This window comes from Manacus candei, unplaced genomic scaffold (assembly GCF_025592945.1).
Source record: "Manacus candei isolate 608988 ecotype Guabito, Panama unplaced genomic scaffold, ASM2559294v1 h1tg000028l, whole genome shotgun sequence".
NCBI lineage: Eukaryota > Metazoa > Chordata > Aves > Passeriformes > Pipridae > Manacus > Manacus candei.
In genome coordinates, this window is record NW_026138076.1 from 31,873,170 (window position 1) to 32,133,352 (window position 260,183).

The 260,183-nt window shown below is 37.5% G+C and overlaps 4 protein-coding genes across 13 annotated transcripts; 2 read left to right on the top strand and 2 right to left on the bottom strand.

Annotated features, from left to right (window-relative positions):
- Positions 1-22,800: 22,800 nt before the first annotated feature.
- GIMD1 (GIMAP family P-loop NTPase domain containing 1) lies at positions 22,801-28,277 on the top strand. The gene is made up of 3 exons (XM_051789710.1): positions 22,801-22,918; positions 24,479-24,904; positions 27,948-28,277. Exons 2-3 carry the CDS (start codon positions 24,512-24,514, stop codon positions 28,218-28,220), a joined length of 666 nt encoding a protein of 221 aa, XP_051645670.1. The 5' UTR covers positions 22,801-22,918; positions 24,479-24,511; the 3' UTR covers positions 28,221-28,277.
- Positions 28,278-30,636: 2,359 nt separating this feature from the next.
- Positions 30,637-69,543, bottom strand: AIMP1 (aminoacyl tRNA synthetase complex interacting multifunctional protein 1). 2 transcript variants are annotated; one of them, XM_051789696.1, is made up of 7 exons: positions 69,450-69,543; positions 50,930-51,063; positions 50,153-50,266; positions 47,723-47,881; positions 44,111-44,322; positions 38,497-38,665; positions 30,637-30,878 (listed from the first exon to the last, which is right to left on the bottom strand). In XM_051789696.1, coding segments are annotated over exons 1-7 (957 nt in total). In that variant the 5' UTR covers positions 69,452-69,543; the 3' UTR covers positions 30,637-30,711. The 2 variants fall into 2 exon arrangements, with proteins under 2 accessions (XP_051645656.1, XP_051645657.1); XM_051789697.1 differs by lacking the exon at positions 69,450-69,543 and adding an exon at positions 69,100-69,221.
- A 214-nt stretch (positions 69,544-69,757) lies between these two features.
- On the top strand, positions 69,758-169,109 carry TBCK (TBC1 domain containing kinase). Of its 3 annotated transcripts, XM_051789632.1 has the most exons (27): positions 69,793-69,811; positions 70,010-70,068; positions 75,666-75,901; positions 78,367-78,439; positions 98,731-98,845; positions 100,347-100,420; positions 101,377-101,518; positions 102,032-102,092; positions 103,402-103,463; positions 104,075-104,136; positions 104,855-105,003; positions 105,949-106,087; positions 107,544-107,643; positions 109,521-109,570; positions 109,942-110,071; positions 110,888-110,986; positions 112,276-112,338; positions 113,227-113,353; positions 113,917-113,967; positions 114,680-114,763; positions 118,555-118,640; positions 124,785-124,821; positions 126,176-126,337; positions 137,465-137,640; positions 151,577-151,752; positions 156,612-156,771; positions 168,444-169,109. In XM_051789632.1, exons 3-27 carry the CDS (start codon positions 75,709-75,711, stop codon positions 168,552-168,554), a joined length of 2,682 nt encoding a protein of 893 aa, XP_051645592.1. In that variant the 5' UTR covers positions 69,793-69,811; positions 70,010-70,068; positions 75,666-75,708; the 3' UTR covers positions 168,555-169,109. The 3 variants fall into 3 exon arrangements, with proteins under 3 accessions (XP_051645593.1, XP_051645591.1, XP_051645592.1); XM_051789633.1 differs by lacking the exon at positions 70,010-70,068 and having other exon boundaries at positions 69,758-69,979; XM_051789631.1 differs by having other exon boundaries at positions 69,760-70,068.
- A 27,842-nt stretch (positions 169,110-196,951) lies between these two features.
- Positions 196,952-249,486, bottom strand: NPNT (nephronectin). 7 transcript variants are annotated; one of them, XM_051789660.1, is made up of 13 exons: positions 249,209-249,483; positions 247,783-247,883; positions 239,796-239,846; positions 231,631-231,723; positions 224,708-224,827; positions 223,758-223,877; positions 218,715-218,849; positions 217,561-217,683; positions 215,276-215,710; positions 206,542-206,637; positions 206,054-206,152; positions 202,234-202,490; positions 196,952-198,381 (listed from the first exon to the last, which is right to left on the bottom strand). In XM_051789660.1, the coding sequence occupies exons 1-13, from the start codon at positions 249,277-249,279 to the stop codon at positions 198,349-198,351; spliced, it is 1,734 nt and encodes a 577-aa protein (XP_051645620.1). In that variant the 5' UTR covers positions 249,280-249,483; the 3' UTR covers positions 196,952-198,348. The 7 variants fall into 7 exon arrangements, with proteins under 7 accessions (XP_051645620.1, XP_051645617.1, XP_051645622.1 ...); XM_051789657.1 differs by lacking the exon at positions 196,952-198,381 and adding an exon at positions 198,389-200,374 and having other exon boundaries at positions 249,209-249,481; XM_051789662.1 differs by lacking the exons at positions 196,952-198,381; positions 217,561-217,683 and adding an exon at positions 198,389-200,374 and having other exon boundaries at positions 249,209-249,486.
- Between the last annotated feature and the right edge of the window lie 10,697 nt (positions 249,487-260,183).

Below are 260,183 nucleotides of genomic sequence, written 5' to 3' on the forward strand. Positions count from 1 at the left end.
CACAAACAGAAATCTGTCAAGAAAGTTCACAGCCTATGCAAATGAACAGGGTTGATCAGCACTGAAGCTTTGACTATTCCAATTTTTATCTCACTATTGTCACAATCACGGCTTTATCCAACACACATGAAGAAGTAACATGAAGAGTTTGCTAGTGGCAATGACCAAGAATTTGGTGGTAGTTCAGGAATTACTCCGGTCATATAGTAACACAACTCTCTTCTGGTTTTTAGACAGATCAAGTGGTAACTCACTATTCCACTGCAGCTCATAATACTGCCGTAAAAGACAATGGTGCTGGGAGACCTCATCCATTTGTTCTTTTGAGGTTTTCAGATGAAAGAGACAATAAAATACTACGCCTTATTTGTACTTATGCTGTGTGCTGGCAAATTGATTCCTATTTCAACCTAGCTAAATGACCACGAGCTATATGGGATGCTGCTTTCTACTGCCTGTAACTTTCCTGTTCAGTTTTCATCCCTAATTGCTGATAGTGCTTTGCTGAGTCAACAAACATGAGTCAAGGCCATCTCGCTTACTTAATAGAACAAATAAAATTAAACTGAAGAGCATTTTTGATTCTGGTAAAAATCCAATTAATCTACTCATTTTGAAGTCACCATTGTACACCAGTTACCAGAAAAAGTTTTCAGGCAAGTCTTCCCCTGAAGACACTTAGCCCATCATATCCATGCTAAGAACACACTCTTACAACACTCTTCCATCGCTTTAAAAATATATGTGAATTTCCTTAAGACATTTCAGGTTATCAGCTGTACTGGTAAGACAATTTTATACTGTAGCTGGCATAGTTGAGAGACTATTTTTTATTTACTGACTTAAAAGAAAGAGCACAACAGCAGACAGACTTTAATTGACCAATTGGTCCTCAAATTTAAGAATGACTAGCCTTTTTTCTTGCAATTACATTAATTTTTTCAGAAACTCAGCTTTCAGGAACTGGATGCAGGTAAGTTACTGGGGGTGAGGTTTGGCTACTTCAATAATTCCACAAATAAAATACAGAAGGAAGAACACTGTATAGGCTTGGGGATGGTTTCTCCCCTCTAAATTATTATTAAACAAATGTAATTTGCAGTCTTTATAAAGAGATGGAGTGGATGGAACCATTACCCACACTCCCATTTGGACAGGCTAACACTACTGCTGATGCATTTTTGTCTGCCAGGACTTTCAGTCTACCACATATTAAAAACCAAAGCACTCTGGAGCTAGTCTAGTCAGCAGGCAAATCACAGTCACCCTTCTACGCCTCTTGTTCATGGTAGCATCAGCTCTATAATTCTCAGTCTCATGTTGGATTCAGGAGGCTGTCACAGTCCTATTCTACTTCCCAGCTATACAGACCCCTGCTCTTCAGTGAATCCAGAATTTACAAAATTCCTCACTCTCCCTTGTTCAGCAGCTGACTGCATTGGTGCTCTGTAGTAAGATCTTTTTGTTTGCTTTCCAAGAGTAACATTGTACTTCACCCATTCTTAGGGCATTTCTCAACATGTCCTAAAGCAATTTATCATGTTATTCATTGATTGCTTTCCTAATTGCATATAAAAAGCCAACATTCTGTTTTAATTATGCAATGAAAACAAAGGCATTGGCATTTCAGAAGAAGAGCATGGGTGTGGTGATGGTTTTGGTTTTTTTTACTTTGCTCTTCTCCTCCCCTCCCACCAACTTTTTTTTCTAATAAGATAACTAGACAAATCTCTTAAGAATTCTCCTGTGTATATTTAGAAATTTTAAAAAATCTAAGATGTAATATAATTGGTTACTCTAAAAGACAGAGGAACACAAGGAAAATGTTATTTTACAGTCTGCTGTAGTGCAAAATAGTCTTTGCAGAGGCAGGACAAATGTTTAAACTCCAGGTTTTCTGAATACTAAAGTCATGTTAACCTTTGTCGTTATTTTTCCCCTCTGTAGAAACCAACCTATCTATTTGGATTGCTATACAACGACTTGAAAACAACATAAAATAATGTCAAATGGAGAACAAAGACAATCCAGTGAACATCAGATTTTGACGCTTTTTTTCCCCCAGCATTCTTTAAGCCAATTTAGAAAGCCACTGAAGTTCTTTGAACTATTCATGGAGTAGGGAACTGCATGAACCAAGGAAGTATGAACTAGCACTTGCATGAACCAATCATCAACAGATAGCTCACGTGAAACTATTATTTAAGCTGTTCTACTATGGTATACCTAATGTAGTGACAGCAGCAATTTCCAACAACTAACCTGTCATACAAAGCACTTGGCCCCAAAAAGGTGCAAGAAGAAATACATTCTCTACCACTTTTAAAAAAGCTGTAAATCACTCTAAACACCAATTCATGAATAATGTCAATAAACAATAACTGTCACAGTTCAATGTGTTGTAACATGCAAATATTTACTTTGTAAGGAATAGACAGTCAAAGCTACACCTTCTTTGTGGAGATTCAGAAGGAATACGTTCTCTACTTATAAAGATATCCTTCTGCTTGTATCCTAACCATGAAGTATCTATATAGCTGTCTTGTTCATAAAGAATCAGGATACATTTTTGATTTTTACTATGAAGAAGCCTTCAATGCTAGCAAAATACAACCTTCTATTGGCATAATAACTGTTGAGCAAAACAGTCCCTTCTTCCTGTTTGATGTGTCTCACTAAATCAAAAGCATCTAGAGCAAAACCTGGGGTTAGGGAGGAAAAGAAAAGAGGAAGAAAAGGTTTTGGAAAATAGTTCTAAATTCATATGCAGACAAGACCAGAAGGCAATTACCTTTGATAAATACACTTGAATGAATACTTGAGAATGAGAAAATTGCAGGGCCTAGGATTTTATCATACATGTGCCATCTCTGAAGCCTGGAAAGAAGGTAATTTTGTGATTCTTTTTACTTTTTAATTGAAAAAGTCCTTGTGGGTGTCAGTTTTGCATATGCATCCTGTCCATTGCCAGAGATTTTTTCAGTGGCACAAATTGAGGACTAAAGCTCATAAGCTGTCCTCAACATTACAAGAAAGGGGAAATACCCACAGAAAAAAAATGCATTTTTGAAACTCTTATTCTTGTTTCAAAGAAATTGAATGTGATCAAGCATCAGTTCACAGGCAGAAGGTTCCTGTAAATGACTATGAACCCTTACCACCTCAATCTTTCTCTGCTGTCATGAACAAAAAGTCAGGAAGCCTCCCGGCTCATGAGGTTGAATTTCCTGCAACATGTACATGAATACTCAAAGAGAATTCATGGATCAATAAGGCTAGGCAAGGAATAGAAATATATATTAAAAAAGTTTGTTTTGATTCTGATCAATGGAATTAAAATATTTAATCACTTCATTGGTGAGGGCTGTAGTGTTTCATTTTTCACATTCTCCTAGATCAGTATTAACTTTTTTATTACCACCGCTCATTGGTTGCTTTGAAAAACAGATGAAAATGAAATTAGCTTCTGGAAATTTGTCAGAGAAAAGTATTAAACCCCCACATTTCATTAAATTAATAGCACTGGAGAATTAGGTTATACCTGTCCCTCAATATCAAGGGATAATCAAGAAAAACAAAGAATTTGCAGTAAAGAGATTCCTAAAAGAGACAGGAAAACAGTGTAATTTTTGTATTAATTAAAAATAAAGTGGAAGAAAGAAAAAACCAAAACAAATTACAACATCACTGGATGTATGTAGCAAACAAAGAAATGGATGTCTGAATTTTAATGGCACTTCCAATTCACTTGGTGAGGAACATGTGCTGTATCCTGTAACAACACAAAGTGTAATGTTCATAGTATATAGTATAGCAGTCTATATGCACAGAACAGGTCATAGGATATAGCATTATATATATAAACATATAGGATAATTAGTATTTCACTATTAAACTATGTTCACTATTAAACTATTAAATTTGTATTCGGATTAAGTTCTTATTTATTACTCAGTACAAACATATCTCCTTTCATGATCAATTTTGCTGAGTCATACTGTATTCAAATGAAAACTTTAACTGTATAAATTAAGATACGGAGGATCTCGTAATGATGAGTCTTAGGAAAATTAGGGTATAATAGAAATAAAAAAACAAATGGTAGGGGGAAAAAAAAAGCTTCTAAATAAGTTCAAACACCTCACTGTGTGACATCATTTTTGCAGGTTTACTCCTAATCAAAAGCTGTACATGGAAAACTTCCAAGAAAAAGAGTTACTACTGTTTACTAGTAACTGTTGGTAGTAACTTTCAGTTATTACTGAAAGTAGCACTGGAGACACCAATCAACTGGATCTTGCATCTATAGGCTTTACTCCAGTGTCCTTCATTTAGAAACCTTCAGAGCATGCCCCAAGATTGTCTGGATTTTCTTCATGTTTTCTCAGGTGTAGCCTATACAGAAATTGCTTCTGACCTAAAAAGCAAGACTTTTGGTGGTTGAACACAGCAACTTTTTAACCAGTATGCAGCAGCAACCCTTTACAGCCAATTATAATAGGAAGAACGTAGTAGATTAAGAATGCAAATCAGAGTTCAGCTAGGGGAATAAGAGCAGTTGGGGGAATAAGGAACTTTGTCTTTCAAGCAACCTGTTTCTCTTCTTACAAGGAAAGAGTTATACAGGCCCTGGAGTGGGAACTGACTGGGTAGCTAGCAGCTCCACTGCAAAGACTTTGGAGTCCTGGTGGACAGGAGTTTAAACATTAGTGACTCATGACCTGGCAACAGTGGAGACTAACATCATATGCAGCTGTACCAATGAGAGCATCACCAGTTTTCCAAGGAAATTATTAAGTTTTCTTAATTAAAGAACTTGAGACTGTCTCTGAATTCATTGCTGGGCAACCTCCTAAGGCCCCTTCCAAACTGAATGATTCTTATAAGTGTCATCAGATTGTCAGGATCACAACGGTAATTACAGAGATCATTTCTAGCAGTGCAGCATCTCCCAAACTAAAAAGCATCTGCTTCTGCAAACTATTGTGTCCCAGGTTTCATGTCCAAGATTTAGCCTCACTTGGCCCTACCTTGCTTTGAGATCAGACAAGATCTCTATTATCATTAGGTATGTTTCTAAAGAATAGCACCCATCACACTAGCCAAGTCAGTCAGTCTTAACAAAATCCATGCCAGCATATTTGAAAGATTACATGTATGATTCACTCCTTTAAAAGCAATTACTGTGATGTTTTTATTGGAAAACACTTGCATTCCTCAGATTCTCAGTGCTATTCCTTGCAATGAGACCTACAAGCACGGAACGTTGTTTCTTTTGTTTCGCATCACCAAAATGAGTACAATCAACTGAGTGAGTTTCAAGACAGTTATCAAGAGTCAAGCCAGAGCTATACAATTTTCTCATAAAAGGAAACAATCACTATGTTTATCATACTTTTGATGGAAGGCAAAAAAAAAAAAAAAGGAAGTTACCACCCCTGTAGTAATGCTTTTTCTAAAAACTAGCAGCTGAACTGGGAGGAAAGTTACTCACTGTAATAGACTACTGATTTATATGATCTAAACATACACATTCAGCTAAAACATTCTGTTCAACCACCATTATTCATCACCAACTCAATCATACATGATAGAGCTGTACCTATGCCAGGGTTGCTGCAGAAACAGTAACATCTCTGCCCTTGATGGGGAGGAAGCAGAATGAGGAGGAAAAATGACATTCAAATATTTAATAGCAGTTAAAAAATTTGTTGAGTGTGATTAGTACATTCCAGGTAATAGATTGAAATGACTTCATACTGCAGGCATCTCAGAATGTTTAAAGGATTACAATAGGTAAGTATTACTCTAAGGAAGCACCACATGGGATCACTTATTATGAAGTCAGACTTCAAATTATTCACATGGAAAAAGAAACGTTTTGGTAATTTACTCTACGCCTACCTCTAAAACCCCCTGTTTCATCTTCTGAGCTGCCTGCTCGGTTCTGTGTCAAATTGTCTCCCAGTGTACTCATAAGTCCTGTCTGTCTCTTGTTACTTCACAGGCGTGTGCCAGGCAGCAAGCCAGCCAGAGGCATATGTCTCTATGGCTAACTGATACCAGCTGATCCTCTGCCTCCTATAGTTAGTGTGATCCACTGAGGCAGCTGAACCACACTTCAGGTCCATACGTTAATCATGAGCACACCTACCTTACACCAGTTGCAGGCACTGGCCTTCAAGCTGGTGGAACTTCATCCAGAATAAAGATAATTTCAAAACTTGGACTAATTGACTCCAGCTTCAATTTTTCCATACAAACTTCTTTTTTTACTTACAACTTTGTGAAATTTTTTCTTCTTTGTGAGAAGGAGCAAAAGAATAAAACTACTTATGCGGTTGGCCTATTTACATAAATTCAAAATTAAGTGATGTAGGATTTAAAAAATACAGTACTTTAACCATTTCCCATTCATATGTTGCATTTTAAGATCAGCATGAATGGACAATGAGAAACTCTTTGAAAAGCACTAACTTCCATGCACAACTGTACAAGTTCCTTTTGGTTTTAAGTTCTATCACCTCCATCACTCAAGATGTCCATGATGGAGTGAGGCAGTGGCAGACAGTAAAGACTTTCCTTTAACAACTCAACCAAAGCACTGGCTTTCCCTTCGCTACACATCAGTAGATACAAAACACACTGCAGAGCTGCATATACCTGTAAACAAAAAGCCCTCTCAACTCAACAGCTCCAGGACTTCATTCATGTCTGAGTTACTAAGACTCGAGGGGAGGCATTTAACTTTATTGGAAAGGTTACCTGTCAGTCCACATACCAAAATGCATGTATGACTTAAAGCCATGAAGAACATACAACTTACCTCAGAGTGGTGTAGAGCTTGAAAAATAAATCACTATTCCGCATCCAAACTTAAACCTGTCTCTCTGCCAGGTTTTAGTTCAATATTACAGCACCCATGCCCTCAGATAGACTAGCCTTTCAAGAAAGCATCAGACTCACTGCTTCTTGTGCCTTTCCTTTCCTCCAGCTTTCCCCCCGAACGCTGGCCACATATACACTGGATACATATCCAAATGACATGCATCTATCTGTAACAATTGAAAACTGAAGCATCAACTTCTTCCCCAGGAAGCTCACAAGTTAGGATGAATCTCTAGAGACTGAGGCTGTTTGGTACCAATCAGAGAGTGGATGAACTTTTAGACATGCACAGAAACAGCTTCATTGAAATGTTCCCAAGCTAGACCAGAACAAGATTTGCTAATCACATTTAGAGCCTCAGACTCTCCTGAAAAAGGCAGCAAGCCCTCTAAATTTCAGCTCATCCAACAGAGAAGTGAAAGAATGCTGACATTAAGATACATAGGGACAAATATTTCCTCTACAGGCAACAAGTACTGTAAAATACCAAGATAGCTACGGGATGCAGATCCTTTTATGCATCTATAAGCAGGGAAGAGGATTTCATCCATGTATCCTTCACTTAAACTATCAATCACCACCACTTGTACACTATCCCAATCTTCTCTTTTTCCCCAGCCTACATCTAGAAAACTCCTTCATTCTGCACCTGAATAATTAATTCCCACATCTCAACACCAACTTTGTTTCAGCAGCCAGCCACTTACCTCCATTATTCAATGGAGAAAACCAGAGGCTGCTGCTCATCAGAAGTCAGCTTCTTCTTTAGTTTTGCAATGTAAAAGAATTAAAATCACTACCTGTAAATCAAACGCTACTGTAGTTCTTTAGAGAAAAACAAACCCATTCAGAGCAGACCTATGCTCACCCACACATATTTTTAAGAAGGGAGCAGAGCATGCCAGCAGCAAATCCCTATTTGGATTCCATCACCTGTGTAGCACAGGTGGTAGGGATCAAAGCCTACATCACTACTCAGTCAGTTTTTTGCTGGCTCAAAAAGATAACAGCATCATATCAACAATGCTTTACAGCTGCCATAAATGCCTCTGTGCATGTCTCAAAACAAGCCACATATTTTCTTTTTACTGTTTTATTTGCAAGAGTATCAACAAAACCGTTTATTTCAAAAGTGAAGAGAGGGGAACTTCCCTCACAGAACCCTAAAACTCTTCAACCTTTTCTTGAAACCTCTTGGTGCGTAATCTAGAGAGAAGCGTTGCAAGAAGGCTATAGATTTCCTTCTGAGCATCAGACTCCTTTCTCTGTCAAATCTCTGCTATTATTTCTCCACTGTTCAGGAGATTAGCGCAAGAGAGCAAAACTATTCAGCTCTCTTCTTCTTACACTCTAATTCCTATTCAAATTAACTCAGTCTGAAATACTTTTCTTATACTCTTCCATACTTTCTGATGTGGAAAACTATGGTCAAGTAATAATCTGGCATTTCCCTAAAGTGCATATTTTGTTGGCATTGATATTCTTAACAACAAGATGAAGATATCATGTTAGTTATAATATTCTTTGCTGCTCTGTGATGAGTATGAAAACACTGCCAAAGCAGCAGCTCTAGTGAAGGACATGAAGTGCTGTGGAGCAGCATGTGCCCATTTCTCTGCAGTTCCCATTAGAGAGGCTGGACACTTCCCCTTGCTTGTCTCCAGGTGTATACACTGTGCTAAGTTTGATGGATTTTTTGCTGCAAATTTTCTTCTGGAGTGACAGAAGGGGCATCTTTAAGACGGTTGGGAAGAGTCCGTGTTTTACAACTCCAAAAGAAATGAGTAGTCCATTAGGAGTCAGCAGAGGTATTTCCATTGCCAATCAGGAATGCCATTTAATAACATTTTTAGAAGTACAAGTAGAATCCCACCTTCATTACCTCAGTAATCCTGGAAGGAAGAGAAGCCAAGAAACTTGTATGTTACGTGATTTCCTTCATGTTTCACAAGAGACAAATCTGCTTGCCTTTTTCTGCATAGTATGAGAGCCAAAGTTTTCCCAAGTATTTCATTCCAACTTTGTTCTCTATTTTATACCTTCATTAGTACATATATAACCTTTGTGGTTTTATGTGGTTGCACTCTACAGTTTATCGCACTGAACTATGCTTTCTCACTTTTAAGAATATCATACAAAAAAAAGTCATGGATCAGTTTTAAAATAAATTTTACAGTAAGCTGTTCAGATAGACACATGATATGCAGCTTGAATAGCAGGCATCCTATGCTTGCTTTGTCAGCAAAACTTATCTTTGGTAGCAGTTCTGCTCCTTAAGACATAAAATCTGAGTTTCTGGAGTTACCTCTTAGCATCTGCTTCTCTTTTTTTGCTAACTATACATTTATCTCATTTATATATATATGTTATATATGTGGTTTTATATATATATATGGTTGTACAGTAAATCTGCTGTTTCTACTTTAAAAAAAAAAAGTTTTTGATATATAATATAGTAGGAAACATGGTGGAAAGTACCTGTGGTTAGACTGCAAAACAGCAGTGTTTGGGCTGGCTTCACTTTTATGCAGAGCACCATGGAAAGGCACTCAGGAAACTGCTTCAGGAGCTGAAGCCTCTCAAGGCCTCTGCTTTATAGACTGAGATCCTGTTACAGTGCAATGTGCAATTCCTACTAGTTAAAACTTGTTGCAATTAACCCTTCTCTATTATTGGTTTGTACATGTTGAAGTTCAGCAAAATAATAGATTTCATGCAAACAACTTTCAGTTGTACTTGATAAATTGTTACAGAGATCTTGACTAGTATTCACAGTTATTTTGTCCTTCATTTCTTTGATATTGACTCACACCTTTCTTCTTTACCTTATTTCGTTTACTCTTTCATATTATCACTGTGTCTTGCTTAACCAATGCCTAATTTGCCAGCAGAAGTCAGGGTTTATTTGCATCTCCCGTGCATCTATTTGTTTCACATGTCAAGGATCCCCGTAAACTACATCAGTGCCCTTTAAAAGTAACCTGTTGCTCACTATCTCACGGTTTGAAACGCTGAAATTTCACCTTTTATTTCAGCTGAATTGAAATGTGAGAAATTACTATTGTCACACCTGACCCCTTCTTTTTCACATTTGCTTCACTCTTGAGAAACCCCTTTATTCTGTGAGCAGAAACAGGAACTTGCTCATTTACAAGATATGTCTCTACAATCAAATGCGAGTTTTCTAGTACCACCGATATAAGTATTTACGTTCCTTTAAAAACCACTTCATAATGAGCTATGTCCATCCCATTAGTGGCTTCCAGTTGTCCCTGAATTACGGTTCAACCTAATGTATTGACTTTTTCTTTTGTTTAAAGCACTGCACAAAAACAGGATGTCTTACAAGAACTGGCAGTGAAACATGGGATCATTAAAAATCCAGTACTACATTTTGCAACATTTTTGATGAATCACTGGATAAATATTTGGCATGAGCATGAATTCTGCAAGCTTCAATTGATTTTTCTCACTCTATTTTCTTGTCCCTTGATGCTTTGATCTTGTGTAAAAAGAAGAATGGACAATAAAAACACTTACACAGATATTTTGGTTTCACAGAACATCCTTTTTTAATTTTGACAGTTTTTAATAAGGTTTCTGACTTCTTGAAGAACTGTAAAAAGAGGAACTGTGATTTTCCAGAAAAGAAAATAAAGAAGAAAAACAGAAGAAAGATATCCAAAAGAGTTATAAAAGAGATTTGAGGATATTACAGTTAAAGTTCACCAAAACAAGTATCTCAAGATGTATGCTATGAAATGGATATAGGCTCTATTAAGAATAGCTATAATCGTACACTAAAAACAAAGTTTTTTTATACTGTCATGAAACTACACTCAGATAAACATATCTACAGGAGAAAGATTTGCTGAGGTTGGGGAACAAAAATATGAAATATATTAAACAGATGTTAAATAAGATAAACCCAGAAATTGATTTTGAAATCAGGGAAATGAAAAGACAGCTGAAACTGAGAGGGAAAACACTGTACTTCTTACAAATTGTAGAACTGTTGTTTTGTTTTCTCCTAATACAATTTTTATTCTTATTTTTCTCTGTTGTCCATAGATTTTATTGCTATCAAAGACTATATAGCTGCACAAACAACTAAATTATCTGTTGCACACCAGGAAGAAAACAACCAAGATGAGAAAAATAAACATTCATGATACATATGAGAAATGTACACAAGATTTTTTTTTAAAAAACAAACTTCTCTATAGATTTTCAAAACTTTCTGATTTCCAAGGTAATAGCTTTGGTGAGGGCCAGCAAGGCAGTGAAGAAAATGTAATTTAAAATTTCTTCAGTTAATTCTTTTTTCACTGAGGTACGTTAAAAGGCACATTTCCACCAACATCTTATAAACTGCTCACATATTTGCACACTTTTCCACAATGTGATTTGACACAGTCAAGTGGTCATTATAGTCTCGGAAAAAGCTCATACCCAACACTTGCAGGCAGTTTTAGTTTTCAGTTTCATAGGTTACATTTGTCAAGAAGTTTTTAGTTGCTTGATGAAATAGTTTGGCCTCCAAATTGTGTCTGTGGGTCCTGTTTTTTAATACATGTCCTTGCAAAAGAATCTTTAGAGAGAAGAATCAGACATGAACATTGATTCACGGCAGCAACTTTTCCTGACACCTATATATAAATAAAACATCGTGTATCTTAAAAGCTGCATAGATACAATCACAAAATTAACATCATCAGGATAACTGTTCATGTTTAGCAATTGATGGTCCTGGCAGGTAACAATCCATGGATTTCATAATAAGTAAAAGGAAAAATGTTCTTTCTTTCTTTGGCTTGAAAAAGCCAAAATTTATCTATCTTGTCTGCTATTCTCAGTTACAGAATACCAATACTCCTTGCTCTTTTGTAGATAGAACATGTGACCTAACAGAAATGAGTACTGAGGGGGAAAAAAAGGCACTTAAAGATAGTGTCTTTTTATCAGGGGCAAAATATTTATCCTCCCTTTCTTGAGAAGTTTAGAAGAGTGCTGCTTTTTATCCCTTCAATAAATATTTTTCTCTTTCTCAATTCAGACTATTAAAAATAATAAGAGGAATATAATACAACTTTAAATGAGAGTTTATATATCACATGCTTTATGACAGCTGCTTTTATTTCACTTTAGATTAACAAAGCCTTTATGTTGAGACTTTGGAGTTGACCTTACAAAGAAGCAATACCATTAGCCCTGAAGCACATGTTTCCCATTTAATGTTTCTGAGGTAACATTCTTTGTGAAAGTGAGAGAAATGAGAATGCAAACTTGCAGGAAAAATAAAAGTCTGACTGTCCTCCTTTTGAACAGAAATAAAGTCAGTTTGGACACTTGAAAATATGAAGTGAGAGAGGCCATGGCCTTACAAAGAGTTTCTCAATGTGATCCCAAGAGTTACAATGCTCAGCTTTCCTTTAGTACACCATAGCTCATTGTCATTTCCTCTCAAGAGGATGAAAATATTTTGCCATCTCAATTTGAAGTGAAAGGTCTCGCTTACATCAATGTTATTTCAGTTTTAACCAGCACTACTCAAATGATTTATAAGCACACCCAACCAAGAGAGCACTATAGTAGTTAAAGCAAATGAACCCAACAAAGTTATTCTGAGGTACAGCAGAAAGGAATTTGATCTGTCATATCTGAAAGAGTCATAAGTTACTGTTATGCACGGAAATCAAACTAACCTAAATGACATTTTACCATTATCATGTTCTACTGGCTCAATACATGAGCAATGTACTCGCTTTTTTTTCCTCAATAAACTTAACAGTGCCAACCCACAAGCCCTTCATCCTTCTTTTGTTCAATACCTTTACGCATTAAAGCCCGTTCAGTGTTCTTCAGCTACTCCCACAGTCACAATTTTATGCTTGAAACTCTTCCTACGTTCTTTTCAGTTGGTGAATCTGAAAACCTGCAGGCTGGAGTCTTAAAGGTTCAAGGTGAGCTCGAGAGAATCTGGCAAACACAGGAAAGAGCAGGACAAAGGCACTGTTTGGAAGCCAGTGGACGCACAAGAAAAGGAGGAAAATTGTATGATTTGGAGGAGAAGCTGACAAATTCAGCGCTAAAATTCCCATCTATGCCAGTGGAAGTTGGATCAAAGTTCCTGTAAACATATGGCCTTTCACTCAAAGCAAGTCTTGCCTTTGAAATATACTTCTGCAAAGTCTTCCAACAGGAATGCTGCAGGATTTGCTGGAGCTGCATCCAGGTTCCAAGAGACTGCCCCTGCACAGTTATCTGGGACCAGTTTAGAAGCAAGACATGGGTGGGACTTTGTCTTTTTCCTTTCCTTTTCTTTTTTTCTTTTTTTTTTTTTTAAAGAAGGATTGTTACTTCAATGTTTAAGCACTTAAATTCACAATTCTAATTGAAAACCACAACTCTTCTCTCTTTCTACTGACTCAATACCTCAAATAAGTATTCTTGGAGGCTAAGCACTTCTGGAAATTAGACACTATTTAGGGGGCAAGACAATGAAGATGCAGACTACTTGGAGCATCCCTCTGTGACACTCTTTTCCCAAGCCTCAGGAGTTCCAGCTGCTTTTTGCCCCAGGACCAATATTAATTTTCAGAGAGACACACCAGCAGCTGCACAATAACTTTTCCTAATCTTGCAGACAGTCTGAATTTACATTCCTGATATCAGATGCAAACAGACACACAGGTTCTCTAAGGTTTCCAAAGAAAGTCTGGTTATTTTAACTTACACTAAGCAAAGCTGTACAATCTTACTATTTGTTTCACCCAGTCCACTTCCTCATTTAGACTCAGGTTAGACTCCTGCAACCAATAAAATAACCAATGTTCATAAGTTTCACGTCATAGCTTCCACCCTACTTTGTGGTGCCTTTTCCTCACCAGCGCAACACTTTGTCCTGCACTTTGCACACATGCCATATTCCTGAACTCTTCCCTTTCAGTTTGGGCACCCATCTTTTTTTTTTTTTTTCCTTTGTTTTATGCTGTGTAAACCCAGTATTGGAGAAGAAGGAGTAAGAGAGGCATGCTCACATGACATTTTTGCCATCAGGTATGTGGTATTCCTTGGCAATATTCCATGTAAGAAATTACCCGCTGCCGCTGCAATTCCCCAGTTTCCTCTGATATATTTAACTTCTCACTCTAAACCGTTGGTTTGCTGTGTTACACTGTTGACATAGCTGCAGCTAAGCGACTCCAATGTCTAGATTCGTATTTCAATAAGGTTAGATATGTTCAGATCCAAGAAATCTGAAAGGTGAAACACTATAAATAAAAGTCATTTATGTGCAAGGGCAGACTTAAGTACCCAATATGTCTTATCGAAATGACAGTCTGAATTACCACATCCTCCTTGTATTAAGGTCCAAATAGGCTATTTTCACCACATTACAGTCCAAATTACAATTTACTTTTTGTCTATGATTAAATTCAAACTGTGGGCCATCTCCCCTTTCTTTTTCCTCTCTTTGCCTTCCTTTAATAGCTGGTCTTGATATCATTAAATGGCATAAAACAGGCCAATATTCAGATTTTTGCTCAGTTTTTTGTCCTTGGTCATTTTGACTTAATTTTCTTTGATGTCTAGAAAATAATTTTTCTTCATGCTGTTTGTATTCAAAGGCAAAAAAATAATCTGCAACTGTTTTGGTGTGCTATGAATAGTCATGTACATGTTGGGACAGGAAATGCATACATGCCACTACAATTAAAAAAGACTAATTTGTTAGCAATTCCATAATATTCCCCAAATACAGAAATTTGTATTCTAAACAGTGTGAAGTCATCTGTGTAGCTCCTCTTTTCAGCTGCCAGAGTCCACAAGTCGAGCCTTCCATAACAGTGAATATCATGGGGATGGAGACAGCACACTAAATTTTGTGGACCAGTATTGAACACTGCAGCACTAGTCAGCATGATATAGTGCATATTTCATACAGTCTCATACAATCTCCCATCCACTAAAGTAGACTCCTTTTTTGCAAGCTCCTTCTATTTAATGATTTCTCATGCTTTAGCACATCTGCCTTTCCTGACACATCCATTTGCAAACCCTGACAGCTCCATGGGCTGCCTGTGGAACTCTGGTGCTAACGGTAGATAAAGAATTTCAGCTCTAAGAAGCTCTTCATAAAATTTTTGAGAAAGTGTCTACAATGAAGTTAAGTGTTCAATGAATAAATATGGCAAAAAAATCTGTCCTTGGGGGTCTTACAGAAAGACTGAAGACATTTTTCCAGGCTCCAGTGAACTCTCTCACATCTTGCCAGAAGACAACCTATTTTATACCCAAACAGCTTAAGTGATAGTATCAAAGATGTACCAAATCACTACACATGGACTTCTAATTAAAAGAAAGATTTCTCCTTTATTATTTGTTTAAGACTGTCCCTCTGTTGCAACTTAGTTTAAGATACATTTCATAGGTCTTCACTATAGGCCTTCAGAGCCCCCTCAGGAAGCACCAAAACTCAGCTAACTGTTGAATGTTGTCACTAGTTTATCTTTTCTAAGAAAACAGATAATTTAGCCACTGAATTCTAGCTGTATACATGTTAAAGAGAGACTACTTTCTTGACTCAGGCTGGATTTATCCTTTTGCTAGAATAAGAATTCTCTAAACCAGTTAGAAGTCACAAATTATCCAGAAAATAACAGCCAAAAGATGATCACGAAAAGCAATTTAAGATGCAGCTCTCTGACAGATGTTAAAACCAACACATCTTCTGCACAAATGCTGTAAATTTATATATAATCATCCAGTTATTCAAATCTGAAACAAGCAAAACAAAACCATGTTTTCTCTTTACACCAAGATTATAAATTAAGACATGAAAATTGGGTCATGTGAGGTTACGGAAATGCTGACAGCCAAAAGTTTTTGTTCCCGCATTACAGTTTCCATCTTTTTTTTTTTTTTTTCAAATGAATCCTTTCTCTCATCTGAGACAAATGCCATTTCTAAGGAAGGAAATGTGGGTGTAGACTGAAAAAAATACTACTCTTGTTTGCTCTTCATGGCCCATTGATGATTTTATGCTGACTCTAAAGAAAAATTTTGTAAAATCTTAGCTGTTGACAATAGGCAAGCACTGTTTGAGCTACAGGGAAGATAATGTAGAAACAGAAATTCACTACATAAGTTTCGGGTTTTTTCCAAATCAAAACTAAACTTCACTTGAATCCCTGAATTATTTTTATTGGTTTACTTAACTGGGAAACAGAACTTTCTGGGACTCACAGTTTGGTCTCTGCTATACAGAGATGTCCCCTGTACACCTCTGTTCTGAGAAAAGGCCTATTGAACATTGCATGAGAGTAATTTATAGTTGAATTTCCACCAGCAGTGCTGCATTTGCATTGTGCTACAGATGGAATATTCTCATCTCTGCCACAGTAGTTCTTCACAGCATGATGCCACATTTTGAACTCGTCTCATGGTTTAGTGTGCTGTATTGTAAAATACATCAGAGGCTTAACTGTTTGGATAAAAACCACAGCTGACTACAGGAAGGGGAGACAATACTTTCACTTACTTTATCAGAGTCTATGAATTTGATAGTTGGTTTGTGAGGCCACGTAATCATCAGTCTTCTCTTCTGACACGTTATCCCACTCTGTACAGGGAGCCCAGATTTGCATCAGGACTGGAAGCACCATCAGGAAAACGTTTTCCAGGATGCCAGATGTCTGATAGTGGGGAAAAAAAGAAACAAAAAAACCACCCCAAAAACTTTCTTCTGAAGTGCAGAGGCTGCTCTCAACTAAGGAATTGAATGGGACAGAAGTTGCACCCAACTCTTTCTGGTTGGAAAGACAGGCACATGAAGAAGGAAACAAGCAAAGTCTAGATGGGGAGGGAAGTAGGTGGAAGGAGAAGGTGTCTACATCAAGACTTTGAGGACCTGAAGAGTACTTTCATTGAATTTGTAGTGGCAAACTGGTTTGTAGACCTCAAGGGAAAAAAAAAAAGCAAAAAATCAAAATAAAATAAATAATGTAAATTGACTTCTGAAAACTTTCTTCTAGTCCCTATTTGTTTCCTTGTGTATCAATACCCCTCATACAGAAAAGATATGAATTTAAAAAGCTCCAGCTTCACAGTATTTTGTGACGGTTAATATTAGAATGCTACAAGCATTGGAGTTAATTACCGAATCTGGGTCTCCCAGTCCCAAACCACATACCAGCTCTGTAACCATATACATTTCCCCTTTACTCATCAGAATTTTAATAAACAATCTGAAGCAATTCCGCTTTTCTGAACAAGTGTGTTGCCAAAACAAGTCACACTGGCTTGTAAGACAACTTTTACAGAATAAATTCTTGGCATTACATGTTCAGGGGCTTGACATCATGAAATATATTGGAAGTTGACCTCAGATTCAGCTTGTTTGGAATGTTTTAAAATATAAAAAGCATCTGTGCAGGCTATCACAAGCAATCATGATTAATAAAACCAAGAACTGTAGTATTTCTAAGCAGTAGTCCAGCTCCTTAAACTTGTATTTCTCTTAAAAATGCTCTTCAAAATTGAGCATACTGTCTCTAAAGCGTAGGTATACAAAGAGAAGACGAGAGATTCCTAATAGGAATTAAATATAAAAAATATCAAGTTGGGTATTTTAAGAGAAGTCCTCAACATATGTTGTATCCATAGAAATACAAACAGCCTGGAAAAACTGGAAAATAAGAAAATGAAGGAACTGAGTAATAAATCTGTCCTGAATACACACAGATATTCATGTTATTGAGTAGAGATATATCATTTTTACACATCCTTGAGTTTAAACTTTATAAACTCTGTATTCCTGACTTTCTATGACATATCTCTTGAGGATTAGAATGCATAAGAGTAGCAGTATGACCAGTTCAACTTTGTGCATCAGTGCAACTTCTGTGCTTACTAGTGTTACAATGGTTATACCCTTTCCAGGCATCATGGGAATATTTTTGGAAAGTATGTCTTAAGTCATTTGGGTCCCTACAGAGCATTGTACAATATGATAAAAATACATTTTTTTCTTTTAAATGCAAGCAATGCTGTTATTGCTGTAGAGAAATCCATTCCCTTCAGCTAAATCACTCCCACTACACATCTTCAAAAGAGTTGAATACTCCCTGTATTATTTAGATGAGGAAACTGAGAAACTGTGCAGCTTCTCAGAATTAGGGAATGAGTGTTATAGAAATAGCAGCCAAGACTGGGTTTCCTGAGCTTCCAAATATGTTCACCATTCACAGGACTTTTGTCCCAGGGGCAAAATGTTTTTACACACATGGACAAATTTTGAGGCTAAGCACAAGAAAGTGAATGAATATGACTCAGGTTGTCTCAACAGAAGATGTATGAGGCCAGTCACAGAGTTCATCTAACTATGTGTAAGGGAAAAAGGATTCTTCCTTAAGTCTGTATTTTCATCCTTTCTGATTATTGTTTCTTTTTCAAATATATGCCTTTGAAATCAACAGTTTCTGATTTTTTGTTGTTGTTTTAAAAATATTATTTACATACCTGTAATCTTACTTGCAATATCATCTTTATTTCTTTGGATATTTTGCGCATTTCACATGAAGTAGTGAACAGACACAAACATGTCAGCCTCATGGCACAGCCCTATAGCCAGACCTGTACACTTCTGACTTAATCCAACTTTATACTAGAGAAAACATATCATGACAGCATGGGTGAAAACAAGGTAGTTTAAATATCTCTCAGTAATCTGCTCAAGACACAACATAGCACAATACGGTATGTTAAAAACATTCTTTGCATATTAAAAAAAAATTGATACAGTGCCATGGGGAAAATCATCAGTTAAACTGGAGAGGGGACTAGCAGGAGATTTAAGAAACTGGTAGCCTGCAACAGAAAGTGATATGCCCTACTTTACAATGCATCCCCCAGCATTTTGGAAAGCCATGTCACACCAAACCATACTAACAGGAAACAAGAAGAGACTGTGTTCCTGTGGCTTGCTACAATGCTGTTCTAAGTGCACAGAGAAGCAGAGTGCTTAGAAGAATATCACTCCTGCCAACTGAAGACACACACTACTTCCACAGCAGAGACCTACTAGATCAGAATGTCAGATACTGCTTTCTAACCTGAGGTTGCCTATTATTTGCAGAGGATGAAGGACAAGGATATCTTGTGGCTCTTGGTGATTCCTTTGGAGAATAGAGAGGAAAAAAAGTCTGACTGATATTCTCACTGTTCAGATAGTTCTCTTCGATTTCCTCTCAAATACAAAGTGGGTCCTTGATCTGCCTTTCTGCAGCAGTATTTGCCCTGAACCCATAATCTGCTGTAAGAAGTACAGTAGGAACCTGAGGGACTGATTCCACAGTTGTACAAACAGACATTGGCCAAAAGCTGGTGCAATTGCAACCTTAGTCTGCAGCTACACCCTACCTCCCTTCCCCTTAGCAATGCCAATGTAGTAGCATATAACCTACACAGCCACCTATACTGCAAAAAGAAACATAATCTTGCAGACTGCTGATAATTGATTACTTATGTTCAAAATTACTATGGATACTGAGGACTGCATTAAGCAAAGCTAAAAAAAATAATCTGTTTTAAGGAAAACTTTAGTATACTTTACATGTGTCATCCTTTAGAATCAGCACAGAAGGCTTTGGTGTGAATGCAGTCCAAAAGGAGTAGAACATCGCTAGATCTGTCTTATTTCTCTCTAAGCAGTGACGTGCCTGCTGTTTCTTAGAAATTACACATCTATCAGAACTGAAGCCACACTGACTACATGGACTGCATACCTTCCTGGATTTCTCATGTTGTTTGGGCAAGCTAACAGCCTGCCTCTGTGTGTGGCAATCCATAAAATGGCCTCACTGGGTTTTCTCTAAGTAAGAGAAATTCATCAAAGCACATCTTAAATTACTTATTATGGCATCATCTTGGGCTAAAATGAGAGCCCACATCAGGAAAGAAGCTGTAAGGGATGGGAAGGCGTGGGAACTAAAAGATGACACATGGTAAGAGATACCATGTGCCTAAAGAGAAACTCTGCTATTTCAGTTTTACAAGATCTAGCCTGCTTGGTGTACCCTAACAAGCATCATGGAGAGCTTGTTTAGGGTGTGTGCAAACCAACTGGGTGATCACAGGGACTACAACAGAACAGCAGCTGACACAATACTGTGACTAAAGAGCATTGCAACTCTAGTTAATTCTGTAGACAGATACAAAACTAATGGTTACTCACAAATAATTTTAGTCTTGTTTTTTTGAAGACAAATAAAGATGCTGGATACACAAATGATGTTCATTTTCAATTAGATTAGAGACCTTACTTCCTCAGATTCTTGACGATTCCTCTCTAGACTTGCTTGGTATTTCCATGGAAAGAGTAAAAGGCTTCCTTTATCAGTTACAAGAATCCTTCCTGTCTGCCAATCCATAATAGGCTCACTCTTGGTTTTCTCTTTGCCATTTCAAAAATAAAGTAATATAAAAACAAAGCAAACAAAAAAATAGCTTACCCACTGGCAGCAACCAGTGCTAAAAAGCATCCAAGGGAATTTTATTGTACTCTGTACTTGTTCTTTGCAAATTCATATTCTGACAATAAGTAGATTTTAAGATCTCATATCTAAAGCCCCATAATAATTGTCACTAGCTCAACTTAAAAGCTAGAGAAAACAAAAGGTCTTGATTTACAAGAATCATGTAAGGAACAGTAAATAACACTTTGTTTCTTAACTGCTACCTTTCCATTACTGCTGTTCAAATTCATTAATTAAGGTGTCTGCATTTTGTAGGTAAAATAAAAATATTTCTTTTGACAAAAGTGAGACAAATGTTTATAACATTTCTTATTTCAGGAGATGTTTGAAAAGTCCTGTAATTATCCTGTATTTTTTAACGTCGTAGTTCACTTCTGACCTGGTATTTTATTTCGGCATAGGACTGCAGAGCAAGGGGACCCCGGCTGAGTTTTATAGTACCTGTGGAGCAGGCTGATACTGCCACCTTGGGGAGGACTTTTTCCACATTTGAGGAGCTTAATGCAAGTGCCATATAAATCAGTGTGATTTTTTTTTCCCTGTCATATCCTCCCAGGAAGACAACTTTTTAAAATCCTCTGCCTGTGCTCTTGTAAGACCTTCCAGATGCGTTCCAACTCGGACTGTATTACACACATAATAACACTGGAAAGAAATGCCTTTTTTTTTGTGGTGAAGTTTGTTTAGCCAAGTTTTAGGTCTCATTTAAGTAGTGCCTCATTTACACTACTCCTAATTTTACAGCCATCTAACCGTCATAAAACCCCAGTTCTGCATCCAGCTGGGCAAGCTGTATTTTGTATACAACAATCCTCTGCTTCTGGGATTCTAGCTCTCTTGGTAGTCTAAATCCTTGTCTACACCAACTTAAATTATCTCCTTGGCAGTCTACTAGCTCAGTTGAATGTGACTGCTAGGACATATACCACTTCAGATGTCATGAGGGACATTATTGTTGTAAGGTATTCCTCCCAAGAATGCCAAGGCACTGGAAGGATTTTAAAAAGGTTTATTTCAGATGCAAGGACCACTTCTTAATGATGCTGCACACACCAGACCTCCAGCGGAAAAAGGCAATGCCCCGCCTTCTCCAAGGCTTTTTGTATCTTCTCTCTCTCCTCCCCCATTCTCTCCAGCCTGAGGAGGCCTTGTACACGTGTGCAAACATGTTATCTCTCTGCATACCAGGGAGATAGCTTGCTCACAGCTTCTCCCTGCAACTTTCTCTGAAAGAAGGAAAAAACGCCCATCTAACCCATTTGAGAAGGCATTTTACAGTCTTCCTAAGTGAAATTGAGTTCTAACTTTCTGTTACAAATTCTTCTGAAATTGTACCTATCCCTAAAATTGTGCATAGGAACAGTCCAATGAAAAGTACAGAGCTAGACCGACAATTTAACCAAAGTCAAGACTTACAGGTAAATTAAAGGAAGCATGTGGATTTTATCTCACAATATCCAGTTTTATGAGACTGATCTACCCTTTTGCTTCACTATTGAGTCTCCCCTCATCCAGTCTTGAGTTTGTATTCACTAGCCATACACTTCATATATAAATGTGCCTTAAGACAAAAAGGCTGTGCACAGCATAGAGCTGTAAGGTTTTTCACACTGGAAACTATCAGTAGTTGCCTCAAGTACACTTACAATACAAGAAAAGATTTAATGTCTGACCTATCACCAGAATAGGCAGGCGCAAGATCAGAGCGCTGTCTGAAAGCAACTTGTCTACATGCTCCTAAAAACATACAGCAAAAAAAAATTTACACAGCCATCTATTTATTTTCTTACCAGTTATTTACCCACTTGTAGGATATTGTCTAAAAAGCAAGTGATAAGTCCTTTCTGGACAATCTTTTTCTCTCTGGCAAACGCAGCATGGCAAATAACAATACTTGCAAGAGGAATGTATTAGGCCATCCAGCCAACAGCTAATGCACATGACTGGCAGTTGTGCAAGCCCTCAGTTTTCTTCCTGATTCACAAATAATTTCTGTGTCTTAATACATTTTTTATTATTTTAATCCATCTTTGTTAGGCAAACATCTTTATGTCTGCAAATTATTTACCTTGTGCTATGAAAATATTGCTGTTATTAATTCATTGCAATAATAAGAGAGAGTGCATACAACTCTTTACATTCAGAACATGCAATACAAAGTAATTCCACCACCTCCATTATCACTTGCACATTTAAATGCTGGTGGAATTCAAGCAACTTTCAAAAATATCATCATACAATCACTAAAGTAACTGCAAAAACGGTATCTGTAGCTAAGTTGCAAAAATTCAACAGTGCCAATTACTGACCAAATATATCCAATTGAATGAGGATCTATTAGTAATAGATTAACCAGATTCATGTGTACGTAACAGTCGCAGCATGGTACATTGCTGCTGTTAGTTTCAAAGTTCATATATGGACTTTTTTTACACTGCACATGTGGTTTATGAATGAAGTCTGATTGCAAGAAGAATTTAAGTGAAAATAAGGTAAGTGACACAATATGAAAATTTAAGTATTTAAGGGTAGGCTGCTTACAGGAAAAAAGAATAAATATTTGATTGTGATTTAAAAAAGGAATGCACAAATGCATGTCCACCAAGTCATATTATTACGCTACAGAAAAAGTATACAATGCACATCTAAACTGATTAATAACTGAAGATAACCATTTCATAAGGTGTCTTTTTTAAAAGGAAATAGATCATTGAAAAATCCACAAAAATCGCACTGTGAATTCAGTAAGGAAGATTATCATGTACAGTATTCAATGTCGCCTGTAACTAAATTAGCATATTACTAGCTCTTGCATGTTTGGCATTGTACTGAACTTATTTCAAAAGTTTGATTTAGGCATGGCTTTAATTTGAGGGAGAAAGCTTAAATTGCACAGCAAGAATCTAAATGAATTAATCACAGGAAATCCCAGTCTAAAATTATCCGTGATTTCTCTATGAACACCTAAAAATAGAATCTTAATTAAAAAATTCTTTCTGAAGTTCGGATGTCACTGAAAACTTAAAATGAACTACCAAGTGCCACTATGGTTTTACCTTTTGAAACATGTCTGAATTAACTTAAATAGTCAGTATTCCTGTTAGTCGATCAATATGCACCAAGCACCCTTCAGATGCCGGACTACAGAAAAGTACAAAGAGAATGAGAGGTCTTATTTATGAACAATTACAGTAACTGGAAATTATACCCAGCCAGCTCTTCATCCACCAGTCTGTGTCTTCATTTTCCATTGTGTTATTAAGTCTATGTAGGATACATTTTCAAAATCTCATTTTCATATGGGATTAGAAGCTGCAGCATTGGCTATTTCAACTCTTCTCTTTTTTTAGTGACATACTTATATTTATCCATGTCAGAAAGCCCTTTCAGATTAGTCTATTTCAACTTCAGTGGTAGCTGATGAAAGACATATTCTGATGAAAGCTGTTCTCCGCTTTGAAGAAGTGCTCCTTTAAACTCTACTTCTCCCTGATTATCCATTTTTTTCCCAAAACAAGTAAATATTGACATCCTGAAATGTAGTCACTTAATAACAGCAGCACCTATTTGTTACCATTCTCTTCTTCCTCCCCTAGTTTTCCTCCTTTTCCTAATCTATTACTCTCTCTGCATGGCAACACTCTTTTCCACAGCTGTTTCCCAATTCCTCCCTTCTCTGTTGCCTCTCCTTAGCTCTGTCTGCTTTGCTTGTTCCTAAATCTCTTCTCACATCAGATTCTTTCCTAGCTCTTCAGTTTCTGTCAGTGTAGGAGTGAAGCCTGTTAGGTTGCTTTTCTACCCCTGACACCTTTCACAGGATCTTCTTATTTCTCCGCAGCATACTGGGAAAGACAGCGAAGATCCATCCTTTGATCAGACAGAGGTGTATGTCCTGTACTAAATATTATTCTACACCACAATCCTGAAAAAATTTCAGGCAGAGAATAACACTCAAAAGACAATGAATTTTGAAATTTTTGTGGGAGTTTTTTGTTTGTTTGTTTGGGTTTTTTTTTAAGTTATCTTAAACACCTTATTTGTACTTCACTTAGTGACAGGTTTGTGGATAAAAGAAAGCATAGACAATGGCAGACACCAATGAGATGACAATCAACCTTGTTGTCCTTGGAAAAACTCAGGCTGGCAAGAGTGCTTCTGGGAACAGCCTGCTGGGCAGCTCAGACTTTGAGAGCCGTCGCTCCCCAAGCTCTGTGACTACATGCTGTAGCCTCGGACGCAGCTGTCGCATTTTGGGGATTATGCGAAGAAATGGCTGCGAGCTGGCCCTCCGCGTTCGAGTACTTGACACTCCAAGCTACCCTCACAGTGCTCTGAGCAAGGAGCAGGTGAGAGACATGGTGGGATCAGCCCTGGCTCACCACTTCGGGGAGGAAGGCCTGCACCTGGCTCTCTTGGTCCTGCGGGCTGACTTGCCTCTGTGTCCGGATGAGAGTAATGATGCAGTTCAGTTCATCCAGGTAACAAAAACAAATAGAAGTCTCTGCCCTAATGGCAACTCTTTTATCTTCAGGGGACAATAGCTATGGAAGAGTTGACTGCAAAGGTAAAATAAAGAAGTGCAGATGAAAACTGGAACACTTCACAGTGCAGCAGTTGAAACACACCATTCCCAGCTGCAACACTGCAATAAACCTGAGAAAAGAGAGGCAAGAACTGCTCTCTTTTGTAAGTGGGCTTGGCACAAAGGAATTTAGGAACCAAATTACCTATCAAAGTAAGCTGTTCTCTCAGAATTAGTTCGTGCTTTATCATGACAGATCTAGCTTGCTCAAGAGAAATGTTGTTTAAAGCAAGCAAAAGTCAGTTACTGCACTCTCCAAAGCACCAGAGCAGAGCACAATGGGTCCAAAATCATACAGAAAATCTGACCTGGGACAAGGATGATCAGCTCAATCCTGCACTGTTACCACTGTATAAATACTGCTGTATTTATTTAAGAGAAAATAACTAGGGAGCTACCATAAATTTACTCGGGCTAAAGGAAATTAATAGCATAACTGACTTGAAATAAATATTTTTTTTTGCAAGTAGTTAAGGTATGTAGGGAGACACATGCATACATATCTTTGAAGAGAAGAAAAATGGCCAGTAGATATTAATTTGCCTAACTGATCAAATGAACCAGGTTCATATGACTTACTAAGAAAAAAAGGGTTTCAGTTACTGCCAAAGTCTGCACATTACACCTTGCATCTATCTTATACTAATGAATTTTCTAAAAATCTATGACCAGGAGGGACTTCTCAGTCCATCAAGTCTTTTGCATCTGCTGTAACTGATATTATCTACATATACAATAGACATGTAGATAAAAACACGCTGGTAAGTAAATATATAAATGAAAATATAGCTTTCAAAATGTGTTTGATTTGCTTTCCTCTCTATGGTAGGCTACTCACTTTTTCAGTAGTTTGACAGTTGATTCAAATTTCAACATATTTTTATTCTTCTTTCTTCTAGGCCTTCTTTAGGCACTGGAAGTAAGTGCACATTGCTGGGTCATGTCAAACTTCTCATCCACCAAAACCCTCACATCCTCCTCAGGGCTGTTCTCAATCCATTCTCCACCCAGCCTGTATTTGTGCTTGGGTTTGCCCTGCCCCAGGTGCAGGACCCCTGTTGAACTTTATGAGTTTTCCTTGTTGGTGAAAACAATGTCCAGCATAACTATGTCCTCATCTCATTGGCTCCTCTATCACTTGGAGAAAGAAGTAACCATTAATGCATTCCAGGAACCTCCTGGATTGCTTATGCTCTGCTGTGTTGTCCCTCCAACAGATAGTGGAGAGGTTGAAGTCCTCTGTGAGGACCAGGGCTTGTGAACAGGGACTGCTCGTCTCTGTCTACAGAAGACCTCATCCACTCAGTGTTCCTGGTCAGGTAGCTTGTAGTAGACCCCCACTATAATGTCACCTAACACTGTACTCTCTTTAATCCTGACCCATGAGCTCTCAGTTGGCTCCTCAACCATCCTCAGGCAGAGCTCCATGCACTCCAGCTGGTCACTGACCCTGTCTTCATCTCCTCTATGCCTGTCCTTCCTAAAGAGCCTGTAGCCTTTCATTCCAAAGCTCCAGTCACAGGAGCCAAGTCACTGCATCTCTGTAACACCAAAAAGATGATGGTACTGCAGGTGTGCACAGATGCAACACTTCTGTTTCATGATCAAAACAGACTGAGCCTCTACAGTGGTTGGTTCCTGCAATAACTGCTGTGATTTCATCAACCACAAAAATAAAGGGCAGGAAAGGTGCCTGGGTGCTGGGAATATGAACATTAACAGTTTTGTTTCAGTGTGCCATTTGATGGAGACACAAGCATGAAGACCACCTTTAGAAATCAGGAGCTTTTACCATGATTCTCTGCAAATTAGGGGTGGCATACAAATGAAGGCAGCATATCAGTAAAAGACTACTAGAATTTAAACTTGCCTGGTATTTTTTTCCCAATAACAGCCTAATGAATTGAAAGTGGTAGATACTAATTTCAGAACAAACATTATAATTGATTTTGAGTCCTCAGCAAATCAAAGTACTATCCTCTCTTTCTGAAACCGATAATCCAAGACTTCCTTAAGCAGCCTATGGCACAATTTTGTAGATGTGTGTAATATTTTTCATCCTCAATGTCTAAAACAGATTAATTTATCAAAACACCAGGCTTTTTTAACTCCCCACCTATCTTGGAAGTAGAAAGATATCCTTTAGAGCAGTTTTATACACCTTGGTATTTAGGTTACAGGTAATTAAGATAATTGAAAAGTGGACTTTATTAACAAATTAGGTTTCTCATCACATAGGAGATAACATGATCGCACTGAAGTTGTAATTTCATTTACATCTGTAAATTAAAGCCCAATCTCTTACTCATATTAAAATTTTCTGTACTCATTGAAAGAAAAACAGTTTGTTCTCTCCATTCGCCTTCATCAGATAAACCACCAAAGTTGAAGACAAACTCTCTTGCCCATTATTTAAGTTGATGCATTTGATTTGTGTTTTTCCTGAATCGCTGGGTCACAGCTAGAACTGCAGTTGGTGTTACACAGAAATTCATCATTTATTTTTTCAACAAAAGGTGATTTGGTGATTTTATAAAAAATTTTTCGAAGGGCTGTAAAACTTACAGAAATATGGATATGTGGCAACTACCGATTTAAAACTAATGTGTGACATAGCTAAAAAACCATTTTTCCTTATTTACATGAACATTTTATAACTGGAGAAATTCTATTAACATCTGTACTTAGAGAAGAGAGAACTGCTAGTACTGCATGACCACATATTTCCACAGAAAGTGAATGCCAATGTCTTGGAATGGTGAAAAAAACCCAGATATTTCAGCAACTCAGATAGCACGAACTGGATTACTGCCAGGAAAAAAAGAAAAAACAAAAAACCAAAACCATGTAACAGTCTGCTAATGTACTAAGTATATGAAATGGGAGTGGGGAAAAGGAACAAGAAGAGATAACCATTTAAGATTTGGTTTTCATTACAGGAACTTCTGGGTCCCACATGGAAGGATTTCACTGCAGTTTTACTTACTCATGCAGACAAGGCAGAAGAAGCTGGATGCAGTGAAGAAACATACTTGCACAGTGCCTCAAGTACTCTGTTGTCACTTTTGAGCTCAGTACAGCATAAATACATTTTCCTAGACAACCAGAAGAGCATAATCAAAGAGGAAAGAACCATTGTCTTAAGAAAGCTCTTGAATTTTATAAGACAAAATAATTATCAAGTGCTTTTACTTAAAAACAGCAAGGAATAAAATAAGCTTTCAGGTGCTCATTTGTCTATTTTCTATGGTAGATAACATTTAATAGAAATAAAAAAGTAGAAGCCATCAGCTGGAAAACTCCACATCCAAATACCTTTGAACATACAATTAGAAATATCTCTTTAAATTACCAAACTACTTGCCTTTCATATAATACCTTACACTACTGCATCCAGAATCCTAGCTTCAACCACAAAATCAGAAAAAGTTAGTGCTCTAAAATCACGCCCTTGATATGTATGTAGTCACAAATGAGATTTTGTACTACATCAGACTGTATATTCCAGCTCAAATAGAATATACATCTGGAAGATGAAAAAAAAACAAAACAAAACAAAACTACAAAATGAACATGAGTTTAGACTGTAAGGGAGCCTCTTTTGCTATTATTCAAGCTTTCAAGAGTTCCTCTGAATTCCAGATCTTCCTCTGAACTTCTATCTCTATAAAGAGCTCTCTGGTATGAAAAGCTAAGATTTATCTCCTGTAAAAGTATTTCCTTACCACGATTCAAGATTAGTTATAACTGAGTTTTTGAACTTCAAGGATTTTGTTTAATAAGCCACTATTGAATATGTAGTTTACAAGGCAGATAAAATGGCTTCCATGTGCTTAATGCTATTCAGCACATTTAAAAGAACTAATTACTATTGCTTATTCCCAGATGCATAAAAAATGAACAGTTTACAGGCACATACAAAACTCATTTGAAAAGGAAATCTGTTCATCTTCTCTTTTACACATGTTCCTTTTAATTTTATATCATTGTCATTTTGTTTTCTCTCCATTTATTGGATGAAGTTCAAAGCCTGAAAAATTCAGAGAGGTTAATATTTTTTTATTTCAGTAGTTAAAATAGCACTTACTGCTTCAATGGTTAGACAGTAACCATTTCATTAAATATCATATGCCAAAATATCTGAAATATCTCTAAATAGCTACTTAAAAGGGTTACTGTAAATTGACCCAAAATGTTTATTTTCATATTTTTAAAAGTCAGGAATCAAAAGAAGTAATTTGAGGCTATTACCCTAGCAACATGACTATTTGTACAACATTACTACGGAATATCTAGAACAAGCAGCAATCACAGGTATTGAGGCCATGTTGCTGAGAACACAGCTGTGTTGGGCAGGGCACATCTCAAGGTTGAAGGACCACCACCTCCCTAAGATCTTGCTTTATGGTGAACTTGCCACCGGCTGCCACATGAGAGGAGCCCCAAAGAGGAGATACAAGGACTCCCTGAAACAACATCTCAGCCTTGGCCATATTGATCACCATAACTGGTCTACTCTGGCCTCCAATTGGGAGGTCTGGAGACTCACTATCTATAATGCTGCTGATGCCTTTGAGAAAGCACGCAGGATCACCCTTGAGGAGAAAAGACAACGCAGAAAGAATCGTGTCTTGCAGAGTATACCACCTAAGGAGTCTTTCTGCTGTGCCTTTTACAACCGGATGTGTCTATCTCATATTGGCCTCATTGGCCACCAACGTGCTTGCAACAAACGTGGGTAGTGCCCCTCCCAAATCTTCCTTCACAAAGCCCAGCCATGAGGATGACTATGGAAGAATTCTAATTGTAAAAACTGAAGAAGCTCTTTCTGTTAAAACCAAAGCATCTTTTCTATAAAGTAGCATTGCATAAAAAACGCGTTAAAACAAAACAAAACAAAACAAAAAAAAAATCAATTAATTTTATACCTGTTTGGGCACTGGAAATGGATTTTTTTTTTTTTTTGGTATTGGACTAGTTCCAGCAATCTATTCGTGATTCATTATTTCTTAGTTCTACCTATCATTTGGGATGAAACATCCAGGTGGACTAGATAAAGAACCATTTTAGCAAATCAGCAGCTTTGATCTTAATGAAATTGCAACAGTTTAGTTGAGGGACATGAAAGTATGTCCACTTGCAAATCTTAGGGCATGAAGCATCATGGTTTAATCTTCCTGTTACAAGTGTCTGCAGACTATGGTGATAACACAGGCAAGAATGAAGGTGTAAAGGTTTATAATGTATATGAAAACTGCTTGGAAGAAAAGGATAAAAACTATTACAAGGTGACTAGAAGAATAGGGACAATTGTGGTCTTCACTAACCTACTGCCAGTACTGCAATTAGCACACAAGGAATATGGCAGAAGTTTTTCCTTAATGAGATGCTCTTGCTCCATAGATCCTCTGCACCTTTAAGTTGTCTAGAAAATATACTTGTCTGCCTGTAGTCCTACCACAAACAAGCCTTGGCAATTAAGTTACAATCACTGAGTGGTTAATAACTATTGACAACACATAACCTCAAGGACAGTAAAAATGGTAAATAAGTCAATGGTCAAATTGTTAGAGGAATAACACATTCTAGATCTCTGGAAAAGGAGTCAAACGAAAAGGGTCTTAGCCATGCACTTCATGTTTTTTATTGTGCTTGCATCACTTTCCATTTCAGCAACTGAAAAAGTTTCTAAAAACCATTTATTTATTTAATTCCGCTGTTTGCCATGGTCTCTGCCCTGCAGACTCCTTTCCCTTTCACTTCAAACGGAACTCCTTTGTATGTAGCAACACACTGGTCATTGGTATGAAGATCGGGTTGGATTTGCTCCCAAATCTTCTTCTTGGGATTAAGCTCCTTCTCAGGATCTCCTGTTTAAAAATAAAGAATAATCTAATAGCACACAACTCAGTCTAAGAGCTCTACATATGCACACATCTCTGACAGCCCACATAACATCAATGCACACACTTTTAAGGGGGGGAATATTACTTTTGGTTCTCAAAATGAGAACTTTAATTGCAATCAGGAATTGTCTAGGAAATGTCACCAGAACTTTCTCAAAATGTTCATCTTTCAGGGAAAAAAAGGTTGTAACAGACCACAAACACTATCAAAAGGAAGAAATTAAGCCATTGTTAGTTATTAGTTTACCATACTTACTATAGACCAAAATAATTCCTAAGAATTAAGTAGATGAGGACCACAGAAATATACTACTCACCAAGACACAGGTTTGTCAGCATCTTAAGTTTAGGAAATAATGACTTTTTTATAAGCAATTAGGTGAATTTAGTAGATGCCCTTACAGTGGAGAAATACTGAACTTTAACAAGAATAGTCCTGGTGTAGAATAGTGACCTATAATTTTAGCCTCAAGTTTCAACACAGTTCTGCTATTTTTTGTACTATTTAATGACAAGTTCTGGTTCCTAAAATAACCAAAGCAGTAAAAGCTAGCTAAGGTTTCAGGAATTATACCCTCAGTCTCTATAAGCCTCAGCTTCCTGTTCTCATGCATACACCAGGATAAGCCACCTATGCCATAGAGGTATTGACAGTCTAAGTACATCAGCAAATCTGACTATTTAAGGATCTATAATGGTCACAAAATGCAGGTTTCTTTTATTAATGTTTGGAAATACTGTCAACAAACTAGATAGCATAGTGAAGTATTAAATATTTTTCCTATTTTTAAATATGCATGAAATGCAAAGTGTAGAAATGAAACAACTAAGCTAAATAAGCTTTCTTGCTGCAAAGATACTGCATAAATTGCCATCTGCTGACATAATTTAGATAAAGCAAGACAGTCAATTCGCTGTGTTGTTATTTTCTGTTCAAAGGTCAAGTAAATTTAATATCTTAATTCTAATACAACATAGATTCCATTAAAGTATTATTCATTAATCATAATGATTAATGATTCATTAATCATAATGCTGTTGGGTGCTTTTGACTTCTTGTGTGTCACACAGGCAAGACAAACAACAAATCCCACAAGAATTGTTTTAAACATAATTACAGCAAATTTAAATGTTGAGAGGGATCCCATGCTATTTCATTGTTGTTACACTATATATTTTTAATTGCTTGGAGTGGCATATTGGCACCATTCTACCTAAACTATAAAAATCTAAAGTTCTGGAACAAGCAAGAATCAAAACCCAAATCCTAGTCATCAGATCCTCTCTGACATCCTCTCGGAGGAAGAGCTCTCCAAGTGAGCAGAACATCTCACATTCCACTTCACAGTGTTCCCAAAGGTTCAGGAAGAAAAGCTACAAGGCTCCAGGGATTTCAACATACCTGTTCCTAGAAGTTGGTTGAAATTCATTGTTGCCTGGTGTATTCCTGACTGACTGGCCAACAAGTGGTTAAGTAAACTACTCTCACTCCAGCCTGCCTTATGCCTTATTGGCATTCTCCTTTAAATGTTTTTAATGGCTCAGTCTACTCGTGCACTTGCAAAATGCTTACAAAAACTGTGTCATTTCTTCCTGTAGATCGGTCTAACTTCTGTAGTTTCTCTATCTGTAATTTTGTAAGAGAAGCAGACCAGGCCAGATTTTTCTGTGAAGGAAGCTAGCATTACCAGAGCAGCATTCAATAATGCAGTCAAGTTATTTCACTACCAGAGGGCACTTAACATTAACAATTATCTCTACGTAACATTTATAATTAATATTAAAACTGAAGAAATTGAAATAAATTACTTAAATAATGACACTATTAAATAAAAATTATTAAATAAAAATTATTAAACACTTAGGGCTAATTGTGCATTTTCACAAAAATAAAAATCCTGCTCAATGCTCAAGTTCATGAACAAAGCAGACGTGGGTTTAGATCAAAGTGAATGCATACAAAATCATTAAACAGAATGCTAAGTGATCCATTGTGCATTTTCTTTCCCCTCTTCAAATATAAAAAAAGCACATGGGTTTTTTTTCATTAAGAAAACCCCCTGACTTTTATTATAAAAAACACGCTTTGGATGTTAATAAATTTCTTTGGAATCCTGCATCAAGCTCCCTTGGGATCTGTGGTGAACTCATATTAGATTAGCAAAGGCACCAATTTTAAATACTACCAGAGCTTTAGGCTGTGCATTTTCCTATGCCTTCTCCTCACTGCATTCCTTCTTCCCAGAAAACATTTCTTTAGAAGGGTTTCTATAAATAAAATAAATTGAAGCTTTTAATAGCTTTATTAGCTTCCCACGCTGTTTACATAAAAAGGCCAAATAAGAGGTCTCAAATTTTATTAAACATGTCATTCAGTCTAGCAGTTTCAATATTATGAATTAAATTCTCATAATAAGCAAGAAACCTCTCCACTTTGTAACAGCTCAAAAACTACTGAAGGAATATATCTCAGCACAAGAAGGGGCAAAAGGACACAGGGATGTGTGAATTTATGAAAAATTAATGCCACTTACCTCACTGTGGACTATAACTATGAAAGTCATGGAAAACATCCATGCACCAAAGCTTTGATTAAAGAAACCTGCTAACTACAGGCTAACCATCGCACTCCAGTTTTACCACTTTTTTTCTTTTTTAAAGAGACAGTAATTAACTAAATTGCCAGTGATTCTTAGACCAGAATGATAATTTAATTATATAACTTAAAGCATTTTTGGTTTCTCTGGCATCAAAGCATCAATTATACTGCTATCAGAAATAAGATTTCACAGGTAGCTTTGAAATATACAAGCATTATTGTTGTCTTATGGTAATTACTGAATAGGAGGTTATAGTATCTACAGACATACAATGGAATCATTTTTCTGTGGTTTAAAAAAATCAAACCTTTTCTGCTAAAGGTGAATAAAAGTTTGAGAAAGCTCTTAATGCAAAAAAACCAGACCTTGAAGATTCATGTACTAGAGCATGAAACAGTGTTAAAGTTCCACTGAGGGTAAAGACATCAAATAAACAACAAAAAAAGAACACTCCTCCAGGCAACAGCATCGCTTATCAAATCACTCCTCTATAACACTCACAATGGTTTTAGGAAAACTCTCCAGTTGCTGCAGGAAAGTTTAATCAGTTTGCAACAAGATACCATTTGTTTACTTTGACTAAAATGGCCAAAGCAAATTAGTCTGTATCTCATATGAATATTTTGTACGGTGGAGAGACAAGGGTTAAAAATAACTTGATTCCAAGCTGCTTGATAGACAGCTGTGTGTGTGTTTTAGAGTTGCTGTAATTGTTGCTGCTGGTGCTTCTGTTACTTCATAGGCTTTCATACTTTGAAATAAAATAAGACCCATCTGTTCTTTCAAGTTCGAGTACTCAAACTAAATCTTTATGCTTTAAAATTACTCTTCTAAAAATATTTGGTTGTTATGGTTAGAAAAATGGTTAGAATTAAGCAGTGAAGTTAACTGACATCTGACATAGCAAGGAGTCTACCCTCCTCGTAACACTATCGGTGAAGTGCCACATGATCTTTAAGATGAGAGCAGCTAAGAAGAGGGAGATTTTCGCACAGAAAAGGTGAGTGAGTAGAAGATACAGACATACAATCCCATTAAAAATTTAGAAACAGTTTTCCAGTCTCTCAATAAGTTTCTTCACCTCAGCAATAAAAAAACCCAACAAAACAAACCCCCAAACAAAACCAAACAATAAACCAAACAAAAAACCCCAAACCAAACAAACCCAACAAAAAACCCAAACAAAATATACAAAAACACACCAAAAAACTACCCACAAAACAACAACAAAAAACCCCATACAAAACAAAAACCCCAACTCAAACAAACAAACAAACAAAAAAACAAACCAGAAAAAACCTCAACCAACCAAAGTGTTGTTAATCACCTGGACAAGAAGGTAAATGGCAACAATCTTAGTTTCTAGACAAAAGAAATTAAAAACGCTAAAGCAAACAAAAACTTTATCAAAGAACTGTGTTAACAACAGTAACATGCAAAAGACAAGTAAACAATAAATAAAGTTAGAGGCAGATGTCAGTGTGATTTTCTAAGTCTCCATCCACCAGTGCTTTTTTTCCTTGCATTTTTCTACTCACTTCAAGATAATAAAATCACAAGTCTTAAAATTCTTTGAAGTAAATTTTATGTAAGTAGGAGATAGATCACTCTACTTTGTACTATTAAGCATTAGGTATATTTTCAAAGTCAATTATTAGCTTTAGTCTCACACCTATAACTGCTTCTGAGCAGCTCTTTACAAAATATTAGGAAACAGCTGCCATATTTCAGACTACAATCTATAGCCCTGGATATATACACTTCGCAAAGGGGTTGTAAAAGACTACATTTGGCCCTTATCAGAGCTCCATGTCTTTGGCTCCCTGTGAGAAGGGAACTGATACAAAACATACAAAACCTTGGTATCACTGGCTGCAGGTCATAACTTCAGAATTAGTACCACTTATATACAACCTTTAGCTTATTCTGTGCCTTTCAAGAATCAAAATGTCAACACAATGTCTGTATACCTTAACACATGGGAATAATTTAGGAGATATTTTCTATAACTGATTTGCTCTAGGAAAAGCTTTTTGCCACTGTAAAAAAACCCAAACAAACACCCAACCAAAAACAACTGGAGTTAAACAGGTCAATTACTTTAATAAAACTTACCTCATTACTCATGTGCAAGAACAGATATGCTGGTGAACTCGCATACTAGCACACAATGCAAAATAGCACTACTACCTGCTCTCACATTACTTTCAAATGCCAAGTATACAAAGCTACTTGAGATATAAGTTTGGAGTAAGGCTATATCTTAGACAAAAGCAAACAAAAGACCCTCCACTCCTCAAAAATGCCACATGTCTAGGTTAATTTGTATATCATTTTGCAGGCCTTATGCTCTACAAATGTTTACTCTACAATTTGATGCTCTCTCTTGCACATCCATTTCCCCAGCAGCAGAAAGCACCATGAGTGTATCCTTGCATGTGAAAAAGATCACACATTCAACATTTAATCTATCTTTACTAAAGATAACTACTAGAAGTTATGAGTATTCCTACAATTTAGTCAATGCAACTGCTGAAGGCTTTAAGATCTCACTATAGCTTAGCCATTCTGCATCTCAGCTAGCAAGCTTGGTATATTTTTAATACAGAAAACTAAAACTGAAAAAATAAAGCTGCCAGACTGATTTCCTTCTTAAATACAGTATTATTTAAAGTATTTTCAATTGGACCATAACATCACACCAAGCTGAGGTACACTTCTGTTTCATAGACACCTTAGATAGAGCATTGCTTCCTTTATCATATTCCAACCAAAATACATTTTTAGAGCATCACAGTTTCACTCACAAGAAGTTTAAAAATACCTATATACATTTATATTTATGAAAGGTATTTCATGCAAAACTTCACAGATTTCACAGAACATTCTGAGTTGGAAGGGACCCACAAGGATCATCAAGTCCAACTCCAGTGAATGGCCCGTATGGGGATCAAACCCATAACCTTGGCGTTATTAGCACCATTCTCTGAACAACTGAGCTATTCTCAGGGACATAGAGCATGCCAAGAGGTTCATAAATAAAAACACTGTTGTACAGCTAAAAATTGTCAGAGGTGCAATAGCTTTAAAAGGTTAATATGGTTCTATATAGAAAATAGAAAGCTACACCATTTCTCACATGTGAAAGCCAACTTTTGAGCAACAAATTCCTCCTGAAGATGAATACTTTGTTGATGAATGCACACAGAGACAACTCTACCCAGTATGGTAATACTGGGAATTAGACCACTTTCTTTTTTAAGCTAAAGTGATGCAGTTATCCTGACCAGAAGAGCCCTATTCATCATGACTTCTGTGATCGTAACAGTTGACCTGAGTAAGTCTGGGCTTGGACTATGCTGCACAAATTCCTAGGGTGCAGGATAAATCTAAGCAGTTGACTGTAACAGAGGAGCCTGCAGGCAGCTCCCACATGGTACCAGCAACTGAGCCACTTGTGTATCCTCACCTTTAGGGAACAGGGAAGCATCAGGTTCTCACATGAACTTCCTTTCTGTTTGACAGTTGCAATATGTAAGAAAATACAACAATAGCTCGAAATACCAAAAGAGGGGAAACTCTCCTCATGGACAGAGAGTACACAGCTTGCTGTATGTGCATTCATAGAATCACAGAATCAACTGGGTTGGAAAAGACCTCTGAGATCATGAAGTCCAACCCTTGATCCAACACTGCCATGGTTAGCAGACCATGGCACTGAGTGCCACATCCAGTCTCATCTTAAAAACCTGCAGGAATGGTGAATCCACCACTTCCCTGGGCAGCCCATTCCAATGTCTGATTACTCTCTCTGTAAAAATTTCTTCCTAATATCCAACATAAACTTCCCCTGGCACAGCTTAAGACCATGCCCTCTTTTCCTACTGCTGGTTGCCTGGGAGAAGAGACCGACACCCATCTGGCTACAACCTCCTTTCAAGCAGAAAGGAGGTTGTATCTGTGCAATATAAGATTATTTATACTAGTCCCTCTTTTCAGGATCAGTTCCAATAAACGCCACTTTAAATGACACTTTACAGAGTCTGGGTGCCCTTCTTACTGGAATCCTAATGGACCAGCCCCTCCTGATGAAAACACCTTTAACCATTATAAAAATAACAGTGCTAACAATACAGCAATGAGAGGCTGATCTGCCTGCATTCCTTTTAGACTGTGATAATAATGAACTGGTATTCATTGGCTAGGAGGAAGCATTCACCAGTATGCTACACCTATGAAGCCTGAGTTCCCAAAATGCAGTCAGAAACTAATCATTTCCTAGTCAAGAGGGAGGTGGAAAAAAGGACGAAAATCATCTTTTGAGAAAGTTTAAATTTGATTAAGTTGTTATTTATAGTCTGAAAATAAAATGGATTTATTGATTTAATTAAGTGGGAAGAAGCCCAATGTCTGTCTTTTGGGACCTAAAAAGACACTTCCTCCCAGACAAACTAACAAACCCTGGTGTTTTGAATCTTGTAGGCTCCTCTCATAAACAGATTTCCACTCGCCCACACCTATACTCTCTTATCCCTTCTTCCTCAAGAAAAAAAAAAGCTACCTGAAGTTCTGACACTTTCCTTAATAGAGAGAAGCTGGAATGAAGAACTTATGTCTTCAACACTTGCCCTGAGACACAGGGAAAGATGCTTTACATTTGCTTATTGTAACTTGCAAAGTGCAAATACATTTATCCGCACATTTCAAAAGCTGAAATACTTACTGCGACTTAAGGGAACTGGGTATTTTACATTTAAGTTCTATACAATTTTTCAAGTTACAATTTTTTGACAGATGATTAAGTATTTTAAATCCTTCATTTACACAATATTAGCATACTACGAATAAAAAGATATTAATATAACTAATTCAGAAAATTTCAACAACAAACGCAACCAGCTTTAAAAAGCTGTTTTATGTGCGTCCACGATGAAGTCACCTTGGTATACGTGGGTTTACCATTTTCCTGAATATCTACTTACCAGGAAAACCTTCAAAAGTGATTCTGTCCCCAGGTACTGCTCCAGGGGGCGGTGCTAGAATTTCCACCTTTTCTGGGGAGCTGGCACACATCACCATTGCTTGCGATACTACTCCTCTCATTTTTGCAGGCTTCAAGTTACAGAGTAGTATTGCCATCCGATTCTGCATCTTGGGGGAGGAAAACAGAAGGACATGTGTACCTAAGATGCCACATGTTTTTGGGGACTCCCATTATTTTATTATAACAAAAGAATTACAATGAAGAGATTTTAACATGACACGAGAAGCATGAGAGAAGCATGTGCAACAGTTTCACAATTTTAATGCCTGGACACCAGTAACAAATAACATTTAAACCACCTAAGAGCTGGCCAATGAATAATGGAGTAAATGCCAAAATGTGACATACTTATCACGTAAATATAAAATATGGAATTCAGAAATCCAAAAACCAGGTAAAGCATTTCACCTGCATTCCATCTTTACTCATTCTAGACCTCCATTTCAGTCCACTTTTAATATAGCAATATTAATCAGACAATTTCTATTTAATAAGAACAAAACCACTCTACGAATTAGGCTAGCTCACAGGCAAAAATTTCAATTTGTCTATTGGAAGTGTATAGCTGTTTTACATAATGAGTTCACTTCCATCTCAAATTTAATTTTAACTTTTATTCAACCCAAAAGCTTTGAATTTTTTTTAACCACTGAAAATGGCTGTATATGCTGTACATTGCAGTTTGCTAGAGCAAGCCTGTAAAAATAGGTTTCTCTCTTTGTTGTTTTAATTTATTAAAAATCATAATAGTAAATGAGACAACATACTTTGTTATAGAAAACTGCCACGCCTTAGACTACATAACAAACTACTCTTTCAAACTTATTAAAAATGAAACCCTGAACATTCTTAAGAGATAAAGCAAGGATGTATTAATTCCCATGCTACTAGTGCACATTATTTTTACTATTTCATATTTCTAGATTTTGGTCTTTGTGCATTACAATACAAACTTCGAACAAAACCTGCAGGATTAATAATTAATAAAACTCATACAATATTTAAAATATTTGATCATATATTCTCCAAGTAGAACACTTTAAAAAGCAAAAATATAGGTAACCAAAACAAAGTAGTTATAAGGAAAAGTTGATCTTGCATAAGTTCCAAGGCAGCCCATTGACTGAAAATATTTCAGAGTTATTGCTACGGATATAAATAGCCCAAAACACGAGAAAAAGCTGTAACATGTCAGTTACTTAAATGCAAATTGTAGCATTATTTAGCACTGAATAACAATTAGTGAATGGATATATATAATAAAAAAAGCAAGATTTCTGCATTTGGTATTCAACTTTAGTTTTGATTAACTGGAAAAAATTCTGGACTTTAGAACATTGCTTTTTTATTACAGATTATACAATTGCCAAACCAGACTGCGTTAATGCAGAAATGGACATCATCATCTTTATCAAATTAACAGAAGACAAAACTAGCATCCCATCATTCCTTTCTCTCCTATCACAACAGCCCAAATGTTTATATATACTCCATGAAATTTCTGTATGAAAAGACTCCTATTCTTAAATAAACAAGTATTTATGAACATTTCAAACACTGAGTATTCCATCACTTTTACCTGGAAGTATCTTCAAATGCTTTTGAAAAACTGCTCTAATACTAAGATATATGCACTGATTTCACAAATAAATGGTAAGAAAACCCACAAGGTAAAATAACTATTTTATAAAACAAAAAGAAAAATCCACCCCAAGATGTTCATCCAAAACTAGAACACTAATTTTGAGCTTGGTTTCTTTCACTTTTTACTAAAAATGGCTCAATTTTTAAAATATCTTCAGATACAGGACTATACCCTAAGTAAAAATGCAAAAAAGTAACTAGACCTAAATAAATGCTTCCTAACAATGCAAAAGTTTTTACTTTGGGATTTTGGTTTTTGGGGGTTTTTTTAACTGGTTGTACTAGTTTTATAGAAGGAACTTACTTGTAATGTTTCTAGAAAATAGGGCATCAGTTACAAAAGCAGACTTTTTGTATCTGTGCATAATAAGCTAAAAAAATTTCGTTTATGAACCACCAAGAAAAGTAATGTTCAGGTATCATTCTACCTGCATTGCTCTTATGAGATTTTTTTTTAAAGTATATGGTAAATAAAACCCTGAAATGTGTCAGCTACTAAGAGTCAGATCCAGTTATTCTACTGAATTCTACTGGTCACTCTCTGTAACTCTGTAGAGGAACAAAACAAAATCTAGCTTTTCAAAAGTAACTGCAAAAATAAATTGGGTAGTTTCCTGACAGATAAGACTGAGCAGAAAGAAAAGAAAGTAAAAAGAAAAAAAAGGAAAAAACCTGACTCTCAGTACATGAGAAGTTCTATCAGAAATACAGGGTGTTACTGAAAAGCAGCTGATAAACAGTAAGTGTATGTTTTGTTCTGCATATGTTGAGTGAAGCAAATTCTAGTTAAGAACACTAGGACAAATCTCTACACTCAAAAGGTCACAAACAGAGGCAAGTCTATGTCCACAAGGAACTGGTAAGGCCCTCTCATCTCCAGAGATCTTTGGTAAATAAATGAGCTGAGAATAGGCAAAAGAAATGCAAATGTAATATCCTTGAAACATTTACAACCTCTGCCGGCCTTTTGAAGAGTCAATCCCTTCGTTTCAGAATTCCAGGAACTTCAAAACTGACAACTCAACTAGTAAGAAACTGATTTAGTTTCAGCAAAAATGTGTAGTGGTGCAGTTGTTGGACACATAGCTACTTCATATTCAGAATGAAACTATGTATTTTCCCAACACATTGGTAGAATCAAGCGGGATGAAAGAGGAGAAATAAGGCAAAGAAACTAAAATGAGGAAAAGTAAACTCCAAAGTTTACCATACAGAAAAGCCAAGGCCTTATAGTTGAAGCACAAGTGTTAAATTGTTCTTTGTCTTAGATAATCCTTGAAGTTACCTGTAAAACTAACTATTAGCCAAATATATTTCAATATAAGATTCCATGACAGACTGCAATGGCTAGTGAATACAATTAAAACCAATATGCTGATTCTTTTAAAACCAGAGCAAGTTGAAACACCAACAGTAACAAAAAGCCATCCTCAATTTATTGCATGTTTCTCTGGATCTTAAATTCGCCAGCAAACACAAGTTACAAGTTTGGTAACAGATATTTCTATTTGCTTCATGTCTGAAAAGAAACAGTAGATTTTAATATAGCCTTGAAGCAGAATGCTACAAAAGGAAAAAAGTGGTTTTCTTTAAGAAAGGTGTCTCACATCACACAGAATGCGTCAGTAAGTTCACAGTCATGATTTAGGCATTGTTCTTTAGGATTCTTAGAAACAGGTTTTCTCTGCAGACTAGATCAAGAAAATTAGATCAGGAGTATGTATAAAGAATATTATCACCTTTCTATCTAAGAGAAAGAAACAAATTCCAGTACTTGTTAATTCCTGCATGGACAACACAAACGATGATCCAGAAAGAAAAAAATTCAAGCCATCTAAGTGGAAAAAAGGAGTTACCGCTATAAAAATCAGACAATATAGTTCATTACAGATATAATTGTAATGTACCCTCTTGCAACGAATGGCTGTAGAATAGTGTTTCTGGAGGCCAATAGTGGCCTTTCCTCTTCTTGCTAAGTTTAAGATACATGTCCTGCATTTTTGTCCTTCACTTCTAATCACTGAGATGAGGTTCTCTTAGATTAAAGGGCATTTTAGGAGGTTTCAAAAAGCGACACTTGAGAATTGTCTGCATTTCGAGAATGATTGCCTGACACAGGTATTGACACCAGGAACACACAGAGATCCACTTCAAAAAGCCAAAAGCAGTGGTAGAAGAGCTGTCAATTCCTACTGATATTTCAGAATGTTCTCCAACTGTCCCTAGCTGCTGCTCTTTCGAGCTCAGCATTGGCATGGTCCATCTCATGCCAATATCCTTCCATATCCCCGTTACTGATGACACATCTGTACACGATACTTAAGGGTGCAACTGCTGACGCGGCTTCAGCACCATGTGAACAAAACCACAGCATATCACATATAAAGTAGGCATGCAAGAAGTTTTAACACCCATAAATAACTTGCACTGCATACTGAAATGTTAGTGAAGATACATACTGTGCTTCCTAACCAAAAGTAACATCAGATGATACAAATACTACAGCCTCAAACACTGCTAAATTACCACATCAAACAATGAAATCATGAACAGATGAATTTTTTGTGAATTATAGCTACAGTGCTTGATCTGATGGATAAATTTTTATTTAAATATATGGCAGTAGACACACGCCATTTTTGAACGCTTCAAAAAAATACAAAAAGATGGAATCTTGCCCCTAAGAATTTACTGTCTTAATAGAGACTTGCCAAAACTAAAAACAGACACACAAATCAAGTGTTCTCAAAGAACATGTGAGGATGATCCCTAATTCTCTGTTAATGAGTACTTCAGATTATTTTTCCAAAGTGAAAGAAGGTTAAAGAGAAAAGACACTTAACTGCCATTTTGTTGTAGACACTTCATGTTTGTAAGTCTATTTAGAAAAGCTTTTAAGATTTTTTTTCTACACACTTTCTCGAAAGCAGACTGCTAAAAATGAGCAATTTCAAATTTTGCCCACTGCGTATCAGTAACTGGACGCTATCAGGTGATCAGTGCAGAGTAGTTACAGTATTATTTTACTGTTATATTTTTTTAGGTTCAATAACTTTCTGTAGCATAAAAACAACCATCACAATTTTAATTGCCTCCTACATTTGCAGTTTTACCACGGGGACAGAGAGTGAATAGGGATTGAAAAGACATTTGACAAAGTGTAGCTTTTCCACACTAAGATCAATTTCTTCATGATCCATTTTGCAGTTGCTCTACACAACACTGTTTTAAATGCCAAGTTTGCATTTGAATTTAGAAGCAGCCTTCAGTCAATTCCTCCCACCCTCTAAAAGAGGTGTGAAAGGAGGATTTAATCTTGAAGCCTTAGGTCGTTCACAAGGCATCTATAAACTATGCCTGTCAAACACAAAAGAGTATCAACTAAAAAGAGCATAGTGGCAGATTCTGTTCTGCACAAGGAAGTAAAAATATGCATTTTGTATTCCACTGTTGTTTAAGCTACTCATTGCCAGCTAAGCTAAATTTACATGCTCTTTGCTTTACTTCATGCCAAATATTTCAAGAGGCTATAAAAGAGAATTGGAAGGCAAAGGTTTCAAAAGTTTGGATCATAGCAAAAAAAGTTAAGATTTTTCTACTACATAGTAGGAAACCTAAAGGGAAAGTCACATCTGTTTGGTTTAGGAGCCCACTGTGTACCAATAGTGGAGGAATCAGAATAAGATCCCAGGATAGAAACACTGCAAGCAGAAAGGAACTAATTTGGGGTAAGGGTACTTCTCTGTTTTCTGGCAAATGTTGTTAAGCATTACTTCCATCTGCATTTTATTTTTGTTTTCATGACTGTATTAATCTTTTAGCAGAATGAAAACCTATCCTAAAAACAGATGAAAGTCTTAAGATACTTTAGGAAAGGAAAAGCTCTCAGTGAATAATTTTATCAATACCTTTTCCAGAGGAACATGCTTCACTAAACCACTGACAACAGTCCTCGGGCTTCCTTCACCAACATCCACTTGTTCAACATACAGAGTGTCTGCATCCGGATGCTTTTCAGCAGTGATAATGCAGCCAACACGAAGATCCAGACGAGAAACATCTACAGGTTTCGCATCACTACTTCCAGCAGCTGGTTGCTGTTTCTTCTCCTTCTTTTCACCTATTAAAGAAAGTTTTGTTCATGAAATGAACATTAAAAAAGTACAACTAATGTACATGACTACTGCAAGGGAAAAGTGAGCTACAGTCTCAGAAATAAGCATAAATTCAGTGTAAAACTGAAAAGAAGAGTAAAGAGATAGCACCTCTATTACCAGTTTCCAGTGGTGAATCATCATATACACTTCAATTTAGATTGATACCCCAAGTAATTACCACTTTAGGACAGAGGTATTTTCCTGTTTGTAAAGTGAAGCCATCCTGAACTTAAGTGTAGTTAACTTATATGTAAGTGACATATACACTCTGCCAAAGGCCATTATCAAAAGCCTGATAGTCTTGTTTTAATAATCAGCAATTACCAGTAAGCACTTCCATGGTGTTTCACCAGCAAAGGGAAACCAGACAACCACAATTCATCAGGTTACTAATGCTTAACAGCATTTGTTTGCAGTCAGGAGCTGTGAAGTCACTGCAACTGCACGTGACAGCCGCAATGCAACTCTTCAAGATAACCTCAGCTAACATTCTTCACTTCCTAAATATACTAGTATGTGAAAATTCTCATGGTTTATAAGGTTGTCCTGATGTGGAGTGTTTACCCATGATCATCACCCACACATGCTGTATAGTATAAAATTACAGTGAAGCAGCACTACTCATACTCAACTGCCTATTTAGATATTCCTTTCAAGGTGAGCAAGTGACATCCAGTTTATTTGCACGTATGTACATAACGAAGTATGTAAACTTCCTGTTTAGAAGACATTCAAGATTTGTTTAACAACTATAATCTCTGGGAGATTAAGAAATGCCTAAAATGTGCTTTAAAATGTATGTTCTGCTATTCTTTCATCCAAGATAGCTTACATATATTAATATATAAACTCCCTACTTTAGGGAGCAAAAAAGGAAAAGTGGAAACAGCACACAATTTGATCCATTCAGCATTGTTCTAGTACAGGCTTGAAATTAAATAATGCATTCAATAATAAAAAGACAGTATTTTTTTAATATAAGCAACAGCTCTTCAAAAATATTTTAGTCCATATATGATGAATGAAAAGCTCTAGTGTTTACAACTGGGTATTTTTAATGTAATTGATTTTACTGATATAGTTGTCAATCATATATACAATAATTAAAGAGAAACTGGGGGGAAAAAAATCAAAATAGTTAATATATACTATCTAAGATAATTTGAAAGACCTGCTAACTTTAACATTGGTATCATTCCTCACTGTTCTCTGTGATGTTTCTCTACAAGAGGAATGAAGCCTGTCATCAAATAAGGAAAAGAGAACACAGCAAATGTGTACATGGCTGTATGGGTTTCTGTGGCCAGGTTTTGGTAGCTGGGGGGCTACAGGGGTGGCTTCGGTTAGAAGCTGCTAGAAGCTGCCCCTGTCTGGTGAAACCAATGCCAGCCGGCTCCAGGACAGGATTCCTGCTGCAGGCGAAGGTCGATCCAATTAGGCATGATAGTAATGCCTCTGTGATAACATATTTGAGAATGGAAAGTTATTGTGCAGAAAGAATTCCAGCCAGGGAACAGCAGAGTGAGAACACGTGAACAACAATGCAGACACCAAGGTCAGTGCAGAAGGAGGGGCAGGAGGTGCTCCAGGCGCCAGAGCTCCAGCCCGTGGCACAGACCATGGTGAAGCAGCTGTGCCCCTGCAGCCCATGGAGAACCATCGGGGTGCAGAGACCCACCTGCAGCCCAGGGAAAAGCCCATGCCGGAGCAGGTGGATATCTGAAGAAGGCTGTGACCCCGTGGGAGGCCCAAGATGGAGCAGGGTCCTGCTGGGGACCTGCAGTCCATGGAGAAAGGAGCCCACACTGGAGCAAGTTTTCCCTGGGTAGGATTCACGGGGGATCCACGTCGATACAGCTCATTTGTGAAGGACTGCACCCCATGGAGAAGTGACCCACGGGACAGCAGTCTCGTGAAGAACCGAGGGATGGACTTGTTGGAGACGTCCATCAAGGACTGTCTCCTGTGGGAGGGATCCCATGGGAGCAGAGAAAGGACTCCTCTCCCTGAGCAGCAGCAGAAACAAGAACTGCACTGCTGGGGGGGGAGGAGGGAGAACATGGAAGGAAGCAGGGGTGGGGGGAAGGTGTTTTTAAGATTATTTTACTTCTCACTCTTTTGCTCTGACATAGTTAGTAATAAATTCAATTAATATCCCCACTTTGAGTTTGTTTTGCCCATGATGGTGATCAGTAAGTGACCTCTCTCAGCTCTTATCTCAACCCATGAGGGAGAGAGAGGCTTTAGTGGGTACCTGGCATCCAGCCACGGTCAACCCACTACAATAGCATATATATACAGATACACAGAAAACATCCATTTCAAAGCCACAGGCTAAGGAGAAAAATGCACTCCTCTGGCCAGTGTTGGAGTCAGTCCAGAATCAATACCCAGAGAAGTTGTACAGATGAGGTTTGCAAGAAATGGAACAAAGAATATGAGTATAACCAGAGAAGAAACAGATGAGGTAGGTGACAGAAAGCAAAAGGATTTGAGATATTACATCCCTTCATCAATTTCAAGACTAAAAAATTAATTTTACATATTGGTTACTGCAGTTGTTAAATACCTACAAGAGATGCTGAACTCCAAAGAAATAGCCTGTTCAGGGCTACTATTTAATGTTCATGCTGTATTTCACCTTTTTTGAAATACAGTCACTGGAAGGAAAATGTCAAATAGATTGCTTTCCATATTTAAGTCACTGTATTTCTCATCATATATAAGGAAGTTTTATTTTTCATTACCGATTGAATACTTGTAGCCACTGAATACTTGAGGAAAACAGTTAATTGTCTGATATGACATGGTCTCTGCTTTTATATTTACAGCTCTGTGGAATATTGTGTCTGTGGAATATTATGTGGCAAAGGCTGCAGTACATCAAAAAATATAAAATAGCTTAAAACAGCCTATGAACAGCTCACCAGAAAAACACGAGGTTCAACGCACTATCAGCATAATATCCAAATTCTGAAAAGCTGTACAAATCTATTCATAGCAAATCAATAAAAATTTGCATAGAGAATGATTGTAAAACATGAGTTTAAGATAAAAGATGCACTTGCACAAAAGTACTGTCCAACAGACATGCCTTGTTTTTTGTTGTTGCTGATTTTTTTTCAAATAAGGAACTTCAGTCATATTAAACAACATTTGGCATGTATCCCATTTAAGGAAGAATCTGTAGCTTACGTGGCAGCTCTCATTAGCTTCAAGTACTTTCAAGATTTAAGAGCCAGCACATGATTTTTCCTACTGTAGCTGTATGAAAGGTATTTTTTCTGTGCCCAAAATGATGCAAAAGCACTTGTATAAGTTAAATACCTTAACTGTCTATCACAGATAAGAAAAGTGAAGTACCTTTTTTTTCTACTTTTTCTTTCTTTTTCTTTTCTTCATCTTCACCTTTAATTTGATCTTTGGAACCAGGAGATGATACGACTGCTGGAGGTTGTGGAACATCATTTGAAAATGAAGCTGTAGAAATGGTTGTACCAGGAGGAACTGCAATCTGCTTTACTAAAATTAAAAAAGCACAGAAGTTAGGAGGAGTACCAGAACTTCGAACACCAACATTTTTCAGTTTCCAATATAAATAAAAAAGCAGAGAGAACTGAAAATTTTACGTAAAATACCTAAACCACAACTGCTGAGTAGTGAAGCACATTACAAAACATGTTTCAGAACTCAATCTATATATGATTATTATGATCAGTTAAGAACAAACATTTGACTACACATTTTTTAAATGGGAAAAAGTGCTAAACATAAGAGAACATGTAAGCAAAGATCACTTCTTTTTGTAGTTTATTTCAACATCTAGTTATCTTTGCTCCCAATTCTCTATTTCCCATTTGTGTTTGTCTAGTTTCAGTTTATAGCTACTAGCTCTTGTCATAGTGGAGACTATTCCATAAATGAGTTATGCATAAAATCACTTTTATGTTGTATTCAGATCATTCCTCAACTCTTTTTTCTGATTAACTTCAGAAACTGAGCCTGAATACTCACATTCTAAGAAACCACCTGCCCTAACATGATTTGTCAGTTTCTCACTTCCCTTTCCTAAATTCTCCATATGACCTTCATAGTTCTTTTTAAACTGCTGATATAGAATTGTGGACATCACCTCACTGCCAGTCTTACAGATGAAAGCGTAAGAATCACCTCTCTTCTACAGTCTGCTCTTCAAGAATCTCACTAAGGCTTTTTACGTAATGATTGCGCTGGGTAAGCATCATTTGTGCACTAGACAGTATCATCAAGGCTCCCTTTCCCAAGAAAGCATAGATTACATGATCTTTTGAAGTTCCTTTCAACTCAGGTTGTTCTAGGATTAATGACTGTTTGACAAATTCTTCTAGTGTCAATATTATACAGTTCTCCATTCTGCATATATGTTTCTTTTTGCATTTCAGACACTGGCTTTCCTGAAGAACTGCACTTTCTTTGTTGATGCTTGCTCTCTTCAACACTAAAGTGATTTGCATAAATTATATTCTTATAAACAACTTTCTAAAACCATTTGAATATGAGATTTGTTGTACCAACAACCACTTGCTTGCTAGTTGTGGAAAGTCTCTGTTTCTCAGATTTTCAGAAAAATATCTCATGATATTTTTGATGTACTGTGACTGTTTAATTTCTGTGCTCAACTACTTAGTACTTCCAAGGTAACATATATCTATTTACCTCAAAAGAAAATATTTGAATTTAGGCCTACTATCACTTAAATAAACTGGCTAAATAAAAGAAGATGAATATCAAGCTAAGTACTAATTTCCTTTCCCATCTTGGATCAACACACCTTAAGACCTCTCTGAAGCACAACAGATTCTGTGAAATATCCTATACCTGTCAAGAACTGCTGCAGACTAACAGACAACAGAGAAATACAAACTAATGGTTTGGTTTAGTACATGAAAGGGCTTTATTGGTCCCCAACAGAGGAAAAGAATTCTCTGTATTTACAACATGATAGTCTTTTTGAAGACTGAATGTGTTGTTTTTACCAGTAAAACATTCAGTACAGTTGAATGCTAGCATCCAGCTACATTGGATACTATCTCAAACAATTTACAATATTGTCAGCCTGGGTAAAAATAGCAATAGCTGTTGAGGGCAAAAGAGACTTTTTTGGAAATAATTTTAAAGACAACACAGTGGATCTGAAACATTTCAGTTTTGGGGTTTTTTCTCTTTTGTTTTTTAATATGAAGTATATACGATGGTGCAAGCTGAACAGAACTACACAGAGGAGTGTAAAGAAAGAGAAAGCCCAATGGAAGGCTGGTCTTACTAAAGCACGTTATCATAAATTCAAAACACATTGTTTCTAATTTTACATTACCACAGTTTTTTTAATAAGTCGCTGGTTATCTGTACTTTGCATTGTGGCTTGATTTTCCATGGTGATTTTGCAGTCATGCTAGATTAGATACTCAAAGTATCAAGAAGTGTTAGACATTCAGCAATTTCTAAGGTATCAAAAGGAGTCACTGTCATCAGTCAGATTCAGGGCTTATTATGAAAGGGACTGAACAAAAAAATACAAAGAACTAGTTCCATGTCTGATTACATTTGGTGTATGTACCTGTTAGACTTGCAGCTTATTAAAATGTTGGAATTAAGTAACTTGTCATAGGCATGGAACATAGGAAAATCCAGAATTTGTGACTAATGCCACAGAGTCACAGAGAAAGATAAAAATCAAGTAGAATTAAGATAGTTTTGATCACATTTTCTGCTAACTACATCTACGTTGTATGAGAATAGGACATTTTTCCCCACCTCCATTTCGGATTTCTGCCTGAATCAGCTCCTGTTTCAGCCCTTCAATTTCCTTCTTCAGTTTAGCATTTTCTACACGGAGCTTTTTCTCTTCGCGGAGAGATGCCTGCAAGACTAGAGTTGGCACATTAAAAATGACTGTTTAAAGAAGAGTGAAACATGATGAGTCAAATAGCAAAAAAGGGGTTTGTCATCAGAAACACTTTGGAATCCTCTTCTTTTTTGTTGAAATAACCACTTTTACAATACTTATTTAATCAAATTGCCTCTCAATAGACTATTTCCTCAGTACCCTAAACAGAATCACAAGAAAAAACTCCAAGAAACCTATTAGAAAAACCTTGAAGATGTTTGTAATACAGCACATCTTAATTCACTGATACAGTTAAATACAAAATATCATAGCTGAAGGTATGATACTCTTGAGAGAATCCTATAGTTGTGAAAAAGCAGTAACACATTCAGGATACTGCACAGTCTTATAGTCTTCCAACTCCCTTTCTCCCTTCAAGTGGAGTCATGTCCTATCAAATTTCCATCATCTGTTTGTGCCATTAATCCTTCCTTATCCATACCTTTTATATTTCAGAAAAAGCAGCTTCAAAAAACCCCCCACAAATCACAACAGTGAAGTCAAGTTTCTATCACAAGGTTTATCTTGGAGAACTTGAAACACACTTAAAAGGCTGACAGCACCAATGTTCTCATTTTCTCCTATGAGTATTTACTGTTAACCACCTGGTTAATAGGTTTATCATAAGAAAGATAATTCCTTACTAGCTTTTTCCTTGAGCAGAGCAACTTGTTGCTTGAGGTACTCAATGACTTGATCGGCCTCTGCACCCTTCTGCTCCAGTCTGTTCAGCACTGCATTGTTGGCTGCCATCTTTACCAAAAAACGGGCTAAAAACCTAGACAAACAAGAGACAGTCTAAAATTAATGACTTCTTAATGTAATAACACTACCATCTCTTACCATGTGAAGCAGTTCTCAAATCAGTGGCTGAATAAGAAAATTCACTAAGCGAACAAGCTGGGCTCCCACTCCTAATGCAAAGCCCAAAGAAAAGCAACCTTAATAGAATCAGATGTTTGACAGTTGCTTTCAAGTATTTTGGAAGAAAAACTATTTTTCTTCCCAGGTGCAGAAAACATGTTCTTCCTTCACAAAACAGAAAAAAAAAATAAATCTACCTTCTCAGAAAAAAGGGTCTGAATATATTTAGGGGGGGAAAAAGGAAATAAAAGGGAAAAGATTGGACAGGAGAACACTGTATCATGGTTTTAGCTGAAAAAAATATATTAATAATATATTTATTCCGCATATACTGAATATTTCATACATTGTGGTTGTGCATATATTAAGAATTTATTGTTGATTTACTTTTAAGCAGAATTCATGAGTGTTTTTTTACATATGTCAGATTAAGACAACTTTTATTGCAGGTTTACACCTTCAGAGTTATTTTAGCAGCAATTCTGATTGCCTGATTTTGTATCGACTGAAATGTAAGGGCCAGCACACAAGCAAAAAAAGAAGTAGGGAACACAAAAGACCAGCAAGGGTGAAAGCACAAATAAATGCTGCCTAACCTTCTTTTAGGATATTCACCTTTTACTGGGTTTCTCTAATGTTTCAGAAACTAGCTATGCCTTGTGTACTGCCTTTATTTCTTGAAGCTACCAAATATGGCCTATTTTCCTTCTGGGCAACATTTGTGTTTAAACAAAAACTCAAATAGTAGCAACAGAATGATGAAATACAGTTACAGTCACAGTGCTTTTACCCTCCCACTCAGTATCTACATGAAGGAAGAATTTGTACTAACAGCTGCCTCATCTGTAAATCAAGAAAACTGATTACAGGTGGGAAGAAAAGACCTGCACGAGCAATGGTGATTTAATTCTCGTGAGGTAATTTAATTCCTGTGAATTTGCCCACCAACTGCAACAAAGGGAAGAATTGGTAAGAAAATGGCAATCCAGATGCATGCATTGGCTCCTCAACTTTATCAAAATCCAAAAATGCCTTTTCTCATATCAAATTGGCAGAAAACTTCCCATTTTATTCCAAGATTATTCTAATGCTATGATCTAAATCTGGTTTTAACATAAAAATATTCTCTGTTGGGATTTGCAACAAACCTCATGCTGAAGACAAAATAGACTCAGAAATACCAGAGGTGAACAGATACAATCACACTCGTGCCAGTGTAAACATATTGCCTTTGGCGCATTCTAAGTATAAAATGTATGTTGATATCTGATCTTATATTATAAATAACTCTCCACAGCTACATATCTAAAAAAAAAAACCAAACAAAAAACCAAAAACCAATCCAACAGAAAACAAACTACAGTTTTTCAGGAAGAGTGTAATTAAAATTTCCCAAAGTAAAACTGACAAAGCCAGAGAGAGGCACAATAATCAGATGATGCACGGGGCATCTCACTCTTGTAAATGTGCCATCTTACTCTTGCAAATGTGATGCATGAACCAACATCCTGCCTTCTTTTCGATGTAATACAATCAAAGCCTGTTTTACACACAGTCTCACTTGAAAGTGTAAGAGTATTACTGCCATCACACCTTCCAGTCATCCACAGTAGATTTTTCTTTTAAAAGAAAGAAACTCTCATGAAGTAAAGAGCAGGAAAATCATCTCTCCAGGATTTTTATATTCAAATTAATCTCTGCTAACAAGAAAATAATTTTGTTTTCATGGGCAGACTGAAAATAGAGTTTTAAAAAGGAAAATAGTGATTCCAATAAGTTACTAATTTAGATGTCAAATGGAAACAGACACAAAACTATTATGGCACAACACAGCACAGTACAAAGCCTGGGATATTACTGTCTGCATACCAGAAAGATTTCTTGCAAGCTACAAATTCTCTCCCGGGAACACAATACTAACAGTGGAAACTTTGCCAACGACAACAAAAATGCTACTAAAACTTCAAAGTGAATAGAACTGGTACATTTTATAGATTTTAGCCAAGTTGGCTAATGAACTGAAGATCTGGAAATTAAGTTACATGATTACAATGAGTAGACATTTTCCCACTTGTCAAATAAATTTCTGTAAAGCCAGTATTGTAAAAATAACACAAAGAAATAGGTATTTCCGACGATAATATAAAAAGGTAACAGGCTGAAGTGAACTGCTGTACAAGCACAGGAACCCATACAGCAAAGTCATAAAACTGTACCTAAAAAGGACACATTAAAAAAAAAAAAAAAAAAGAAAAAGACCCATCCTTTATTATAGAATACAAAACACTTCAAAAATATTAGAACTACAATAACCAAAGGCTGCAGTCAATTTTTTAATTTTTTTTTAATATTTCCCCTATTTCCTTTGCCCTATATTACCTCCCACTTCACACACAAAAAAAATCCTCAAAAAAACCAAACCAACTCTTACTGGTTGATACACAAACTGAAAACTGGAAAGAAAATCAGAAATAATATAGCTCAAAAACCAGCCTCATATCTCATCACAGATCATTCTGACCTGTTTTGGAGAAAATGTCCCAAAGGCCAACTGAAAGTAAAGTTACTTCATGCAATTGTGCCTAACTAGCTGCTTTCCCTTCAAACAAAAAATAGCCTTGAAAAACAAGTACAGATTAGCTACATTCAGACCTTCTTCAAAGGAGAACCTCCTGAAGTTATCTAGTTGCTTAGCTAAGGGAATCTTTTATCTCAGACCTCTGAGGACCACTGTGTCACCTGCAAGACACTCAGAACTGCTACAAAAACCACCTGCTCCACTCAATGGAACTCAATCTTCAAATGAAAGACGCGAGTCCTGCAGTTATTCATTAGGTTACATATCAACACAAAAAGGCTGTTTATTTTCTCAGCATTCTACTTGCTGATTAAGAGAGTTGCCTATCTTTTTTAAACAGAAAGCACTGCCTCCTATGGTCTTCTAAGTAGCTGCAGTACCCTCACAAGAGGCATTATTCTACTTGGCTGCTCTAAAACAAGTAGTGTGGAAGTGCCCACAAAGTGGCAAACTCTCTATAACAAATTAAGACTTTTCATATAGTACAAATTACTCTAAAATTTTAACATGTTTTACAAATATTGGTTCATCAACATTGGCCTCAACCTTAGAATACATCCAGATCAAAAAGTGAACACACAAAGGATGCTAAAAACATAAACCTTGTTGTAGCTTACTCATCAATATTAGTATTCTGTTTTTAAAAGCAAGAAAAAGCCTAACCTCCCATAAAATTAATGGCAAAATTTAAAACTTAAAACTCTAAAAATTAGTTTTGGAATCTATTCACAGTCCGAACATGGAACTGATTACTTTTCACTATTGGAAAAGCAATCATTAAATGAAAAAGTAAAAAAAAAAAAAAAACCAAAAACTCCTCAAACCCAGAAATTGGAAGCCAATTGATTCCCAAAACCTAAAATAATTAGCTCTGAGCATTCCTTTTTCCAGCTGGAGGTTTTAAAAAGCTCAGTACTTCCAAGTTCTCAGCTTTTTCTTGCAATGCTTTGCTAATGTCAACACAAAAAGTAAGATCACTAACTGCACAAGACCTAACCTGCAGGCTGGTTAGTACAACCTACTTATAGAACTTACGGATCAACCTGTTCTCCATGTGTGCATCAAGTGTTTCTGTGACAGAGATGCAGCTACATTTCAGCACTGTCAGTCTGGTAAGGTTTTGTGCTGCTGTCTTAGGTGGCAGGAGTCTTACGTTTTCATTCTTTCTCACAGGCCTTAATGCAACAGAACCAAATACCACCTATGTTTCAGTTGGTCACCTGAGCATGTGTTGAGACAAAAAGTTGCCAAGTTTTGTCTCAAATGACGTAAAATGAAAGAAAATCACCGTGCCTCCTTCTCCTGTCTTCCTCTCCCACATACACATAAAATCCTCCTCAGGGAGAGGGTAAACTTTGACAGCTCATCACCCATAGGCAGCATTCTCCATTGCACAGTGCTTTGCTCTGACCCATCATTGCTCTTCCCTCTGTGCTAGCTATGGAGGAATCAACTATTCCTATGGCAAAGTCAATCCTACTCATCTTTACCAAAGAGCAGAAAATAGTAACAAAATGGCCCAGGTGGCATTCTCCTATGAGGTGAATGTCTCTGCCACGTTCATGAATGGTTGCCAACCAAGACCTAAGATTTATTTTCTCACTACAGGAGAAAATAAAAGTCTGCAAAAAGACATGTTTGCTTTTCAATTGAGATGATCTGTTCAAATTAAAAGTTTGTAATTATGAAGCAAAACCAGTGGCTTATTCTAAAAGTTATTGATAACACAGAGGTAATTTCTCCAATGCTAACTAAAGTCCAGTAATCTAAGGTAGAGAAAAAACATTTAATGGTAATTCCTCTTCCTAAGCTTTTGGTCTTAAGTCTTAAGTAGATCTGAAAGTAAACTCTTTTTCTTCCTCCATGTGGTCAACTTGTATAGTAAAGTATTGTACTTTCTGTAAAAGACACAAAGTACCAACGATCACTTTGTTTCTTCAAGAACTGTGTTTAAACACTTCTAGCTGAGCATCTTTTTCAAGTATGGTCATTTCTGGCAGACAATCTTACAAAAACCCATAAATATAACAGAATGTGTCAGCTGTTTGCCAGATTCTGCTTTCTCTGCTTTGCACTTCTGTGAACTGTCAGGATACAGTGAATCAGATTTGAGAATCTCACATCACACCTTTTTAATCTGCAAAGTAAGGAACAGTAGTTAGCAGATCAGAACAGAAGAAAACAGATTGGAACTATGTTTTCTTTGGCTAAGCCAAAGAATTAGTGCAACTAGGCTATTGTTTTAACTTGTCCCATCTTCTGCCTCAGAGCACTGAGATTCATGCTTTAAAAATCAATTCTCTCTTAAAGGTTTCTCCTAACTTCTGATAAAGTATTCTAGACCTGATGCTGTCAATATCTCTGGATAAGATTTAGAATATCCAATTTGATCATTTCACATTTTTGGTAGAAAAACATAAGGTCTAGTTTTCAAAACCATGAAACTTTAAACTATATTTTAAAAAAAACCAAAACAAAACAAAACATAGGAGAGCTACAACTGATTAGTTTTGAGATCAAGTCTTAGTTTTGACTTGATCATCTCCCTGCTTCACTCTAACTAAAGCAAAGAAGATCAGCAGCAGTTCTCAATTCATCATTCAGGAGGCAATGGCCTAAAGCAGTTCAAATTTGCAATAATATAGTTCTATTGTTAGGACACTCTGGAAATCAGGTATATTCAGTAAGTTTCATGCACTTACACCTATCACTACTACAAAAGATTGGGTATTTCACTGGTTTTATACCTGTTATACATTGTAAAATGCAATCATGGCTTTTACACCCAAATGTTCCTTTTCAGGAAATGTGATTCTAAAAGATTAAGTGTTTCTAGGCTTCAATAAACAGAGAAAATCAGATTTACTTATCAGAAATGCAGATTTACCAGAGTTTTATCTGTGGAAAAATATAATTCACAAAATAAATAAAGTAAAACATGAAGCTATTCACAAACAGGTTTAAAAAATGTGCCTTTTAAACTTGTATATATAAGGCTAAGGTATCAATAACAAGCAATATGATGCTGAGAAAGAAAACAGAGGTATCTTAGGCATTAGATACTTTTGCATTATTTGAGATTACTCAGTCATGATCAAAACCACAGTTTTCTTGTTATAATACAGCAAAAAAAAGATATACTGCACCCCATTACACTTAAATATCATTTCAAGCGCATTGAAGAGACATGCACATATCAGTTAAGATTTAACTACCAGTTCATCTGTCTTTCAGAATTAAGTATATTGTTAGCTCTGTAAGGGAAGAATGTAGGCTTCCTGAATCGCCCATTGTCAAAGTTTACACACTTGAAAATATAATTTAAGGTCTTAAGCAAATATGTGTAAGTGTTCAAAATGCAGATGCTCACCTAGGTCCTTTTCCAAGTACAGCAAAGGATTATATCAAAACATTAGCAAAATGGTTTTGGCAGAACAATGGCAAGCATTTGAAAAGCAACAGTATGAAAAAAAAGCCAAAACCATACAACAAAGAAACAAACAAAAAAATTCCCCCCTCCACCAAAACAAAAACAACCCCTCCAAAAATAAAAAACAAACAAAAAAGGTTAAAAAAAAAAACAACAAAAAACAAAAAACCAACAAATATAACAAAAAACACAACTGGTTTGTTGTTGGTTTTTTTTTCAAAATTTGAGCAATATTGATGGATTGCAGTATAAAAAGTCAAAATCTAGAAATCATTTTCAAATGAATCATCATGGAATCTGATTTTGAACTCTCGGTACTAGACCAGTGATCCCCTATCAGGTACTAGAAATTTGGGCACTATAAAAAAATCAAATAAAATTTTAACTACTATCCTTGTATTTTTCTAAAGAAAGAATGCCTTTTATAATATGAGCAAAATGTAAGAGAGTGTTGTAAAGTATGGCAATACAGCTTTAGAGACTCACAACTGCAGAGGGACATCAGGACTCTTATCTTCCTTTCTCTCCAAATGTGATTGCAATAACTGGGACTTTAAACAGTTGAACAGTTTGATTCTTTTTTTCTTTTAGTTCTTAAAAATAATTTATCAAGTATTCATAATCTATAAGCTTCTGTGTAGAAGGTATTGAAAGTAATTTGCCAAGCAACAAATTAGTAGACAAACTTGTACATTTCTGCCACATGTTGTTTCAACTCACATCTTTGGCAATGAGAGAGCCAGAATAATCGCTTCGCAGACTTTCAAACAACCAAAGTGTCTAACACAGTTCATCCAAGTAGCAATGTCAGCTCTATGGAATGATTTGCTAGCTCTGGAGACTACAGTCCAACCCTTCTGGCTGCCAGATAAATCAGGCTCAATCCCAGCTGCAGACAGGTCTTTTAGTAGTCCTAAGAGCCTACCCCTCTCTATTTTAAAGGGCTGTAAATAGTAAAAACACACAAAACTGAAGTTTTTCATATTGAAAAACACTTCAGCATGAAAGAGATTTTTTAAACATGTGATGGAACATCATACAACAAAAGGCCCCTCTACTGGTACCAATTTTGAGGCCACAGAAGTTATTAAGTAATGACTATTTTTAAACATGAAGACAAGTCTGCCTTGAAAGTGAACGATGTACCAAAGTTACAAGCAAGTCACAGCATTAACGAGACAGACAAAAATCAAATCTATGAGTAGCAATACATGAGGAAGTAAGCCAAGCACACATCCAAGTAAATAAGGTAGAAGAATGAAACTTTTACTTTAAAAGTGACTTGCATTAAAAGGAATGTCTTTGATTTGTATGGTAGAGATCGCCAAAAACACAAGTCAGAAGTAAAAAATTATTTTAGTACTTTGTTCTATTTGCATTTTAAGACGTTAGTAGATCCCACAGCATATTAATTAACTGCATCGTATCTTAACACACTACAACTGCAATATTCAAAAGGTTAAAAGTACTTGCAGCTTCATTCACATCCCTGATGTAAACTTGTGCTAAATGTCTATTCAGGGAGAAGTTTCTACTAATGCTTTCCTCAGTCCAATTCTGAATCAACTTTGTACTCTTTCCCACCTCTAGACACTCCAAGGACTAAACAAAGCAGAGACATGACTACCCTTAAGGAGTTCTGTCCAGGTTAAGGCAGCAGTCAAGCATTTGGATGTGGTCTGTAACAAAATTTACACCTTAATTTATGAATCTGAGAAGTCTGCCCAGTAATTCAATAGACATCGATGGTTCACAACACGGCTCAAGAAAAGCAACTTCTATGTGCTGCTCAAGCCTCAACAGGTTACACACCCGGTACATCTGCCAGGTCCCCTGCAAGTTCCGTAGAGATTCATCTGGTTGTGCTTTGTAGTACAGTCTGCAATTTAAGTAGCAGCTCATATGCCAAAAGAGTTGGACAGCCTGATATATTTTTTCAGTAGTGTGTATCTTTTGAATCCCACTCCGTTAATATTTTAATAATACTATCAAAATCTTATGGTAAATGATCACCATGTACACAAGAAATTCTCATATAAATCCCACGATGAAAAAGATGCAATGTGCTGCCTCATTTCTTTGACCTTAATTACTGATTTCCAAACCTAATATACATCACAGTTCTTTGGAACAGAAAGCTTATGTCAAAAACTGACAAGTTTTTTTGTAGTGTTTTTTGTTGTTGTTTTTCTTTTTTTTTGTTGGGGTTTTTTATAAATTTAAAAGCTTAAATTTCCAAACCACAGTGTATCCAGTTGTTACCACTGTACATATATACATGTGTGTATATACAAATATAAACATATAAATACATATTAAAAAGTATCTGCTACTCATGTCTCAAAGTATCCTCATAAAACTTCCTTGAAAGGTGATGGACTTTACAATTACAGACACACACATATGCCTATAAATTCAGAAATTTAAGAGGACTCAGCTGCATCTGGACAAGCCTGCAAGGTCAGCACATGCCACAGGAACTCGAAGAATCTGTGCTGTGGTTCATCCTCCAGGGTTTTACTGGGGAGTGGAAGCTTTAGATTACTGTTGTAACTACAGAGTAAACTACTCATAAATCAGACAGAAGAATCAGAACTGCACTGAAATCTACCTGCTGCTGCCAAGTAGAACAGTTTCTTAAGCACTTTATTGATTTTGGCAACTTTATCCTAAGTCAAGTGAAAATTAACACTACCTCATTAATTTAGAACAAGTACAGCAGTTATAAAAAGGTAAAGAAAGTAAGAAATGTTTACACCCTCCCCCTTAAGACAGTTCTCAGTTAGGAACAAAAATATATTTTAAAAGTATCTCTCAAAATCCGGTATTTTTCTTTTGGGTGGTCTGTCAGAGCAGTAAGGATAATAACCCTTGTCAAAAACCTAGCTGCTAAAAAGACACTTTAAAAATATCTTCCCCTCAGAAATTTGAAGAGTTTGGGAATAAGAATATCACTAAGCAATGTATTTTATGTCAGCCATAGTCTGTAAAATAATGGTGTTAATTAGGTAGGTCACAGGAACGTTGATCCCCCCGTTCAATTTCAATTCATAATACTCTTCATGTCTGAAACCTGCCTTCTGGTTATCTAACACAGTCCAACTGTGTTAAAAAAGAATCTTGAAATTTACTACTTTTCCATTAATATCAGCTTTTTTACATATAAAAGTTGTATCTTGTAGAAAAGCTAGAGGAAAACGGGATTGAGCCACTCAGCTAAAGCAAGTGCTAAGGTTAAAAATAACCATTATTTATTCACAAAAGCATTCAGTAGACATCATGCAGATGTACTGTGAAAAAATCAGTGTTCTCTAACTTCAGACACATTAACAACTGCTGGTATTTACTGAAGCAGAAACTTTAGGTATTCTTTATAGGGGCCAAATAAAATCTGAAGAAAAAACTGAAGACGTGCATGTTTGTGTGCCCATGTGCCTGTGAGTAATCAATGCAAGAACAATGGCAAACACCTCTTAATTGGGAGCAACAAAGTGGTCAAAGCCTTAAGGAGAAAAGCAGTCCTTGCCCAACTTTGAGCCTGCAGTTGCAATCTTCTATAAAGACACTAACCAACCCTGAGCAGAGAAAATTATTTATTCAGCTGCAGAGTGAAAAGTCTAAATGTAGTTTTATATATTCATATATATATAAAAATAGTGGGCTGACAACAACAAACCACATGCCAGCAGTATCTTCCACTGCATATTCCTGAGATCAGCCTCAAAACACAGGTCTTTCCTTTTATCACATACAGAGTGAAGAGATTTAAAATTCCTAGCAGGCATCTCATCGACTTAGAAAAAAATCTCCAGATATAGCTATTGTTAGCTATCTACCCTTTTGGACTAATATTTTAACTTCTGTGGTAGAAATATAATAGTATTTTTCCCTTTCGGAGACAAAACAAAGGAACTCTGAAGAAAAGTTTTGAGTAGATTTACATTTCTGCAGAAGAAGACTGTTATTCCCAGCAGGAAAACAAGCAACTTCTGAAGCAAAAAATCTACAGCAACTACCTGCCAATCATTTCTACATAAAGAGTACAAAGTAACAATTCGACAGATACTTGAAAACAAAATGCCCCCTTTCCTTCCCCTCAATCCAAATGGTTATACTAAGACAGAGTTATTTCAGATCTTCTACTGATTTGAAACAAAACAAATTTTGAAAGAAAGATATCTTTTGCATGAAAAAAAACCCACCCCTTTTTCCTGTACAGCAAATGGTGCTTATATTTAACACATATTTTTCTTTTAGAAACGAGAAACAATTAACAGAGAACGACTGATCAGATTTTATATGCTTATTTTACCCCATGAAAACAAAAGGCTTTTGACTGTTGTAGTTATTCCAGCTGACACATGGAAATGACCTTCCCAAACAAAAAAGAGTCATCTTGAAAAGTCTTTTTTCTCAAGTTGTTTTCTATATTCTAAACTAAAAGAGAATATCAAGAGGATTTTTTGACTACGTTATAGCATCTCTTGCAAAACTGTAGCTGCTACAGGACAGTGCCCTCGCTTTCTTCTTCCCTCTGTTAATTTAATATTACATAGTCATCAATAACTTCTCACAAAAATTTTCACACACTGGTACTGAAAAGAACACCACTGTAACTAAATATCTGCCTTTATGAGCACTTGATAACCCAGTTTCAAAGTAAGTATACTCAGTAACCCATTGGGCAGTCCAGCACAGCACTGTTCGAGTTAATAGTATGTTAGTCTGGGTAAACTTCTGGACCATGTCTTCTATAAATATTTAAGCACTGCTCGAGAGAAAGCACGGCAATATTGTATCTTTTAACAGTACCAAAAAAAAAAAGTAAGCAGTTATGTAATTGCATTTCAGAGCCTCCTTTGTAGTTGTATGTAGTGAGAAGTTTTTGAGGTTCACAGCTTTTAAACCTTCTAGGATGAAAATGATTTCCCCACTTTTAATAGATCTGTGTAAAGGGGAAAAAAAATTACAGAAACAAAACTCCCTGTGCACTCATCTTGAATGTTGAGAGGGCTGATGTCAGCTATTAAGACTGATAGTCTCTGACAGAAGAATCCTCCAAGTAGCTTTTGGGGAATAGTCATTTTTCATCTATGGATTCAAACTATGGAAACAAAAGAAGCTTTAAGACAAGTTGAGCTAAACTCTAATTTTGCTGTGTTACAAATTATTTTATTGAAAATCCAATCCTTTTCAAACAATTATTTTCAATTAGAATATCTTGGTTTAACATCTTCAAAAAGTGCTACCTTGAAGGTAAGTTTACAATAAAATGCAAAGGGAAAAAAAAAAAAAAGACCTGTGCCCAGTTCTAATCATGAGCATTATTTTATAGATGGTCACTTGGATGTGAAATTACTTACCCACTGTGATGCAGCAGGGTAATTGAACCCCTAAGAAAAGATGAATTTCCCTAGTGTCGCATCCTAGCTGGCAACAGTGACTTCCTTAGTGTGTCACTGTTACCAATTACTAGAGCCCTTCACACAGAAGGTTTCAAACCTCACAGTAGGACCAGGACAGATGCAAACTCAGGCCCTTCACTCCAGAGCAGCTGTGACTAAGCCAAACGCAGCATCTCCCCTATGCCATGTGTGAGCCCGTGCGCTCCGGGGGGAATAGCAGACCCCAACTGCCCCAGACAAATGAGCTGCTGAAATGATCTGTTCACTGATCTTCAGAGTCTGAAACAAGATGCCACTACAAAGCTGTATATTAAAGTGTAATTAAGAAACACACTGGGACAGAAACCAGATCCAATGGCCATGGATCGTTTCCGAGAGAGGGTCCTGAAGTCAGAGACTAATCTTTAAACTATTAGTTTGTATTCAGTAGAAGTTATGTTGGGAAAGCTCCTGATGAGAAGAAAATGGAAATAAAAGTGTTCCATAATAGGTAGTTTTATGCCAAAAGATTGAGCCAAATGACCTCAAGAAAAGATTTGCTAACTTGAGGCAATTTTTGATGATGTTTCAGGAATTAAATTTTCTTCTAATCCAGCACAGAATCTGTCAGTTTTTCAGAATTCTGAGGAAAGAATGAATTCTACATGAATTGTGTTTAACAGATGATTATATACAGTATATATTGCTTTCTAATATGAATGGTAGTTTAATCTTTCCTCTCTACAGTTTTAAAAGTCAAGGAACAGTTTCTAGGCTGTTAATATAAAGTGGAATAAGAATTTAAGGATGAAGGGTGGTGAGATACTGGAATAGGTTGCCCAGAGAAGCTGTGGATGTCCCATCCCTGGAAGTGTTCAAGGCCAAATCAGATGGGGCTTTGAACAACCTGGTCAAGCGGAAGGAGTCCTGCCTGCAGGGTGGTTGGAACCAGACGGTCTTTAAGGTCTCTTCCAACCCATTCTGCAATTCCATAATTGTACACAAAATTATGGAGCGTAACAAAAATTGCAAAAGTTAGGTAAGCAGAGGGTCTCTCTTTTCTGGAATTTCTCTCTGAAAACATATACGGCAAAGAAGAATTTATCCAATTCTCATTTCAGTAAGGTATTACAGTAATTTTCTTTAGAAGCAGCAAGTGTCAACAAGTGATTCCAATTGCTCTTATACATGCTCCCTGATGCATTTAATCATCAAAATGGATCAATTTCAGATTACCATAACTCCAAGTTACTGTAACCTTAGAGAAACCTTATCTCTCATCTTGGTTGGCAGAGATGATTTCCTCACTTATGCCTTTAAAAGTAATTCATACCTGTATTAATGTTCACACTCTGTATGGACAATAAAAAGGTTTTGGACAAATGTTCGCTCCTCAGATTCTGTAGACAGAACAGGTGACCTACCCTTACCAGAAGGCCACTAACCAACCAACAATACTCTGACAAAACACATTTAAACAAAACAAATCACAAACATGCAAGTGAACAACCGAAAGATGCTCTGCTCCAAGATTTCAAAAAATTACAATCTCAAAACATTTGGAGCAGTCGTGCCACCCAAGCAAACCAGCACATTTTTATTACGCTCAAAAACCACTTTCTCTTGTTCCATTTATCAGACCTATTCAACTGACTGGAACGACAGGGGCTATATTTTCAGGACGAAAATACCTGCTTGCAAAATATTTCATGCTTGTTATGGACTTCACCATTAGAAAATTTGCCCAAGGGCAACTAATGACTTAATCAATTAACACCACACCAAAAAAACTACAGAAAACAACTTCTGATGTGGGAACTTATTACCCTGCCATGCCTCCCCACTCCAGTTAAAAAAACAAAAGTCAGCTCAAACTTGCAATTTCTCTAGAAAACAAGTGTGAGGGAAACAGGAGTAAATAAAGGAGAAGCAAGTTGGGAAATCTTGACTAGACACATTTTATTATAGGCACACTGTCTCAGCTGCTCAAGCAATACTAACATTGCACTCATACATACTCAAGACTCCCTACAACTGCCACAGAGATCTGCCTTTGTTCAGATTCCCCTTTCCTGTCTCTCAGCTTCTTAAAGACACTTCAAAGAAGATCAAAAAGCTTGAAAGAAGTATAGCTGTTTAGTCTATAGAAGAGAAGATAAATGGGAGACTTGGTCTCATTCTTCAAACAGAAAGCAAGCTGGTACGAGAATGGGACTAAACTGTTCACCAGGTCTGATGCAGACATCAAAAAGAATGCAAGATTTAAGTTTTGGAAAACTTTCAAGTAACAGTAATAGACTGAACAGGCTGCCTTTGCAGGTTGTGGAATATCCATCACTGGAAGGTTTTAAAAACAGGTTAGGCAAACATCTGTCAGAAGTGATTAAGATATAATAGATGAGAACGAATGAGATCTTTTGCTCCTCTTCTGCCAAGGTCTTTTTGTTACACCTGGTGTTACAAACCAAATAATATTTCCCTTTTTTATATCCATGTGTTTTATTTAACTTTAAAAAACATTTAATAAAAGTTACCATCCTGTGATATTTCCACATATTCAAGTGTGTTTATTTGGGACAACAAAATACACATAAAAGATTTGCTAACTTTGAAAGCAGGAGAAAGAAACCACCTGTGAAGTAAAATAACGTCTTAAATTTACACTCACTCTAAATAAATTGACCTCTAACATCATAATGCAGACAGCACTCTATTTTCTCATTCTCCAAGAAAAAAAATTGTGAAAACTTTAGCTGATGATTTACTGATCTGCAGTCACTAAGATTTTCCTTAAAAGAATTTTTTTTAAAGGAAAGCACTTTTTCCCAAGCACCAAAAAAAATATAAAATTATATATTTAAAATAATTTAAAATAATAAAGCAGAAGATTGCTTTGAGAAATATTCAAACCTTTTTTAAATTATATTAAATTATGAGTAAGGATGGCTTCCATTACAATGGGGGGAGGGGGAAGCCAGAGACCTTTTTTCCACCCCCTTACTGTTTAATACTAAGGTAACCATGGAAATAAAAAATAAACATTGATTTCCCCCTCACACTCAGTATGACGGGAAATCTATCAGGGGAAATGTTTCTTGGTAAAGGTAAGAACCATACAGGTAACTGTTAAGAAGAATAAACAGATTTCTGGGGGTCTTGCTCAACTGACATCATGTAACTCATACAAGAAATAAGAGGTGCTGTTTGCTTTGCCCACATCTGATGTTCCTAGTAGCTGTTTTCTATGCTGACTCCTCAGTTTTACCTATGTTGCCTAGCACTTGCCCTTCTTTAGGTTTTAGGAAACTCTCCCTTAGAAGAGACAAATATGAACGAATACATTCACACAACAGCAGTGACACACAGCAATCAAACCATAATTGGAAAAGTTAAAAAATACTACGGTTGGTAACAGATTTGTCTTCCTGCACATTTGATCAATCCTTCTAATGACAACTGCTTATGTTATTTTTATTATATAGGTATTTCCTAAGTATGTTCACAGGGACTTGTAAAACAGGTGGGGTTTGTAGGCACTCAAGAACTCAATTTTTCTTTTCATTCTTGGTCTGGGCAGGTCCTGGATAACACTTATGTCCTATTTTGGATCTCGATATGTGGTTTTTCTTGCCAATTCAGGATCCACCCCTCAAGTCTGATGTCAAGCTCTCTCTGCTGCTTCTTAAGGTTTTTTAAGAAATGAACAGAGTAACATGACATCCATAAGATTATTTATTCTACTTCAAGGAGGAAGGCGCAGGGAAGCTGAGAAAGTGACAGTTTTCTAATTTGATTCTATTGACAATTAGTGAATTTATGTAAAGCAGCAATTTTAGAAGTGGTTTATTAATTCAGAAAGAAAACACAAATTACTACAGCTGATTATTACCTTATGTTATCTCTTACTATCTCATAATTCAAACTAGCATGGTTCTACAGTATAAAACATGCTGCGTAATAAAAGTATAGCACTATTTTGAGGCATTCATACAATATTTCCAGAAGCTGCTTTTAAAGTTTCGTGCTAACTGAAATGAGTGTACTGTATCTCAATATATTATGGACTAATATAAAATGAAAGTTTTTAACTTTCTACTTTAGTCCTAATTTAAGAAACACACACACACATACACACCAACCCCCAGTTACAAACAACCATGTCTCTGTGGAGTTCAAGGAACAAAAATAAAAGATTAACAAATAAAAGATTAAGATTTGGAAATACTAATCAAATTGTTGTGATGACATGTCACTTAAATAAAGAATTCAGTGTGTAAAGCATATAGCATGAAATTTCAGTGATAAACACTACAGTTAAGTATATATATTTCAACATTCTCTAAATTGGGACCCTGTCCTTCAAGAATGTAATTCTACCAAGGATATTAAGCACACAACTTTAGAAAGAACTAAGAAGAAGAAAAGGGAGGAATGCCACCAATACACCTTGCATGACAGAGCATTACTCACACAGTGTTTTATAGTTCTCTTTTCAGGAAAACAATACCGTGAAACTTCCAGGTCAATAGAAAGTCAAAGACTCAAGTAGACTAGAATCTTATAAATTTTTGGTTGTCAAAATTAATTTTAAGAAAATGGTATTATTTGATTTAAAAGACTTTGCAAAGCATAACAAGTCCTAGGGGGCTATTTGCTCCCCCTCCCCGCCCTCGTGGCACACAATTAACTTCATTCCTAGTCTTCTTGGATAACATACCTAACTGAAAAGACAGTAATGTATTAAACAGACTTCAGTCAAATATTTTAGAAGAAAAGCCATTACAGACAATATCTCCTAAATCAAAAGAATGAAGAAATATCCATGGACTGTTTAGCCCTCCTTCAAGAAAGAGGCCCTAGGTTAACTTACCACTGTTAAATTCATGCTTATTGAGAGTTATAATGATGTCAAAGCAGCATAACCACACCTTTCTGCATTAAATTTATTTTTCAGACTGTCTTCCCACTCAAATATGCTTCATTCAGAGGCATCAAGTCCTCAATGCCCTAGGCAACTCAAGAGCCCAATTATTTCCAATCTGATGGACTGTTTTAAGCAAATACCCTTTTTCATTTGATACCATTTTCTTCACACGGTCCACTGCTTTCAGTCTGGGGAATAAGAATTATTTCCTTCTCTATTTACATTTAAAGGTGTAAAAGAAATGAATACAGCTATACCAATATAGAGAAAATATGCACGAGCTTCATACTAACAACTGGAAAAAGACATTCCTGAGCAGAAGCTTGCTGAAAATGGTTTTAACAATCATTTTGACTTAAATCACTCTGCCCTCAACATCTTGCACATTCAGGATCCAGTAGAGCTAAAACATGAAAGCAACTCACAGATATATTGCTTAAAATACTTTTAAGTCAAAATTGCTGTAACAAGAATATATTGTTAACTTGTAACAGAGTGGAGAAAAAATATTATGACACTGATAAGCAATGACCCTTGAGGCTAGCTGAGAAAACAAAACACAAAACAAACAGCAACAACAACAAAAAAACCAACAAACAAACCCCAACAAACAAAAACTCCATCACTTTACCAACCCATTTCTAAGGCCTTAAAATTTTTAAGAATATCCAGTATTAAAAATTCAGGTTTGGGACTTTGGTTTTGCTTGATTTTATAGATTTCGGACTAATCTTCCAACAGGTTTGCCAAACAGAATAATAAAATTTAAACGTAACTGGAGAATAATACAGCGAGTGAATCATAAGGACATACAAAGCCAGGATGCTGTATTGAATCCCTGCTGCCTCACCTCACTACAGAGTTCATGGAAGTATCCTGAATCACAAACTTTGTGAAAAGCAATGATATCATTAAAAAAAATAAATTTCTGAGTTAAAGAAACAGACAGAGCAAGAAATGTAAATATTACTTAGTTTGCAGCAGTATTTTGTTCATTTTGCCAGCTGCTAAACCCAGCTCAGAGAACCTTACAGGTCAGCCTAAGGTTATACAGCACTTCAGCAGTGCTGCCATGTGCTGGTTGGCTGTGCACTCGTAATGTGACCTAACAAGCAATAACGCATAAGCTCGCCCCTGTTATCCACTGCATCCATTCCCAAATGCAGTATGTGCTGTATGTTAATACTTTACAGTATCTCTACTGAGGATGGACCAAATACTGAACTTTTCGCTCACTGAAGTTTATTGAAAGGCATAATGAATGTTCTACAATCCAAACTAAGGCAGCATTTACTTTCCCACTAGTAACAGCCGTTCCTGTGCAAAGCTCAGTAGATTCTCCGTGCCTGCACTTCCCAGGCTATTACAGCGTTTCCTCCAACAGCCCACCATCACGCCTCTTCCAAGCCCTCATTCCAGGGGAAGGGCTAATTTTGGATGGACCCCTTCGGGTGCAGGCGCGTCCTCCGCTCAAAGCGCGGTGTCTGCGTTTGCAAAGCCGCCCTACAGTCACAGAGCACGTCGAGCCCTGCGAGCAAATCCCACGCGCGAACTGAACCACGAGTTTAGCGCCGCTTTCCGCAGCTCGCGGCTCCCATCCTGCCCCTCCGCAAAGAATCCCAGCTATATCCCACCTGCGTTAGCTCTGGCGGCTCGGAGACGATTAGTAGCAGCAAATTAGCGGGGCCCTGCCAGGCTCCCCCCCCGCCCGCTCCAAGGAGCTCGGTCCGGCCCCCGGGGGAGCCCCAGGGCGTGAGGTCGCCACGGCTCAGTGGCCTGGCGGCTGGCGAGGGACTGCCGGGGTGAGGCACCCGCGGGGGCGCTGGGAGCGGGCGAGGGGAAGGGGCAGAGCCCGGGGCAAGGGCAGAGTCCGGGGCAGACCAGGGGCAGAGCCTGGGGCAGAGACAAGGGCAGGGGCAGAGACAAGGGCAGGGGCAGACCAGGGGTAGAGACAGAGCCGCTGCGGCCCCCGCGGGACACTCACATGAACCAGGAGCCGCCACTGCCGCCCGAGCGGAGAAGAAGGACCCGCTGGCCGGGGCTGCTCCAGCGAGCGCCTGAGGTTTATAAGCGGGCGCCCGCGAAAGCTGCGCTCAGCAAGCACCGGGCTAAAGAGCACCCAACACCTTGTTCCCAGAGCACTGGCGGAGCACGCGCGTACACGGCGGGGAGGGGGGTCAGAAAGGGTGTTAAACTCTTTCTTTGTAGTTGTTTGGTTTGTTGTTTTTTTTTTTAGAGACCCGAACGAAATAGAGCTCAGGCATCGTGCAGGCCGCCCCTGCGGTCCTACAGCGGGCGGCTGGCGCAGCGGAGTGACGCCGGGGCGGGGAGGTGGCCCTGGTGCAGGTACCGCCGGCTGCCTTCCCCATCCCGGTCCCCATCCAACACCCCTTCCCCTGAGGACCCCTGGCTGGCGAGCTCATAGCGGCACAGGGCTGATCAGCCGGGTGAAGCTGATTTCTCTCCTACAAGGTTCAGTCCCTGAACAGCCGCTTCTGTCGGAGACATCAAATGGTGACAAACCCCGTCTTTGTATCTTTGTAGGGAACACTGCTGTAGCAGAGCGGGCAGGCAGCCTGTAGGCAAAAGGCACTGATAAGCAGGTAAAAGAAATAACAGGTTTATAAAGGAGAGAAACGGGGATGAAAGTCTATTCTGATCTATCAAAATAAATACCAAAAACTGTCGTTTTTTTTTCTTCGTGCCGTCCAAGTGTTGTTATTTTCTCCCACTGGCTGGATGTTCAGCTGCAGGTGTGAAACTCGAGGTGTCCGTGTAAATTTCACCAGTTCTTATGCCTGGTTTTCAGGGCAGCAACCTTTTCATCTGTGTAGTGACCTTATAGATGCTCCAAACAGCACCAGTAACTCTTGTGCAAATATAATGCAGGTATAGAACATAGGATATTTGTGTATATATGACAGAATTCCAAATATTGCTGAGATACAAGCCATCAGCAAAGGTTAAGAAATGCTCTATTTCACTTGAGTAAAGTGATGCTTTAAAATGCCCCCACAGAGGAATTACTGTTTAGCATTTTCATGAAATAACTCTTTAAATATATGTTAGGTACCTATGCCAAAAGCACCATGTTACCTGTCTGGGTTCCCCCCCTTCCCCCCAAAATTCAGTGTTCATTGAAGGTAAAAAAATGGCACCAGAGCCTTGTCAAAATCTGGTTTCCATATTCTGTTTATCTTGAATAACAGTATTATAATTAAAATTTTGGTATACTTTTATATTCATCTATTGCTGAACTGGTGTAGCTGAAATCCAAAGCAAAGTGTTTCTTTTCTTTACTGAATTTACTAGTTTGGACAGAATAATGACAATGTTGATTATTTTCTCTTAACTGTGCCTTACTGCCTGTAATTATCTGCCCATGACTTCATAGTTATTCTTTATTTGTAGTCAGAATGCTTCTTACTTCAGTGAATGTTAGAGAAATTAGAAAATCTTGTAAAAGAATGTAAAAGATGTTTTAATGTTATGCCACGGGGGAAAATATTTGATTAAACACAATTCTGCTTACATTTAGATTTTTTTAGCAATCTTATGGCATTTGTGGCAGATGTTCAGTTTATACTGCAAATTAAAAAAAAAAAAAGTGAGGTGAACTAAATTTAATCCACAGTTTCCCCCATCCCCTGCAAAAAACTAAGTTGATAACTTAATAGGTTTTATTATTATTGTTATTGTGAAATGAATGTGCCCCATCTCATTATTGTGATTATCCTAGCAAACTCTTACTTTTTTTTCTGTGGTCCCTTCCATAGGAATCTGAATTCAGCTTTTCTTCAATACTCATTATGCATTTTAATAAACTTTGTGTATAGCTGATTGACAGTGGTTGACAGTGGGAGATAAATCACAGTTTGGGGGGGAGTTTTGGGAAGTAGCAGCACTAGGTAAAATTGGATCTTCTATTTCACTTACTTTATCAAATTAATAATTCCTATGATTGCAGCAGGAATATTGTAAGACTTAAGAACAAAGAAATTCTGTGAAAGAATTTCTTCTTATGAAATGGCCTACTTTGTTTAAAATACTGTGATTTAATGAAAAGCAGTGTAAGTACAGGATGGTCAGGCTACCTGCTCTCCTGGAATTGTTCTCAATTACTTTAAAAGTAATTTAGTAGCAGTTCTGATTATAATTATGTTTTAATGCCGAAAAGCTGCCTTCATTAGGTGGGGAGTGTTTGCACCTGGATACTGAAGAGATGTTTAAATAACTAGCCATTTCAAATTACTGACAGGTATTAGCACATGGCTACTTGTCATTTTTTCTGCACATGGACAGTTGAGGAGAGCCACAGCTGTGTTTCACTGGGTGGTTTTATTCAGATTGGTCTGCTTGTATGGGCAATATTTGCTTCTGAGAGATTTATACATTTTCTTAAGAGCAAAGTTCTAAGTGTCCGTTGACTCAATCACCTTAGCACTGCTACAGTGAAGAAGCTTTAAATGATGGATAGAAAAGACTGAATTCTGAAGAAAAAAATATTTGTTCTCTGAGAGCAGTAGGTATTCAGAGGAGCAAATAAGTTGCTCAGGAGATGAGGAGCTCCATGCTGTATTTTATTTCTGAATCTTAGTCATGGACAAGCTATCTAGTGCAAGATTTTCAAAATGGTGCTTAATCTGAATATTAAATAGGAATTTGTAAAGGTCTTTTTTTTCGTGGCTGATTTTGCTGAGAATTTTGGTTAGTGTGTTTGTGTACTTTAAAGGTTTCTAAGGGAGATTTGGACAGAGGCAAGGGAGCTCAGGAAGGCCATTCAGAGGTGGGATGCAACAAATCCACTTCTGGACTTCTAATCTTTATGCCAGACGTATTTCACAGATGTGATAGACTGTCTCTCATATATAGAATAAATGGTGCTTTGGAAACAGTGACTCGGTAGTTTTAGATGACACTAATAAGGCAAGTCTTCATTTCCTCTTCCATCTTTGCTGTTCTGGATTGTCAGAATTGAATTTCCAGAATTCAATCCCAAAACTGAATTTGCCTTAACTGTTTGCAGTGTCAGTTTAAAATAACAAACCCTTCTTTTTCTCTTCCTGTTTTTATTTCAAAGTAGTGGGGAGGTTCTGCAGGATATAATTCATTCCTTCAAGTCATAAAATTAATGCAATATGTGTCTCTTTTACATAGTACAAGTGAGTTCAAGGTGTAAAACTGCATTTGGTGACCCTAAGGACGATGTGTAGCACACTCATGGGTTTATAGTTCTGCCAGACTTCAATGTGGAGTTAAAGAAAAACAGACAAAAAAACCACAAAACAAACAGAACCCCATTTAAAATGCTTTCATGGTTTCCCGTAGAATTAATTCTATAATAAGAGAACCTGTTTTAATGCATACCTTTCAAAATTCCTTATTGATTCCTTGAGGTGGGTGTCAGGAAAGATTGCTTGTATCATGTCTTCCTTTCTCCTGTCTGCTTTCTAACCAAAGGAAGCCAGGGATAAGTTGAACACATTGCAGTTGGTGTAAATCATCCTTGTAAGCTAAGTGATGTAGAGTGCAAGGAAAGTTTAATCTCTTAAAATGGTTTATTGAATTAATGAAATTTAACAGTTGTTTTAATGAAAATTCCTTTCTAAATGTCAGCTGAATGCAGGTACAATGTATTAGGGAATTATTCTCTAACACTGTTTTTCTACAGTAAAAATGAAAACATCTTCTCTCAGTAAATATATTGTATTCTACATATGTACATTTTTAGAGGCATAATGCACCTTGCTGCTTAGATGTAATTTTACTCTCCTTTCCCTCAACTCTGATCCTAATAACTTGGTTTTCTTTTATTTTAGAGCAAATATTAAGAGGACCATTGTGCCAAGCAAGATTATAATTCAATCTCTAAGTCAAACTACATTTTCTAGATGTTTAATATATATTTTCTTTCTGAAGCTGAGTAGTTCATTTGGCAGACGTGATGTTTTTACAGGAATCTGGGTCTTGTTATAAGTACACAGCTAAAGGTTTCCAGTTGGAAATTGCTGCGTGCCAATAAATCTTTTTGCTGGCACCCTGTCCAACTGATGTCTTTCCAATGGAAAATTCTAACTGTAATTTCCACTGTTCGCATCCCAAAATAAATAATTTACTCCCCCCAAAAAATGAAATATTCATGAGATATGAAAGTGTTCTGTATTTACAAATAAGACTTTTAATACAAATACTATTATAAAAACTACAATGCTCAATGCTGTTCCAGATTTATTTTCTTCCTTTTTCAAGTTTGATTCCTTAATTCTATGCATTCACATTTAATATGGTGATGTTTATTAGAATGTAAAAGTACATATCTCATGTCCCTATTTCTTCAGAGGAGGAAAAAAATCACAAATATATGCAGTCATTTCAATGTGCTTTGTATCTTAGATTGGACTGTATTAGTTCAAACACAAGTACATTCCATAATTTCCATTTGTCTAGACTTAGTAAATATGTTTGGTTTATAAATATCTTTGTGCTGCCTATATGGAGTCACTCTCAGTTGGGGTTCATGAAATAAATTTAGTAGTTTTTAACTGGGAATGTTATGCTTGAGACAAGAGTGTTCCCATAGAGAAAGAATAATTTTGAGACACTAAATTATTAGGTGTTCTGTTTCTCCTGCGTGACTTCCTCAGGAGAGAATCCCTTTTCCTGAAAGCAGCAGGTTAATTTTGGCTTAAAGAAGAACAAAAAAGTAGTGAATAGCTTCATTAGTGTTCTGCATAATATTCTTTTTCTTGCGTTTCGTTTTGTGAAGCACCTAAAATGTTAAAAAATTATCACATCTGATTTGAAAGAATTATGTCGCATTTATACTTTAAGCTTGATGTATTATTTCTTTTATGGGATTCAAATCCTGCGTGTTCTTCTTCCTCATTTCCTGGAGAACTTGCATATTTACCTCTGCTCTTCAGAGCTTATAATGACTGTTCTGTGGCTCACAAGAGAGTTGCTTTCCATGTCAGTGGACTGGTTTTGTTGATGGTATACATAGATGCCTCCAGACCCTGTTCTGTGATGTTGAAGTGATCTGGATGGTGCTCTCCTGCACAGGTTTGTTAATGAAGTGGATGTTTTTTTATTCTATGGCCTCTTTTACGACAATACGTGAAAGTGCCATCTGCTTCACCATCACAGCTTCCACACCAGGGCTCACTTAAGAAGGTATAAGCTTGGTATAAGTTTTTATCTCTGTTTGTATATGTATCCTTGTACACAAGTACAAATGTGCTGTGGGAGTTAATGTGTTTGGATAATAGTCCCTAATGATAGATTGTACTGTCTCGAGTCACCTGCTGGGCAATCCAGAAATGAGCTGAGCAGAGGCTTGATGCGGTTTTTGGAACTTGTTGCCTGAGATTAAATTTGTAGTTTGTTAGTAAGAAGAGTTCAGGCAGTTTTACCTGAGGCCTCTCTGACTGTGGAAGTGTCTGTTAGTTGTGCATGGTTTAGATTTTCATGTTCTTGAATGGTGTAATGATTGGTTGTGGAAAAATGCAGAGAAAATGTTCAGCTCACACTGAGTAGAAATGCCTAGTTCAGAGGAGAGAGCTTGTTCCTGCTGGAGAGAAAAGTGGTCATGAAAGTGCTCCTGGACCTAATTTCAGGATAATTTATTTTGCTTGACTGTCTCACAGAAATATTTAACATAGATTACTTTCTTAATTTGTTATTGATCCAGTGTGTGAGCTAGCAGCTTTACCCATGGATAGGGAAAGGAATGGTGGTAGGAAAGAGGACTGTTACATCATAGCTTTAAATATTAGGATTGTTGTAGTATATAGATGCTGGATCATCACTAAAGCTATGGTAATCTGGACTTGTGGCCTGCTGATACAAGGTGATATTCTAGAAGGGTGTTGTCTGTTTAGTGCCTTTACTGTTTTTTGAATAAATAACCTACTATATTGAAGTAGTTATCTGAAGATTGCTTGTATTAAAGCATGTATCTGCTCCTAAAAATAGTTGTATTTGATTCTTAAATCTGTGTTTAAAACTATGGTTATATTTTCATCTTTAAATGTGGTGTTTATGACGCAGCAGCACTGTAGTATTATTATTATTGTGTTTATTATTCAAAAATGTCCCTTTCTCCCATAACAGAGGGAAAAAAATTAATTGCATTAATTAGTAAACAACTAGGAACCTGTATACTTTGCAGATAAATTTTTACTTTGTATTCTCTGTTTAGGGAACACAAATTGCTCTGAAGAGTTTAAGATTGTGTGAAAAAGATGTTTCCTTTAAAAGACTCTGTGATGGGTGCCTCCACCTTCTTTGCCTCAGCTCTACCACATGATGTTTGTGGAAGTAATGGTCTTCCTCTAACACCTAACTCCATAAAAATTTTGGGGAGATTTCAAATCCTTAAAACAATCACTCATCCTAGGCTTTGCCAGTACATTGACATTACCAGAGGTAAACATGGTGAGTATCTGTTTAATAAGCAAATTTTATGTATGGTTACAGAGTTATATTTTTGTGACAATATATTGTAAGGTGACTGAGCAGAATACTGCCTTCATAGCACCACAGTGGCTGGGTTTCAGTCTTAAAATTACTATATACCTTTGCTGTGACTGGCAGCATTGGTGCTTCTGTTTCTTCTCTGTAGAGTTAAGGCAGAGGATTGTTGTTTGTCCTGTTCTGTTGTGTGTTACACTAACTGATAAAAGCTAAGTACTTTCTTCTTTTTATGCCTCTCTAAAATTCTTATACTCAGTTGCTGTTCCATGTCTTTGTGTGGGACATGGAAATATGTGTATTTTTGATGCTGCACTCCTACACCCATGCTGTAATCTTACGACCATTTTCATGGGATGGTTGGGTTTTTTGTACTTGATTTTCGTCTATTCTTGTTGTCTCGGTCATCTTGTGTTTTGGCTGCAAGCTTCCAGTATTCTTTTTTTTCTATCTCTTTAAGATTTCTCCCACTAATGGTTATTTTATTTTAGTACAGCTATTTTTTGTCAGTAACTGTTATCACACTTATTGTTAGCTCAAATAAAGCTTCAGTTGTTTTTTTCTGCTCTAGATGATCTTATTCTGTTGCAAGATCAGCAGGACTACAGCCCTTAATTTCCACAAAAAGGCTGCAACACCTGTGAAAATTTAAGTGATTGCCACCTTTAACTTTTAAATCAGCAGTGTTCCCATATAAAAGCACATTGTCTGTATTTGATTAGCTACAGGTCTCATAAGGTAGAACAAGTAATTTTTGTCCCCTTTAGAATGCAGTATGATAGAATGTTTAAGATTTTTAGAAGATTAGGATATTGCCAGCTCCAAACACTGAAGTATTCTGTGGGGCAGGGAGTTCTTTATGCACTTTTCTTTGCTCTCAAACATGTGAATTTTTCATTTATGCAGTCAGGAGATCTATAAAGTTTAATCACTTTCATTTGCTTTTGCTAGTACCGCTTGAAAGAGAAACTGGGATTTTCTTACAATACTGTTTAGGATGAAAGGTTAGGAAGCATTAACTAACGTAACATTTAATGAATCAAAAATAACTAGAAAACCGTGACCTTTTTGACAACAAAGAGTAAAATGAAGATTTTGTGTGTATAAATATGAAGGAAAAAATACTCTCTGATAATTGAAGTAATTTGATGGATAGCAAATAAAATGTCTAATCATGAAATCAGGAGACTGTTCCTAATGGTTAGAATAGCAGCTAATAGATTTCAAATAATATGGCAAATTTGGTGGCAAATTTTCTCATTCTTATACTAACAGAACTTTCAATTTGGCAGTTCTCTCATAATTTGGCATAATGATTTAATGTTTGTGGGGGGTTTTTTTGCAAATACCAATTTCTATTCTTACAGAGGAACATGAGAGCAGACTAGGAAAACAGTGCAAAAAAAAAAAAAATTAGATGTATGCATCCCCCCCAGAAGACCCTCAAAGGGGAAATATATTAAAAAAAACCCCACATTCAAATGTGGGTTGTTTTTTTTTTGTAAAATTGAACGACTTTTAAGTCTTTCCTAGCATTGCAGGAGGCAGTCTCAGAATTTTTTCCTCCAAAGAAAGCATAAATGGTCCTTTGATTTTAAAAAGGAAGAAACAGTTGAATTACAAGCATTCCCGCTTTAATGTGATGACAGGTGTTCCTCAGTTTTCTATTTTTATCTAACTCTAACAGTCATCTTACAAAAATGTGTGTGAGATAGTTTAGTTGGTTTGATTTTGAATCTGTACCTTGAGTACTGGCTCATCTATGAGTAGCAGAAGCAGCAGAGCCTAGCTACTTGAGGAGTCTTCTCACACCCCCATGTAACATCTTATACCTTTGTCTTTTCCTGCTGTATGATTGTTGTCTTCAGTGCAACGATAGCTTTGGGTTTTCCTCTCTATTCAGAGCCAGCCCATCAGTCTTCAGAACATGTGGGACCCCTGCAAGGGCTATAGATATTTGTTGGGCAAGAGGTGCTGGAGCTTGTTGGCTCATCAGGACAAACTCCTGTGCTCAGCCTGAGTCCCTTTTCTCAAAGCTGGTGTTACTTTGAGTCTCTTTTGTCAACCTAGCTACATATTTCTGCGAATTTATAGATGCTTATTTTGAGACCTCTATTCTTCAGTCAAATCTGATTGACACTGGCTGAGGACTTCAACATTTGTTAGGAGATTACTGGATGGATGGATTGACAGTGCTTCACATGAGGAAATTAGAAAGATAATCTGCTATATCTCATAAACAAAAAATAGTGGTGTTATCCATAAATTGTACTTCTTTAACATTTAATTATGTATAATTTTCCATACAGTGTATGTCAAAATTCTTTAACATCTGCCAAATAGATATAGTGTGAAGTCTATACTCCCAGGATCTCATCTGGATTCCAGTTCTGCTATACCTTTTTTTTTTTTTTTTTCCCTCCTATCAGAGAGACTGGTTGTGGCAGCTGAACACTGTGAAAAGAGTCTGGAAGATTTGCTACGTGAAAGAAAGCCTGTCAGGTAAGATGTCAAGCTAATTCAAATCCACTCATCATCATTTCACATATCATCTGTGGGAAAGTCCTGGACAAATTTTTTAACTTTTACTGGATTATATAAATTTTACTCAGTTAAAATTTAACCTAAAGACATTGTTTATCAGATAAAATATGTACCTGAAGAGGGAGTACTCATTTCCATGCAATTCTAGAAGCCAGAAGAGTTACAGGGAACTTGCTTATAAATTAAATACTTTGTAACTCGTAAAATCTTGTCTGTCATGTGATAGTAGCTTTGGGTTTTCTTTTTAAAAATAAAACCAGGCCTATGACAGGATAAGGAACTTTCTAAGAATTAGTTTGACAATTAAGTCTGCCGGATCATGAAATACAACTTTCACTAGAATGGATAGAATTTGGTGTGTGTTTTTTATATGCAGAAATCTATTAATTTATCAGTTAGAAAGTGAACAAGATGTCAGATATATATGCCAGGGTGCTAATAAGTGATTTGAATTTGAGTTTATGTAGTCACTTCAGCAACACTTTGGTCAAAACCAAGTGCAAAGGCTGGATGTCAGGCCTGTTTGCTTAAATACTAGGATAGATGGAGTAGTTGAGCTGTATCTTTAACGAAACAAACAAAAATCCCAAAATCCCTGTCAGGCTTGTTGCACAAAGTGTTAACTGTCATTTTAAAATCTGTCACTATTACCTTTGAAGTAAAGAAGTGGTATATATGTAGCACAGAAGATGTGAAGAGTGGAAGGAGAATAACATTATTTTTTTTCGGGAAAGCTGGACATTGTGTGCTAACTGATTATTTCAGAACACAGAAAATATATAAATATAAAACACATTTAGAAAAATCCAGAGTCTCCTCATTTTACCTTTTGAAGTTTATAGCTTAAGTTAGATTTCATCTCTCTTCATATTTATGCAAATGTAGAGATGATAATTAATCAGTAGAATAATTGACAATTTTTTCCCGGTTAACATGAGGCATTTCAAGTGGGCTGTGTTTGATGAGGTACTATGCTTCTGTGACTTCCTGTGACTCATCCCAAATTAGGTTTGTATAAAGGGAGTGATACTGGTTCTGTAGCTGTTTGAGTCTTGCAGCCCCTAAATAGGATGCTAACAATGTCTGGCAGAGATCTGTCTAAATGAAAAATGCCCTGTGTTTGTGTTAGCATTTTGTAAGCTTAAGCTTGTATAGCAGTGTGTGTTGCAGAGGACTATAGCTTGAGGAATGTTAAGGAACTATGGTTTCCATTTTTTCTTGAGATAGAGAGGTGGTTAGGTGTAAAGGGTTTTTCATGTGTGATGTGTGTGTGTATATATATATATCTTATAGTTCTTCACACAGTTTTGCATCAGGTTCCTATTGTGCAAAGTTCCAGAAATAATTAAAGCATCAGAAACTTTTTTCTTTCCTTTTTCGTTCAGTTCTCACACTATTGTTTGAACATGTGTGTTGGTGTTAGATGAGGAGCAGCCCAGACTGCCTGCTGTCTCATGACTGTTTTTGAAAAAGCATGCATGTAGCTCTTTCAGTTTGGTTCAAATTCCTTGATACAATATGCTTAAGTAGGTTCTCTGGCAAAACTTTCTCAAATAACAGTGGTCTGTATGTACCTCCATTATGCCCCTCTATACTTGCATGTGTTTTGTGGCATCCAGAAAGGTTTTTGAGATTTTTTTGGATAGTTTGGTAAGGTATGTGACTTTGAGTTTTGCATGCTGAAAGAAGTTACTCAGTTTGTGACAGTTACCTCAGCTCTTTGGGCTGTGGCTCTGTTGAGAGTAGTTGCACAAAGCCTGGCTTTATTTCTTCCCTCTTGTCATGAGGAAGTTTTTACTGAAGTAAGTTATTCTATTATCTGATCTTTCTTCTAATGAGCCAATTGGAATTTGTTCTGGAAGTTATAACACCTGAGGTATAGGGCTAAAATATAGCCTGTATGTATATCCATAGCTTTAAGAGACATTAGTGACTCATCTGCTGAAAATTGCAGCTTTTGCAGTAGTAGCTAAAAAGATAAATTATGTTCACTTCAAATGAAGTTTCTTGCAAGACTGATGTTTTCCTTCTATTTTTTTTAAATGAAAACAGAATTTTTTGATTCTTGATGAGACCTAGAAATTTCCAGAAATAACTTGGATGGACCATTTCCCAGTTATTAGTTATGTGATCTGCCTATATCAATTACCTTTGGAGGGAAGTCTTTAGCTTTTTTTATGTGTTCTGATTGTATTGGTCACTGGTAGCATAGTTGATTACACATCCAGAGTTGGTGCATATGCTATTGTAATTAATTTTATAAACTGTTTATGGAATGTGAGAAGCTGCTTTTCTGGTTTCTTGATTAATTTTCCTTACACTTGCCAGTAACCTAAGTCCTTTGCACCTGTACCACAAGCTGATGTAAAATCAGCAGGAAATCTTCTATTATGTTAGTGCTGAAGTTCAAGACATTACATGATGGACTGTCTGTCTTTCTATACATATTGGAAAACAGGCCATACAGTTGTTTGGTAGTTATTTGCAGTTAGTCTTTGCTGAAGTCATGCATCAAGTAGGCAGACATTCCTCAATATATGAATTATACTTAAAAAAAAAAACTAGGGAAGTTCTTTCTTCAGTTAACCTCAGACTTTCCCCAGGTTTTCTAATTCTGATGAATCAGTTGCACATAGGAGCCAAATACTGGAAATTAGACCTATACTTTACCTGCTCTGTCACAATGCAGAAAGTCATTTTACTGAGGTTATCACCAAAAATTTTCTAGGAGCTGGACCTGTGTTATATTCAGGAATTCATTCATTCATTACTTAACAATAATGTGTAAGCAGTCCCCAGGCATTGCAGAGATGGTTTGTCATTGTCCTCAAAGTTAATATGCTTAACTTCACTTTCAAAGATTAATGCACGTAAGTGTTTGGTAATTTACGGCCATATTATTTTCTGGTTTGAGTTTTGCACATTTGGGATCCTGGATTAAGCCTCTGCTGCTGTTAAAACTCTTATCAGGTAAATTTCAAGAACTCTCAAAAGGATGAAATGAGTGTCAGCTCTTGCAATTCTTACCATACATAACTAGATACAGGAAAGGAATTTAATGTAACTCTTCTTTCTGTGTTTCAGGGGATAGCCACGTGGACATTGTACCTACAATTAATGCTTCTAAAAGTGACATTAATCCCAATTTTCTGTACTGTGCTTCCATAGGGCATCACAATAACAGCAGGAGAGCTCTTTTGGACTTGTGTGCCACGGGAAACTCAGGCTGCAAACATGGATAAGAGTTTTAGGGTAGGATAAAAATTTTAGGCATTGATAACCCATTTTTCACCAGACTACTGTCCATTGTTCTCTGTGTGAGAGGTTGTAGTCTGGGTCGTTGTTTCCTGTTTGTTCAATCTCAGTTTAGTGTCCTGTTTGTTGTTGCGCTCAATCAGAGAAAGTATGCACTTAATTTTAGTTTATAACAGTCATGTTAGTGCAGAATCAGCTCTCTGAAGTATGTTCAGGAGTGAGTTAAATATTTAAAGAACCATGAATTTATGTATATAGTCACACAAAAATAGTAAATACCTGATTTAAGATCATAATAGCTTACTGCTGTTCAGAGATTTGAAAATGTGCCTCAGTCTGACTGGCTTCCTCCGTGTCTTCTTGCACAAGCAAGGATTTTTATCTTGTGAATGAATTGAAAATAAGTCACAAAAAAATTATGGTGGGTAGACATTTTGTACTTTAACAGTCTCACTAAGGGTAGTGATAGTCAAAATTTTACTAGCTCTTCAAAGTTGCTAGTTATTGGAGCATTGTTGATGCCAAAGAGCAGAATGTAGGATGTACATTTATCTTTAAGGTTCTCCATCTTTTAAACATGTTTCTAACTACTCCTTTGAGATACTTTTTCCAGACAGTGTTAAAGGAGTTATTTTCTCTGCTCCTGTGCTGTTATAATAGGAGTTGTGAGCATTTCCTTTTCTGTCATGCTTGAAGTGTATTTCTTCTTTGAAGAAGTTGTTCTGCACTTGTATTCATAATAATAAAAATGCCAGCAAATACTGACATTCAGCAGACTTTTGGCACCTACAGTAGAGTTTCTGGATTGGTCTTTAATTTGTGGCTTGGACAGTCTAAGTCTATTCCTTTCTTCAATAAAATATAGTTGTCATATGTTTTGAAAGTCATGGTATTGAAAAATTACTAGTGAACCATCAGAGATACAAGGTATAGTTTGTTATACATGGAACATTTGATGGGAAGCAGACTGTGTCTGCAGCTGTTTACTAGTTTGGAGAAAACATGATCTGTCTGATTTGGATGAGTACGTTTTATTGGCTGTATTAAACAGTTGTCTTCATTGATTGAACTAGATTTTTTTATGCCATCATTGCTGTTAGTGTCCTTTTGGCAAACTTGAAGTGAAACTGAAGAAATTAGATGGGGAGGAAAAGCGATTTCTGAGTAGCCAGGCATTCTTCAAAAATATTGTAAAACAGGTGCAAGTCATCAAAAGGCTGAAGGTTTTACATGATTTGCCTTGAAGAGCTGCATATGAGCAGAGTTTCATAGACTGAGTATATTCTGCTTTGAATCAAGTCTGTGTTGGAAATTCACATGAGAAGTCCATATGTCACAATGAGGCCACATTTGGCAAGGATAAATTATGTAATAGTAAGATGAAGTAGCATTAACAAACAAACTTAAAATTATTTTTTTTCCTAAGCATGTGTGAGATTCTATAGTTAGGGCATTTAGTGTCTGTAGACTTTTCCTTTAGTTTCTTGATAATGCTTTAGTTCCAAATCTATGATGAAACATTATACATTAGTCCAGACTTGTTTATATATTGTCCAATTAATACTTTTCTTCATGTAGAAGTATAGTTTTATTTTTGTAAGTAATTTTTAGTCTGACTGCAAATCTTTCTGTAGCATTCCTTTTAGCATAAATTGTCTCCTGGGACTGCCTTTCCTCTCACAACAAGAAAACAATTGGCAGTTTTCTTGAGGTATTCGAGGTGGACATTGTTACTCTTGATGTTTGAGTGACTCTCTGGGTATGGAATCAGATTCTTTGCTTGTATAGTTGGCTGCAATGTTTGATAGCAGCATAAAGACATTTCAGTACCTATGTCCATGTATTCCTTACATGTGAAGTGTAACAGTGAGTGCATCCTTGTTTCTTATCTTTCTCTGTTCCAGGAAAAAGCAAAAAGAGAAGAATCCTACTTTTTGAGATGGATAGTCTCTGCTTCTTGCTATTAAAATGTAGATACAATAGCTGTATACAATATAAAGTCTGGAGATGTGGAAGAGGTGTGTGATTGCTTCCTCTGTAGTTGCTTATAGATACTTCATACAGATTCCATGCTAAAAGCAGTATTAAAGATCTTGAGCTGAAGATGAGTTATGCTGAGTTAATTGAATGCAAAAGTAGTGGAAAGTTTGGAGTCTGCAGTTTTTAGTCAAAGAGGATGTTGAGTTTCTCTCAAACAGAGCAAACATCATCCTCAATAGGAGAGTGGCTTCATCCTGAAGAGATACTTGTGCAAGGAATCGTGTAAGGAACATGTTAAAATTCCATTCTACATGAATGAGTAAATTAGTACTAATGAGCTAATGGCTGAAAACCCAAATGTCAAATTTGTGTTGTGCAAATCTTACTGGAGTTAAGGCACATTATTTATCCTAATATTGATTTATGATAGTTGTGTTTAGAATAAAAATTGCCTGTAGACTGTTAGAACAAGATATGGTTAGTATATGCTTATTCTAACTCAATACAGTATTTGACACTTTATGCTGATTTTAGGAAGCAAAAAAAAGTAAGAGCTAACACTCATTAGATTTGCTATAGAGTGCATTGTTCTAAAATGGGATTTTATTTTTAAAGTGCAAGTTCTTGCTTTTGGAACAACTGAACAATGTCTTCAGGAGAACATTTGTCGCTAATTAGGGACAGCTAGTTTATTTAGATGCATTGATATGCTTAGAAACATCTCTGTCGTGGTTTGACATGTGGATATTCTCTCCTTGGGTTTATAACTAGATAGATACCAGGGAATTGGAGATTGCTGTGATGGAAGTGTTTAGAAGGCTGGAAGTTCAGGCTAGTTTTAAGGTTTAAAATGTTGACTTCATTCATTAGCAGCACACATTTTGCTAAAGATTAGCTCATGCCTGTAATTAATTATCACTGTGTTCACAAAACAGAAAGTTTATGACACTTACTGCAAATTAGCTGTGAGTATACAATACCATGGAGCTGATGCTGTACAGTCAACAGTGGCATCTATGGGCCATGGTGGTTCTTAGAAGCCCCTTGAAGCTTCAAGGTGGAAAGGCTTGAGAGCTCTTTGAGTGAAGCGTGGACTGGTCTTTCTTCTACTGTTTTCTATGCTTGATGCTTCTGTGTAATCACTCACCAGCCCTTGCAAAGTGTGGTCTCTTGTGCTCCCAGCATTGCTTGTTTTATGTTTTGCCAGTCATACTTCCTATGTATTTGGGAGTATGTCCTGCATATTTACAGTGCGTTGTGTTTCTCATGCCCTTTCTTCAGGCAACTTTTGTTGTGTGGATTTCTCCTACATGCAACTATAGTCATCTCTATTTCCCCCTTTGGTGGTGACATTTCTCATATCACATTTAATATTAATTGTATACTGATGGATAAATTTCTGCTTTGTAGTCAGGCATCTGCTTTGGCTACACGTAAGTTTATGGTTACCTCTCCAGATAGGTGTTTCCTCCCTGTTGTGATGACATGTATTAGTTTATAGATCAAAGTGATGCACTTCCTAATGGCTTTTAGAATGTTAGTTGTTAGCTATGAAATTCCTAAAGCACCATTGCTTATTGGCCTAGTTGCAAAGTCTCTTTGATCACTTGCATTTGCAGACTGTTCTTCTCTCAGAACTTTCCATTCTGTTTCACTTTTAAGTAGTGTCTGTACCATTGATACAGGGATACAGTTTTTTTTGAGCTAAACACTAAAATGTACCTAGGTAGGCTTTTAACCTTAGATATTTAGATTTTTTTTAAAATTACATAATAGCCAAGTTGTTTGTTAAAATAATACTGTTGCAAAGTCTACTGATCTACAGAAAATTCCTGGCTTTAGGACAAGATCTGTGCGGTGTTGCAAGGTTTGTTCATAGCTTAAAAAATTCTGTTGCAAATTTATGAAGTGGGGGAAAGGGGTTTAATTAGGAATGTGTCTTGTTACTAATGCCTTATCTTCCTATAGAGGTGCCTGCAAGAATTAATAACAAAAAGTCAGTCCTGTCTGACTGCAAGGACAGCATTATTTATTGTTAGCTAGTCATGATTTTTAGAATTGTGAGTTCAGTTCATACTGCCACACAGCTGCAACAATGTTAACTGCAGTAATAACTACACTTCATTCTCAGCTTTTCTTTTAAAACTTTTCATTGATCAGGTTATTAATGAGGTTTTATTTTCTAGTGATTCTGAAACCTCATTTTTCTTCTGCTCTTGCAAGCACATCTTGTAAGATCATAAACATTTGGTACAAGTCAATTCCAGCTGTTTTGCTGTTGTGGCATTTACAAAAATAATAAGACACTGTCTTTGCTTTCCTTTATAGGGAAAAAAAACATTTAGCACTGTGAAACCACGTTACAGTCTTCTGTATTTTGTGCATAGCATGTTCTTGAAAGGAGAGAAGCTAATATGCAAACAAATTGGCTTAAGGGAAAAATATGGATTAATTTTTTTATAAGAATTACTTTTGTGGATATTCCCCAATTCATTTTCAATGCATACATTTGTTATAAAACCAAGAACTATATACTATAGGAATGAAAGCCTCTGTTGAAAGACTCAACCAAAAGCACTGTTTACAAATAAAATATATATAGCTTTTCCCTGTTGTGAAAAATGTAGCTTTAAGCAAAAACTTTTTAGAAAGCTTCTTCTCAGTAATGATATATCAAATTCCTCTGCTTGCTGTAGAAGTTGAAGTATGTCAAGACATCTAGTCTTGTTATGGCATGGTTGCAGAGTTTTTCCTAAGAGCAAGTGTAGATTATGGCCCACTCCCCATCAGAATTAAAACTTCAAAATGCTGCTGTTCTGGTGATTGTTTCTGAAGAAGTATTGCTATGACACTGATCTTTGTAGCAGATAATCCTCAGCTTTGGTAAAATCACGGTTGTCTTTATCAAGTAGATACAAGGTTACACCTTCCAGTTTATGAGTTCTGTCTGGATAAAGACAGCAGTGACAAGAGGAAATCCTTCTGTCATCCTATTGAGCTAAGCCTGAATTGTATAGCAGTTCGGGTTGAAAAGAGGCTACTTTAGTATCTGAAAATAATGTACCTTGAGCATATGAACATTTGTTTTATGAAGAAGTGCTTCAAACATAGACTGTAGGGTAGCCCACTGTTTTTTCATGTGTGTATGGCTGTGTATTACAAAAATGTTTTCCTTCTGGCCTTGGTATGTAGAAGAAAGCTGCACTAAGTTAACTGTAGCATAGTTAGGCAGTTTTGTTAATATTCCAGCCCACTTCCTTTTTTTCCTGGCAAAGACCATGCTAGAAAACTCTGTGCAACTCTTTCTTAATAGGAAGGGGCAGAAAAGCAGTGATGAAATTAATAAACAGTATCCTGTTAGCAAACCTTCAAAAAACAGTAATTTGGAGTGGCTAATGCAAAGACTACTGACTTGCTGACTTGACAGAATTGCTGCTGAACAAGCATATGGCAATGTCTGTTTTAAGAGTAGTATTTAAAGCTTTGAATAACTTTTGGATGTTTATTGGGTGCATTAATGACACAGGATGGACAGTTTTGGTTAATTACTGTAACTTTTGATAACTCTGTAGGTTCCATTAGAAATTAATGCCTGGACATCGAACACAGTTTTTGTTTCTCAGTGTGGATTCATTAAAGGTATCATCTGATTATAAACAAGGAGATTGGAAATCATATTTTTAAATTCTCTCTAGTGAATGATAGTGATGAATATAAAAGATTATTTTATTATGTTCTTCCCTTTGAAAGAGCACTTTCGATGTGCTCGAGGTCAACATAGTGTTTTATAACTGACATTAGGTCAACACTTAGACTTAAAAATTGTACTTTAAAAAAAAGCTTACATTACACTAAGCAATTGATAATATGTATTATAACATAAGCTTTTTTAAAGTGTAATTTTTTCCTTCAATCATTTATATATTTTTGATGGAAAAATATGGAAGAATGGTGTTCTGTAAACTTGGTCTAATTGAAGTTGTAATTTTATGTTACTAAAAGACTCAAAAATCTGTAGTGGAAGAGGAGAATAATGGGCCAAATTATGTTCTGTTAGGTAAGTGCTGGGTAGATATCCCCAGCTCAGAATAGAATTTTTATGTAGAGAGTGCATTAACTGATACCTGAATTTTTGATAGTCTTAACATGCCAACTTCAGCCATTGGACAGTGTCTTCAGAGTGTGCAAAGCAGAGCTTCCTCTTTTAATAGTTGAAGCGATGTTGTGTGCTAGTTTAAAGGTAAACCAGCAGGGGAAATGAACCCAACTCAAAAGAGAGATTATAAATCAGAATAACAATTTAATAAAATAATACAATAAATACGATTATACAGACAAACAATTGGTTTTAACCCCAATGTATAACCCAGCACCCTGGGGCATGAACAGAGTGGTGTTCGTTGGGCCCCCTGAGTCCAAAGTAAAAGGAGAGGGGAAAAAACCCTGTTGGTGAGAGTGCTATTGCAGTCTGGTCGAGAGTGGTGGTTGCAGTCTGGTTGAAAAGTGGTGGTCTCAGTCTGGTTGAAAGTGGTGGTCACAGTTCTTCTCTGGATCCCACGAGTGGTTAAAAAAGTCCCAAGACTCCAAGATTATATATATCCTCTGGTTCAGGGAGGAATGCCCAGTACCTCCCTCAGGGCGGGGAGTTCCACAATGGGTGTGAGGACAGGAACATTCTCCTATCTCACAGGCCTCTTAACACCCAGTTTATAGCCCGAGGAGTCAGGCTGCTCTGGGCAGATGGTGTAAATGGTCTATTGATAACAGTTTCTGGGAAATGGCATGGAAGGCTATAGAATACACAGTTTTGGGTTACACCCATACAGTGATGAACTGGTCCCAGCTGTTCTAACTAGGACATGTTGCAAAGATTTTTTCCACTAAAATAACTGTGCTCTCAGATAGGAAGGTACTCCAGATCTCCACAGCCTTCTGGCTGTATGGAAGTAGCTAAATATGTGTTGACCGAATCTTTACTTTGCTGGTGTAAAAATAATACCAAAACAAGAAGAATAATTCTTGGTCTCCATCTTTGCTATTTATGTTCCTCAGAGGTTTTCTTGAAGGAAAGGGAAGTAGATTTCCTCAACTTCAGCTTTCCTACATTACAAAAATCTCAAATCTGTCAAGTTGTGCATCAGCAAAATTTCTCATCTGTGTGGTGCTACAATGAGCTGAGTGAAGAGTAGCTGGCTGAGAGTACTAGGGTGAATTTATGCTGATACTTTTGGTCTGTGTTTGGCCCCAGACACCTGCAGTAGTTTATATTCTCCCTACCAAGTTCACTGATAAAACAGTGAATTCATCCTTGGAGGGAGAACTTCTGTATAAACTGTTTTAATTTGTGTTCTGTGATTGGCTAATGTCCGCCAAGGGCATTTGAAGGAGAAAGTGATGAGGAGGGGAGGAAGGCTCAACCCCTGACTCAATTAGAAAAGACCCCCAAAGCAGACTGCATGTGCGTTAGGGGATTTCCGAAGCTCTTATGCATGCGCAGAAGAGATGCACTTACATAATAGGGGGTGGGACTGAGGGCCTCTGGCTGGGCAGTGCTGGCCACACCTGGGAGGTGGTGGTCACTCAGTTAATTGTATAAAAGTAGATAATGCTTTCTTGGAAGCTGCTAACTTCACACCAAGGACAACGTTGCCTTTGGCAGGGACGCCTGCCAGTTTGTGAACTCACTGACTCTCCAAGGATGCAGCTTCTGCTGTGGGTAATTATAGGCATGCTAGGTCAGTAAGATAACTTTATGGGCAACAGCTGGGTAACTGGAGAGGTCGTACTGGGGCTTATTTCTTTCCTCCTTCCTCCCTTTTGGGTTTGTTTGTTTTGTTGGCCACCTCTTGGTAATAAATATTGGTTTTTGTTAAGCTTTTAGCGGTGTCATGGTTTCAAGTTTCAGTATGTCTCGAACCCTTCCCTAATACACTGAGAAATAATGAAAATGTTTTGTGGAGCACCTTGCTTTGGTACTTGATACACACTTTCACAAGTCTCTATAACCACCTTTTATACTGCCCTATACGCTGAAAGGATGTGCTATCCCTAGTGAATTACAGGGATCACATGGACTTTGAAATGTATGGTATTCTTCCTCTGAACTTTATTTTTCTGCAAAGTCAGTGTTGCCAACTCTTGCCAATGTATTGTAACTATCATTTTCTGGTTTGTAAAATGATAGCTTAGTACAGTTTTTCACTTAGATGTGATTACTTCACAATATTTTCTTCATTTTGGAAAGAAAAATTTTACTAATGTAGCTGTAACCGTGAGCTTTTGTAATCCTTCGCATGTCTTCCTCATAGTAGTAGAACTATTCTTTTTGAAGTAAGCCTCATGAATGTGTGGACCTGCTGGCCTTTCTCTATTATTTATTTATTAGTCATTCTGAATCAAGCATCTACCTTTTCTAATGGTTCCCACTGTATGAAGTTGTTTGGTTTATTTTCGTAACAAAGGTTATGATGAAAAATCCGAACCTCTGATTTTGTTTTACCCTCAACTCTCCAAACTGAGATGTGATCTTTGCTAAATCTATTACTTTTTTGGTCATATGTTTGTAGCAAGGTTTGCTTGCTACAAAAGTCACTTGCGGAATTGTTATAAACTTAGGTGTCTTTAAAAGCATAGAGTCTGAGCCAGATGCTGATCTATAGTTGCCAGCTGGCATTTTGGGATACAAATGGCAATTGTTTTTCAGATACGTCTTTAACATGGAGGAACATAAGGAAATTGGCACTGCCTTCTGTGTGACCATTCATCACATCTTTAGAAGTCACTTTTCCTTCAATGATTGAGTGGTTTAAGACTGGTAATACTACTACTTGTACCATTTACTGCATAGTAAACGTTTCATGTCAAGGGCTCTATGCTTTAGAGATACCCTATGCCTAGAAGTTTAGATGCTGGTGCATTCACATACAAAGGAATGATGGTCCTTCCCTAGAACATGGTATTTGATGCCTGGTTTGGAACTGACTTAACAAAACACCCCCAAGCAGCTGAAGATCTGATTTAGTGCCTTTTATGGTAAAGGAAGAGTATCCTAGCTGCATTTAATTCCCTTATCTCCTTTTTATATGTTATCTGATTGTTTTCCTGGGTCTGTCAGACTGAGATAGACTTTGTATGCATTTGTTCAGATGGAGTCCAAAAGAGAACAAAATAAAGATTTTTTTGGAGATCTGACTTCAACTGATCTTAATTCTACTCCTACATTTTATGAGTTGACTCCTTTTGGAGAAGGAGAGAAGAATGTGAGATGTGTTGTTTGCTTCACTGAAATGCTGGCAATGTGAAGTGTGGAAAAACATGTATATAATGCTATGGAAGTTAAGTTCTTTATTGTATATTTTGAGGTCATTGTCTTGTTTTTTCTTTCATTAGGTCTTGTTCTCCTGTTGTCACCTGTGCCTCTATTTCTATTGCGTTACTTATGTCAGAATGTATAGTCAGTGAGAAGAATGCAGAGTCTCTGATCTGATATTAAATGAGGGCTACTTTGCCTAATCTTTAGTGATTGAAATTTTGTTGATTTCATTGCACTTTTTGGTCCAATAAAGTATTCCTATTATATCTTTTACATATGAGCCAGCTGAGCCTAAAATGCAAAAAAAGTCTTTTTTTTAGAAGTTAATCAGGGGCAAGATTGAAAACTGGGAATATGGATGTATCTTTCCTGTTCTGTGCATTAAACCAGATGGCACTAAAGATTTCATTAAAATTGTGCTTTATAAGGTGTGCTTGCTTTTCAAAAGGACTTTGTTCATTTGCTCCCCCATCTTTTTGGTCGAATGCTGGATGTCCTAAAGGAATTCAAGGTGCAATGTATGAATTCTTTTGTTTTATGAGGAGCAGGTACACTTAAATCATTCAGAGTGATAATGATCTGAAAAGTCACCTGTCTTTGTGTTCAATCTGCTCCATATATGAAGTTGTTCTTTATCTGTGCCTTTATGCATTGTTTTATGGACTTTTTTATCGTACATTACAAGTTGAGACCTTCATAAAAACATAACATCATCCGTGTTGCTTTTAAAGTCATACTTGCAGCTTAGAATTTTAAAAAAGGAATGAAAGGACTTTGAGTTTCCTCAGATGAGCAATACAAACTTGTTGAAGATATCCTGTGTGAAATAATTCCGTGCATGAGTTAGAGACTTCCTGAGGACTCTGTCTATAAAATTCTTTTTTTTTTTTATTTGTTCTCTGCTTGTTGCATTCCCTTCCAGTTCATTTCATTTTGATAATGTGAATGCATTTCCAAGTAAATTGGCAGTGTTTACAATCTCAGTCCCTAGTGCCATTTTTTAATCAAACACATAATAAAGTGCTAAATAAACCATTCCCACCTGCATCAAACTCTTTATGTTCTATATAGGGTATTTTGTAATTTATTTACCCAGGAAGACCCAATTTATCTGCACATCTGGTTTTCAACCCAGTTCTGCTTTTTATCCAGTTTTCCAGCTGGTTGATTGAGGCATAAGGAGGTCAGATGGCTTTCTTGAGGTCAGGGTAGTGATTGTCTCAGCTGGGATTATACCCAAACTTTATCCATTGCTGTAACCACTTGGCCACACCACTCCTAGCCAGTCTATCCACATTGTTGGCGGTAATGGAACTAACTGCAAATGTCATTTTCTTTGTTTTATAGTTTTGCTTGTATTGAAATATTGTCACTTTTATTAGTTCAGAAACATTACATCTGTTAACAACCTGGTTCCCTTCTACTTTGAACAGACAATTTTTTGTGATGAATCTCCTTCCTGAATTCCAAATGGGTGTTTGTTTCGTGAGTTCTGGGGTAGTGATTGATGATGTTGCTGGTTTGTGTTGCTCTGGTGTGCTTCCTTAGGGCAGACCCTGTCTGACACTTCTCTTTGGAAGAGGAACCCATTTTTTTGCTCCTGTGTATCAATGCCATAAGCTTCATGAGACTCCTCGTTGCTGAGATTCAATTCCTCTAGAGTTTAATTGTTTATAGCAATATTACAATGTTAGAACAAGATGCACAGAGTTGATAAAGGACTTATTTAAGCATGCATTTCTCTGTATGTACCCATGGATTGTGAGTCTGAGGAAAGAGGAACTCAGAAATATGGATTCATCAGCATGATCTTATCCCATTTAGTCTTGCTCTGTCTTCTTGAGAGAGGTCAAAATAGTTGTGGTTCCAGTTTTTATTATCAATTTTGTCTTTCCTTGAGTGGCCACTCCATTGAAGAAGCATGACTTAGTACTAATCCACATACGCATCTCTAGTACATACAAAAATTACAGGACACTGTACAGTTAAGTAGATAATGAGTCTTGCTTTCTGATACCAGTCCTGTGTTGTTTTTGAATTCCAGTGGGGCCTCTGTTCACTTCACTAGATGAAACACTGTTATTGAAAATAGTCCATTAAGTGCTGATTGTGCTGTCAGTACTTTCCAGGCACAGCTTTTTTCCTTCTACGAGATGGATTAGGCACTCCATGTTGACTGATACAACATGATAGCATAAAAGGAAATTGAAATTTACAACTGCCCCTAACCACTTAAAAATACCACAGATGTATTTGTAACAACCAGAAATATTTCTCCTTTCCCCATGATTTTGCTTCTGCCTCGACTTTGCTTCCGAGCCCCAGCGATTTTTGCTCCTGTTCTGTTGTCCAGGTACATCAATGTGTTCTGATTTAACTGGTGCTTTTAACACCAAGATCATGGGTTTGATCTCTGTATGGGCCATTCACTTAAGAGTTGGACTTGATGATCCTTGTGGATTCCCTCCAACTCAGAATGTGATTCTGAATTCAAGCTACATCTGCCTTGGTCACAGTCATCAAAAGGATAGATGGCGTAGTCTAGGAGAAGGTAGGACTGGAGACAGTAAGCAAGCAGAAAGATCTTTTGAGATACCCAATTACTCTCATATTAAACTATTTTATTGCAGCACTGAGAAAGGATGGAGAAGATGTATTTCCAGTTAATGCTGTGAATGCACTTCTCTTAAGACAATGAATAGAGTGAATTTGTGTGCCAATTGGCATTGATTTTCTTTTAAACTGGAGGAAAAGAAACTTGTGTGAACTTGTAACTTCCACAATACTGATATGAATGCTGCAAATTTATCTCTTCATTGTTTCTTTTCTCACATTGGAATTCTTTTAATCAAACAGTTTAATAGGCCAAGCCTCCTGACCCCAGCCATCTCCAATTTTCAACTGTATGATCTACAGTCCTCTTGTTCTTAAGCATTCAAGATGCTGTGCATCAAGTAGTTTTCCCTTCAGCATTCCGTGGTGTATGTAGGGACTACTCTGCTGCTGGCTGTCAAATGCAGTTTTCTGAAATTGCTTTTCCTGCTCTGGAGTTAAGCAATGATAAAACAGCGAGGAGATTTTACCAACTGAATACTTGATAGCTGTGGATTTCCACTGCAACTAGTAAGTGATATTATTAGACATAATATCTAGGAGGCAAACTTTTTTCATACAGAAGTGAGCTTGAATTAAAGAGTTTGGAAGCCAGAAAATATCAAGGAATGTTTCATATATACTTTCTTCTGTATTCCCTGTCTCCTAGGCATCCACCTACTTTTTTTTTTTTTTAAAAAGGATAGTGGTCTCATATAATTTTTTATCTGAGCTAGTATGACCATTTCTAGAATTTGGAAGTTTTTTTATTTGTGAATGTTTCCAACCTTTTTTGTTTGATGTGGTGTTTATGTTGATCTATGGTATGGGCAATTCTCTCTGTTTTTTCCAAGGTGCTGCTCAGTCACTACTGGGTGAATATGATCACTCTTAGCTCTCCAATCCCCTGATTAATTTCTGGGCTTATTGTCTTCACTTGATTCCTGATAAATCCCTCTTTCCTAATTTCTCTGTTTATTAGTATGTGATCCTTTTGAGAAAGGTAAGACTCTTGGTATGCCAACTTCTTCTGGTACTTTTCCCTTCTTGTACTCCTCCCTTTCACCCTAGCCCAGAAGCTGTTCTCAGTCAGATGAAAGAATGTCCTGGGTGCACTGAGAAGAATCTTTGCTTCCCCCCTCATCCTGCCCTGTCTGAATCCAAGAAGTGACAACCGTGTCATAAGCAATCAGATTATTTCATATGTGGGTTTGCAGAACCACAAGAGGTTGAAACTCTGCTAAAACATCTGTTTCCTGACAGGTTACATTTATTGTTCTTGAAGTAAACTTCCAGAAAATGACTTCGTGTCCTTAACAGTAAGAATTCAACAGACTGGAGATCAGGCTGACTGCTAAGTGGAAAAGTTGATGGTTTTTGTGAAGGCACGGTACGGCCACCTGTGTACTATTACATTGTGGAAATTAGTATTACATTTGTCTGGTATCACTTTTGTTATGACAAATTCTGGAGGTAATAAAACAATCCTCATTTTTGTGGGTTTTTAAGTCAACTTCCCTTCTCTCTCCACCCATGAATGCCATGCATATGCCACTCTTAAGCATGCTGGGTTTTGTACTGTTGGCTGAACTTGCTCATATCAGCTTGTAGAGGTTTTTTTCTCCCCCCCTCATACTTACAGGATTAATATCTGAGGGAGGAATTCAGTTATCCTTTGTACTTCCTTTTCTATGGTTTTATACATTCAAGTTATAGCCCCAAACCTGATATTGGTTTTAATCCTTATATTGTTTTAAGTCTTGATTTCTAGTACGAAGGATCACAAAATGGCCCCTCTTCGTGGTGATGTTTCTTCTTCTCCAAAGCAGGCAATGATTAAATCCAAGCAGTTTAATTTTATATCAGTGTACAGTCTTTTCATTTGAAGATAACCCCTTTTTAAAAACCTAGCCAAGTAGGCTACAGCTGCGTAGATTTTGGTATCCAGACTGAGGATTAAAATGAAGCTGGTTCCTTGAACATTTGCTGGTAGTTGTAGCAAGATCATGCCTTGTCTTGTCTGTGGAGTGTTCCTTTTGCAGAGAACCTGCTGTTTCTTCTCTTGCTCCTCTTGGTGGAGAGGAAAATAACCTTATACCAAGTTTGTTAGGAGAGCTAGGAAACTGCAGTGCATCTCACAGTTACATGCTTTTACTTACTGCCTCCTGCTATATTGCTTTGAGCAGTGGAATGATTTCCTTCACCATAATGTAAAGTCACAACTGTATTCATCAGCTGCTAAGATGAAGAGGGTATTTCATGCCACACAACTGTTGTCATGGCTCCCATTAGGTCAGTGGTGTCGCATGGTTGGTGTCAAATCTGCCACGCTTGCATGTGGCTGCCTCTTCTCCTGTGTTGTTTTTAGTGCTTTTGCTGTAGGTTTTCCCTTTACCTCCTCTTAAAGGAGGGTAGTGAAACCTCTGCAGTTCCAGAGGCCCAAAGAGCTAAACCACTGCCCTAGATCTGTCATAGTTCAGCACTAGCTAGTCAATTGAAAAACAGGCTTCCAGATAATCAGGGAAAAAGTTTCTGAATCTGCTCAAAGCTCACCACCAACACTGGATTTTACGTGTCCTCCTCTTTTAGGACTGAGTTTTCTTTTTCTGTTTACATTGTGGGGTTTTTTAAATGTCAACTCAAGCTGAAGCCTGAAAGCAGCTTCATGAGTGCACCTTCTCCACTTGCAGAACACCGTTGCAAGGCTTGTGGTGTTGACAGTGGCTGTACCTGAGACCCACTGAAGGAAGGAGAGAACCTTGGTACTCACCTGCAGCAAGGCTGGGAACATTTGCTGAACTTGGCCTTGGGGAGTTTAAAGGAGAGAGATCTCTTGTTATTGCTAACAGCAACAAGTTGTTAGGCCCTTTGCAATTAAGTGAAAATCTCATGTGTAATAACCACACAGTGTGTTTTCCCCAGTAAATAAGAACTACATATGTGCAGCACTATGAATAGCTTGTTATACAGAGTTCCTTGTCTCCTGGGGAGAAGGTGTGCGTGCTGAAGGACGAGGGTTAGGTACTTGGCTGACCACTTCTGCCCAGCAGGGTGGCATCAAGAGTTTAAGAGCACTGAGAATTATATGCAGTGAAAAGTAATAATAATTTATGTGTTCGTGATCGTTGTAATGGCGTTGAAGGGTTTATCTTAAAGAGCAAAGAATCCCAAAGCAGTATTTTCACGTATTTGTCCGTGTTCTGGTTTTGTATGAACTGCAGAGGATGAAGAATAAATGGGTGGCTGAGGCCCCCTGGCGCCAGCAGAACACACTGCACTTCTCAGGCAAACGGCCCCAAATTGCACTTTGTATTTACTTTTATTTTTCTTTAATGCGTTATATTTATTTTTATTTTTTAATACAAAGAAACACTTTCTAGGCTAAAATATCTCATGATGTAATGATTTTTATATGCAATTGTTTCCTTACTGGAAACATGAATACTCTTTTCATTTATTTTTCATGTCTTGTTTTGCAAAGCTGTGCAGAAAATGAGAGAGGGGACTGTATTTGGAACAATTATCATTAATATTTGCATTACAAGCAAAAAAATATACAAGGAAACTGAAAACTTGTAAGGTACTTTTTTTTTACCACAGTTATATCTCTGCCCAAGAACGACTGGGAGAAAAAACTACACAGCTAATGGTGTCTGATGCTGTGGTATAGTATTTAACTTGGGGGTGGGAGGAATGGGGAAAAAGAAGTGCTAGTGAAGGAGGAGCAAGATTGTTGTGGGGTGTTGTTTTGTTTTTGTGGTTATTAGCCATGAGGTTTTGGTCAAATCACTAAGACCTCAAGAATCATTTTCAAATGCTATGATCTAAGATACAGTAGTGTGGACAGATGCTAGCATAGATTCCCTTTGTGCTTGAATCATAGCTTAAAAGTGTATATTCACAACTAGTGTAAATTAGTACAGAGCTCTTCTAGGAAAAAGATTATCATCTAGAGAATAGCTCCATGTAGGGTAACTTAGTTGTGTCTCTTTTCAATATTTCTGTGTTGCACTAGTCTCAGAATTTCCTGGAAGTGTGACTTTTGTCAAAATCTAGGTTTTTTCTCTTGGAACAAAGTTTTGTCATTCCATCGGGTATGAATAGCAGCTAATGAAGGTGTATAAATTAATTAATTTGGGTGTTTAGTCAGCTAGTTGGTTTGTCACTCTAAGTAGTCTATAATACTCCTCATCATCTTGCTGTTGCACAAATTTTTAATAAGCAAGAGAAGGTGATGACATCCTCTAGAATGCTATTATATGTTACTCCTTAACAATGAAATAAAAAAAGTAGAATGTAAAACTAGGACTTAATTAGTAGATATTCTTTGCTTTTTGGACATTTTATAAACCAGTGCCTTCAGAGAAAAAGTTGCCAAACAGACATGAAATGTCTGAGGGGGAGTGGGCAGAATGAGGAAAGTGAAAAATTAGAGGGAATCTCTCTGGATGACATGAGATCTGTGGCTTTTGTTCTTATTTTGGGTACACTTGGGAAGCCTGTTACTCATGGTCTTTGTATAAATTTCTGATCACTTGTTCACAGAAACTCCTCTTTAAGTCTGTCAGTTCTTACAGTAGATAATAACTTTTGTTAAAATACACAGTTTTGTCAAAATGTTCTGGGTGGTAAACCTCATTGTTTCTTTCCAAAGATGATGAGGTTGATACTTCCAATGTTGTAAAACAATATGTGCTGAAAATGAAGTTTTCTTACGTTTCTTTTGTTTCTTATTTCACATTTGGAGATGACTGAAGGCTGTAGGTGTGATCTAGGCAGGTCTCTATTTTCTAAATAAGTTCTAGTTAACATCTGAGTTTCAAAACCTCATTAGGTGAGGTATTGAATCATAGTTTCTATCACAGAGAATATTTTCTACTTTGGCATCATTTTCTGCTGTTCTTAAGGACCAGTTCAGGATGAATCAAAACCCTAGATTTTGGGGAGTTGTGTATAGCACTGAACATATCCTACTATATTCAATAGTGATCCCTTAAACTGTTCTGGAATTGTAAATGTCTCACTTGTGTTTGGAATAGTTGTGGAAAACTGTATTTTCACAGATGAAACGTTCACTTTAACATGTTGTTGGTTTTGTGCCTTTTTTCAGTTCTTCAAGGGTCTTATGCATAGCATATGAGGTTTTGCAAGGTTTGCAATACATGAATAAACATGGAATGGTCCACCGAGCACTCTCACCTTGCAACATTCTTTTGGATCGAAAGGTACAGCTACACGAATGAATCGATGGCTTTGTTTGCTAATAACAAGTAGCATTCTGTGTTGTATATGGAGACTGAACAGTCACATGTCTACTGATGGGGGGAATAAAACCTCTGTATCTGAAAAGGTGTTGGTTTTGTTTATTTGTTTTTAAACTACAGTTTTCCTCTATTTCTGAAATTTCAAATGTATTTCAGAACTTATTTTTCTATTTTCACATTTTACTTTATCCCAAACCACATTTTTTTTTCTCCCTTTTTTTCTGAAAGTGGTAACTTAAGTCTACTTGTCATCACTGTAATTAGTTACAAGACCTTCCTGGCTGTTTCAGTAGGAAAATACTTCCTATGGCTATTTCGATGTTAATAGTGTTTCATGGCAGTGTGATGCTTGACTTTTAAGATGTTAGCATATTTCTTTGTTCATGTTAAATTATTCAAATTTAAGTGTCTCTCAATTCTGTTAGACTATTGATTTGGCAGTGTGGAATACTGGTTCTGCTCCTAAGAGTTCAGAGAAATTAATAGCTACTCTTGTACTCAGAGCAGCTGCTTCATTTGAACAGACAGCTAAAGAGCTTAACCTTTCTGCATAACCCCTCTCTGCTTCCCCTTCTTGCTCAGTTTAGATAGAATAACTAGATCCTCCCCTTGAAGGCAGAAAGAGAAGAGAGGACAAAGGAAATAAGAAACGTATTTTTTTATATGCTTGTAAACAAATGAAAATCATAATAATGCTCTAACATGCAAAAGTACTCTAGGATTTTAAGATATTCCTAAAATCAATAAAAGAACAAAAGAGGGCCGTGAGACCATAAACTTCTAAGCTCTCCCCTGCCCTTTGAGTAGCCTTCTCTGTTGCACCATCTGGAGGCTGGCTGAGTGTAATTCAAAATCCAGCAATAAATAAGACCTCAGTTTAACTTCTATGCCAATTTTTTGTTGTTTTGCTGTTTACTTCCTGCCTCCACAAATAAAAGCAAGCACCTGAAAAAGACTTTTTTTTTAAATAGGACTTGATAGAGGTAGGGAGAGCAAGATAGTAATGAGTTGATGGAGGGACTGGACAAGCACAAGCAAGATTGGTTAAATGGAAGAGGTGAGGGGATAGTGGTCATGTTTAGGAAGTTCTAGGAGTCAAACAGGATTGTAAACAGTTTACAAACAGGAAAAATGTTCAGTAGAATATTTAAGCCCTTTTGATTTACTGAAGCTATACTGTAACTTAGAAAGGTCTGATGTTCTTGTGTGTGTTCAGAACAAAATGATTACTTAATGCTCTTGGGAAGTAAAAAGCCTTAGAAATAAGGACCTTTGTAACTTGCAGTGAACTTTTGCATAACAGATGATGCAGAAATATGACAGTGACTTTTTCTAGAAATCTGTCCTCTGACAGCTAATGCAAATTGAAATAATTTTTTGATCTTTTTTTCTTTTAACAAAAATGCAGATTCTTGCAATGTCAGATTCTGCTGCTCTTAATAATTTATTTTTTCCTTTTCAGGGACATGTGAAGTTGGCTAAATTTGGACTCTACCATATGACAGCTCAAGGTGTTGATGTTGATTTTCCTATAGGGTAAGGGTGTAGTTACACAATAAAAATACATCAGTTATATTTTTTCAGGAAATATGTTTTGAGCAATCATCTTTAAAAATGTGCTGTACGCGCAGGTTATAGTTTGTTATTTTAATGTGTATCTGTTGCATACACCCCTTACACAGAAGCTTCTGATAATGTCATTTAAGAGGTGAAATGGATGAAAGACAGATAATGGGTACTATGCAAGCATCTTGCTCTAGCTATTTGTTGTCAGTCCCTGCTGCCTGGATTTGCCTTCAAATGCTAGTAGTTCCCTCTGACCTGGATTCCTGATTTCAAATTTAGGTAAATGCACAATCAATGCTTCATTATTGCACGCCACTGTAGGTTTTTTTTGTCTCATTTATCATTTTGTGATTTATTTTCAAAGATCCTACCATGTGACCAAAATGACATGCTTTATTGCAGTGGGGTTTTTGCCACTTTAAGTATTGTAATGAATTGTTGACAGAAAAAAAAAGTGATAGTATTATTTTAAAATTATGTAGAAGGTATCTAGCAGGTGAAATATGCCCTCAACATCTTTTGTTACTTTTTTTGCAAGTTCAAATGTTATTTAGTGGGAACACTTGATGAAGAATACTGCCACCACCACCAAATACGAGTCTAAGATAGACTAACTTAAAACACTAATACTAAAACTCAATGTGCATTTTCTCTGAGATATGTAGACATTCTATTTTGAAAGCTGCCATTTCCTCCCACAAAAAGACTGAGCTGGTGATTGAGATTTGACCTTTTATGTAGTAAACACTATATATTTTGCAATTGGAGTGAAACTTTGCTATAATGTGTAGATTTTGACTGAATAAAATAGAATGGTCTGCTTTGTATTCTAGTTTCTCAAAATGCAAAATTGTTCTGATTATATAATGGAAAGGCACACTTTTTGGACAGACGGGATGTTACTTAATGTTGCTGCATCTTTCTAGGTACCCATCATATCTGGCACCTGAAGTAATTGCACAGGGAATAGTCAAACCCAGTGATCATACTCAGTGTGAGAAGCCTCTGCCTTCTGGCCCTAAATCAGATCTGTGGTCTCTTGGTATAATATTATTTGAGCTTTGCATGGTATGTAAGAGGATAATTCTCTTGATTTTAACTCTTTGGGAATAGTTTAATTAACTTGATTGCTATTGAGTATGGGATTAATGACACTTTGCCCATCGCCCAAGCACAAATATCAGAATATGTTAGCATTCCTACCTGGACAGTACTGGTGGTTGTTCTAGTAGTAGGATGCATATTGGTGTGTAGGATGCTTGATATGAGTGTATTGCTTGGATGAGTGTATGTGTTAGCAATGAAGGATGGCTGCCTGTGGAGCCACAAGACCACAACTACCAGGCTGTTCCAATTGTGAGATATTATCAGTGTTATATTTTTTCTTTCTGATGGCATGAAACTATTTCTGCTATGGTGGGGTAAATAACATTTTCTGTTCTTACAGATACTTTTGATACATCTAAAATTCACGTGTAAAAGCTTATTTCACTGTCGTTGTATATAGATGGGATACAATGTTATCTAAATATTTTCATGTAGTAGTATTCTACTGTTAATTTGACTTTGTTATTTGTTTAGGGGAGAAAATTATTTCAGAGTTTGGAGATAGCAGAAAGATTGAAGTTTATACTTATGTTAGGTAAGTAGCACAAAATGAATTTTTCAAATTTCCAAGCAGTTCTACAATTAGAGTTTTACAGACTAATCAGCTTGTGATGCTCAGACCTAAAGCAATTTACCTTTGTCATCTTTCATGTCCAGAATTAAATAGGCATTTGAAGCATGGCTGGTTTTCTAGGGAAAGTACAGAGGTGGGTGCCAGGAAAAATAACCTTGGAAAAGCTATGAGTATGTTAACATAAGGGCAAACTATTAAAAAAAAAAACATGCTCAAGAATGGTGGTCATTTTCATCGTTATTTGTCGTTTTGTTTCAGGAGGTTTCTGAAATAGGTTAGGAATTGTATGATGCTAAAGAAAACTGTCCCTGCACTAGCAGTGCTTGTGTAGTAACTGCCCAGCAGGGAGAAGCAGGACTCAAAAGAAAAGAGAGCTGAGAAGTGTTCTATTGCATCTGGGCTTGTTTCTGGCTTCACCTGCAAACTGTAAAACATTACTGTAGATGTGGAATTCTTGCTTAATGTAAATAAGTATGGAAGTGGGACTGGTTTTGTGTGGTTTAAAACTTTATTTCTGGTAGGGTTTATGTATAACCATGGGGAACGGAAGGGCACCAATTTGCAATTTGAGGCTTTAACAGTAAGTTATTATTATCCAGAGCAAATAGTAATATTGTTAAAGTTAATTACTATCAGGAGAAACATCTTTTTCCTTCAGCAGTTAGCGCTTAGGTGCTGAAATTCTGCCTGTTTTGGAGCTTTGTTAACAAAGCTTCCTGAAGCATTTCTGTCTCCTTCAAGTTGAATTCAAGTTGTGAGTAACCTTTATCCACTGCAAAACATTTAGGTCCTGACTCAGGAATTATTTACTCAATAATGTGATGAAAACAAGTTCTAAAATACCGCTTACCGATAACTTACCGTTATCTGTAAGTAGCAACAAAATGAAAAATTACTTCAAGATTCTATATGCAGGTACCTTTAAGGGATTTTTTTTTTCATTTTTTTCACTTTTTCAAGTGAAAAGACTATTTTAATTTATTTGGCAGAGACTGACAATCTGGAGCTACTAAGCCTGCAAGAAGATTTTCACTGTTAGCTTAGAAGTGCTGCTCAACTTTCCTTAGGCTTCAGTTTTCTGTCTGCGTAGATGATAATAACTTTCCTTTCTGATTTTGATAGTTTACTTTCAAGTGGTGTGGCAATGTTAATAAAAAGCCAGTATCAATAGTGGTTTTTATTGGATTGGAGGTTTATCTGATATCCTGTTTAATTGGTATCACTTTTTTCATAGTCTTTAACTTTTTATTGTTCTGTTTGTTTTTCAAAGGCTGTGTAGATGATATTGTAACTGTATTGGCTGAAGAACATGGTTGTCTTGATATTATTAAGGTCTGTGAACCTGGTTTACTCTTTCATGCTGTCTTATCTATAATACTTTACTATTTTTTCCATAATATTTTACATGTTTATTTTTTTAACTTATTTGGTCACTTATTGTATTGCAATATGATGAAAAATTTTGGAGTTTAAACTATTATCTAAGATCCTTTCAATAGCTAGCACTGGTAATATTCTTTCCTAAAGTTGCTGTCAGTCTCAGTAAATGTTCTCACCCACAAAAATAAGCACTAAATTTTAGTGTCTGCATATTTTCAGACATTATGTGAAAGGATTCTGACTATTAGGAGAAGAAATTTCCCAAGTATTGCATTTTTTCAAGCTGGCTATAGAGTATCTAAATTTAAAAATAAAAGTAAAAAGCTGCATACTTTGCAAATTTCTCAGATTTTTTTTCCCCAAATCAAATGTAGGATTGGGAGGTGAGAATAATTGCTTCCCCAGCATTTCAGTCTTACACAACTAACCTCATATGTGTAGGTGTGAGATTTTACTGCTCTTGTTGGAATAGCCTGTATGTTAAAAGTTAAGCATGAGCCAAGTGGCTTGCTGAATTAAGACAGTAATAAACAGACCTCTTCCACATTTTTCTTACATTTCAGGACCATTCTGAAAATGTCATAGCTCTGCTGAAGAAATGCCTTACATTCCAGCCTTCTAAGAGGCAAGTATTCAGTTCAAGGGCGTAATACAGCACGTGGGTTCCTATGAAATTAGAAGAAACGTTGCTGAATCATTTTTTTTTTTTTAAATATTGACGTTTGGACTACATATAAGAAATGCTCGGTTCTGTTGCTTTTCAGTGTTTAAAAGGAAAGAATTAGGGAGGGGACACAAATCAGAGGTGCAAAACCTTGAGATTGAATATGAGAATTTTGGGAGAAAAATATTCAGGCATTTGTAGTTCTAAGTTCACAGCTTTTACTGATTCTATGTCTGGAAGTTGATGGTGGTTGCCACAGCTCTATTGTAACCAGAATAAGGGCTACTTCAAATCTCTCCTTTCAAAGAACTTTTTCATTATGTCAGTCCACTACAACTTCCTTCTGAAAATGGAAGTATGCTTTTGTTCTTTAATCAAGGCTTTGCATTTGTATTTTTCACATTCCTGCTTTGAGCAACTGAAGGGGAATTAATAAAATAGTTCATATTCACATTAAGTGAAGGTGGGATCTAAATTTGGGCTATAAACAGACTGCATGGTTTGTTTTACTTCATGAATTGAAAAACATTAGTAGGCTGTTCTGCTGTTAAGATTTCTGAAATCCAATATAATTTAAAATAACTTACTAGTATTTTTTACTGAGGATATTTCTCACTGAAATATAACATTTTTGGAAGCACTTTGCTGTAAGTATTTTATTCTCTTTTCTTAATTCAAGGCCAACTCCAGAGGAATTGCTGAATGACAGTTTGTTCAGGGAGGTATCCTCTCTATATCCTCCCTTCCACAAACCTTCTGGTCTGTTCTCATCTTCTCCAAGGTGTGCTAATTTAACGCTTCCTGAAGACATAAGTCAATTATGTAAAGGTAAAAGCAGGTGGTGGGATAAATGTCATAGGAGGGGGAAGGAAAATAAAATGTTATTGCGTTTTCTCTCCAGAAGTTTATTCAAAGAAACTATTAAATGTTACAACACTACATTAATGAAATAAGTTGTTTAATGGACAGAGGTATAGGCAGACATGTTTTGAGGGATGTATGCAAGTCAAAGGAGGACATATTAATTTTGTGCTTCGACTTCAGGGAATAAATATTTAACATTAGTATTCAAGTCCAGGTTGCAATAGCAGTATCATCTTTTGCCTTTAGAGTTTGGACCTGTGCATATACGAGGTAATTCTCTTCCACTAAATTCTGTCGTGGATTGATAATTGGATTCTGCTTGATCATAGCATCAGATGATTTTTTGAAGTATTGGAAAACAAAATCCTTGTGAAAGAGGTCACTTTCTAAGATAAAAGGTTATACTTCCAAGTTTTGAACTACAGTATGTTCAAAGTGTTACCACTCTCAAGTCCTCATTAACTTTTTCTTATGAACGTGGAGATGTTTAGAGAATCTCATTATACGTTTTTGGAGACAAATATTTTATAACCTATTACAGTGAGTATGGTAGGTGAAGGGAAGAGAGATTATAACTATTCAGTATGAATCACTTGTTTCTTATTTTAAGTCTTAATGCTGTGTTGTATACAAAACAGTGGTTTGTTTTGTTTAAAAACACACGGAAAGCGAAAGTCCACACTATGTATTTGTTTGAGTGTTTCAAGGCAAACTGTAGAAATATTTGCTCTTTTTTTGACTTCTTTCCTTAATTTCCTAAAGGGCACTTGCAAAGAGAAGGTCACTTTTCCTCAAATTTCACATTAAGACCTTTCAAGCATATTTTTTTTTCAACGATATGTGTTTAGAGTTGTAAGAAGAAATACAGACTACCTAAAAAGCTGTAATTTATGTCATTTCTCACAATAGATGAAGATAATGATTACTTAGCAGAAAGATCAATTGAAGAGGTTTATTATCTCTGGTGTTTGGCTGGAGGAGACTTGGAGAAAGAACTTGTCAACAAGGAAATCATTCGATCAAAGCCACCTGTCTGCACACTTCCCAAGTAAGGATGGAGAAGCACTTTAAGGAAAAGGAGGATGGGTGGATGGAGAAGGCTAGTAATTTTGAGAGAACATATTTAGTTTTAACACCTGTGTGTGTGCAAAATATTGAAAATAGCATTCTTGAACAACAGGAAATTGTCACTTCCCCTCTTACCTAACTTAAGGCATTATCTGAATGCCTTTTATCTGTCACCTACCTCATCTTCCTTTTGTTTTCTGAAATTTGAAAAGATGCAGGAAAAGTGCAGAATACTGAATTGGAAGTCCCTAAATTTTGTACACTTTCAAATCACATTAAGTTTTAGTAATAATGTCTCACTGTGCTTCAACGGCATATTTTGTAAACATAAATTGTTTACATATTTGTATACATAAATTGTAATTTAATTTAATATGTAGTGCAGCAAATTCTCACATTCTGAATTCCCTCTCATAGAGCAGCAGTGCTGAATGGTCGATCCAGTTATTCAGCAGATTAGCTGATCAATTTTTTTAAAAATGCTTGGTTTTATGACTTACAAGTCTGTAAAAGCATTTTAGTCATTACTACTTTTATCTTACTGCTACACGTGTTGCAATTTTATGTAGTAATTCATATTTTAATCTTATTATCTGATCTTAATAAACATAATTATGTGCCGATATATATCAATTTACTATTTTGCAGTTTAAACATGAAGTATGTGTACAGCCAAAATACAATATCTTTAAAAGAAAAAAAGTGTGGAACTAGGTGTTTTAAGTGATATTTTAGTGTCAAAATTAGTGCGAGATTTTGAGGAATTGCATATTTCTTTGCCCATAGGTAAACACAGGTGCTTTTGAGTTATGAGGCACAAACATTATTCATCATTAAGGTGAAAGACTTGAAGATCAGGTGTTAATTTCAAAAAATACAGTCTAACTCCATCTTCTAAGTGATACTGGTAATGATAGCTTAATTTCTGAAAATCAGTTTCATGTGATCTGCTTTAAAAATATCATAAAATAGAAAATTTGTGGATACTCTGTCTTGGATTCATTTGTATCCTTAGGTGGACTTCAACAGAAAAGGTCTGGGTCAGACTTATGCTTAGTTTTTTTTTTCATGATGGAAAATGGCTTTCATATGATAATATTTTATTTTTGGTTTTCACATTAAATAGCAACTCTGATCGGTGACACATCAAGGAATAAAAGGGAGTATTAATCCCATATCTCATTACTCTTCCTTTTGCGTGCAAACCAAAGTTATAGAAAACCTGAAATGTGTTTTACAACAAAAGCTGTCTGAATAATTTAAGGTGATTGTACATTCCCTTGATAGCAGATTTCATGCTATGCAGAGTCAATACACTATACTCTAAGAGCTAATACTTTGTTTTAAAGAGGAAACTGCTTGATGTAAGAAATTTTTTTTCCTAGCTCAAGTCCTGTGTTACAAAATGACCTAATTTTTTTTTCTTCTTTTTGAAGCTTTTTATTAGAAGATGGTGAGAGCTTTGGGCAAGGACGAGATAGAAGTTCCCTCCTAGATGACACAACTGTGACTTTGTCTCTGTGCCAGCTCCAAAATGTAAGAGTAATATTGTGCGCTTTTTCTTACAACCTCACTGCAGAAACATTTGTTTAAAGGGAATATGTAACAGGAGCTCCTGCTGCTGTTTCTACAAACAGAAATGTTACTAATTCCAAGAGAACACTTCTTAGCATCTGTGTCAGATTATGATTTATGCTATTAAACTGCTTTGTCTGCAAAAAGTTACTAGGTTTGATTTATCACCCCTCCCTTTCTTTTTTTTGTTACCTTCTTTGTCCTGGTGTAGTGCAAATAGTTCTGTAGTACCTGATATTCTCCACAATTGCTAAAGTGACTGGATAGTGAGTGTCTTCTTGTGTGCTTTAATTGGTGTCTGTAGATGGCTCACATTATCCAAAAGAAAGATCAACTCACTTCAGTTTCAGCTCCTTAAAAGCTTTATACTTAAAGTTGGATACCAAGTTTCCAGTAGTTAATTACTAATCTTTGGAATATATAGCTATGAAACAGCTAGTTCAAAAGATCTCTTCAAAGCATTTTGCAGAAGTGCTGTCATGCAGTTTTCTTCCATCTTCAGTGGAAAACATCAGCGTACGATAACTCATGACTTTACTTGATGTAATGATGAGTTACAAGATTTACTCCATATATCACTGAAATGTTTTAATTGTTCATATGTCTTTGCACATGTTTATTGCTCTAGAATTAGGAATTTATACTGCAATAGCAAATACAATTCTGTCACAGTGAAAAAAAAAACCTTTCTGTATAATTACAGGGCTTAATACAAAAAGGAATGCAACCCCTGAAGTCTTGTTTTCTGCCACCTTAATTTTGGGGGCAGTGTGTCAAATACTGTGTAAATGTATTTCTTCAGTAAAACTTGACACAAAAATGCATGAAGACAGACCAAAGAATTGGGATACTTTCTTTGCTTGGTTGATGTGGTTTGCATGGCAGGAGGGAGGTTAACAGTATGCAATAATTACTATAAAGTTGATGCACACTGCAGTTCCTACTGTTGTTCTTATGAAAGGTCAGCTTTTAAGGCTTTTTTTAAACTTTTTTATCTGAAATTTTGGATATTGCTGCCTACTTCTATAAATACAGCAGAAAATAAGTATATACTGAAATTTCATTCTGAGGACGATGCAAGCCTGAACCTTGCACTATTAGTTGAAATAAATTTTTGAACTTACACAGTTCTTCAAACACCTTTTATAGAGCAGAGCATGATGCTTATAATCAAAAGAGGAGCAGTACTGAATGAACTGAGAATGAACTGTTCTGTCAGTCCCAGGAGGAACAGGCTGTGCAGTATGCCTTCAAGTTAAGGATGGAACTGCAAAACAGAGCACTGCAGGGAGCATGGTATTAAACATTAATCTTGATGCACCATAAGATGTCTGAAAACTCCAGTGAAAAATCCAGGCACGTTTGTTCATCACCTTTCCTGAGAGTGTCTGTATTTCCTAAAAGAAACTCAAGTTTGCATAACTCTTGAACTGATTAGAAACATAAAACCAAGCTGTGCAGTTGCTTTGCAGCTACTTGGATAGGAAGTCCATGAAGAAAGATTAGGAAAAGAAAAAGAACTATGTAATACTATTAATCTCTTAATCCATGATCATTAGAAGCCATTTTTTGTGTGGAAATAGGTTTATAGATGAGTTATCTTCAGGCAGGAGAAATTCCATCAACTCAAAAGACCTCTGTTAGTAAAAGGTTTTAGTGTTAAAAGCTGTCTGTATGCCTCTTTGCTGACAGAGTACCGAGCTAATGCTTACGTCTCAAGGCAAACTACTAAATTTGGCAAATGAATTACTAATAAATAGTTTTTGTAATCCACTAAGATTTCCACTTGAATTCTGAGCAGCATTCTAATAATGAATTATTTTTCTTCTTCACTTCAGAGGCTGAAAGATGTTGGTGGAGAAGCATTTTATCCATTGCTTGAAGACGAGTAAGTGCGTCTGTAAATTTGTACATATATAAGGAACTGAATTTTGAGTTATTAGTTTTATTTGAGTGGCACACTGCATAGCTAGACCTAACTGTCTCCCAAAAACAAAACTAGCATGTCTTGTTTGGCTTTAAAAGTTGAGGGCTGGTAAACACTGCACTTAGGGCTCTGATACCAAACTGAGGACCTTAGCCTGTTTCTCTGTTCTGGAGAGAACAACTCAGCAGAAACTCAACTGTTTATGCTGAATATTCAAAATTATCTATTTATGCTTGTTTCTGACTCAGAAATACATCATAGGATATTAAATTTTTTTCAGTGATTTGTATTTCATGCTCTTCACTACTACTATCCTAGCTCTTTCTTTCCAGCCAGTCAACTTTACCTCATTCAAACAGTAGCAATGAGCTCTCTGCAGCTGCCAGTCTTCCTCTGATCATCCGGGAGAGGGACACAGAGTACCAGCTAAATAGAATTGTCCTGTTTGACAGGCTGTTGAAGGTATGGAATCTTTCTGATGCTGGATAATTGGATTTGGCCTGTTAATTGGAAGATTTTTAAAGGACTAAGTAATTGAAAAAGGAAGCAGTGATACAAGAGACCACACTGGGAAAGGGGAAGAAAACCCTACAAAAGTATAAGAAGACTGAAGATAAAAATATAAGAAATAGGTCTTTTTCAGTAGTGATGAATATAAAAGTAAATTTTAAAGTATGCACATGAAATCAGAGCTACTGCTAATACTGGTTACTTACTGATGAAAATAATTTTACATCCTTTTATTTCATAACAGACTAGGTTATTATAGATATAAATATGCCTGTTAACACTTCTGCATTTCCAAGCAGTAAGGTACTTGAAAACATGCCATAGCAGTGCCATGTCACAAATATGAGGTTTATATTGGGGGAAGAAATAGCAGTTCCTAATTTACATTAGAAGAGATGGGTTCTTGTTTAAGAATTAGAGAGCTGATGCACATTATCAAATATAACCTAGAAATGTTTAATAAAACCAAGATGGGTACATAGCATGAAAATAAAAAACTTCTAATAAAAATTTGGATTGGTAGATATATCCAGTATATACCAAAGTATGTTAATGCGTTTATGAGAAAGAGTGGATATTTTAACAACAAGCAGAAGTCCTTCATCCAGACCTTCCAGTTAGGAATTAAATTTACTTTTTGTAAAACTTGTATTCCCTGTTCAGGCTGACTGTATTTGTCCTTATGGGGAAAGACTGTCCCAGGATTGGAATTGGAATTTTTTCAGTTACATGGTAACATTTTTTGCAGTTAATCTCTTCTCTTTGTAGGCCTACCCATATAAGAAAAACCAAATTTGGAAAGAAGCTAGGGTTGACATCCCTCCTCTTCTGAGAGGCATAACCTGGGCTGCCCTGTTGGGTGTTGAGGTAAGGGTAATGGGAGGGCATTTGCAGAAGTTCAAATACTAACTGAGAGTGGAGTGGGGTAGGAATGGGATTGACAGAGAAGTTGGAACTTACAGATTTGGCAGGTAGAGTTACTGGAATTTTAAACAAATTGTGTGTTTGAGTCATGAAATTGTGTGAATAAAGAAAATGTTCAGACCAACTTACTTCTTGCTTCTAATGTTATTTGATAGATAGAGAATGTATGTAGACTTAACTGCCTTTAATTTTGATATGAGATGGAAAAATAATACCCTTACAACCATATTCTGTTAGATTGTTTAAATACTTTTGGTAGTTAACAGGGGGTTTGGTTTTATTTTTAATATTTTTGACAAATGTGGTTAGAATCCTTCTGCTCCAGTCAGTGATAGTCGGATAAAACAGGATGAAACATATCAAATGTATTTTTCTCATCTACCAATCAATGAATTTCTGAGAAAGACTAGAGAATAAATAAATCAAATGTAACCCTTTCAGACAAAGGACTAATAAGGAATATCCTAGAAGTGAGGGCTCCTCACAGAGTTCCTCAACTACATAGCTTTTGCATCTACCTTGCTTGCAATCTGCAGCATGTAGCAAGGAGATTCTTGCAGATAATCCCAGGTTATTCAGAATATTTAGCTCAGGTTATGACCTTCTGAGTGCTATATAATATAAACAAAAAAAAGCAAAACTGCTGGTCAGGGTTGTAACCTGAGTCTTGGGAGATGAGTCAGTTCTCATGCTTCAGCAACTTGCCATCTGTACAATATGGGTAGTGTTTCCCTATCCCATAACATTAAAATGGACTTGTTAGCATGCCTGTCTTGGGATTTAAGCGAGGCCAAGCTACTAGAGTAGTGTATGCTGTCAGTATCAATTAATGAGCAACTGGATTCAGTGCCTCTCCAGAGATGATTCTGAAAGTCACTTGCCAGTGGCTGAGGTAAGCACTGAATTTAAATTGAGTGCATCTCTTAACTTGAAAATGGTAAACTGTATCAAGTACATAGCTTTCTGCATAAACAACTGATAATCACTGAAGATTGTACTGGTGAGGTCACAGAAAAATCCATATGTCATGAATTAGAACGGAATGAAGATGGTTTTCTTAAAGTTTAGTGTCAGACTTTTTTTGTACTTCAGGAAAGTTTTTCAGGAAAAAAGAGTTGCTAACTAAAGTACATAAAAAAACCAGTCAGCTTCTGCATATCAGCATGTACATTGTCATATACCTTTTGTTAGTAAGTGATTTCTAAATTCAAATATTCTTCTTCCACACTTAGGGTGCCATACAAGCAAAATATGATGCCATTGATAAAGACACACCGATTCCTACAGACAGACAAGTAAGACTTCTGGCATTACCAAATATTGTCACTTGAAGATCATTTCTACCCTTCAGAGCCATTTACCTATTACAGAAAAAGTGGTTGATAATACTAAAAGGGTTGCCCTTGCCCTCTAACCTTATTCGTGCTGTAGCAAGAATCTTGCAAAACAGACACGGACAAGTGCTTTAACTCAGCTTATGTTAGAACATGTGGAAAGTGAAATCCTCTTTCACTTCATAATCACTGTTTCTGTAGCAGCAGCCAAGTGTAGTGAACAATACTAATGATATATTGTTAAAATTCCTGGTTTTATTGAATGCTTGTTGTGCCTGTTGGACCTTGTACAAGTGTACAGGTAGTGTACTGAGTAGCCTGAGATCCTGTAAGGTGAGTTGTGCTTCACAGAAATGGGGTTTTAAGCAATTTGGTTCTCCAAGAAGAGAATGTTCTTAAATGTTCCCTTACCAGACAGAAAAAAAAACCATCAGGAGCAACAGCTGTTTCTTTCAGCTGGGTGAAGGACTATTTTTCATCACATTGGTTACAACATTGAGAACTCTCATTTGATTACCTTTTAGAGCAAAGTGATATTACCACCTGAAACGAGTCCAGAAGTAAAAAACTGTAATTGTTATCTGCTTTCTGCCTTTTTCAAGGGTTAGCACTCTTTTAAAAATATGAATGCAGCAAAAGAAAAAAAATCTCTGTTTTTAAACTTCGACAGGGCTGTTAGGTCCCCTGTCAGTTTTGGTTTTGAGAGTGATAGAGGAAGCAGATTGTGTTTATGATGGTGGTCTGACCTACATTCTTTGGCTGACTTCCACCTCTAGTATTGGAAGATTGCTGTAGTACTACCCCACTTATCCCAATTTCTCTTTATATTATATGTTGGCTGTGGTGCAGATTGAAGTTGATATTCCTCGTTGCCATCAGTATGATGAATTGCTGTCATCACCAGAAGGTCATGCAAAGTTTAGACGTGTATTGAAGGCCTGGGTTGTTTCCCATCCTGATTTGGTGTACTGGCAAGGTGAGTTTGACTAGTTAGCAAGGTCAGAGAATTATATGGAAAACTCTGACTGACTTAAAAATACCTCCCCTCTTCTGCCCCACAGTAGAAGCTCTTTTGAGTGCTTTTCTTTCTGTTTCCTTTGAAGAATGAATCTATGGGTTATTGTAAATTTAATTCCTAATAGTCTGTGTTTAATTTGTAGTGAGAAATAACCTCACTCTTTGTTATATATTTACTTTTCTTAAGTTTCAGTCACTTTGTTTAAAAACAAAGAGTCTGTTGCTTACTGTTCAGTTCCAAGGTAAAGTTGCAAAAGTTACTGAGTGAGTTCTTGGGATGATAATTGGCCTTTCTTGGAAGCTTTGGCAGAATATCTGTTCAGCGTTGTAGTTTAACAATTTGATATCCTCTCTGTTTTCATGCATTGATTTCATAGTTGTTCTCAGCATTACATGTGAAGCCCTGGTAGAACTATAACCAGTATCGAGTATGCAAATTTTCATGATAAACTAATGATTTTATCTTGTGCATAAAAATAAATGAGCTCTTTGTGCTGTTTCTTCATGGCTCTTCTCTCTTAGGTCTTGACTCTCTTTGTGCACCATTTCTGTACTTGAATTTTAACAATGAAGGTGAGTACCTTTTTCGGTTGGGAGTGAAGGGGAAGCACAGTCTGTCATCTGTATCTGGTTGCAGACAGATGTGCACACTTGCTTATAGATGGAAAGTTTCTGTACCTAAAAAAGGAATTTTAATGCTCTAGTTGCCACAAGTCAAAAGAAATGGTTGGGTTTTGAAAACTCCATGTGGTGTACTGCTCTTCAGGCAGGGGTTCAATTCCTGTGTTTATTGCAAGTACAATAATGATATATAATCAAAAGCACAAGTAACCTTGTATGTAAAAGTAAGAAATGCTGCTCTAGTACATGTCTATTTCAGTGAAGCTGTAGTTCAGCCTTCTTTAAGGTGAATGTATTGTTAACCTAAGTGTTAACCTGTCAGACTAGCTTTATTCAGAAAAGCTGATGATAGTTTTAAATGCTTTAAAGGTTATCAGATCAGCTTTGTATATGTGGCCTCCATCTTCTTAGAATGTGATTTGTTCAGAACAGGTCTAGTCCAGTCTTTTATTCTCTTGTACCTGGCTTTCTTTGTATAAGGTCTGTGTATGGGAAAACTAGTTTCTTAGGACAATGACTCCTGTTATGCCTATTGTGCATACAATCATTTTTGTGTATAGATTGATTTAAGTATTTATGCTTATTATCTGCTTAATAATGAACTTTTTTAGGTGTAGTTTTGTTTCTACCTCTGTCATTGCGACCATTTTTTTAATTCTCTCAGCTCTGGCATATGCTTGCATGTCTGCTTTTATACCGAAGTATTTGTATAACTTCTTTCTGAAGGATAATTCTCATGTTATTCAAGGTAAGTCAGTCCCTTTATTTTTTTGTAGTTCTAAGAGAAGTAGAATAATTTCTGGGTATATAAATACACTTTTTCAAGGGGTTTCAAATTTTGAGTGCAATTACAATGACATAGCTGTGCAAGAAAATTAGGAACAAAATAAGTAGGTAAAGATTCAGGCAGGAGAGAAACCCCAAATGTGCACGCACACACACACACAATATGTTCTATGTAAAATCCTAGGTAAGAGTCAGTCCATCCTTGCAGTACAAACAAGAGGTTCCTCAGAAAATGGAAGTTATGGTATTCAAGGAAATAGGGATTTGAGGAGAATTTCTTACTGCATGAAAGATAATGTCATTCAATACAGGACAGGAGTTGGAGAACCCTGAGGAATAATGTTCCATAGTTCAGTCTTCAACAACTTTATAGGTAACTTAGAGAAATTAAAACAATAGCTAAGAATGTCTGTTCTACCTGAAAATTAATTTTCAATTTCATGAAAACTTGAAAAAGGAATTGTCTGGAACTAGAAAGCCACCTTGGCACACCGTGTTGGGAAGATAATTTGTCTTTCAGGCAGCTTTTAAAAACCAGAAGCTGTTTGAAAAGCCATCAGTAGTTTAAAAAAAAACCAGGTGGTAATGAATGTTATTAATTGCAAGCAGTTATGAGTGTTTATTGAATACTGAGTTTCAGCATGGCTTGCTGCCTTTATATTTCTTTTAAAGAAATCATTTCATATATTTCTTGTGAAACTCATCAACTTCAATCAGTGTCTGTCATTTTTTTGTGTTCAAAAAAGGAAATTAAGAACTGATCAACAAAACTAATTAGACATAAAAGCATTTACATATTAGATGATCAGGAGAGAGCTAATGTAAGGAGAGATTGCGGTTAGGAGGGTTTATGTATGAAAGACTATGGGTAAGAGGTATTACGACCTGAATAAAATAATAAGAAAAATTATTCTGGAGAACTTGTTTGCATCCTTTTGTCTGTAAAGAAAGATTGCTTGCAGTAAAGGTCTAAAGATGAAAGAACAAGTATGCTCCTCTGGAGACAAGTGCTTTAGACTTCAAGATTAATAGCTTGGTAAAGGCTTTTCTCAAGGGGGTATACTCTTCCATAAAATAATACTTTTGCTCTCCAGAGTTTCCTGATATTATTCCTAAGGAGCTTTACAAAAATATGTATCAGCTGAAGTTAGAAATCTAGGTCAGTAGGATTATGTGAACCAAAGCAGTGTAGGCGTTCCTGAGTTCTTGTTCAACATCTGGTATCATCAAGGACTCAGGGAGACCAGACCCTTTAGAATTCTTTCAGTATTCTAATTAATCTTTTCTAGGGTTGTATGTCAAAAACCAATATTTAAATACAGGTTTAAAGAAAAATTCTGTGTCATGTCCCTGCTTTATTGAGTTGGAAGAAAGTGTTAAGAATGTGTTATTTAACTGTCCACTGCAATTTTACCTTCTTTGTGTCCTCTGTGTAGGGGTGGATGGAAGGAATCTTTCAAACTGCAAAGTTCAAAAAACTCATCTCTGAACTTGTCACATACAGCAAAGACAGCTGTTTTTTCTAAGCTTATCAGGGGTATTTCCTTACATGAAATAGGAAGCAAGAGCAGTTAAAGAGATTTTGGTATGCAGTGCCCAATTATGTGAAACAGAAATTCATATTCCAACCAACTGCAATTGACTGTTTTTGTGAAGATGTCTGTATTTTTCATTAGTCCCTTAATTACCCATGTAATCCTGCACAGTAACTATACTTCATGACACTGGCTGTTCAAATAAAGATGGAATCTATCAACCTGTGGTATATCCATAGAGAACCATAACAGGCACAAATCTTTATTTTAAGAACAAATGTATTTCAGGGAAGCTAATTGGGAAATTGTCTTCACCAGCGTGTGGCTGAACATGGAGGATTATTGGTTTGTTATACCTGACTTGAGACTGCTGGCTGTTTCACGAAATAAAACTGATGCAAGATGCACTTTTTTTAAATGATTATCATGTAGTGTGGTATGAATTTAAGGCACAGGCTCAGTTATCTCCCTAACTTGTATGCATGTGAATAAGAATAACTTTGGCTGGAAAATGAGAAAGCATGAGACACAGGATCAGCTCCAAAGCAGTCTGGCTGTGGTGACACAAGCTCCTCATGCGTTTGTTTACCTACTTACCTTCCCAGCTGAGTGCTGAGAGCTGAGGCAGCTGTGGCACAGCAGAGGTGCAGTATCAGAGCAGAGAGGCTGGCACGCCTAAGATTCCAGAAATCTCCTGAGAAGTTTAGTGTGCTGTGGCTTTGTCATTGCAGCTTGAAGCAAAAAAAGTTGTGAAATTCTGGAGTAGGGTCAAGAGATCTTAATTTCTTATTGCAACTTACCTTGGAGAATTAGGCATCCTTTTAAGTATAATTTGCAGTGATTGCAGGGATTGTGGCTTGTTTCCCTAGTATTCTTACAGTGAGAGCATTGTTTTTCAGTCCTCCTGGGGCAGAATGAGCTTTTAAAATTTCTAGTCCAAAGAGAATTTTACTGAGTGATTGTCCTTAACTTGGTGGCTTAACCTGAGAGGAGTTAACTTGAGTGTAGTTAATCAAGATTTAAGTAATACAGAAGTCTATAAACAACTGAATGTTTAAACTCGCTTCTATTCTTAAAGGAGTCTGTGTGCGGAATTGTCCCAGCAGAGCCACTTCTGTGCTTCTTAGCAGTGGAACTGGAGTTCAATTTTGCCACTTCAGGGATGAAGGCAAACAGCAATAAAGAATTATTTGCTCTCTCCAAGTGAGACAGCAGTAGGCATCTAGTCTTGCAGTAGACTTTGAAGGAAGCAATGGCAACTCTGGATAGCTAATTTGTGGAGCTGTGTGGACTTGGTGTATGGAGGTTTATATTTGGGGACAGTAGTCTGTGGAGCCTTGAGATGTCAGCATGTTCTGGAAGCAGGTTTCACATTCTCTGTCTTCCTCCTCTAGACTAGCTGTCTGGATTTGGGAGCATGGAGGAAAAGGAATTACCATCTGTTAGAAAACAGCAATGTTATTACCTCTTCATCTTCCTTCTAACAAAGCATATGACAGTGTGGGCAAAAGTGGGAGGGGGCAGAACAGAAAGAGAAATCTGTCAGTGTCTGTGTTCTGCTGTCTGCTTCTCTTCCAATTAAAAACAAATGTTATTTAGATAACTTAATGAAACTGTACCCATCAATCAAATGTACCAGGCTGAAGATGCAATAAATTTTCTCTCTTACAGTAAGTATTTCTCCTTCTTGCTTCTAAAAAAGAAGGCAAACAAATTAAGGTATTACTGATCATGAAAATGGTAACCTTGTAGCCCCATTACCTTAAAACCTCAACTTTCAGATTGCAAAATTTAACTTTGTAGAAAAGAAACCACACAGAATATTGTTTAAATAATATAAACTTTTCATATCACTAAAACAGTTGAAGTCTTAAAAATCCGTGGAACAGTCTTGTTTTAATTTGCTTCCACTGGTATTTTGTGGCTCATACTTATACTGAAAAGTCTTTAACTTTGCATGTCAAACATGCATCACAACCTAAGAATGAACCAAGTAAATCATTGTTAAAAGTCCAAGTTGAGAAGTACTAAGGAAGAGAAATGAAACGTTTCTTCCTCTGTATTGACTGTAATGATGACAAGGAAGACAGTGGTGTTATTCACTTGTTGTTTTATTGTAGGTTTGAAATCAGTTGTTTTCCTTTCCTACAGCTCTACTGTGAGCTAGCAGCATATGATGGTTTGTGATTTGACAACTATCTTGCATTTGTCATTTCAGAATACCTGACGGTGTTTTCCCAGATGATTGCATTCCATGATCCAGAGCTGAGTAACCACCTTAATGAAATTGGTTTTATTCCAGATGTAAGTGCTAAGGGTCCTTATAAGTATTATTCAGAGGAATTAAAAAATGGGAAATGAGGGCAACCGGGATGAAATGCCTTTGCAGATTGTTTCAGTAGCACTTCAACAAAAGTGAAACTTCCATATTAATGGACCTTTCTGAATATGCTGATAAAATGATAAAGTTTGACTCTTATTTTACATGCTTCAGTCCTTCCTGTTCTGTTGGGATGATAAATACAAAAAAAAAATACTATTAGCCAGTTACTATAACTTACAAATTTATCTTAAAAGGTGTGTATATTTTTTTTTGAAATGTAGATTAATATACAAAAATTAATGTGTCCCTAAATTACTAGCAGCAAAATTACTGCAAACTAATTAAGTGCTGTTGATTAACACAATAGACATATCATTTTACAAGTAATTGAAAAAATATGTGCAAGTGTGGTTAATCTTGTAGATATGTCAGACCTTGGAAAATGCTTAGCAGTCGTTTGCTGGAGTTTATCAGAAACATGGGACAAGTGTATAACTTAGACACAAGTTTTGTGCTTTTCTTGGAAAGAAGTCTGTAAGATGGAGGAAAATGAAAATTGAGAACACAGACAAAACGTAGAAGAGAGGGTAGACTATGCTGGAAAAAGCAAAACAGGACCTTCTTTAGAGGCTCACTTCTAGCTATGAGTGTAAATAGTAAAGCTTTCCTCCTCCTTTTTAGAGAGTTGCATGTAGTCCAAAAAGCCAAGATAAAAATAAAAATGTTTGTCTGCCTACTATAGCATTATTGAAGTTTATGACTGATGTTTCTGAAATGTACGTTTAGACAAGGCCATAGAGATAACGTTGTTATTTGTTGTGGTCTATATCATTCTATATTTGGCATTTAGAAATTTTGTAATTACAACTTAGTCATAAGAACATGATGACAGTAGAGGGAAGAGGGAAACTGAAGTCAGGAGATGTTCATGTAGAAAAAAATTTCTTAAATAAGAAATTTCTATGCATTGTTTCTATATGCAATATAAAGATTACTGTATCAGAAAAGTCTTATGCTTATTAGGAAATATTTTAAGTTGGACTACCAAGGCCAAGCCTCTGAAAGTCCTTTGTTGTGCACAGTTCCTGAGTGAATTTGTGGGTCTTTGGGACTGGCAGATATTCATTATCGCTGTTAACAAAGATTGTAATGGAAAAGCAAGTATATATTTTCATTTGTGGAGGTGTTTTAATGTAATAATCTTGTTTGATTGATATAAACGTAAAAGATATTGCAGTGTTAAAATGAGCAGAAGAGAAAGCCAGTGTATTGCATTATAAAGTGAGAAGTTTGACAAGGCCATGTATTGCAGATGACCCATGTCTGAAGAGGGCAGGTGGGAGGAAGATGAAAAGAAGGTAATGAGAAGTGAGAACATTGATCTGTAGAAAGCCTGGATATTTGAGTAGACGAAGGGCAGCAACATTTAAGTTCCTGAGGGAGAATCAATTTTGCAGCATCACTGTGTAAATGTACTCGATGCTTATTTGTTAAAGGCCACAGATGACCAAAGCAATTCCTCTGTGTATTTTGTCCAGGAAACTAGTTCCCACTGAAGTGGTAAAGATGTAATTTTCTTTACCACCTTACAGATCCTCATTTAGACTACTAATCTTTATGTGAGAGCTCAAGTTATATTTCAGTGCTCTCCACTGAAAACTTCCAAAGTACAAGTCAGATGGAATAGTTTAAAATCACATTTTGTCATATTTTAGTTTGCATTTTGTTAATCATTGGACAGCACATAGTCACACATGAGCCTTGTCTCTAAGAATTACAGTCTAGAAATTGTTAGGTAATGTAGTAAATAATTGCAAAACAGAGGTATATTTTTGGAAAAACCCTCTTGCATTGACAAATGCTTGTTCTAAAATTAGCACTAACCTCTGAAGAGAAGTTGTCCTTCTAAATTGTCTGTCTCATTTTTGGGGTTTTTTGAATAGCTAGAAGTTGTTCTGACTTTCAGATGAGTGAGCTAGTGATTTTTTTTTTGTACCCATAACAAGGCGGCACAGGATCCATCAAGGTGAAGTATGTGCGCTGTAGTAATGAGATCTGAACTAGAGTTTCGTGCTTGAGTACTAATCCTATCAAAGTAAATCCTGATTAATCTTTCATCATTGAAACGCAGGCTCCGCTGCAGGGAAGATTGTGTTTCCTGGCACCCTTCTCATTTGCTTCAGGTCACGTAGCTCTCAGAATATTGAATACTGCTGAAGCTTGAATTGTTCTGAATATTATTAGCTGATGTGGTGCCTGGATTAGGTACACTGCTGTGGCTGTGTGATTTACATGTAAATACAGGGGTGATATATATAGTGAACCTTACACTTCTTCTTTGCTTACTCTCCCAAAGTTTATAATCTTCCCCACCCTATATAATGCTTTATAATATTTTCCTTAATTTGCTGAATGATTCTGACCCTAAGCAGCAGACCATTTTGAACTGAAGAAAAACAAGGAAGTGTACTATGTTACTAAAAGCGTAACTATAGCCATAAATTATTCTAAAGCACTTTCAGCTGCAAATTTTGGAAGCTAGAAACAGTTGTCATATAGTCCTTAACAGATGTCAAAGTCTGGCTGCAGTTACTTTTATCATTGTGCTGGAGCTGCTAGCATAGGTGGATAGATACCTTTGCTTGATTTGGGTGATATGCAGGAGCTGTCAGTAATAGGGACCTCGTCTAAATGAAAATAAAAATCCTACCCTTGAAGTACTTTATCTCTGTTCTGCTGCACAATTACTTGGTAATGAATCTGAAGGAGAAGTTTCTTGCTGATACTTTTTATCTTGTGAAGAAAGCAATAATTCCTTAAATTTTGTTTGTGTAGGTGCATATGGATGGGTAGAATTTAATATTAAAAATTTGACTAGACTTGTATTATCTTTTGCACCTTTCTGTAGCCTGTAAATATATGATTAATTTTCTAGGCACCATTTAGGATTGAACCTAAGTGTGTGTATGTGTGTATTTAAAAGATGGAACGTGAAGGTGAAAGATCCTAAGTTTATAGAATAAGCTATTTCATTTGGAAGGGGCCTACAACAGTCATCTAGTCCAACTGCCTGACCACTTCAGGGCTGACTTACAGCGTGCTGTTAAGGGCATTGTCCAAATGCCTCCTAAACACTGACAGCCTTGGGGCATCAAGCACCTTCCAGGAAGCTTTTTCTGGTGTTTGATCACCCTCTCAATCTTCTGTAGGTACAAGAGTGTAAAGCTCTCATCTTCTGGAGGATCAGTCAAATAATGAAACAATCCCGACAGTTATAACAGGCAATAAAAATTCCTTATGGAAAAGGCTTTCATTAAGATTTGAGCCAATATCTCCGAGAGTTTTGAATGTTTAATGGAAGATGCACTTTTCTCAAAATATGGCCACCTAGCTATGGACAGGTAAACATCTTCACCCTGCTGAAAAACAACACAAACTGCATCTCCAAGCTCAGGTACTGAGCAGAATTTGTCATAGCAGAGCACCCTTGGAAAGGAAACTTTAGATAGGGATGATGGAAAGATGGAGAATGAAACCTAGTCTGAGGTCAACGGATTTCAATTGTAACAAAAAGAAAAAACCCTGTGGATTTATTGTTTGAATGGGAATTGATTTTAAGGGGTTACTGTGTGCTTCATATATAAGAAATGTCCAAATCCTTACTTCAAAGCACAAAAGATCTTGTATTTTACTAGCAAAGCAAAATGATAATTATGGAACTGCTCATCTAAAAGTAACTGAAGAAAACGAAGCATTGAGTTTACAGTCTCTTAATGTGACTTATTCTCAGGCCGTTCCAGTGGTTCAGAGGCTACTTTGATTACACATTAGGTATACTTCCCGGCTACGGAGAGTTAAGTGTCGTTAGAAACCACAGCCCCGCCAATGTTTCGAGGTTCAGCAGTAAAGGGCTGAAAACCCCTTTTCCCGGAGCAGGTTATTCCGGGGGCAGGGCACGGCGCTGTTGCGGCGGGCGGTCGCTAGAGGGCAGCGTTTACCAGCGCTGCGGTCGGTGCGGTACCCGCGGGGCTGCGGAGCTGCGGCTCCGTGCGGCATCCTCAGTCCGCCTGCTGCTCTTCGGCTTGCCGAGGGGATAACGCCACCAGTGTTGTGGCTTTCCTCTGGTTGCTTGTTAAGAGTAAGCATAACATTTTCAGGGTTACCTAGGCCGCCTTGTCTTAAAACATTTATTAAAAACAGAGGGGAAACTCCCTTCAATACAAACTCGCCTGATAACCTTCTACTGAAGGTGTTAGGGCTACTTTTCATGTCGCTGTTAATAGTTTTGGTGAGGGTGGTTTAGAGTAAAGCAGTGCTTTTTCTTATGGTTACCTTTTAATAATCTTTAAAGTTTCTTATGTTGTGTATATTCTTGTGTATTTTTTTGTAAGTGCATATACAATAGAGGTGTTTGTGAAATTAGGAGAAAGTTCGGATCTGCTTTGGTAAAACATTTTAGTCAAATATATGAAAAGGAGGAAATAATTTCTTTTAAATACCAAGGAATTAATGTAGTTCAAAATGACGTCCACATAATATGTACCTCCAAGCAAAGAGGAGCCTCAGGCTACTAAGCTTGTTTTCCTACTGCATTGGAAGCAAGATATTGCATACAAACAAGCAGGTAAACAGGTATTAGCTGATAACAACCACAGTAGGGGATATTTCAGGGAATAGGGCATGTTATTATTCACTACATTGCCATCTATTTAAGGTATGACATAGATATACTTGGGGAAATAGTATGAATGTATTGCAAGATTAAAATGGTGATAGAAATTGATTCTGGTTTAGATTTTGAACCCTTAAAATCAATTGGCAGGTTGGAGGCCAAGCTTCATAAAAGTCTCCTGAATATTAAAAGTGGTGAACAGTCTGGTCATTGCAGCTTTTTTAGTTTATGAACAGTATGATTCCAATATTATCAGGTGCTGAGATGAAGCCATAAGAATGAAATTTAGAGAGAGAGATACTAAGAAGATTTTCAGCAAGTGTGTGCATCATTTAGTCAGAGCCATAACACAGTTAAGAGTTTATGGAATAAGTAGTAATTTATTAACATAATATCAATTATGCTTTCCGCTCCTCATTTGTTTACTTCCAGGAGAAGCTTAATAGGAGGACTAATTTGCACTTTTTATGAGCTAAAAAGTAATATGTTAAGCTTTATGCCTAACTGTAAATCTTCAGAAGTATAAAACAGCACATGAGCTATGCAGCTGAATAAAATTTGACAATTATCATCTCACTTTTGCGTTCCTAATTTATGGGGACTTTCTGTGCAGTTTGTTTCAAGAAAATGGATTCTGTTGCCTGCAACATGCTGAATACTTCATTGAAAAATAAGTAATTCTCAGTGTATCATAAAAGCTTAGCTCTTCACACTCTATATGATGTCATGAGGATGAAAGTTTGCAGAAATTAAAGGTTTTCTGTAGCTGTTGCAGCAGCACAAGTTCTTAGACAGCCTTGTAGTAATGTAAGTGCTGAACCAGGACATCATCAGATGGCACCTGCCTTTAAAGGTCACAGTAGAACTACATAAATGCTTAACTGATACTACTTTTGAGAATAAAATTGTTCTTAGTTCCTTCACTGAGAAGTATACAGTTTAATAAATACCAGCAGAGGAGAAAAAGTCAGATGTAGTTATTTTTTACCTTGGAAATTGCAATTTGCACTTTTAGTTCTTTATATAAAGCCATTTTTTTCCATAGTCAAAAGGATATATTGAATCAAGTTGGTTTATCCTTTTTCAGGCATCCTTGGCTAATTTTTGCTTAGCTTAGTGAGAATTGTGACAGTTTAATGGAGCAGGTTTTTTAGTTATTTAAGACTTTGGGTGTTATTTTTTGCAAACGAGCCTAGTGAGGGTGGTGGTTGGTTTTATTACTGTTTTTGATACAGTATTACAAACTAGTAATTTGAAAGACATTAGAACTGGGGATGGGGGATGGAAAAAGCTCAGAGGGGCTAAGAGTTGTATGATAGTGGATCTACCACTGCATTTATTTTCCATTTTAAATACATTCATATGAAATAGCCAATTTCTAATGTAGTTGACGGACAACATTAGTTCTCAAAGCATTTTTTTGTTTTCTTCCCTTCATCACCACCTTTTGCAGCTTTATGCAATTCCTTGGTTTCTTACAATGTTTACACGTGAGTATGCTTTTCCTTATTCTCTGATTAAATGTTCTTTTATTTCTTAAGTATATTTTTTCTCACTTTTTCAGCTAAAGCTTTCCGATTTGGTATAATATGTAATTTAATAGGATACTTGTAATTTGCAAGGATGTGTTCCGGTTTGAAACTCAACACTGCCTGTCACTTACTGTCTGTCCTGGTTTGGCAATAGATAGCATTTCTGGGTTTTTTTAATTATTATGTTGAATTTGAACTGGATTATTTTACACATGAAGTATTTAGGATGTATGCAAAGGAAGCTGTTATCTACTGGAAAGAGATGTAATAATAGTTAAAAAACCAAACCAAACCTCACCACCATCCCCTGCCCTCACCCAAATAATGGAAGAAACTGTAACTTTGTTTTTGAAGATCATCAAAAAAAGCTTTTTTTTTATTGCACTTATACACACTTACTCTAGTAGCACTGTGTTATTTGTGCATATATGTTAGGAACAAAGAGAACTTTATAATTTGGTGAGCTTTTAATTAAAGAGGACAAAGCTAATAAAACAAGTCTAGAAAGCAATTTAAAAACTTCTTTCCTCAAAGATCTCTGTGATTTTTTTCATGTCATGTCGACATTGGCAGACTTGAAATTCAAACTTTTTTAAAAGTGGCAGAATTAAAGGAGTTGATGGATTATTTCTCTGATGAAATATCAAAGAATTTAATGTGAGATTCTTGATTGCAATTTCTAAAGATCTTGACTGTTAAGAACTGGTTCCTGCAGATGCCTGTTTTTCTATAACTTTCATGAGAATCACCAAATTTGGAAAACCAAGATGATTTCCTTGGCAATCAATTGCAATAAAATCTTAGAACTATTTAGTTGGAGGATAGCTTATTTTAAGAGAACCACCTTCAGCTTTATATGCTATTTTTACTAGGCCTTTCTTCTTGTCTTTCCTTTACTCTGCTAGTATTTGCTTTATTCTGCTCATTCTTTTGTCTAATTGTAAGTAATTGATCTTATTGATTAACTCATTAATGTCTTCATACTGTGAAAAACTGATATGGGTGTCCTAGTGCATAATTACACTGTACCAAAAGAAAAAAAAATTGCCTAATTTTGCATAAGTTTGAGATGTGAAAACCCACACACTTCCAAGTATTCGTTCATGAAAGAGGACAGTGATGATTTCCAGAATAATCAAACGGCGTATGAAGACAAATACGATCCTAAAGGGGCTGAGTCCTCTTTGCTCCCAAATAAAAAAGAAAGAACTATAAAAAAGGAGATGAAAAAAGTGCATAGGCAACTCATTAACACTCTGAGCATGTGTATATGCTTATGGGGTTTTTTTTATTGTGCTTATTTCTCATACAGATGTCTTTCCTTTGCACAAAATTTTTCACTTGTGGGATACATTACTGCTTGGAAATTCCTCCTTCCCATTCTGTATTGGAGTTGCCATACTTCAACAGCTGAGGGATCGTCTTCTGGCTAATGGATTCAATGAGTGCATTCTTCTTTTTTCAGATTTGCCAGGTACAGAAAAAACTATTTCTTCCCGCTTTCTCTGTCTTCCCCATTGTGTTGCTGAATAAAGTATGTGCCTGCATGTAAATATGTGTTTTGAAATCATGGTAGATTTAGGCAAACTCACTGCCAGAGTGCGTGTGGGTCTTAACTACAGTTTGTTGTAGTTGGTTGAAGTCTTTTTACTGTCATCAGAAAGAATTCAGTAAGCCTGTTGTTATTTCCAGGTGAGGGTTGGAGTATTTTGTTGTGAAATTTAGAACAATTTAAAGTAATTCATAAGTGACTATTTTTAGACATCCCACATATAGAAACAATCCAGTTGATAAGATTTTTTTTTTAGAAATAAGTTTAGTACTGTTCTGAACAGTGCTTTTCCACTTTGATGCTGGTGCTAGCCTGTTTTCCTCTCAAACATAATTAAACTTTTACTGTGGAAGCAATCAATGTAAAAGGATTATGGAAAGCAGTATTGGAAGCCATTGAAATTGCTCTATGTTAAATCAGTTTCCATTTGAAATTTAAAGCTTTCAGAAGAACTTCGAAAATCGTACTGGAGGCTCATGACCATTGTGCAGAAGCTCTGTCTCCTTGTTCAGTGGGAGGTGGTTAACCTGTCCATACAAACAAGTGTTACATCTTATAAAAAACATTACCATTAACCGTGAAGCTTAGATCTTCTTTCAGAGCAAGTATCTAGTGAGACAGTAGAATGCATTTGATCTGAGTAAGCCATGTCAACTGGAAGATGTGTTTTTAATTTGTAATAACACATGAATAGGAAGGCTGCCACGCTGAGAACATACTTATGTTCTTGTCTCCAACCCAGGATTTTACTAACATAATAGACATGTTGGTTAAGAGGTGGCACTGTTTTAATTGTGTGGCTTTTCTTTAGATAACTTTAACTTCTGGGTAGTTCCTGGGCTATTTATAGATTTATTGGGCTCTGTTTGAACACCATGTGTGCAATTCAGTAATTCATAATTTGTTTAAACAGAAGTTGTTCTTCAGAAGAGCTGAAGGAGAGAATGAAGTTTGGAGGAACATTGAAGCTTAAAAAGTCTTAAGTGTTGTAGTCTTCACTACTGAATAGTTTACAGAGGTCTAGAATATGGCAGCAAGCAGGCTGAGGTTGAGTGCATGATTATAAATCAGTCTCTCAGAAGTTTAATGAGTTGTCATAAATGAAGCTCTGTGATTTTTTTTTTAATACTGTTGTTACAAATTCTGTTTCTCACTGTATACCCTTCCACATGTGCTCAGATTTCAAAATTTCACTTGTCTCCTACTTATTAGGAGACAATGCATAGTACTATGCATTTGCTAATGTATTTTTCCATTTATTTAATTAAGCCATTCCTTATGATGTGGATTTTTCATATTCAGTCTATATGCTTAGTCACTTCAAATACTCGTATTAAATTTAACTGGATATCTTCACATGGCTAAACTAAAAGATAGTCTCTTTCTGCCTCCTCACCTCCCTCATTTATTAGCTATATGTCTTAGTTAAATATAGATTCATTAATATTTAACTTATTTTCTCACCTAAGGTCATTTTTCCATACTCTTTTTCCTTGAAGGGTGCTGAATTATAGATTCCAATTTATCATGAACCAGCTGAATTACTGGCAGTTGAAGTACTTTATGCTGAGATCATGTGTAAGAACACATAAGCATATCTGTTTATATAATAAAATTAATTCACTAAAATTTGTAGTGTTGTAATGTACATGTGTTCTGCTGGTTATAGTTGATGACAACTTTGCTGATACTCTGGTAGGAAATACCAGTTTCCAAAAAGATGTGCATTTTTTTAACACTGGTGGTGTCTGTAACATTTTGGATGTCAGCAGTGGCACATTGAATATTGTAAGGTTACTCTGAAGCATATCATAAAATAATACTAGTAAGACTACTAATGGAAAAAAGCGTGAGGGTGGAAGATAATCCTAATGTGACTTAAATGTTATTGGTCTAGCTTAATCAGTAACTTTTTGAATATATAATTATCATAGCCTTGTGCCTTCTCTTTCTGACCTGACTCTTTTTCTCATTAAGAAGTATTGACTGATTATGCTTCTTGTCAGCTGTGGCTTTCAAACAAAACTTCTATTATTTTTGTTACAATAAATTGGGTGCTGAGGCTGAGAACTTCCTGAAAGTAATTTACAAGCAACCTTCACCTGAAACTGGGTCATCCCCAGGAAGAGATTATTTTGTTCAAAACATCTGCAATAATTTTAATCTAAAATCAATTGTTGCTCAACAGTCTGAAACTCCTGTAATTTTCAAGCTTTTGTGCACTGGAATTTCAGGCTGCTGATGAAAGCAACTTGCTTTCCAAACTGATAAAAGTATTCTACTGCAATCTTGAAACTTTGTGGAACACTTGTTAAAGTTTTTTTGTTTTTACGAAACAAACAAAATCCTCAGTACTTTATTTCCAGTTCACTGTATATAACACAGTTTCAATTTATGGTTAAAAAAGTTAATGATGTGAGGAAAAAGAAGCAGCCTCATGCCATTATTGATTACTTGATGCTGAAAACCCTTTCCAATGCTTGTCTCAAAGCTTTGGCCATATTTTGTCTATGAAGTCAATACAATTGGACATTACTCGCTATTTTTGGAAGCTCTATTTGAAATTTTAATTTATTTTCATATAGTTTAAACAATGTCCTAGCATATTAGGAAATTTATTTGAAGAATTTGGCAAAATAATTGGTTAAGTAAGAATACTAGAAAGTTCCTTTGCTGTAGCCACAAATGTCCTAGTTCGTTCCCTGTGGAGGCTGTATGAAAGGGACGTATATCAACTGCTAAAACTTAAATAGAATTAGATTGTTTAGGAAATAACTACCCAAGGTGTTTGTTTTTCTTTTAATTCTCTTTCATTTGCTCTTTCATATTTTTTCCTTGTGTTTAAGGAGCTCTGTTAAGTATGAACTTTATTGAAACAATATAACTACCGGAGAAGATTTAGGAGGTACTATTTGAGACACACAAACAAAACCAACCCTGAAGTCACTGCTAATTTTTATGTGTAGTTTAGAGATATAGTAAATTTTGTCCTATGCAGGTGATGCAGAGAGAGCAAAGACAGTATGCATTACCTTTGTTTTTCCTAAAAGTCTGACATGTAGCAGAATGTGGTAGGAACATACAGTGCCACCCCTCCACCTCTTCTGCCCTGCCTGTTTCTCCTGAAAAGCCTGTAACTATCCAACAGGGCACTGCAGTTAACAGGTCTCATCCCACCAGGTTTCACTTGCACCAATGATGTCAAATCTCTGGGACTGGGCCAAAGCTTTGAGCTCTTATTATTTTTCCTCATGCCGAGTTCATTAGTGGAGAAACATTTCAGGTGTGGTATATTGTAGCCAACACCTCCTGAGACAGATTGAGAGATCCCATGTGTGCTGGTTTTCTCAAGTTTTGGCACACCATCCCATCGCTCATCACTGGCAAGCCTGGTTTTGTCCCTTTCCACCATCCAAGTTAGTTTAAAGCTCCTGCACTAAAACTCTTTTTCCCTTCTGAGATAGGTGCATCCTGTCAGGTGTCAGTAGACTAGATATTGAGTAGATCATCCCATGGTCAAAAAACCGATTACACCAACCTCGGAACCACTCGTCGACCTGGTCTATTTACCTGTTCCTATCAATATTATTCATTGTTACTGGAAGAAGCAAGGAAATCACTACCGGTGTTCCTGATCCCTCTACCAATTGTCCCAGTGCCCTGAAGTCTGTTTTGATTGGCCTCGGACTTCTCTTTGTTTTTTCATTGCTGCCAGTTTGAACAATTAATAGCGGATAGTAGTTGGAGAGTCTTTTTAACTGGAAAGTTTTCCAGTAATAAAAAAAATTATTAGTAAAAATTATTAGTAAAACTAGTAGTAGTAAAAAAAAAATTCTGAGCATGTTCCTCATCTTTGCTGTGTTAAATTGGCTTTTTGTAGATGCAGGTGTATTTCATAATGCAGTTCCTCAAGATTATTGACTTTGGTACAGAAGCAAAGAGATTCATTAGGGCAGACCTGCTCACCAAGGCCATTTAATAGGGTCAGACTCTGTAAGATTGATGTTGTTTTACCTGAAGCTGTGAGTTCTTTAATTATTCACCTTTTCCACTTGTAGTGACACAAACAAGACGCAGTTCTAGATTATAGATTCTACCCTCTTGAGACTAAAGACAAATGCTGGAGTGAGTGACAGAGTAAGGAAAAAAATAACGAAATCCTTTATTTTATTCTGTAGTTGTCACTGGCAGAAGAAAATCAAATATATGTCCTTTAGCAAAGGACTGTCTATCACAAGAGGTGGTGTTTCATAGAAAGGGTGAAAAGCGAGTTCATCAGAAGAACTTTCCTAGCACATGTCTTAAAACACACAGTCTGACACGCGGCTTATGCCTTCTGTTTCTTGACAAACTTAAAAATTCCTTGAATGTACTTAAATACTTCTGTGTGTAAATTCAAATGAGAGATGTTAGCTTTTTCACAGAATAGGGCAACTTTTTTCCTTGGCTGATGAGTAGGTTAATTATGCAGCAAACTTTAAAAAACTTAGAAACGTATACTGACAAGGTTGGCCTGATGTTAGCTACTTAAAGATATTAGTTTTGCCATGTGAAAAACTAACATAGACTTCACTAATGGTAAACACTGAAAGTTTTGGATCTCAGTAAGTTATCTACTGTAGTAACAAATAGCAAGAACATTTCTTTAGAAATGAAAGCAGTTTCAAGCATGGGTACATAAGCAAGATGGTTGTTATCCTTCCTGTTTACAGTTGCTTTATTTGTGAGAAATAACATTTCAATCTTGAATAAGATGTTGCTTGCTCTGGCAGTTTTAGAGCATTACATGGTTCAGGATACTCATTTGGCAGATCTAGATATTCTGTTTGTATTTATCTTTACCGAGAGTTTTTTCATCATTGATTTAGGAATGAATGAGTCAAATTAGAGGCTTTCATCCTTTTCTCATGGCAATAGTAACTCCTTTTCAAGGTTGTCTCAATTTTTGTCTTATTTTAACAAATGGAAAATCAGATTTACTTCATATTATTTCCTTAAGAATATCCTGAAGGCTAACAGGAGGAGAGCTACAAAAGACTTCTACTTATGGCTCTTCAGAGAGTAATCAGTTTTATAAGTATGTGGCCTGGTCAGAGTTTCTGACTGCAGAGTTTTTTACAAGTTTATGCCTATTATGCCTGGGAAATAACAGAAGTCATAGTTACCACCCAGAGAGAAACCTATAAAAGCATGATCTCTATTTATGCATGCTGAGTTTCAGTATTTGCATATTATTTCTGTGAAACACAGATTTAGGATAGAGAAGGTGAGTTTCATTGGTATTTCAACTGACTTAATAGACATGTAGCAAATATTATAACAAACAATACAACATATAAAAGCCAAAAAAAGTTTTTCCTTCAAAAATGGTATGTTGTTGGATGTTGTGTTGTTGGCACCACAAGTTCCTCATTTCCAACACATTGTTTGTGTTTCAAACAATTTTTCCTCTGAACCAATTCCTTCAATTTTGTAAACTTGTCCTTTTATGCATCTTCTGTAGATGGTTATTATCTACCTATGAAATAAATAATGTTCATTCTTCTGCTGAGGTGCTTTATTTCCCCTTGTGTATCTCTCAGGTTCTGCGTAGTATCCTCCATCTGAGTATTTGCATTATACAGTGTGAATTCCTGTGCTTCTGGTGTTGGCCAGTATCTTACCACTGTGTTAGGCTTGGTTCAGATGTCTTAAACATTTTGTTAGTTTGTAGAAATGTTTGTTGTTAAACAGCCCTGGCACACCTCATAACAATGTTTAAAACACGCTTTCCTGTTGAAGCTTAGCCAACATTAGTCTAAATGTAATCTATTTCTGTCTTATTTCTCACTAAGACATAGCATGTGGCATTTGGTGATTCACTTACAGTGAAGCTTTACTGTTTGTACAGTCACTCTGTGTTCTGTGTCTTCCCTGCTCACCTTTTACCAGTGCAGGACAGCATCACATTTCCATACTGGAAGGCACTCTTTGTTAAATCTTTTCACTGAAATGCTGTGTCAGAGCAATTTTTACAATCACAAGTAAGAAAAGGATGCAAGTTTGCCCTTTGTGCAGTCTAATGTCTCAGGGAATAATTCATAGTGTTTACTGCTGCTTCTCTCTATTGCTGGCCACAAAACAATGAAGTCACGAAACTATCCTGTAATGTATGAAATAAATTATGTAAAAAGAATAATTTTGCATTGACCTTTTTGTTTATAATAACCTTCTAGCACTAATAGATACAGAGACGTTGGATAGAAATGTCACTTCTCTTCCTAGATTTGTCCTTTTAAATATGCTGACTCAGTGTATCTATTTGTATGTCACCAGAAAAAAAAAAAGTTTATGGCCTTTTGCCTCTTTCTTCTAAGAGCAGGAATCGGGAGATCGAACTGACTGACCTATTCAACTTCACAACTTTTCACAGAGATTTTCTGGCCTATTTATGTGGCTGTGTGGTGAAAGCTGATGTTGCCTGGCAGGGTAGCAATAAAGTATTTGTGATGGAGAGGTCAAACCAAGCTCATAATTCTGGGCTATTCCCAAAATGCAGAAGCAGTTTATTTTGGCTGAATTTCTTAACTGGTATCCTGTTACCCAAGGAAAGGGCTCTGGAATTGATTAACTGCACACCAAGACTTGGTCTGTGTACATTTTCATTAAGAAAGAACCATTCATGTTCTGTTTTTTTGCCATGACTTGCCTTCACTTTCTGTGAATGACATATGCATATCCGGTTTTGCTGTAAAAATAAAAAGTTCTATGTGCTTTTGTCACAGGTGTATTGCATTTAAACTGATGCTCTTTCAGCATGTTTCAAGTGCAGTCTTCTTTTCTCCTATATCTATAATAATAAACCTTAAATATATGTAGCTTAAAAAGCAGCTATTTCAGACCAAGCCATCCTTTTCAGTTGAAGCTATTGACAGAGGGAGGCAGCAGCTTGGTAAGAAGTTATAGTTTAGTATGAACAAAGCAAAATGAAAAACATTTTAGGATAAACAGGAAGCTTAGTTTAGGAAAAGAGCAAAACATTTAAATAGGCTTAATGTTAGGAAGGAGCCATGACAAAACTAGAGTATTACTGTTAGATCACTTTTCTTTAACTTCCCTAGCCTTTTTTGAATTCCTATATTATTTGCATATTTAGAAATCTCAGTAAAAGCTTTTTGATGCTGCATGATTAGCTGGTGCCATAAGGCTTCATTGTTGTTTGACTGTGAAATACTTGAGCTCATTTGAGCCAGAACTCCTAAATGCAATGTTTGATTTTCAAACTTGTGATTTAGTTCCTAGGTACTTGGGTGGCAGCTTTGACTTTTTGAAATACAGATGCTCTGCAGGTTTTCAAAACCAGACAGCTTGAAGATACAGTAAATTTTGAAATGATAATTTATTTTTATAGTATTTGTATTATGTTTAAAGTCAGGCTTAAATTTTTTCAGTGCACACTTCACAGTTAATGATACTATGTTATGTCAGCATATTTTCATTACAGATTTTCCAGCGAAGTAATTTGTATTAATAAAAACAGAAGGCAGATCCTTATTAAACTACAAAACACCCCAGTGTTGGCACCTTGGAGAGCAGAGATGTTATATGTGCATCTCCGTGAGTGAGCATGCCCTCCTCATCCTGTCGAAATGTTTCTGTTCACTTCTTGCTGATGCCTGGAGATTTATGCAGATCCTGTCTCAGAAGGATGTTCTTCTAAGTTGTTTGCACTTGTCAAGTACTTTGGTGTCCTCGTGAGGTAGACTCTGCTCGTATGGTCATAGTCCTGTCCAGGAATCTAGACACTGACTGGATATATTTACACTTCTGACATACCAACAGTATGTTTTAAATAATGTGTAAGCTCTAATGTTTTCTGGCTTGTAACACAGTTACTTGGAAGCAGGAAGAGTACAAGCGGGATTAATACTGTGTGAAAGCGAAGTCTTGGTACGATAACAAAAGATGGACATTTCACCAGACTGACTCATTTGTCATATATTTGAAAGGGCATGGGAAGAAATCGGGACTGAAGGTTAGCACAGCAGACCCTTACTTATTAGCCAAAAGGAGGAGAAAAGATCTTATCCAGCAAAGCTGCAAGAGATTGCATTGCATTTTAGTTAGTGACGGGAAGTGATTTTTTTCTTAAACTGAAATTTCAAACAAATGATGAAGACAGGCTTGAAGGTTACTTCAGTGTAAAGCCTGTTCTTACAATGTGACTAATAAATATTCTGTAAATATTTATACCAGTTTAATGTAGTCTTAAACTCCAGTATCCTTAAAGTAACTGTTTTTAGAAAAGGAATGTAAGTTCTTAGAGTAAATTCTTTCACTACCAATAGTCTTGTCTCCCTTGTGAGTGCTAAATGTTGACTGTTCCCATATATATGCATGCATGTGCCTATAGTTTGCACATGTTTGAGGGGGGGTATTGCTATTATTAGTGGAAACCACAATTGCCTTGTTATATTTTTATTTTGCATTATTTAGAAGTAGATCAGTTAATCAGTAGACTGTAACTTGGTGTTAGGCTTTTGACGGCCTCCCTCACAAAGCATTTAAAGTTCTCTCTTGTTCTGTGGAATTTCATTTTCAGCCATGGTCACTGACCTTCTGAAATGCTGCTTAGAAGAAATGAGAAAAAAACAGTCAGAAATCACAGAACAGACAAACTCCTATCTTTTTTCCTTACACCCTGATGTATGAGAACTGGTTATTGTTTTTAGGGAAACCTATTGCTACATTTTCTGCTTCTCTTGTTGAATACCTTTTGGAATTACAGAGCTTGTTTTAGGCAAAATATTTTGGCCCGTCTCAGTGTTTAACACTGTCAGTCTCAATTTCTGCTTTCAGCTTTTTCATAGCACTACTGCACGTGGAGTTCCTATTCCATCCCGCAGTCCTCTGTTTTCAGTTTCAGATATATCTAGGCTATTATGCCCTCTCACAACCAAATGTTTCTCATGCTATTAATTATTGTTGTTCAGATTTTTTTTTACTGACTAAATTCGGCATTTATATCATCTCTTACAGAAGTACTGCTAATGTTTCTTTAGCTAAGAATCTTAGGAGAGATGGTGTTAAAACTCAGTTATAGCAGTCTCTTTACAGGAAAGGCAAACAAACAAGAAAACAAAACCAACCCTACCGTAAATCTACTACAGTCTTGGACTGAAATTCTCAACTTTTTATAGGTAAAATGAGTCTTCAGAAATGTAGAAAAAGTGCAACTGAATGACCATGCTTCAGGGTGTATTCTGAGCTTTAGGAATAATAACTATGAAAGGTATCTCCTCTCATTACCTGAATATAGAAATCGTATAAAATTCTCCAGTTGCATGAATTTTCCTTGGGAATGATACTAAATAACGGCCTTCCATTAGAGTATATTAAAAATGAAAATATGTTTTTCTCACAGAATGAAAATTGTTACTGTTGAGACATCACATTGTCCATTTGTCTATAGCATCTATTACTTCACATAGATAGGGAACCTTATGTTGTCAAGGAAAATTGTGATTTGCTTTCACATCCACAAAAAGTTTTTTAGAGCTAGAATCAAAATTATGTAAACTACAGCTTTATTCTCAGATTTTTCAGAATTTCAGAAGAAAGATGACAGAAAAGCACAAGGATCATCAGTGAAATTAAAGCATATGCTGCAGATTGTATCCTCCCTGAATAGGCACAGCTTTTGAACGTGAGAGTAATAGATCACATAATTCAGTAAGATTTTAAACAAACTCAGTAACCTCATCCAACTGGAATATTGTGTTCCAAGCTTCTATTTCAACTTCTTTTGCTCACCACCCTGCTAATGACTGAGGTTTCTGGAGTCACTCCCAGTTGATGGCAAGGCATCAAATCTGTTGATGGCAACAAATGATTGATGGCAGTGCATCAAATCTGTTTGAGATATGCAGATAAAGTTTGGCTACAGTGTCTCTGTTTTCTTCATAGAAGGTGATGCTTTAATCTTCTAAACTGTGAGTGTGGTAATGAATCTTCTGAGACGCTTGGGACAGACACCAAATGTTCTTATATACTCGCTGTCTGTCTGTCGCAATACACTACTTTTGTCATAAAATGCAAGTTAGGATAATTTTTCTTTTCATCAGACCACATACAGGAGATGCAAAACTAACTAGTCCTTTTAGAGTGACAGAAAAGTAATTTTTTTTATGTTGCATCTTGTTAGAAGATTGATACATGCAGGATGCTTAGTGTTGCAAAAATTATATTTCTAATAGGTTTTACTTTTTTTTTCTTTTACATATGTGCTTTTCTTATTTTTATTTGACCACAGCTTATTTTAGGATGTTTACCATTAGGGAGGTGTCAGCTTTTCTCCAAGTTGAGTAATATTTTGTCACACTTCACTCTTTCAACCAGAATGTTTCACTGTGACTGTCTGGTTGGATTTTGGACTGTATTGTTGTTTGTTGGTTCATTTGTTTGTTTAAAAAGTCACTAAAACAAATTCATTCCATTTGCCACTGAGCAAAATTAATGTTGAGAACTCCTGTTTTCCAAAAAATAGATAACATGTAGCTTTGTCAAAATGACAGACCATGCAAAGTTTGATAATTGAAAGCTTTCAGTCTGGCTCTTAGCAGTATTTAACTGACAAATAAGACAGTGGATGCAAAATCCTGATGTCTGTACACTGCATGAAATCTACTTTTCATGTATTGCATGAACTTATATTGAAGAGTCCATAGTCTGACGTGTGAGAACTTTTAGTGAAGATACCTTACACTGAGTAGGATTCAATTATCGTCCTGTCTTTGCATTGTTTAAAGTTCTGATACACTTCTCTTTCTTTAACAGATTTACTTACATAACAAGGGATAAAATTAATCCTTAAAACATCTTTACTAGTTTTTAATAAAACAATAGAGTGCTTTTTTTTTTTGAATGGGAAAATGTTTTGGAAAACTACATGCCCTTTGAATGAGAGAGAGAGAGACAAAGGTATAGATGGATATATGTATAGCTAGGTCAGTTGGCTTTACTGATTTTTTTGCGCTTGCATTTCCTGTTTTTTCTTTAAATCCCCTTCAGAGATTGATATTGAGCGTTGTGTTCGTGAGTCGATCAACCTGTTCCGCTGGACTCCGAAGAGTGCTACCTACAGGCAGTACGCGCAGCCTCCACGGCCAGCCGGCGACAGCAACGGCACAAGGGCTTCCATGTCCTGCTTTTCAGCAGACTATCAGGAAGCACCTCGAAGTGACCTGGTAAGTAACCTGGGAATTGGAGTGGAGAGATTTGTTCAGATTGCATGATGCTCAGATTCTCCTGCCTCAGGTAAGGCTTTTCTTCCTGTTTAAAATTTGAACAGGAAGAAAATACCCACCAAACCTTAGTTACTGGCATTTATGCTGTCACTCCAAGCACAGGGATTTGATACATTCATCATATGTTCTGATTTGCTTGTCAGCTAGTGCACAGTGTTAGATCCTATGTTATATTATTAATTTTGATGACAAATCCAATGCAGTCTCTGAGAATTAACAAGTTGTTGGGTTTGGGGGGTTTTTTTGTAATTTTGCTGCTTTGAACTTTGCCTTCTTTGATACACAGGCCGATAAAATTATTTCTTCTTGTGACGTATTCTAGCATCTCCCAACTCCTGCTCCTTTGGCTCTGTGGTATTTTTTACCACAATAGACCAATGTCCACAACTGCAGAACTACAAACGGGATTTACTGTATGAGAAAACCAGTAAGACGAGCAGTTTGGCAGTGAGAAATAGGGAACTGGAAAGTGATGCTGGCAGCTCTGGCTGCTTTTACCATCTTGGCATGTCAGGTAAAAGGTATGCTGCAAGTTATTCTGAGAGGTAGTGTGTGAGTTATGCCTATGTTTATCTAGGCAAAGAATAACTAGTGACTAAGAGAATATCTGCATTAAATAGATAACTCAGTTTAGGAAAAGGATTTTCTCTTCCCTCTCCAGTAAAATCTGATGGTTGTTTCTCTTGTCCAATGCACCATCTAAAGAATGCTGATTTGAAATTATTCCTTTCCTTCCTCTTAGCAGTATAAATCTAGTTAGTCTCTTAAAAATCAAAGTTTTATTTTGTTGGGTTTTTTCCTTCCACCTTCTCCTACAGAGTTCATTCATGAGTACATTGCAGTAATAGGGGAATTATATATAGACCTGCTGTATCTATTTGGTGATCTGTGTTAGGTTTTAGTCTTTCCATTTGTTTTTCTTAACTACTAAGAAACTAAGAAGCGTTGTTGTCGCTCAAGTGAATCTTTACTTTTTAGTCCTTAAGCCTAAAATTGATATTCTTGTTTTTTACTTTAGTTTTTATTTTATTTCTATTGTTGTAGTTTCTGGAAGCCTTAGCTACAAGTCCAGTACTCCCAAGTGTAGACATGCAAATGCAGAACAAAAGGAAACTTCTAAGAGTTTACAGGATTTAAGAAACAATATGTGGATGTAGAAAGGCAATGGAGAAGAAAAGTGAAATTACAGGAGAATACTGGTTGTTGTCATACAGGAATTGTAGCCAACACAACTGCTGCTATGCTGCCCTAGGGATATGTAGAGAGGCTTTCTGAAGGAGCTAAGGATGTACATTTGTAGAATAATTCATATAGGACCTTAAAAAATCATTTGGTACAAGTTTGTGCAGAAAACAGGCCCAACACTGAATTCAGATGGGGTTGCCCAGGAATTTGATCTATCGGGTCAAGAAAACTTCCAAGGAATGTATGCAGTCTCTCTTGGCAGTCCAGTTGGATGCCTGACAGATGCTAACAGTGAAAATGATTTTGTGTATACACTAGCTTTTCTGAATGTTATGACAAAGGAGTAAAAAGACAAGTCTTCTGATTGCTAAGCATTTGCTTAGCAAGAGTGAAAGCACTTGGAAAGCACTTGGAAATAACAAAGAGGGAGACGGGAGAGAGCAGCAATGGTCTACTGAGATAGTAAATAGAAAAAAGATTTGTATTTGTAGCAGAGATAAACATCCTTTATTTGGACCTAGAAAAGTTCATTCAGTATTCTTCCATTTCTTGAGCAATTTTTGGAGTGTTTTTTACTGATAGTAATTTTAATTTCATACCAGAAGTTGTGTTTGTTTATAATGCCAGTAACTAGGTTCTTCCAGCCCACAATTTCCAAGAAATTAGGCACATGTTTTGGTATGTTAAGGAGGAGAGAAATAAATACTAGAACTTCTATGCCTTCTCTTTCATTTTTACTTCTTTCTACTTAACAGCAAAGAACTTTTCATTTACTGCAGCATAACTGATTGTTTAACATCTTTTGAAGTTCAAGTATATTGGATCTTTTGGTTACTGCTATAGCTTTTTTTTAACTCATCGTATAGAGGCAAAGCTGTGTGATTTATACAGAAATATGTGAGTTTTTTTCTGTAGCAAAGAGGAAACTAATCTCATGGACACCTGAATGACAAGGAAGACGATTCATATCTTAAATTATAGTCTGCAAATGTGTTTGCTCTCACATGCTGTATTTTTGTGTGTTAGATTTTGAGACAGATACCAGTCAAGTTTGTTATGATTCAGTCAGGAGCTGTAGTTCAGACTTGGAAAATCCCATGTAAAATGAGTCAATAATGAACTGCCTCTCACTTGTGAACAGTTCTGCACTTCCAGATGTTTGTCCTTATAAGATGACACTTCTCAGGGATTAGAACAATATTGCTAAAAAAAATTTAAATTTAAATTATTGGTGAACTACACTATTTACAGTTGTTTGGGGTTTTTTTAACCTTAATCCTGGAATTATTTATGTCTTTCTTCAAACATGTCCTCTACTGGTGTTTGCTGCCATGGGGAAACTTTTTATCCACTTGAAAGCAGTGGAATTTGAGTTCAATCTTTAGTACGCACAGTATCCTTTAATGGATTTTTTAAAACACCATTGTGTCTTTGCTGTTCAGTCTAGCTCTTGTAAAAATTACTTTGCTTTTCCCAACCTATTTAGTTTGTTATTATTTGGACAAATACTTTGCACTATATTTTGTGTCCAGTTTTATATTTGTGGGTCACCTCTGTATTTGAAACTGGGCTGGGTACAAAACAATTACTTTGTGAACGAAGTTATGGGTTTGCTTCTGGAGGTAAGTTACGAGTTCTTGAAACAGTAATCGTTTAGTGTTTTTAATTGTAAACACCAGCTGTCTCCTACCCCTGTATTTGTATTTTCCTTCTAAGCTACTTCAGTTTGTTTAAGTGCTTTTTATTGGCTACTCAAATATCTGTGTGTATCTGCATGTTATTGTGCTTTGGTTAATAATAACATGAGAAGTATTTAGCCTCTGGGTGTGCATTTTTCTCCCTAAATCAGCAGTCAGTAAAACAAAACTGTTTTGACTCTTTTTATTACTAGCATTGCTTAGTATTCATTTTAGTGACATCTATTTGCAACTTCATAAATAATCTTGGGTACTCTCTTTCCTCCTGGACTTGTGTGTTGCTTAATCTTTTACTTTCTCAACCAGTAAGCATATTTCTGCTAAGATAAAATCTCAAGGAGGAAATAGTTTTAGAGAGGATGAATGTACATCTTAAGTGGGTTTGCATGTTTATTTTGAGAAAGATAAAATGCCAAAAATAAGAGCAGAAAAAACCTTTACATTCACTACTGAATTTACACTACAGTTGACTCAATTTTGTCTGTAACTTTTCTTTACCAGCACATGGATGATGTTTTTCTTCTTACTTTTCTTCTTACTCTTCCTGAAACTTACCTTCCTGCCCTGGAAACTTGAATGTCCAGCAGTCACACAGATAAATAACACTGTCATATAACAATTGTCTTCTATATCTGTGTCTCCAGACATACGGTCTCTCCAGCTACTTGTGAAATTCTAAATAAAAGAGAGAGAATGTTGCAGCTTCTTTATCAGTATCTGCTCAAGTGTGACAGGTGAACTCACAGAAATCCACAGGCTGATACAATTATGCCACTGCCTTGTTCTTCTACTGCCAATCTTCTTTTCGAAGGTGGAAGTTTCCTGATGGATGTTGAGGAATGAAAGCATTCAACTGGAGAAAAGTCTACCAGATGATTATTGATCCTTGCACTGATTTAAATGCTACCAGTCCAGTTCAGCTTTTCATTTTTAATGAAGTAGTAGAAATACCTGAGCAGCAAGATGACTTAATGGCTTGATCAAACAGCACAAACATGAAAAACATTTGCTTTTATTAAAAATAGTATGAGCAAAGTTTCCTGATAACTTTCCTTGACAGATAATCAAGGATAACTTCTGTGATAGACTTCTTACAGATGGGAATTCAGGCCTATGTGCAATAAATACACCAGCACTTAAATGCTTTTGAGTTCCTGTGTGTACTTAGGGTATATTTGTCCATCTAAAATGTATTGACTAGGTTTATATTAAACCATTAAATAAGTGGTGTGTAAATTCCATTTATTCTTCTAAAAGAAGCATGGTAGGTAGCGTATACCAATATTTCTGTTTCAGTGTACACGCTAAGAAATGTCCAAGTGCAGTGGTGCAATGTTCATGCTGTTCATGATGGCTGTTATATGTATTCTCCTTCAAGGGTCTTCTGACTGCCTTGACCCATTTCAGGTTTGTTTTGTCTTCTGTTTTTGTGAGGAACTTGTTTTTGTTTTCTTCTTTCATTCAGCAGAAAGCTGTTACTCAAATTTGTATTTAGTTTATATTGTACAAAGCATTAACTGATCAGGATCTGTGTTAATGCTTCTAACTTATTTTACATTTGCCTTTGATGCTTCTGTTTTTCTGGTTGTAGCTGCCAACAGCTTGAATGACAAGTTGGGTTTATTTGTCATTTTTTAGATTAGTTGGTTAAAATGCACTTTTTATGTCACTCTCCTGTGAGTGAATAAACAAATCACTGTTTAATTAATCATGTCATAAGCTCATAATATTCTGGAAAATATTTTTAGGAGTTGTTGCAAACTTCAAAACTTTCTCTGTGTATTGGTTAGCTTTTCGAACTTCATTTGATGCTCATAAGCTGAGCAGCCAGCAACCAGAAAGCAGGGAGTGTAAGGAAACCTCTGCTTGCAGTGCTTTGGTTTTGCAGATTAAATTAGCTGAAGGAAACCTTTTTTAGCACTTGCTTTACTCTGACAGGTTTTAAAAATATGAATGTATTTTCTTACATTTTAGGACTATATATGGTAGAAGATAAAGCATTAAATCAATTAACCAGAGTGGATAAAACACAAAATATAAGGCTTAGGAAACAACAGATGTTAAATATTGGTTTAAAAGTCTCTGATAAATGTTGTGGTTGTTTTTTAAGTTGTAATATAAATAGCCATTATTTTAATTGAATGTAAATTCATTGAAACAAATATTCTGCTTAGCTGAGGCAGAATTAAAGGAGTATATTTATAATAATCTAAATATTATTTATATGAAACTTTTAACAGTTGGAGAGACACTAGATCATATTTAAGGATTGTGAGCATGTTTTGCACAGACTTGGTTTTCAGGTCTCCCTGGGGTGTGCTTATCTGCTGTGAATGTAAATGGAGTAGCTAGAGCAGTCAGAGTACTCTCTGCTGCAGCCTTAGGCTCAGGTTCTGGATTCACTGATTGTCCATTGAGTCCTTCCTCACAAGCCTGTGTGATTATACCCACTTTGAAGTTGAAAGCTGGGTGTATTTGACCTTTTTAACCTCCCTCAATTGGGATTTCATGACTGATTAACAAATGTGCTGAGGGGAAAAGGGTAATTGTAGAAAAATTAATTATTAAAAAAAATAGATCTAGCCAGTTCTTTCCATCTGCATCTTGTGGGAATGTTCTTTTTAATCTTTTTTTTTTTTAAATTGTTTTAAAACCAGATTCTTGTTTTGATAGCCTTTGATTGCCTTTGATCAATTAAATATGAGAAGTTTCTTTTTTTTTTCCCTCTTTTTTTTTTTTAATCAGTTTTGCCATACTACTGGGGTAAAGAAATTTACTTAAAAATCATAAGCTGTAGCCACTATATGGAAGTACAAGGAATGTGGCAGCTATCTTCACCACTCTTTGAGGTGTGGAACTTACTGACAAATGAGCTGGTTACAAGACAAAGAAAGAATAGGGTCTATAATAAAGTAGTAAACACAACAGAATAGTGCATTCAAGTTTGCTAAAGCTATTAAATAGTTTGAATTTGAGGCAACTCTGTTTTTCCTTTATATGCCCAGTCTTAGCCCCTGTGGAGTGTATCCCATGAGAATACATTGTCTGTGGTAGCACTGGTAACATAGTCTGACGTCAGTCCTTGCCAAAGTAAATTATTGGAATATTGAAATGAAAAATGGAGTCAAACAAGAAATTTCTGAATTCTGTCTGGCCAGTGTTACATTTACCAAACTGTACTCAATATTCAGCTGTATCTGGCAATCCAAATCTGAACTCCACAAAGTGGCACTGTAGTCTTTACCTGTGCTTTTTCCACCTGCATTGTTTGATGCTGTTTTCTTCACTGATTATTGGTGAGTGATCTCAGAAGTACAGTTGCATTCTTGGAAGTTTGGTGTTGCACAAATGTTTCTTTCCACTGGAGCAAAGCCTTATGTTCAAAGACTTTTTTTTTAAATGCACATCCAGTGCATGGAGAATTTTAAGAAATAATTACATACCTCCGTGTTTTAGTAATTTTTCAGGCTGTAGTGGTGGTCCTGAATTGCAATCTGGCTGGCTGGCTGAAGACACAGTTGTTATTTTGTTTGCTAGCATGTGTTTTGTCACTGACTCAGTTTCTCTTCGAGAGGGAAGACTATAGCAGAAGTAAGTCTTTTTGTCAACCGAAACTAAACCGTTGTCTCCTTGGTGACAGCTTTTTTTCATACTTTGCTAAATAATCCATATTTTATTTTAAAAAAATAACAACCTACATCTAAAAAAAAGAAAGGAAAGCGAAAGAGCAGTTCAGTGTTTATGTGAATTCACTTTAGGCAAGAAGTAACAGAATAATCCACTGAGTGTGCTGAAAATATGCCTTAGGACCAGCACAGGTCTAAAAACCTTAATGTTTTATTGAGCTTCTGATAAGCACAATTAGCTACTGCAGAGCGGAGCTGTCCACCTGGTATTACATTTTTTATGTGTATGCTTGTAACATTAGAAGGCAATGGAGTTTGGGAGAAATTTTCAAAGTCAGGTTTTGGAGGAGAAATAAACTCAAAGACCTTGGTTCATCTCTGGCACAAACATGGTCAGGTGCACAGCTATAGCTGCCTCCTGCCGCTCACAGTCACTCTAATTCTGACTTGCACTAACTCCTGTGTGTGCCATATCCTGCTGCTGTGAAAGTTATGTCTTAGAGTACAGTGCTATGTAACAGTGTTATTAAGAAGATGTATTAAAAATTAATTTTCATTACATGGGGAAGGGGTGTATTATGTCAACCTAAGGTGCTTTTTCTCTCTACTCCTCAGTCCTCTGTCCTACCTTGTTCTTTTCTCTACATGCATCTCTATAGGAGCCTGCCTTAGACTAGTCTTGAATTTAGGATTCTGTCACATTCCTTTCTCAGGCCAGACTAAGTACTGTGTGTTTTCTCAATTGAGACAGGATGTGGTGTTGTTATGATCTGTCTTTATTAGGAAGTGCAGTTAAGAGGATAGAAAAGACTTTCCTGAATGCAGCTCTCTTGACTGGTGCTGGTGCTGTCTCCTTGCAGCTATCTCCTAGTAAAAATTGGCTGGTGGCCTGTGTCGTTGTGTCAACATCATTTTAATCTACCAGTAAAATTGTTACAACTATGTATATATTTTTTTTTTCTCATCTGCCATTATTAACAGTGGAAAATCTGATTTTCAACTGTGCTTGACAGCATAACTGGAAGAGTCCATACTGATTACAGCCTTGAACCTGCAGCAAAACTTAGTCGTGGTGACCATCCCGCAAATGTGAATGAACACATTGTAGGCTGATAGGCATAAATGTTACTGTTTGTGCTAAAATGATGATTTTCATATAGCTCAGCAAAGCTTGGGCCCAGGCCAATGAGCAGAGTGATACAGAAGTCCAAGGAGATTTATGTGCAAAGCACATACAGCTTACAAGGTAACTGTTTGGATAACCGTATTTTCAAATTTTTTGACAATTGAATTCAGTGCTCATCTTAATAGTCACTAGTTAAGGTAGAGCCTTAACAGTATGTTTTGACAGGCTTCACAGTGGTAAATAACTGAACATGTCTCAGAGCTGTGCTGCCATTTTTAATGCCAGTTCAGAGAACAGGAATTTTGAATAAATAACAGCTACAGATGGATCCTGAAAAAAGGTGGATTGTCTAAATCCAAGATCTCTGACACAAAGTGAGATGTGTGATCACATTATGAAGAAATTCCTCTTACAGTTGCAGGTTGCATTGAGATGTGATATTAAATTCCTGTGGGTTTTTTTTTTAAAGAGGGCAAGGGAATCTCTGACTGTTTTCTGAAGATGCTGCAAGGATTTTTCTCAAATCAAAGGAATACAATTTCTTGTCAAGGAGAGAGTATCTATGAAAAGTGGAAAAAAGAGGCATTGATGGAAAGCAGGAAAGGCTGATAAGATCATTCTTGCTGCTGCTTTTACTTCAAGTTTTATCTCATGTTAAAGCATATTTTATTTTCAGGCATTACTGGATTATGGCTCAGCTTTATATTTTAAAATGGTTCCCTGCAGTGGTGAGAAGCTTTTACCTTTTTTTATCATATCAGAGGCAATAACTGAGGCTTTGCAGCATGTCTGCCTAGCTGCATGCAAGGAATAACTTGTCTTTCAGCTCTGCTGACTCAGCTTATTCACTCAATTATATTATTCCAGGGAGAACGAGAGAGGTTTCCTTAATAATGAGCTGCTTTGGCAAGAGAGCTCACTTATGTTTTTGTAGACTGCCTACAGTGTTGTGTGAAGATATTTGGAGGATGTTTATGATTGACAGTTGTTTGGAAGATGCTGTTTACACACTTCTTAAGGTGTGAGTTCTGGAACAGGGAGCTTTGTGGGGGAGTCCAGTTGGTGGAAGGGGTGGAAGGGTACAGCTTGCAAAATGTACTTGCAAAATGAAATGGAGCAAACTTAAATAGGAGGTAGAGGGAGATATGGAGCATAGAGAAGGTAGGCACCAGTGTCTTGACTTGGAAACATGAGAAGCAGAATATGATGGCTAGGGAGGACTGAATCTGAAGTGTAAGAATGAATTTGCTAAAGAGGTTGTGTAGAGAACAGTGGCTCTCAAGTGTTGAAAAATTTTAGAAAAGAGTTCCTAAAATCGGTAAGTTTGGCTGCTCCTCTTCTATAAACAGTCACCATTGAACATCAGAAACATTGAAGCCTTTTTGTATGACCCTTTGCTAATAATGGTCATTAAAATGGTGGGGAGGTGGGTTGGGAGGCTTAGACCATTATCTTATAAGCTTGTTTTAAAATGTTTTTGTAGTCTTATTTCTAGATATATGTGCATACACTGATTTCAGAAGCAAAACATGTTCTAAAAATACGGAATGACATCTTCAGTGAAGCATGTTTCCTTATGAAGGACTTTGATGTTTTGGATAGAATATTTTACTTGAACCCCAGATTTTAATTATGCTGACTTTCAGACTGAAGTTCCTTTTATATTATCTGCAGTAAGTTTTGCCAACTTCAAAGACAAAGAGGAGAAACCCTGCATCTACTCAGATAAAGCTATACTTTCCATGGATAAAAAGTTGCTTTATAACTCCTGTATTTATCAGATGGAACTGTTAAGTTCAGGTTCAGCAGAGTTAAAGATAGTTGGTTATTTTCTCTAAAAAAGTGTATATCTTCATTTAATAGCCACGATGAAATGCCTGTAAGAGATTACAGGCTAATAGGAAAAGAGATAGGAGCTATGATTGTATCAACCTCATGTTCTGGAATGCTTTAATCTCTCTGAACCTTGACTTCTAAATTGAGAATGGTTAAGCAGCTTTAATTCATAATATTAAAAAAAATTAAATTCTTAATGCCTATTTCTTCTTATTAAGAGCAGTAAATACATATGGCTTAGCAATTCCCAGACCTATTTGAAAATTAATGGGGTGAGAAGAGTAAGTACTTTGAAAGTAAAGATTTTAGGGTATTGTCAGAGAAACTTCTGGGAGACAAGGAGACCCCAGACTTCAGCTTAAGTACTCTTTTTCCTACTACCATCTTGCTGATTAAAGAGTCTTCTTCAATGAACAGTTTCTTATAGCTGAATAGTCTAAAGCATGAATCATGCTTTAAGTTAGAATATACTAAAATAAGTTTCTCTTCTTTGCAGGAAAACAGACAAAGCAACTTATGTACTAAGCTCAGTATCTTAGCACATGCAGACGTGTGTGTGTGGTTATGGGTGTGAAAATGTGCATGATTCTGATAATTCTTACATTTTCTAAGTAATGACAGAAAGTTCATCTCTGTATCACAGAATCACAGGATATTCTGAGTTGGAAGGGACCCCCAAGGATCATCAAGTCTAACTCTTAAGTGAATGGCCCATACAGGGGATTGAACTCATGACCTTGGTGTTATTAGCACCAAGTTTTACACAACTATGAGCAGTTCTCAATTTCAGAGTGGTTGTCAGTATGCAATTTCTTACATGATCTCTAAACCCATGAGTATGTTGACAAGACTATAGGAGCACGCTACACAAGTGTGTGAGGGGACTTTTAACTGCTCTCTGGCACTGTCCTTAAAGGAGAGCATTTGCCTTTTTTGAGAAAAAGAGGGGGATTTCTTAGAAATTATGTACCATGTCTACCTTGGAAAAGAGCAGCAGGAAGATAATTGAAAGGAAGAAAGAAGCATCTTATATATGTGATGAGCTTTTTAGCTTTTTTTTTTTTTTAAGCTTTTCCAAGTAGTTATCCAAGTATTTTTTTTTTTACTTTTTTTTATTTGCCCTGTTTGTACTCCCCATAGGTTTGGGTTAATCCTTACCCTCCTTCCATGACTTAAAGCAAAAAATTACAGATGATAAACTCAGTGAGATATTGTAAGCAGCTGTCCTGAGATATGACTACCTGCAACTTAATTTAACTGGAATCAAAATCTCAGTTGGATACTGTTCACAATTTGTTGGATATTTGTAAACAATTACTAAGAGTCTATCAGTGCCACAAACTTTCTCTGAGCGCAGCTAACCTGACTCAAAGGATTTGGTTTAAAGTGGGCCCTCTCACTTCCTTCACCTACTTTTTCTTCTGGTTCTTCACAGCTGGAAAGCAGTGTCTGCAATGACATAATAAAGCCTAACAGGAATTGAAGCCAACAGTTAGGACAAATGTGAAGCCTCCTGTCTAAAATGTCAGCCTGTGTCTTGTGCATCTCCTCTTACTTGGCCAGGCCTAGGCAAAGAGAGTAGTCACCGGGGTGGTAGACGACAGCTGAAACACTGTTGTGGAAAGCAGCAGGAAAGGTGTTAAAGGTTCAGAAGAATCCGCAAGATTTGGGTGCTCAGCAGCTGTGACGGCCTCAAGAGCTGTCTGAACTCAAGTCCAGCGCGAAACTGTAACAGGATGGTGGTTTTAAGAGAAGGTGTGAGGACTGGGTAGAAGGATTGACAGCTTCGTGTTAGCTACATTTAGCATGTCCTGACAGTTCATTAGAAAATTCCTGTGAGAAAATGTCTGACATGAAATATAGTTGTTACCAGATAGAGTAGATAAAGTCAATGTTTTAAATGTAATTAGGAAAGATTATCTTATAAGTGTGTGCACGTATTTCACTTTGCAATTTGAAGGAAATAAATTAGTCAGATAAAACAGTTGTTAGAGAAAGAATTGATTCAGCAATTCTGTTTCCAGCTAGTCTGTTGACAAGCTTTGTTCAAAGCCTAATAGAGATGTTGTGTCACTAAATATGCCATTTATGCAAATCTAGGTCAAAGCAAAGAGCATTGTAAAAATTCACAGTTGAATGTGTTTCTCCTTATTTTCAACTCAGTTAAAGGAAAAAAATGCTTGTCCTGGTTATTAAAATCTATTAGCAGGACAGATAGTGTGTACCTGTAGAGCACTTTTCATGGCTTTATACTGTTAGATTAGGACAAAATGTTTTTATATTGGCTTAGGTGAATTTTGGCTGGTTTGCTTTTTGCTGTAGACTTCATGCTTTCACCTTAAAGTTTCATTCATTCCTGAGGCATTCATCCCATCTACTCCATTAGAGAAGAATTGTGCAAATAAAAGTAGGAAGTGGTTGTGTAATTAGAGACTATCATAATGTAAATGTTTCTCCTGAAGACTTAATTCAGGTCATCTCAGCCAGTTTCACTGGCATAGACCACATTTATAATACCTGCCTTTGCTACCTGAATGTTTATTGTTACCTCTAATCATGTGACCCTGCTTTAAGGATTGAACTCTTTGCAGCAGCCTTGCTTCCCTTCCCTCCTTGGTGTTGCTCCACAATCACTCTCCTGAGGGAGAAGCTGTTGCCTGAGGAGGGTGTAGTGATGTTTGCCAGTTTTAGTCATCAGGCAAATTAAGCTGTCTCAGCCAAGTGCGTATTTACGTAATCGGTACTCCTTCTACATTGCTACCTTTCCTGGATCTTGCAAACGTGTCTGTGTGAATCCCCTAGATGTGGACTGCTGGATTCATTTGGCAAGTCTGAAGTTTGTGAGAAGAGTTTGAGCTTTTTTTCTTCCTTCCCTCCTTCGGTTCATTTCCTTGGACTCCTCTTGGGAAAATGCAGCTATTCAGCTGGGAGGTGACTCTAGACAGCAACTGGGAGTTGGGTGTGCCATCTGTTACACTGTTATTTTTATGGAAACAGGTCTCCCTTAAGTATTGACTATTTGGTTGAAACAAATAATACATTATCCAGAAACCATGTGTTTTTCTCATTATAAAGCATCTTGACCTCTTTTATTCTGAACTTGGGAGGAAATTATGTGTTGACACTAGCAATTTGTAAGTTCTTTTGTTTTGACTACTATCATGTACAATGGAAAAGGCAGTTTGATGACCTAATATATTCCCTGAAGTATAATTACTGGTTTTGGGAGGTTTTTTTGTAATTTTGAATGCTTTTTGATAACCAGCTTTACAACAAAAGTATTTCTTAACTGCTGGACTGTCTAGGAAGTCTTTTCTGAGACATAACTCAGAAAAATGTGTATGGTCTCTCTGGTCTGTCTAGCATATTCTCTAAATTTTGAATAGTCCGCAGGTTAAATGAGAAACTAGTATGTTTAGAAACCAAAACAAAAACTAGAGCTAACAACAGTCAATTTGACTAATACTAATTAGTAGTGCCTCCCTTTTCTTCAGTGTTACTCCTGTTCTCTTGAATTTTTTTTTCATAGGCTATGAGCAAACAGTGTCTTGTATTGGTGTGATCACTGCAATCTGAAACAAGATAACAGAAATGGAATATTTTTTAAAAGCAGAAAATTGGCTACTGTGATACTCTTTAAGAATATAGAGTGTAGAAATACTAGCACTTAGGAATATCTCTGAGTTAATTCACAGTGGAGATTCTCTTATGAAAAATAATTTCAGGTATTATCATGCTAGTTGCTTGAGCACTACCAGGTGTGTGTGTTGTGTCATCTGTCTCATCCCCCAAAATATATTTTCTTATATAAATAAAAATTTATATCTATAAATTTCCCTGTCCCACAAAACTAAGGACAAATTTTCTGGATTATAAAACAGGACTACTTCTTATATTTCTGGTGTCCTGATTTGTGCCTAGTCTTTGAGCTGCAGAAATAACTGGTGTTTAGATAGCTCTGCGTCTTACAGAGACATCCCTGTTTCTGTGCCAAGTTGCCAGTTGCTACCCATCTTTTCTGCTCCAAGCATGAGACCTTTCAGCTTCTCTTTTCAGAGAGTGTTTTCTAGCCAATTTACTTACTTTCTGATGCTGAGAAATGTTCTTATGGGTGTTGTGACAGTGAATAATTCATTAATAAATCTCAAACTGAAAAAACTTACACAAAGTGTCAAACTGTTTTCTTTTTAACAACTTCAACAGAAAATAGGACTATAGTTGTTAGATAGGCGTTTGGCACTGCTCTGGACCTTTTCTATGTGGATAGTTTGACTAGTTCAGAGTTATAAGGAAAATATGTGTTTCTGTTTAACTAGGTTATTACACTTTGAGGTTATCAAAGAAGTTTCAAAGAACACTATGTCTCTAATTCTTTGACCCCTAATATATTTTTTTTTCTTCTAAAGTCTAGGGATTCCATCAAGTTGGATGACCTGAAGGCAGAAGTGTCACCACGAATTTCAGCAGAAGATCTGATTGATTTGTGTGAGTTGACAGGACCTAGTCATTCCAAAACACCTATAAAGAAAACAAAGCCTAGCAAGCCAAAGCTGCTGGTGGTGGACATTCGTAACAGCGAAGAGTATCCTTCAAATCTAAGTGCCAGTCTTGATAAATCATGCTTGTATCAATTACTTCCTCACTGTCTGCAGACAGCAAGATGTTAGAATGGTAAATAAAGGAAAGGGATATGGAATAGGTAGAGTGGAAGAACTGAAGGCAGGGGGATTTGGAGGGAGGCCTGGTTTGCAGAGAAGAGGACAAATGTATTTTTGCCTTCCCATTTTAAGCTGTGAGTTTAGTGAAATCACTTTGTACCAGTAGCATGAGTGCTTTAATGCTACATTTTTCTTCATAACAGGTATTGTCAACAGACCTTCCCCATTTAATATGAACAATATTTTGAAAGGGCATGAGGCTTTCCAGTGAAGTGGAAGGGAGATAAAGAAGATTTGATAGATCATGTGCTTTGTCAATTCCTCAGTGGAAAATTGATTCCTACTGAGTGTCTTCATGCTACTGTTAGGTAGTGCAGCCATACAGCTGCCCTAACTTACGTTCTCCAGTAGCTGACAATCAGAAGAGTCTTAAAGGTATCTTGGAGCTATATTTTTATCAGGGTCACTACCCTGCCTACACCTTACTCATTTGTTCCTTTTCAAATACATAGTTCTTTGCATCTGGAGTGTTTTGGGGGGGGTTGAGGTTGTTGGGGTTTTTTTGAAGTACTGTAGTTATAGGGCTGGGTTTGTTTGCGTTTGGGAAGGGGCAGTTCTTAAAGGTGTGCTTTTCCAGGCGCATACATTTTGGTCAACATCCATCTAAAAGTGGGAACAATGACAAGACATTATTAGAGGTAACTTTTAACATTATAGAGAGTATTTGGAAATATACTTGTTATCGGTTTGTATAATTTATTTTAAACATTGTTAATTTCATAATAGCAAAAGTGATGTAGATGGTGGGTTTTTTTGCAGTCTACTCTTAGCTTACTGTGTTGCAAGTTATAATTCTTAATGGGCAAACAATACTCAATAGAAAAATAACAAAAGATTCAGAGTTGTTTAGCCTGGAGAAAAGGAGGCTTAAGTGGGGACCTTATTTCTCTTAGGATCTATCTGAAAGGAAGTAGTAGAGAGCTGGGGGTTGGTCTCTTCTCCCAGGTAACAAGTGACAGGATAAGAGGAAATGGCCTCAAATTGCACCAGAAAAGTTTAGATTGGACATTAGGAAAAATGTCTCCACAGAAAGGGTGGTTAAGCATTGGAACGGGCTGCCCAGGGAATTACCATCTCTGGAACTGTTCAAAAAAGTGTGGATGTGGCACTTGGAGACATGGTTTAATGGTGAACATGATGGTGCTGGGTTAACAGTTGGACTTGGTGATCTTAGAGGTCTTTTCTAACCTTAACTGTTCTATGATTCTATGAGTTTTAGTCTCCCTTTCACTTTGAGAAAAGAAGATCATTCCTTTTGCCAGTGTCTGGCTTATTCGTAAAGGTCTCTAATGACAGAGATTCAACAGGCTCCCAACATCTTTACCAAGAGAGAAGATCTTCTGGTGTCTAACAAATGCTACTAACATATCATATGTGTATTAGAAGAGTGTAATTTCTAGACAATGAAGTGAATGATAGATCAATGCCAGTATTTGGGCTAAAATATGTAGTAAAAAATTTAAATAATGTTTAAACCTAATTTTTTTACCTAGTTTGTTAAAATACCACTTTAAAAATAATTGTATATGCAGAAAAGCACTGCCACTAACATTTTTTTCTATTAAATATTTACCAATATTTATGACAAGGTATGGTGAAGATAAAAAAGTAAACATACTTTTTACTATGTAGAGTTAAGTTTATTATTTACATAGTAAATGGAATTTTGTAACATTCTAAATTAAAATCGTTACTTTCAAAAGATTATACTTTCATTGTATGCCAGACTTGCACCTGTAAAGTGATCTGCTGTGCAGATAGAACAGAATGGTTGAAGGAATACAAAAAAGTAATTTTTCTTTTGCTTGCATGTATTATTTTCAGGGATCAATTAAGGATTATAATTAAGTAGAGATTCATATGTCTGAGTAGTTTGACTCTTTATTTTCTGGACTCCGGTGTTTTCTTTACTCCTGGATCAAGATTATTGCAAATGTAGTTCTCTTTTTTCAGAGAACAGTAAAAACATAGACTATTTTCTGAGAGATATTCTCTCTTGATGAAGAAATTACTTTTTAGACTCCAGTTTAAAAGAGAAGTCTCTGGAAGTAAAAACTATGAAAGGTTATTGTTACGAATTAGAAAGTTTTGATACTATAGAGTTAAATTTTGTTTCTATTTCTACATTCAGCATTGTGTTATTAATTATTTAAGCTGCTTCCTAGAAATGACCAAGGAGAAAGCAGAGGGAAAGCAAGTAATATTAAATGCCTATACAATCATTGCACTGAAAGGTTATTATCTGTGTACGGTAATGGATTTATTTATAAATCCAGTAATTATTGTGCAATCAGGATGAAAAGCAAGGTGTTTGCTTAAATGTTTCTATAACTTTTCTAATAGCTTGCTAATAGGCTCTACTGTTGTACTAATCCTATTCTACTCTAGCAGAGTAGATTCAAAATTTCAATTATTTCAAAATCATTTGAGTTCTATGAATTAAGTGATTTTTTTAAGGCTGTCTTTCATGTTATGAAATCTTAATCAGACTTTCTATTTCTATTTCTTGAGGAACCACCCTGTAGAGTGGAAGTCTCCATTAGCTTGAATAGTGCACTGTAATGACTGCTGCTGCTGTTTCAGTCTGGTTGAGGTTTATGGTAGACTAAAATGTCCTGTCCTTTAAATAATGGGTGAAATCCTAATACCCATCTGGTATTAGGAGGTAGGAAATGTCATTATTAAAAAGGCAGCCTGGTAAGTAGTAGAATTACCCTTGAGTTAATTGGTTTGTATGTCCGTTGAAGAAGAAAATATATGATATGTAGAAAGCTATTAAACTGTCAGCAGTTATGAATATGTGTGGGAAATCATAGGAATACTGTGTTCAGTGTCCTGTTCATTCTCACAGTAAGGAAACAGTCTTTGTGTTTGTCACAAAATTTCAACAAACTGTACAATAGGATCAGGCAGTCTGTATGTTACTGTGGCATGTGTTTTAAAATGTAATAGACCACTGTGAGATGATTCAAAAATATAATAATTTCTTAAGTTTGTTTTTGGGTTTTTTCATCATCTATGCTTGTCATGCTAAACCTCACTCTCACTTTGTTCTCTGAGTGATTTGAAAAAAGGATGAGAGGACTTCCAACAAGTATCAAACATGCTTTGTATTTCATAATAGGATGCTTTTGAAAGCTAAGGAATTTTTTTGTAATGAATCTCATGTTGCAAGGCCATGAGCTACTAGCCCTCTTTCCCAATAAACAGCTTTGTAACAGAAGACTTTCTAATGAAAAGGTTTTATACACAAAGCACTGTTTCAGTTGGCTAGCAATTCATCTAAGGCTTATTTCATTTAGCATGTTAGCAGATATATTGGCAGCCTTCCATTCATGTTTTGAAAGTTATACCTGCGTACTTACGGTCTCTCAGTCTGTAGCACAAAATCTTGGCCTTTTTATTAACTGTCTTAGTAATCAAGACTTCTTAAAAATATTAGGTCAAGGTTCTCTGAGCAGTTAAGCATACTCAGTGGTGTAAGTGTAAGCAATTAAATTTGACCAAAGCCATTTTCTGTCTAAATGATGATCATTTCAGAACCTGGTCAGTAGCAGTGAGAGTTATGTGGTTATAAATGGGGTTGGCACAGATGAGGGAAGGAGGGATATAATTTTCCCATTCAAAACAGAAATAAACTGACAACATTAATGAATGATATGTGATCATCTTTTGTTCTTTCAAACGTTTTTATATAGCCATATAACAATGATGATCATAAAACTGAAACTGTTACATAAATCACAAGAAATGAATGCTAATATTAAGCTAAATCAATTAAATCTTACCTCCATTTAAGACAGCTTCTTTATTTAATAGATTCAGAGATTTAATTATAAATTTAACTAGCTTTCTGGAAGTACAGTAATAGAGTGACTAATCTAGAGATTTGACATTGTGTATATTTTTGCAGAACTTTGCTTTTTTTCACCTCTTCAAAGCTGTTCTTGCTTATAGATGGGAAAGGGAAGTGTTCCAGGCATGTGTGTACTAGGAAAGTAATTCAGAGTTTTGTCAAGGTCATGGTGTATTCTCAAATTCATAAAAAGCTAGGTAGTAGCGATCCAACTTAATTTTTATTTAAGAGATTTTCACATTCAATATTTGCTTATAAAATTTCATTGAATGTTCATCCTCTGAAAGTGAAGGACAGCTAGCTGTGTCTCAGAGTTGTTTGCTTTTCAATATTGCTGTTAGTGGGACTGCAGATAATATACATGGAGCTCATTGTCTAGGAATCTGAGGGCATGTACATTGGAATTTCAATTTGGATCAAAATTGTAGAGGCCTTGGGAGGGTTGACAGGAGTTTTGAGGATGTTTCTCGATAATCCCTGTTTAGCTTTAGTTCTTATTGTAAGTACTTCATTCTTTTCGCATAAAATTCCTCTAGAAGAGGTGCTCCAGCTGCTTATTGGTATTTGGCTCTTATTATCAGACTAGAGCTGATTAGAAGTAAAATCCACAAAATTACATATACTGTAGATATTGGTTCTTTAGCACCAAGTGTTTCATTTAACAGATCATTTTCTGTAGTGCTGTGTCATATGTAGTGTCAGAAGTTTTTTCCTTCATATGAGTAAATAGCAAATATGGTTTGTCAAAATATACTATCACAAAAGGCCAACATTGCTGTATTGTGACAGCCAGGATGAAGAGCAGGTTCATCCTACAGCTGTGCAGATTTCTTTGCCTTTCAGATCTCCTTAACTGATCCTTCTTAGCTTTAACCGTGGCCATATTTCTGGAAGCATCAATGTCCCATTTGCCTCAGCATTTACTGCAGAAGGGGATCTCGTCCAGTGCCCAGCAACTGCAACGCTCCAGAGCTTTAAAGGAAGAGTCGTGGTGATTGTAGGAAATGCAGTGAAGAACACAGCCACCGTAAGTATTTTGCAATAACATGTATTTTTGTACTTAGAGATACATTAGTGGCATGGATACAGACAGTAGTAAATAAATGCTAGAATCTGGAAAATTTAGATTAGTAATTATGGGTATGATGACAGGATTTGGGGTAATGTTTTTCTTGTTCATTTCTGCTTCTAGACAGACATTTCAAGGGGTCAACATCTGAGAAGGTTCATGTTTTGAAATTAAATTATTTAACATTACCTTCTTCAGCTTTAAAATCTCTATTTTTGTCATGTTAGAGAAGTGACATCAGCACTTCTAATGTGCATCAGTAAGATCTGGTTTTCAAAAGTGACTTGCATTTACTTTCTGTGGTGTTAGGAAGCACATACAAGGTAAGTTGGATGGGAACAGATACCTTATGAAGTACAAAGGAAATAAGATATAATTCATATTGCTACTAGTAAGAAACAACGTATTGCTGAGTTTTTTAGAATCATTTGTTCATGCAGTTATGATCAGTGAAGAGGAGAATGGTTCTTACTGGTAACTTTTGTATGATATTTCTATTGCCAGTGCCTTTAGAATATTCAGATTTGCCTATTCTTTTCTATAACTAAATATTTGATGGTGTTGAGTACCACCAGAATAAGAAGTATGTAAGTATTTCTCTTCTTTAAGACACTCTCTTAAGTAGGGTATACCTTTAGTTCACCAGTTTCTTAAGCCTATTTACTCAAAGGACATGACCTGTAACTGATATGGCAAGAAGGGCTGTGGATCATTAAAAGATCTTCATGTCAGGAACAGCAGAAGCATCAGCACAACACGTGGTGGTGTTTATTATTTATATAGGAAGTTGTAGTATGAGAAATTCCTTTCATTAACCTGGATTTTATCATTTAGAAAATTAACTTGTGATATGTACCAGGTTTTTTAAATAGTAGCAGAGATGGCATAAAAGAGACTGTGCAGCATATCTGAAATAGTTTCAGTTAGTGAGTATCTAGGTTTATGTGTGAGATCTGGGTAAGTTCATGATAAATATTTCAACATGAAATGAGTTAACTTGAATAATAACAATTCCTCACGAAATGCTGAATGCATAAATCCCTCCCTCAAAGGGACAAATGCAAAATGCATTAAATGCTAAGAGCAAAATGGAGATTATTTAAATGATGCTTTACATGTTTGATGGTGAATTATGCAGCTGCTTTGAACAATTACATTTTAAATCACCAAAGATCTTAGTTTATCTCAGTAAGAGCCTATCCATTCACTAACCTCCTAAGGAATAGGAACAGGAAAAAGGAAGTGCTTTGGTGCTCGCTAAGGAGTGCCTTTATGGGATGTATTCCACATACTACCAACTCATTTTCTGCAAGTTCTGGAGGAACTAAAACAGATTGAAGAAACTGCCTGTATCAAATTTCCGAGTACGGAAAGGACAGAGGCGTTACAGTGCAGGCTGTCAGTTCCACCATAGCCATGAAGATACCATTTTCTTCTATGAGTGACACCTCTGATGCAAACTTAGGTATTTTGTTAAATGTTTCATTAAATGAAAATCAAATGTTTCCTTTACTGTGCAGCTAAACAAAACTTGCTTAGTAAGTGCAAGTACTTCAGTCATGTGAGAGGTGCTGTCTTATCCTCTAAACCCAGATTTTCTGTAACTGAGACAATATTGACCCAGAATTGTCAACATTATAGCTTTTCATAAAGGAGAAGTGCTGCTTTGTCTTTTGATTTGCTTTTAGAGTTCTTGAAAGCCTAACTAAAGAGCGTAGAGCTTTAAATAGCAACAAAATACTGGATTGACCAGTTTGCCCACAAACTAATTGAGTACTTAAACCTAAATACTGGTGGGGACTCACCACCTCTGTCACACTCTCAAAGTGCATATAAAACCAGCCTCAATTTGACTGTGTTGATAAAACTTAGAACTTCTTTTTTTTGTGGATAATTTTTAAGGCCAGTTTCAGTTTTACTCTGCATGGTTGCATAGAACTGTCTACCACTATTCATGCCAAAACTATGTAGCTTTGAGGCTTGACAAGACATTAGTTATTACTTTTTAACTTTTACTAAGTCAAACAATCGCAGGAAAAATTTTAAAAGTGAATGCATGGAAACAAAACCAACTTTTGTCCATGTTATAAGATGCTCAACTTAAAATGTACTTTTTCTAAACAGTCATGTATTTCCACATGAAATACATTCAGATGAGCCACAAATAGAACCCTGCATCATAAAAGGGAATTTTTCAGAAGTATTCACTGAAAGATACACCACTAAAAATATGGAGATTGGCACTGTTATACATTTGGTTTAAATTTATATGGGACTTAGAGGTAGGGGTAAGAGTGAAAAAACACTGATTTATTTACTTTTTTATGGGACTGTTTGTAATTAGGAGGTTGAATATTTCAATTGCACTTCATACTAGTAGCCTACTTGGCATCACTTAAAAATAATTTAAAAAGCAAACTTGAGTATACTGAGCAGACCTGTAGAAAATAACTTTTTGCACTTCATTTCTGTTTCTGTCTTTCGTATTTGATTTGGAGCCAGATGATAAAACATTTAAATTGGAAAGCAAATGCTCTCTAGAATTTGAGAGGTGAGAGGGAAAACTGAAAACTTCACCACAGCGCTGTTCCAGCAGGAGGCAAAGGAAGCCAGCACTGTCACATACTGGCTCTGGCTCTGACAGCTCTAGTTCTAGTTGAACACTTCCTTAGGAAGGAATTAAAACAGGGTAATCCTGCATGTAAAGTCGCTTGATTTACTAACACTAAAAGTTAAATTAATAGATTGACTGATGTATAAGAGCCTTACTGAATGTGCCATTAGCAGCGTAAAGGTACTGTAAAAGAGATATAGTGTGGTGGTGCTTAGTTTACGCTTCTCTGGAGAATATTCCGTCCTTTAGGCTGGTTCTCACTTTATGCCAGTCCTTCTTCTCCTAGGAGTTTCTGGGCACTTGTTAATAGAGCAGATATTTTTTGTCTCTGAAAACAGCAGGAAACCTCCACATAAAAGGCATTATGCTGGAGTTCATCAACCAGATTCTATTTTGAAATTTAACTTTTAAATACGTTAAGTGGCAGCATCTCTTAAGTGAATTAAATTGCCATTTCCCACATCCATAGATAGGTAAGTACATTGTAAATTCCATTATGGGCAAGGGACCATTACAGTTGGGAATGTAATAGTTAAACAGTCAATGAGTGCTCAGCTGTAGCTTCTGTTTTCAGTATATGATGAATAACATCTGATTTTTTTCACTTTCAAAGTCAGAGATACAGAAAGTAAAAAGGTGGATTATAGTTATGCATATGTAGGACAGAGATTGGTTTGGGTCTTTTTTTGGAAGGGTGACATTACTTCATCTTCCCTCCCTCAGGCAACTTTGAGGTGCTAAGCCATTATCTGTTTCCATTTCAAACTTTTGTCTGTATAACTGCAATTTTGACTGAATTTAGAATAGGAGGAATACCTTATTGATACTAAATCATTCTCCAGCAACTCAATTTTGACAGTGACACACTTCTGCTTGTGTAATGTGGTTGTTTCATGTCTTTCCCTGGTGGTTTAATGTATGTATATTATTGTCTGTTAAATGCTATAACAGAATAAAATATAAAGGACACTTTATTCTGCCTAATAATGTGCCTAAAAACTCATTTATTTTTTTTGCCTTGGAAAAAGATAGTTAGATAAGCTGTAAGTCAAAGCTTAAAAAATGTGTCTTTATAGCTGGGAAATAAATTTTCAATTGTAACTTCTAATTGCTACATTGATTATTTTTTATCTAGATAAGTTATGCTGCTATAAATATATTGTCTAGACAATTTCTACAAATTACTGAAACAAAGTAGTTATTCTCATTGCACGAATTATCTCCAAAGCAAAGACAAGAAGTCCTGAGTTTCCATGAGATCTTTCTGACCCTTTTCAAGGCAAGAGGGAGAGGGTCAAGTTTAAGATTCTTTTTGTATAACATATTCCCAGCCTGAAAAAAAAGAAAAAAAATATTTTTTTCTATATGAAAGTAACATTTTCTCTTAGCACACTATCAAAAATGCATTTCTTATATGAAGACTGAGACACATATGTTAAAGTGTCTGGTTACCACTAAATTTGTGTGATTTTGTTGTCATCTTCCTCAGAGCTTTTAAAAAGCCCTTGCCAGAGAAGCAAGTCCTTGCATGCTGAAGCTGTGTCCTGTTATAAGCCTGTCTTAAAACTACAAATGAATGCCTATGAAACTTCATAGGGTGATCTGAAGATTAGGTGTTGCGTAGAATACTAAAAGATGGGTGCATTTTTGCCTTCTAAAGACAGACGTATTTAGTTGAAAGGGCCTAATGAAACTTCTAAAGTGAAAGTAAATAGAAATTAGACAATAAACTTCTTGAGATGTTTCCACCATGCATCTTTTAGATTCTGTGTTTCCTTGCAAATAGTCTCTGAAGAAAAGTGACTGAACAATTGGAACGAAAACTGAAGATACTTTCTCTTTGCAGGGATGGAGGGGCTCCTTATGATTACTAGAATGACTCTTTTTCATGTTTGTTTTGTTAAGGCCCCATCCTCCCATCTCTATTCAGACTCACAGCTTTCTGGAATCATCAGGTGCCTCTTTGTTGCCTTTAAAGAGGAAGGGATAAAGCTTGTATTTTGAAAAGTTTGAATAGATTCACTAGTCAGCAACTATCCTGCTGGTTGTAACCCTACCCAATACATGGTTAAGTCTTCATTATTTTATTCTGTAAATGTAAACCTTTTTATTATTGTAACATGCATAATGTATGCATGTTTCCCTTCTTCGACAGAAAGCAGACCAGCTGCTGTTGCCAGTACATGCTCTTCACACAGCCCAAGAAAGTCACTTGGGCTGCCAGCCAGGAGTTGTGTTATGCTGTTGTAATTCTGCCCTGACTGTGGCTTTGGTTAGCTTGCATTGGATGCCTCAGATACAGCACCAATGACCTAAATATTCCACTTTTCCAGATAGGTATGGGAGAGGAAAGGGGGAAAATGAAAGAATGAGGTTCAGGAATAGAACTTGAGTGTTCCTTTTTCTCCTCTGAAGTAGGTGAAAAGGAAAGCAGGCTAATTCTAAAACTCAAAATAGGTTCTCTTTTTTATTTTTTAATGAGACCAGTGGTAACAGTCATTGGAAATGCATAGAGGTTTGCATGTTTCTGAGATCAGGAATCATGGAATCCTCTATTTTACCTATCAAAATATGTCTGAGAGATGCTGGCAGGCAGGATCTCAGCTCTTCTCAATCATCTGGGAAATCTCTAAGGACAGGAAAGATGGGAGAGTGGTGAACCTGACTCTTGGAGTGGTGCCATCAGGCTCCAGAGTTCCTCCAGACATCTGTCTTGGCTGTGGTCATGCTGTCTTTGTAGACTGCACCTCTGGAAGAGTACTCTTGTCCTTGCTTGAGCTTACGTGAATTAGGTTGTATACATATCACTCAGGACTACTACATAATAACCTCAAGTTATCACTTTCTGGGGCTGTTTGCCAGCTCTTAAAACACTGGTTTATATTTCCTGGTATTCTAATTCAAGGAATCTTAAATGCTGATAACTGAAAGAGAGATGGCAGTGACATACAAATGTGTGTTATAGATCTAGGAAGCTGGTGTAAGGATATGCCAACTGGAATGCTATTGGTGAATTTGGCAATTCCAATATCCATACTGCTTGTTTGGAGCGATGTTGTTCTGCTTTTCTCTAAACTGTATCTGAATCAGCTTTTCAAAAGGACAGACAGACTGACTGACTGCTTCAGGAGGGATTGCATCCATTTCATGGGAGGCCCGAAGACTTTTGTGCTAGAGTTTAAGAAGAAACTGGACAAAACTTGCAGTTTGGGTAGTGTTAGAAAAAAGTATTGCAGATCACAAAGATATGCCTTTCAAGTATTTCTTTGAACAATTTTCAAGATCTATGGCAATCTTTAGACTTGGGGGGAGGAGGCTGAATCTTTCAGAAAGACTCATGCTTTTTTCTTTTATATTCAAGCCAGCTGTTACGCATCTTTTTGAAATTACATTTTGCTGTTCACTAACAACTTTTTTATTTTCTGTTGAGTCAAAAATAAAATAGTTTGTTTTCTGCATTTTTTATTGTACAATCCATTAAACTGTGTTGTGTGCACTGCATATATGTTGGTCAGTATAAATTAGCTGTGTTACAAAATCTCTGCAAAATCTCTGCAACTGAGTTTTAATTTTCAAGTGCTTACTTCCACCTGGGTATTTTTTAATGTTTTCTGTAATTTCTAGGTGAAAAATTTAAAGTGCAGGTGTTTAAAATTTATTACTTGAAGAAATTTGAGTGTTTACTCTCACTTTCATTCTCAGTACAACTTAATCTGAAACCAGCTATTAAATATCTGTTTGTGCAGGCTTATTTTCAAATCTTTGCATATAAGTCCTCTGAGTTACTGCTGTGTTTTTGTACTGGTGGAATGGAAAGTGTTCCCCTTTGGCCAGTCTACATGTAGAGAATTTTCCCTTGATCTTGTTAGAGCAGGAGGTCCTATGCTCCTTTCCCCCCACCCCCACTGTAGTATGTGTTTGCACCGAGTTGTCCTTTCTGTGGGTTTTTTACTTCCAGTTTATGGTAATACTGTAACCAATAACTAGGCACTGTTTTGTTGATACAGGAGGCTTTAGGTTCCTATCTTTGCCATGGTGTTAAAGTGTCACTTCATTTATCTGGAACCATTTAATATCAGAAGTAGCTGATTAAAAATAATCTTGCGTGCTGGGTCTGCTTTGTGGCATATAGAGAGTGCTGTTTAAAAAGCTCTAGACTGATCACTTTGACGGGACTGTTCTTTCAGGGAAGTGAACTCTTGACTGAAATCACAAAGCAAATAGACTACAGTCCCAGACGGGTTTGTGTAACATGAGTTTACAAGTGAAAAACTATAAATAACCTTGTGGCAATGGATGAATACTACAAAATTTAGTTGATATTTCTTCTCTAACTTCTCAAGTATCTCTTTTTCTTCTGACTCTTTCAGAGGATACTGCTAATATTTATGCCCTGGTAACATTAGTCACAGCAGTCTTTTTTGGTATTCTGGTGCAGTATGTTACTACTCCTTCCCTCCCAGCATGCCCTTTAATTACAGCCTATCACAAGAATGTCTGTGAAAGTGAATAATGTGTACATAGCAACCCTCATGGCTAGCCTGAAGGGTGCTGGGAACAGGGCTGCTCAAGCTGTTGTGTTATTAGACTCTCTGCTGTAGACAGTGTAAAAATGTGACATGCCTGGCATAATACATTCAGCACACTTGAAAGCTGTTATTTTACTGCTTGGAACAGGGTAGAAGAAACATTTTGATAAATGTGCCAGTGTGCAGATTATTAAGGTTCTTGATGGTACTTAAAGGAGCAGTCCTGTTATGCTGTTTGTATTGAGAGCATCACCAATGCAGGGTAAAATGTTTAATATTTGCCCAAATTTTGATATAATTTGCTGTGATCTTGTGTGTCTTTGAAAACCTGAACTCTTTTATCTGCATGAAGAGTCTTAACTGACTGCTTTCAAATGCAAATTACAATTTTCTGGCTCAGTTATGCTCACCAAGAAGGGTGTTTTACGTGGAATTGATTGATACATTACTTTATAGAGGAATAGTGTTTCCATAGTCTTCACCAAAGACATCACATAGTAGTCATTAAACAAGCTACTCACATATTCATCCTTTAATATATAGTATTTGCTGTGAAAGTAGCAAGAGAAAATTCAATTTAAACTCTAGATGCCACCAGTGAAAACATGGTAACTGAGTTTGGGAAGTGCATTTTGAGGAAAGGCCACCTGAGGCAGAAAGAAAAAAGTTTAAAGTCTTGTGGCATCCCTTTAATCCTCTACCTCAGATAGGCAAAACTTCATTTCCCCATGTAGTACTGTTGTCTAAATGAAAACAGAAGCATTAGAGAGGAATGTGATCCATTGGTGATATGGGGAAGCTGATATATCCCAAAAGTTACGTCAACACAAACATTTGATAAATTTAAGAAAGCGTAATCATCTTATAAATGACAGCTTATTTCTATTTATAGCAATATACATTTGTATAATGGAAATTTAATTGTGAATTTAATTATGCACTACTTTTACGTTTCAGTAAATCTCTCTTTAAAATGTAGGTGGTTTACAGGTCACTAAGGATGATGTAACCCATTTGCTTATCTCTTCACCATGTTATCTTCTGTCTTAACAGCAACTCTGTAAATTAGGTTATTTAGTGAACTACAAATTACATATCTGGGTGCCTGTTAGTAAACTTCTAGTTGACACTTTATGATAGTGTTCATAAAGGAAATAGAGCCCACACATGCAGTCCAAGATTGTAGTTTCTGCTGTAGAAAATCTGTGGCATTCATTCAGAAGAGGACTTTGGGCTTTTTTTGACACATGAAATTTTGCTCTTTTGGATCACTGATTTATTTTTTTTCCAACTTTTTAGGAAACAAATTTTTTTATCTTTCTTCATTCCCTGGATTCAAGCTACTGATATTTGACATAAATTAAGGTCAAATTAGGGAGGCAATGTATGCAGCTATTTCAAATAGTCCTTCCTCTCATGTCCCTCCATCAGTGCACACGCCAGAAATAACATTTCCATGTGTTTTGAAAATACTAGCTTCATAGAGTATATTTTGGCATGGAAGGATACCAGGTGGTGTTGGAACATTTCAGAACCATGGGGAACAAGTTCCTGTACTGATCTGTGGCAGACGGGCTCCTCTGTCTGGGAGAGGAAGGCACAAACATGTACTGAGGAACAGAACTATAAAAAGTCAAAGCTTTAATAAGGAAGACTACAATGGTAATAAGAGTCCACTTCCAAATTTACTCATTGCCAAAAGTTACTACTTCTACTTTCAGTGACACAATGTGGGAGGGCAGAAGGTAAAACTAGGAATGTCTTTAATTGGATCAAATCCTATTACTGTGTGAGTTAAACCCAGACTCTTCTTTGCAGTGCATGGACAGATGTATGTGCAAAGCTCTTGGAGGCTGATATTTTCTCAACTTATGTCAATGTGTATGCCTCCAGGCCCCCAACTTGCAGCTAATTCCCACAGTAGTGAGATGCCAATAGTAGTACATTTCCTGCTCAGTGAATTTTCCCTGACTAGATGTTCAGACACAATATTCCTAACTATATTTGCAGCCTTTCTTACTGAAACCAGGTAGACAACAGCAAACAGTTCTGTGACAACTTTAAAAAAAAAATAAAAAGGCAGTTCATCTTGTGGTATATCAACCACAGATTTTGCAGTGCTTGCTTCCCAGAGGCCCTGAAAGAAGCAAGAAATTCCACACCCTAAGGTTTAAAAGTAACCTCTTGTCATATGCAGTGAAAAAAATTTATTTCCATACCTTGTTACTAAAGCAGTTCTAAAATACAGTGAGACACAGGCCTTAATGCTCAAACCCTAAGTACAAAGCACTTGTTTGCATATTTTCTTCTAAGAGTACATTGAATGGTAGTTATATTATGGATAGGGCATCCAAACATTTGGAGCAGAGTTTACAGTTTATTATTAGCAGTTTACAATTATCAGTAGTCAGAGTGGAACCTCTCTGTTGACACATGGGACATTGTACTCAGGAAATAACATGCTGCTTCCTTTCAGCCAGAATGCTTGTTGCCATTTTTCATTTCTGCCAGCTATTGGTGTCCAAGGCAGAGCACTATCCATTAGTCACAAGTGGAGAGCACTGTGAGGTGATAGATATGTACACATGAAGTAAAGATGTCTGATAGTATTTCACTGGGAATATAAACTATTTTTGTAGTTCATGGTATGCACAGCTGAGCGCTATTTTTGACAAAGAGAATTATCTTTGTCTCTGTTTTACTGTACACCACATCTTTGGACTGTGATTATAGCAAGAGGTATTTGCACTCTCCACGTGATATCTCTGTGTATATTTACACCACCTGTGCAGCCAAGAACCTCTCTAAAAGTATGGCATTTACTTTGCTCGTGAAAACTGGCATCCACACATGGTTTAACTTTATTACTACTTAGTTTTGATTGTTTGATCATGGGGATTTTTTTAATTTGTTTTTTTTGAATCCAGTACTGAGTGACCCAAAGTAATGAAGGAGAGATGACAGATTGATCCTTTTGGTCTTCCTTAGGCAAGTACCTGAAACAAACATAACAGCCAAAATGTCTACTGTGACCTATTACTCTGCTGCAATAAGTCCTCAGTGGTTACAGTTGCTCTCTCCCTGGTTAAATGCATCCTAAACACAGAGAAAGGAATGCAGTAGCTACATTAGACATATAAGTGGACAGAAATAAGTTCCTTGCCTATATAAAATATCTTCAATGTGAAGCAAAAGTTTTGGCTAGGAAAGGTTAAAACTTTGTTATTATGAACTCTTACTTGTTAAAGAGATTATTCCAGGATTTGTACTGGATTAGGTAGTCATGTAGTACATCTTGTTCTGCCTCAATATATGTTACACTGTAACAGGTAATTAGGAGGAATGTAAACAAAAAAAGAAATCCCATATACTAAATTTAATTGGGGTGCCTACAGCTGTTCTTGAGTTGATAATTTAGTTGTTCATGCAAAGTTAATTATTTGGACATCCCACTTGCAAATAGGTTCTTAAATAGCATCACAAATTACTTTAAAGAGTCAAAAATGGAATTACAAATGTTTACATAGCCCATTTGGAAGCACTCAGTGATTTTACAGGTGATACTAGTTTGCCAACCAAGTAAAAAGGAACAATCTCAAAGACTGGAAGGGCAGGCCAGTCTCTCACAGCTTTTGCAAATATAGTAAAACTATTAATTTCTCACTGATTAATCTATTTTGGTGACTTGCTTTTTAATGCATTGTAGTCAGTATCTAGAAGGCAAGTTTGACGTGTAATAAAATATTATTCCTTTGGGGTTTGATATTTTGATACATGATTTTGATATTTCTTATCATAATTGTTTTTACATACAAAATACTGTTTCTGTATTCTGTATTCTACTGAAACTGTAGTCATGTTTCACAAAGTTACTACATGGAAACTGGCAAATGCTGTGTCTGGTTTATGGAATGAACTAGTTGGGGAGAGAGGCTTCCAAAGGTGGGGGGATATGTGCTTGTACTATTCAACCTGCCTGTGGGCAGATTGGTAGGGACAGGGGAGAGTACAGTTGCTAGACCCGAAATTCATATCTGACATCCTGTGAAATCAAATTACATCAGCCAAGCTTGACAGGTAAGAAAATGACAATACCATCAAACTCTGATGCTTGTACACTTGGGAACCTACAGAAAACAGCTGAGAGTTAGATTAATGCAGGGAAAAATATCTGTTAGTTCATGCTTTGAGAGAGGTTCAGTGATTGCTCTGACATTAAACAGTCCTGTTAGAATAAAGTAAAATCTTGCCTAAGCAGAGACAAATGAAGTTCAATGTTATTAGTGTGACACTTTGTGACCACCAAATTCATCCCAGCTGTTTCAACAGATACGCCTGGGCTCCTGTGTTGGATTAGTTGTTGCAAAGAAAAGACTTCTAGGGGCTAATAATTTTTTAAATTTTTTTTTAACTTGCCTTACTTAACACAAAGTTATTTCAATTTAGGGACTATAATGTGCAGTGTGCTAATGATATATCTGTTTCAGTTTGCAGCTCATCTAGTGAAAAACAAATACCCAAGGGTCTGCATCCTAGATGGAGGAATCAATAAGATCAAGCCAACTGGTCTCCTCACTGTTCCTTCTCCGCAAATTTAAGTGACTGTAAACATTCAGGACAATCTGCCTGAATGGGAAAGTCTTACCATACAACATGGATATCCAAAATCTAAAGGGCATTATGGCATCTTCAGTATACAAGCTATCCTGATGATCAGTGTCTTATCCCACAGATCCAGAGCACAGGAGCTTTGCATTTATTCTTTAAAATAGAGCTTCAGTTGGAACAGAAGAAAATTGAACTGAAGCTTCAGGCTTTCCAAGAAACCTCTCTCAACACTGATGTAGTGCACAAGTGGTTGAGCAAGTCTGAACACAGAAGGAGTAACTCATCTGACACTTTGAATCCTGTATTTCTGCAGAACAATATAAACCGGCATTTGATGGCTCTAAGCTGCACTTAGGTTATTTGAAAAAGTATTTTACTGTGAGTATTGAAAGTAACAAGCTGAAACTGTACCCTGTGTGTATCCTGTTAAAAAGTGTGTTCTGTAATATTTTAAAGGAGTAATTTCTGTATCTTGTGACCTGCTTTATTTTTGAGAAAGCATTTTTTCATCTTGATTGGAAATAAAGATGTGTCCCAGATTGAAAGTCACTGTGTAAGAGCTGCTGCTGCATCAATCCAAAATGTATCAGGAGGTGAAAAAGTTCTACTCCTCTGTGGAGAATTTAACAATCTATTTCCATAAACACATCACATGCAACAATTTCTGAAACAGTTATGCTTACCAGAAAGGTGGGTTTTTAACAATACTGTGTCTTAGGACTATAAATCATTTATTCTGCAAATAATAAATACTGTGTTTCCATTTTAAAAGCTCAAGCCTTAAAAATTAAATTGCAATTTTAATTTTCTTATGAAAACATTCTGGACTAAATGTTCTTGTAGGAATTGGAAGTGCAAAATTCTCTTTGATATCCTCTACTCTTTCAGCTAGTGGTGTCGATTTTGTTTTTTTTTTTAAGTTCTTAAACATGAACTTTAAAACTGACAGATTGAGACAACAAACCTGTTCCTAAACTAAACTGGATGCTGTAGATGAGTGAAAGCAAGCTTCCACAAAGGGCATAAGATGACTCTGTAATACAGATGTGGGAATTACTTTGCAGTGAAAAGCCAAAAGTATTTAAAGCACTGACAGAAACAGGAATTGGCATCTCTCTGTTGCTGAGAAGCTAAAAATAAATCTGATTCGTACAAGTACCACCTTTCAGGAGGTGTGGAAAAAAAGCCAAAACACCACCCTAATTTCTACCCCTCAAAATCCCAGGTTAGGTTTGCTATCTTGTCAGTTCCATTATTACAAATAATGGGGGAGGTGGAAGAAAGGCTAGAAAAAGAAAAGAATCTGTCTTCAAGAATGGTACTTGAAAATAGTACCTTTAATCCAGGAAAACCAGTTATGATAATGTAAGAGAGACAGTATGGCACTGAAATTAAATGGGAATTTGGAAGAATTTGTTTTAGAAGACAAGTCTTTTTATATTTTTAAATCTTAGAAAACACTGGTGCGACATGAGGCTTAATTATCACTGAAGTGTGGGGATTAAAATGTATTTTGTAAAATTAAGAAAATAACACCAAAGATCTGTTCACCTGGTTACAGTCACATATTAGCTTGCATTGTGAATTTGACACCATACTCTTTTATTAGAGCATCATCTGAGACATGACGGTTTCCACAATACAAGCTCACTGCAGGGTAACAAGGATTTGCTCTAGGCTATCATATGCCTTCTTTGAGGACTTTATATCCTGAATGGTTTTTAATTTGCCAAGCGTAACACTGCAACAGCTAACTTTGTTTCCCTTTTCTTCTATCACAAGAGGTTTCCAACCCTGAGAGTTCTGAGAGAGGTGGTCAGTGAGAAGGCTGTGAACAGTCTCTGTAGATCACAGGCAACATGACTGCTTATTCTGTGGAGTTTTTTTAGTGGTGGTAGTTGTGGGTTTGGGGTTTTGTTGCTTTGGGAGGGTTTTTTTGAAGTGAAACCTTGGAAGATGAGACTTTGTGGAAGGTGCTGAAAGAGGAAGTCTTCATTCTCGCCTGTGCGATGACCAGAAGATTCTATCCTGAATCCTCAGAAGCTGGCTGGTAGCACTATGTGCTGTCTTCAGGGAAGTTTCCTCTTGCCACAGTTATGATTTTGAAAACCCTATGGGAAAAGTATGATGAGTGGAAAGAATATGGGGGGAGAAGGGCACCTTTTAGCTTGCTTTAACTGAGCTGGGGTTTCAAAACACCTTTGTGTCTAAAAAAAAACCTGTGGAACTACAACATGTTGAGATATAGATATATAGAGAGAGAAAGAGAGATTTGGGCCTTCTTTTCTCCCACGGTCAGCAAAATATAGTGAAGCCCTGAAGAAGTTTTTTACTTCACTTTCAGTTTGGCTAAGATTCATAGCCTATGTATTCCATTTGCTTAAGGATTGTTTTTGACAGAAGACTTAAAAGCTGCCATTAAGTAAAGGTTTACATTATAAAATAATGTTTGCCTGTATTTTACAGCAGACATTGTGAAAAAGGATGTGTGTAAAGGCAGAAAATATCAAGAACTGCTGAACAGTATTGAACTTTTTTTCCCATGTAAATAGAGCTACCTGGAAAGTTCTGTAGCTAACAGCTGGTTATGACTTCCAGTTGCTGATGTACCTGCACTTAGGACTTTAGTCAATGTTCTTTATACTGTGCTAATAAATAGACCTATTATGACTATTTGTTTTAATTCAGTTAGTTAGGACAAGTGCTCAGTCAAAAAATCAGCTTCTGATCTCCTTTTCCATAGACAAAGAAAATTCTTGCATTTTGTGGTAATTTCTCATTTAATAATTTTATATAGGTTTTGTGGCATTTGCCAGTTTTAAGAGCATAAAATGTATTTGTTCTGTTACCCCACCAATTTTGGCACAGTTCTGGTGGGGCAAGCAGTTGACAGATTTTGTAAAGCTCTTGAAAGATTTCTCAAAGCCACATTTTCCAATGTACATTTCTAGCAGCACAGTTTGTCCAGATGTACCAGTGTCAGTCTCTGGTTTAGGCTGCAACTGTGTGCCATAAAGATCTAATAGGAGAACAGAAACGATATTAATGTTCCACGTGGATGTCTTCTGTTGTTAGCAGAAAAATATCCTAACTAAATATTTCCCACTGTTGGGCCTGGAAAATGGAGCCTCTCCCAGTCTGTGTTTTCCTACCATTTTAAAAACTTCCTGAATCTGCCCCAGCCTATAGCTTTCTGCCAGGACAGCAATATTCCCAGAGGGTACCTAGATAGGCTTCTAGGGAGAACAGACCAAATATCTGAACAAGCCTTCTTTTGGCAGTCTCAGACCTACGGATCATTGAAGACTATGAAACAATTGCTGCTGACACTAGTGTCCTCCTTTAGATGAAATACAGTCCTTTGAGGTTTTTATTGCAGTTTAAGTTTTTTGGGTACATTTTTGTTTTTACAAGTGGATATTTGTCCTATTTGGTCCGCTTTTTTTTTTTGAGCAAAGACTAAGACTGTTTGTTCTTATCCTAGGAACCTCCTTTCTTGGACCTGTCTTTCACAGTGTTCAGATTGAGTTACTGGGAGGTCTGGGAATTGTGTGGAACTGAGTACAGCCTTTTAATCTCCCATTTCCAGTTATCTTTTCTTTGTTAATGAGTCAGACTGGCCTCTCCCATTGTTATGTTAGAAACTTAACTACTGCCCTCAGTCTTATCTTGCTATTTTTAGTTCCTTCTTTTGGGCCCAACTTGTGAAGATTGACTGAAAGAATTATTATTCTTCCCAAAAGAGTGTTTCTTTCCAGGACAAGTAATGTAACTTGATCTGTCCTGACTGAGCTAACATCAGATTTGTATACTTGACTAGCAAAATTGCAGATTTTCCTTTTTCTTTGAATCCCAAGCTGCAATGCTAGTATTGTCAGTCTTTTACATTTCCAGCCTTAGTAAAAAGCTGATGCCAGAAACTGCGGACTGTTTTGGAAATAGTGTTTCATTTGCCTTTCAAGTAACCATGAGATTTCAAGTTTGCTGTTGGTACTGCCTTTTAAACAGTAGCACCAGAAAACCTTTTGGACAACAGTCTGGGTTTCTATGACAACAGTGTCTGTACTCCATTAACTTAGGTTGAAAAATTCTTTTTGTTCTACCATAAGCATGAACATAATTCAATACTGTAGTATGGCTGTTTTATTATATCAGCATTTAGTTAACCAATGCTGTATAGAGTTTAAAGAAACTTTAAAAACATAGAATCAGTAGAGTGTTATTACCACTGAAGTAATATGTAAGTTTGTGGGGTTTTTTTAAAGCCTTTTCCCAAAATGTGTTTAACCATAATGTAAATTCATGTTCAGATGAATTTCTGATAGTGGTCTCGCACATAAAGGTAGAGAGACCCCAGAGCATGCACTCTTGTAATTCACATATTTTACTTCCCTGGTGATAGGTCCTTATGTGCTTTAGGAGCATAGACACCAAGTTTCCAGAGAGCAGTTTGTGTAAAAGAGCAGATACAGTACAGCAATGCGGTAACTCATATATTCAATGGGAACAACCCAGGGAAACGTTGTAGATCACTGGTTTATTTAATTTCCTAACTAAAGCAGTATTAATTTGTCTACTCTTTGTCTATCTAGAATTATCTGGCATTACCTCATTTTAGAGAGAAATAGCATCTGGTGGTATTAGCTCCTGCCAGCTGAGCTGGACAAAGGAATAAAACTGAGACTACAGAACAGGTACATGGAATAATTATGGGGTTTTAAGAAATCCAGTGATTATGGCAGTAGCTTGAGTTATCAGGCCATTATTCCCTTCCTTGCTATAAACTTTTGATATGCACTGTATAATCTGGGTGACTCAGTTCCCCTCACTAAGACAAGGCTAATAACACTTCCTAATTTTACTCAGTGTAGAAAAAAGAAATACAGTTAATACTGTGACCACAGTACTTTATGGGAATAGGGAGAAAATGCACAAATCAAAGACCAAATATGTTTTTCCTAGAAATAAGCTGTTTCCTTGGGAAGCCAAAGATAGATGACACGAGTTCTCCATCACTAATTTTGTAAACAATCCTTTCAGTAATAAGTACTATTAATGAACAAATTTCAGCATTGCCACAAACAGTTCACAACACCTATCAAGAATATAGTGATACTGATGAGGAATCCTTCGTATTACAAAGCTTGTTATAAATTTTGGTTAGCTACATTCAGCAATCATGTTAATAGTGTATAATAAACACTTTGGTGCAGTTAGGCTATCATAAAATATGACGTATTATCAATGACTACAGTACTTCAGTTTTTCTTTAATATTAATGAAGATTGGTGCTTTCTGTAAAGTTAACCAAATACCAACCTTTAAAACCATAGAAGACCAGCAATAAAATCATAGCCTCTCTTATAAAGCAGAGGTCAGAGCATAGCAAGAAGGTGGTTTTATTTTTGATTATCAGTTCTTTTTTGTCTTTTAGCAATTCAAGTGAGTTTGTGTTGTGTGCACAGAGTAAGTGTAGATCAGTTTGCATAGTGCTTTTCTGTCCTGCTATGGCTTGTTAAGGCATAAAAGCTCTGCCTAAGCAGTGGTAAAATGCCAAATTCTTTTTGCTAAGTTTTCTCACAGCATCTCAAAGGGGAAAGAAATACAGGCACTGAGGCCTGCAGGAAGGTATAGCAGGGGAATCTAATCTCACTGATGTGTTTATATGCTACACTAAAATACCAAAAGCTAGAAAGCGTCAAGCTTTTTGGATGGATCCCTCTCTTCCTGTCCCACGCACCTTTTCTCCACTTCAGATTGCCATTAAAAAGGACTTGATAAGGAACAAATAATTTTCATTAATTGCGATAAATATAGACTAGAATTTTGAAATTAAATGTTATGTGTGATATTTAGCCTCTGCTAGTAGTCATCATTTTAAATTAGCAAGCGATACCTGCTATTACTCAGTTTTTCATAGTTTTAGACTGTCAGTGTTCTTGTATAAATTGAATACATTCTGGGTATTCCTGACATGTTCTAACAGCTGTTGAAAGACAGGTTTTTAGCATTAAACTTTTCTCATGTGGCATTCTCACAGGAAGCTGACACAAAACAAGTCAGAGTTTTACTTTGCTTTTTTAAAAAACAAAGAGCAGAACAGTCTATCTTCTGCTGTGTAATTGTAATTATTACTTTAGAAGTACTAAACAAACCTGGAGTTTCGGAAACATACTTTTAGTGAGCACACAATATTCAGGTTCCACAAAAGGGTTGACTTTCATGCCATTACATCAATTGATTTGATTTTACTCTGTTCAACTCCTACCCTAAATGCATTTTTTCTCAAACCTTCAAAATTTGAAAGAGCTAGTATCTTTGATTTTAAGTCTTTATTTTAAGTAAAGCTATTATTTCAAGTACTGTTGTTTCTCCAGATGATGTCTTGAAGAGAGGAACTTGGTGGCTAAGTATTACATGTCCTCAGTGTAGAACCACTTCGATGGTGCTCTTCAGCAACTGGAACACCTACTCCAGGTCTGGAAGGATGCCACATGTCCAATATGTACCTGAAAGAAGGAACATGGAGAATTTACTTTAGAATAAAACTATATGGAGACATATATATATATAGGTATATGTGTACAACTATAATAGTACAGTTTGCAAACGGCTCTCTTTAAATTGATGTCTGTTAAAAACTGCCAGCTCTTTGTAGGATCCTCTGAACTCAACTAGGATAGCTCAATGAAGTTGTAGTAATTTCTCCTTTGCAGTACTTGTACAGGTGTACAGCATGTGCACATACACCCGAATCCAAAGGCTTCACTAAAATAGGTAGGTCCTCTTACAACTTCATGCAGAGAGAAATTTTGCAATTACTTTTCAAGGAGAAATCAGCAAAAGGGGCAGTTAGAACCCAGTGTTGTTACAATATGTCTGAACTCAGTTGTTCCAAATACGCCTGTTGCTTTTGAAATGCTTTGTGCCTCTTGGTCCTATACGTGCAAATATATATCTGCCCTACATTTCTTCTTAAAAGTCCTGTAGGTAAACCAGTACTTGCCCTTGGCTCTTTGTCATCCTGCCTGATAGTGCTTTCACTGTGTACTTTACAGGCCCTCTCTCTCCCTCCAGGGTTTCATTCAGCTTTTCACAGACCCTTACCTTTTGCTCACCTCCCCTATTGGAAACATGTGATGGGTTTTCTTTCTGAGAAGAGTTTTTTTAATGCGCTTATTGTGTCTCCTGTTCCTGGAAACTACTTGTTCCTTATTAGCAAATGCCCAAAGCCACTGACATTAGAATCCTGGGCTTGTAATGAAATGAGATTGCTGCTGTGCACAGGGGGAGGAAGGGAGGGCGAAGTGGAAAATTCCTCTCAGTGCCTCCCTTGGAAAGGCAGCCCTTTCATAATGAATCACTGAGAGAAGTCTTCATGATGATGGATGAGAACCAGTGGGGGTTGCAGGAGAGAGTTGAACGCATTAGGGAGTTATTCTCTAATTACTCTTTCCTGGTGAGGTAGAATAATTGACACCTAGTGCTGGTGCTTCAGACTAGTGCCTCTTCCTCACTGCTCATTACAGGAGCACCAATGTCCCTCATGGGCTGGGTCTGCTCTTGGGTTAGCACATCCTGAGACAGCATCATGAACTGTCACCTCCTGTTGTGGCAAAGACAAGGTGGCTGCCTTTTCTTTTTTTCTTTTTTTTTAGAGTAGTGGGAAAAGGCAGTGGAAAAATGCAAGCAGCTCTACTATGTGTGCTGCACTTAGAAGTTGTGCAATAAGCAGTCACAGTAGCAAGTAATCTAAACAAATGGGTATTAGGAATTCATTACACTGAACTTGAAGATAGCCTGTGTTTTCTGGGGGTCATCTGGTAGATTCCAAAAGAAAAAAAGAAATCTCAGCCTTCCTTTGCTCTCTGCTTTATTCAAGCTTCTTCTCATCTTGTCTCATCTCTTGTCACCCATGTGAATCCAGGACTGTTAAGTTTGCAGTAGGACAGACCTCATGTGCTCAGCAAAATTGGTGGGAATTTAAGGCTGAATAAATACCATGCTCTGGCTGTGACAGACTGGTTGCTGTGATGCCATGTTACAAAATGGTATGTTAGTGGCAAATGGAAATTTTGTTGGTTACAGAGCCCTAAAAGTTTTTTGCCTTTGGGTCTTTTGCAAATATAAATAGATATGTAAACTGAGTACTCCTCATTTTCATACCTTGCCTGCATATGCGTGTGTGTGTTTCAGAAGGGAGAGGGCATTCTGAAGTGCAGAAGTCATTGGCCAGGAAAAATCCCCACATACCCTCTGCTGCTCTTGGAAACCCAGGACTGCCCTTACTCTCAGGTCTTCCTTGAAGCATCATGGGCTATCTCTGGTCCCCTGAGAAAGTGAGGATGAAAGGCCTGGCTCTCCTGGAGCATTTCTGAAGCCAGCTTTCCATTGCAACTGCAGCCCTTCTTCTCCAGTTTCCATGGCAGGTGGCCCCCAACCAGGCTCTTTATTCTCCTAGGTGATAGGATTAAATGTCTGAAAGCATTGAGAAACCCTTAGCTGGTACAAGTAATGCAGCATATGTATCTATTTTCTCTATAAATATAGAAATTCAAATATATGTGTGTATAGCCAAGAGGAAGTCTCTAAAAATGAGGTGAAGTCTGTCTAAAAAAAATTGGGAATAGCTGTTAGTCCTCTAGATTGCAGCCCTTTATGCTGTTTGTTTGGTTGGTTTGTTTTGTTTGTTTATTTTAAATGTTTATAAGGAACTGTGACTGAATCCAGAATAGAAGTAGGAACTGCTCCTTAAATCCATTGTTAAACATTCTGTAAAAGGTAAGAGTTTCTAAACTTTTTCAGAACTGTTGTTAACTTCAGTGAGGAACTCAGATCACTGCAGAACCACGATTGGGGGAGTGATAAACTGCTAAAAAGCTCTTGTCTACAAGCAATGATGTTAACATGTACCCTCCCTAACCTTTTGTCACTAGAACATAGGACCCTAATTTCTTTCTGTGACCTTCAGCTTCTGCTGTAGTCAAAGCAATAAAAGCATTCAGTAGTTCTGAGTTACAAATTACAAGAGAATATGCCCAGCAATTTTTCTCAGAGTTCAGCTTGATGTTTTCAGGACTTTGTTTTTTTAGTACAGATAAACATGTATTATGAGAACAAAAATTATACTGGAGAAGCTCCTAAGTATTATATCCTTAATGCATAAGCATTTATGGGGTGGTTGGTCATCCATAGCAAGCAATTTATATGAAAAGGGCAGCAGTGGATGAGTCACCAATTTGGATGGGAAACTGGGCAGAAGGGACTGGGAATTTTGACTCAGCATGAGGAAGTTCAAGGAATGCTTTTTTATCTGTGTAAATTTTTATCTAAAACTTGAGCCAAGCAGGCTGTCCCAGGGATCAGGAAGTAATGATTCCTGTGCTCTTACACTGAGCTAGGCTTAAGCCTATATTTGCTTGAGGGTACAGGGAGAAATTCACCTTATTATAAATTTTTGTCTTGCTCGCTGTCATTACTGATGTAGGGACAAGACAAGGACTGAATGCTTGCTGCAGCCAGCTGGTGGGTGTAATTGCTCATTGACTCTATTGTCCTGCTACGTTAAGGGTGAGGGTAATTTCCATTGTATACTTGTTCACTTGCAGCCTTAACCTCTTCATGATGTGCAGCATCTTGATAAATTACTACAGCATTGGACTTCTGCAGTTTTGTGCAGAAACATATCAGACTTGTGTCTGTGCCACAAGGTATGAACCGGGTTAAGTAAAGGTTATTTCATGCAATAGAAACTGCTTCTTGTAACACATGACCAGTTTTCAGAAATCTTCAGTTACACAAAGGTCTTGCAAAAATCTGAACCCTTTGTTAAATGTCTAAGTGGGACCCAAGTTCCTGAAAATCAGACCTCCACGCTCACTACTAAACATTTAAAAATTTGGATTTGAGCTTGGAAAATTTGTCTTCATAAGAATCAGGATTTACATAGAGTCTGTAAGTGGTTCCAGTGGGAAATGCTGGCAGAGCCATCCCTCTAGTGTTATTGACCAGTTTTGCAGACCACCCATTCTGCTTGTGCGATAGAACAAGCCTAACTGAGGCATTTGTTAACAAAATTTGTCCTTACTGATTTCATTTACTTGATTAAACGAAGAAAAAGAAATGTCTCCTGTACCTGTTTTCCTTGTGAAATCTTAGACTGACTACAAAATCCTCTTAAAGTCTCTGCTGACCCTGCTTCAGACTTCATTTTCGGGGGAGTGCTTTTTAATAAGAAACTTTAAGAGGTTCAAATATTAGCAGGCATGAAGGTTGTTTTCCTGCACTTTTACTGATTCAGCAAGATACTTACTAAGATGATCACAGGCACCATCAGGTTGAAGACAATGTCATGACTCCCAGTTTTAAGTTAGAAGTAGGCTTAAATTCCTTCAATACTTTATTCTGATCTGGCAACAGAAAAAATTAGCAGGGACAATCGAAATGTCAAGCTTTGCCTGAATCCACTTAAAGACCTGAGGGTCTTTTACTGTGTTGCTTTTTTTCGTTAAACCAAAATTAAAAATACCTCCTATAGCTAGAGTCTTAATCACACTAAGGAATAGCTGTTAGAATAATAGCAAGGACAGTACTTTGAGGGAAAGAGGAGTGGGTAGAAGCAATCAAAAACAAAATGGAGAAAGGCCACCCACCAAAGACGTTTTGAAGGGATGTAAACAAACTTGAGAGTACACACCAATCCTGGAACTTCTCACGTTCCAGTAGCACACCCCACGTGTGAACAGTTATTGTCAGAGGTAGGAGGAGCCTTTCTCAGCTGTAGTTGTTGCTGTTGCAGCCTACAATTAGGTAATGTTTTGTTTAAGGGAGACCGGCTCTATGGGAGGTACTGCTTGTGTGGAGGCTGCCTTTACTCATAGATTTAGAAATGGCATAGCTTCCAAGGAAAAAAATTATCTCATTAGCTCTTGGCAAGCAGAGGTTTGCAGCCAGAATGCTCAACATGTGCACAGTATGGTCTTTGTCACGTAATACAATTTGTAATTGCTGATTACTTTTTGACTGATGTTGAAAGCCTGTGTGTCAATCCCCACCTAGAGAGCAAAACAGTAAGTAATCATCCTCCCCCACCTCCAGCCTAATTCAGCCTGAGCTTTTCAGAAGTCTTGGTGCAAGAAAGGCTCATGACCTCTGATCATATACAGCTCTCCAAAACTGTGAATTAAATTCCAGAAGGATCATACTGTCAGTAGGTTTTGTGGGGAGTGCACATCTACCTAGTACATTTCAGAAGTGGGTTTTTTCTCTCCCTCTTTTATTTTTATTTTTTTTACAATATATTTGAGTGGCTGGTGTTTGGGGAGATTTTTTTGGGGGTTTTTTAAATGTTCATTGTGGAGCTTGGGATACCATGGGATTTCTCATACGTAAGTTCATAGGGTTGTTCTTGCTTGCAGTCAAGCAGTAACAATTATCCAAGCATATTTTGGAATATTTAGAAGACAAACAATATTTGGACCAAAAACCATTCTTTATTGTAGCTTTTAAAATTGAAATACTAAGGAAATTGCCATTACATTGTGGTCATCAAGGTGATTAAAAGTTTGGAAATCTCATGTCAGTGAGAACAAATGAGTGTGCAGAAGACAGAGATGCTGAGTAGAATGGATGTTCTACCCAGATTTGTCCATCAGTCAATCAAAATCATTCAGCAAGTGCTCAGTCTCTAAGCCTGATTCCTTCTTAGGGCTGTCCTGCATGCTCCCAGTTTTCTCCTTGTATTTGAGCACAGGCTGTCTTCACCTACCTCCTTCCCCTGCCTAACTTCCCAGATGCATCTATGCTCCTGAAAGCAGAGATGACCTTTTTAGAGTCTAAATAGTATATTGTGTTATCTGTTATTCCAATGCATAGCTAAGGTTTGTTTTAAAGTGAATGCTTCCAAACCTAATGACATAGCAAATAATTATATAAAGGCAATTTCTCTGAAATCAGAGAACAGTTTGAAAGAGGGAGAAGAAAAATATGAACTTCGTATTCCCTGCATTTCTTCAGGATTGTCCCCTCCATGCCGGAACTCCATTTTCTGGAGGAATCTTCCAATCTGTGATATAGTGGTGTCATTGCCAAACCAGGTAGTGGTGTGTAAAACTATTCCTAATACAACTTTTCTAATGCAGCTGCCCCTGTGTTACAGCAGCACAACTGTGGATGGCAGGTTGTTGCCCTTCTCTGAAAGCAACAAGCCTTACACACACAGTCCTGCCAAAAGATGCTGCTCTCACCTGTACAAATGGCAGTTCATATGAGAAAATGTTGGCCAAATTGATAGCAATTTCTACAATTTTTTTTTGAGCCTGAATTGCTGCACAGAAAAGTTATTTCATTATGCCCCTGTGCCCTATAAAATAGACTAGAGTGATTTTGTGGAAAGATGGTATAGGGTTATTCAGAACTCATGACTGATTAGTCAGGAGGTGAAAACAAAGAAGTATTTTAGCATAGACCAAAGTTCATAAAAAAACCAAAAACATACTTATGGATTTCCAGTTGACACCTCATACAGAGTTGCTGCTTGGGAAACATTGCTTGTGACACTGGGCAAACCTGTGACTGTCTTGTGTGTGTGTGTGCCCAGCTTTGACTACAGGGTAGAGATGACTTAAAAATGCACCGATGTGTGGTGCCCATAATAGGCTTAAGGCCTGAAATGTCTTTTTCATTTCAATTTTAAATGTTTCCTCCTGAATCTTCCCTGTCTGGTGCAATTATTCTCAACACAACAGCAGGACTGGGAGGGCAGGTGAGAGCTGCTGATGCTGCATGAAATGAATCCCCAAGTTGCTCCCACAGTGAAGCACTTATTCCCTTCTCCAAGGCAGATTAACTAAGCTGGTGCTCAAAGAGACAACCCTGTGCACATGTCTAAGTACACCAAGCAAAATCCTGCACAGCTTTAATGAAAGTGGAAGACAGCCTTCATTTTAAAAGATAAGAACTTGACTTTAGGGAACAGCTTTCCAAAGAGGGGCAAGTCTGGGAAACTATACTGCCTCATCACTAGGTTGCTGTTGAGCTGGCTCATACAGATGATTCCTGGGTTGTTGACATATGTGAAACACCAGAGCTGTGAAGGGAGAGAGCCTTGGTGGTGCTGACAGATTGACCCTATAGAGCAGTATTTGTTTTGCTGAAGGCTGGAATTTGTGTGTATGCTGTACATGACATATATATTCTGTTTTGACAGAACGAGTGTGTGGGAAGTTCTTTGTACTTGCAGGCTGCATTATTAAGGTGCTATGATTTATGACAATAGATGTAGGGTCATTTGAACTGTGAAGTTTTTCTCAGAGGAAATCTGAGATAGCAAGGTAAATTAATGCTTTCTGTGCAGATTAATTATACCAAATTATGCTAATTAAAAGGAATATTTTACTGTGGCTTAATCAAAAAATCCAGAGTCTTCAGTCTCCAAGTGGGCCTCTTCAGATATCAGTAGGGCTGGAGAATATTGGCAGTGCAGGTGGGAGTTACAGTCAGGTATTTACTGGAAGAGTTTGAACTTCAGACCCATTCAGAGGGGAAAGAAGGGCTACGGGAAACCTATAAAGTTAAATAAAATGTTTGTGTAGGCATTCAGAATGTACTGCCAGCCTAGAAGGGTTTTTACCATTAAAAACAGCATAGAAATTGTAGTCTTTTTTCAGTATTCAGAGTACTTCCAGGTAACAGACAGCTCCCCGTCTATTAACCACAGAAAACATATGGGAGCAAGTTAATATGTACGGAGAACAAAGGGATTAATGTCAAGTGTTGCTGAAGTAATTTGTTACCCAGAAACTCTAAACTAGTGCACGTCTGGAATGCATCCGTTCTCCCAGTATTGCGCTTGTGTAATTATTTGTTTAAGAGGTATTCACATGTTTACTGCCTTTACTGAAGCTGGTGTTTGCTTTGCAGAGACCCACAGGTAGGTCTGGCCCCTTTGTGAAATCGAGGACAGAGTCCTGTGTAAATGAGGTGCACTTTTCATGGAAGACATTCAAAAACATGATGTGCAGAACATTCTGTGCAAAAGGAAAAATTATCAGATGTACACTTCTGTCTTGTGGACAGTCATTTCACGTGACAAGTGATAGTACACTCATGACATATGGGTATCCTGAAAAATAAAGAGTATATTTTATGTAAGGTAGAAGACTCTCTCTTTGAGTTTCTTTGCCCCCTTTTTTGCAACTGTCAGGGTATTTCAGTTACTGTTTACCAGATATATCACTGATGGCAGCATTGTGTTGTTTATTCAAGCCTAGGGTTTTTGGTTTTAGTCAGCTTTCATATCTTGCTCTTTCCCTTAGTGTATTTGGGATTTGTATACAGCTACTGAACAGGACTTCAGTGTCTTTGAGTGGCAGTCATTCAGCTTGGAGTGGAAAGGCAGGGTGCTAACTAGAATCCTGAGGGATGCACGTGTCCAGTTTTCCCTGTGACACAGGTTCTGTTTCATACCAGCCAGTTATTGTCTCTCTTCTCTTTCCTTTTACCAACTCTGGGGGTATAAATGTTATTCTCACTCAGCCTGTGATCAGGCCTCATGATTTCTTTACAGTTAAAATTGAACACAGTAAATCTTCTGACTTTAATGCAGCAAACTTGATAGTGAATAGCTGCAAAAAAAACCCCAAAACATTTACAACAGTAACTCAGACAACTGCTCAAACAGTGTAGCAAATGCAATACTCCTACTCAGCAAAGATCATAATGCATTTTTAGCTGAGAATCAAGCTGGGCACTGTCTCCTGTTCTTAAATGCATCTGTCAAGAGCAGCAATGTAGACACAGAAGAAGAAAAGTAAAATTAAGCAATCCAGACTGGATGTTTTCTGGATGTGTCTCATACCCTGTGTCTTTGATTAGGATTTGTGGTGAGTAAAAAATTGTCAGCTAGAAAGAAAACCATTTGAATCTGATCTGCCCCCGAATGAAGACTGAGGTGAGATACTGAAGCTGGTAGTAAATAACACTGGTTTGGCTAGAAACTTCCATACTGAACTGTAGGATAAAACCTGACTGTGCTCCAGTGTTTGATTTGTCTGTCTTTTCAGCTCTTTAATATGATGATAGCAGTCACGTTTGTTCCACATGACTTCTGTATGTTGTTAGGGCTTGATTTTCCGTCATTGTTCTGATATGCTGCTGTTCCTGCAATGAATTCACTTATTGTATCTCCTCTCTTTGTTTTCTGGGGTTATTATTTTTGCCACTTCTAGGTGTGTGCTTTTGTGGCATTTCTTGAATGCATTTCAGGGAGTGTATTCCACTGCAGGTCACTGGGATGATACAATAATTTGTCACTTGATAGCATGATTTTGGCAGAACTATCTGAACATTAAACTTTACCAAACTGGGCATTAAAGGGCAATGTTGACATTTCCTCATGTGCTATGAGCTGATGTTAGTGTGAGTTGTGAGAATCATATTTCTCAAGCTGAACTGAGCTGGGGACGGTTGGCTTCACTACTGTTTCTTTTAACCATCAGTGAGACACCAGGAACATATGGATTCAAAATTGGTTTGGGGAGACTGAAAGTTTATTCCTGCCTCTTCCACTGAGTTGAGGTTGCTCAGTTAACTTCGTTAGAACTTTTTTTAGCTTAATTAGAACTTTTTTACTTTTTCCACTGTGTGCCAGATTTGACTGACTCTTTAGATCATTTGTCATTTGGGAGAGAAATGTATTTTCCTATATGCTTATGTGAGATCCAGCTGTGTTTGGTTTTCTGGATGCTATTGTTGTTCAAATTATGAATATATTGCAGTTACTAGGTATTTAATACCAATTTAATACCAGTATTTGAAAAGCCTTCATTAAATTATTTTTTCTGAGATAAACCTGTTCCTAATATGTCCAGCAAATGGAGCCTATGAGGACTGTACCTCAGTACTGCATCAGTAATGTAGTTTGTATACAGAGAAATAGGGTATTGCTCATTAAATCATCCTGTTGTTTGTATGGGGATCCAGAACTAAGTGACTCCATGCAATGCTACAGGCTTGTGGAGAAGTGGCTGGAAAGGACCTGGAGGCATTGGTTGACACCAGGCTGAACGTAAGCCAGCAGCGTGCCTAGGTGGCCAAGAAGGCCAGTGGCATCCTGGCCTGTATCAGAAATAGCGTGGCCAGCAGGACTCAGGAAGTAATTGTCCCTCTGTACTTGGCACTGGTGAGGCTTTCAAAAGTAGTTTGGGGACAAGAAGATGCTGCCAATGAGCTGAGTAAATGTATGAGGTGCAGAGGTAGTTCATTGTGTGCTACAGGCGTTGTGCCGTCAAGAGGACTGATAACTTGCATGTTATATCAGTGGCAGGTTTGTGATGAGCTCATACATTCAAAGAACAGAAGCTGGGAAACTGTGTACAATGACTGACAGACTTTTTAGTTGCCTTCTGCCTGTTTAAAAATATTCTTAATTAAATTAACATCTTCTTAATGAGAGACTGCAGTGCCATGCTGACAGAGCTGCCGTGCTGACAGAGCAGTCGTGCTTCCCGCTGGCAAGTGGCATCAGTGTCAAATGATGTTCAGATGGGAGAGAGCTGGTGCTGACCATCTGATTTACCAAATGTGAAAATGACTACTTTGTTCAGCTTTTGCTTTAATTGGGCATTAGGGTGGAAGCATGATGATAAGTATGTTTCCTTTGCCATTTTGCCAGTACTTTCCTGTGGAAAAATACACCCGCTTTGCTTGTAGCAAGGAGGCATCGTAGAGTAGAATTATGGTTAAAGCAAAACTGAGTTTAATTTGAGTGAGAGACAGGATGTAGTGTTTTAATTAAATGGTGAGCTTTTCTGTGAGAGTTTGAGTTACTCCACACTAGAAAATATCTTGATTTGCTTTATTTTTTAATTTTTTCCATGGATGGTCAAGAAATGGAGCTCTATCGAGCTATACCACTGCTGTGTCAGATGCATGGATTTAGTTTCCTTTAAGAATTGTCTCTTGCCCCCTTGTTTTCTGTTTTGTTGTTTTCTCTTGAAAAGGGAATTATCAAAGGTGACAACTTTTCATCATTTATGAAATGTTTTCTCTGCAGGGTTTAAATTCCCTGTGCAATGTTTTTTGAAAAAAAGCCTTCATCAATTACAGCAGAACAAGAAAAACTATCTCTTTAAACTGAAAGAGGCAAAGTGGACACCTAAGTCCATGAACTGAGGGAAGAGAGCTCTCAAAACTGAAAAAATATATCTGGTTTATATTTTGCCAGAAATCTGGTCAGGAGACTGCCAATTGCACACACTGAAGAGGGTGGAAATGCTGTAACCTCCTCTGTGATGCTGGGTTAGCAACCTGATGCCCTGCCATTGCATTGCCCTTGTCTGCTGGAGGTGTGAAATAACTGTCTGAGAGAAGAATGGAAATTAATAGATGATAAATTTATTTTGACACAGATGAGCTGTGTGATTCAGAGGAGGAAAATTGCAGGCATGATGGATTCAGGAAATAACAGCGAAGCAGTCAAAACTCAGAAGTTTGTGAAGCATATTTAGATGTCAGCATCTCTGACAAGTCTCAATAGCTCATACTGTTGCTGAAAATTAAAAAGGGCAAGTTTTTCCTTAACTGTCTGGAGGCTTGTTGGACACATTGGGGTCAGGATTTGGAGTTAACTACATTTAATTAGTCTGTTCTAGCTTGGTAGCACAGACAGCAGTAGTTGTACTGACAGTGAAACTCTGCAAATTGACACTAACTATACAGATAGAGTCCAACCAAGATAAACTCACATATAATCTTTTCATGCATGTGTTGCTGTGTGTCCTCAGTCATAAATTTTCTGCTCTGGGCTTAACAGATTATTCCTATGAATGGCTTCTCTTCCATTATGAACTTAATTGAATAACCAAGACATTTTGAGGAATATGTAGATTTCAGGATTATAAAAAATTTCCAGAAGGAAATTCCATCTTTTTACCAAATGAAGTGTACAGTACTTACATTTCAGAGAGATGTGCTTTACCAGGGCATAAATTCATTCCAGGCCAAACACTATGAAAACTATGGAAACTACGGAAACTTAAGGGTTCATTTAGAGAAAAGATTGTTCAAAGTGGCCTAGACTTTCACTGGCAAAACAACAACAAAAATAAATACTGATAATGTTGTTATTAAAGATATATCAATTTTTAAGGGGGGAAAAGTGATTTTTAGGGAGGGTATTCTGAGAGAGATAATTCTTAAAGTGGATCTCTTCCTGTTTTGGGAGTGAGTAAGTGATGGTATTTCTCTCCCAGCCACCATCTCCAATCTCCCTTTTCCTCAGTAGTAGGCACTTAACTTTTCATGGAGGAGGTCGATGTGACAGCTCTTGCTCAGATAAAGCTTTGCTCACAGTGATTCCAATAAGAAACACTGATTTCTTTATTTTCTATTGTCATGAGTCAATGTATCTCAGATTTACAGAGGATCCCTTCTTTTCTCTATCAGAGGGGGTAAGAACAGAGTAGCTGAAGTAAAATACTGCTTGCATTCTGAATTCTGACATAATTTAGCATGTGAAATGTGGTTAGATTTCCCTAGGTATTGCATAGCAAACCTGAGGTGCTTAAGAGACCTCCCACTAGGCCACGACTGGGAGAGTATTTATCTTGCATATTGACCTTGGCAGGGTCTAAAGTGAAACTCTTACACTCAGGAGACAAACAATTATATAATGCTGAATTGCAGAGCTTTAAGTGCTGTTAGCAGGCCATGCCGAATTCATCTGAGTGAGGTTTCTTTTGGATGATGGCACTGTACCAGTCAGGAGGGTGTTGCGAGGTTCAGCTCATTTTTTTGTTGAAAAGGATCTGTTCAGATAAAAAATATCCAGAAGAAGAGATGAAAAGACCATTTGGGAGGTTTTGTCTGTCAAAGCAAATGGTACAATAGGTGGGATTCCTCTGAATGGAAACCTCCCTGTTCACAGAGCATCTAGTGTAAGATCTCTCATGGATCACAATGGCACAGTATAAAAGTATTGATTATTGTAAAATCACCTATTTTGGCACTGCTGACTTTCCAAAAGCAGTCTGTCCCTTACAGTGGCACAGGATTTTCCCCATTAATTCTTTAGATGTTTTCTAGTCAGAGAGCCCAATGCCTTCTTTCCTGCTGCTTTGTGGCATCACTTTTGCATCAGCACAAAGGTGGCATAAAATACACCCTGACCCAAAACTTGGCATGCTGATGCTCACAGTAGAACAGTGGTGAATTGCGTGGTAGGAAGAGCAGCCAAGAGGCATCTCTAAGAGACAGTAATCCAGAGCTGCTCTCAGGCTTTGGCACAGTATCAAAATATCCCAGAAATGTCATGTAAGAAGCCTCAGTGCCTGACTACTCATTGCACAGTCTGTAGCCTTCTGTTATTTTATACAGTAGGATTGATTATATAGTTTACATTATTTTTTAATATAAAATTACACTGTGTAATTGTTCAGTGTTAGTGGAAATCTGGGACATGTAGAGTTTTCCCAGTAACAAGACAGAATATTGGTAATGGTGGTTTACCTGCATTACCTGGATGTTGTTACTTATCATTTATTTCTTGATCATTTTTTATCTCTGTAGCAGTCCCTGCATCTGATTCCTGCTGTGGGAAATAGATTGATTTCAACCTGAAAGAGGAGAAAGGGCTGTAACTGAGGGCTTGGCAGTGGACACTGGGTGCACTGAAGTCCTCTGACATTTCAAGTTGCCGTAGAAGCAGTTGCAGGAAGATGTTGCCTGTGCCATGAACAAAGCAGGTAGACAACTGTCAATTGATATTTGGGAATGGATTTGGTAATAAAACTGTGCATCCATGCTGCAAGATGTTGCAGACAGACTTCATCTTGTTCCAGTTTCAAAGCCAGGCTAGCAATATCAACAGGGAGCTTGGTAGCAGTGCTCTCCTGGTGAGCCCTGTTTGAGTGTTGAGCTGATCTTACTGGTGTCAGCTTTGGGAACACACTACTGTCTGCAATTACCATGCTGCCTGAATCTCTGCAGCTGTCTGAAGTAGGAGATCACTGTAGGTTAGAGGAATGCTGAGAGCATTCATGCAAACAGCGGCAAAGCGACCAAGCAGTTTGAATAACCAAGAAAGATCAAAAGCACTGCAGGACTTAAGTTTGGCCAGGTGATTAGGATACAACCTGAACTGTACAAAGACATTTTGGGTGGTCTCCCAAGAGGAGGAGCTTTAAATTAGCTAAAACAAACCTTCTGGCTGAAGGTCAGGAAAAGTGAGCTCTCCAGCGTCTGTTTACATCAGGTACCACCTGGAAGTGCTGGGCTCTGCCTCTTTGTGCCAGGCACAGTTTGGGCGTACACAGAGGTACAGTCTGTTTGCCTGGTCTGGAGAGGGAGTCACTTGGGGCTTTCAAAGCACATCAGGCAAGGCAACGCAGCAGATACTGTTTCAGAGGAGTTCTGCAGGAGAGGGGGGATAGGTAGGATGAACTGTTAGGCTAAACAAACTTTGCTTTCTGTGATTTTGGCTTAGAGCACGGTGGGTGTGTATACACACTCCACATGGTATTTTTAACTAGCTCATGTTATGTTTCTTTGAACCCTTTGAAAACGTCAGGAGACTGAAGGCTTTTGTTATAGCAAACAGAGCCTGACAAACTGCTGAGGATTTGCACCTGTGAAATGGGAAAAACCTGGCACTAGGGGAGGTTTTTCCTTCTTAGGTAGTGCTTGCTGCCACAGGAAGCCCCAGGGAGGGGTTTGGGAGGTCCTGCTTTCCCAGCACTGGCCAGCTTTGGCAGTGTTTCTCATGCAATCTTGTTACATGTTTTATCTAAATACATAAGTAAGTATGTATTTTTTATGTATATATGTGAGATAGATATATAAAGTATATATACTGTTTCTTCTGTACCAATAAGTGCGTGTACTGGAATTGGCTGCCTGTTGAACTTATCCGTTGTACTTCATTGTAGATTATTCTGAAGAGGTTGGAAGTTGATTTTATTTTTCATTTCCAATGTCTGTGAGAACAAATAAAGAGTCTAGAAATGTAGATAAACCACTGGAATTGTTGCAAGCAATATGGACTAGAGGAAAAAATGCTTACTTTTTTTCCTCATGGAATTTTTCTCTTTTTTGTTGAAGTCCTTCCTGTTTGCGTTCTGAAACAGGTATAAGTTGTTGATAACATTTTTCTGTTGTTTTCCATCCAGCAATTGTTAATATTTGGCTTTAGAGAGCTCTGCAACCCATCACCTTTTTTTTCCTTAAGTTTGATGTGGAAGAAGCAAAGTAAATTTTGTGATTCTGACATACATGAGAATTAAATATTATTTCTCAGTAAATGAATGATGCCGGAATTCATGGGACAGAAAATTAGCTGATGAAAACCAGCATAGTTCTTTTTGAACTAAAACCTTTACTGTAACATTGCTGTCAGCTGCATTTGTGGGAGTGTCCTTTCCTGGCATAGCAGTAACACCAGGCATAGTCGTGCTGTCTCTGAAGTCAGTAGCTGAGCTCCAGGAGGAAGGTGGCACAGATGGGCTGTACCGATGGGTGAAGCTCTGACCTGCACGTATCTCACAGTATCTTATGTTCACCTCTCTAGGACAGAGTAGTTTGAAGATGGACTCATCGAGTAGAGGGAAAAGAGCATATTAACATGCAGGGGGAAAATCCTAAATTTCAAAATCTGCCATTGCCAGTTGCTGGACTCATTGTGTGTCAGTAAGTTAGCTATTGACTTGAAAGAGGCTTTTGTCTAAGGGTGCGTTTGCAGTAGCAGGAGCGTGACAAGACGCAAACCAGAGCCATGAAGGGTTCCTCTGGAGCCTGGCATGTCTTGTGTCCTCACAAACATTGCTGAGGGCAGCAGCAACAGAGCAGGTTAGGGCAAGGAGGACAGATGGCTGCAGACTTGCTCTGGCAGGTAGAGAACATGGCATGAGGCAATCCCTTCTTCATAAGAGCACATTGCCACTGGCTCTTCTCTTGGCTCAGGCAGCAAAAAGCTGATTTCACCAATAGGAGATGGCCAAAAGGCTGGAACATGTCAAAGGATGGGACAAAAGAAATGGGGTCAGCAGCTGGGAGTGAAAGGTTGATTTCTTGGGACTGTTCTCCCCTAGTGCGGACCATGGGCAAGCAGAAATAAATTGTGTGTGTGAATAGAAAATAGATGCTTCCTGCTTACTGAGCAACTTAAGTGAGGGTTCAGACGATGAAATCAGGGGAAGGAGGTATTTGTCCTAATTTTAATCTTTGTTTATATTTACATATTCTTAGAAAAAATGTTCTGTATTTTATACTGCAGAACAAGTACAGAGGAGAGAGAACAGCTAAGTGCTCTGTGTCTCTGCCTGCTATTTTAACAAGACGTCCCCAAGCCGATAAGGGTTGTATCATTATTTACTATGGACTTCGTGCTTCTTTTAAAATTACTAGTTAAGTTGCAAACTCATGTTACCTGTCATCTGCTGAGATGAAGGGAATGGTATGATTGTCGAAATGGTTGGTGCCCCTTGGTAAATTTGAGCTACTAATCTTATTTTTTTGGGTATTGAGAGTGTTGTTATTACATGGATAGGTAACAGTACTTCACTTGGGTTTCAGCTCACTATTTTTGCTTTTTGAAACATTGGTGAGAGGTAAAAGTTTTTCTTTTCTTTTTTTAGTATGCAGAAGGTCCAAGTTGCAACCTTCAGGGCATGTGATGGAGTCTTAGGGCAGGAACTAAGATGGTTTCCTGCCAGGTCTGAGCTGCTGCCCAGGAAAAACAAGTGATAGAGGAAAGGGTACGAATAGAATAATTTATTTTTTTTCTTTTGACAGATGGCTAATCTATCTGAATTTGGAAGATCATAGTCAGTCAGGAGGCATAGACTGAGTAATAATAGCAAAGTGTATTTAAGAGAATGCCCTGCTGCTTTATGGCTATTAGGAAAATACCACAGGAATGAATTTTTTAAAAATAGCTCAGTGTTGCCGGCACAAGGGGTGTGACTGTGGCTGCAGGAAAAAGTTGTAGCTGCTTAGTTCCTAAATTAAAAAAAAAAACCTGTTTGCTTAATATTTATCTCGAGGAGTAAATTGGCCTCTTGTGCCAGAGAAAACAGTGTTTGGGTTCAGCAGGTCCTGAGGCAAAGAAACTTTATTATTGTTTGGGCAGGAGCTGGCAAATGCTGCCAGGTGCAGTGCTTTATACCTAAATCGAATCTTCCTGGTAGACAGGAATGCAGCTGAGGACAAAGGCTTTGATAGCCTGTTTTTCATCAAAAGCTCAAGACCACAGCAGCAATACAGAGCTGAAAGATAAGGAGAAAAAAGTTGGGGATCTTGGAACCAACTGGAGGGGATAAAAATGCAGCTGAAGAAACTTCAAGAGGTGTGTGAGGAGGAAGAAGAGAAAAAGGAAGGTGGCTGGGAGGCAGCAACCTGTACAGAGGATGGGAAGCTGTATCCCCACATGGTGTGCTGTGGTGAGCACATGCAACTCCAAAGCACACACACACTTATCATGGGCAAGATAAAGAAACACTCTGAAGTAGCCTTAGCTACTTGCTGCTTAATCAAAGGTTTGGTTATGCTGAGAAGCAACACCAATACTCTTCTGTTGGTGGAGTGTACCTGTCAGGATCTCAGCTGTTAGGGCTGCCTTGGCACTGTGGGGTGGGTAGTACAGGCTACCACCTGTAGCCTGTATTGTTCTTTATGGACTGCCCAAGTGTGAAGGCTCAGGGGCAAATGGGGCTTATTCCAATTTAATTTGTAGCTACTTGGTTTGAATCTGTTCACACTTGGGGCTCCAGCCCTCACTGAAGCCGGGACAGTGGCAGCTGCAGTGGGTCCCACCAGGCATTAGAAGCACCACAGTGGCAGGGTGTGCTGGTGTGTGATGCCCGTGGCTGCTTGCCATCATGCTGTGCATCTGAGACACCTGAGGGAGCCAGCATGTGTGCATGAGGCAGCACAACTGGGTTAATGCAGGCTGTGCTCATCCTGGTTTATCCCCCTGGAGACCTCAGCTCCCAGTGGGAGAAAATGGCATGTCTAGGGCCCATCCAGAGTGATGCTGGCTTGGCACTAGGTCTGCTGGTGCAGGAGCACCATTAGCTGTGGGGGCTGCAGGCATAGCCTTTGCACTTTGCCCGGGAGTTAAAGCCCTCAGCTGGAACTGGTAGTGAGCAGTACAACCTGTCCAACAGCCCAAAGGGTTGGAATGACAGAAACCAGAGGAGGCAGCTTGAGGGTTTGCATTTTACAGTTTAGAGTGCCATTATTTCAAGTATAGTGCTTATACAATTGCTGGTAGGTCTGTTGAAGAGCTTTTGACAGGTTGGTGTCACTGTGGGCTAGACTGGAAGCTCTGCAGCAAAACAGGAGTGTGCTGAAATGTGAGGCTGCAAGAGCTCTCCCTTTGTCTTGTCCTGATGCTGCCCTGGTTTAGTGTCAGTGCAACTGCACTTTATAAAGGACCTTGACAGTTGGTAGCTGTTGTTTAACTTAAGAATCTACTTGGTAGCCTTGTAGAACATTCTGCATAGGAGACAGGAATGACATATTGTACCTAGATAGGAAGAAAAACAGCTGTAGCACGAAGTAGAACGTGGTGGAGAAAGGAGGAAAGTGCATTTCAGTTCTTTGAAGTAGGCAAAAGAGTTTGTTCATTTTCAGATGCAGGAGAAATAGGATTTTAAACGATAGTTCTTACTTTGAGTAAAAACTCCATTTACTACATCTGCCTCGAACCACTGCTTGGATTTTTGTTGCTGGAGCACATGCAGTGAGTTTGCCAACTGCTTGGCAAGGGACAGGGGAAATGCCTATTAAAAATTAACTAGAAACTGAGATAAATCACATACAAATAGCTCAGGGAGCATGGTGAATTCATCGGTGTCTAACACACTTGTTTGTCTCATGAGTCTCCAAGTTCCTTTGTAATTGTGTTTTTTCTTAGCTTTCTGTACAGCAGCTTTCTAGATGCCCTGTTCCACAGTTCCTTCAGGAGAGAATGTCAGATGCATTTGTGTGAGCAGCTTAGAGGATTCATTTCAATCAGAAGCAAGGTGTTTTTTATGGTATTAATGAAGGGCCTGATCCTGTGCCACAGAAGCCAAGAACAGAGAGGTCTGAAGTGTGTTGCCTGACTGTGGTGGTGGCAAAAGGACCAAGTCAGAGGTCCAAGCTTCTGGAAGTTAAAGACAAATTAAATTTGCTTGTAAGTTTCTCCTCTTCAATAATGCTGCTTAATGGAAGCTTTTAATTGTATTGCTGCTTTTAACTAGCTGCTATTGCAGGTTAAGCTCATAGACCCGAGACTGCTGTGGGTGTGTATCAAGAGGACAGTGCATAGCAGTGGGATATGTGAGTAAGTTCAGGTAAATGGTGTTTGCCTACATCTGCGTGCACAATATAAGCATTTGCTCACTTCTCTTACCTATCACATGGGTGAGTTTACTCACCTTACTTACCACAGTATTAATAGTGGTGTGGAGAGGTGCACACACTATCCCTTGAATGTATTCAAGGAGCTCACAGGCAGTCTCACTCCTTGACTGAAAGGCCAGTGGGCAAAGCCTGATACCACTGCAGCAGCCTGTGCCTGTCCTGCTGCAGCTCTGTTCAGTTCACTTATGAGTGCAAGATGTTTCTCTTCCCCAAAGGAGTCATTGCCACTGAAATGGGAAGCATGGGTTGCCTGTATTGAATGTCAGGACAGAGTCATCATTCCAAGGATGTTTTTAATAGCGAGGTTTGAAAATCCCCCACATGTATTATTTTGCATGCTGCAGGATTACCTTGTAGTTGCTGTTGGCAGCCTCATGTGGTTTAGAGATGCTGTGTTCCCAGGGTGTTCCAGGCAGACTGGCTGTTGGAAAACTCACCAGTTTTTGTCAGTGCATTTCAGGGCCAGAAATGGAGTCCAGTTGTTTTGCAATTGCGTTCTGATGAGTTGCAGGATTGCTTGCATTCCCCATTTGTGCTCCTGTAGTTTTACCTGTAGTTGCCTCTTCAAGGGTCATAGTTTGGATCTGTTTGCCACATGCTCAGGATATTGCCCTATTTGGGGATTTTTTTGTGCAGTTTGCTACCTGTGCATTAGGACCTACTTGCAGTACGCAGGGGATTTTGGTTGGAGCAGCTAGTGCAGAGGGTGGTTCTGAATGGGTTTCTCTGTTGAGGGTCTCTCATTAGGAAAGAAGCAGACTTCCATGCCAGGGAAGGAAAAGCTCCTTACTTTCATCAGGGGACATGAAAGTTTGAGTTTGCCCAATGTCTTTAGTAGCACAGGTGATATCTCTGACAAAACTTAAGAGAAAAATGAAGAGAATTGCACTCATTAGGGACCACCCAGTTGCCTTTGATATGTTACCTATGGTTATATATGTTATATATATATATATGTTACCAGGGTATACTTTTGGCTGCTTATCTTTTTTTCTCTCAGCACTTCTGCTATTATTGTGCTCATCTGTGAACAAAATCATATAAAAACACACTTTAAGTTGCAGTGGTTTCTTTTTTGGCAGACCCGCTGTGGAGCAGCTGTGTGACAACCTGAGACATAGGATCTGAGAAAAATGTGCTTTAGGAGTGGACTGTGCAGCGTTTCGAGCAGGAGTGTCTGCATGGATACAGGTATTATGTGCTATCTAACCTCAGGGCCAGAGGACCATCTCAGGAATGTTTAACTGCTAAAATGGTGGCCTCCGTGGAGTTCAAGGAGAATTAATTTCTGTAGAAGTTGATGTTATTACAAACCAAACCATTTTGAAAGGAGAATCTTTCTTAAACCAAGTGCAATATTACATGACTATACCACTAAACCCAAAAAGTGGTTTTGCACTGTCTATGGAAGCTTAACATTACCAGCTTCCTTGGAGAGGAGAAAGATGGGCACTCACTAAGATACACACCCAGTCCTTTTGTTGTTTCAAAGTCAATTTTCATTGAAAGGCTTTTTTTTCTGTTCTTTGTGGTTCCAAGATGCTGGTACGGAACTGGAGCGCATGCATGCCACAGTAATCCCGCTTCATACGTAGGGGAATTCTGTCTTGAACCATCCTAAACGGGGGTCAAACTCTGCTGAGTCCATTTCTTCCAAGTTTTTGACCTAAAGCAGGGGCAGGGGCAAAAGGCAAGGATGATGTGGTCCCTCCCTTCTGCTGGGTCAGCAGTGGTATCAGAGCAATGATGGTGTCTTCCTGAAAGTCTTGTGAGTGTCAATCTCAAACTTTAGTGCTTGTGTTGCATACAAATGCAGTAAAATCATTCTCTGAGTACATGCTGTACTTTGTCTTTCCAGGTGTTTGCCACACCCAAAATAAACATAAAAACTATTCAGGATGAGAGTCTGAAATAAGAACATGGGCTGTTGAAATGCATGGCAAGGAAAAACTTGGGAGAAAAATGTGACAGAGGACCTCACCACCTGAACAGGAGGTAAAAAGTCATAAATTAGGTGGTTAACAAAAGTTACTGGAAATGTGCTGCAGTAACTCATGGTCAGAGGAAGGCAGGATTTGGCTGTATCATAGAGAGAAGCATCCTTATCCTGTGTGCCAGATACATCTTGGCTTCCTCGCTCAAACACTTAATACAGGCCTCAGCCTATTGGGCATGATATGCATGTGTGTGCACAGAGTATATGCCATCATACATGAGTTCCCCACTTAGAACATGTAGAATATAGAGATGCTGTGGAGATGGCCCCTTTGGATGTGGTGTCTGCGATACCCATAGCAGAGTCGTTTTGTGGCAGTGGAGGCTTGTTCCTGAATCCTGGGGAGATCTTTAACAGCTGGATTGCAGAAAAACAGTGAAGTGGCAAAAATTTGACCATATGTACAGAATGAGCTTAAACATTTCTTAAACAGAAGATTAGTTAATTCTGAGCATATCTTGGGAAGCAAACTGAGGAAAAATAATGATGAAGTGCCTGATCTGTAGAGCTGGGAATTATTTCTGTCTTTATCCAGAAAATTCAGGTCCAATTTGCTCTGTTGTTTGACATGTTATTAAGAAATTGAGGCATAAATCTATGCTTTTGACATATATCAAGCACATGGAAGCATGATATCCCATCTGGCTCTCTGCTGTTAAACTAGAGATTTCTTAGAAGAAAAAAGGCAACCTAACATGAACCCACAGTCCAAGAAGCACTCGCATCCAAGTAATTGGATCAACTATCCTGTAATCCAGTAATGTTATCCAGGCTGTTTTTCAATTTACAGACAAGAGGTAAATAAAATATAACCCACTTCCCCCCCCCCCCAAATAAGCCATGTCAGCTTAGAGCAATCAGCATAGAACACTGTCCAGAGGACAATTTATTTCAAATCAAAGGACCAGGTTTTGGAAGAGGTCACACAAGTGCACAAGGAGAATTGGTAAGAGCAGACCAGCTGGAATGTGATTTGATTCATTTTGGTTGTATAGTTCTGAAAACCCACACCAAGATGGTTTCTGAACTCTAGAGGTGCTTCAGTCTGTACTGTTATAGTTGTCTTTGTGGTCCCTGATGGTCTTTAGTCTGTTGGCATCTTCCTCTCAAACAAATGGAGCATTATAGATATTCCAAATGCATTTCTTCATGTATTGCTAGGTCAGTTTGATGCAGTAGATGAGGTCTGAGTATGCATTAACTTTCAGATCTTGAGGAGATTTCTGTGATCTTTCAAACCACTCCTGAAATTTACCACTAAAATATATCATATTATTTCTAAAGTTGCAGGTTTACACCAATACATCATTCAAATTCTTCTTTTTTTTTTAATTTATGTCAACAATCTGAAATGTCATAAAACATTGTGCGACTATAAGACATCGGGATAAAATAGCAGGTAAGAAAGTATTTTAACTGCCAGGAAAACTCTGATTTTTTTTGTTTGAGATATAGATCTATATAAATAAAAATTGCATAAGATTTAACTGGGCCTCACTTGCTAATTAATAACTCTATATGTCTTACATTCAGAATTCAAATTTTAAAGGCTGATAGCTGTAGTTTATCTTGTTGCATATCTTTAAATGCAGAATGAACAGATTTCAAGGTGACTGTCACAATGCATAGCTTGATCCAAAGTCTATAATTTTAGCAATGTTTCTGACAATTACAGTGCCTCATCTGCAGGGAGAAATAACCTCTAATAGGGTATGTGTATATAGAGAGAGCTGGTCCATGGGTTGGAGGCAGGTGCTACTGTGGCACCTTTTCTTCATGAGAACAGAGCAGGATGATGTCAACAACATTCTGCTGCTAAGGTTTGTCTTCCCATGATTATCTGACTCTTATTAGGGTGGTTATTGTAATCTGCAACTACAGTAAAACCAAGGTTTTGACCTCCAAGTCTCAGATACCTTATTTGTGCCTACTTTCTGAATTAATTCAGATTCTGGGTTCTAGGTACCATTTGTAAAAGGGGCAAAAAACTCTGACAGTGTTGCATAGATAGGAGATAGGTTTCTATTTTAACCAGGGAATCTTAATCTCAGAAAGATGTAGTAATGTGTGAAGATGTGGTAAAGACCATCTTCATCCACTACACATGAACCAGACTAAACTGTGTTAATCTTCTTAGATTCCAAGGAATATAACAGTTTGTACAAGTTCAGTAATGTGAGAACTATGAGAGCTGCTTCTTGTAAAATGAAGCAGAATCTCTTAAATTACCTGTGAAACTTCTCTTTAAAAAAGTTAGGTTGAAAACTGTCATTCTTCCTTTTGAATAATACATATAATTCTCTCATCATATGATAGTGAAATGTATTTTGATTTTTAAATCTGTTAACAAGACCTATTTCACTTTGGTTGTATTATCATCTTTTGGTTCATTTCACTGCAATGAAAATGAGAATTTCAACCTAAAAATGAAAACAAGATTTCCAATTAGTAGCAAGTAACAGTCTCCTTTACTGATTACTTTAAAATAAAGACAAGGTATTTTAACTATTCACAAATATTTCTGACATATCACAAAGTAATATAAGAGAAAAAAATATCATGATCATATTTGAAGCAAAATAGTTTAAAATTTAATGTTTACAAATGCCTTGGGTTTTTTCCTTTTCAAAATGTTTGCTGGTACAGTTTTGCAGGAGACTCTCTGTTTGGTCATGTACATTTCTGCTATACACACTGTGCTTTGTCCTAGGGGAGAAGTGGGAAAAGTATTTCCAAAGTGGTACTTCATCAGAAACGCCTAATATGACATCTAATGGTTTTGCAATTTTATCTCTGTGGACTTTGTGTGAGACTTTACATGTATTTTTTTAATGATGGTTTTATAACATGGTGTGCAGCTGACATTTATTTTACACTGTATTTAAATATTCAAAAGATCTGAGACCTATTTTTTCTATATATACATTTTGAAGCTTTAAGGCTGCACCACTAATGACATTTTACCACTCTTATAATTTTCTTAAATGTTACAATTACTTCGTCAAATTTAGAATTGTTAGCAGTGATTATGATGATGCCAATTTAGAAAATCCCAAACCAAACAAAAGAATTCCCTGGGAAACTGCACACCATGTGCACGATACATAACTAAAAAATTAATCCAAAGTTTTGATAAATACTTATTTCCAACTAGAGCTAATAGTTGTTCTAGTTCTAAAGGATAAAATGTTTATTATATACAGAAGATTGGATGGAATATGGACATTTGACAAAGATCACTCAAGGCATTTCACGGTCTGAATTGTTTGTACAGTGCTAATGCAGCTGCCCTTTTTGCTTATGTGTAGGCTTGTGCCACCTGTGGGAAGGGAACATTCCTGGTGGTGTCAACAGGCTCCACCTTACAAGATCCAAGTTCATCTTCTCCTGGCTGCTCAGTCTTCAACTGAACCTGGAGATTCTTGCAGGACTGAGAGCCTTGCATCTGAGCTAGATGCAGCTTGTACACCATTATCAGATGCCAGTTTATATCAGGTGAGTGTTTGGTCTTTTGCCTTCAGGGCATTACAAGATGAAAAACTGCACCAGCGTTTTTCAATGAGCACCATTAACTGACTGGTAACTTGGCATGACCAGTGGTATTGAAGACTATGCTGAACTCCTGTCTTGTACAATAAGAAAGTACAGCTGCCAAATACCTTGGAACTAGAGTCTGTAAATATTAAAAACATAAATATGTTAACCATACACATATACACAAAACACGGCAGTAGCAATATTACAGGATGCAATGCCTACTCTATATAACTGGTTTTTGTTAATACAGATGCAACAGCAAAATTAATGCTATTTGATATAAAGCAAACCCTTCTTCAAAAGTCAGTGGCAGTAAGCCACAGTTCAGGTCCAGGCTTTCACTGATCCAGTGTGACTCAAGCTACATCAATCTAATCATTGAAAGAGTAGCACTATGGGAAGACAATGATTGTCAGTTAACACTTAAACTTTGAGCTGGAGCTTTCTTTTGCCACCATTTGTAATTAATTCTCCCTTTTTCATGAGTGCTCTTTCTGTGAACACTCACCAGACTTAATAGGGGATAAAGTTATTACATAGAAACTATGATTTAAGGGTAAAGATTAATAGAAAGAACCAGCCTAAGACTGAATATCCTGAATCCAGGGAGGTGCTCTCCGTGTATTTAAGTGAAGTTTCCATGAGATTGCACTTGGAAGACCACTAAGAAGTTGTTGCTCTCCCACTTTTTCTTCTTATTCATGCAGTTCTGTTTCAAAGCTTGGTAGGAATTCCATAAGAAGGGCTAGAGGAGATGACTGTGCTGGTCCATTGTCTTTGCTAATGCTCTTCAGAGCAGCGTCCTCTCCTCAAGATCACATCATCTAGCCCAATATCCCCAGTTCTTCCTTTCCCTTTCTCTCCTTTGAAAATAACCTAGGAAAAGAAATAGAACACTTTGAGGGGGGTGGGGGGGGAACTGAATTGAAAAATAATTGGTTTAGAGAGCCTCAACAATAAGGAAGCAAAAGCCTAAGAAAGCTCAGGCAATCATAACTGACTCACAAAAGCCTATTTATTCTGCTTAGAATTATGGCTGCATTTTCCTACTTTTGATCCTCTTCCTTCTTCTCTTTGGCAGGATCTTTGTGAAGAACCTGCAGCTCAGGACAGATTTGCTCCATTGGGACCATCTGCTGAGGTGAGATGAACTTCCACAGAAGAGAATCTTGAGGGCTTTCCACATATCATCTCTGCACTGTTTTTACTGTCCCTCATGGAAACATGTAAAATCCTCTGTGTTCTCAAAAATGCTGCCTAAAAGAGGAGCTTTCCATTGCTAAAGCATGTTGCATCTACCTTAGTTGTGGGAACTAGAAACATCCATCTTTTATTTAACCAATTCTGGGTCCTGCAGTCTCATGATGAAGCACTGGTTCCTTGTGAAATAGTGGCAGAACTTTGGGCGTGGATTTACACAGATCATCAGCAGCCCAGATTTAGCCTGAGCAGAAGAAATTCAGCACATAGAAAGCCTGACTAAAAGGACTGGAACATAGATTAAATATTCAGAATGGCCAGCTGACTTTAAGAAACACTTCCCATAAATCATACTGGTCACCTGTGCTCCTTCTGTAGATTCCAAAGCCTGAATTGTTTAATATGGTCAGCGTGTCTGACCAGGGCTTAGAAATTATTTGATGCCTACAACAAAATGTTGTAAGAGTCTCCTGTTATCACTGAGCTGGAAAGAGTTAATACTGCCAGAAATGTGAAACTTAGCAAGATAAAAAGGTAAGAATATGGCAAATATATTGTTCAGCTGTTACAAATGTCCATACTCTCAGTCTGACACTCACTTACAAACTCAGGTATCTTTGTTACTGTTGCAGAGGTAAAGTTTTCAGAAAATTATCTGTAGTAATTACAGGCTTAATATTAATTTTAGGACTATATACTGTGTGTGTCTCGTAGTCTGCTCCTACCATGAACATTATGATGTGTGAACTTCTCACACCACTTGATATCTAAGTCAGAATAAAACAGGCCCTGAAGCACCCAAGCCAGTTCTTCAGATCTGAAATAGAAACTACCTTCAAAGGTAAGCAAAGGTTGAAGAATAACACTGAGCTTTTGATATCTGTTTATCCCCATAAGATTTCCAGGTATTAAAAGTTTCTCGACGGCACTTCAGACATCTTCTTTTGATTGCACATTTTGTGTTATGGGCATAGTTAGGTCATCATTTACCTCCTTGGTCAGATCAGCTGCAGGTATGCTGAAGAGCATAAAACCACATGTGACTGCACATGTAACCTCCCTGCATTACCAAAACCGACTTATTTTGAATATCTTTCCCCTGGTTTAGCCAGTTACCACTAATACACAAAGGACAATGCTTTCTTTCTTGTGGCACTGCCTTATTCAAAGCATTGTTCACGAGGAATCTTGATACAGGCTTTTTTGAAGTCTATGTATGGTAGGCTCTGTCCATTAGGCTGCTCTTTCCCATATGGTGATTCCCTTAAAATGGGCTGTGCAAGGAAATCACAAAATAACCTGTACTATGAGCCTATTGCTGTAGGTGGGATTTCTTTTTTTTTTTGCATAAAACTAATTGAAAAATATGCACAATGAGTCTCATATCCTTAATGTGATTCCACTGGCAGGGATCAAAGTAGTAAAACACAGACTGAAATTGGACGCAGAAGACAAACAAACCAGTGCTATGCCATTTAAGTGTCTTCAGCTTCTCATGCAAAAAAACAAAAGGCAGCACAAGCATCAGTACTTACACTCTTGATGCCTAGTCCTCGTAAAGTTATGTGTGTCTGTCTCCAGCCATGGCCACCATTTCTTCCCCAAACAGCTGGTCCGTGAGCACCATTTTTCCTTACAAAGACTTGGAGGGCACCAGAATGCAGTCCAGGCACCTTATGCCTGAATGACAGGCACAAGTCTCTGGCCTGAGCCATGTGATCCAAGGGGAGAATAAGATGTGCTGCTCTTCCTTCTTGGCCTTTGGGATCAGAGATGGTAAGATATTGTCCCCCTGCAGTGGAAAAAAGAGTTAGTTGTTTTTTTGGGGGGGGGGTTGTGTTTGGTTTTTTTTTTTTTTTTTTTAATGCTACTAGCTTGCAGGACCAAATGCAGAGCAGTTATTAAAACATTAAAAAAAATAATAAAAAAGGGCTCCACAAGGTCCAGTGAGTGTTAAATAAGGCATATAGAACCAAGATTGGTGCATCTGCCCCCTGCAGGGTAAGATTTACAGTGCTGCTCTTCTCTTTACATTAGTACCTGGCTAGGTGTTGCCCATCTAATTCCTTTTGACAAGGCAAATAATACCTGTCTTGAAAACTAAAATTTCATGTATTCCTAAATTTCTGACAACCCCTTGGTGACTGCATGATTTTAAACCCACAGTGACATTAAAGCCGCCATGTGAATTTATGCACCTTTCAAGCTGCAGTGTTTTGCTCTTGAATAGATGAAGGAAAAGGCCTGAATAAATGCTATCATATAACTGAGCTATGATTCTGTCCCTTTCCTTTTGTTTGGGAGCTGTGTTAACAGGTTAAGTCTCAAAGCATATCCATTTGCAACCATGGATAGCGTTTTTTATTTAACCATAATATAAATTCCTGATCTGGATTAGATACAGAAAACTAGAAGAAGTAATGATTTCAACATGGCTGTTAACCCTGAAGTCTACTCTAACAGTGGGAAGTTGTCAGTGAACAAACATCTTAATTCAAAACCCTATCGTTATCTCTGATCATGTATGAAGTAAAGGTGCCTTGCAGAAAACATTTGGAACATGAGAAGCTGAGGATCTCAGATATGGCAACATCCATTAAATATAAAAAAAAAGGCACCCTTCACACTGGCACTCAGAACTGCACTAAATGAGACTTCACATCTTGGAGGAAATCCAGACCGGCATTTGTTCTTTGCACTTTTCATTAAAACTTTTGCAAGGTGGATGATAACTTCAAAATCTGAAATTACTAAATGGAGGAAGGTTCACTTTTAAAAAATAATAGTAAAAGAATTCTTATCTTACAGTGAACCTAAGAATACTTTTTTTCATGAGATCAGATTTTAGATTTTTTTTTAATAAAAAATCCAAGTTTAATGAACTTAATCAAAAAATCCAAGTGTTTTAATGAACTTAGGGTAAAGGTGGCATTTAGGCTCCTTAGCTGAAACTGATGATGTAGAAATATTGGGAGTTTGTAACATTGTTGACATACACAGTCTTCACTCAATTATAGGATAAAAAACTATTTTCTATTTAAATTGTCTCCCTGCTACTATTCAACCTGAGCTGTACTTTTTAAAAGCTTTTCTGTGAAAGTCACAATGATTTCCCTCAAAAGCTGTGAGGTTTAATACAATTAAACCAGGGCTTGTCACACACTTAAAAGGAAAGCCAATCTTGTCTCCAATTCACTACTTCTACATAGGTTTTAAAGTATTTTGGTCTCAATGAGATTTAATAAAGCAAAGTATTATGCTGCTGTCTGGGCCCCTAGATCAGCATCTGTTAAAGCCTTTTGGTGGGTATTCTTTCAGATTTTTTTTTTTAGTATTGTTTTTGCATCAAGGTCACTAACTGCTAAAATAAGCATAATAGAGTTTAAGTAACTGTACCTGTTTGTTGAAGATACAATTATATCACTATAAAAGTACTGACTTGACTCATTAACTGCATTGGTTTCAGATAGTTACTGTGACTGAATCCAATCAATAGGAAACAGATTTAGGTAAGCACAAAGCCAACGTAGCTGTAGACAAGCCCCTGCAGGAAAAGGTCCACTCAAATCAGCATTTTCTGCATGCAAGATAAGCTTATAAGGCTTCAGCACAGCACCTTTTAAAATGCAGATTCTGATAAACCAATAAATAGCAGACTTTGAAAGGTGAAAGCAAACACTCAGGAACAAGCTGTGAAAATAAATCCTTGCAACAAGGTATGCCAGACAGGAGGGAGTGGGTGGGTGACTTCAAGGGACTAGTTTTAACAGGTTATGTCAACAGCAGCAGAACATACACAGGAAACAAAAAGCTGAGCTCGTCCCTGACTACTGGAAAGCAACACAAGAGAGAAGTCTGACAAAAAAGCCAGTTAAAAATCATAGTTTTGGAACTTAATATATATTAACAGCAATTTTTGAGTGCAGATAATTACTATGTTTTAAATGACTGATTTAGAAAGAAAGCACTTTTAAAACCATTGTTTAAAAAAAAAAGGTATGAATTACGTGTGATCATTTTTTAAATGCCAGTCTGCAAGCAGGAGACAGTTACACGTTTTCTCATCCACAGGAGGAAGGTGCTCTGCTCTCCGAGTCACTTACAAAACATTAGAAGTGTCGTAAGGAGCACCCAAAATACTAGAGCATGCCTGTGTGTGGGGAAGGGGCCTGCCCAGCAAGTGAAGACAGCACTTCCACTTTGCAAGCTAAACAGCCTGGAAAAGGTGCCAGGTCACCTGCTGCGGTGACAAATGACTGTCTCATCAATGGCAGCATAAGGACAGACATCCGTGACGAGGTGGTGCATAAGGAAAATGGCTCTCAGTGCCCTCACCCTCCCTCATCTTAACCTATAACATTTTACCGCCTGAGAGCGTGGTTCCTTCCTCAGTCTGCCATCCCCTCACATAATGTGAGCATTGTGCACTTCAAAGGCTGCTCTTCTGGGTATGAAGTAATCCCATCATTACGGGGAGCCAGGGATGTGTGTCTAATCCCCGGCACCGTGGGGCAAGCACTGCTGGGGGAAGGGTACGCAGGCAAGGACAGCCAACCTCTCAGTGCCATACAGTAAAGTCAAGAGGGGACAGAATACACGCAGCTTCCAGCAGTGTGGATGTGCACTTCTCCTGGGACAGCAGAGGTGTGTGAGGGGAAGGGTTGTTGCTTCAGCTGACCAGCAGCGCAGATGCCAGTTCTCTCCTACTCTGAAAACTGCTAGTACACACTCCTCTGTAATGTTCTTTGTAAGGTCACTTTTTACCGTCTCAAACAATCCCATCTTCAGAAGCCTCTACATATGAGCATTTAACTTCTCTGCGTTCCAGTTACTTAACATTTTTTCTACATACAGATTGCTGCGGCTTGGAGTAAAATTCAATAAAATCAAACTGAGAGGTTAATCTAGAACATTATATTTGGCAACAGAACAAAGACTATTTCTAGCACTTTCTATAATTTTGCTAGTGATAGAGAAATAATTATGTTAACATGGTAGTTTGAAAAATAAGCTTGGTTTCACCATAAATAAAAGTTGTTCTCAAGTTCATGTTTTTGTTCTTTCATATTCTTTTAAGAAAGACAGACTTTTGCTGAATACATTTACTACTCCTTCAGAGACATTCCTATTTTAAAGATAACAGCTATGATAAAAGTGCAAGTTTTCAATTGCTCTTTCCTGCTGGGAATCCTCAATTTTGATTTTTATACACAGAAGGGGTGTGAAATACATCCCGGAACTAAAGGGAACAGAAGTTTTGTAATTTGTTCTAATGCAGGAATCGTCATCAACCTCAAGCCTGGGTGGTTCTGCAACTGCAGAATCATACACAGTGATCACACACAGGCAACTTACCTGACCCATCTCTCACTGGTTCCCAGTGCAAGTCATCATCTTTGTCCTTGATCCATCCACACAGTCCACTATCAAAATTACAGCTGTGTACCAGCACACCTGGCAGAACAGAGCAGGAGGTCACAAAAAAAAAAAGAAGTGTTTGGATTGTTTTGGTTTTTAATTTCCCATATGGCTGATACTAGCAAGTAAATATGAAAATTAAATGTAGAAGAAGGAGCCCCAGAAAAAGAATCTGAAAAAATACTAAAACAACAAAAAGGACACTTTTATTATTAACACTTCATACTATTTTTGTGCTAAATCTGTTAGGAAATAAAACTTATTATAAAGGTTCACATAGGCAGTGGTTTGGGTTTTTTTTTCTTTTTACAACATGTAGTTAAAACAAGCTGCTTAAGATGTAAGAGTCATGTAAAAATGTATCAACCCCCAAGAAATCAGAAAATCCTAAACCCTAGGCCCTGAATAGGAGACATGTTCTTTACCTGGGTCATCATTTGCTTCAAATTCATCGGCAGTAATCCCTCTTTCAATTTCAAGTATTTCTAACAGATTATTGCTCACTCCAGGCTGGCGTGGAACTGTGAGAAAAATGAACGAGATAAGGAAGTAGGTCACTAACTTTAACAAAAACCAGCAGAGCAGCTCTAGGCATTGTGCTTTTCTTTAAGATTTCAATATATTTAATTATATTATACATGAAGACTCATAAGCTTTATGCCTATGTGATTTATGATTTATGTCATAACATTTATCTGAGCACTGTAAGAGGTGATTCCATGTCTCCTAAAGGCTCTTTGAATGAAAGCTCCTTTTTAACCAGGGGGGAAAGCTTTAACCTTGAAGCACACTATTGCTCGCCAAGTATATTTTTAGAGATACTAGTTTCTCAATAAAATAAAGCCACATTAAAGCTATTGCTCAACCCTTCCACAGACAATTACAGGACAACCTCAACAGGAGGCAGCAGTACTTGGAAAAGGCACTTAACCTTTGAAACACAGCTGAAGGTACATCCATCTATTTGCAAAGAAGTAGAGCTCCCTACACAATTATCAGGATTGTACTGAAAGTTGAGAAGGATGATCTCTAGTGGAAGCTGAAATTCAACTGTAATTATACTTTTTGCTTTCCAGCACAGTCTGTCCTTCAGCTGTTGTTCCCAGCTGCAAGGAGAAGGAACAGCTCTTGCTGATTAACAGGCCCAGAGGTTATTAGACATTCAGCATCCAGGACAACCTGAAATTTAAGAGGTCTTTGTGGGAATGATGGCTGCCAAAGTCAGGTGGCTGCAAAGACTCCCACACAGTTCTGAAGATGCTGTGCCAGTCTGTGTAAGTCTCCACAAACAACACGCAGTTGTCTTGCCTGATGGACAGCTATCAGCTAAACAGACTGCACTGAATAGAGCTGTCTTGGAAAATTCCTCTTTTAGAGGCAGGTCTAGTGCATAATTCATAACAGTAGTAATGTGTTTCAGACATGTCCTTAGATGTTATAGGTACCTCTGACACCTAAGGTATTTGTAAGGGCCTTATCTATTAAAAACTTGACACATTTTCCATTTGCAGTGCTAAAATAACTATCTTAATGTCTCAATAGACTTCTGAGGCAAGGGAGAACAAGAAAAATTGAGACAACTGAAATAAAGTACTGTTGTTTTCAGAAAATCAAATCAAAAGGTAAGAAGGAACTTCTTTAGCACTAGGACAACATGTACTAGTACTGCTGCACAAGTTCCTCTAAATCCAGAAGAAAGAAAAGCAAAAGATTTTTGAAATCAGGACAAAATAAGCAAACACTAATGTATTTTAAAAGTACTATTCTAGGCTAAAGATCTTGAATTAAAATTTTTTAAGGTTGACTTGGGTAGTAGAGGACTGTTAATTTTTAAAAGATATCTTGTTTTTAATAGTACTTTTGCTGCTTTGTTTCATCTGGGATTTTTTGCTTATGTTATTAAAAACTTTGAGATTTAACATGAAAGAAACCTTACAAATGTGTACAGTCCATACCACCTAGGTCAATAATTGCCCTGCAGTACATTGACACACAAATACTATATTCAATTATATAAAGAAAAAAAAAACATCCATTACCTCAGGCAGCAAAGAATCTCTCCCAGCAGTATACTGCTGTCTTTCCTTGGAGCTCTGTCTAATATGAAGGTGGGACAGTTGAACAAGCACATCCTACAGTGGCAGTCACACCTGCACCAAGGTGCTGATGGTGACACAGGCTGTCCTGACACATTACAGCAAGCACACTCTTACATTGTTACAGTCATGGACAGCCATGAGCAGTAGCTTATGGAGTAGACACCTGTATGAACTGTCTGTGAGTACCCAGACCACCACCACTGTGGCACACACAGCAGCTGTTGGCACCATTTAAATTCAGCTGCAGTGGGTTTTCTCAGGAATGTTAAAAACTGGTAATTGCATTTTTTGGACTTACTGCGGCCAGCCAGCTGGGACAGCAAATTTTGTGGGAGTGTGTAGTTACAAAGTCTGCTAAACTAACAGCACCCTGTCAGTCACCTACTGTCATTTCTGGCAGGGCAGAGCTGTGACTGAAACTTTACCTTAGACAAGCCCTCACAGGGGAGTTTCATCTCATATTACAACCACATTGCAGGCTGCTGCTCCCTATGAAATGCAGCACTCCCCACACATGGGACACATCTGTGCTGCACACCCAGGGACTACCACCTTGCCTTTCCTCATCTCAGGCTGCACTGAGGGCAAAAGATACTATTTATTTTCTATACTGTGAAGAACAAGTTGGCAATTTGCTTCAAAACTGCGGAGCACAGCATCAGTAGATACAGAAGCTGCTAGTCTGGAACAGACACACTGAAGTGTCTTTACATCTGCTGTATCCACAGGACACAGGGATGGAAAGAGGCCAGCCCATGCGAGCAGACAGAAAAGCAAGTTGTCCTCTCCCTGGGCTGCAAGATGACTCCAGACTTCAAAGAACCTCACAGACATCACTCACGATCCCCCACGCACTCACCAGCAATGGGATGCTCTTCTTATCTAGGGAAACACAGAACAACACACTGAACCTCCATATCTTCCTGTTCTTCCCCTGCACCTTATGGTTTTTCTGAGGGATCAAAGGCTCAGGCCACAGGTTCACAGACAGGGTTCTAAACGAGCACTGTGGCAAAGAGCATTGAGGAAACCCACTGCCATGCTTTAAGATTTGTAGGATACTCAGGGGGTCACAGTTTCAGGGTATGTGCTTGCCCTGTGTACCCTCTTCCCAGTCTATGGGAAGTCTATTTCCATAAACCAAGTCTATAGCCTTGGTTTATGGAAAATACTGAAAGAAATATTATGAATTTATTTTGCAAACTACTACAGTTTACCATTTCTAATGCACTGCTCTTTTATACAAACCTGAGTTACATCTGTGCACACATACAAGCATTCTCCTAATAAAAGTCAATATATTTGCCTATGATTAAAGCTCTAAAAAAATATTCCTTCAAAAATTTCCCTTAAGTCGTTTCCAAACTCTGTTTTTATGAACTTCTAGAAGAATGTGTTGCAGTGCATTAAACCAGTCACTTCAGTCGTCAGACCTAATTAGAGGAATGTGCACTCAATTTGAAACAAGAGTTACCGTAAGAGATTCAGGATGCTAAATATGATCCAGGTGTACACTTCTTTTTGCTACAACAACTAATATGCTGAGTGGCGATCGTGGGAGAAAGTATTTTCTGCAAGCTTTCCAAGCCCTTTCTGTGTACTTTATATAGTGTATCAGTGTGCTTTTCACTTAACTTCAATGATTTGATAAAGCTTGTTAAATATAAACTTGGCTTCTTTTTCTCTTGAAGAATTTTATAAGCTGAGCGAGCCAATACATCAACACTACCATATTCTCAAAGTTCATGAGCTAAGTTCTTCACAGATGCATGAGTCTGGGGGGAAATATTAAATAACTGCATAAGAATTATTCCTTTCCAGCTTTTCAAAAACCTTTGGGAAAACAATAAGGCTTTTTTTTCTATTTACTTGCTAATTGCTGAGTTTGGGAATATAAAAAATTGCATGTACATATATCAGTTTGTTCATAATAAACAGAATAATTGCTGTTTTGGTGTTACAAAACAAAAAACAGAGTGTAACTTCATGTTATCAGTAATTGTTATTACTATTAATTATGCAGTTCTCTGGCTTACAACAAACACTGGTTTTGCACTGTAAGTACACAATAATCATGATCAAGCTTCCCAGATAACAACAAAAAAGGACACGGAATTTTTTGATTGAATTGTTACGACTGAAAGTGTTAAATCCCACTTCCAAAAAATCCCCACAAGTAATGAGGTCTCACACAGAACCAGTAGAAAACAGCTAAAAGTAAGGGTAGTCCAGAGGTCAGTCAGACTGAGAAAACAAGAATAAATCCAGTTTTCCTCCAGGGAAGATTTTGATATATGCTATGCTAAAAGGAAGAGGCAACAGAGAGGTACACTTCATCCTTTTGTCTGGACACCCACAGTGTCCAAGATATGTTTCCTACAACTCTGTAAAATCAAATTTTGCAGTAAGATTTATCTCAGGAAGGGCTTTCATGGACTGTCCCACCCTCTACAGCACCATTTGCATACAAGAGGAGAGATGCTACCACTCCAAAGTCCAATCTTGCATTTCTCAGGCAGTTAAGAGGCTCGTTAACTTTGACCACAGTCAAGCATCTTACTATATATCTTTCCAGATTTTCTGCAAAGTAACCTGTCTGTTTTTCAATGAACATTCATTCAGGAGGCACAGAATGCCAACTGAGTTTCAGGGAAACACAGCTAAAACAAGTAGTCTACAGAAGCTTGTATATCAGATCCAGGGATAAAAGTAGCTGCAAGACTGATTGAGGGTGTGATTTCTAAGACTCCTAGATTTTATGACTGAACTCCAGGGTATCAACAGGAACAAAGTGCCTATCTTAAATGCTTAAATATTAAAATATTTTAAAAGGTGCCAGAACAGTGAAGACAAATGAAATGCTACTCTAATGATATAAAGGAATAACAAACCCCCCATTCTTTTCTTTTAGCATTTCCCTTTTTTCAACAGCTTCAAGGATCACACAACTGCATTTACTGCACTAAGGACTTTTCAGTCACTGAAAGGAGAAACAGAAAGAATCAAGTTTTAATCTTTAAATTTTTTAATAGCTGTTATGAGAAAAGTTTCCTAATTCCAATCTTTCCAGCTCCACTAAGGGCTAAGAAGGAAAACTGCTTAACTGTTTCTTAATACAGATAAGGGGGTTTGTTCTTGCTCTGCTGATATCTAGGATTATGCTTTAAGTTTATGCTTTTAATGGTTATCACCCAGATCCCACTGGTAGCAGAAATTCATAGTCCTATTAAGAAGTTTGTCCTATTTGTTAGAGACTTATCCATCTGAGTAACTAGAAAAGATTCCTCTGTACTTCACTGTAGTTTGTATCAGTCCTGAAATAGTTAAATATTAAGCCATCACTGCATTCCTCCCTCATTGCCATTCCTCCCATATCCATATCAGGAGAAGATTATCCTTGGTGCCAGATTCCACTGTCTGCATCAGACTAAGTGGTTCAAAGGCCAAGTGTAGGAATTCTGTTTTAAAAAATACTAATTTTTTGCTCTCTAAAAAAGCAGCTCCCCAAAGTCACTGCAGGCATTCTTAGAAAAGGGGTAAAGCATCTAAAGAAAAGCAACAACCCAATACCTTTCACAAATTGCAAAGGCATTTAAATAACATTATCAGCATTTTTATAATTTATGCTCTTTGTCACCACCGAACAGACCAATTTCCCTGGTCCTCCGCTGATTTCAAGTTGAGCAATGCATTCAAGAGAGCTCTGAAGTAAAAGCCTAGAACAAATTTACTCACTGTGTGGGATAGCAGGTCAAATAACAACACAGGGAGGAAACAGGCAGCAACGAGTCGCCAAGGGGCAGCCCAGGAAAAGATTAACTAATGAAAAACTGGAATTTGAGAGATACAGAAAAAAAAGTACCCTTGCCCTGGCATGCTTCCTCTCCTCATGTGGACCAATCCTAGACCACCACGATTTGCAGGATTTAGTCTGGTACACTGGGACATCTATCACTGTACAGCAACCAATGACCCCTTTGCCATGGACTGCCTAACAGAAGTACCACCTATTTACTGTCATGCTGCTTTGTCAAAGCCTGGCTAAGGCTTCAGAGGCCCAGGGGGAAAAACGGATGGAAGATGTCCATGCATAAGATAACCTAGTTGAAAACACAACTTTAAATGCTGAGGTCTTCAGCAGATGCTACTGGCTGGAAGATCAGAACTGCCAGTGGTTGCTGGGTACAGTGCTCTCTGTGCTGGGTTCTGCCCACCCCTGTGTGATAAAACACCACCTTTTGTGACTGTTTGGGATACCACAGCCCTTGGTGACACAGCAGGAAGCAGCCATCTAAGATGAGACGGTAATTCTTCTGAAGACTTTCCAAAAGTGAAGAGTAAAATCCTACTTCATTACCTGAGTGGATCTAATATCAATCTTCTCCTCTGTTTTCCAAGACAGTAAGATCTACAGGACCACTGAGATGTTGCCTGCATTCTCCAGTGGGAAACAAGGCAGTAAGAGTGAGGTTTTTTCTTCTCTTTTCAAGGAGGTATATGGGAACCAGAGTTTGAATTCATTTTTGAGAACTACCTTCTTTGCTGCCTTGACTGGAGAAGCAGATGATGTGTGGAAATGAACCCAAAGAAGCTCAGCATAAGCCAAACGAAATTAGTTCATATCCACAACCCAGGAACGCTGCAAAGATGTCTGATGTAGGTGAGACTAAAACAGCAACAGCTTTAAAGAAGCTGAAGGAAGTAGCTCAAGACTCCCCTTCCCTGAGGAAATATAGAGGCAAGTGAAAAATCCACAAATGTTTTTGGAGGTGGGGAGGGTTTGGCACATCCATATAGCAGATAAGAAGCAAGTCAAAGGTTAGCTAAATGTTACTAGTTATTCCAGTTTGAAATTCTGTATTGTCTCAACATCATGGTTTCCTTGCACCACGTTTGGCTGCAAGGAACACTTTTTGAGAGGCGCTGGCTTACACTGGGTGGGAGCTCTGCCATCCTGAGCTTGCAGTGCCTCACACTGAGCAGCTGCCTCACACTGAGCAGTAGGTTTCAAATCCCTGACAAATGCTTTCCTGCACTCCCTACATAAATGCCTCTTAGCAGAGAGAAGGCAGGAGGAGACACCAGTGACCACTACCTAGAAGATACTTTTGAGGTGTCCAGAAGATAAAAGAAAGAAAAAAAGAGCAAAAAGGAGAGTGGAAAGGAGAGAAAAAGATCAAAGAGAGAGGATAAACAGGACACCAGCTTTGCTAATGATTACACTACTAGCATCATCTAGAGCACAAGTGGAGTATGTTTGCAGTCACACAGTTATGTCGCACACATATGTATATCAACTATATCTCTGGCAGGAGATAGAAAAAAAAGATATGGGATTAAAGACAGACATCTGTTGACCTATCTGAGGAGCTATCTGTCTCCGCATCACATACTGGGGCCAGTAAGAGCTGATGGTGCTTGACCCGTTGCAGTCCTGCGGTGTTGTTCACTTAAGCCTTTGAAGCTATGTATGTATATCACAAACTTCAAAGGGTGGCAGCTGACCTAAACAAATAGTTGATAAACACTCTGCAAAGATCCTGTGTTTGTTATATGTACCATAATATAAGCTTGCAGTCAGATCAAACCCAACTTAAAATGCTTTTACTTTCCTGCTTTCCAAACTCCTGTATCTAAAGCATATCTCTTGAAAGCATTAGCTTCAAAATCTAGCCTCTACAGACAATATGGAAAAACTAATAGTAAATAATAAGCTTTAAATAGAGGATTGTTATGACTTCATGAAAATAGCTGAAAACTATCCCTCTGCTTTAGAATTCCAGAGAACACTTGCAACACAAGACACTTGAGAAGCACAATGCTAGAGTCTAGAGTCATTTCCATAAAACTCCTTATTTTTAACTATCAGTTCACATTACACAAGTTTTGGGAGTATTTATTATATTTCCTTTAAGAATGTCACATAAGCATGCTTTAATATTTTTAACTGAATATAGATTGTTTAAAACATAATCTTGAAAAAGTCAAAAGCACACTCTACTAAGTAGTACCAGGATTTGTCTTCTAAATTTTAAGCCAGCTTCTGTCTCCATTTTAAATTTATCTAACTGTCCATAACAGATAAAATGTCACAGGGAAAACTTTTTTACAAGGAACAAAATATTTCTTTATGTAATGACTTACAGCAGCAAAGCCCAAAAAGATATCACACAGAAGACAAAGTAATTGGAAAAAAAACACCTGCTCTGAGACAGCAAACTTCTCCTACAACATTGCTTCAGCAGCTTTATTCTACAACAAGCTGAAGGAGAAGGTCTGATCCAACACACCCTCCCCATCTCTAAAATTAGCAGCAGAACTAGAGATAAAATCAGGTGTTGAGTATTTCTTGGCAGATATGCATAGCTGTGTAAGTGCCAGTAATGTCTGCTGTGGTATGCACCAAAGCTGGCATGTTAGTGCTGTACATTTCAGAGAAGCTCTTAAAATGACACGTGTTCATGCTATGAGAATCTTTACTATCTTCAGCTTTTCATGTATCCCTTCTCATAGACGCAGTCCATAAAACTACCCTGTTATTTTTATGCAATCTTCCCACTGCTTAGTCATGAACATCTGAGACTATTTGAATTCATACAATATAGGTCACATAAAAGTCTTTAGGTAATTAGATATGGTCCCATTTCTTACCATTCTTAAAGATACGGAAATATGCTAAGAGTGACCCTCAACTCCCTGAATTTGAATCCATTGACTATTTATGAGTTATGTTGCATTTCAATACTTTTCAATAAAATGTCTTTCATTTCCCTAAAACTTTCATCTGAAAGCATAATTTAGTACTTATATAGGACAATATACTCAATAATTTCAGAAAGAAAAAAAAGAGAATTTTTTAGATTAATTGATTCAGAACTTACTTCCCACACTTTTTGTTAGGTAATAAAATCAACTATTTGTGCAGCTTTACCACGTGACCATTTCATGCCTTTGTTCTCATTAGTACAGTGTTCCAAACAAACCAAACAGCACAGTGCATGCTTTCACCTCACTGCATCTACAGGTCTGATAAATGAAAGGATATGTAAAAATCACTTACTGAACACATCTCCTCGGGGTTTCTGAGGATCTGGCTGAATCCTGTTGTCATCTATAATTCCTTGCAAAGATGTAGTTTCAATGGGAACTTGTGAAGGTTCTTCAGTTATTATAAGAGGAGGTCTTTGTGGTGGTAGTGTAGGTCTTATCGTTGTAGGTTGAGGTGGCGGTGGAGGCCTCGCTGCTGGCGTCGTTACTGGCCTTGTTGTCACTGGCACATATCTAGTGGTTGGTCTTGTTGTCACTGGCACATATCTAGTGGTTGGTCTTGTTGTCACTGGCACATATCTAGTGGTTGGCTTTGGTGTCAGCCGAGTTGTCGGTCCAGGTGTAGGTTGGGCCGTTGTTCTGGGTGTAGGTCGAGTTGTTGGTTCAGGTGTAGGTCGAGCCGTTGGTTCAGGTGTAGGTCGAGCCGTTGGCCTGGTCATCGGCTTTTCTGTAACAAAAGCAGGTACATATGATGGTCTGAGGGGTTGCCTTGTGCCTCCAACATCAAGAATCCTATTTGTTATACCACTGCCTCCTTTAGGAGGAGTGCAGTTGCCGTTGAATATATGATATGGACCAGGTGGTTCAACAGGAAAACACTAGGAATAACTGCAAAGAGAATCAAAATGGGACCATAATGGACATCTGAGCCTCTCACTCCAGAAACTTAACAATCTATTTCATTATGAGACAGAGAGACTTTGCTGAAATAACTTTTTTCTTCTGAATGTTTCCATCATTTAGAAACATACTTCAGCATCAGCACTGCTGAGTTATCACATCAGATAGTACTTCTCATTGCAGCAGTTTAGAGTTGATTTAGAATGACTGAAGGCCAAGAGACTTCTATCCCCACCTCCTCCCAAGCACTACGTCTCTTTCAGAGATAGTAAAACTTACCCAAAAGCACTGCTGGTTAAAAAAACACAGGCAGGAAGCTCTGGGTTAAGCAGACCTCTAAACTAGACAAGTTCAGGAGTGGAAGCAAGTTTAGTAAGATTCCAGTGTTACAACCATTTTGGTAACGGATGGGCAGATACTTTTAGTTTAAGAAAATTATCTTTCAGACCCCTTCTTCTAAACTTTTCTCCTTGTCAATAAGCAGTAATCATTTTACAAAGATTGAACCTAAGCCAGCCTTCATTTAAATCTTTACCTTTGCCAAACATCAGGAAACTAAGTAAATTACATTTTTTCATTCTCCACAAAAATGAGGTGAACTGAGCACCACCTACACCACATCTCCTCCACTATTTCATAAAGAAAGGACAACAGATTTTAATTTGGTTCCACAAGGGGAGTTTCTGCAGACATGAAACACAAGAACATTTGTTTTGCTACTTATAATTTTCTATCTGTTAATAAGCCTTTTATATCTCAGTGGAGATCTTAAAAGGCCCAATAAGAACTCTAGTCTCATATTTTGTTTACAAGTGTTTCAAGTATAACACACCTTTAAAATGAAGAACTACTGTTTGTTAAGCAATGAACTGTTTGATGATAGCAGGTAAAAAAAAAAAATTTTCCCTCTGGCCACTTGTGTATATTAAAATATAAAACATACCATAGGACAATGTCCCAGTAACACATGTGGAATGTGACCACATATAATTGCAAGCACTCCAGTTGTGAAAGATCACCTTTTACCATGATAGCTACAGCCAAAGGAAAAAATGGTATTGGTCTTTAAAAAAACCAGAGCGTCAAAGATCAGATCCCACAAATGAACGCAGGGTCCTTAAAAACATTCAGCAGATGTCAAAGAGCTGCACAGTCCTGTGGCATGCCAAATGTGGGGCCCATTCAGTACCAGAGGGAATGGCTGCTTCTCCCAAGAATAAGGTGAGGAAACAAATTCTCCAACAGTGAATACTTTTAGAGAAACCCTTGCTCTCAGCTCTCAGCTCTGCTCACATCTGGGAAGCAGCAGGGAGTGGATGGGGCGAGTTGCTGAAATGGGCCAGTTGTGGAGCGTACACAACAACAGGGTATGAGTAATACGTACTGTTTGATCAGACCTACCCTGCTTACTCAGTTGTTCTCATCCTGAAGCAATCTCTAGAATCAAGCTGTGAATAGGGAGAGGTGAATTTCTTTCTAATTATGAAAATGTCTCAGGGAAAGGTATTTTTACCAAGGCGTGCTAAGACTTAGAAAACTCCAACTACATTCCCCAGCCCCTTATTAAGTTTTAAAAATAGCTTAGAGAAACTGAACCTGATAGTGCAGTACCTTAACATTTACAAAATGGGATACATTAACTTTCAGAATCTCTTTTTCAAAAGGAGCATTACATACGTATGCAGTTTGTTCCATTGTCTCTGTAACCTTCTTTACATTTGCATTTGTAGGATCCTGGAGTATTGTAACAGTGTGAAAAACTACCACACTGATGGTGGCCAAGGGAACATTCATCTATATCTGCAACAGAGATTTACATTTAAAAAAAAAAAATCATTTGCTTCAAAGAAACTTGACTTTCTGCTTATCCCTGCAAAAACATAAACATTATTATGATTATTTTAAAAAAGTAATAAAACTGAATTGCAAGTGGGAAAAGGAAGGTAAGTAGTCACAAATAATGTGGTGATACAAACATTAGGATAAAAGGGACTACTGGGCAACTTTCATATTGTTCAGCTTATACCTAAGCATCAGCTTCAGACATGCCTTGGGATAGACTGAAGTTGAGATCATGAAGATCACAAGTTTACTAACCACTTCTTACAGGTGACATAATAAGAAAAGAAACCAGTGCAGGAATATTCCAGTGCTCTGCATAGAAATTTCTCTGAAAAAAACATACTTAAACAAACATAGAGCAATGCCTCATTATCTCCACATGATAATTTTTTCAGTGAAAGAATCATAACCAGTTGAGATCCTGTGAAACTAAGGCAGTGGGACCTGGGAATATCTTCATTGAAGGGCATACATGAGCTGCATTCCAGTCTCATGTCCAGACACAGGTTATTTCCCAACTCCTGCCTTCTCTCCACCTGTCTTCAGGGGAAGGAAAGTTGGGCAGTCTGGGTTGGAACTAGCTGGGGTGTGCACATTTTCTTACCTTGGATCTTGGGGCATGCCATGGAGCAGACCGGTGTTACAGCTCAGACATAGCCTAAGCTCATACACTGCTCCAAGCCTACAACTGCCTGTGCACAGTGAACCCTGCAGGGACAAAGGCTTTGGAAAGGAATTCCTGGGGTCATCAGCTCTGCTCTCTCACTAGCTTCCACACAAGAATCAGTTAGGAGAATGTGGGCCAAATACATGCTTTCTCTTTCACAGTCTATTTCTGGAATCGACCCTTTCTTAAAATACTGATGCAGTGTAAAACAACCTGCTTCAATGTTTCAGCCACAAGAAATAAAAATTCCTCTTTAAACCATTAATTTCATTTTAGAATATGAAGCTCTATTACAAACATATAAGAAATAACTTGTTTTTACCATGGCATTGGTATTTGCCTCCAATGTACATCAGATCAAAGCCTTGGTGACATCTGCAAATGTAGCTTCCAAAAGTATTGACACAGTGCCTAAATCTTGGACAGATAACTCTCCCAGTAGCACATTCATCAATATCTGTGGAAACAAAGGAACTCTATTATTCTCAATAGCAGTTAAAATACAGTCTATGCTGCCCAAATTAAACTGATTTCACATAATGGAAAGCTAAAGAATAACCAAAGTATTTTTCATAAAGTCCCTTGGTCAGCCAGCAGTAATACCTGAGCACTACTTCTGACTGCCATCTTACTTCAGCTCTTGGTCACATGTCCAAATTTTTATGCCTCCTATGCGAGGAGCCTTTTCAAATGCTGCTGTGAGTAACAAGAGATGCACTGGCATAACAAGCAGTGTTACTGAATTTTGAATGCTTGCTCTATGCACTGCTATCCTGGTACCCTCCCCCTTGGAGAAGAGACGTTTTCTAATTCTCCACAGAATGGCATGACAGCTTCCTCAAGGCCTCAAAGCACTCATCCTTGAGACTCTAATGGTATTTGTCTGAAGAAAATCTATTTCATGTTATTTGTATAACTTTCATTTGCCCTGCTAAGCCCTGCCTGGTTATAAAGACAGCATCTGGATTTACAAGCAAGGAATAATAACTAAAACTACCCCAGTAATTCTTTTTCTGAAACATGCCTGAAATATTGTTCCTGTAGCACAGGTCATACGTGCACATTCAAAGTACACAGTTGGAACTGGCTTGTTTTCTTAAAATCTCAGGTGTCCCTAATCCATGACCTGCCCTTTGAGCCTATCAGGGTATCTTCATCTGTTCAGGACTTGCTCTAAACAAAGGGAGTTCAAGCTAATGCTGGGGTTGCAGTATTTCTGACCCTCCTATCAGTTAGCTGCCACAGGTCAAATGCTTTTTGAGTACCCGTTCTTTTCAATCTCTTATGCTGAGCAGTGCCTGTGCTGTAGCTAAGGCCTCTTTCACAGAGAAGCTGGTTACTTAAGTGACCTTAACATGTCTCTGAAGTGCTGAGATACACGGCTCCCAGCAAGACCTGAAGCAGTGCTGCTGTTCTGCATGCTGACTAACAAGACAGGCAGACGCCCAGGGAGCAGTTGATGCTCACCCAAGGCTGCTTTCACTGCCTGGGAAACTCTCAGGCGAGGTCAGGCTGACACACAAAAGCTGCTTGCACTACTACCACTCATTCTGTAGTCCTTGGATACTGAACTGAAGCCTGCTGAGTGCTAGAACACTAATTCTTCACTGAGGCAGAGACCTGCCATGCACGGCTGCCTCTGACGCACACAGCTCCTGATGTTTCTTGGTTATCTACGGGGCACAGTTCAAGCCTTTGCTCTGCAGCTCTATCAGGCTCTTGATCTATGGGAAAGCAGGATTTTGCTCTCCATGCAATTGTTGTCCCAAAAGGAGCACTTCAGCTGCAGATGTCAAGAGTGCAAAACAAAGCCGAGTGATTGATGCCCTGCTGCTTGTATAAGAGGCCTGAACAGGGCAAAGAGAAGCGTGAGCCTCTTCCACCACAGAGAAAAAAATGTTGCCACAAAGCCGCTGGTTAGTTAGGGCAGCCACCTGAGGCAGGGGAGAGGTAGCTTCAAATTCTCCAAGATGTGTTGTTTCCCACAGTCAAAAGAAGTGACTTACAACCATGAAATTACTGGCCAGATGGATTCTCCCAGTAGCTCCTTCTGGCACTGTCCCACTCTGCATGAAGAATTACTGAGGACAGGAGGGATTCGACCCCTAAACTCCCACACTGCTGGCCCGTCAGACTGTTCTGACATAGCTGCAAACCTCCACTCTCCATGGAGAGCACTGCTGGAATGGTGCAGTAAAGGTTTGAATGAGAAAGAAAACAAGATCAATACTGGGCATCTCTCCACAAGCCTGAATCTTCCTGTAAATCTCTTCTTGATTTGAATCTATTATTAACGTTTTAGGCTTTGAGTACGTTATTAAGTTTTACTCTACCAAAAATGTTTTTCACTAGAATTTTATTTACAAGTCACAGTTTTTTACTCTTTATTAAAATATTATTTCAAGTCTGCAAGTTTCAGACTCTTGATTACTGTTAGTTGTGTTCTTTGTTGGTTTTGGTTGGGTTTTTTCAATCTTTAAACCACAACTTCAGAAAGTAATTCAGTAAGGAAAAGATTAGCCATTGAATATATCTAAGAATGAATTATGATCTTTAAAACCTAATGTAGCTTGTCCTGCTTTTCCCTCTCCACACATTCACATCAGGCAAGTAGTATGTTAGATGATGAGAACAGTGTCGTGGTATTGTTTCATTTTCTAGGCAGTTATACCTCTTAAAGATACAGGACTGAACTGCTAGTCAATACACTTTTGAAAACTGACACAAAAATAATGGAAAAATATAACAGTCTTCCACATGCATTTAATAAGAGATGCATGGATGCTCATTACTGGGGGGAAAACCAGGTATTGAACATCAGCTGGAAGATGATGTGCGAGTGTTTATGATTACTTTCCTGCAGTTCTCAAATAGTACAGTGATAGTGGCTTCTTTCAAGTCAATTCACACGTGGACCAAACGGTGTAAGGCTGTTTCCCTTTGCCTGCTACAACATGTGGTTCATACCTGCTTCCTAAGAAAAGCAAGGATGAAGGGGTGAGTTATATTCTCATCTCAGTGTCAGGGAGCTGCTTCAAAGGCACATAATGCAGACAGCATCTAATGAGTGTGATGGTTAGTGTCGAACAGAGAAGCAGAATTACAGTCTTGTTTCTCTCTTGCTGTGTGGATGACCATATTACCAACTCAAGCACAAAACAACTAGGAGACTGATTTAAAAACAGTATGATTTTTAAGTTTACAATGCCATATTTTCAAATTTCTATACAAACACACACACAAAAAAGGGGAAATTATTTTATAGTGAAAAATCACTATTTTCAGTCCTCAAATAATTTCAGACCTTCTGAGGCTGAAATGTATCCTGCTTTCATTAAATGAAAATCCCAGTTCAAAAATCTGGCAACACTGATTGATTTATTGATTCAACAGTCATTAATCAATGAATTAGTTGTTTAATCCACATTTTCACTGAATACTTTGCTGATTTATTTTTCACTTTATGATTTTTCATAAAGTGAAAAATATTTTTCACTTATATGATTTACCTTCACAGCCAAATTCATGTTTTTTCATGACTGACTGGAAGGAACATTTTAACAAGAGAATGATCAGCATGGTTTAAACTAAGAATAAAATAGTGCCTAGAGGAATTTCCACCTGTGCTAAAAAATGGCATTACATTCCCAGCTGTTCTTCAAACTCTCCTCAAACAAGGACTTCATGAGATGTAGCCAACGCACAGTTCAATTTTCTTACCATCATCTGCGCTTCTATTTGTACTGCAGCATTATCCAGACCCTTGTTGGAACTGAGAACCTCCCAGCAGTGATGGACTTGTACACATGTGAGGAAAAGGCACAGCCCTAGTCCCCAATAACTTCAGTTTTTGCAAGTATTTAATACAAATCAAACTTGATAGAGAAATGGCACAAAAAGGGCGCACGTTACAACCACTTCCTTCATACCAAAAAAGGAGAGTACATTATGTTATGATGTGGAAAGAACAGACATCTCCAGCTGTAACTACTTTCTCTGTATTGTACAAGCCTGTTCTGAATTTTTTCTGGAAATTTTAGAAATAGGTTATGAGATCAATCTGAATGATGCACACCCAACTGAAATGTGGGTACACAGTTCTTCTCCTTTCTGGGGAAAAAAGTGGTTTTTTTAAAACTACTCTGAAGAACTGAAAGAGCTTCATATGACTGGTTTGAGTGCTACTCTTTGGCATTAAAGTACACTTTATTTATCTCAAAGTATGAAGTCTGCCTGAATATAAAAATGCACACTAGGAGAATGTTGCAAGCATTATTTCTAGCAAATTTCTCTACTTGGCATAACTTCCTTGAATTCGTACTTAAAATCACTCAGCTCACTATGGCATGGCACAAATATCTTCCAAAGATCTCTGTCTGCCATAATGTCCAAAATGTGATTAATCATAATTTAATCCCTCCAGCACGTAACAACGGTGGAGTTTTTTTCTCCTTCTCTCCATTCTTTTCCATACATAAATATGCCAATGATGTACTGTAGAAAGTCCCCAACTTAGTGTGGAGCCTGCTTTTCACATCAGAAGGTCTGAAATCTGTCCCTTTCTCTGCCAAAAAATTCTTGCTCAGCATAGGTCAGGCACTTGGAGAACTACCTGCCCTGTAAACAGCCAAGACAGCCTAATGGATGATTAGGACATCCACATTTTCTTGCATTCTTTCGGGGTTGTTACTGGTTATGGAACTGTAGCACTGCATAAGTTATAAATAATAAAATCACTGGAGCATCATATACACTCAGGATGTATAGTTAATGACTAATAAAATCACACGTCACACTGTTCTTCAGACCACAGTAGAATCTGATTAACCATAAGCACCTTTTCCATGTCCACCAACAGGGAAAGATTTCACTTTTATACACTCTGAATTCCTGAGTTTATTTTAACCTGGAGTTTTCACAGTATGGCAGAAAGATAGTAGATTCAATTACATTAATACTGGAGCATGCATAGACCTCTGCCTTGTTCCACTGTAATCTCAATGACTTTTACAAATTATCCCTCTACCCCCTGACCTAGGCACCACCTGGTTGGGTATGAAGGAGAGATGACCTCCCATTCCTTTTTTTATGCAGGCAGGTATTTTGGAGTCTTGGGTTTGGATACCAAGCAGTCTGTATGGGCTTTAGGCAGACAATGAAACTTGTAGTACTGTAGGAAACCACTGGCAATCTCTGACACAGACCACTTGAGTAACATGCCTCATTATAATTCTCATTAGTAACATCTTTAAATTGCACATACAATGCATTCTAATTTCACCTGAAACTCTCTTGAACTCCATTCAGTGTAAGGATAAAAACATTTTGGAGAAAAAAAAAATTAAATCTGCATTTGATCACCTACCTATGCAAGTCCTGCCATCAGGCCCAAGCTGCAGCCCTGGAGAAGGACAGCGGCAGCGCACTTCCCCTTTCAGCACATCACAGCCATACTGACAATTTGCCATCAAGCAAGAAAGGGCATCTAGAGAAAAATAATTGAACATATTTAGATAAAGGCTCTGATCAGTACTAGAAAATTGCAGAAAACTTTGGAGAATTAAGATGTCACATAGTTACGATAGAAGTGGAAAAATGCTTTTTGAATTTGACAGGTATCCCTTCAGGCTTCAAAGAGCAAATGCATCTGCTAGTAAAATTTTTCTGCTCAAAAACTGCATCGGTGGGGGGGGGAGAGAGAAAACCACCACAACTGTAGCAAGTCATGCCATAGAACACAGCCCCCATGAGGAATATAAAGCCCAGTATGTATCAAACTCTCCTGGACAATACCGCTGTTTTAAAATAGGAGCATCTCTAGTTAAAGGTAATTTCTCTTCCCTTCCCTCTGTCCAGGTATTCAAAATAACCACTTTTATGGGAGCAAGTAGGAACCTGATCTCCAGAGAGACGACAGTACAGTTTTATACCAGTCAAATAACCAACATCTGCAGCATTAAATATTTTACATTCATAAGGCCATAATACATCAGAACTGCAGGTGTCTTGCTGCAATGAAAACTGCAAGCACTTGCCCTTGAAGGCCAATTAACAGTGATTTACAGCACTGAAAAATGCTTCTCGGGAAACTTGTAATAAAACTAATAAAATCAAAATAATTGCTCTTAGGTTTTTTTCAGCCTAATTTTATTAGGCCAAAAAAAAAGAAGCTCATCTTGCGCAACTGCCTAATTTCCAGGAAGATTAATCTTTTACTTTGGAACCCGTCTTCGTTTCACAAAAGTTTCCCAGGGAAACTCAAGTAGGGATTTTGAGAAGCTTGAAAAAAAAAGCAAGCAACAAGCCTTGCCGTACTCGAGCACGTTCCATCTGGCATAAGCATGTAGCCGTTCAGACAGTAGCACTTGTAGCTGCCGTAGGTATTCATACAGCGGTGTTTGCACGGCCGTGGCTTTAGTCCACACTCATTCAGATCTGAAATGAAGGGCACAAGGGAAGAGGGTGGGAAAAGAAAACACACAAAGCGTGCATGACGAAACTGCTAGCTCAAGTTGCTGATGAAAGAAGGAAAAATATGGCAATTAGCTTTTTATATGCAGTTCAGCTGATAGCAAGTGTCCAGAACGTTCTGTGTGAAGCACTGTTCCTCCCTCCTGCCAAGTGGTTTATTTTCTTTGGTTTCATTGATATCTTTTCAGAAATGATAGCATTAGTATTAGATGAAGTGCCAACCATTTCATTAGGGAACGCACAAGCTCAGGATGCCACTATTCATGTTGATGCCATGTCCAGGACCAGTCAGCACTCTGAAGGAGCAGGAGGAGGAAGAAGAAAGCAAATGTCACTCTGTAATCACTATCAGCAATTCTGATAGCAATTCAGTGATTCACTACCATGCTTCAAAATGAGTTGCAGAGGAAGGTAGGAAAGCTGATGCTAAGCTACTTTAAACAATCTCACAGAGAAAATTTTTTATTTACTATCTAAAAAATACTAAAAAAAAAAAAGTATCTGACATCAGTTATATTTGTCAAGGACTATCCATGAAGGTCTGTATTCCAGATTTACAATTTAATACAGAATTTAATACAAAATATTCAGCCTACAATTTCCATATTAGTAGACAGGGCTTTAAACAAGAAGTAAAGATTGAGTGATTTCCTTCAGAATTCTCTTCCAAGAATGTGTTGATATTAACTGAGTAAACCAGAATAATTTGTTACTTAGTTATTTGTATGTTGATGAACAAAGACGGCAACAAAGGTGAAAGTAACAAATCTATTCACAAATCCAGCCAGTGAGTACTTAAAAAACTGAGTTACCGACCATCTTTAATATTGTGCAATGCTCTCTGAAACTCTGTCACAGAAGGAAAACTGCCGTTATTTCCAGAATTTTTCAAAGAGTCATCTTCCACTATTAAACACTATCTCATCAAGTGTCAATCCCTCATCCATGTAGCAGAAAAGCAAGCCTTGGTGCTCCTACCATGTGGTAGACCCCCACACACAGTAGCCACTTCATAAAATAACTGAGGAGGCAACACATACTTTCTGCAGGTTAGAGGTGAAGGCTCAGGGTTAAGATGTTAAAACAGAAAGATAAATTTACCCCTTGTTAGAATAAAGTCAGTAATGAGTTGATTGCTTTTCATACTAAAGTAGAAAACTTAACAGGATCTACGTAGTAAATGGAGTGAGAAAAGTTACATTCACTGTAGAGAAGAAATTAGAGAAAACATTGCTTCTTAACAACTATGCCTGGAATTTTTCAAGTTCCTGATGTTTGGATTTTAAATTAATCCTGAAACTCTGTAATCATTTAGTTTTAGAGAGCAAGATTCTTCATCTTATTCTTTTCAGGTCAAAATATTTTTAAATGGCATTCTAAAACTGAGAAATACTTTCCCTTTCATTTTGACTGATAAAGTGCAGAGCCACCAAGAGAAAAATAAATGTATCAGACTAAAAGTCACTGATGAAATCCAAAAGCAGCCAGAAGGATGTTGCCTCTCATGTCACTGCTGCTCCTGAGAGCTCCTAACAGTGTTTATGTGTACCATAAAATCTGTTGTCTTCTGACCTACTTTGTTTTCATCTTCATGGGGTCAAGGAATAGCGAGTGAGGTACTTACCCTTCCCCTCAACCCTTCCCCTAACTGATGGATATGACTTACTTTACTTCATTTTCCAAGGCCTCGGGAAGAGCAGCATGTTTAGAGACAAGAATACTTCCTGTTCCCCTCTTCCACAAGAGGGTAGTGGTAAGGAATAGAATTTTCTCTTTCTTCCTGTGGAAGGCTGACCAAGACGTTTCTAGGAAACCTGAAGGGGAATATTTGCTCCTCAAGTGGTAAGAAAATCAGATGAGCACACGCAGGACTTCACTGAGGAAAGGTTGCCAAAATAAGGGCTAGACCTATGCCTGATAAACAAGGAGTGATGACCATCCCCGCAGTCCTCCTGTGGATCATGTGCCGCACAAAGAGCACTCCATTTCAACTCTCACTTTTTGGGAGTTTCAGTAGTTGCTAGGAGAACATACTTCTCCCAACAGGCACCAATGCCCCAGTCACAAAAAAAAAAAAAAATGCACCTGCTAGGTTTGAGAGAAACAGCTGTAGAAGAATGTACATTTAGTCATGTGGAAACAGACCTGCAGGATAGCATATGTGCCTAGGTCAAACGGGAATGCAGCAGGTGATTATGTTAGAGGGGAAGGACAAGTTTTCGTTGTGAAAACCTTGGAGTAAAATAAGCTTTACATAACAATGTTCAATAATAAACAGATGAAAGTTCACATTTTGGAAGTTAAACGTCTCTCAGCAGCACCAAAAAAACCCCTGCTTTATTTTTCCTTTCTTCTGTAAAACATACAAATAGGCAGCTCCTGACAGACATTATAAGTGCATGAACATATTTATTACATATACAATGTGTCTGTTAAAAAAGTCATTATTAAATTAAAAACTCTGCTAGCATTTGATTTCAATTCATAAATGAATTCATAAGGAGCCTACACTATTGAATATACTGAGGTTCACTGACAACCATCATTTTGAGATGTAAAGTAAGAGAAAGTAAAAAGTAAGAGGAAAAAAACAGTCCTCCATGTCTAAAATACATGTATTTTAACTCTTTTGTACAAAAGGCATGACTTCACAAAACAAATGCGCAACAGAACTAAGTATAAAATACTTAACTAGAAGTAGGGGCAGAACAAGGAAAGGTAACATTGAAATTAAGTTGACAGAGCAGGATTTTAACAGTACCTTGTGTTAACTTCTAGTGCTTAAATCCCCCTGCAATTCAGCTCCTAAGTTTAGATACTCCTGAAGACTTAAGAAGTGTCTTGCACTTACTTCCAGAGTTATGACCACAGACTCAAAGTTGAAAATCATAAAAATTTTTGACTGTTCCCAGTTTACCATCTTGAATAAAGCATAGATTACATTATGAGCCTTAAATAATTGGATCTCTCTGTAGGACTCTGAATTCTACACCACCATTTGGTACAAAATATTCTTAGTACAGAAATGAAAGCTCTGGTACTGACAAATAGACAGCTATTAGTAACATACTCTGAGAATAACCTGATATTATAAAGCAGGCACAACCAACTGTATTAGGATATCATATCACATGCTTTCTATTTGTGGAATTTTGGCTTTAAATTATTTCTATTGCCTTCATTTCATTATATTTCTGTCTACGAACAAATGTTGTCCGACTCCTCTGATTCGCATCTTAAAAAAACACCTTGAAAAATTAAAAATTTTAAGTTTGGATGACGTAACAGAAACCTAAGGTCACCAGACAGCAAAAACAGGCTGTTAGCACAACTCCACTTAAACCTAAATCTCATATGTCATTTGTCTTCACTTTTGCCTTTGAAACTGGTTATTGAGAGAAAGATGTTTTTAACCTTATGGAGTCAGAATGAATACTACTGTTCAGGAAAACAAGTACTGTCAGTGCTATGGTTGCTTAAGAGAAAAGCCAGCCTGCAAACAGATTAGGTGTGTTAGAGCATACTGCTCAGCCCATCTAGTTTTTCCCAAAAGGCAACTTTTCTTCTTTTTAGCAGTGCAGACAGGCACATACTCGGAAACCACATGACAAGCATCACACAGTTCCCTAGGAGGCACATTGTACAATTCCTAGCAGCAGGTCCTACTAGTTCAACATAAAGGCCTGTATGAATATGCTTACAGCTCCCTTGATCCACCTCCATGCACCCCTAATCTGCAGCAGTATACTTCCCTAAGGAATGTCCGGATGTGCTGCACAGGGACAGGGAGTATTCCTGCTATTTATATACTGCTATTTGGATCTGTTTGAGTGTTCCTTTTTCCTTAAGTAAAGGCTACTTTTCAAGAACAGGCTCAGGCAAATGTCAGCAGCCAAAAAAAATCAGCCATAGCAACCTGGCTCTTGAAGAAATGCCAGTTACTTATCAATTGTATATTTCAAGCAACATCTATAAAGATATCACAGTAGAAATGTCTATGCATCAAAAGAGGAAATAAGAAAACAGCAGAAGTTGCCTCTAAAAAAATTGAAAGCTAAAATGTATAAACTCAAAGGGTAATAAAAATAACACTTTTACATCGTTTTTTATTTTAATACAATACGATAATTTCTTTTAGCCACTTATAATCTCATACCAGCATTTAAAATATAAAGCGTAACACTATTAAAAAGTTTAGCAAATCTCTTTTGTTTTCTTGTGGGGATGTCCACTCACTGTCCTATACCTGGGAAATTTCACTGATCAGCCATTTAATTTCCCGCATTGCCTACAACTGTACAGTCAGTACAAAACCAGCGTTCTTAATTTCAAAATAACATAAGACAGTACTGCACATAAAAACAGACGGACAGTTTTGAGCACTATGGAAAGCAGGTTCATAACAAACATAGGCTGCTGAGCACAAGTATTTTATTTTTTAAAGATTTTTAAAGAAGCGAAATGAAAATGTGAGTACAAGGAAAGGACAAGTGCCTTTGCTGGTAAATCCAGATGTGACTTCTTTGGTTGCTGTGTGGTGCCACACACGATCTTGGACCAACTTCAGTGAACATTTAACAATGAGGCGTTTATCCCTAGCAAGATACAATACACTGCTATTTTTAATTAGCTTCTGCAGACTCCAGCACTCAGTTTTCCTGCTTTTTTCTATCTATTAGCTAACTTGGATCAAGCAACACAGAAGTCAAATATTCAGTACCTCATTCACTCAACTTTGAAAATAGAAAACCAAAGACCAGAAACCAAGTACAAAAATTAAACTGTTATCACCATGCTATAAAGAGTAGATCAGCTTTCATTTCCAGCAACTACCATCACACTACCATGTCAAACTCTTGAGAGATTTGTAACCCCTGAAGAGAGTTTTGTTCACATCACTTAGTGTGATTAATCAATAGCTGCCAAATGCAGAAGTTAACCCTCATTTTCTTCAACTTCCAGCTTTATCTAAATCAGTTTCATCTTTATCTAACCTGATAATCAATTTCCATTGCTCTCACTTAACAAAGGAACTCAGAAAAAATAAAAAAGGCAGGCCTCAAAAGAAGAGCAGAGGAAAGAAACAAATGCCAGTGACAACCATGAGTGTGGTGGAGAGTCAATACTTTCCAGAATACAGACATAGAACTTCAAGGTAATACAATCAGTTATTTGCTCTGCATGCTAATGGCACTGCAGGTTCAGCTTTCCCATCACAGCCATCCATCTATTAGCCTCCATCCCCTTTGCAAGAAATTGTACTACTGCTTCAAGCCGTGCAGGTAGAAGGATCACAGCACCTGACACACAGGACCACCTCACCCCTTGACACCATATTTCTTGCATGATGATCCCAGGGGGTGGAATAGAAGTGTTTCACGTGGCAAGAACACATACCCTGATCCCAGGAACAGCTCGAGGGTCTCATCATGTAATACAATAGCAGTAGTCACCTGAACTGGTGGACATTTGGGGCACCACAGTCAGTAGGCATCTCAGAAACTTCATGCACCTCAGTTGGGGCAACTTTGTCACCAACACCATGCAAGAATATTTGATCAATACTGCCTAAAAGACTTCCTTTAATCATTTATCAACACAGTATTTTCCTTCCATAGCATTTAGTGGCAAGTACATAGTTTAGTTCAAGATTGCAGCCTCCAGCAACTTGCACAGCATTTTTTTTATATTATTAAAGTAACTAGTACATATAAAACCTGTTCCATATACATATAACAACTGCTAGTTTCACTGCATTGTTTTCTAAAAATGTTCTAGACTGACTAAAACATGTACAGAATAAAATCATAACAACCCATCCTTTAAAATGTCAGCCCAAAGTAAGAGGATAAGAAGACAGGATAATTTGAGAGATGACAAACTTGTAAAAAAACTGAAAAACACAACATTCATTTCCACATCAGTTCAGGAGGGATTAGTAAATCCAAAAATAAATATGCATCTATTTTTAAAGAAAATAACTCTAAAATTCAACACATCATAAGAAGGTTAGCCAACATCAGGGGCCATTTTTCAACAACAAAACCGTTCTAAATATCACATTCTTCTACCATACTTCCTCAGCACTCAGAAAATGCATTAACTTTTCCTGTAGGCTGAGACAACTGAAAAAGAGAACAGTCTCACTGAGATATCTTTGTTTGCATGTTTGATGCTTGGCCAACAAAATCTAATAAATCACGTATTACAATTCTGTTTTATACTCTATGATCTTTGTACCATGACATGTTTCGGAAGTAATTTTCAGGAAAAAAAAACAAACTATGAAACTATATTGATAATTCAGTAAAACAACACTTAATCTTTACACCAACTCTTCAATATGTAGTATAATTTGTTGCTACCTAGTTAGTTCATGATTAGAAAAACAAAAATGAGAATGTATGAATGATAGGGTTTTTTAATTAAACAAATACTATCCCAAACTGAAAATTGTGACCTTGTAAAATAACAATCCTGACCACAAGTTTTAAATAATTTGTTTCAGATTCAGGAGAGCGTGTAAATACATACTATATACTCTTCACATTGACTTCAGATTAATGAAAGCCATTTTCCCCCTGTGTCATCCCACTGCAGATGTCATTCTCTTTACAAATGTCAGTCCCAATCAGAATAGCTACAGCAGTAACAGACCTGGTATATGAGTTCATTACCCTATAAACACAGGTGACACACAGCATTGGCAGAAGGGGGTAGAGGGATCAACAATACTTCCGTAACTTCAAAAATAAACTATTTCTTACCTTGGTTGCAGGTTTTTCCAATGTAACCTGGGTGGCACTTACACTTGTTTGGCCCAATGCATTCGCCATGTTTGCACCCTGGCTGGCATATAGCTGCAAATAGAGGAATACTCATTATTTTTCCACTCCAGTTACAGTTGACAGTGCTTTACTTTGAAACAAATGGCAATGACCTAACAAATAGTACTGTTTATGTTCCTCCCATCAGCAATATTATATGCTTCAAATACCACTGTTAACATCGGGTGCACTTTCAAAACCAACCACCACCCCAATACTTGTGGGAAGAGGGAGATACTTGTAAGTAGTCTATTTCTGTACAACACTACTACATCATGCTGTTTCTGGGATATTAAACTCTTTTAATACCTAATCAGCAAGCAGGCACTATGCCTTCACTTGCTCTGTGTATGTATGTATGTTCTATGACTTATGACATTAAATTTGATAAACCTGGAATATGCCCCAGCTACATAGAAAATGTGCACCTCAATGTCACTGGCAACACAAAAAGCCCTTGTGCAGTTATTAGTAGGCAGTAGCAGAGATCCCAGCATTCACTGCTTTCCTCTATGACCACAAGGCAACACTCTTTACCCCCTCATTGAGCAACATTTTGCCTGAACCTCTCCCTTTTGGGTGCTTGGATTCTGGTATAGGAATTGCTTTTTTTTTTTCTCTCTCTCTCTTTTGTTTTGGAGGAAAAAAGAACTGGGCAAAAGCAACCCTGACTGTAATACGCTACTTTATCACTGCACACATCCAGCTCACTTCTCTGAACATTTCAAGCATTTATTATCCACCCTGCTGCTTAGATACAGTCTCAGAATGTGCAGACCACAGCTCAGAAATTATGGTCTCTTCTGCTTCCAGAGTCAAATAAACACAGAACTCCAAGAAATAGTAGTTAGGAAGCCATTTTTTGGTACCTCTCTCAATATAACACAAACAAAATTCTTAAAGCAAAGTTTTAGAACTTCAATAATACAAAGATAAGCATTGCTTTTGAAGAAATATGAGAATTCATGCACAAATTCAGTTCTACTGATGTAGGATTAGCTAACAGGAGTATTATCAGAGTGCAATGAATCCTGCAAAGCTCCAGAAACCATTTGACAGATTAAACTTTTAAACATTTCCAAGTTCTCTTTATTAGAAATGTTTTTCTGTTACAAAACATACTGTTTCAATCTAGTGGAAAAGTGAAGTATTTACTATGCTCTGTAATATTGTTTATCATTATATGATAAAATGCAGATGCAAAGTTCTGGTGAGCTCACTGTTTAAGCAAGACAGACACAAAATAGACAGAAATCAGAGGGTGGCATAACCTTATTAGCCTGTAATCATGATTTATCTATTTACCCTGGCTTTAAGTTCATTTCATAAAGTAACAGTATCATTTGGAATTTGCAAAGTAACTAACTAGATCCAGCTGTAATATTAATTAATTTGACAACAGACTGTATCATAAACCTGGATGTATCAAGGATGTAATTTAACAGAAATCTCCACACTCAAAAATGTAGCTTGCATTCTAGCCAAGCTGTTCAACAGGGTTGAATTAAACAAATTAAGACAGAAACAAGAGATTAGTTTTGGTTGTGGAAGAACCATGCAAATACATCTCTGACCTTTTAAAATCTTTTCCATAAGATTCAAAGCATCCAGAATCAGCAATTCCCTCAAATACATGTATAGAAGCAACTGTTTGCATAGAAGGAGTTTGCTCCAGTTTTAGGACTGCATTTGCCCTTTATTATCACTTTTGTTTAAACATATTATATACATATAGTCAGTGATATCCACTGATAACATAAAGCCTTGTTTTAAATCTACAGCACTGCTCTCGACAGAACTTTCTAATATGATGGTGAGGTCTCTTTCCAGAAAATTGTGCTAAGGAATATCTTAAAAGGCAACAGAAAAGGATGTTTCTTAATTAATGTAAGATTTTTTTTTTCTCCAATACACACTGTCCAGAAAAAAATAAATGGGATTTAGATTCAGAAACACCTCTCACTGACAGTGTAAAAGAAAGGGGCTTCTTAGACTACTAAAAGGTATGTTTCAAAAAGTATGCTATGCCCTTACAGAATGGACAGATCTGACTGAAGAGCAACTGCTACATCATGAGAAAATTCTAGAACATTGTACTTGGACACATTTACTGCTTTTTTCAATCACAATGATCATAAACATAAAAAAAGTATCTTTGTGCAAGAGCTCATTTAGACACTGAGACTCATCTTCCTGACATCACAGACCCAAGTCCAATTAGAGGTGATGGTGGCAAAATGAAAACTGTGAAGACCAACTTCAAAGTCACTAGGGAAAAAGAAAACGTGATCTAAACCACAAGAGAAAAAAAAAGAAATTACTATAAATACGTTTTTGAAAGTTTCCATTAAATTTCAACCGCACTTCAAAGAAGATCCATATTGTGAAGTGGGATACACTTACTTAAATAATTCCTTTTAAAAAACACAAAGTACCATGGGATCAGCTTGGTGTGAAATATAACAGTTCAATAGCTTAACCTGTGGCAACTTCAGTTTAGCTGACTTTAAAGCCTATGTTTCTCCCTCAATTGCATAAATTGTACATTAGCAGCAGCTCAGACAGAGGAAAAAACCCTCATGCTTGAAGATGAAAAGCCTTCTAAAATTCAGTTATGAAACAAATGAGATTTTAATTTCATTTAGAAATTAAAATGTTCCTCTAATTCAAAAGGTCAAATACATTTGTATTAGGAATCAGATGTTTTGCTTAATTCTCTTAGTTACCCAAGCAGGTCATATATTGTAATGAGTAAAAATTACGTATTAGCATTTGTTTAAAACAACTTCTACAGATATGAAACATGCAACACAGGCCATGTTATTACATCATGGAATTGAATCTATGGGATCTCCAAAATCTAGTCCAACACATCTAACAAATGTAGTTCCACTTTATGCATGATATAATGTCTTGTATTATATACAGGCGGGTAACTGCTGATCTAGTCTACCTCCTAGTCTCAAGATATAATTAAGAAATGCACTTAAATCACATGACAGATGTCTCTTTTCTGTTTTCAAAAGTCTCAATTAAAGGAGATCTCATCCCCTCAACAGTCTACAGCTCAAGAATCTCTACTACTCCAAGGAAAGCTTCCTAATGATTAGAAAACCACTACCCAGAAAGTCAAAGTAATCATAAAATGCTTTTTTTTGCATATTAAACAGGTATTTGGAAACCTTTGTGTGCTGCCAAACACTGTACTTGAAGAAATCCTGCTTATTAGAGTACATTCTATGCAATTTGGCTACTTAAGCATAATGCATCTTATTTACACACAGCTGACATTCAATACAGTGTTACAACTGAAGAATTTCTATATACAGGAGAAATATATACAGAAATATATACAGAAAACTGTATATTTCTATACACAGTTTTAGAGTTAACATAGCAACATCTGTAACTCAGCCAACATCATAGATAAATCTCATGGCATTTCCTATGAGGAATCAAGCCACTCTCACAAAAGGTCTTGGATATCCTCCAATTAACTGTAACGGGGCTTTGTAGGGTGCTCAGGACTTAAGAATCAGATGGTGTTCAAGCAAGCCTGCATGCCTGGTTGGGGTTCCACCAAGGTCATCTGCATGCCCTTCCCACTGATCCCTACCAGAGTGACCAGGCCCAGAGAGGTGGGCCAGCTCCAGCTCTGCCATCTGCATCCTGCAAATATTCCCTCCCTTCTCCAAAGGAAGAGATGCCCTTGCATGGCAGCAGTTACACTCACTGACTCACAACGGGTTCTATTTAAACACTCTAAACAATGAGATCCAGGTATAAAAATAAGCTTAAGCCTGACTTTCAGCATTTCTTTTAATAGCAAACGACTATTTCAGCTGTTTGGTATGAGTCTGAGCATATACTATGTGTGCCGATGTGACTGAGTGTTTTCTTTTAATCTTTCCACTCTACTTGTTTTCTTGCAAAATTCCAGATACAATAGACCAGAATATTTCAGTCGCTCTGCTCATACACAGACACATGGAGTTTATCCATTTTTTAAACAGAAATAGACTCCCAAGTAGCAGGGAAAAAAATCTCCCAATTAGTATTTTCTGCATCTTAACAAGTAAAAAATTCCTCCACAACCAAGAAACTATCATTTCCCTCCAATCAACCCACATTTACAATGACTGAAATAAGCCATGTCAATTGACTTCAACCTGTTATGTAATACTTGTTTCCCTGCTAGGCAAAAAGGAAAGGTAGACAGTGGAGAGGTACGCCAGACTGAGAAAGTCACTTAGGGCAATGAAGTACAGAAGATAAGAGTGTGAGAAAGGTTGACAAAAAGAAGCAAAACCTTTCTACTCAATAATAGCAATTGTTTTAAACAAAAGTTAAATTTACGCTTGTATAGAAAAGTGCCACTAAAAATGAGATTGCTAATGTATTTTTGAATCAGTATCAAGATAGACCTATCACTTCTCCAAGCATTCCTCTCTGAAAAGTGTTAAACTGTACTCCCATTGGGTAGTAGTGTGGGCTGAGATAGACAGAAAAAAATTCCTAATCACAGCTGGTTTTGACTTCAGTCAAATGTTGCTTATTTTATCTCTGCCACTGAATAAACTATAACCAAACTTCCCTTTTCATTTTGTTGACCCATCCATTCAAGAGACATCAGCAAATAAACTCTGCACTCAAGAGTATTCATTTCAGTTTGATCATTTTAAATTCTTTCTGTTGGGTTGGATGTGAAGATTTGCTCTTTCTCATTTCCCACTAACTTCAATGGAGTCAAGGAGGTATCCTGAAGTCTTTTATCTGGCCATAAATCTAATGGAGTACCCATTTTAAAGGTTGACAAGAACTACCTTTTTCCTCCAAAATAAGGTGAAAAATACCACATTTTAAGTCTCACTTAAACTTCAGGACAAATTAAACTTTCTGTAAAAATAACACAAGGAATTGAAACGTGAATGAGTGGTTTAGGCTTATAACTATGTTTTTGGGTTTCTTTTCAATTGTGGAAGAGAGGAAGGAAGAATTTCTGGTGAAATACATATGCTGTTAGCATGTGTTATGCTTGTGTAAAAGCCAGAAGCCACCAATCTTCCCAGCCACTGATTGCTGCTGGTGGTATTTAAGTATGATTCAACCATTCTGAATTATTTTTTAATTGCTGCATAAATAAAACAAATGAAAAACACATTCAACCTATTCATTACGGGTCTATAATGCTGTTTTTTTAAATTTCACCTGTATTTTCTCCTTGCACACAGTTCCCTCAGAACAGCTTTGGAAGTACCCCTCAGGCTTTGTCAGTTCCTCTGCACTAAGCTATCCACATTTTGATGGCATGGACATGCTGTCCCCCTCTGTTCCTTCTCATCTAGAATTTTAAGGTTAATGACTTAATTCTTGATTACTAAACACTGTTTGGTGGAGTCCTAACCAGATGGTTGCAATGCCTGGTTCCTACCTGCCTAACTCCTTCTCTTCATTTTTGGCCAACAATGGAAATCCCTGAGCTTTCTTAGTGGAGTATCTCTAGCAATTTAGCTTTTCATTGGTTTTTTTCCAACACTCCTAGCTATGTTTCATCAAAACAGCATTGAGTGTAATTCTTATGTTCTTTTTCTGTGCTTTGCCTCTTAACTTCTGTTCCTTAATAGAGGGTTTCTTTGCCAGAAGTTGCCCTCAGAGTCTTTCATTGCTTTTTGCATCCCTCCACTGAAATCTGCCTCAAAATGCCAAGCTGCAGATGTCCAGCCTGTTCTTGAACTTGTTTTCACCTCTCTGAATCTAAAAATATACACAAAATACCTGCATCTGAAACAACCTATGCTGACCATCTGCCTGAAAAATCTTGTTTCTGCCCTCTCTTCCCAAGTAACATATACCCCCTTATTTATTCTGACTCCAGATCCCAGCTCCTTAACATTCAGTTTGCTCAAACACAGAAAGCAATTTGTGCAGCAGCCCAGAAATGATTACATACTATTTAGTTCCACAGACTTTTATTGGATCCTCTTACACTGATGACTGCAGAACTTCCAATCTTAAGATTGCTACTTACATTCCCCTGGTGCCAATTTTATAACAAGACTTGCATGCTGATGAAAGAAACTTTCCTCTCTGCTGCCTCCCTCAACTGAACCTGGCTGCCTTTCTCCCATGGTGCTAACAGACCACAACCTCAAGTTCTATCATACTTTTCTTCAGCTCACACCTGTCTCTTTCTATTTTACTTTTTGCAGTTCTCTGTAAATTATGCAATTGCATAAACACGCACTCAGGAAAATTAATCTGCCTTACTCACAGTAATTTTGATCGAGGATCCCAAAGGTATGAGGCAATTTGTAAAATAAATCACTGTAACTCTTTCAGAGTTACATTCTTTTTTGTTCAACTACATACTTCAACTAGTCACAAATGCGGGAGAATGCATAAAGCTTAACCCACCTCAGAGTTACCAGTAGGTGGTAAAAATGCATCATACCCACAACTCACATTACAGAATTACTTCCAAAAAAGTGACTTTGCTTCCCAAATAAGTGTATTAGTAGTCACAATATATATATCTGCAGAGCTTAATAAGCCTGACTAGGGCAACTGGGTATTAATTTTCAGATCATTTCATCTGCACAACATTCCTTACTCTATTTTTGGGGAGATAATAAATGTCCTTGACCAATTTCTATAACTAGTAACTGATAATATCACCAGATAAAACAGTAATATCTAATGCCTGAATATTTTTCACTAATTACTTGTTTTATTTGTGCCGTCCATGACAACAAATGTTGTCAAAATGCATGCTAAAGCGTCCATCTAAAACATACAGTTCCATTACATATGCAGCTCCTAATTTTTCATGCACAACTACTACATTTGCCTGGGTAAATCAGTTACTCCATTTGCACATATGATTCCGGTAACAGAACATTAACATGACAAACTGCAACCAGTGTGGGCTATTCATTGCAGTGAATTCTTTGCTTGGCTATGACTGCTGCCAAATGTGTTTCTGAACCGCATGGACAAATCCAGACTCTGGTTCATGAAAGCCTTCCTATTCAGAACAGCACTAAAAAGCATGCATAACTTAAGCATGGGCTAAATCAACTGGATTTAATGAAGTCAGTGGAAGTTAATCTAATGCTTATATACTTAAATACATCTGATCTAACACACGTAAAATTAGAAAAGCAAGAAATATTTCATGCTTTGTCAATCTTTCCATGTTTGCATTTCAAGTCGTTCATTACAATTGCCTAAAGAATGGTGCTCTATCATCTCAAATGTCTGTTCATTACCTGAAATCCTTCTACATGTCTACTGAATTCCTACAGGTAGAAGCAGGCTAGCATGAGTGTCTCTATGCCTGGTGGCAGAAGACAAAGCGGGCCCTACTTCTATTTTGTTTATTCAAATGTAACATCCCCTGGCTTCAGCAAAGTAACTCCTGTATCATGGTAACAAAGCTGACTTTCCCAGACAGATTGATGTGCTCCCTCCCATCTGAAGACCGGCACCCCTGCCACAGGGGTAAGCAAACAAGACATATTAATTCCTGAGCAGCAGGAGACTACAGCCCTGAGTACCAATGCAAACTAGTATTGATTTCATTTTGCTCTGACATGCCAGGTTGTACACTGCTGCAGAGCAGGGGCTGTAAAGTCTCCCTGTTCTGGGAACGACAACCTGCAGCAGAAGTGCAAAGCAGGCAATGGGGGGCAATAAGTGTCTCAGCCATCCCAAATTAACCTCCTGTTGTTCATGATTCAATACTCTGAGAGCAAATTAGGCTTCCTAAATCTGATCGCTTGTAAGTATGATGCGAAAAGTACAAACAATTTGCAGGAAGGAAAATATATTGCCCAGGGCTTGAGGGTAAAATAAAGAAAAAGAACAAGAGTGAAAAGGGAAAAGTGTAATAGTTTAGAAAATAAGTATCTCATTAGGTGTCTGGGATAAAATAGCCCTGTTAATTTCCTTCCCGCCTTATCTTCCCCAAATCAAATGTTTGGGTGTTTTTTTTAAAAAATCTATATCTTCTTGTCATATAATTTTTATGTAAACTGATGACTCAGAGGCCATAACTCCAAGTCATAACCTTGCCAAAGTTATTTCAAGAAATATATTCAGCTAACCTTTGGGCTGGCACCTTAGGCTGGCTATTCTCTGCCTTAAGACGTAGAACGCTGCAAAACAAATATCCAAAAAAGAAATTCCAGCTTTTTTTTTTTTTTTTTTTTTTTTTCCTGTAAGGAGGATGGACTTGGTTGGGGTTTTTATCAACTTGTTACATTCCTGGAGAATTACACACATTCAACATTCAGAGCTTTTCTGAAATAAAAAAAAATTCTGGTACACATTTAAAAGTGGAAACACCTTACATCAGTATTTCATTATGAGATTTAACAAATACATTCTGAAATATAAGAGTAATTAAATATAATGATGTGATGCTATTCTTATTCAGTCAACTAAGGAGCTACACTTTGTCATGTTTCATATGGTATATAGTTGTAAAAATTCTCATGTTTCATGGTTTAGGTTCAATGCTTCCATCAACAGAACATAAATTATTTTCTTAAAGAAACAGTATCCTTTCATTTAAATATAGGTATATATTTTTAATTTAATGCTGCATCTCCAGAGCAAACATGAAGGCTTAGCATCTGGATGCTAATTCGAGAGCAATTAAAATAACACTCATTTATAAGTATCTGAACATCTGCAACCAATAAACCTGTTGGCAAATAAATTTACTGGTCATTTTTATAATGTTTAAAAATTTAATATCATCTAAATTAAAACTAATACCTAAAGACCTTTTCAGCTCTTACTACCACATGAAAAAAGATATGCTACAAAATTTAAATAAGATGGAAACAGATATATGTTTAGGCTACTTTAAATCAAGTTACTTGCCAATAAATTTTACATTAGCAGGGTAACTTCTTAGGCTACGTAGCCTTATTAAAGAAGACTGGGAGTTAAGCAACAGCAGCTCTTTGTATTTTAAGGAGTATTTTACCCACACTTATGGGTTTTCTATGATTGTAACTTCTACTGATTTAAATAAGTTTTAAGTAGAAAGTCCCTTAGCATTTGTTACAGTGGAGAGAGTCTCCCCAGGTTGTTGCTGGGCTTTGAGAGAAGCTCCAGATACAAATACACTAAAGCTGTAAACAGACAAATCACGTAAGTGTTGAGATTTTCTTGGGAAAAAATGGGCTGCAAAACTATGTATGAAGTACAGGAGGGATGCAGCAGGGAAGTAGAAAAGGATACTGTATCTTTAACATAGTAAAGTCATAACTTCTTTAAAAGCATAAAGATTCTAAACTGAAAAAGACCAACTGAATAAAAATAGCAAAACCTCATTTTTTTTTCTTCCATAGCAGCATAAAGCAGTACTGCAATTCTGTATAAAATGTCTTTTCTTTGAAAAGTACCAGGGATGCACAAAAATATTGGTCATTTTATAAGAAGCAGACATTCTGCACATCAATATTCATTAAACATTGTCAACACAATGTATTAATACTGACTGTGTTCTTGCAATCACAAATTCAGCAGCAAAACTCGTACTGACTAAGGATGTTTCTGCTGATCAGCATCCCAGAAGCCAATATTTTCACAGCTCATTATCGGCACAATCGTGGTTTTATTTTTGTGCATCATGGACTATACAGAATTGCCGTTCCCACTGAAAGCATTGTTATGTGCAAGAAACAGAAGTCCTAAGCAGCTCGTGGCCTCTTCTCCCATTGATGCGTGGGATGATTTATGGGGGTAAACTCCCATTAACATTAGTTATACAAAATCTCCTTCTGTGCATCAATGAGAGCACAGCCGCCTCTTCTTCCCCCTCCCACTGCCTTGCATCTCCGCAAATAGATTTGCACAGCCTTTAAGCTCATTAGGACAGGAGTAGCAGGATAGACAAAGTTTCTTCACAACTCTTAAAAAAGGCAGCAGCATGCACAGTTCCCAGCAAAGCACTCAGTTACACCTGCATCTGTTATGTATCAGCTTGTACAAGCTCCCCTCTTGCACTTGCAAGTCCTTTTAAGAACTTCCTGAAATTGGATACTTTCTTCTAGGCTTGACTAAATCTACATGCTAACATGACGTCCTTCAATTAACATTTTTTAATGATGCAAAGCTAAGGGGAGGTGTAAACTGATGGTTTGACTTTACTGTATACCTCCTGATTGCTTGGTCCCTAGGCTTTTAAACCAATTTTCAAGGGTTTAGTGCAAGGTGGCGGGAAACTACTTTGCTGACCTGTTCTGGGTTTGCTCCCTAAGTAACACACAAACCTCAGCACAGGAGGATAACCAGATGGAGTTACAACAGATGGGTGCTCTGAAAGGACACACTCATCTTCACCTTCTCAAGACAGACTTCATAGACTTTGTTATCATCTAAGAAGAATTACACATAGAAATGAGTGAAGTAATCAAATAATATCACTGTGTGTAAAATCCATGTTCAGTGGGATTTTATTCCTGTTAAGAAACTTCTGTTGGTCAAACTTGCTGCCATCAGACAAAATCTGCTGACTCCAACAGCCATGTAGACTTCTGACAACAGAGGATCCAACAGTAGATCTGCATCTGTTTATAGCAGCTGCAGATCTAACCTTGTATTCTGTATATAAAGGAACACAGCAAAAAGAACCATTTTGCTATCACCTCTAGCAAAGGAGTTGTCCAAACCGTAAACCAGAATGATAATTCAAAGTGTTTTATATTGCTTTTCTTAAAAAATTCTTGCTTAACCTTTTAAATCTATGTTAAAGTATTCTCTCTTTCTACTAGGCTATTGGCTGTTAAACTGCAGCTAAAATTTTGAAGCAGTCTTTACATCTTTAGTGTACCTTGACTACATACAACTATCATACAAATCAATTACAGACACACAGCCATGTACAAAGCAGGTGTATTTCCTTCACAAAAGGCACATACGAATGGAAACAATTTGTACAGCTTTTGAAAGAACTACATGGATATTTGTAAGCCAGCTAAAAGCAAGGCAGGTAGAACACTAGTTCTAAGAATAATTTTCAGGAAACCAGATCGGATTAGGGGCAGAAACATCCACAAAGAATTATTTTTCAGATAACTCCTATCACGGCCTGCTGGAAACTGAAGGGAAGATCTTCCACTTTCATACTGGAAAATAAAAAGCATCATACTGCTTCTCACACAAGTCTCTGCATGAACTCAGGGCATTTCTTATCTCGGATTTTAGTTTTCTGACAGGCCAACCGAGTGCAGCATGTGAATATACATTCACAGTTGTTTTCTCTACACTGGATTATCAGCCAGGGTCAATCAGCACTGGTTCCAAAGACTTTCCTGCTGCTTTGTCTATCTCTGACCTAACAGAGACACTTGGAAAATAAGATCCAGGTTATTCTTTCCTTGAGAAACACTCATCCCTGATAGCAGAACACTGCCACAGACATCTTATTAGGGGGATAATATAACAGGCTGCATGCAGCAGGTTTCCCAGACTACAGTAGCTAAAATAGAGGAATGGACATGACTGTTTTCTATTCTGCAGTTGACATTTCTCATCCAGTTCAAAGAACTGAGCTCCAACCCTACCACTGCTGGAAATTCTCTTCCCTCAGATATTTAAAACAATGAAAATCAATGCTGAATAACACATTAAAAAAAAACTTTAATGAACTTCCTAAGGCAATTCTTGCTACTGGCATGCAGAAATACATTTGTACAAGATGCATGCAACAATTCATGTCCCAACTTGGTTTCACTGTGTCCTTTAAAACCCACTGAATGGGTTTTGGGTTAGGACAATACTCTCAGTACCACAGATGCAGTTGTCTTACTTTTATTTAGGAAATAAAAATGCAACTATTTATACCTGCTCTCACCAGAAACACTCTGTCACAGGAAGTCATCTCCCCTACTCTGAGAAAAGAAATCCCGAAGAAATTCTTTCTACCCTCACTTTTGCTCTGGCCTATAGTTTTGCTGTGTGCACAATAATAACAGATAAAAAACAACCACCTTCTTTTTACACACATCTCATCAGCTACTTTATCAACATACCATCTTACACAGAGGTAGGCTTTTGTGTGATTACTCCCACTTAACAGCTTTTACTCCCACTTCTACTAATTAAGGTGCAAGTAAATCCCACAGGTTGGGCAACAACATGGGATTTTTGGACTAATTTCAACTGGGGTATATAATATCTAACTTCAAAGCATTGATGCTGGGAGTCCCTCAGTGTAAAGGAGGAGCAGCTCTACCAATGATGAGGGCACTTCATGTGAACTAATAGTTGGTGCTTAAACAACATTTCTGCTGCTTCCAAATTAGCCTTTCTACACACCAGGTTTAACTAATGAAACTGGTTGATATATCAAACCCAAACCTCAGAAAAGCTACTTAGTTACGTTACTAATCAAATATATCCACAGTTCTAAATCTAGGCCACTAAATAACTGTGGATGGATTTTGAATTTACAAAGATTGAGAAATGCCAATGAATTTGAGTTACATTTGTTCAGCTCCTTTGAAAATCTCAAAATGCATCTAGCTGCCTAAACCTTGATCTTACTTTGGTGTTCACAACCTGCAAGAAAGAAAAAAAAAATCCAACCTGTTTCAAAGTTCTTGATTATTTCAGTTGGAAGTACACCTTCTAAGTGCTTTTGCTGGAATTGGAAAGGCACTGGGGAAGGGAATTTCATGTCACTGCAGAGTGAATATTTCCACTAGCTCAGACATTACAGCTGCCACTGACAGGCTTTGGAAGTAAGTTTACAGACAGATCAGACCTACACACACAAGTCTTGATTGGTTTAATTTATTAAGAGGAGACAGAGGAGGTTGTAAAGGAAGAGTGTAAATTAAAGGAGGGGCCCTATTTCAGCTTCTTCCTACATGTTTATAAGAGCAGAAGGGAGCAGAGTTATGCTGACTTGCGTTACTAAGCAGCAGTAAGCTGTGTGCACCCCTTTGTCAATCAAAGGGACATAAAAGGAATAACTCTACACTTCACAAAAGCAAGTTTAGCTAACACAGTTCAGTTTCCATTTCCAACTGTATGGATGGATTATGGATGAAAGATCAGGAGCATGGAATCACCAAGGCTTAATAAATTACCACTTGTCAGCTATGCCACACTCCTGCTCCGTTAGAGCTGATATAATACAGGCTTAAACATTTGTCACAATTAAACCTTTACCTTAAATCACACAGTTGGTTTAAACTAACACGTTTTTTTCTCAATAACTGTGGGCAGAGGCCATGCCACATGCATTTGGTGGAGCAGCTAAGCTGGACAGTAGAAAATGTATCCAGGTATGTTAGCGATCACTTGCCCATGGCATGTACACTGTCATGTATCAGAGCCTATATAACTGCTACACTCTGGCTCCAGCATGGCTCTCACCTTATACTGATTGTCAGAAGGATAAATTCAGAGGTAATTAGTGCCCACACAGTAAATTACGCATGAGTAAGCAGGTGAGAGTCCAAAGGTGCTGTAGCATTTTCAGGCATACCAAGGATGGCTCAAACTAGTTTGAAAAAAAAAAGCAGTTCAAGCTCGCTAATAAAGAGCTCAACACTATTGCTGGAATATTTAAAGCTTCTTTTTTGGAGTCATTTGTAAACTGGGTCTCACTACTAATTTTTAAGCCTGACTCTATACTTACTTTCATTGTGCAAATACAACTTATTCTAGAAACAACAAAGAAAACGTACATCTAGTAGAGAAAGTCTGACATCTATTTATGCCACTCATTTCACGGATAGGACTCAGAGGTTTGCCTTTATCCATAGAGAAAGCTGAAGAAATAATCATGTACTTGGCTTTTTGGAAAATTTTCAGTGATATTCCTTTGTACAGTTAAATACTCAAGTTTTCCTTTGAGGCCAGGAATGCTGCTTTCTGTGCCAGGTTAATCCTTCATACTGGGTGCCACATTTCCAGGTGGAGAGTTGACTACAGATTTTCTATTTGGCTGTAAGCATTAGAAAGATTCACTTTCACTTAGTGTAATCTCCCATGTCGTGATATGTCTGGAATTTTCACCACCCACAACTGGGGCAGATTTTCTTGCTTTATTTTGCTAAGAGGTTGGTTCCCATTTAAAACTAAGAAGGAGCTGTCATGGTTTTGGTAAAGTTTTCACCCAGATACCTGAGTCTTTTCTGAATCAGCAATTAAAAATTATCAGCACCCAGTATGAAAAAGAAAAAGAGGAAAAAATGCCTTTAGACACCTAAGTGATAAACGTATTCTTTTGAAAGTCTGGTCCCAGGTATTGGAAATGATCACAGAAAATACACCTCTACATGTCTTCTAAATGTGCGTGGAAAACAAATCTGTGAATAATGGACTACAATGCAGGGGAAGGAGGTGAGAGAATGCACCTGGCTGTACCCTTAAAAAAAAAGAAAAAAAAGAGCACTTATAGTACCTGGAAAAGTTGGCACTAAAAATACTAAAAATTACCTTATTGAGAAATTCAAAGAGCAAAAAATAAAAAGTACTTTCTGTGTATTATTACTTCTATCTCATTTTCAATTTTTAGTTATGAATCTTTTGATAGTATCACTTCATGCTATTCCTGCCTCCCAAGATCATAAAAATGCAACTAAAAATCAGAATTGGCAACAATGAGAAATCAACTTCCGTCTCAACATAAGCTGCAATTTACGGTCACAACACAGGAGACAATTTGTCCAAGGAAAGGGCCACAGTGAGACAGTGGTCTGGGCTTTTTTGGGTTTGGTTTGGTTTTTATAAACAATGCAAATTACTGATATTTGCCAGTTAAGCCTCCATAGCCTCAAATATTTAAATGCACAATGATCCTCAAATAAATCTGTATTATGAAAGGTGGGCATAGATTCTGTTGTCTCTGGAGTAGCCTCAATCAGTCTACTATCCTTTATAAATATTCACCTCAAGGAAAGGACTACCTGTTACCAATTAGGGTCCTAAAAATCAAAATGATTCATGGTATGGCCTGAGAGGTATCAACCTGAGAACTCTGCATCAAAGAAATAGTATCAGGGATGTTACATTCCAGAAGTACTTTACATAGCTTTTACAAGTAATCTTATATCCGTATTAAACATTGAGGGCTTTTAACACATTTGGGAAGAAACAGCCAGTCTTGCTGTTTACAGATTTGAACAAAACCTTTGCTGAGAGTTGCATTGCCGAGGCTATATCTATCTTTTGCCTAATATTTGCCACCTACAGTCACCGCCCTGCAGACTAAGCAACTTAAGCATTTAACATCTGTTTTCCTTTAAAAATGGCTTGGCAGAAAATAATCTAGTCTGCATATGTTTGTATCTAAATAAAAAAAGCTAAGGACCAGTGTCTATAGGTTTGCTCCTGCATAAATTTCAGGGATGTCACTCATGCATGCATTGTTAAACACATGAGCAAGCGTTCCCAGTATCAAAGGCTGTAATTTTAACAAGCTGAGGTCTCTACAATGCTCCTAACAATTTTAACTTCTACACATTACTAGCTGCCACCACAAAACACCTTTTGAAGATGTAGTTAATGATGAAGACTTCTCTACTTGTTTATCCCACTATTATATCAAAGATTCTAAACAGATGAAAGAATCTCAGAGATGCTCCTCTTCATGTATGACCCAATAAAAGGATGCTGTCAGGCAGATTTACTCCCTTAGTTTGGGGTTACCAAAAGTATGTTTGAACTTAATACTAATTGGAACATCAATTTTTTAAGTGAAATATCAATAATTTGGGTTTCCTTCTTGGATGCAAATACTCTTGCTCCACAGTGCTTGTAACATGACACAGCATAGTTACATCAGGTTATCAGATCAGAGCATGAAATGAAGCAGAAACCGAACCAAACTTCCCAAATTCTCATTGCCCTAACTCAAGTTCACCTTACTTGATTGCAATCGTTTTTAGTTGAAAACAAACAGAATTTCAACGTGACAACATCCTTCTAAGTAAGTCAGACTCACACATGCAAAAGCCTAAGCCCTGTGTTGTAAGAATGTGTGTGAACATGTGAAAGACGTGACTAGGTGTGTCCAAGCCTTTTCTACAAGTGACTAGAAGCCCCAGCAGCAATGATACTCACGCTGGCATTGTCCCCAGGACACTCGGGCCCAGCCCCAGCAGCAGTCAATTCTGCTTCCAAACCGACAGAGTCCTGCAGAGGAGACCATGTGTCTGGGCCACCTGAACAACACAGTGCAAGAAGGCTTGGTGAAACATTTTGAAAGTAGCTAAAATCATCCTAGAGTTAAAAAAAAAGAAACACTCAAAAACCAAAAACAAACCAAACAAACAAACAACTAATCAATCAAACAAACAAAGACAATGACCAGCAACAGCCTCTCCTGCATGGAGATATATAATCTTTTAAAAAAAAAAAATGAAAAAAAGAGTAACTGCTCAGTAGAGCTGAGCCGATAATATTTCTATTATTAATACTTTGTTTAGTTCAAAAAATGTAAATGATTATAGGTGAAGAGGTGAAAAGACAGCTACAGTAACTCAGCAAAGCTTGAAAAAACTGACATGCTTTGCAGTACGCTCACTGCTGCCACTCCCAGGCTGGCATTAAACAGATTCAGAAGTCTGAAACAGAATTTATAATATGGAATAAACGCCATCATAAAGTTTCGACATTGGTTTATTTCACCATATACAGCCAAATTTTCTGACTGATATGGCCAAATTTTCTCACTGGAACGCTATAGGAAAAATTCAAAACAAAAGCTTCCTGGACAGTTAAGAAGAAATCAAATACAAAGGAAGAGCTGTAGTCTTCCCTTGTCCCAAGGAACTGATACCACGGCGTCAAGCAGTTCTAAAATATTGACATGAATCAGTAACGTTTCTTAACGACAAGCTGAAACCCCGTGAGCGCTGCACTTGAACAAATCTAAGAAAGGAACCCCTGAAGACGGAGGGGGTCGTTCTGGCCGATTCCCACGCACACGGCAGTGTCCGCTCCCCGCAGCGCCGCCGATCGCGACACCTGTCACGACACGGCGAGGCCCGGCGGGCACGCGCGCCCCGAACTTCGTGTTAAAACTTGAGTCGCGATCTTCGCCGTCGTCTGCTGCAAGTGCCTCCCGGCGTCAATAAGCTAATTTTACCTTTGCAGCACGCGAAGCGCTCTGTTTTTTTTTTTTTCAATTCGCGGCCCTGGCGGCGCAATAAACTTTTTTACACCTAAGCCCGAGTTTAGGCTGCCGAGCAACGGGGGCCGAGAGAGCTCGTCCTGGTGAGCCCCGGGAGCGGCACCTCCGGCACCGCGCCTCCACCGCGGCCGTGCCCGCGGGCACCTCTTCCCGACCGTGGGGGGACGGGAGCGCCGGGACACGTCCCGCCGAGGGCTCCGGGGGCCGGTGCCAGGCAGGAGCCCGAGGGCCATCACAGCGCCCGCCGTCGAAGCCCCCCCGCCCGCCCGAGAAAGAGCCCGGGCTCCCTCCGCTCTCCCCGCGGGGGCTCCGACCTGCCCGAGGAAACACCGGCTCCGCTCGCCCCGCACCTACCTTCTGTCAAACTCGCCGGCCGCCCCCAGGGAGAGGCAGGACGCCAGGAGCAGCCTCAGGGAGAGCTCCATGGCCGGCTCCGCTGGCCGCCCGGCGGTGGCCGGGGCGCTCCCGCTGCCGGGCGGACGGGGGTACGGCTGCCGCCCACGCCGGTGAGCTGCCACGGCTCCGGGGCGGCGGCGGCAGCTCCGCGCTCTCCCTCTCCCTCTCGCTCTCCCTGCCCGCCCGCCCGCCTGGCTGCCGGGCGGAGGAGGAGGCGCCGCACGGGGAGCGGCAGCGCCGCCCGCCCCCGGCAGAGGCGCCCGCGGCCGGGCCGCCCTCCCGGCGAGGGGCACCTGGAGACACCTGGGGCAGGAGGCAGCCGGAACGAGCCCCCGCGCCTTCGGACCGGGGGCCCCACGAGGCAAAAATCCGCAGTCTGAGGGCGCTAAGAAGGGTGGGCTTTGTTATGATATACTTTCCTAGCTTGAACTTCCTGAAGTAGGACGGCTACGCCCTCCTCTTTGCAAGCGAAGTCCCCATCTAAAGTCAAGAGCGTTAAGATTTCGTCTTCTTCTAGGCAACCAAACCTCCCTCAGAACAAAGCTTTTTGAAAGAATTACAAGGTGTATATGGGGTTCTTTTCTGGCTCAAACACTCCTATTAAATAGCTCTCAGGTGTTGGCGTGTGCAACATTAGATGCCCCAGCCCTTGTCCAGAAGAAAAAGTGACAAGTTTAAACACTAACCACACAGTGTGTAAAGACATCCTTGCACCACTACCGACAGCAACGACTGCATCTGTACTCTACATTAACATGTTAAAATACAGCCGTTATTTTTGTTTGGTTTCTATGAACTACCGTTCTTGGGACTTACCAAGGCACACTTTTAATAACAGTCTGTCACCAATTTAGGGTCAGAGCTGCTCTGAGTTCCCAGATTACAGACAGATAGGGTCAACAACTTGGACTGGGTTGCAGAATTGGGTTTGATTTGTGCCTAAATCAAGGCTAAAGCTCATCAGCTGTTCCTCCAAGAATCTGGCAGTAGCTTAGAAGCAGAAAACAAAGATCTTCTCTGGGTTGTGTTGTAGCACAAAGCCAAATCCTTGAGGAGGCATTTGGATGCCAAACACAGCTTAAAGCTTCAGATTTGGGCTGGTTGTTCTATACAGAACATTTTCCACCTCCAAAACACTTCACAGATAATTCAAGCAACGCTGCACAAAGGTAACATTTTTTGCACAAAACACAAATTGTGCCATTAAGCTTTCAAAAGTTAAACCCTCTCCGGAGTGGTTTTAACACTTTCTGCTCACATCTGAACAGAAAGCTCCCTCCAATGCTCCTTCCCCTCTTCTTGTCATCTTTTCATGACTATATAATCCCATGCTAAGCATTCTGTCCACAGCCTCAACCCAGAACTTTTCAGACACAGAGGAAAAAAACAATTGTAAAAGCTACAAGGTGATGATTCTGCAAGGTGCTTATTACCTATGCTCAGGTAACAAGCAGGCCCCCTTAGAGGACTCAGACAGATATAAAAACTGCACTGAGGACCAAACCTGGTTCCCTTCATTCACATGAGAAGCTGATAGCCAATCAGTGAAGGCAACAACACAGTGACATTTGGGAAAGACAGAAGAGCATCTGGGTCATATTAGAGCCTTGCTGAAATATAGAATTGATTTCCAGCTCTTGACTGATCACTTGGGTTTTTTTCACTTGTTTGTGTGTTGTGGTATAACAGACGATACATAATGGAATCACTGTCAAGATTTAATGGGCAAAAGGGAGGAATCCTATTTGTGATAACCACAAGGATTTCTTTCTAGTAACAGCATCTGCCTGCATTTCTCCAACTTGTAGAAAAAGAGTGTCCACAAATTACACCACAGCCAAGTTCAGGACGAGTGACAAAAGCAACATCACTGTGAATTAAGGTCTAGGGCAACGTGACACTTTACTTCTGATGTCCATGTCATAAAGTCAATTCTTTACATGCAATGCTGCATAAATGGTGCTTATGTACACAGCAACTTTAAAGCACACACTACTCCTTTAAAGCATGTACACTTACAAATGACAGTAAGATCACTTAATCTCTCCAGACTGCACTGAGTAAGATTTCCTCAGCAGCCTGTTTGGCAGTCTTGTATGTTAATACTAGTGTGCTGGTCAGATGTGGTGCCTACTGCAATTAAGACTGTCTGCTCTTGGTTAACTTTTGCTGCCTCTACAATTTGTTTTGGAACATAAGCCTGAAAAAAACAGTTAACCACTCACTGAAAGATCATATACTGCACTTCCATACCCATCAGTGGGACCGAACATCCAGTCATTTATGAATTTATTTACTTTGGCAATGCTTTATCAATACTAGTAGAGTTTTTTAACAAGGTAGTTTCTCATATCTGTGATAGTAGAAGGATTACTGAGTGAGCTGTCAGAGAACCAAATCTCTTGACAAGTTAAAGGTGTATAAAGTTGTGTGGGTATACATCAAGGTACTATACAGAAGATGCAGAAATTGTTGGCAGTATTTCTAGGAGCACATTTGTACCTTATGTTTAGTGAAGCAGTATGAAAGTCTGGAAAAATGTTGAAGCCATAGGGTGGGCTGTCCTGATGTTCAGTAAGACTTATCTCACAACAGTAAAAGTCCACAAGCTGTGCATCAAGTGCTCAGATGAATGAGCAGAACGAGTGTCCAAGAAAGTTTTTTCAAAAGTACTGATAAGACACTTGATTGAGCACAACATGATAGTCAGGGTTTTAGCTGCAAATTAGCAACAATGAAACACAGAGGAAGATAGTATTTTGTACAGCAATGCTGCTACTCTTGTGCATAAAAAATGTCAAAACACATAGAAAGGTAAATTTTCACTGAAAAGGTGTTCATTTTATGCAAGCATAGTGATCCTTCCTGCTTATTTTACTCTTCTTCATTTCCCCATAAAGATCTTTACATACTTTGTACCAAAGAAGCCACACTATTGGCCACAATCCTTGTCTTACTTTCATTCTCATGGATATATTGAGCTCAGTTCAAGACGCTTCTATGCATATCAAGACTTAAACTTATAAAGACAGGCTGTGTTGGTTGAGAACAGAGGAAGAGTCTAAAATACTTGCAGCTGAAACTACTTGCAGCTGACCATGCCATTAGCAAGCCCATTAGGTTCTGAATTATCTATAATTTCCCAGGGGATGATGTCAGAGGTATATATTCTGTTGCTGTTATTCTACACCGTAAGTGATACAGGCACATGTGACTGCACACAAAACTGAATTTTGGTGATAAGGTGGCAGAGGGTGAAGAAATGCCAGTTCTGATGAAGTGAAGCTTACCTACAGTTTTCTCTAGTGAAACAAACCTTTCTTGTATGCATGAGATCTGCTCGTCTTGAACAACACTACCTACTTTTGCTTCACATGGGCTAGACTGTGCCCAGCGGTCTCAAGTGTTTCAAACTTCAGCTGCAGAGCTAAGTACAGGTTTTTAAAAGCTCTTTGCTGCTATAACCATTCCCAAGAGGGAAAACCAACAGAACAAAAGCAGTTTCTGGAATACTCTCTGGCATCAACTGGACAGGCAATATTAAGAAAAAAGACCTGAAAAGATACAAGTGGCAGATATATTAGGCTGATAGATATTGGTAAATACAGTAGATGATAGAATATGGTAGATATGACAGAAATCACATAGAAACAACTTTAAAATTTATCTTCATTGTTTCAGGCAGCTGTGAATTGGACAAACACGCAGAAAACATTGTTTTCAGGGTATTCTGCTGCCAAGTAACTTTTCTTTGAGGGAGGCATTAAATGAGTAACTTCTTTCAAATCCACTTTTTTAATATTAACTTTCTCCTTGTTGTCCTAAAACATAATATGAATATTAATAAATTAAGTCCTCTATTCAGCAGAATCAAGCAATACTTTTGTAACACTCACATTTACATAAACAGAAATGAAGGAACAGAAAATTACTTTTCCACAAATCAAATAATCTGTCATCAAACTAGAACAGATCTCCTGTTTTCCAATTTCATACTTAGACCACAAATACATCCTTCCTCCCTTCTAAGTATTTCACCCACATTCAGACTACAAAAGTTGACCACAAATCCCACACTACTCCAAGTCACTAAATCACACTATGATATGTGTAGAAAACACTTGATTTGTAGTCAATGGCAAGCATGATCATAGTCTGCATTTGTGGTGCTAAAGTAACATGTATACTTCTTGCAAAATGGAACAGAAGAAAAGAATCCAAGTCCAAATTATCTATGAGACTTTCAATGTCATTACTTTTTCTCTGGGGTTATACAATTCTGTTTTTCAACCAGCTTTATATGTGGTATATTTAAAAGTAGTATTTATAAGGTAAATATTATCTCTCTCATATGCTAGGTAAAAATCTCTATCAGTCTCATCCTAATAAGAAAACTATGAGGCATCAGGAAAACACAGCAATCCAATCAGCTAAATCAATCTTGGTACTCCACCTCCCTCTTAGTAAATGTTCTTAAAAGGGTAGAAAAGTCATCAAGCCTGTCAGACACTGTAGCATCCCCTTACCTTCTAAACAGATAAACCCTATGCTTTAGATACTAGTTCAAAAGCTTCCAAATGCTTTTCCTGCATCAGGTCTTCCAAATTAATTTGCTTTTTCTAATAGGTTTCTTCCACACATACTTGATCCCTTTTTAAAAACTGTGAGTGGTATTTGTTTTGAAGTTTACTGCATTTTCTTACAGAGTAAAGAAGTTATTTTCCCCCATAAATAAACAATAATTTACCATTCAAAGCCCAGTAAAATTTCACCTCACTTAATCTGTGTAAGATCCTACTGTTCCAATAATACACCAAGACCATGTCCAGGTAGCTCTTGAATAGCTCCAAGGATAGAAACTCCTCGACCTTTCTGGGCAACCCATGCCAGTACTCAGTCATCCTCACAATGAAAAAGTGTTTCCTCATGTTCAGGTGGAATCTCATTTTGTGTCCATTGCTTCTTGTTGGACACCACTGACAAATGCCTGTCTTCATCTGCTTTAAAACTTCCTTTCTTGTATTTGTCCACATTGCTGAAATTCCCCAAATCCTTCTCTTCTCCAGGCTAAGTGATCCTGGTTCTCTCAGCCCTTCCTCCTAGGAGAGATGCTCTTGTCCTTTAAGCACCTTAGTGGCCTTTTGCTCAACTCCTCTCCAGTAACTTTGTATATCTCTTGTATGTGGGAGTCCAGAGCTGGACCCAGCACTGCAGGTATGGCCTTAGCAGTGCTGAGTAGAGGGGAAGGATCACCTCCCAGACCTGTTGGCAACAATCCCCCAAATGCAGCCCGGGATACTGTTATCTGCCTTTGCAGTGAGGGCACACTACTGGCTCATGTTCAACTTAGCGTCAACCAGGACCCCCAGGCTCTTTTCTGCAAAGCTGCTTTCCAGACAGGCAGCTGTCAACATTCAGTGCATGGGCTTGTTCCTCTGCAGGTGCAGAACTTTGCACTTTCCTTCATTAAACCTCATGTAGTCCTTGTCTGGCTTTTGCTCCAGCCTGTCAGGGTCCCTTTGGATGGCAGCACGACCCTCTGGCTTGTCAGCCACCCTCCCCATTCGGTCTCATCAGTAGACTTGCTGAGGGCACGCTGTGCCCCATTATCCAGTTCATCAATGAAGCTGTTAAACAGATCACAACCCAGAACTGACTTCTGTGAAACTAGCAATTTATACCAATAAAGTTTTCATATGTTTTAAGTCAAAACAAACAAACAAACATACATCTCTCATAGAATTATAGTGTAATAATAGTCACATAAAGCATGTGACTGGTATAATAGCTGCTTGGGAGTCTTTTAATGCCTTTCAGCATTACAAATTTTGTTTGTGGTTTTCATTAGGTAGGTTTTAAGAGACAAAGTTGTGCATGAACTTTACATCTTCAGAATACACTGTGAGAGACATGAGGATACAAAAGATTTAAGATGGATTTAAGTGCTCAATATGAAAGGAAATTAAGCAGTTCCGGGGTTATCTACAGGTTTTGGTAGACAGTTACTGATTTTTCTATGTTCTGCTACAACAATGCAGTAGCATTCAATTTTACTTTGTATTATGTTCTTTTTGAAGCTATATATTCAAACCCAAAAAGTACAACTAACACTTTTGAAGACTTTTATGTGTTTTATGGATATCTTTTGAGATGAGACAATAACTACTGTGCTTGTTTTAAAATGTAATTCAACACATTCCTGAAGTGTTGGAATAAACCACAATTCTCCTGAACTGTGATTTTCATAAGGCAGAGAAATCAAACAGTTCTAGACTGGGAACACCAGACTAGAAGCTGTCTCCATCAGTAATGAAGAGACTCTGCAGGAGACAAAGTGAGAAAATTTCAAAAATAGAAAAAAAATTGGTAATGGCTAGCATGAAAGGAGAAGGGAAATCTAAGGAAGAGACTGCAGCAAATCTACTGACAATTTTAAAAACTGGTTTTCAGATGATACCAAAATGTTCTTAGATGAATTAAAACCAGTCCTGTAAAGCTCTACAGAATCCACAGGTAACAGACTTAATGACAGAATTAATGAACAGTTCTATGGAGAGACAGAATATGGAACTAGGGCAAAGCAATAAAAGTTGGTTCATGTCACATTTCAGAAAGCACATTTTATTCCTGTCTTTTTAGTTTTAATACATAAACAGCCATAAGATCATAGAATGGCTTGGGTTGGAAGGGACCTTAAAGATCATCTAGTTTCAACCCTCTCTGACCATAAGCAGGGACACCTTCCACTAGACCAAGTTGCTCAGAGCCCTGTCCAACCTGATCTTGAACACTTCCAGGGATGGGGCATCCACAGTTTCTCTGGGCAACTTGTTCCAGTGCGTCACCACACCGACAGCAAAGAATTTCTTCCTAATATATAATGTTTGAAGCCATTCCCCCTTGTCCTGTCCCTACATGCCCTTGTGAAAAGTCCCACTCCAGCTTTCCTTTAGGCCCGCTTCAGGCACTGAAAGGCTGCTGTAAGATCTCCCTGGAGCCTACTCTTCTCCAGGCTGAAGAACCCCAACTCTCTCAGCCTGTCCTCACAGAAGAGGTGCTCCGGCCCTCTGATCATCTTTGTGGTTCACAAGAGCCAAGCAGAGGGGCAGAATCCTCTCCCCTCAGTTTCTGCTTCTGCTGAAATGAAAGGCTATGATCATCTAAGAAAAAAGGAATACACTTTAAGCAGGTTAAATCAGGAAGCAATCAAAAGAAATCCACTTAAAGGGTCAGGTTTGTTTGTACTGTAAATGACACTGAAGATGCTAATCTCTGGCTCTTGCCTCGAGATTACTATTTTGGGATTCAAACAAGCAACACTTGAATTCAAACCTAGTTGTCCTAAACTTTTAGTTCATTTAGTTTATGAATCATTTCTCCAACATCAGTTGCTTTACTGACATGAGTAAAAAGTTAGATGTGCTCACTTTTAGGGCAACTCTACACACTGTATGCAACCCCAAGGAACACTGTATCGATGTGCACTAGGGACATCTGTCACTAAGCAGACAGGTCATAGAAGTTTCTGAAGATTCCTCCTGTATCTCAAAACCTGACTGATTTTCTCACTCCTTATACAGCGACAGCACAACAGGGTCTGGAGTATTGATTAGAATTAAACTAGCATCTCCTGGCATTTACTGCTTTTAGTAATTTCTTCCTATTTGGCTCCATGGGTGTCAAACTGAGCTTTGATTTTCTTGGTTCAAAGCAGCAAATTACCAAATAAAGGTATTTTCTACTGTTTTTCAATACATGGAAGGAGAGTCAAACAGCACTTAGAGAAATCTGCTGTAGGGAATGAGTCTAGCAGACTTGATCACCCAGGCATAAAGTGCTACTGTTCGAAAGTACAGCTTGAGAGCAATAGCTAAAATCTTCATCTTACTGCCTTCTGCACTGAATTGACTCTTCTCTGAAGATGTAGGTAGCTAGTAAGTCCTAGCAATTTTCACAGAATAACAGAATATGCTGAGTTGGAAGGGGACCCATGAGGATCATCAAGTCCAACTCTTAGCCTTGCACAGGACCCTCATGTCTGGATTCCCAAGACCACCCAAAAATTATCAAGAGAGGTTTTGTGATGACATCAGCCAGCTCTTTGAGGATTCTTGCGTGAATTCTGTCAGGCCCCATAGATTTGTAGGGATCCAGCTGGAACAGCAGTTCCAACAGAATTTCAGGGTTGACTGGGAGTTGATCATTCTCACAGTCATGGTCCTCCAGCTCAGGGCACTGAGACCCCCTTGATCCATCATCTGTGTTGAAGACAAAGGCAAAGAAAGTGTTAAACACCTTGGCTTTATCTCTGTCCCTGTTTGTGAGGTGACCATCCTCATCCTGTAAATGAGCCAATGATAGTTCTGTACTGCCTATTGCCATTAATACATTTGAAAAAACTCTTTATTTCCCCTCCACACTTCTGGCAGCTTCAACTCCAGCTGAGCTTTGGCCACAGGCCACACAAATTTCTTCCCTACAGTGGTAAGCAGCATCTCTGTATTCTTCCCATGTCACTTGACCTTGCTTCCACTGGGCATACACCTTCCTTTTTTGTCTTATTTCCAAGAGAAGATTCCTGTTCGGTGCATTTTATGCATGTGTGCCTAGATTTTCATGGTTAACAGACAAACTTCAGAGAGACATTAACATTCTTCAAGGTTACATTCATAAGACAAATTTTAAAACTATATTCTATAGTGATCTCCACACAGCACAGCAAATTCTGTATAAGGATGGCAGAATGGTGCTGTTATCCTCAGAATTTGAATGCTCCCACTTCTTTTAAGCAAGGTAAGTGCTAACATCAAATTAATTAGATTATTTATGTCTGTCAGGTAGGCAGTGTACATGTCAGTGGCATTTGTTCTTGTAACAGTAGCTTTTGTGTATACCAATAGTACACAGATACCCTGCAAATGCAAACTTACCAAGAATTAAAAACAACTACAGTTACAAATTCCCTCAGTAAGGATTATTCAGCTGGAACATGTTTCACTTCAGAGGGCTATTTGGTATTTACTACAGAGCACATAAAAGCGATCCAATTGTAGTAAAGATTCATAAACCAACCAAAGGTTTCAAATTGCATAATTGCTTAAAATCCCTTTAAAAAGGATTTTATTTTCCAGAATCCTACTTTGAATGTGAAATGTTATTCCAACAGGGATGAGGTATCTATTTATAACCAAATGTTTGTGTGTAGTGGTCAAATGCAAAAAAAAGAGAAATTGAATGTTTATTTTAGTCTTGATTTTCTTCCAATACCTTGTGTAATTTGTCCTGAAATTCTAATTATATCCCCCTATATAAACACTGCAAATATGAAAACTGAAAGACTATTTGCTACAGCTTTTTTCCTCCTTTTTTCCAAAGTAAAGAGATGCCTGTGGTCAAATTACTTAATGAAAAGAATTCAGTGTGTCAGTGATCATTCCAACAAAGAAAACATGTCCATTTACAGTATTGTTTAACTATTTCTATGTTGGTGACCACATTAAATGGGTATTTGAATGGAAATATGCCAGATGAATAAAAACAGCCTTCATGGGTGCCAAACATTAGCTATTTCTACAAAATTAGCTAAAAGTTTGCAAAATTACACACACCTATTACAAGTGCTGGCCTCTTAGGCAACTCAGAAGTCTATTGCTGATGTGATTTTAAGAAAGCAATGCCAATAAAATACACCAGGAGTTATTACCAGCCCATTATGTCATCATCAAAGCTTATGTTGAACCACAGCAATATATATGCATTATAGCTCAGGAACTGTGGTACAGCAGGAGCATGAAAATGGGTATCTATTTATGAAAGAAATCTACACTTTATGCTGAAAAGTAATGTTAGCTGGACAAAACCCATAATAACCAGAAGCTGTGCAATTCAACAGCCTTTTTGTAGTTGCAGAATAAAATTGAATAAAAGTTAATTTTAGGAAGTCAGCCACTGCAGACCTCAATTAAAGGAAGGTGCCTGGGATTTGCAGTAATGAATTGGAACTCTGATTCTTCTGGTTGCCAACAGTGGGCTGAACTGAAGGCCTCTGAGAAAGGAGCAACAAAGTTTTTAATGAATAGCAGTTGGCTGAAAAATCTTGGCCTAAGTTCTAAACCATGAGGCTTCTATCCCTCATGATCCTTCCTTATCATCCATTAAAACTATGTGTAACTTCATTATCCTTATTTAAAAACCCCTCTATTTAAATTCTTGATTTAAAACCTAGCACAATGGTAGTTTGTCATAGGAAATTCCACTGGCTAAATACAGATGCCACAAAGAAACATGCACATTGTAAATACAATCACTTGGCTTTGAGTTTGCAAACTTACTGGCACCCCTAGAGTGCTACACAAAGATGGTTACGTTATCCCAGACCACATTTTTGTATTTTCTTTGCAAAATAATAGTATTCTTTGTAAAAAATCACCTACATTATTTTCTTCAGCTTGTGTTTTAATATGTATTTTTATATATACTGAATGCAACCAAATTGGAGATTAGCTTGTCACAAAAAAACCCCACAAAAAACCCCATAAGCAGCTCTTACCTCTATCAATTCAAACAGCCACAGATAAGCCAGAAATGGTCCACAGTCCAGGAAATACCAGATTAAAAACCTTTCTACAAACATATGGCAAGGTAGGGAAACAAAATTGCTAGAGGGAGAGAGTTCCACAGCTAGGGTATGTCAAATACCCATCCTCCATTCAACTCACGCTTCCCTCTCCACATTTATACCTCACTGCTCCTCTCCATATGCCTGCACCAGAAGTACCCCAGCTCTCTTGAAAATATCAGGTTAAAACATCTGATCAGTGGAGTAGCTATTGTGTGAGGTTTTCCTCTTTTTTTTTTTTTTTTTTTTTTCTCAAGTAAGTTAACAGTTGCATTTTAGACTTGTTCATGTTTATTTCAGAGGTCAGAAAACTTA

Coding starts and splice junctions, on each gene's coding strand:
- GIMD1 (XM_051789710.1), top strand. CDS start 24,512: ATGGCAGACACCAATGAGATGACAATCAACCTTGTTGTCCTTGGAAAA. Junction 24,905..27,947: donor ATGCAGTTCAGTTCATCCAG/GTAACAAAAACA, acceptor TTTTCATTACAG/GAACTTCTGGGTCCCACATG.
- AIMP1 (XM_051789696.1), bottom strand. Junction 50,267..50,929: donor TCTGCTCAAGGAAAAAGCTA/GTAAGGAATTAT, acceptor TGCCAACTCTAG/TCTTGCAGGCATCTCTCCGC. Junction 30,879..38,496: donor CACTTTTGAAGGTTTTCCTG/GTAAGTAGATAT, acceptor ATTTTTAAACAG/GAGATCCTGAGAAGGAGCTT.
- TBCK (XM_051789633.1), top strand. CDS start 75,709: ATGTTTCCTTTAAAAGACTCTGTGATGGGTGCCTCCACCTTCTTTGCC. Junction 100,421..101,376: donor GATGTTGATTTTCCTATAGG/GTAAGGGTGTAG, acceptor GCATCTTTCTAG/GTACCCATCATATCTGGCAC. Junction 114,764..118,554: donor TAATTCTCATGTTATTCAAG/GTAAGTCAGTCC, acceptor TTGTCATTTCAG/AATACCTGACGGTGTTTTCC.
- NPNT (XM_051789657.1), bottom strand. CDS start 249,279: ATGGAGCTCTCCCTGAGGCTGCTCCTGGCGTCCTGCCTCTCCCTGGGG. Junction 231,724..239,795: donor CCTAAGGTGCCAGCCCAAAG/GTTAGCTGAATA, acceptor CTCTATTTGCAG/CTATATGCCAGCCAGGGTGC. Junction 202,491..206,053: donor ACCAGTGAGAGATGGGTCAG/GTAAGTTGCCTG, acceptor TTTCCACTGCAG/GGGGACAATATCTTACCATC.